The 259618-nt window shown below is 50.0% G+C and overlaps 4 protein-coding genes across 8 annotated transcripts; 3 read left to right on the top strand and 1 right to left on the bottom strand.

Moving 5' to 3' along the window:
• The first annotated feature begins 18134 nt into the window (after positions 1 to 18134).
• Positions 18135 to 39172, top strand: PDIA6 (protein disulfide isomerase family A member 6). The gene is made up of 13 exons (XM_039231038.1): positions 18135 to 18216; positions 23746 to 23887; positions 27995 to 28052; positions 28477 to 28603; positions 30284 to 30390; positions 31586 to 31716; positions 32099 to 32213; positions 32730 to 32870; positions 33572 to 33656; positions 33777 to 33849; positions 34692 to 34850; positions 37984 to 38080; positions 38650 to 39172. The coding sequence occupies exons 1-13, from the start codon at positions 18198 to 18200 to the stop codon at positions 38746 to 38748; spliced, it is 1353 nt and encodes a 450-aa protein (XP_039086969.1). The 5' UTR covers positions 18135 to 18197; the 3' UTR covers positions 38749 to 39172.
• A 309-nt stretch (positions 39173 to 39481) lies between these two features.
• ATP6V1C2 (ATPase H+ transporting V1 subunit C2) lies at positions 39482 to 93547 on the bottom strand. Of its 5 annotated transcripts, none has more exons than XM_039231035.1 (14): positions 93500 to 93547; positions 91919 to 92074; positions 89357 to 89424; positions 63008 to 63093; positions 62083 to 62112; positions 56187 to 56281; positions 51367 to 51458; positions 48697 to 48795; positions 48082 to 48150; positions 47721 to 47813; positions 47517 to 47610; positions 44110 to 44207; positions 40144 to 40276; positions 39482 to 39867 (listed from the first exon to the last, which is right to left on the bottom strand). In XM_039231035.1, exons 2-14 carry the CDS (start codon positions 92045 to 92047, stop codon positions 39778 to 39780), a joined length of 1176 nt encoding a protein of 391 aa, XP_039086966.1. In that variant the 5' UTR covers positions 92048 to 92074; positions 93500 to 93547; the 3' UTR covers positions 39482 to 39777. The 5 variants fall into 5 exon arrangements, with proteins under 5 accessions (XP_039086966.1, XP_039086968.1, XP_039086967.1 ...); XM_039231037.1 differs by lacking the exon at positions 62083 to 62112 and adding an exon at positions 45063 to 45200; XM_039231036.1 differs by lacking the exon at positions 62083 to 62112.
• On the top strand, positions 93282 to 121371 carry LOC120231145 (basic proline-rich protein-like). Its single transcript, XM_039231052.1, has 2 exons — positions 93282 to 94085; positions 121282 to 121371. Exons 1-2 carry the CDS (start codon positions 93282 to 93284, stop codon positions 121369 to 121371), a joined length of 894 nt encoding a protein of 297 aa, XP_039086983.1.
• NOL10 (nucleolar protein 10) lies at positions 121344 to 205272 on the top strand. The gene is made up of 21 exons (XM_039231076.1): positions 121344 to 121511; positions 124761 to 124806; positions 127477 to 127575; positions 129926 to 130003; positions 131360 to 131397; positions 132626 to 132762; positions 133694 to 133759; positions 135128 to 135188; positions 139682 to 139767; positions 142769 to 142847; positions 144244 to 144393; positions 146513 to 146579; positions 153259 to 153311; positions 180444 to 180570; positions 183259 to 183338; positions 183515 to 183613; positions 185726 to 185815; positions 191574 to 191747; positions 192009 to 192256; positions 201705 to 201807; positions 204744 to 205272. The coding sequence occupies exons 1-21, from the start codon at positions 121446 to 121448 to the stop codon at positions 204861 to 204863; spliced, it is 2067 nt and encodes a 688-aa protein (XP_039087007.1). The 5' UTR covers positions 121344 to 121445; the 3' UTR covers positions 204864 to 205272.
• The last annotated feature ends 54346 nt before the right edge of the window (positions 205273 to 259618 follow it).

Here is a 259618-nt window from a genome sequence, read left to right as displayed (position 1 = left end):
CCCCTCCCCCCCCCCGTCACCTGACAGCCCCAAATTCATCTCCAGCTGCGGACATCAAGTGTGAAACTAACCCAAGCTGACTGTAAGTTCAAGGAATCCCAGAAAGAACTTGGTGTGAGGGGTGGTTTCGGCAAGGACTCGAAGCGCAGTGGTGTTCCTTTCACTTCCAGAAGGACCCCCGAGTTAAGCAAGGAGGGAAAGAGCCCCCCAAACACACACACAGCTCAGGGACGGTGAGTGGAGGGTCCCTGGGGAGCAAGGAGTCACTAGCGACTAGAAGACATGGGGCCATGGGGCCGTGGGGCGCCTGGGGGGCTCAGTCGGTTGAGCGTCCGACTTCGGCTCAGGTCATGATCTTGCGGTTCGTGGGTTCGAGCCCCCCGTCGGGCTCTGTGCTGACAGCTCAGAGCCTGGAGCCTGCTTCGGATTCTATATCTTCCTCTCTCTCTCTCTCTCTCAGAAATAAGACACATTAAAAAATTTTAAAAAAGAAAAAAGAAGACATGGGGCCAAGAGCTCAGGTCAGGGAGCAATAGAGATTCTCCCGAAGAGCTCCTGTGAGTGCTTCATGACCAGCCCACCACGGCCACTCTGCGTCGTGGGCCTGGGTTCCAGTCTGTTCTGTGAAGCCAGACTTCCTGTGTGTTCAGGGCCCCAGGCACGCCCACTCTGGGCCTCACAGTTGAGACCACCTACGTTCTGTATATTTCGACTCATTTTGGACTAATTTCTCCCTTTAACTGAATTTAGATATATTTTACTAAGCTTATCTTCCTCCGTGGGCTACATTTGGCATTTCAGAGTGACCCCATGGATACTCCTTGCGGAATACAATCTAGAATAATATTCCGTCTCTTGGAATGAGCTACCAGGTGTCTGCTGGAAGGTACAGGTTGCAACTGTCCAGCACAGGGACTTAGCGCCACCTGGTGGCCGTCGTGATTACGCTCTGGCGCTGTAACCTCGCGCCGCCAGCAAACAGTAAGAGGGTTTTGGCTTCCGGCCTGAACGGTGGCAGTTTCCCAAATTCACCAAGTTCCACCAGTTCAAACAAAATGATCTAGCCCCAAACAAACGGAGAACTGATACGCAGAGAGCCCTGTGGCATTTAATTCATTTTTACATGTATTCATTGGAATGTTCATGCATTTCCTTGAGCCTCTGCTAGGAGCTGAGAATGTAGAGGTGACCAAGTCGTGGTCCTTGTCTTCAGGTTGCTCAAAGTGCCATTCTCCGCATCGTGGTAAGAAGTCAGCCGCACATGATGCAGGCCCAGCTGGGAAGAGGAGTCCCTCTTCCTCCATAGGGGTAGTTGTGGGGACACTCCTAAGAGTGTCTTAGACATGGTCTTAGACATTGGAGAGTGAATGGGATTCAACCAAGGGTAGGATGGGGGTCAAGTCAGAGTGTGAAGTGCACTTTCAAGACCTGAAGCACCCACGCAGGGTGGGGCAGGCGGCCGGGACAAGGCATTTGGACTTCACAGAGCAGCCCCCTGAGTCACCGAAATTTGATTTGTGCCACAGTGGGTGGCCCGAAGGTCCAGCTTCTTCTTCTTTTTTGTTTTTTAATGTTTATTTATTCTTGAGAGAGAGGGCAGAGCGTGAGCAGGGGAGGGGCAGAGAGAGAGGGAGACACAGAATCCGAAGCAGGTTCCAGGCTCTGAGCTGTCAGCACAGAGCCCCACATGGGGCTCGAACTCACAAACCGTGAGATCATGACCTGAGCTGAAGTCAGATGCTTAACCGACTAAGCCACCCAGGCGCCCCAGGAAAGCCCAGCTTCTAATTCTCAAAGGAATCTACAGGCGGACTTCCAAGGCTATATCTTCAAATAAGATTCAACATTCAGTTGCAAGGACATAGCGGCAGAATTTTTTTTAAAAAGTGGTATTTGTGAAACGACTCTGGACCTGTGCCTATGACCAGGTCACATGATTTGGAATGTACTCTATTAACTTTTTTTAAATTCTACAACTATCTTGTGGCTAACACAACTGGACAGCATTACATTTTTTTAATTTAAAGCATGAATTCTGTGAAAAGTGAACATGTATAATGCACTGTAACCTTGCAACCCTGCTTTGACACGACTTTGGTTTCTAGTATGTCAAAAAATAAAATAAGGAAGGGGCCCGGGCCTCTCTCAACCTCTGGAATGTTCTAGAAAGTTCTGGGGAGAAGGATGGAATGGAAGAGAACCAAAAGAAGGTGAAGCAGGGGGCTGTTGTAATAACTGAGGCCTGAAATGCTGAAACCCTGGCCAGATCAGGATCTGTGTGCAGGGAGAAAAGAAATGCTAGTGACACTTCAAGTTTGGCAAGATTTGGTGATGATTCTGTGCAGAGAAAAAAAAATGGTTAATAATCCCGTGCACCTGCTAATGAGGACGGATCCTGGTAGCCACAGGATCTTGTGTTTGGAGAGCAGAAAGTCAACATCCTTGGTCTGATGGCTTTCGGCCAAGTCACAGGCAGTATCAGGCATGGGAGGCAGGGGACTGACAGCTGGCAGAAGCGAGATGGAACCGAACTGCTCAACCAGGAAGAGAGAAGGGATATGGGACGTTCCTGAGGCTGCAGGAGCCGGTGATCCTGGGGGCTGCTGGGGCAGGTTCCCACCACAAAGGGTTCTGGGTTGTAGGCCGCCCAAAAGGGACCTGGGAGACATCTGGTGAAGCCAGCCAAGAAGCCCCGTAGCTTCCTTTTAGCATCAAACATTTAACCTCAGAAACCCAAGAAAAACTAAACAAGGTGACTTGTCCAGACCCCCTCTGCTCTGGAGAAAGCCGTCCCAGCGTGTCATCCACTGCAGTCTCCTCCCAGACCGGATGAGTGTAAGCCACGCCAAGACGCTGGAGTATTCTAAGATCGGCCCCAGACAAGTCATGGGGTACAGGGCATAAAATATTTCCACAGCCTATAGTAAAGGTCCAGCTATGGGGAGACTGGGAAAGGGGATCCCCCGACCCCCATCTGTGCTCAGGAAGTTCAGCTCACCATCAGTCTCCCAAGACTTATTATGAGAGCAACGTCTAAAAAGGAAGGCTCACTTGAGCACTTGAACAGTGGCCTTGAGCCCCCACGGCTCAAGAAGCAGGGCCCGGGGCCTTGTAAAGTGGCTGTACCTTTGGCTTTAGCTTTGTCTAGGAGCCTTGCGAACTGTTTAGCAATGTAGAGCCAGTCCGGTAGATGTCACCAAAAGCCACCGGGTCAACACCTGAGCCTCCTGTTTGACTTGTTAGGTGGAGTTGAGGGTGGGGAGAGCATTGCTCTGTGAAATGCCTCTTTAGGAAGGATTGTCAGATAAGGCACATAAGCCCCGTTATCTCTGTTTGCTGAACCACACTAAATATCATTTATTATTGCCCTCAGCTAGGACCTTTGAGGCCACAGAAATACTTATGAACCTGCAGAGGGAGAAGCGCCAAGTTATCCAATAATGCTTCCGTTTTTCTGGATGTCTGGTTCACATCGATGCAGATATTGCTGCATAAGAGGTTACACTCAATTGCACGGCCAGAGGACCCCCCCCCCCCCACCATTTGGCGACCTGGCCTTCCCAGCACCCTCTTCCTCCTCTCTCTACCCCTTTAGCTTCTCAGCTAGCATTCACTTGTCCAACCCTCATTTATTGGGGTACTTGCTTTGTGGGTAGCATTCTGTCTGGCCGCAGGAGCAGTGACTATCGATGGACTAAATCTTGCCCTCCACTCGCCCACAGGGTAGAGCCAGAGAAAGCAAGAGAAGTTCAGCCGAGAGGAAGCAGGGGTGGGGGGAGGGGGTAAGGCAGATTTCGGCAGGAATGTGAAGGATGAGCCGTGCTTCACCAGAAGAAACATGAGAAAAGAGCAACTCCAATCTGTGAATAAATTTCCAGCTCCTTAATGAAATAAATCTCTGAAGTCACTTTCAAAACATGCCCATGAGGGGCGCCCGAGTGGCTCAGTCTGTTAAGTGTCCGACTTCTACTCAGATCATGATCTCATGGTTCGTGAGTTCGAGCGAGCCTGCTTGGGATTCTGTCTCCCTTGCTCTCTACCCTCCCTCCTCTCAAAAATAAATAAACATTTTAAAAAATGAGAAAACATGGCCATAAAATTCTTTGATACTCTACTCATTAAAAGGTAGGTCGTGAGAGGTGGGTCTATGCCCTCTTCCCCCTGAGTGTGGGTTCTACCACTGCTCAGCCAATGGCACCTTCAGTCTCTACTGAATATTAGGGTGCTCATTGTTGAACCCAGCTTCCAGATCTGAAAGGGACCCCCACCCCCAACTAGGTCATGCAGAGACCACGCGGCAAGGTAGGTATTCCAACCAACAAGTCCAGCTGAGGTCCTTGCCAAGAGTCAGCATCAACTTCCAGATACAAGTGAGCGAGACTGTAGATGCTACCCGGGCCATGGCCAAGGTCAAAAATCCCCACACTTGGAAATACATTCCTTGGAGAACCTTAAAAATGAACTGTTGTGAGCACTTTCAAACGCTGCTGATCAAACTGTAAACTGACATAGATATCTGGAAGAGAGGGGCGCTGGGTGGCTCTGTTGGTTAAGTGTCCAACTTCAGCTTAGGTCCTGATCTCGCCATTTGTGAGTTCAAGCCCCGCGTCACTCTGTGCTGACAGCTCAGAGCCTGGAGCCTGCTTCGTTTCTGTGTCTCCCTCTCTCTCTGCCCCTCCCCCGCTCACACTCTGTCTCCCTCTCTCTCAAAAATAAATAAACATTAAAAAAAATAAAATTACAAAATATATCTGGAAGATAACTGGGAAATATAAATCAAAAGCCTTAAAATGATCGTGGATAGGTGAGCAGTTATAAAATGCAGCAAATACAATAAAACATTATTGTAGGATTTGGGTGGTAGGTTTCTGAATGTTCACTGAAAAATTCTTTCGATATTTCTATGTTTGAAGTTTTTAATAATAACGCACGAGCAAGTAGATGACCTTGTGAGTCACTAAGAGTGAAACCTAGGGAAATAGTCAAGAGATGCGATTTTTAAAAATCAATATTCTCTTGTACTGTTGGTAAGAATGCAAACTGGTGCAGCCACTGTGGAAATCAGTGTGGAGGGTCCTCAAAAAGTTAAAAATAGAGGGGCGCCTGGGTGGCTTAGTCGGTTAAGTGTCCGACTTTCGTTTAGGTCATGATCTCTCGGTTTTTGGGTTTGAGCCCCGCTTTGGGCTCTGTGCTGACTTCCAGCTCAGAGCCTGGAGCCTGTTTCAGTCTGTGACTCCCTCGCTCTCTGACCCTCCCCTGCTCACGCTGTCTCTCTCTCTCTCCTAGAAATAAATAAAACATTTAAAAAAAAAGTTAAAAATAGAACTACCCTACAATCCGGTAATTGCACTAGTGAGTGTTTATCCAAAAAATACAAAAGCCCTAGTTCGAAGGGATACATGCACCCCTGCGTTGATAGCAGCCTTATTTACAAAGGCCAAGATACAACAGAAACAGTCCAATGTCCATCGATGGATGAATGGCTAAAGATGTTGCAGTGTGCATACAATGGAATATTACTCAGCCATAAGAAAGAATGAAATCTTGCCATTTGCAATGAGATGGATGGGGCTAGAGAGTATAATTCTAAGTCAAATAAGTCAGTTGGAGACAGACAAATACCATATGATTGCACTCATGTGGACTTCAAGGAACAAAACAAAGCTGGGGCGCCTGGGTGGCTTAGTCGGTTAAGCGTCCGACTTTCGTTTAGGTCATGATCTCGCGGTTCATGGGTTCGAGCCCCGCGTTGGGCTCTGTGCTGACTGCCAGCTCAGAGCCTGGAGCCTGTTTCAGTCTGTGACTCCCTCTCTCTCTGACCCTCCCCTGCTCACGCTGTCTCTCTCTCTCTCCTAGAAATAAATAAAACATTTTTAAAAAATTAAAAAAAAAAAAAAAGGAACAAAACAAAGGGAATAAGAGGTGGGGGGGAGGAGACAAGCCAAAAAACAGACTCTTAACTATTAAGAACAAACAGATGGTTATGAGAGGGGAGGTAGGTGGGCAGATGGGGGATATGGGTGACGGGGGACAGTGGTGATGAGCACCGAGTAATGAACAGAACTGTTGAATCACTATACTGTACACCTGAAACGAACATCACACTGTATTGGAACTAAAATTAAAAATAACTAACTAAATTTTAAAAATAAAGTAAACCAGTATTCCAGGATGTCTGTGGGAGACACTGATGGCCTCTCTTATTGGCCTGGACATTGTCCTTCTCTCTCTGTCCCCAGGGTGGCTCTCCAGTCATGCTCCTGCAGTGCAGCTCCAGCCCCCAGGCATGGCGGACGGGACTGGACACATAATCTGCCCCGATCAGGATTCTGTCCCCAGGAAGTTGGAATTTGACTTCTAAATTTGAGTTTATTCTCAGCTGGTCCCTTAAGTGGAAACACGTCAGAACTTGAGAGCTGTGCTCTGGCTGTTCTGGCTTGAGTTGTGTCCCCCAGAAAGATGATGTTGAAACTCAAACACCCAACTGCCTAAAACGTGACCTTATTTGGGAACAGGGTCTTTGCAGATGTAATGGGTTAAGGCGGGGTCACGCTCGAGTAGGGTGGGCCCTTAATGCGATACAAGGGGAGTCCTTTGAAGAAGAGGAGGTACCCAGACATGGGGAGGAGGCCGTGTGGGTCACAGGGGCAGAGATGGGAGTGAGCGTCTACAAGGAGCTGCAGAAAACCGCCAAGAGCCAGAAAAGGCAAGAAAGGACTCGACTCCCCTGCTGTCTCAGAGGGAGCGCTGCCCTGGGGGTTCTGGATTCAGACTTCTGGCCCCCAGGACTGTGAGACCACGCGTTTTTATTGTCGTATCCGTGGCGCTTGTTATGGCAGCCCCAGCCCCAGCGCCTATCATAGTAGCCGTCACCTCCCACCGTGGGAACCAGCAGAAGAAAGAGCAAGGAAGATGCTCGGAGAGTTAGGGGTGGGGGGAGCCATGGTTCTCTGCCTCCAACCCCCCCCTCCCTGAGGGTGGGCACACAGCTCCTGCCCCCATGGACAGCTCCCTCCTCCATTTAAGTCAGATGTTACCTAGAACCAGGTGCTAATAAGGAGAACCGTGGTCAGCACAGCCTCACTCACAGAAGCAAAAATAAAAGGGAAACCAATAAAATGGCCGCCAAAGAGGACCAGGGAGATAAACAGTGGTACATTCTTTTTTTTTTTTTTTAATATTTTTATTTATTTCTAGGAGAGAGAGAGAGAGAGATAGCGTGAGCAGAGGAGGGTCAGAGAGAGAGGGAGTCACAGACTGAAATAGGCCCCAGGCTCCGAGCTGGCAGTCAGCACAGAGCCCGACGCGGGGCTCGAACCCACGAACCGCGAGATCATGACCTAAGCGAAAGCCGGACGCTTAACCGACTAAGCCACCCAGGCGCCCCAACTGTGGTACATTCTTAAGAGAGGCCATTAAGCAGTCCATCCAGAATCGCGGCATGGAAGCCTCTGGACTCCTGTGCTTAAGACACTCCCCCTTCAATAGGCAGCTGTCGTGGGTTTGATCCCTGTCGCCTGCAGGGGGCGCCCTCATGTCCCCGCCCTCCAGGTTCCGGGGCGCTGCCTCACTTCGCCGCCAGGGAGCACCTGCGGCCAGCACAGCCACCCGGCTGCAAGGCGGACCCCAGCCTCTCCGCGCCCAGGGTCCGGGCAGCCGTCCCGCTCAGACGCTCTTGGCGGAAAGGTGGCCTTCCGCGACCTGTGTGCAATCTGTCCCAATGTGCCTGAGGCTCTCGGAGAAGCAGAGGCGAGATCGGCACTCCCTGCTGACTGTTCCGGAGCGCTGGCTGTTCTCCAGGGCTGCTCCCCGGAGGTGCTCAGCTTCACGGAACATGCTGTATCTGTGCAAGCTTCCAGGAATGCACCAGAAAAAGGGTCACTCGCTTCTTTTACCGCTAAAATAAAACACATATTAGCAGCCTGATTATGTGAGGCACTGTCCCAGGCACCGTCGCTGACCTCAGGGGGGCCTTGGCCAGCAGAACAGCCGAGAACAAAATACTACATTATACTGATCCAGAGACACGCCCCCCTCAACACACACACCCCAGTAGCCTAGCAGAATACCTTCTCTCTGTGTGTGACTCTGGTGGTAAAACTCACATGAAAGAAAATTTACCACTTTAGCTATTTTTCAGTACACAATTCAGTGGTGGAAAGCACATTCACATTGTTGTGCAGCCATGACCAGCCATCTGCGAACAAAAACTCTGTCCCCGTTAAACAACGATTCCCCATGATTCCCTCCCCCGGGCTCTGGAAGCTTCTTTTCTACTTTCTGTCTTTATGGATTTGACTAATCTAGGTATTTTATAGACGTGGAAGTATATACTATTTGTCCTTTGGGGTCTGGTGTATTTAACACACAGAACATATTACATGTACGTTAGCATGTAAGTTTTCGAGATTCATCCATAGTATAGCATGTGTCAGAATTTCACTCGTTTGTAAGGCTGAATAATATTCCAATGTATGCATGTACCACATTTCGTTTATCCATTCATCCATCCATGGACACAGGTAGTTTTCACCTTTTGAGTCCCAAGAAAAATTCTGCAGTGAACATGGAATTGTCTGTTTGAGCCCCAGCTTTTGATTCTTTTTTTTTTTCAACGTCTATTTATTTTTGAGAGAGAGAGAGAGACTGTGGGCAGACAATGGCAGAGAGAGAGAGGGAGACAGAGGATCCGAAGCAGGTTCTGCACTGACAGCAGGGAGCCCAGTCCAACGTGAGGCTCGAACTCACGAACCGTAAGATCATGACCTGAGCCGAAGTCTAACACTTAACTCACTGGGCCACCCAGGTGTCCCTCCATTTTTTAAATCATAGCCATCCCAACGGGTGTGAAGTGAAGAACAATCTCGGAGCTGAGTTAGTTTGGAGGAATGCGTAGAATAGTCAGGCAGCCGTGCAGGAAGGACATCCCCAGCAGAGCCAGCAGTACCTAGAATGTCAGGAAGGAGTGAGAGTTCTGGAAGCCAGGAATGAGGCTGGGGCGCCAGGGAGGAGCAGACATGGGGGCCACGGAGGGGGTCCCGAGGCGCCCAGACTGTCCTAGAGCAGTGGCGGCCCGAGAGGAGAGGCCGGGTAACACGGAGCGCGGCTCGTGGCCTGGAGGCGGACCGACTTGGGGGGAATCTTCTACTGCTCTTATCGCCCGTGTGTCCTTCACACACGTCACTCGACCTTTCTGATTCTGCCTCCTGACTGAGAACGGGGACCCAACTGCCCCACGTCACAGGATTGCTGCCAGACCGCAGTGACACGATCCGTGTAAACACGCCACACAGCATCCACTCAGGGTGTGCGTTCCCGGGGTGTCATCAAGGGGCTTAATTATCATCCTAATAAAATGGTAACCGTGCGCTCATCTGAGGAAGACGCTGTGCGGTGTGAGGCGGCTCTGAGGACACAAAGAGGAGTGAGCGAGCCTGTCCCCTCAGTGAGCTCCTGGTCCGTCGCAGGAGAGCCCTGAGCAGGGGCTCCGGGTTGGACGTCGGCATCGGAGAGGCTGCGTTAGGATCTGCCGTGGATAATATGTATTTTCTGCCAAAGGCTCCACTTTTCCCTCCCCACGATGTTCTTCCGTTAGGGAAAGTGACACATCACTGTCACCAACTAGTCACCAACCAATTGAATTGGTCACCAACCAATTCAAAATTCACATGTTGAAGCCCTGCCCACCCCCTCCCCTACCCCGTGGGACTATATTTGGAGGTAGGGCTTTTATGGAGATAGTCAAGCTTAAACAAGGTCAAGGTTAAGCGGCCCCATCTGTGGCGTTTGTTATGGCCGCCTGAGCAGGCTAGGACAGTCCCTGTTACTTGAACTCCTGAGTTCCGGTTGGTTCAATAAATGTGAGTAGAAGTGAGTGAGGTGTGCCTCGTCCAAGCAGAAGACTGAAGAGCCTGTGTGTGGTTGTACCAAAGGCTCCTTCCCCCTCTGCCATGACCCCTGGGTCCCAGAGCGAAGGTGACAAGGAGCAGAGCTATAGCCAGCCCACAAGAGACAGGTAGCATGGAAGAAGGAACCCTTTGTTGACAGTAAGGCATGGAGATGAGGCACTGTGTCCTACGGCAGATAACCTAGCCCATCCTGACTATCACAGAGGCTAAGATCCAGGGCTCCGGAGCCTGGGTGAGTTTGTTCACTTCTCTGAGCCCTGCTGTACATATGAGTCATGGTAATACCTGCTGTGTAGGGCCATTCATTCCTTCACTCAACACACAGTCCCTGAGTGCCTCTTGGGTGTTAGCACTGGATAATGAGCCCCAGAAGTCATCCGTGTCCCAACCCCCAGAACCGGGGAATAGGCCACATTATACGGCAAAGGAGAATTCAGTTCACGGAAGGAATTAAGGGTGCTGATTGGGTTGCAACCTTAAAATAGGGAGACTATCCTGAATTATTTGGATCGGCCCTTGTGATCAACAAGGGTCCTTAAAAGTGAAGAAGGGAAGCAGGAGGGAGAGCACAGAGAGACGGGTCATGAGAAGGACTCATCTGGACATCATCAGTGGCTTTGCCGATTTGAGGATGGGCCACGAGGCAAGGAACGCAGGAAGTTCTAGAAGCTGGAAAGCCAAGGAAGCAGATTCTGTTCTGGAGCCTCCAGGAAGGAGCCCAGCCCGGACAACCCCTCGGCTACAGCCCAGTGAGACGTGTTGCACTTCTAACCTCAGCACCATGAGCTAATCAATTTCGAATCGTGTAAGCCACTAAAGTAGCGGCAATTTGTGACAACAGCCATGAGAAACCAACACAATTTCCGAGAAGGGGAAAAGCAAGGGGCGGCAATAGGAAATCACAGTGGCCGGAGTGTGGTGCCGACCTCCCCAGGTGCGGTGGAGAAAGAGCTCAGAAGACCTGAAATTCAGCCATAAAGGATGAAAGGGACCGGTAGACTCTTGTGTGCAGATTTCCTAAGTCAATAAAGGTCATGAGCTTAGCATCATGCCTGACACACGGGAAGCCACCGGCATGTAGTAGCTGTGATTATAAGATGTGTGCCCAGTTTTAAGAAAAAATCCAGCAGCCGAGAGATAAGGCCATGCGCTTTCATGCCTCCATGCCTTTGCTTATGCCAGGCTCTCTGCCCAAAATACCTTCCTCCTTTTTCTCCACCTGGTAAAATCCTTCGCGGGTGGCAGGCAGGCAGAGCAGGTGATAATCCAGTTTCTTCCTCAGGGTTTTAATTTCATTCACTTCTTTAAAAATTTTTTTTAATCTTTATTTATTTTTGAGAGAGACAGAGCATGAGCAGGGGAGGGGCAGAGAGAGAGGGAGACACAGAATCTGAAGGAGGCTCCAGGCTCTGAGCTGTCAGCACAGAGCCCAGACACGGGGCTTAAACTCATGAACCCTAAGATCATGCCCTGAGCTGAAGTCAGCCGCTTAACTGAGTGAGCCATCCAGGCGCCCTGCACTTCTTTCACTTCTAAGTAAATATCATGACCATGAGAATGCCCCCCGCCCCCTCACCGAGGTGCTTCTAATCCAGCCCCATCTGCCTTTGTCTCCTCTCCTTTCTAAATGGAAGGGGTGCTTTAGGAAGTCAGGGCAAGGGAGAAGGGGAGGTAAGCAGCAACCAGAGTAACCCAGCTGGGGAGGGCAGAAGCCATAGGGAAATAGAAGAAAAAGAAATCTCTGGTTTATTCATCAACATCCCATGCCCCATCCTGCTTAAAAATATCTGGGGGAAGTAGGCATCTGGGTGGCTCAGTCAGGTAAGCCTCCCTAACTCCTGAATTCAGCTCAGAGCACGATCTCAGGATTTGTGGGTTCAAGCCCCGCATCAGGCTCTGCACTGTCTGCTTAGGATTCTCCCTCTCTCTCTTTCTCTCTGCTTCCTCCTGCTCACGTGCTCTCTTTCTCTCTCTCGAAATTAAAAAAAAAATTTTTTTAAATCGTGGAGAAGCATATGCAAAGTTATCATATGTTATTATCATTATTAACTATATGAAGTGTGGTGGGAATGTGAGTTACTAATTCTGTTCATTTTCCTAGGGGAAAAAAAATCAAGGTTTCTGGACTGTCCTTTCCTTTGAATCCTCTGGTTTATTCTTTTCTGGTTGATGATCAAGACATTGAGGGCAGAACAGGAAGAGGAGCCTGTAGCCTTTCAGAAAATAGTTATCATTCCTTCTGTCTTTCCCGGGAACTGGGGCCCAGAGCTGGGGCTTAATCGGCTTACCTTCTGGCCAAGGCTAATGAGACTTTCTGGAATTGTCTCAAATCTTGGTCACCCAACTCTGGAACATTGAGTTTACTGAGCACCCAAAGAGCAATACTGAATAGGCACCCAAAGTTCTAGAACGCAGGTTCTAGAAGACTCAAGAAGTTCTAAAGTTCAAGAAGTTTAGTCACGTAAAATGTGACACTGTGACTGGTCTCGATGGCCTGCTGTAGAGGGCTGTCCCAAGATTCACGGCGCCCTGCACACTTCTCTACTTCTGTGCCTTTATTGACCAGCTGCCCTTGCCTGGAGCGCCCCTCCAGCCTCGCTGACACCCCAGGAAGTCTCTTCAACATCAGACTCCTCAACCAGAGCAAACTGCTTGCCTACGTTGTGAACTCATAGAACTTTCTGTATATACTTTCACTGTAGCTCTTTATTGACCGGCGTCCTCTAGTGGACCGTGGGCTTCTACCAGCCAGGAACATCTTCTAATCATCCTAGTCACCCCCCCTCCAAAAGCTCCTCCCTCGACCTAGTGCCATACCTGAAATAAACAGATAGTCAGTAAATACTTGTCAAATGAATGAGTGAAGGACAGAATGAGTGAATGAATGAGCAAACAGCAAACACATTTCAGATTTGTTTCAGCAGAGACAGAATATTCTAGATTATAACAAAATGTACTGATCAACCCACCTTTTGATGGCTGAAATGGTGTTTTCCAGATTTCTTCTGTTCTCCCTACAGCATCCAGGACCCACTAGGCCTTCAGCGCACAGCCGTTCAGGGAAGTATCCACACACCTAATTCCATAGACTCCTGATTCTTTTTGTCATAACATAATTCTTCTGTACTATGTAGCACTAGTCAAGTGACCTCGGGTCTACTAAACAGTTTGTGGTTATGAGATATTTGCTGGAGCTGAGTTTAAAAAAAACACACACACTTATTATTTATTTATTTTTAATGTTTTTTAAAAAATATTTTATGTCTGGGGCGCCTGGGTGGCTTGGTCGGTTAAGCGTCCGACTTTCGCTTGGGTCATGATCTCGCGGTTCGTGGGTTCGAGCCCCGCGTCGGGCTCTGTGCTGACTGCCAGCTCGGAGCCTGGAGCCTGTTTCAGTCTGTGACTCCCTCTCTCTCTGACCCTCCCCCGCTCACGCTGTCTCTCTCTCTCTCCTAGAAATAAATAAAAAAACATTAAAAAAAAAATTAAAAAAAAAATATTTTATGTCTTTATTTTATTTTGAGAGACAGAGACAGAGAGCGAGCAGGGGAGGGGCAGAGAGAGGGAGACACAGGATCTGAAGCAGGCTCCAGGCTCTGAGCTGTCAGCACAGAGCCCTATGTGGGGCTCGAACCCATGGACAGTGAGATCATGACCTGAGCCAAAGTCAGACGCTTAACTGGCTGAGCCACCCAGGCGCCCCAATGTTTATTTATTTTTGAGAGAGAGAGAGAGACAGAATAGAAGTGGGGGAGGGGCAGAGAGAGAGAGAGAGAGAGGGAGACACAGAATTGAAACAGGGTCCAGGCTCTGAGCTGTCAGCACAGAGCCCAGTGCGAGGCTCGAACCCACGAACTGCAAGATCATGACCTGAGCCAAAGTCAGACACTTAACTGACTGAGCCACCCAGGTGCCCCATATTGGAGATGAGTTTGAAACTCCAACAGCCCATCACTGGCCATGCCTTGAAAATGACCGGTAGCATTGACAGGCAGGTGTGTGTCTGGCCTTTGGCAGGGGGTGCAAGGTCAAATGGGATATTCACTTCATGGAAATGTCCTCAAGGGACTTTTACCCTTAAAGAACTGTGCTCTGTTTAAGGGGTGTGTTTGTATTAGCCGGCTCCGGCTGCCCTAAGTACCACAGATTGGGGAATTTCAACAGAAATGCATTGTTTCACAGCCCTGGAGGCTGGAAGTCCGAGGTCAAGGTGCTACAGGGTTAGTGTCTGGGGAGACCTCTCTCCTTGGCTTGCAGATGACTGCTTCTAGCTGTCCTCACTGGGGAGACACAATTCAATCAATAACAATGTCATACTTCATTTTATTTTTAAAGTTTATTTATTTTTAGAGAGAGAGAAGGAGGGGCAAAGAGAGAAGGAGAGAGAGAATCCCAAGCAGGCTCCAGGCTATGACATAGGCCCTTCCCACCCTGATGTGGTGCTCAGTCTCACCACCCTGGGATCCCGACCCGAGCTGAAATCAAGAGCCAGATGTGTAAATGACTGAACCACCTAGGTGTCCCAACAATATTATATTTTAATAAAAAATTCACTTAAAGCAAAACAAATGGCAAAAACAAAGCCAAAAATGCCCTTGGAGAGGCGCCTGGGTAGCTCAGTTGGTTGAGTGTCCTACTCTTGATCTCAGCCCCAGTCTTGATCTCAGGGTCGTGAGTTCAAGCCTGCATAGGGCTCCGCACTGGGCGGGTGTGCAAGCCTACTTAAAAACAAAACAAAACCCTTTGACCTCCAATCTTTCCTAGGCAAGAGACAGGTTTTGATGGCTAGAGGATCCCCCACCATCCTCGACCAAGGAGAGATGGGTAGGAGACTAATCACTAGGGGACGCCTCCCAGAGGGTGAAGCAGACCACAGAATCCCCTTCAGAGAACAGAATCAGAACCTAATAGAGGGACTGTCTTTCCTCGGTCTGGGAGCCTTGCAATGTCCACCTATCATGGATTTCAGATTTGCCCTGAATCATGGACTGCGGTGTATCTACTATGTTTCTCCATTTGTTATGATCTTCCTGCCCTGTCCCAACATCATATATTCCCAGTTTGATGGTGGTGGAATAGCTCTTCTTCTTTGTTCATGAGCCCTACACCATGTGGACTCACACCCTGACCTGGTGGTGGGGAGTCAACACTTCACCCCGACACCCAGGACTTTGAGCTGGCCACAGGGACACACATTGGGTTGATTCCTTTGGGGAGAGACTAAATGTGTTCCATGTGTGCAGGAGAAGGAACCATAGATATTTGGAGGCCAGAGCACATACTACGTACGGCAGGGATTGTCATGATCCTAACCGATGTGATTTCTCTTCTTGGAGACAGAAGGCGATTTCCCAGCCTCCCTTGCAGTTAAGCTGGGGCCATCGGCTGGCTCTGGCCAATGGAATGCGAGTGGAAGGATGTCAGCAGGCCTGGCCAGAGCTGCCTGTGTCCTTAGCCCCACCTTCCTCCTCAGTCACTCATGCAGAAGAAGCAATCAAGGACCCTAAGGAAGTTCTAGAACTGTGCTGTCCAATAGAGTAGCCACTAGCTGCATGTGGCTATTGGCCACTTGAAATGTGGCCAGTCTAACCCTCCTACACTGTTGGTGGGAATGTAAGCTGGTGCAGCCCCTCTGGAAAACAGTGTGGTGATTCCTCAAAAAATGAACACTAGAACTCCTCTATGACCCAGCAATAGCACTGCTAGGGATTTACCCAATGATACAGGAGTGCTGATGCATAGGGGCACATGCACCCCAATGTTCATAGCAGCACTCTCAACTATAGCCAAATCATGGAAAGAGCCTCAGTGTCCATCAACAGACGGATGGCTCAAGAAGATGTGGTTTATCTATACGATGGAATACTACACGGCAATGAGAAAGAATGAAATATGGCCGTGTGTAGCGACGTGGATGGACCTTGAGGGTGTTATGCTGAGTGAAATAAGTCAGGCAGAGAAGGACAGCTACCATGTGATTGCAGGTATAGGCGGATTAGAAGGAATTTAACGTGGGGGAGAAGAAGGGGAAAATAGTGGGGGAGAGGGAGGGAGGCAAACCACGAGAGACTCTTGAATGCTGAGAACAAACTGAGGGCTGATGGGCGTGGGGGAGGGGAAGGGGGGAGATGGGCATGGAGGAGGGCACTTGTTGGGATGAGCACTGGGTGTTATATGGAAACCGACTTGACAATAAACTATTTAAGACAAAAAAAAAAAAGAAATGTGGCCAGTCTAACTTGGATACACTGTTAAGTATAAAACAAACTCTGGGTTTCAAAGACTTGGCATGGGTGAAAAAAAGGTAAAATAGCTCATTAGCCATTTTTATATAATTACATGTTGAAATGGTAACATTTGGAATATTTTGGGTTAAACTATATTATTAAATTTAATCTCTTTGGGTTTACTTTTGCTTTCACTTTTAAAAAACTTAATTTTAATTTTAATTTAATTTTAATTCCAGGATAGCTAACATGCAGTGTTGTATGAGATTAGGGTGTTCTTTTTACTTTTTTAATGTGGCTATTAGAAATTTGCAAATTTCGTATATGGTTGTGGCTGACATCATATTTCCCTTGAACAGTCCTGTTCTAGAACAGCATTTCTCCACCTTTCTGTTGCTGTTGTTTATTCCTTATTGTTCCCCTAAGGAGACTTTTAGACATATCTTTTCCTAAATTTCTCTCTCCCATGAAATTTAGAAAACACAGATATACTGTATCCCCATTGACGTGTTGTGGCCCTTGTAATGTCTAAGGTTTTCTCCACCACCCTCCCCCAAGAACCAATTTTGCCCGGAGGGTGCATGTTTTAGATGATGGTGGCATTGTAAGGCGGGAGAATCCAGAATCCTGGAGTCACCAATGGAAAGCTTTCCAGTGAGAGCAAGAAGTAAAGCACCATGGTGTAAGCCCCCCAGATTTGAGGGCTGTTTGCCGCCACGGATTACCCTGACACACCAAATCCTAGATTTTACATTGTCATCAGTAAATCCAAAGAGACCTCGCAGAGAAAAAAACGAGGGATCCACAGGGTCCAGTCCACAACTGGTCTGGGTGTCTCACAATTTTTCCACACAGCCCCCCAACACCACCCCATCATCTGACATTTGCTGCCAGCTTCCTCCTCTGGGTGTCAGTTCACCCTGCGGGTATCTCCTTCGCTCCCTTTGCTTCCTGTGCCTAGATGGCTTTCTCCGGTTTGCCTAGCAAATCTTTCAGACGCGGCTTTAGTGCCACTTCCTCCAGGAAGCGCTCCCTACAGGCCATCACCACTTCTGGATTCCCCTGTACTCCTAAATCCTTTGGCCAGAATCAGAGCTGTCTTACGCATGAAGCACTACAGAGAAATAAACCATTAACGAACACAAAAACAAAATTCTCAAGGCCAAGCCGAACACCGGAGGGGAAACCAGAGGGGAAAGATGCCTTATCTTAGCCTGTTATGCTTAAAATAATTCGCTTTTGCAAATTTTACAGAACACGTGACACCGATCACGCGGCAAAGCCCTCTCCCAGAGTGAGGAAGGGAACCCTGTAACTCAGGAGCTCTGAAGCCTAAGCCCCAAGGGCTCCTACGGAGAACAAGGTCTTATCACTGAAAAAAAGTTTTGGAGTCAGACGCCTGGACGTGGGAACTTCTAACGAAAGTAATTCGACCCAACCAAGAAGTGTTGAATAATGGTACACACGGTATGTGATTGGCAAGCGTGTGGTTGAGTACCCATCCAGGCACAGGAAAAATTAAAATGTGATTTAATCAGGACTTAGATGTACTGAGCGCCCAAAGTTACCCTCCCTGGGGACAAAGAGGGTGGGGCGTGGAGGGGGCGGGGGATGAGTAAGGGATGCGAAGGGGCTCGTTACAGGCGAGGGAGGGAAAGAGAGAATAAAGACCCTTGAGATAAGAAGAACCGATCACTCGGTTCTACGAGAGGGAAAAGTACCGAAAGCCCAGTTCGGGGTGGAGAAATCGGAGGGCCACGGAGGAAGGAGAGGTGGGTCCGCCCCGCCCCCAGAAAGCCCCTCCTTCCGCCGCTCGCTCCGCCCTCCGTAAAAAAATCAAACCGGTAACCTCTACCCGGCCGCCTCCCATTGGCTACGCGAATGAGCGAAGCCTGCTGCGACCAATGAGGCGCGGCCACGGCTTGGCGAGCGCCTTCCGGCCCGTCCCCGCCGCGCCTCCCGGCGCCTGCCTCTCGGGCCGAGGGCGGGACGTGGGGCGGCGGGGGCGCGGCGCGCGGAGCTGAGGCGACGGCGGGACTGCGCGACGGCTCGGGAGCTCGGCATGGCTCGCCTCGTGCTGGGTAGGCGCGGGCCTCCTCGTCGCGGGTGGCCGCCTGGGAGCCTCGGGGGCGCGGCAGGCGTGCGGCCTGGCGGGGCCGGGGCTGGGGTGGGGGACGCGGTCGGGGCCGCCCGTCGCGCGGGGGTGCGGGGCCCTGCGGGTCTCGGGGCGCGTGCGGCGCGTCCGGGGGTTCGAGCGCGGCGGGGTCGGGGAGCCCCGGGCCGAGGAGGGCGGCGGCGGCGGCGGGTCGGGCGAGGGCCGGGAGCTGCGATCGAGGCGCGCCGAGCAGCCAGAACCTGATCCCCGGCGGAGCTGGGGCCGGGGGCGACCTGAGAGGGTCAGGGTCCGGCTTCCCTGGTTCTGGGCCCGCCGTCTTCTCCGTCGCGTGCGGACGGCACGGCCACGGGCTCCTCACCCCGCAGCCCGTCCTCGCCACCTGTTTAATGCCATTCCCCCTCAGGAGAAAACCTGAAATCCCCAAACCCGGCCCCGGAAAACGGCCAAAGAGTCGCCTGAGGAAGGGAGCGGTGCCTTCCGAACGCACTTTAAATGTGACCGAACTTCTAGAAACTAAATGGAAGGCGGACTACCATGAATTACGTAAATTCCTGTTTTAGAAGCTATAGTGAGTGAGGTTGAGGATCCCCAGCCTTTTCTGGCTCGCCTTGGTGGTCCCAGCCGAGGCGCTCTTCCCTTCCTCCCCTGAACGCTCCGGATCCAGACCCGCAGAGTTTGAGCCCAGCCCTCCCTCCCCCGCATTTCTTAGCTGGGTGACTGCGAGCTGGTGACTTAACCACGCTGGGCCGGTCCTCCCGCCCCGGCTTGTTCTCGGGATGCACGCGTTCATGTAGCTCTCACGAGAGTAAGCAAGATGTAAATATTTGCGGTACTAATATAGGATATAGAGGAGGGGGAAAAGTCTAGTCTCTGTTCCGTTTCCCCCGGGTGAATTCACACTGGGCTCCGAAGAGTCCGTGATTGTGATGCTATCGGTTAACTCATTATTTGAATAAATGTGGTCAGACCTTTGTGGGAGCCCTCCTGGTTTTTAGCTGAGTGCTTTGGGATCCCGCAGTCTTCCTAGCCGGTGTGGGACGGGGATGTTACTGTGGATTTATAACGTCCTTAGCTACCGTGGAGGAATAATGGGGAGCCACAGATGGCAAAACCGTCTGCTCACATAGATTCTAGACCCTCGGATGTTCCAGTTTCCCACTGGTGCTCATTATCAGTGAGCGGAACCGCGATGTGAATTTTAGAAACAGAAGACTATTAGTCGGCATTGACCTAGTTTATCATCTTAAGTGGCCCAGAGTTTTTTTGCTTGTCTTCTTGAGGGTTTTCATAGGGGATAGTTAACATCTTTCAGTCTGTTTTTCTAAGCAGCATCGTTTGATTTCTTTCCAGCCTTAGGAGGTCATACTGCTGCCTAAGGAATGCAGGTCTCCAGTCTTTATCAAGACATTTCCATTGGAGAGCCGTTGATAAGGGAGGGGAGGCTCTTGTGAGAAATCGGCAAAACTTAAAGACAAAAAGTCGGGGCTCCTGGGTGTCTCGGTTGGTTAAGTGTCCAGACTTCAGCTCAGGTCATGATCTCATGGTTCGTGGGTTCGAGCCCCGCGTCGGGCTCTGTGCTGACAGCTCGGAGCCCGGAGCCTCCTTCGGATTCTGTGTCTTGCTCTCTCTTTATCTGCCCCTCCCCCACTCATGCTATCTCTCTGTCTCTTTCTCTCTCTCTCTCTCTCAAAAATGAATAAAAACATTAAAAAAATTTAAAGACAAAAAGTCTAGCACATTACTAGGAAAAAAAAGCAGCCCAGGTCTCTGTTACACTGAGTGCAGGTAGAGTCACCACCATCTTTGTATGTAAAGGAAGCACATTCCTGAGGATAAAGTCACTGTCCAGGTCCATCCCTTGGTGACTTCACCCTCCAGTCCCTGATTGGCAAGAGAATGCAGTGAACCTGATTCTCCTGCACAATCTACCTAATGACCCTCCTTGGGATTATACTAATGCGGGCTCCAGCCCTTTGGTTAAAAATGTGGGTTGCATAACCGTGTTCTATCTCTTTCTAATTCTGTGGCCTTAGGCAACTTACCCTTTCTGTGGCTCCATTTCCAGGTCTAAAAATGGGCACGATGATACATACATACCATGTAGAGCTCTTAAGATGAGTTACTATATCTTAAGTGTTTACAACAGGGCCTGGTGTGTAATATCATTTAAGTGTTATTCTTAGTTAACATGTCAGTTTCTGGAGGGTGGTTGGATAGATAGATGGATCAAAATGTTAGCTGTACTAGACCTCCAACCCCTTTGTAAAATTGTCCCTGAAAGAGATACTCATATTTATCCGTGGGGGAGGGGGTAGTGTAAGAATTTTCAACATTGGCGTGTTAGTAGTGAAAAATTGGAAAGAAATTCTGTCAGTGGTGGATCGGCAGTGTGAAATAGCCATTATATGGTTATATGGGGCTAATAAGTAATCCTTAAGTATGTAGAAAACTTATTTTGAGTGGGGAAAAAAGGCTACAGAAAAGAATGTATAGTAAGATCACTTGCATATAAATCTATTAATAAAGTTTTAGACTTCCGAATAGCAAGAGATGTCCCTAAGAATATCACCAAAATATTAATCAACCCTACCGTTGATGGGGTTTCATTTGCTTTTCCATTTTTGAAAATTTCACAGTGAGCTCAGTGTATTGAACAAGTATTGACTCATGTTGATTTGACAGGAAATAAACTTTAGAAAGCAGATCTCTGCGGAGGAGTTTCCAGGCCCAGTCTTAACTTGAAAGCGTATTCAGAATTAGTATGGTCTCTGCTTGGGTTCTTAATTTACTTGATATGTTAACTCTGTCAAACTCCCTTTAACCTTTATTGCAGCAGCAAAAAGATTATCAAGCAGCACAAGCCAGTAGAGATATGCAAATTATATATCTAATTTTAAATATTCTCATAGCCGCATTTAAAAAGGCAAGAAGAAACAGGTGAAATTAATTTTAATATATTTATTCCCTCAGTGTATCTAAAATATTAATTTAGTATGTAATCAATATCAAAAATATTAACAGGTACCTCTTATTTCCCCCTACCAAGTCGTTAAAATTTAGCACTTCTTATACCGTCACTACATGTTGGGTTGCCCACGCATGGTGAGTGGCCGCCATATGGGACAGCAGCACAGTTACGAAGAGCACCCCAGTTTGGTTGGCCTGACCCCCACCACAGGCGCATTTCCCACCTCAACGGGGAAAGGAGATCACCCTGCCCCGGGCTACCCCTGCCCTGATTCTGGGTTCCCTCCCTTCCCGATTCCAGGCCTTTTTGTTTCATTATTCCTCTACTTTACCTTTAGCCTCTCCCACTCCACAGACTTTTTTCCCTTCGTGCTCAGATCACTCTCATCTTTAAAAAGAACGCTTCCTTCTGCCCCACATTTGCTTGCTGTCTGTGCTCTTGGTAGTGAACTTGTTAAAGAGCTCCCTTTTCACGAACTTGTTCCCTCCTACCCTCCCCGGTCTTTTGCAGGCTGGCCGCCGCCTGTTGTCACGACCCCGCACGGCCGCCCCGGGCCCTGGGGCGCTCTCCAGGAGCTCTCCAGGAACTCCAAGGAAGTCCGCCGCCTGCTTGGCCTCCCAGGGCCGTGTGTTCCCGTTGGCCATTCCATCGCTCCCTCAGCTTAGGTGGCACCCCACTCTCCTGAGATCCCCCATCCGCTGTCCACATTGCAGCCCGAGTGCTCTTTCTAGAAAGCAAGTCTGGTCCTACCCCCGTGTGGTAGCCGTTTACTGGCTTCATGTCCCCCTTATCAAAGTCCACAGTTCTGTTTCAGAAGTTCCTGCAACATTAGCCGTATCTGTAAATCGAAGGCAGTGTTCTTGAACAGCAGAGTTACGTTGTTTATTCATGCCCGTGACATACTGAACCATTTTGTCCTGAGCACTAAAAACACAACATGGTTTAATGGGAAGAGCTTGGAAATAGACGTTAGAGACAGCAGATGGGCCACTCGGAAGTGCCTTTGTTTCCTTATTTACAAAGAGGGGCGAGTCCTGCTCTTAGTAATGCTGTGGAAACCCAAGTGGTCTAGTATATTTGGAGTGGTTTGAAAATTGAAAGTGGTTCCATAAGCATAAGGTGGAAGATTTAGCATCAGACTAGATTTAACACTGGTTACATTCCTTCCAGAAGAAATTTACCTTTGGGTTATTCAAAAAGGTTCCATTTGAAATCTTCCAGATTCCCTCTCCAGGGTAAGCATGTGACCACAGCAGCGCACATGCACACTGCCTTAGGGGACAGGCCAGCCTCACAGTTTGCTGTATCAGTAGATTAAAAGAAAATATAGGATCATCTCCACAGATGCTAAAAAGAAATAGGTAGAAATTTCTTTAATATCCTAAAGTTTATCTCTTTCAACCCAAAAGCCAGCAAATGAGAAAATATTGAAGTCCAGAACAGCCCATTCCTTAGCATCGTGCTGGAGGTGTTAGACAGTGCAGTTAGAAAACACAAAGAAATCATGTGTTTACAGGGAGGAGGTGGAATTTTGATAGTACCACCACTTCAAAAACGTTTGGGTTTTTAAGATCTTTCTAAGTCCATTCGGAACTTGTTTTCCTGTGTATTTGTTAACAATTCCGTTTTAAGTTCCTAGAGTAGCCACCACAAAGGCATCTGGTCCACAGTGTGGCCTAGCTATGCTATTAATAAGGCGTTATCCCTCTATCCTTATTCTGTAACATTTAGATGAAAATTCTTTGTAAGCTCACCCAGCAGCATTGCAAGTGTCTGGTGACAGCCATAAACAGTGGGAGTAGAAGTAAAAATATTTATAAAAACAGTTATTGCCCTTGATAGAGTCCCAGTTTAGTAGATGAGACAAATAATTACTTTTTCCTTCAGAGGAAATTTAATAAAGATACTGTACTGGGGAGCCTGGCGGTTGGCGTCTGACTTAGTTCGCGCCATGGTCTTCTGGTTCATGAGTTCAAGCCCCACGTCAGGCTCACTGCTGTCATTGTGGAGCCCGCTTCAGATCCTCTGTTCCCTTCTCTCTCTGCCCCTCCCCTGCCCGTGTGCTCTCTCGCTCAAAAACAGACATTTAAAAAAAAGATAGTGTGCTAATATTGCAACTGAATAATACAAAAAATAAAGGCCATGCGGATCGCTTGGGTTCACAGGGTAGCCTCCCAATTTTTCGGTGTCTCCCAATGGTACTAATAGTGTTACTTCACAAGGTGATTGTAAAGAATGAAAATGTCAGTACATAAAAAGCACCTGAGTAAGAAATCTTTTTCCGTTGGTGGATCATGAGATGAGTGCGTGGACTCTTTCCTGCTTGCTCTGCGCAGCACCAGTGGGGGTGAAATTCTAGGGGCCGCCGCAGCAGCCAGGGGCAGGGACACTGGGGGCTGGAAAGGGCCCGACCCAGGTCGTCCACCTGAGTGAAGGACCTTTGGCACAATTGAAGAGGACTCCAGTTGCCTGAGTCTCCTGCCAGAGCGTGGATCCTTTGGTTAATGGTACGCTTTTTGTCTGCAGGTCTGATCAGCTGTACCTTCTTCCTAGCAGCGGATGGTCTCTATTCCTCCGGTGACGATGTAATTGAATTAACTCCATCAAATTTCAACCGAGAAGTTATTCAGAGTGATAGTTTGTGGCTTGTAGAGTTCTATGCTCCGTGGTGAGTATACAGCACTTGTGGATTATTTATGGTACTTTATAAAATTAGGAATATTATGTAAAAATGTGATTCTGTCCAGTCAGCTAGTGTATCTAGTGTACTGCTTGTTTAAAAGATGGAGAGAGGGAACTGGGAGATTCCATGAAGTATCGTCTGTTACAGGCCATGGAAATTGAGTCTATTGGGGGAAGGGGATGGTTGAAGTAAGTAGTTAATTGTTTCAAGAAAGAAGAAAGAAAATTTTTAAAAATTAAAATGCTTATAATTTTAAGAAGCTGTATCTCTGTAATGAGATAAGTAGGGTCTGGATGGAAGGGAAACTCCTTTATGCTGAAAGAATATCGGGCGCGGGAAAGGGAAACACTACTGATTGGTTCCATTCTGTTTCTTGAAGAGAGCGGCTTCCAGAAATATGTAATTTTAAAAACCTAGCTTACTTTAAAAATTCCTCTCTTGCCTTACCTGCATTGCTGGGAAAAACCCTTGTGGAGTAAAGACAGCATCGTCATTGAAATTAATGGTGCACAATCACATATATAGTCAAAATACAGTATTGCACTAATTGTCTATGTAGTTAAAGGTATAATGCAAACAAAACAAAAACCCAGCAAAGAGGAGTGTAGAGGCAGAGTAATGGAAACTGCAAAATGCACGCGAGGCTGTGGCTTCTGTAAACTGGCCGGCCCGTGGGCACGCTGAAGCCTGGGGAGCCTGAGCCCCAGCCGGCTGTGTCTGCAGGCGAACTGGGCGGTGATCTGAGGTCCAGAAAGTCCTTTCAGATGCGGGCTCTGTCCCCTAAGCTCAAGTAGGGGGCAGTGAATGAAATTGTTACAAATTCTTCTTACCCGACTGGCTGCACTTAGAGTATGCCTGATGAGAGGTTTCCTTTTGTTGCTTTAATTATTTTCTCTGCAAGACCATGAAACTGAGTTTTGGAAATTCCAGACTGGTCCTCGTGGACTGTTTCACTTAATGTTGAGTGTAGCAAATGAAGGTAAAACCCTCTGCTTAAAAATTTATGTTACCACCTTGTGAATACTGTTCATCCTAATGCCTTTATCATTTTTTTAAAAAAGCTTCTCTTTGTTTTTTGTTTGTTAGACCCAAATGAAAATTCTGTACGGATTTGTTCATTTGTATTTGTATTAGTAAATGTACAGATTGTAATTGTACGAACTGTTTATACTGCTGAGTGCCTCTGTATGCAGTTTTTGCAAGTTTGCTTTTTTTTAAATCATTTATGGCATGAGTAATTTACTTTTTAAATTTTTAAAAAAAATTTTTTGACATTTATTCATTTTTGAAAGAGAGAGTGCGAGTAGGGGAGGGGCAGAGAGAGAGGGGAGACACAGAATCCAAAGTAGGCTCCAGGCTCTGAGCTGTCAGCACAGAGCCCAATGTGGGGCTCAAACACGAGTGGTGAGATCATGATCTGAGCCGAAGTCGGACCCTTAACTGACGGAGCCACCCAGGCGCCCCTATGGCGTGAGTAATTTATATTGTTTTGGGAAGCTTTGATGTGAGAGGATATATCTCATTCCAAAATTGAATCAAACAGCATAATTGAGAAGACCGGATCTGGATCCCGTAGTTCATTGTCCTCGTTACGTGGCACGTGGGCCTCCTAGCATATTGGGTAAGAGATTAACCTTTTCTTGTGCTCAGACTTGGCAGCTTGGTGAAGGCTTTGAATTCTGTCCAGAATAAAGGTTTTCCGTTTCTATCTACAGAGTAAAGCATATAGGATCACGAAGGAAACGTAAAATATTAAAATAGCATTCACAAAATACTACAACAAATTTTGCTGTGACTATGTGGTCCTCTTTTACTGGGACAGTAAATAAATGCCAAGGTCCAGCCGCAGGTGTAACACCTAGACACCACGGTTCTGAAATAGCGATGGACATAAATGAGGTTAAACTGTAGTAGCGATCTGAAAGTGGCTGAGTTTTCATTTGTGACAAAGTCACAAGTACGAATGGTGTGCTGTTAATGTCTGTAATTGAAGGAAAGTGCATTTCAGTTATAAGTTAGTGAAATGGGGGCGCCTGGGTCAGTCTGGTTGAGTGTCCGATTCTCGATTTCAGGTCGGGTCTTGATCCCGGCGTCATGGGATAGAGCCTGTGTTGGACTCCATGTTGAGCGCAGAGCCTGTTTAAGAATCTCTCTTTCTTCCTCTGCCCCTCCCAGGCTCACTCTCGCGCACGCTCTCTCTCAAAAGAAAAAAAAAAAGAAGTTAGTGAAATAGAGGTGTTTTTACCCCCACCCACAGTTCCAGAGCCCCTGAATGTGTATGCGGCAGCCTGGGGGGCGGGACTGCAGAGGTGTGCTGTACCTAGACTCACGTGGCATTTCCGTCCGTCTTAGCTATGCTTAATATTGAAACCGAAGGGAGTGTGTGTGCTCTGACAGTCTCCGCTAGGATTCCTTTCATAGAATAAACTGCAATTAAGGAGGCACAAAGTCCTGTAAAATTTTGACTCCCAGACTTCTGAGTGGCTCCCCTGAACTGCAAAAGCTATGTTGTGTAAGTATGTAAACCAGCGTCACAGGACATTTCTCAGAAGATGCTGACCTTTAGAGTTGGATTGAGCTTAGGCTCCTGTGGAAGGGGCCACTGCAGTATATAGGGATGGAGAATGTGGGACCTGGAGCCACAAAGATGTAGCCAGCAGCTCTGTCACCAGATGACGTGTGACACTGGGTAGTTTCTTAACTCTTGGCCCCTGTCTCCTCATCCGAAAGATGAAACTAGCAAGGCCTGTCTTCCGTGGTGTGCTGATGGAATGAAATCCGTATGAAGGGCTCCTCGTGGCCCTGGCATTTATTTGCTCATTAGGTTCTTAAAAACTGAATTAGGACACTGGACTTTGTTAAAACAACAACAACTAACCACCTATGGATAAAGAGCTGTGATCCCTTCATTCAGTGGATGTTATTCAGTATTGAAAACGAACAGTATACCGGACAACGTCGGTAAATGGTATAAATGTAACAGATTTTTGTATATGTAACTTTTAAAAGCACTGTCTGTATGTGTTAAGTTTCACAATGATTTATTTCAATCACTGTTACCTAAAAGATTCATTTCTGATCTTGCTTGCTCGCTCTTGCCCTTTTATCACCACCTGTGGTGTCAAGTACTTCTCAGCTTGCTAGGTGTACAGGTTTGGGGTTATGTGTACAGCTTTAACCCACATACTGCTGTGGAAGCCAAGAGCACTGAGATTGAGTGTTGATATCAAACCTTAATGGGCTTAGGAATCACTGGTTGAACTTATTAAAGTGTGAGTTCGTGAACCCCTTCTGTAGGTGTTCGGATTTCACGCGGCCCAAGAATCTGCATTGTGCCTCTTCTTACAACTCAGACCACACATTGAGACATGCTTGACCAGATAATATTTATTTTTGAGAGAGAGAGAGAGCAAGCAGGGGAAGGGCAGAGCGACAGGGGGACAGAATCCCAAGCAGGCTCTATACCATCAACACAGAGCCTGATGCGAGGCTTGAACCCACGAACCGTGAGACTATGACCTGAACCGAAACCCAAGAGTCAGATGCTTAACTGACTGAGCCACTCAGGTGCCCCCACACTTGACCAGATAAATACTGAAGTTCCTATGCAGGGATAGAGTTACAAAAGATAGTTTGTTTAAACTCTTTAACTATAATTTAATTAAACAGTAGCTTGGGGGGGCTCCTAAGTGGCTCAGTCAGTTAAGCGTCCAGCTTCAGCTGAGGTCATGATCTCATGGTTTGTGAGTTCGAGCCCTGCATCGGTCTCTGTGCTGACAACTCAGAGCCTGCTTCGGATTCTGTGTCTCCCTTTCTCTGTCTGCCCCACCCTCACTTGTGCTCTGTCTCTGTCTCTCAAAATTGGATAAATGTTAAATAGTAGCTTGGAAACTTTTAAAATTAGTATATGAAAAAGAATGATAGTAAAGTCCTAAAATGGTGAGTTCCCTCCCATCACTGATCATGTTTTATTGGCGCATGTACTTCCTGCAGGCACCCACCCCGTGCTCAGTAGAGTGTTGGGGGAGTATTTCTGAATTGGGGATCAGAGATTTTAACCGTTGCCTTATTTGTGCTTTCATCTTTTAAAAGGTGTGGTCACTGCCAGAGGTTAACACCAGAATGGAAGAAAGCAGCAACTGCGCTAAAAGTAAGTTTCTGAGAGGCCCCCTCTCGCCTGTGTGCGTATAATAAGTAAGAAGGCACCTGGGCTTCATGTACCACAGGAAGTTAATTTACATATTGAAGCTCAAAAGTTTTGTTCTAGGGCCAAAATCATGCAGGGAGATAATATACGTGTAATTTTTACGTTGTCTATTTTTACTAATTCCGTTTTCCAGATTAATGACCTAAGTCGTCCTAGTCGCTCTAATTCTTGGTGCTGCGGAGTTCCGCGCGCTTCCCCTGTTGTCCCGTGTAGGCATGACTTCCGGGGCTACAGGCCTCATTGCTCCTGTTTGTAAACCTAACCTTGCCCTTTATTATCTTGGAGTCTACATGAGTCAGAGGATGGCTTTCTGTGGAATCTGCTCCAGTGGAAAGGAAAAGTCGGTAATACTTTTATATTTTCACAGGACATTGTAAAAGTTGGTGCTGTGGATGCAGATAAACACCAGTCCCTAGGAGGTCAATATGGTGTTCAGGGATTCCCCACCATTAAGATTTTTGGATCCAACAAAAACAGACCAGAAGATTATCAGGGTAAGGACTTTTCCTAACTACTCTGTTCCCCTGGTTGGAATGTTAATTTGAGCAAGTAGGTAAAAAATAGGAGCAAGGGCCTGTTTGTTTTTGTAAATAAAATTTTTCAAAACAGTCACACCTATTTGCATACCGTGTGTAGCTGCTGTCGCACCGAAGTGGCAGAGCTGAGCAGCTGTGACAGACAGGGTGGCTTGCACAGCTGAGAGTCGTTACTGTTCAGCCCTTTACAGACAGTTTGCCACCTCTTGGTCTAGCGTGTGAAAGCCCTCTCTTTTCCTAGTACGTTTGTTTTCTTTATTTTGAGAGGGAGAGAGAGTGTGTGCAAGTGGGGAGGGGGCAGAGAGAGAGAGAGAATCCCAGGCAAGGCCCCTTGCTGGCTCATTTCCACAAACAGTGAGATCATGACCTGAGCCAGAATCAGGAGTCGGGCACTCAGCCGACTGAGCCCCCCAGGCGCCCTCCCACTACATGTCTTGATTTGGGAGATTTCCGAGGAGACTGGTTGAAGGGCCCTGGTGCGGAGGGAGGAGCCCTTGCCCTTCTGTATTGGGAAGTGACACACACGTGGTGGTGTCAGCCAGGGCTGTGGCCCCACACGATCCGAGCGTGTTCTGAGTGTTGCTGTATTCTGTCTTCTTTGTAATATCAGGTCGGAAAGTGTTCCCAGATGTTTTTCTCTCTTCCTTGGCAGTTTGATAAAAAACTATTTTAAAAATATGTGGATTTTTCTAGAGAGATTTTATTAGAGTTTTGCCTTTGAATTCTAGAGACAGCTTCGTGGCCCATATTATTCATACATTTCTGAGTCAGTTAATAGCCCCTTGACCTTTTCTCGAGTATATAGTTTTTGGTGAAACCTCCAAAGGCTCTTGTCATTGAGTTTCAGTACAGGGTTTGTTATTTCTTAGATTTCTTAGATTAGGAGTGGATTCAGCTAAAGAACCTAAAAAAGCCCAAAATATACAGTTTTGTAAGGCCTGGATTACTTTCCAGTTACTCGGCTTCAGACCTGCTTCAGACCTTTCATATCCTACATTTCCCACAGTTTTTTCTGCTCTTCATCATAGAAATAGTTTCTTCTGGGGCGCCTGGGTGGCGTAGTTGGTTCAGCATCCGACTTTGGCTCTGGTCATTGTTTCGCTGTCTAGGAGTTTGGGCCGTGCGTCGGGCTCCGTGCTGACAGCTCGGAGCCTGGAACCTGCTTTGGATTCTGTGTCTCCCTCTCAGCCTGTCCCCTGCTCACGCTTTGTCTGTCTGTCTCTTTTTCTCTCTCAAAAATAAGTAGAGCATTTCTTCTATTTTCCTCAATTAGTAATTCAGATTTAGAGGTGCCCCTTACTTTTTTAACTAGATAATAGGCTTCTTACTCATCTGCGTGCATGTTACACGTTCAGTAAACATTGCGAATTACTCTTCTTTGCAGATGGTATTAGGTGAACAGGACGTTTGTGTTTAATAACCTAAAACTGAACGAGAGGATTTGGTTCCCAAGAGAAAAGTCTAGTGCGACACGTATTGGGGGGAGAACTCGACTCCGTGTTAAATACCCATGTTGTTGGGTCTGTTCAGATATCAGCTAAAGCTGACAGATGTGTAAAGGGCCACATCCTTAGGTTGTGACGTATAGGCGCACAATCCCCACCGCCTGCTCATGTGGCTGTCCTTTGTCTTCTGTAGGGGGCAGAACCGGCGAAGCCATTGTAGATGCTGCTCTCAGTGCTCTGCGCCAGCTCGTGAAGGATCGCCTTGGGGGGCGGAGTGGTGGATATGGTTCTGGAAAACAAGTAAGGCTCTGTGATGTCAGCCTTGAGTGTGTGTGATGATTTTGACACCACAGGGTGGACTCTCCGTAGAGGATAGGGTTTTTGTTTTTGTTTTTAGTTACTACTAATGTTTTAAATAAGTGAACTTGCAGTTAAAAAATATTACAATGTTGCATCAGCTGATGCCAGATGGAATCAGCCACCCAGCCTGTTTATGGGCCTCCTCAGCAGTCACTAGTCCCAGAGCATCTTGCCCACCTCTGCAGGCCAAGAAGCAGGCCACAAGATGGGCCTCCTCTGCCCAGCACTGAAGGGGAAGAGTTCAGGCTGTAGACAGAGAATGCGCCTCAGACAGAGAAGCCAGGCTCTAGGACCCTTGGCTTTTGTAGCTCCCAAGTGGGGAGGGAGAGACAAGGTTAGCTTGGGGCAACAAGAGATGAAGTTTGAACGACCTCTTGGCCTATGTCTGGCAATCAGCTTGAAATTCTGGAGAATTCAGTCTCAGTGGACAGGGAAGAAGAGAAAGAAATTCCTGTTCCATGGATTGGGATTTTGGATGCCCACATAATGAAATGTGAGGTTTAACCAAATGTTCTTATGAAAAGGCATAAAATGCTTACGCATAAAGGTAAAATAGCCCTTCACCCTTACAGAGACCGGTAAAAGTAGCTTCTCTATACAGATGTAGAATTTACCCCAAGATTCCGTGCACTTGGCTGTGGGCCCAGGCCTCAGAAAGCAGCATAAGGAAACTGACTGCTTCTTAGGTTTAGTACTCAGGGAAGTTCTTTGAAGATAAAGAACTAAATGTTAGTTTTAACTCTCTTGAATGGTAGAGACTTTCTCTGTGGAAAGGTGGTAACTGTGGGCACGTTTAACATCCTGGGATAAACGAGCAGCTGTGCACAGTCGGAATTAGAGTAGTAGTTTTGGGGGGGAGCCATGTGGAGGGTTCTTTTAACAAAAGAGCAGGTGAGAGAATTCAGGTACATTCATGGCTTATACTGAAGGTGCTCTTAATTGAAAGTACACCGTGATTGACAAGTCAAAGTAATATTAAAAAATGACCCCAATTGGAGTAAAATAGTTTTCACTAGAAACAAAAACTCCAAACTCCGCTAAGTGTGGAAGAGATTATTGTATATTATCTATTTAGAACACGAATAGTGTTCTTTCTGGCCAAGTGTAATTTAATGTTTCGTGTCACATGCGACAGGGTAGAAGTGAAAGTTCGAGTAAGAAGGATGTAATTGAGCTGACAGACGACAGCTTCGATAAGAATGTCCTTGATAGTGAAGACGTTTGGATGGTTGAATTTTATGCTCCTTGGTGTGGACACTGCAAAAAGTAAGGGCTTTTTACCAAGTACTTTGAGTCCCAGTGCTTTGGATGTGCTCACCTGGCTCGCTCTGGAGAAGCCGACCCAGACAGTACGTGATCCCCAAGCCCTCTGGGAAGACTGACGCGGAGTGAATGTGAAACACTGGCCTCGGTGCCGAGTTTCTTCTGTCATAGCTTCAAAGGTTAATAGGGACCTGGCGTCCCGCGTTGGGGAGGGGTGACAGAGACCTGGGAAGTGGATGTGAAAGGACAGCATCGCACTGTAAGTGAAGCTACGCCCTGTGGTTTCCGAGTGCAGTGTAATCGGGTTGGGCAGAAATGCATGTCGGCTAAAGTGTCGGTGCTGAGAGTTAAAACGCGCTTTTAAAGTGCAAATGTTTTTCCATAGTCTCGAGCCAGAATGGGCCGCTGCAGCCACGGAGGTGAAGGAGCAAACCAAAGGCAAAGTGAAGCTGGCAGCGGTGGACGCCACGGTGAACCAGGTCCTGGCCAGCCGGTACGGGGTGAGTGCGTCCAGACGGCAGGCGTCTGTGGAAGGCACCGTGTCTTTGGCTGTTCCCATATCTGGGCTTCCCCGGGCGGCAGGAGGGCAGACGGTTGGCCCTTTTGTAATGAAACTAAATTACTTCATTGTTAAAACTAACAAGTCTTGAACTCAGGACTATCTCTTTTTTTTTTGTTCCTTCTATCTCACTACTTCCGCTGGGTGCTGCGTGTAAATCTTCAGCTTGCTCAGGCCCTTACAAGCCACTAGTAGGGCTTTTGAAGTTGGTCAGTTTGTTCTAGAGCAGATATGTTGTGCTAAGTATGTATGTGAGGTTTGACTAGACTTGGCGAAGCCCAGGAGGCAGGCTGTTAAAACTGCCTGATTAGCAGACCTGTATCATCCCTGATCACTGATGCGGGCTCGGAATAGTGTTCTATTCAGTTACCTGTAATGCAGCCTTAGGGCCCGTAAAGTATCATCTTATTTCTTATTAAATGTTCATTTGATTTTGTGCTTTTGTCTCTTTTAATAGATCAGGGGATTTCCTACAATCAAGATATTTCAGAAGGGGGAGTCCCCTGTGGATTACGATGGGGGGCGGACGCGATCTGACATCGTCTCCCGGGCCCTGGACTTGTTTTCTGACAACGCCCCGCCTCCTGAGCTGCTGGAGGTGAGCCGCTTCACACACGTCCCGGGTCTGATGGTGGAGGCGCTAACACAGTGATGACACCCCTCCGGTCCTTTCAGATGGACTTTTCCCTTCTCTTAAAGTGCTGTCTTTAGAGCGTTATTATACTTGCCAGTGGGGAAAACCTGTCTGATAAACTGGTGCTTTTCATAATTTTAGTAATGAAATCATTACACTGAGTACAAGTGCGCCAAGCTGTGTAAAAACAGAATGCGTCCGGCCACTCTCTCACCATTCTCTAAGCCACAGCTGCTGTGTGCGGGGCACGCGGCCGTGTGACAGTGTGACCGCATCACTCTGCTCCTTTTACGTGTATTTTTCCCTTTCAGTCCTCACGTGAATGCCTAGACGTAAATACTGCTTTTTTCTCATTGCACGTGAGGAAGCAGAGGCATGGAGAGCCTCAAGTTCCTGTAAATACAGAACACACGTCTGCCTGTCTAACTAGGTGATGGTCAGGGCCAGGCTCCGCCGAGGCTGTCTGCTTTCGGAGACCGCGCACGTCGGCAGCTGCCGCGCCAGCACTGGGGACGGGCCTGGGGACAGACCCGGGCGTCACGGCACGTTGCACGGCTTTGCTCTTCATCGAATGTGATGAGGCCGAGAGCAGGCTGTCAGGCTTCCCTCTGGGTTTTGTTTGTGTCAGTGGCCTTCCGACCACCCCTTGTGTTCTGGGCCCACAGATCGTCAACGAGGACGTCGCCAGGAGGAGCTGCGAGGAGCACCAGCTGTGCGTCGTGGCGGTGCTGCCCCACATTCTCGACACCGGTACGGCGAGCGGGCCCTTCTCCGTGCTGCCCGGGTGGCCTGCCCTGAGCATGCTCGCAGCTGAGGGGTGTTCCGGGTTCTTTAATTTTTACCTTTAAAACTTTTGTCTGTTTAAATCAGGAGCTGCTGGCAGAAATTCTTATTTAGAAGTTCTCCTTAAGTTGGCAGACAAATACAAAAAGAAAATGTGGGGGTAAGTTACTGAACTTAGTTTCTCCATACGATTTGGAGAGCAGAGCAGAGCACTCTTGAAAGTATCTGGTTCAGGGCACCTCAGGCCATTAAGCATCTGACTTCAGCTCAGGTCATGATCTCATGGTCTGTGGGTTGGAGCCCCGCGTTGGGCTCTGTGCTGACAGCTCAGAGCCTGGATCCTGCTTCAGATTCTGTGTCTCCCTCTCTCTCTGTCCCTCCCCCGCTCATGCTCTGTCTCTTTCTCAAAAATAAACAAACATTAAAAAATAAAATTTGTTATTAAAAATATCCCACCCTCAAAATCTTCAGGCCCAGACTGTTTGACTAGAGATTTCTACCATGTATTTTAAAAAAGAATTAACATGGGGTGCCTGGGTGACTCAGTCAGTTAAACGTCCAACTTCGGGTCAGGTCATGTCTCACAGTTAATGAGTTCCAGTCCCACTTTGGGGCTCTGTGCTGACTTCTCAGGACCCAGAGCCTGCTTCCGATTCTCTCTCTCTCTCCCTCTCTCTGCCCCTCCCCAACTCACACTCTGTCTCTCTCTCTCTCAAAAGAGAGAGACAGAAAACTCAGGTGTAGTGGACAGTATTTTGGAGGCCGGAAGGAAAACTATGTACAGATCTGGGAGACTTCTGGAGGTAGAGTTTAGGGAACATAAAACAGGAAGTGTCGTTAAGAGCACATCTAGACTACCCTATTTTTGTCTTTTATTTCTGTTCTTACACCCGTTTCATTCCATAAAACTATTGGGAGTGTAGTCTTTGTTTTTCTTGATATCTGCTAATTAGATTCTAACTAATTTGAAAGGGATCTTGACCCTAAAGCCTGTTTTTCTAGGTGGCTGTGGACAGAAGCTGGAGCCCAGTCTGAACTTGAAACGGCGCTGGGGATTGGAGGGTTTGGGTACCCTGCCATGGCGGCCATTAATGCCCGCAAGATGAAATTTGCTCTTCTGAAAGGATCTTTCAGCGAGCAAGGCATTAACGAGTTTCTCAGGTAATCTCCTGCTTTCTTGAGTTGTTTCTGTGTTGTGGCTTGGTTCTGTGTGGTTTCAGTTTGAAACTAGGTTTCTATAGACCAGGCAATACATGGAATTATTTTGCATTTGGCTTTCTGCGGAATTAGGGGTTTGACTTCTAAATCATCTTTTTGTGATTTTGTTCTCTTTTCTGTGGAAGTATTCTATGGAGGAAGGGCTACCTTGCCATTTTATGAGCTCTTTCTGATTCTCACAGAAGTCTTATCCGGGCTGGTAGCAGCCCCCCCCCGCAGCTAGTGCGGCTTCCATTTCTGGCCATTAGCTGTAGACAGTGTATGTCTGAAGTGATTCCAGCAACGTGCAAACAACATGATAGGTTCTGAAACTCAAAATCCAATGTATAGAGCTATCTCGCCCGGCTATTCAACTTCTCCGAAAATCGACTTGATCATCTTTCAGGTAAATACGAGGCAGTGACACCATGCTGTTTCTCACATGTGTGGTAATTCGGTTAATACCGCTTCCTCATAACCATGAGCGTCACGGAGGTGTATCTCTCTTACGCAGACCTGATCTCCTTACCACTGTAGGGCCTGGCCGACCGTAAGCTCTTGGTAAATAGTGAATACACCTTGTGTGTGTTATATACTGTATGCTTACAGCAGAGCAAGTCCGGGCAAAGAAAATGTTACTGAGAAAACGGTAAGAGAAAAAGCACTCCCATTACTGTGCTGTAAAATCTGCAAGTGGACTTGTTCAAGTTCACCCCGCGTTCAGGGTCAGCTGTGCTTCTAAAGTGTCCTCTTTCAACAGCTGACTCCCGTGTCACAGTTGTAAGAAATGTTTGAGGGTGACAAGTCCCAGTGAGGCCGAGCCTTTGCACTCGCTCACTGGAAATGACAGGTCTGCCCCCAGCTTTGGTTTTCTAAACGTTTGTTTCAGCTAGTTTCCCTTTCCTGGTTTGTTGTTTTTTGCTTTTTCGTGCAGAGGAGGTAGGGAGTGCGTGGGACAGGTACGGAGCAGTAGCAGAGTGTCAGCTTGTGACCATTGCTTTTGTGCTTGGGATCATTCGGGCCGCTGGTCCTCAAACTATGTGCCTTAGGGGCAGCAGAAAACCCCCAAACCCAGCGCGTTACCAGCAGAGGAGGGTCCGCGGCAGTGACTGGAAAGGGGGCAGAGTACGGGACAGCGGACTGCATCTAGTTCCGTGCGCCTGTTGGCAGCGGAGACTGATGCGTGCGGCGCTTGTCACCCGCGAGGAGGCTGCAGCCCGCCCCCCCCCCCCCAGCACAGGGACACCACAGGCCTGTGCAGCCTGAGCCAGCGCAGAGCCCGGGAGAGGGCAGCGCCGTCGGGCCGCTTGTTAGTCACGACGAGGCTGAGGCTGAAACTGACGCTTGGAGGGGCCCGCCTGCGCTTCCCCGGGAGCTCGTTCCCGGAGTGCCGCCGAAAATTCCCGTGTGGCACCGTGCACGATGCAGCCACAAGTGAAGAAGGGACTGGAGTTTCCCAGAAGTTCATTGTTTGAGGGAGCAGCTCTTCTCGGGCTCTGTGAGAAGAGGGGTTAGCGGTTAGCCCTGCGACGGGTGGCTGCGCAGGGGAGGGGCGGTGGCGCAGGGGAGGGGCGGCTCTGAGCCCCGAGAGCGCTTAGGTTTTGGTTTTGTTTTTAACAGGTGAACTGCACCCTTCAGGCACAGTTCCCTTAAAATTTTGTTCCTGTTTGGGCGCCTGGGTGGCTCAGGCAGTTAAGTGTCCGACTTCGGCTCAGGTCATGATCTCACGGTTGGTGGGTTCGAGCCCCGCGTTGGGCCCTGTGTTGACGGCTCAAGGACTTTGTTCCTCTTTAAAGGGGGCTTGGCATCGTCCGTTAGTCCTTCTGTCGCTGCTGTGACACTGGGTGGGACAGTGGCTTCTGAGCACCAGCTCCATAGGTCTTGGCTTTTTCCTGAAGAGACTGATGCTCGGGGATGACGAAGAACCTGATTGCGGGCCCCAGACCAGTAGGAAGTACAGCCGCTGGCTTTCCTGCGACGGCGGCCAGAGCTTGGGGTGGCCTGCGCCCCCTCCCGGCAAATGGAGCCGTTCTCGTGTTGCTGTCAGACGAGAGACAGACCCGTGGCTGACTCGCTGCACTCGCCACCTCCTCACCCCGCACACGCGTCCTGCCCTGGGTGACATGCCCCGTTCAGCGAGTGGTGGTAGCAGGCTTTCAGAGCGCGGGGACAGCGGCTTTCTGGACACAACTCCTCTTCACACGTCAGGGTTTCTGGGCGTTGGCACTCGTGACATTCCGGGGCAGAGCTTTGTCCCGCCTTACAGATGCTTAGTACCCGTCCTCTGGGTGCCGGTCGCCCGCTCTCCGCACACACACATAGTTGTGGTCATCAAAATGTCTCCAGACATCGTCACATGTGCCCTGGGGAGAAGAATCCTCCCATGTGGGACCTCTGCGAACACATTGTAACAACTGCGGAGTGGCCGATAGGGTTCCCCAGTTTTCCCACCGTGCTGAGTAACGGTCACACCCGCGCGGGACACTGCCACTCCCGGCTGCTTTCCTCTCTTGCCTGTAGTCCAAGCAGCCTTCCCCAGAGGGCATCTGGAGGCTCTTTTTAAAGCAGCCTTGCTCCCCGTCTAGCCATGGCCTCTCGATCTTTCTGGTGAGATGCTGTTTATCAGAATTGGTCGGAGTCCAGGCCTCACGTGCCGTCACCATAGAGCTCCTCCGTCTTAAAGCTTGAGGCGGGAGGACTGCCACCATCTGCGTGTGGGCTGCTGCGACGCGCTGCGAGTCTGGGGGAGGGAGTTGAGGCTCCGTTTTAAGACGCCATCTTTCGTAAAGCGTCCCTGGGGTTACTCCACAGTTCGGTCCACGTAACGTTTTGCCTGTGTTCTCCATTAATGTTGATACCTTTCGCGTACTTCAATTTGTATTCTAGCAAAATAAGTTTATTTTTCTTAATTATTGGTAGTAACTGGCTTTCTCTGATGCCAAGACCTTAGTCATTTCATGCCTGTTTACGCTGTTGAACAGATAGCACTGTTCAGGCGCAAGAGCTGAGAAATGTGTGTGCATACACTTAGGCAAGTCATTACTTAACACATTGTGTCCTCATCAGTATGTCCTTGCTTTGGTCATTGTCCCCTCAGGGAGCTCTCTTTTGGGCGCGGATCTACAGCACCTGTGGGAGGTGGGGCCTTCCCCGCCATCAGCACCAGGGAGCCTTGGGACGGCAAGGATGGCGAGGTGAGTCCCCAGGCCTGGAGGCCGTGTGCTTGTCCGGCCTCTCTCCACTCTCCCCGGCCCCACGGCCTTTCCATCCTCCGCGTGAGGTCACAAATGTGATAACCTTGAGAGCCTTTCAGAGCTGCGTGACCGTGGATAGTCTTGACAGTAACAGTCCAGATAAATTTCAGGAACGAGGTTTTTCCTGATTATGACCCCTAAACGGAACATTTCACCCGGGATCCATTTACTTTGAAGCACAGAATTTTAACTAACAGAATTAGTGCGTGCGGGTCCCCGCCCTCCTGCTCCCCCCACACCCACTCCTCCCCCTCCCCCATAGCTGTCGGTGTTGAAGAGGTAGGTGATACTGTAAAGTCATGCCTCACCTGAGTTCTTGGCTTTTCTGTCTGTAGAACAATAGGCAAAGCCAAAAGCGGGAGCCGGGGTTAGGGCAGAGCCGGCTGTGACCTGGGGCGGCTCTAGAAACGACCTTGCTCATCCGCCGTGAGCCCGCGAGCGCCCCCTGCTGCCCTGCCCGCTGTTGTGCAGCCCAGCCTGCAGGGCCTAACGCACGCCTTCTTTCCCAGCTTCCCATGGAAGACGACATTGACCTCAGCGACGTGGAGCTGGACGACATTGACCTCAGTGATATGAAGCTGGGCGATTTAGAAAAAGATGAGCTGTGAGAGGCGTGGCACAGACTTCAGTTTTCTTTTCTTGGGAGCAGGTTTCCCCAGCAGTGCAGAAGCATTCTTTACAATCCGATGAATCTGCCAGTGGCCTTTTTCACCAAGAAGTAGCACTTGATTGGTCATTTGAAAACACTGCAACAGTGAACTTTTGCATCTCAAGAAAACAGTGAAAAATTCTATGAATTGTTGTAGCCAGTGAATTGGGTTGTATTCTGTCAAGTAATATCGTGAAGGAAACCGACAGGCTGTTGAAATATTCTTCCCTCCCTCTGATGGCTGCTTGAATGTTCTTGGAGGCTGTTTCTTATATATAAGTTTTTTAATGTGATTCTTTCATTTGAATATTAATGGCTTTTTTCCATTAAAAAATAAAATAATATTTTGGACAATGTCAATAAACGTATGAAATTAGTGTCCACATCATAAATTCAGTAAATTAAGCCAGGAAATCACTATTAAGAAGGGCTGCCGCTCGCTATAAACTTGTGATTCGGAGGACGCCATCTGGACACCCGCCACGATACGGCTTGTGTGTGTGTCCCGCGAGGCCAGGTGCGCTCTGTGATATGTGGGACGGAAAGCGAGTTTATAGAAAGGATGAAACATCACGGGTTGTCCGTTGAGAACTGCGTCTCAGGCTCGGTGTTTCGTCTCTGGGCCGTCCCATCCCCGCTGACCGTCAGGCAGTACGGCAGCTTATCCCGCCAGCTCCCAATTTTTAATGTTCTTCCTGAGTCCCCCCCCCAGGAGCTCCATTAAGACACACAGTACAGGAGCAGGTGACCAGTGTCCAGGCAGTCCCCACTTCCGTCAAGTCTGGTCCTGAATTATGTTGGAATACAAAAGGCCATTCAAAGGACTGAGCATTTCTTTATTGTAACTTAAAAAAAATAATAAATACAACTGTAACTAACTTTTGTGAGCAATTTCTCTAAAGATCTAAATCCCATAGGATCCTCCGGCCAAGGGAAGGAGGCGGTGGCGGTCCCTGCGCACGGGAAGGTGGCGTGGCGCCCGCGGCTCCTAGTCGAGCAGGCCGAGGTCGATGTGGAAGTAGACGTAGGGGAAGTAGTCGTGGCTGCTGAGCTGCAGGCCCGGGATCTCCACGGACGCCTATGGAAGAACACGCGGCGCTGCTCTAGACACAAAAGCCAACTCGCTGTCCCGTCTTTAGGCTTGCGAGGAGGCCCTGACAGCATCTCCTGCTCCGCACAGTGCAGCCCCCCACCCCCACACACACGCACATGCACACACACAGCCTCTTGTTACGCTTCCGCATTTGTGAAACGTAGCCCTTCTAACAGGCGGTTTCGGGTCCTGGGCAGTGCCTCCCGCGTCGGGAGGTGACCTCTGTGTAGAAACCCAGCTATTTCTGGATTTTATACCTACATCCAGTACACTTGCCGCCGCCACTTGATCCAGATGTCTGAAGACAGAGTTCAGAACTTCTCTCAAACGTTTGGTGGAGGACTTCTTGTGCGGCTGGAGGAGCACGGCCTGGAAATTCACCGGTAGTCCATACCTTCCCAGACAGACAAAATGTGCACATAAGTTACTCCGGGTGCAAACGGGGCTCAAAGAACCCTAACGTGAAATAGAAGAAGTTCTAGTGAGAAAAAAAAAAGCTTCAGCTGACACGGCTTAAGAAAATAAAACTCAGTTGAATGAAACGTCTAGGGTCAGGTGAGACTAACAACGATTTCTCTGGAGAGGAACGGGCGAGAACAGGCTAACGGGCCGTTACTGGTGCGGCGTGCGCGGCAGCACTGAGGTCTGGTGCATCTGCGGGAAGGAAAGTGTAGGTGAAGGAGGCTGTGACCGCACTTGCTACTTGCTGCCTGCGCTACAAGCCAAGCCTAACACCTACTTAGTCCCGTGTGTTTTAAGGGTGCTGGGCCAGCAGAACCCCGATTTCTAAGCCCTGCCTACATCGTTTTTCCAGGAGGCAAGAGCAGAGCAGCTGGCAGTTGCAGACCGGGACAGCAACACGTGGCCTGGTCACGGCGAGGGGGGTGGCCCAGCTGATGGCCTCATCTCCCGGCTCCCTGGGGAAGTGAGCGGGCGGGGAGCGGTGGGTGGGGGGCATGGCCATCTTACCTGAGGGATCAGGCCCCTCCTGACTCCCTACTGCAAATCTCAGTGATTTCCAGAAACCCACTCCACACCCTCGGCTTCACCAACACCCTTCTCTCCACCCGCTGAGCATCCCCCAGGCCACGCGGATGTTAAGGACGGCATTCCAGCTCCCAGACCACGGGCCACCCCTGCTCCGTCGTCCAGCCTGGTCATTCCACCAGTCATTGCCAGGTTGCCCTGGGAGGTCACTTCTCCTCCCGAATGAGGACACCTGTGTCTGAGCTCTCCTGTCTTTCCCAGCCCGTGAGTCCTTTGGGGCAGAGGCACGGGTCTGTTGTGTGCAGGGTCTACTGTGTCCCCAGACCTGGAGAGCAGCGGGCCCTCCCTCAACACTGTGAATGTTGACTGACTGAAAGCCCCTCGCCCCCCTCAAGCCTCCAAGCCCTCGGCCCCGTTTTCAGCCCACTCTCTTGCCTTCCGGGCTTCCCACATTCTTTCCAGATCCTTCCAGCCCTTTCCCTGCTAACCCTCCCTCTGGATCAATGTAAACGAAAGCCTTCTCTGTTTTGCTCAGAAAATGCCCTCTGGGAATAGCCGGGTCAATGCTCATTCTCCCCGAGGCTGCCCCCCACGCTGCTCCTTCCTGCACGGCTCAGGAGAGGCCCCTCCTCCTCCCTGACCGCCGAGGTCACCTGGTGGGGAGCTCTCACAGGCGGCCCCCATAACGAGACCCCTGTGCTGCAGGGGTGCCGGCATTCTCGGCCGCTGCCACTTCCCTGTAGCCTCTCCCCATCTTGCCCTGATTTAAAGAACCATCCTCAGCCCCCTAGGGCTCTTGTTCCAAACTTGAGAGTATCCAGTGTCCCATGTCACCCAGTCATCCGGCCACCACACTGGAGCTTGTCCCACCAGTGACCTCATGACCCATTCCCAGGGACACATGAGTCCTTAAGCTTCTGCTCCCTCTGACTCGTCAGCCACTCCCTCCTCCTGCCCCTGACTTCCTCATGGGTTTCCCTGCCTCCACTCTAAAGGTTGGGGTTCCCCGAGGTGCCCTCTCAGTACTTTCCCTCTGATGGCCTCTCCCTAAACGAGCGCAGCCACACAGCCACCATTAGGATTCCTCAACCCCGGATCCCCACCACGACTCTCCTGAGATCCAGACTCGCTAGCCTCCCCCACTCTGCATCCCAGCTGACGGCAGCCCCTGGGTCACTGCGCCCCGAGGTCAGCCAGCTCTCCCTCAACCTACGGCTGAGTCCACTTCCCTTTGATTTTATGCAGTCCACGAACATTTTGCATCTACTCTGACTCTAGGCTGGGTGATGGAGATAGAGAGCAAGTCAACCCCTCACTCCTGCCGCCCCCCCTCCCCCAATAGGCTGGAAGTACAAACAAAACAGCTTGGAGAAGAGGAAGGGAGGAAGGCAGCACCCAGGTGCCGACTGGGGGGCGGGGCAAAGCCCAGCAGGGGTCAAAGGAACAGGCAAGCAGGTGAACTTCACCGGCTGTGCGCTCCAACAAACGTGTTCGTTCAACATCGACTTCCCTGGATCATGATCTGTCCTCAGGATAGAATATGAAAAAGTGATTAAAAAAGGATCAGGTAGCTTCACAGGCACAGAAGAGACTGTGATTCACAGCAGATGAAAACAGCTGCAGAACCTTAAAGGATCCCATTTGGGGGGAAGAGAAGAGTCTTGAAACCATTAACCGTGATTATCTATAGGCAGTGGGGGCTGGGAACTTCTTCCACAGTACATATTTCTGAACTTGAATTTTTTAAACAGTGTTCATATGTACAACTGTATTCAGGAAACATACACAGTAAGAAAATAAAAAGTCATACACTGATAGTCTTGTAAAGAATTATTTTCACGTACACTTTTAGGAGAAATACCCAGTTGTGTCCAGCTTAGGGACATCCATCTCTAGCTCTCCAGCAAATGGGCGTCTACACCATAGTGGGCCTGAGGACCACTGACTTTCAAGGCAAGCAGGGTCAGTCTTGGACCCGTCTACACTACACATGGCTGGAACACTCCAGGCTAGCTTGACTAGGCCCTACAACCAGTGCCACAACCCATACCATTCCAGGCCTCTGAGATGGGTGTGTGTGTGGGGGGGGGGAATGACCACAGGAGGAGCCACGGTCAGACCTCCTCTGTGTTTGGACAAAACCACAGCTGACAGCCACGTGGAGGATGAATGGGAGGCAGAGACCCAGGTGAGAGCCTGTGGCAGGAGCCGGCGAGGTGGAAGAGGGCGGGAAGGGGGGCACAGGAAGTGAAGATGAGGGAGCAGAGGCATCTGAGCCCACCTGGAGGTTTGGGGTCTGGTAACAGGAAGGACGTGAGGCCACTGGCATGAACGGGGCAGCCGGAGGAAGGGCTTAGTCGGGGGGTCCGGGGCGGGGAAGATGAGCCAGACGTCCAGGAAAGGCCAGGGTTAGGTGAGAGGCAGACAGGAAGAGGTAGGAGGCACAGACAGGAAAGGGGACATAGGGGACAGGCCTCCGGGTGGATGGCTGGGAAGGGATCTGGGGACCACCTGGCTTGCAGGCAGGGAAGGGGCAGGGGAGAGCACTTCAGAGGGTTGGAGGGCCAGAGCAGGCCAAGAAGCAGGGATGGAAGCTTCCAGAAAAAAAGGGTACAGCCAGCTGTGTGTGATGCTACCAAGATCCCCACCCCTCATAGCTCATGACACTTGACATATTCAAAAGGCGGCGGAAAAGCAGGTCTCAAAAAATACTCTATTCCATTTTGACAAAAATGCAGTCAAAAAATAGGTAGATCTGTAAACTAGAATGAAAAAAAGGCAAAACACAAAGGAAAAAAAGCTCCTCAAGGAGTTCACACCTGCACGCCAGCCAGCAGTGTTTTCTCCGGGCGTTAAAATGACAGGTGATTTTTATTCACTGTTTGTGCTTACCCGTACTTCCCGAACTTTCCACAGTGACTTTTTTTCACTTTTGTTAAGAAACAAAGAAGGCAAAATTCTTGTGATTAGTTCGGTTTGGGTCAGGTTTTCGTTTTTGTGCCGCCTTGGGCCTCGGAGGTCAAGGACTGAGACTGTGCTATGCTCCCTCCAGGGGTCGCCAGGCCCGCGGGGCAGAGGGAAGGCTCACGTGACCGGGAAATCCTTAGCAGGTTGCAGGAGGAGCTGGGGAGAGGGCGGGAGGGCCTGGCCATGTCCCAGAAGAGACCAGGGGGGCTGGAAGGGGCCCCCGGAGCTGGCTGCTCCCCCCCCCCCCCAAGGCCAGGCGTCTCCTCCACGCACCTGAGCACGGACTCCACAAACACCCGCAGAGCCTTGATGTGGATCCAGGCAATGAAGGCTTCGCTGAAGTTCACCTTGAGCCAGCGCAGCAGCGGGCCCTGCGGAGACAGGGGAGCAGGTGACGGCTGCCGGCCGCTCCGCCCGACGCCGGGCCCGGGAGGACACGCGTTTTAGGAAGCAAGCCCTGAGCTGAGAAGAAATGCCCGGCGGCCAGCAGAAGCAGCGAGTCGGGGGGCAAGACCCAGGCGAGGCCCAGGACGGGGACCTCCGGGGCTCCCGGGGCCGGGGAAGCGCAGCGGGCCTGCCACCTGGCACATGCGTGGGGCCACCGTGGACCGGGCTGCGGGGGGCTGGGCAGCCCCTGACCTCAGGGCCATCAGCTGGCAGCTCCCAGGCTTCCCTCGGACGCGGGGCCGCCAAGGAGCCCACCGCCCAGGGAGGCGCTGTCCCGGGTCCTGGCGTCATCCACGTGCCACTGCTGGGGGGGGGGCTCTCCGGGGAGACCACCTCACACGGCCACAACAGCAGCCACTGGTGCTGCGGTGGCCACTCCTCCGGGGGAGCCTGGAGTCCTAGAGCAAAGGCTCTGAGCTCCCACTGACCCCCTCCAAGTGCCCAAGGTCAAGAGGGGGGGTCCAGCCAGGACAGCCGGGGAGGAGAGCCGAGCTGCCCGACCACCAGCAGGGCCTGTCCCCGTCACCAGCTCCAGCCACCTCCAGACAGGGCAGGGGCACCCTGGCCAGCAAGCACCATCCACTGCCGGGGCCGGGGGCCAGCTCGAAGGAGGCCGTCCCGAGGAGGAGGAGGAAGCCGTTTGATTCCGGGCTCCTTGATTTAAGCCCTCGAAAGCCACACTCGAAACCAGAAGACGCGAGGCTCTGTTTTCTCAGAGGGTGCCTGCACTGCGAGGGCATGCGAGCGGGGGAAGCCCAGGGCTCCTGGGTGCTGCTTACCTCTCCCTCGCCCTCACTCTCTCTCTCTCTGTCCGTCTGCCCCGCAGCGGGCCTATCGGGGTTCCCTAGCGGGGTTACCTTAACCTTGTGGTCCGGGAAGGTGGATGATCCCTTTTTAAGAGCAACACAGGAAGTTTGCTAAAGGCACAGAAATGATTTATTAATCTTTCAGCAAGCATGCATCACAACAAACAAATCATTCGCATCGCCTGAGGGGCGCAGAGACGCCAGCGCCGGGCTGCCGGGCCGCCCTCTGGGATTGCATGCTGGTCGGACTGGAGATGGGACCGGGCTGTCAAAGTCTTCAGGTCCCATATTCCAGGGACAGAGCCAGTCGCTGGCAGTGGCGTCGGGGCCCACATCCCTCCCTCTGCCTGGCCTCGGTCAGGACCTCCCTTCCAAGGGCGGACAGGACAGGGACAGCTCCGGGCGGTGTGAGCGGAAACGGCTCTGCCTGAGGGGTGTGTCTCCCCCGGGTGCAGCCACAGTGGGAACAGTGGCGATCGGGGTGCACTTAACCATGCAGACAGTTAGCCAGGTGTGCTGTTAGGACACATCCCCCTTTATCTTCTCTGCAAACAGCTAGAAAGCACAGGAAAACCCCACCCTGTGCTCTCAAAGGGCTGAAACCCCAGGCCCCAGCCTGTCCCCTCTGGTTGACGAGTAATCAAAATGGCTGAGGGTGCTGGTCATACCCTCCACCCAACGAGCTAAGGGGGGAAGAGTCTTACGTAGCCAGGGCGGGGCCGCCCCCGGCTGACCCCTGCCGCTGGCACGCAGGGAGCCAAGTGTTTCCGAGCTAGTGTGTCTCCTCCGCATCTCCCCTCCCCCTGCACAGAGAGACCCTGGAAGAGTTCCCACCGCAGCACTGGGGCACGGAACCCTCCAGAGGGTAAAAAAACGCCGGCTGGTAACCGGAGACCCAGGCGGCAGGTGTCGAGCTCCTGGGTATCACCTCCATCCTCGGGTCTGTGCCAGCGCGGAGAGGGGTGCCAAAGGCGCGACCTGACCACCCGTGCTGCGGGCCGGGCCTCCTGCCTGGGCCCTTGTGACAGCTGCCACAGTCCAGCCCCCACCCAGAGCCCGAGGTAGGGGCCGCGGGGCCAGGGCTGGGGCCAGCAGGGCTGCTCAGCTACAGAGACCGCCGAGCGCCCCGGCTGATGAGGGTTTGGGGCGAGCTGAGGTCAAGGAGAAAAACCCTTTGGTTTTCCAGCTCATTGGTGACCACCCTTCCTGCCTGGGCGCGTCGGGTCTGAGACCTCGGGGCCCGGGGCCACCTCAGCCCTTTGTCTCGGGGGAAGGGGCCTGGACCCAAAGCCTGGCAGATTTGGGATCTGAAAAGCGTGTGTTCAATCAGTGTGCACACACGCATCCGCACACATACAAGGGGCTGAAACTGCGCACATGGGCACAATTCTATGACCAGCTCCCAGCTCCTCCCCAAAGGGGATGGGCCAGGCCAGCGGGGCTTAGAGAACCCCAGTGTGGGAACCCCCGAGCTGCGGCTTACTTCTGAGGGGTGACTTGTCCGGAGTCCCTGTGAAAAGGCCACAGACCCAGAGAGGTCAAGCCGGACGTGCGGATTCCCGCGGCCTGACATCAGAGAAGGCTTGGGGCAAACACTTGGCCACACGGGAGGTACATCTTGCTCTTCACCCAAGCACATAGTTACAGCCTTATGTTTACACACCAGGTTTCCTCCAAAAGGCCTACTCATTCTTCCCCTCCTCTCTACTCTGGAGGTTGATTTGGAAGCTTCTCAGAGAACGCGCCCTGAGGGCGATGGGCGAGAAGGGACCAGGAGACATTCCACAGAGGCAGGGAGTCGCCTGGCTCAGGCCCACCCTGCGGCGGGAGGATGCCACATGTGGAATGCGCCCATCTTATGGAGCAGTAGAGTGACTTTGCCAAGGCCACACCGTTCACACTTCCAGACTGAAAGCCTGGTTTTCTCCCTCCTGAGCTCTGCTGCCCTTGCACACGGGAGGTTTCTGAGTGGCTCTTGTCAGAAGTCTCTGCGATAAACACCCACTCTTTGCTAAAAGCATAGGGGACATAAATACAGGTGCTGGTGACAGAGGGCGTCACATCACACCTGGGGCGCTGCGCTGCTGAGAACAGCAAGGTGACGGAGGGGACAGAGCCACCTACTTTCCAGTCAGGGAACCCCACCTGCCCTGCCCGACCTTGGGGCGGAGAAGGGTCAGGTGGGGTCCTCTTCCTGGGGGCGGGGTGCTCACTGACTTCCAAGAGCCTCAGTTTCTCAGCTGCAGAGCGGAGCTGGGAGTCCCTTCCTGGAAGGGCAGCACCAGGACTCAGGAGCTCAGAGGAAAGCTCCCAGCTCACATGCCACCTGGGGGCCCCTCTCTTTTCCCCCAGACACACCATGTGCCCCCAGGGAGGAGCCGCCCTTGACCTTGACCGGAGCCGCTTGCCCTGCCGTGGTCTACTCACATACTGTTGCTTCTTATCAGACAGCAGCCGGCTCAGCTCTTCCCTTTCCCTCTTTATTTCTTTCTCATCATAGTAAAATTCACGGACAGTGAACCTTAAAACAAGCAAACGAGAGGCCTTCGCCAAGAAGCTTCCAGTTGGAGCAGTGGCACCTGCAGTGGAGATGGCCCAAACCCGGAGGAAGCCGCCACGGCCAGCCCTTACTTGTTCTCTTTGGCTTTGGTTTTGAAATCATCGATCACTTTTCGAAACAGGGTCACGGTGAAGAGACCGCCCTCGTTGTCCTCAGTGATCAGTCTGGTGGAGAGAAGCGTTTGTTCACGGGACTCATCAGCTGGGCCAGGAGAGCCCTGTCCTCACCCCTCGGGGAGACAGGTCACCGCAGAGGTGACACTCTGTCCCCATCAGCCCATGTACAGGGGCCCAGCCAGCGGCCGAGGGCCGGGAACCGAACGTCCCTTATGATTTCCTGACCCTGGCCGTGGGGGCTCAGCCACCTGCCATGGCCCGCCCTATACGTCCCTCTGGGCTTGGTGGCCAGGCGCCAGGCTGGGGTCTCACTTACTTAGTCGACCGCGGGACCACCATGTCCGAGAGGGATTCATAGGTTTTTTGCCATTGTGTGTAGCTTGGTCTGCGAGGATACACAATCATTCAGTGATTTCTGCTCAAAACTTCGGGGTGTTCCACGTATTTAGGGCAATGTACACCCCTCTTCCCGAAGGGCTGGAGTGAGCAGACTTGGGCTAGAGTGCCCCCTGCACCCCAAAGCCCTGCCATGGGCACTGAGAATCCCCTGCCCGGACCCAGCCTCCCCATGAGGGCCTGGGACCCCCCAGAGGACCCATGTGATGTGTGTTGGAACTTTCTAGTCCTGGCCCTGTGTGGCCTTGGGCAAGCCAGCTGACCTCTCTGGCCTCAGGACAAGGGAATACCAGCAGCCCCAGGTTTGCTGTGAGGGAAGTGGGCTCCTGTCTAAGGCACAGGGCTGGCACCCAGCAGGCGCTTCTGTCACCGTGTGCCCCTGCTCCCGTGCACGCCCACGCGTGCCCACTAACTCCCAGTTAGTGCCGCCGGGGGCCGGGCCGTGGACGGCTCTCCTTCCTCTCCATCGGGCGGGCCGGTTTCCTTCCATGATCACCAGCACACGCCGACACACCCACCTCCCCAGGCCACTTACTTGGGGACAATGACCAGAAGCGTGATGAGATACTCGGAGTCCAACACAAAGTCGTCTTTGCTCACAATATCGCTCAGCGTCCGGGTGAAGAGGTTTCCCCTAAATCCATGTGGGACAAAGTGGGGTAGGGGTGGTGATCAGGAGCAAGGCGGAGGGAGGAGGCGTGGGCCGGGGCCTCAGGGACGCACGGACCCTCTCCCCCACTCCCCTGCACACACGCACACCACGAGGCCCTGGGGACCGGAGGGCAGGCAGGAAACAGGAAGGGCTCAGATGCTCCCCGGGAGTGCCAGGGCCCTGGGCTGAGTGTGTCCCTGTCCCCTCCCCCCAGTTCTGGGTGGCCGGAGCTGCTGGGACAGCAGGGCCAGAGGCCCCATCGCCGAGGGGTGGCTGAATTCAACACCTCCGTCACCCGTGGTCACCCGCGCTGGCCCGGTGCAAGGCACAGGCTGCTGGGAGGGGACCGCGGGGGGCAGGCAGCTTGAGTTACTCCAGTGTCGGGCTGTCTTGAGCAGAGACAGGCCCAGAGAGAGCTCCGTGTCACTTTTCACGCCTCACGGGCCCATCTGCCAGGGGATCTTCACCTGAAATAGCTTTCATCGTGCCCAGTGGGACCTGGTCGAAATTGAGGTCGTGGTATTTTTAGCACATGGTTCTAGGCTATTGTATCAGCAAGCGAGCCAAGGTAGAGGTCCGGAGTCTGTCTACACCCTCAGCACCCAGGCCAGGATTCCAGCACACGACGCCTCCCTAGGGTATGGCTCTCAAGCACTCAGCCAAGGCCAAAGCTGTAGGTAAAATGCCTCTCCCCTCCCGCCTGTGCATTCACTGTAAGTCCCTGAGGACTCCCTCCAAGGGCACAGGGCCCGTACCTCCGCCATGGCACTTTCACGTCACCATCCCACTGCCACGTCCCACCTGTCTGGTTTCTGCCTGTACTCCCCACACAAAGCAGATTTTCTATAAATGTTTGTCGGGTGAATAATTGCAAGCCCTCCAAGTGCAGAAATTACATTTTATTCTGCTTTGCATCTTCAGGGCCTGGCATACAGCCTGAGAGTATAGTAGGTGCTTACTAAACGTTTATCAAAAGAAGATAAAGGGAGCGCCTGGGGGGCTCAGTTGGTTGAGCATCAGACTCTTGATCTCTTGATCTCACAGTTGGTGAGTTCGAGCCCTGCACTGGGCTCTGTGCTGTTAGTGTGGAGGCCGCTTGGGATCCTCTCCCCCTCTGCCCCTCCCCCACTTGGATTATCTCTCTCAAAATAAATAAACATTAAAAAAAAAAAAGAAAGGAATAACAGACGAGGAGGTAGAGAACAGCTTTACCCTCCCCTTGCCTCGCCTTCACTCAGCAAATACTCTCAACAGACCAACGCTGCTGTGACTCAGTGGACGACTTCTTCACCTGTCGACTGAAGGGACCGGACCCGAGGTTTGCTCCCCCCAAACAATCCTCAGGAGCCCACAAGGCGGCGATGCAATGAGCCGGCGGATGGTCAGTGCCGTGACTGATCTATGCCAACGTCTCCATTTAGGGCTCTCTGCCATGGGCACCCTGCCCTGCACCCACCCTCACCCCTCCGTAGAGCCAAGGAGGAGGCAAAACACAGGTGAGGCCCATTTAGCTCTGATACAAAGTCAGGCCACCAACAGCGACCATTTCTAGTCAACGTGCATCTCTCTCTCTTCTGTTTTCCACTGTCCACTAAGGTGCTATTTGCTTCGTTCACAAGAGGGCGGCTGGCCCAGTGGCCATCCGAAGAGGGAACCAGAGGCTGAGCTACCCGGTGGGACGGCCGTAGGAGACGACAGCCGGCCGTGACCGCCCCTGGGCACGTCCCTTCTCTGGAGTGCCTTCAGAGAACTGCCAGCAGGATCAGATCCCGAATCTGGGGAGACTGGGAGGGTCCTCAAGCCAACTCAGCCCTATTCAGGAGCAACTTCCACACTCCCTGGCAGGAGCTCATCTGGCTTCTTCTTACATGCCTCCAATAACAGGGCGCTCACCACCTTACAAGGTCATTGCTGCCGTCACATCACTGGGTTTATGCTTTTCTCCAGACACCTCCCGCCATCTTGGTGACTGGTGACTAGTGCCCGCTGGGCCAACCACCCTGCTTCGCCTCTCTCACAGGGTGCTCCTTCAGTTGAGTGGAGAAGGCCCCAGAGTCCCTGGGGTTTCTCTGCTCTGGGCTGCACAGCCCACTGCCCTTGGGGGGCCTCGCAAAGGGCCAGGCTCTGGCAATCCGGTCCCCCACTGCCTCGGCGGGGAAGGCCCCCTGTAAACAAAGGCCTTGGGCACAGCCTAGGTATTCTCAGTAGCCTGGGGAGGGTGGGAGAGGGAGGGGAGGCAGGGGAGGGCCAGCATCGTACTCCTCTCTGGGCACAAGCGCCCCTGCTCGGGCCTCTCCTCCCGGTGATGTGCACCAGGGCCCTCCTCCCCTCCCCTCTCCTCTCCCAGCACACGGCTCCAGGAGAGGCTGGCGCGCGCTGTGTCTGCCTGCCTGGCTTGTCTGCTCTCTGTCTCAGACGAGGACACAGACCCTGGCTCACCGGGTGATCTGATCGGCACACTCCTGCCCTGCCCCGGCCCGGCTCCCACCCCTGCCCCGTTCCCGTCCAGCCTGGCTCCCGCCCTGGCCCGGCTCCGGCAGCGCAGACGCTCACATGGATTTCTTCTCCAGGTTCTCCAGGTTTGTCTTCAGGGTGTTGTAGGCGGCTGTTCGGGACTTCAGGTCAGTCTCGATTTGTGCCAGTTGCTATTTAGAAAAGCAAAAGAGTTTCAAGAGTCGGTCAGACTTTTCAAAATGGCCATAAACTCTTCGTGGTGCACTTAGGAATCCATGTCAGTAATTTCAAGCCCTTCGTGTACCGCCAGGCCAGCCTGGGGGACCCCCATCCAGGCTTCTATGGGGACCCACCGTGATGGCTCAGCCCCGACCGGCACCAGGTCCCCAGCTCAGCTGGGCCTGGCAACCCCTTCCATTCTGTGTAGGCAGGAAGGTTCCATTCAGCCTGGATGCGGTCACCCGTCGGGCACTAACGCGATTCCCTGATCTCGAGTTTCGAGGGGGGGGGGGGCCCGGACCCCATCCTGCAGCAGGTGGGCAGAGGGGCCGTGGAAAGGGGGAAACAGAACGAGCCTTGCTCTCCTGCTCTCTGGCCGCCTGGCCTCAGATGCTCCATGTGCCCGGCCAGAGTGACAACAGCCTCCCCACGGGGTCCAAACACTGCAGGGCAAATGGCCGCCAAGGCGCACCTCCCCGGAAGCCCTCAGAACACAGCAGCTGTTAAGATGCCCACAGCTACCTACCCGCCCCGGCCCTCCAAGGTTCAGTGGGGTGCATGACTACAGAGTTGGTTCAATAAAACATGGCACCTCCACATTATGGAGAAGTGAGCGGCCATCAAAATGATGGTGGTAGATTCCTACACACAGGCACGCGGTGGGGTGCAGGGTGAACCCCCAAAGACCTCCGGATTCTCTTCTCAGCCCCACGTTCTGTGACACCCCCCTGGTGGTGTGCAACTGCCCATGTGGGCTCCACGCCAACAAATGGGACACGTCAGCACTCTCCATGACCCAGAAGACCCGCGGAGTCATTGCGCGAGAAAATGGAGACGATCTAGAGGGCACGAACAATTTTGAGTTGAAATATAAACATTCTGTATATAGATGGAAGGATCCACTGTCAAATGTTCAACTCTGGTCACCTTTAGGGGGTTTCAGACGGAGAGGGGCACCCGGCTGGCTCAGTCAGTTAAGTGTCCCACTCTTGATTCCAGCTCAGGTCATGATCTTCTGGTTTCGTGAGTTCAAGCCCCTGCGTCGGACTCTGCGCGGACAGCTCAGAGCCTGCTTGGGGTTCTCTCTCTCTCTCTCTCTCTCTCTGCCCCTCCCCCACTCACTCGTGCTCTCTTGCTCTCAAAATAAATAAATAAACTTAAAATTTTTAATGGGAGAGGAAATGGAGGGGTGGTGTCATGGGAAGCCTTTAATGTCTTTATCTTTACATCTGGATGTGTTTGATTTTTAAAGTAAGATTTATAAACTTTTTATAATTTTTAAAAAACGTTTTCCTTTGAAATGATGACAGATGCGTGGGAAATAAAAAGAGAACACGGGGGGGCGAGGGGGTGGCGCCCAGCTGGCTCAGTCGTTGGGGCGTGCGGCTCCTGATCTTGAGATCATGAGTTCGAGCCCCGTATTCAAAGCAGACTTACTTAAAATAAATAAATAAAAATATTTTTAAAAATATTTAAATTTTTTTAATAGGACCCAGAGATCCTATGTACCAGCTTCCTCCACTACTGATGCCTCACAAAGCATTAATACACCATCCTAACCAAGACACTGGCATAGGTAAAATGCACAGATCTTAATTTTTAATTTGTGTGTGTGTGTGTGTGTGTGTGTGTGTGTGTGTGTGTATTAGGGCACCTGCATGGCTCAGTTGGTTGAGCCTCTGACTCTTGATTTCAGCTCGGATCATGATTCCAGGGTTATGGGATTGAGCCCCAAGTCGGGCTGCAAGCTGAGCGTGAAGCCTACTTAAGATTCTCTCTCTCCCTCTCCTTCTGCCCCTCGCCACCCTGTCCCCCATGCTCTCTGATTAAAAACAAATAAATTAATTAAATGATATATATATTTTTTAAAGGAAAAAATCGAACACAAAAATCCTACATCTTCCTTCCTTTTCTGGCTTCACCACAAGCCAAGGAAATGCTGCAGAAGGGAGTTTGGAAACCACGGACGGTGAGAGGAGCCAGGGCTTGGGACCATCAGGCCCAAACCAGAGGCCAGTCCCCTCTGTGTCTGCCTGTGGGTGCACCGGGGTCGGTTCGGAACCTCTCTGAGCTCAGGGCCACGGAATGACAGGTAGGCTCACAGAGACCGCAGAGCAGGCCGGCCCGCAAGGTGAGGCCCACCTGCACCTGACCGAGTGGCTCCAGGGGGCCAGGTCTCCCCCATCTCTGCAACCCCCCGGCGGGCAGAGCTGGGGGCACGGCATCGGCACAACCAGACGTGCCCAGCGGGCTCCCGGGTGTGTGGCTGGCTGGCACTGCCCACCGCTTAAGGTCAAGGCAGCCATGCTGGGCCCAAGCCCTGGGGGACAGCCCCGCAGAACCCGGGGCTGCTCCAGGGGCTGCAGACACCAGCCAGCAGCGCCCCGAGGGGGTCAGCGTGAAGCCGCCCCGACCCTCGGCTGGACACGAGCGCAGTGGAGGAACACATGCTTTGCTGTGTTGCACGGGTGACACCTGAGGGCTTTTCTGAAACTGTGGCATGACCCAGCCTGCGGAGACCGGCAGGGCACTGGGCTGGGTCCCTCTGCCCAGACGACACGACAGGCTGCCACATGCCGACAGGCTGCCACATGCCGTGGGCAGGGCCGGAAGGGGGCAGAGCCCTCCGCACCCTTAGACCTCTTCCTCTAAGGGAAGCAGGTGGGCTCAGTTCCCGGCTGTTGGGCGGGTCTGGAGGCCTGGCCCTGACCGCGTGGCCCAGGCCTCCCCCCCGGCCGGGAGACCTGATACTGGGTACAGATACCCAGTAAGTGCTCCTCGCTGCCCGCGGGACCAGCGGCTTTCGTCTCCCCGAGGGGCTCCCTGAACGGGAAGCTCCTTTGACCAGGGCATCTTCAGGTGACACATTTAGACCCCCGTCGGAGGGACAGACCTGAACCAGGGCTACGGGCATCGCACACATGGTCCTGGGGCAGGATCACCCCATGGAGCCAATTCTCAGAGCCTCTGCCCAGCCAGCCTCAAAGAGCCGGCCCCCTGCAGTGGAGATAGCCCCGGGGGGGCCCTTGTGAAGTCGAGTCTCACACACACACACACACACACACACACGGCCCACCCAGAACCTGCATGCGCACCCCAGGTCCGGCGGCAAGCCACCTGACCTCTCAGCCAGCTTCCCCTCTGAGACCAGAGGAAGGGGATCCAACCTCACAGGGGTGAGGCGGGGAGGAAGAGCCTCGGGAGGTTCTGGCCCCGCGGGCAGTGCTGCCACAACCCGTGCCCTCCTCGCACCGCCTGCTCCCCTCCCAAGTCCCTCTTCGGGCGTCTGGGCCAGAGAGAAGCCGAGGCCTGTGTCCTCCACACCTGTTCTGCTCCCCCGCTCAGGTGAGGCCCCGACGTGTTCCCGGGGCCTCGTCACCGCGCCGCGTCCCTGGGACCCCCACGCCCGCGAGCACCGTCCCGAGGGGACTCCGAGAACGGCCTGAGCGCCCTGCCCGGCTCAGCCCGGCCTCGTGAGCGCAGCGCAGGGCGCGGCGGGCCCCACGAACTGCAGGGGTGCTTCCCGGGCGGGTGACAGCGGCGCCCACACCGCCGGGAAGCCACGCCTGCACAGGTGCTCTCTGGGCAGCCCCGCCTCGGAGGGCCTTCCAGAGCGGGGACGTCAGTGATGTAAGCAGTGGCCGAGGGACCCCTCCCATTCCGGACACTTCTGGCCTCACCCGAGTTCCCAGAGACACAGGCTGGGCACCGGTGGCGGGGTCCCAGGGGCCCGGCTCCTCCGCCTGGCCCGCCCAGACACACCCGGGTGGCGCTGTGCTCCGAGGAGACGACAGGAAGGCTTTGTTCCCGGCCTGAGACTCTGCGTCCCGGCCACCCCAGGCCGAGACAGGACACACTGGGGGCTCAGTATATGGTGGACGCTGGGGGACAGGCAGTCGCAGACAATCAGCGCCCACCCTCAGTGAGGCAGGCAGGAGTCGCCAAGGCTGCGAGACCCCCTCAATGGCCCCCAGAGCTGTGTGCCCACCGTGCTCTTATTTATGAGGTAAGAGCTAGAGGCCATCGCTCACCGACGGTGGAATGGGGGACACGGCACCACCTGGCTCACTACTGTCACAGGCTCCTCAAAGCAGGAGTGTGGGCGCCCCGGGGACGCCTTCCATAGACGCCTCCCGGGAGTTCGGGCTGCCAGGCCGGACTCTCCGCTGGAGCAGGTGGTTTGGGTCAGGCGAGCACCCTGGGCTGTGCTGGGGGCTGAGGTTCTTATTAGCAGGGCAAGTTGGGGCCGGGCTAGTCCATCAGCACCTTTCAGACAGAAAGGAGCCGGAGGGGATGCGCCGAAGGGGCACCAGGGTCTGGTCACCGGTGGCGCAAGAGCACGTCAGGGGAATGTCCCTGAGAGGCAGCCGCCTGCCAGGTAACAGGGCCAGCAGAGGTACAGGGAAGGGCAGGTGCCCGCCTTGAAACCCAAAAGTCCCTGTCCTTGCCCAGGCCACAGAAGGCCACACCTCAGAAAGGCACCGGGCCTGGTCAGGGCTGGCGGGAGGCAGACCGGAAGGGGACCCCACCCCGGGGCCCTCAGCGGAGCCGGAACCCCGCCGGGCCTCCCGCCTCCGGCCTCCCAGAAAGTTCCCCTTTGCATCGCCAGGGGCCGAACACCAACGTAGATCCACCCCAGCTGCTCACATGCCCCTGGTCACCGACATGAAACTGTCCCCGTGAGAAGGCCCTTCTCTTACCTTCTCTAGAGTGTCCACCACGCTGGCCAGGGGCTGCTTTGCCGGATACTTGGCCATGTCCCATTCAAAGTGGGTCACGAAGGACGTCAGGTCAACTGGAAGAAGCACGTGGCAACAAATGAGGGCGACCCTCCCCGTCTCGTGAGACCAAGGTTGCCAACCCCATGCCGAGCGTCCCCCACTCACACCAAGGAAGGGGTCAGAGACTCTGGCGGGCAGGCGGGGGGCTCTGGGAAAGCGCCCCCCCTCACCCCCCATGGAAGCGGGGCACTGAGCCTTCGGTAAGAACCCTCAGCAGCGCCCACAGCCCGTGAAAAGCCCACCACCAGCCCCAGGCCGCTGGACCCTCCTGTACCCCAGACCCTCTCCCAGAGATCCGCACCGGGGAGAACCCGCTTCCCCACGAGGTAGATGCAGACCCGGGAGGTACTCTGAGGGCCGGGCTAACTCCCTGTCCTTTCCTGCTGCGTCAGCCACACCCCCCCGCAGGGGTGTTACTGTTCTGTGCTGAGGTACCTCGAAGACACTCCAGAGAGCCGGGAGCCAACCCTCGAAGACCACAGAGCCAGTTACAGGGGCGCCCCCTGCTCTCAGGGTGAGCTGCCTCCCCACCTCCCGCATCCAAGCACTGGACAGAGTGGATTTCAACACCCACGGCCTGTTTTAAAGAAAGCATTTCGAACCCTGGCTCAACACTAGAGGCTGCGACGGTGGCTGTTACCAGCCGGGGACAGTGGGGGGTGCACTGGTCAGCGTCTGTCCTTTATACAAAGTCTACGGTGAGGACACCGAGTCAGGGCCTTCTCAACACGCTGCCCTTACTCTCTCGGCAGACAAACCGGAACCTGCCACCCCTGGGGTGTTGCTAGTTCCCTGATCAGCCGCGGGTCTGGAGTTGAGGTCAGACAAGCCACAGTGGGTGACCCTGGGCGGATCTAGAGACCCTGGGCCTCCAGCATGTTAGCACCTAACCCCCTTTGCACCCCAGTCTCCTGACCTGAGAAATGGGGCAGGGAGAGGAGGCCACACCCCCTCCGAGTCCCCCCTCCTCAGATCCCAGGGCCCAGCTGCTGGCTACACCCCACCCCTTCCCCTCCCAATAAGTCAGGTCAGCATATGGGATGCTGAGGCGGCCACCCAGGATCCCTCAAACATGTGCAAGACCAGCTTCCGATACCGGATCCTCACCCCCGCATACGTGCCCGCCCACCCTTCCCAGTGTGTCCTTGTGCAGATAAAAGGGACCAGTCATCGCTCCCTCAAAGGTCAGTCCCCTGCACGAAATGCCAGTCTCTACCCTGAGGGGAAGGATGGGCCACACCCCCTCGATCTCAAGGCGCTCGGCTTCCTAGGGAGACGACCCGGCCCCCGTCACACCGCAGCGAGTGGCAACAGCGTGGCAGGGTGCCAAGGGCGGGAGAGATGGCGTCTGACTCCATGGGGCACGGGGGGTGGCGCCCGGGAGCCGGAGTTTGCTGTGTGGCCAGCGGGGGAGGGTGCTGGATGGCAGCCGAGGGCGCCTGGAGGTCGTCCTGTGCGGGACATGGGAATCTCTGGGGGACAGGAGGGCCAGCGATGGATCATGGAAGGCCACCTCTGCACTTCCCCCTGTGGTGCCAAAGATACTGGGGCACATCTCTGGAGCCCCCTCCCCCCATTATGTGCCAGAAATCAGCTACACGTCAACTCCAACAGCAGGGCTGAGGAGGTCACTGAGCAGGTTAGGACACCAAGAGTCCAGGGGCCGCGCAGCCAGCCAAGGACACTCATGTGCTGAGATTTCTGAGGGCTCTGCAGGAGAGAAGCCGGTGCAGGGGTGTGGGGGGGAGGGGCCGCGAAGAGGGGCCAGAGGGATGCAGAGAAGGGAGGGCAGGCCCAGCAGGGTGCAGAGACCACTGGCCGCGAAGGAGGCTCAGGGGACACCTGCATCTGCAGGCTGGGTGACCGGGTGGGGGGAGGGGACACGCACTAAGTGGGCGTCAGGGGACGGGGCAGAGGGAGAAGAGGTGAGCTCAACCAGGGGCAAGTTCAAGTCCTTGTGAGGGTAGACAACTTCCCAGGAAGCACGTGGAAATGAAACGGGGCTCAGAGGAGCGAGGCAGCCTGCTGGCGGAGGTGTGGGCACCCAGGAAGTTCAAAGTGCCTTACATAAGGACGCCATCACCGCCCATGACAGCCCTCAGGGTGGGTGACGCTGACTGCCCGCCCACCTTGGCCAGGACACAGGAACGATTTCACCTAGCTGACCATTCAACCCTATTAAGTACTATTACTTTCTCCTGTTTAGAGATGAGACCACCCGGCACAGACCGGTTACCTAACTAACACGGACCATGAGAGGAGGCAGTGACCATGAAGCACATAGACGAGCACACTCCCCCGCTGCCTGCCAGGCGTCAGGTCACGGCTACCGTGGGGGGAGCAAGGGAGCCCATCGCTGCACGAGAACCACCTGCTGATACCTCTGGGCCACTTAGAAGACGGCCTTCCGATTCCACGGGAATTGCAATGAACAAGAGGCGCCAAGGTGGAGCCCTGACCTGATTGGATGAGCGTCCTTTTAAGGAAAGACCCCAGAGATAGATCGAGCAATCTGTCTCTCCCTTCCCGTGTGCTCACACCAAGAAGAAGGAACCAACCTCCTGGCACCTTGACCTTGGACTTCCAGCTTCCAGAGCTGCAAGAGATAAATGGCTGTTGCGTAAGCGTCCCGCCGCCCCGGCCTGCAGTATTGTGTCACAACCCCTCGAGCTCGTACAGATGTGGGGATAAATCTGGTATTAATCGGGATTTGGGGACTGCCACACTCTGGCAGGGAAGATTTGGGCAAGGGTGTGGGCCAGGGAGGAACAGAACAGACATCTGAACGATGCGGGTGCGGGGGGAGGGTGGGGTCGGAGGCAGAACCAGAAGGTCGGGAAGGGCGACTCCTGTGGCAGCGGGGCCACTTGCGGAGCCCTGGCGAGGGCCACGGAGGCCGGCCACGCGCTGCCAGGCTGTGGCAATCGCCCGTCCCACCCGCCGGCCTCAGGCAGGAGACGCCAGGCAGCCGCGTTCTCTGGGATCTGTGCTGTCTCTGCCCTGCGCTGCCACTTCCAGCACCCTGTGGGGGACCCACCACCCCAGCCGAGCCACCTCCCACCGCTCCCTCTCTCTCACTGCTGCCTTCAGCCTTCAACACTGGGACAGAGGTCGGCTCCTGAAAGCCTGGCGACCGGGCCTCCTCCTCCTGGCCTCGGACACGCACCTGTTCCCTTGCGCTCGTGATGCTGCATGGCCAGCCTGATTCTCTCGTGCCTTCAGGCTCCTTGAGGGGCAGGTGACAGTCTCTGTGTCCCCAGGGCCTGTCACAGCACCCAGCAGAGTGCAAGCGTTCCCTGTACGAATCTCCCTCCTAACTCTGGTGACTGTGCTAACTTGCACTACCTGGGGGGCTCAGAAGAGATACATCTCGGACCAAGCCCATCATCTCCACGCACTGGCACACACTCTAAGGCCTTTAGGGCACATCAGAGAGAACGAGTTGCCTCTTTCCTCTAGGAGCGCCCCTACAATGCCTACAAGACACTGCCCGTCCCCTTGACTGGGTCCTAAGTACTCAGCCTCCATTCCCATCACAGCACGTGTGGGACTGCTGTGCCCTTGGCCCTGAGCTCTCGGACGGCAATCGTCTCCGCATGCCCTGCAACCAGCACAGCGCCTGGGACCTGAGAGCCGTGCAGGAGTGTCCGCGAATGAAGAGGAGGTCAGATAAGGGGGCTGTGCAGACCTTACCGCAGAGGCCCGGTGAAACCTCTGGAATGTGACCGTGACCTCCCCTCCTCAGACACCTCCCACCCCGCGTCGGAGCACCAGCTCCAGCTCCAGACGCCGGCCCTTGCCCTGGGCCACACACCCAGGGGCAGCGTTGCCCTGTCCACACCCATCGCCTCTGGTGACAACATGGTCTGAGGACGGTCCTCCATCTTAGAAAGCCACGGCCACCCCGGGCCTTCCTGTCCATCCGGTACTGCAGCCTTCTCTGTCTCCCCTCCCCTGGCGGAAGTCAGAGAGGCCTGGCCTCCCACGGAGCAACTCGGGGCTAGGGCTGTTGGCCAAGGTTGAGGTCAGACCATGACCCAGGCGGGCTCATGCGGAACCAAAACACACTGTATGTAGACAGCAGCTCGTGAGCCACCGTGACGTCATCTCAGAACCGGAACAAGCCCTTCCCGGCAGCAGCAGAACCAGAGGCCTGTGACCACAGGAGCTGCCGGTCAGCCAGCCACATCTCCGGGTGTTTGTGACTTCTGTCACGTTGTAGGGGCTGCGCCAGGCAGTGGCGCGCTTGCCCGGCTTCTGCTACAATCCAAAGCATCTATGTCCCTCCAGACTCAAAGCTCAGTTGGGCGCGGAGAACAAGCAGAAACAAAAGGTGCCTCAGTAAGGCCAAGAGCCTGTTAAAGGATGAAGTCCATTGGCAGGTGAGAAAACCAAGGCCCGGAGAGGTGACCTGCTAAGGTCTAGGACCAGGTCTGACCGCTCCAGCGCTGCTGCTGCTGGCTGTCCGGACAGCACTTCCCCTCCCGGGGAGATGGATTAACTCCCACCTGGGGGGCGGGGGGAGACACTGAGCCTTCCAGTTAATTCCGTCAATAGCTAGTTTCGTGGGTGTTCTGCAGAAGAAAAAGAAAAAGATTTCCCAACCCAAACAATATCAGGAAAACCTGAGCCAAAGTCAGTCTGAACAGGTGTCTTGACTGCAGTACTTTTCAGAGCCTTTACTATGCTGACAGACATTGTGGATGTCAGGAGTCCTTGGCAGGAACGCTGCCATAGAGCTCTTGACCTTTATTTGCACAGGGTTGGTTCTAGAACAAGCCTTAGAAGCTCTAGTCTCAGAAGTCAAGGGGACCCGATTCTCTGGGGGGCCTAGAGATAATCAAGCAGATGACAGAAGCCAATAGAGCCAAATTTCCTCCTCCCGAGATGAGAGGCGGCCGGCCCTCAGAGTAGCTGCCGTCTGCCCGGGGGATGGAGATGGTGGAATGACAGCCTCTGGTTTTAAGTAATATGAATTTTGAGTAAAACGTAAGCATCCTGGTTGCTATTTTAATGTGAGTTCGAATCCTTGTGCCTTAAAGACCAGGTTTTTACACAGAAAGGTAGCTCTCCACCTTAAGTCAGCTCTCCGATCTAGAACCCTACAAGTTACCTGCTGGGAAATAAGATCGGCTGATCGATTAAACAAAATAATTTTTTATTAGCACCAGCAAGGAATTTCCATGTAACAAACAGATTGCACGTGGAAAGGTATATTGAGAAGTTCCAATCTGTAAAGATTCGTGTTCGTCCTGCAAGGTCTTGCAGGCCTTACTTCCACCAGTTTGGAGAAAACCTGAAGCAAAGGGCTCCTTCTAACGCTAAAGCCGGGAATGGCCCGTTCAGGCTTGAGGGCCCCCCTCCCCCCCAGGAGGCTCATGGAGAAGAAGCCTCCTTGGCTGAGTGGACCCCCCTCGGGGCCACAAGCCAAGCCTGACATGTAAGGTGCCAGGGTCCACAAAGCAGCCAGCCTCCAAGAGCGGGCAGGAGAGGGGACACTGAGGACCGACATCCAAGCAAGCCGCAGACCAAAGGCCAAAAGATGCAGAGGTCCACCTTGAACTTGAGAGCCAGGGCACTCCCCATTCCTGGAGGCATGCAGTGCTCGAGGGGCAAGGCAGGGCAGGCATGAGAGAGAGGGAGGAAGACAGGTGACGGGTCGTACGGACATGGTGACCAAGGTGCCCGGTTGTTACTGGAGCGAACCCCGTGACCCCATCACCGCACCCCTACGACCAGCCGGGGAGAATCCGCCTTCCCGGGGACATGCAGCCATCACACCAAGCACACTCACAGCAAACCACGCATAACCTACTCTTCAAATATTTCATTTTTTCCTTCAAACCTGCAATGTAATAAAGGGGGTGGGTTATTATACTGCGTTAACACACGAGGCCAAGTTCAGGTTGGGGAGTGCGAGCCTTTCCATTTGTCAAGTGAAGCCAGCAAATACAAAGGCCTTTTACGGGGTTCCCAAGAGGGGGAAATAAACATGAACTGCTGTAACGAGTGACAGAGGTGTTAAATGGAGTCACACGCTCTGGTTTGCGGCATCCGCACACGCGAACAGCCGCAGGTTTCGCGAGCTCCGCGGGGGTGAAGCACTGAATTCTCAAGCTTCCAGAGTCTCAGTTTCTGTCCTGCACGTTGTTGAGTGCGCGCAGATTGTACGCACACGGTTAACGGGCCCGAATGTCTCTGGAACTTGAAGGTCCCCCACAGCACAGGGGGGAGGGACGTTCCAAATGCGAGCACACAACACAGAGCAGTTTTGGTCTCTGGTATTTACTGGGCACAATGAAGCCTGAAGTTTGAGGCTTTCCTCAGCCCCTGAGGGCATTTTCCAGTGTGGAGAAAGGGATCAAGGTTGGGCGGGGGTGCGGGTGGAGGTGGGGGAAGGGGTGGAATTTTCCATGCAGGATAGAGCAGAAACTGATAGAGATGGTGGGTAGGCCAAAGAACCATCAGACCCCCCGACCCCGTTCTCCCCTTCAGAGTTCTGCAGGGTAAGAAACGCCAGCTTCTGTGGCTTTAGAAATACCACAGCAAGACCACGAACACGGCAAGGGACATGCCTTCAGCCTGGTGGTGCTGCTGGGCTCAAAAGAGCATGGACTGCTCAGCCCGACGTGTGGACTCAGACCTTCCGTGGGGGCTCGTAACATTTCGGCACGGCCAGGGCCACCGATGGGCTAACACTGGCCGGGAGAGCCCCGGCTAAGAACATTCCAGTGACCTACCTCCATTGGCCAGGAGGTTCTCCGGAACTTTCCCCTTAGCATCTTCCATGACTTCTACCACGCTCTGGGCCATCCTCTTGATGAGGCTTTGGGAAAGAACAAGAGGCCATTAGAGAAGGAACAAGCCCGTCCTCGGAATATACTCACGCTGGGTGCCGCCTCCGGGGAATCTGCCACTGTAGGCAGCCACTTAAAATGCGAACCGTCTTTGAACCAGTATTTCCACTTCGGAGAAACTATCTTCAGGAAATAGGGCAAGCAGGAAAAAAAAAAAAAACCTTTCTGCATAAAAAGATGTTCTTCTGTAGCATGGAGCTGACAGCAAAGAACTAGAAACCACTGGTAGGTTCAACAATAGGGGATTGTTTGCGTAAAGGATGACATATCCCAACTGAAGGGTTATTAGGCATCCACTGGAAATAAGGCTTACAAAGAATTTCTAACATGTAGAACAAGGGATGTATTATAATGTTGCGTGGAAAAAAAAAAAAAAACCCAAGATCCAAATTTATGGAGACGGCGTGGCCATGACTATGTGAGAATGTTCTTCTGACTTTAATGTATTTCCGACCATCAACCGTGATGACAATTTGGCATTGAATACTGAGTATAGTTCAGGATTGCTTTTATTATTTTATTTTTCATGTCTTTTTGATGTTTATTTTTGAGACAGAGAGACAGAGACAGAGCGTGAGCAGGGGAGGGGCAGAGAGAGAGGGAGACACAGAATCCGAAGGAGGCTCCAGGCTCTGAGCTGTCAGCAGAGAGCCCGAAGCGGGGCTTAAACCCATGAACCGTGAGATCATGACCTGAGCTGAAGCCGGACACTTAACTGACTGAGCCACCCAGGCGCCCCTGTTTTGTTCTTAATTTTTATTTTAAGTAGGCTTCATGTCCAACATGGGGTTCAAACTCACAACCCTGAGATCAAGAGTCACATGCCCTGCCAACTGAGCCAGCCAGGTGCCCCATGCAGGGTTTTTTTGTTTTTTGTTTTTTTCCTTTTTCTTTTTAGTAATCTTTACACCCAAGGTGGGTTTCAGACCCATGACCCTGAGATCAAGACTCACATACTCTTCCGACTGAGCCAGCCAGATGCCCCCAAATGCATGATTTTGACCAAATTCATTTCATCTCTTTGTGCCTCAGTTCTTTTATCTGGAAGATGCAGATTACACCCATTTTGTAAGATTATTACACATATTAATACAATGAATCAGACACCGAGCATCTAGGAGCAGAGGGTCGGCTCCTGGAGGCTGAGCAGTGAGAAGTCCGATTGGAAAACAAGCCAAACTAGAACCGAAGTCTAAAAGCCCTGAAGATCCAAATCTTTGCCTTAGGCCCTCTCTCTGCCTTCTCCTGGCTTCCATGAGGGCAGGCAACGGGGAACATGGTCCTTCTGCTGTTGCAGACACTGGCTGTGTTGGCCACTCAGAGCACGAGGCCAGGGGGCTGGGGACTGACACCGGAAACTGAGGCAGGAGGGCCCTGAAAGGCCCCAGATGAAATGAAGAGAGGGAGGGGGAAGGAACTTGGTTTCCTGGCAGAGTAATGTGTGTTCATGGTCAAAATTGGAAACCTATCAGAAAAAAGAACCACCATTCTCCACCACTCAAGAGAGGACACATGCTTTCATTCTGGTGGGTTTGCAAAGCCTTAACACGTCCACGGTTTCTGTGAGTTGAGGCTTTCTTTCGAGAACACCTACTATTTAGTGGAGCTACCAGGCACCACATTTTCCAGCCATTGCCTCCTTTAATCCCCACAAACATTCTAAAGACAGGTATTATCCCGTTTTACAGATGAGGCCCAGAGAAGTACATTGACCCCCACGCCCCCAGACCAGCTGAGGACCCCCAGGCTCTCAGCCACCAGGCCACGTGGCCATCTCTACAGTCCCCCAATACCCATCCTGAGCTCAAATCTCAACAAATGTGTTACCATTTGAAAAAAAAAAAAATGGGGAGGGAGGCAAGATGGCGGAGAAGTAGGGAGCTCCGTACATTTCACCCGCCCCCATCTCTCAAACGGAGAAGGCCTTGAAGCTATAGGAACCCTTACAGAATCCAGGAGTTTAGGAGGAAAAGGAGGCAGAGTCCCCTGAGAAAACCTTACAGCGGCTACCTCAAGAAACAAGCCAAAGTACACATGGTAGAGAGTCCTAAATACCACTACGAGTAGGGAAATAAAATAACCAAAGTCTCAATAAAAGAGACCAAGAGACACCATTCAAAGAACACTTCCTGAACGGACAGGCCCTGGACAGTCAAAGAGTCTTCTTTAATACAGCAACAATCAATAAAACTAATAGGCAATGGGAATGGGAAAAGATAGTTGCAAATGATATCAGATAAAGGGCTAGTATCCAAAATCTATAAGGAACTCACCAAACTCCACACTTGAAAAACCAATAATCCAGTGAAGAAATGGGCAGAAGACATGAACAGACACTTCTCCAAAGAGGACATCCAGATGGCCAACAGACACATGAAACGATGCTCAGCATCCCTCCTCATCAGGGAAATACAAATCAAAACCACACTGAGATACCACCTCACGCCAGTCAGAGTGGCTAAAATGAGCAAATCAGAGAACTCTAGATGCTGGCGAGGATGTGGAGAAATGGGCACCCTCCTACACTGTTGGTGGGAATGTAAACTGGTTCAGCCCCTCTGGAAAACAGTGTGGAGGTTCCTCATTAAATTAACATTAGAACTCCCCTATGACCCAGCAATAGCACTGCTAGGAATTTACCCAAGGGATACAGGAGTGCTGATGCCTAGGGGCACATGCACCCCAATGTTCACAGCAGCACTCTCAGCAATAGCCAAAACATGGAAAGAGCCTCAGTGTCCATCAACGGACGAATGGATCAAGAAGATGTGGTTTATCTATACGATGGAATACTGCATGGCAATGAGAAACAATGAAATCTGGCCACGTGTAGCAACACGGATGGACTAGAGGGTGTTATGCTGAGCGAATTAAGTCAGGCAGAGAAGGACAGATACCATATGTTTGCACGTATAGGAGGATTAGGAGGAACTTAACGGAGGACCATGGGGGAGAAGAAGGGGAAAATAGTTGGAGAGAGGGAGGGAGGCAAACCATGAGAGACTCTTGAGTGCTGAGAACAAACTGAGGGGAGATAGGGGTAGGGGAGAGGGGAAGGGGAGTGATGGGCACTGGGTGTTATATGGAAACCAACTTGACAATAAACTATTTAAGAAAAATAAAGAAAAAGGAAAAAAGAAAAAAATGTGTGTTGTCACTTCTTAGAATAGTAGTTCTGCATGTTACAGATTATAACTATTGAGAATTATGTTACTAATTCGTTACCCAACTAATCTCATTCTGTTTCCTTGGCTATAAAGCGGAAATGGTGCTGTCCCTTTCGCGGGATTATTTGCGGAGTTTGACGCAACGCATGTGACGTTCCAGGCGTGGGGAGTTTGTGGAAACATCTCCAGTTGTATTGTGGGCAGCCTGGTGGACTGGGATCTCTGACCCCGGCTCCCGGGTACATAGGGAAGGGCGGGGGAGGGTGAGTCAGGAGCCTCTCTTCTCTCTTCCCCTGCAGCCTAGGGCTGTGACAATGCCTCCCCATCTGCCTGGGCTCGTACACCATCCCTTGTGGGTCACCCATAGCCCACACATGAGTGTCTGTCCCTTTATAAACAAACTTTCCTCAAATTCTCCTAATTTGAATGTGTCTTATTATCCGTTAAGACTCTGATTCAACATATTCATTCATTCCTTTGCTAACTAATTTAGCAAATTCCACATATTAAGCAACTATGTGCCCAGCACTTTCATAACGCTATGAACCAAACGAAGTCCCTGCTCTCTGGAAACTTCTATTCTAATGCCGTCAACAGCTCCTCTGCGTCATTACTATAGTGATACTGCCTCCACATCCTCTGGAATGCTTTGAGTAATTACCTGTTTAGGTGAAGATAGTAGTAACTCTCACCCCGACCACAATGCCTGAGGCACGGCCGTTGCTCAGGAAATGTTTGTTGAGTGAACAAATGAACTCCTTTAAAAAGAGAAACAAACCAGCAAAAAACAAAACAAAACAAAACAAAACTAGCAAAGGGCACGAACGTGCTATTCACAGAAGATGAAATGAGGCCATGGTTAGGGTCCATGAGTCTATGAAAATGTGTCCTTTACTCCTCAGTGCCTAAGTAACATGCATGCTTTCTTCCCAGTGAACCTAAAACGAGAACTCACTCATCATTCTGGTAATGACTTTGTGCTGCTCCCGATTCTCGCCTGTACGAAGTTTTTACCAATAACAAGTATGGCCGCACGCCTGCCCTGGGGCGTGTACATCACCTCGGACCGTCTCAGAATAACATGGTCCAATGAAGCTTAACTGCTGGAAAAATCACTTCCTGCACATGACAAAAAGGGCCCTGACTTGGCTGTGATGATTAACTCTAGGCATCGGCACATTGTGGCCTTTACCGAATCAGAACACTTTTCTTATTAGAAGGAGCCTGCGAGTCTATACGGTGTTTCACTTGTGTGACTCCACGGTTTGCTGTGAACACGTTTTCAGGAACAGAGCTTCCCCGTTCCTGATATCTCTTGCGTGCCATTTTGCCGCATGACTGTATCCTAACTACTTCTAGTGGACATGGGGGGTTGTGTCCCTGTGATAGGATGTTGCAATGACACACATCCATCGCACGCTTGTGTAGGTAGAATCAGTTGTTAAACAATAACTCCTGTAATGAAGGGTAATAAGTGTTTCCAATTTTAACAAACAGGCCAAGCGACTCTCCAGATAGAGCCAGTCTACACTCCCGCCAGCAACAGAGAAGAGTGCTTGCTTCCCCGAACTCCCACCGACGTCGGGGGCCATGAATGTTCCAGGTCTGCCAATCTGACAGCTGAAAACGATTATCTCATTGCTGCTGTGTTTGCATCGCTTTGATCATCAGCGAGGCTGGAAATCTTTTCAGGGATTCACGGACTCTACAAATGGCCTGCTTTCTTCTCCTGTGAATAGTATGTTCGTGCCTTTGCCGGTTTTTCTGCTGCCTTGTCCCTCTTTAAAAACAAAAACAAAAACAAAAACAAAAAAACAACCATGGACTTGTAAGGGCTCTTAAGGCTCTCGGGAGCTCAGTTGCAGAGAGAGTGCTTTGAGCTGGGTAACATCCTCACTTCAAAGGTGAAAACACAAAGACTTGCATGGCTGACAGTCGCCCTACACAGGGTGACAGGTGGCAAAGCAGAAACCGATCCTGAATCTACATGACTCCGAAGTCCGTGCTCTTCGACGCTAGTTCCAATTACACTCTGGCACCTTCCTCTAAAGCACCTGACAAAAATGTGCACGAATCCAGAAGGGAAGATGTACGGATCGTATTGTTAATTAAAAAAGCAAACTGCAAACACTGTGTAATCTCGACTGGGGTGTCGGGTACATCAGCTTGTGTCTGTGACGTAACCGTTGGGAACTCTGGCGTCCATGGAAGGCTTAGACCATAGATTGCGGTTCATTTGGGTCAGTTTCGGCTCATAGCACAGTAGCAGCGTCCCCTTCCCGCCCCTCAACCGTGTGGCAGGCAGCTGTGTGTTCCTGGGGCGACTTGTTCACTGTTTGCAGGAGCCAGGTGGCCATAAACGACCCTGTCCTCCAGACACTGAGATCTGTGCTCTGATGGCCGCTTGAGATCGCAGAGGTACAGAGAGGGGGTAATCGTTGTTCCGCCTCCCCCACTGTGCAAGCTCCTCCCCCTTCAGTACAGACACTTCCAAAGGACTTGAAGAGCCTGGGTCCTTCTCCTCCCTTCATTCTTCTTTTTCTCATTTGGGAGTCAGACACGAAGACCAGGGCATTCAAAACCAAGTGTGTGTATGGGGAACATTAGAAAGTGAGTGCTTAAGGGGCGCCTGGGGGGCTCAGTTGGTTGAGCGTCTGGCTTCAGCCCAGGTCATGATCTCCCGGTTCGTGGGTTCGAGTCCCACATCGGGCTCTGTGCTGACAGCTCAGAGCCTGGAGCCTGTCTTCAGATTCTGTGTCTCCCTCTCTCTCTGACCCTCCCCTGCTCATGCTGTCTCTCTCTTTCTCAAAAATAAATAAAAACATCAAAAAAATTAAAATAAACACAAGCAGGAATGCTTGTGTTTATTTTAAAGTATTATGGGTGGCTCAGTTGGTTAAGCGTCTGACTTTGGCTTGGGTCATGACCTCATGGTTTGTGAGTTCGAGCCCCATGTCGGGCTCTGTGCTGACAGCTCAGAGCCTGGAGCCTGCTTTGGCTCTCTCTCTCTTTCCCTCTCTCTCTGTCTTCCCCCATTCACACTGTCTCTGTCTCTCAAAAACTGAATAAATGTTAAAAAAGTGTTTTAAATAAACATAAGCAAAACTTATGTTTAATAACAAAAAACAGCAAATCCAGGGATGGAGGAGGATATGATTTCCAGAGTCACCACATCATTAGATTCAAATGTCCAGTGTTCAGGAAAAAACTCACAGGGCATACAAAGAAGCAGGAAAGTACTGCCCATTCAGAGGAAAGAAACGAATGGATGTAAACAGTCTCTGAGAAAGACGTGATGGCAGATCTACCAGACAACAACTTTAAAAAAACTCTTTCAAAGATGCTCAAAGAACTAAAAGAAGATGAGATGAACCTTAAGGAAGCAAGCTCTGAACACAACGGAAATATCCCTAAAATGACAGAAAATCCAAAACAAAGAAAATTACCAAAAAAGAAAAAATTCTGGAGCTGAAAAATATAGTACCTGAAATGAAAACCCCACTAGAGGGACTCCAAGGCAGGTTTGAACAGAAAGACTCACTCATCAAACTGGAAGACAGGATATGGAGATTATCGAGTCTGAGGAATAGAAAGACAAAAGACTGAAGAAAAGTGAACAGAGCTTAAGGGACCCATGGGGGGCGCCTGGGTGGCTTAGTCGGTTAAGTGTCTGACTTTCGCTTAGGTCATGATCTCGCGGTTCGTGAGTTTGAGTCCCGCATCGGGCTCTGTGCTGACAGCTCAGAGCCTGGAGCCTGTTTCGGAGTCTGTGTCTCCCTCTCTCTCTGACCCTCCCCTGCTCACACTATCTCTCTCTCTCTCTCTCTCCTAGAAATGAATAAAAATAAAAAAAATAAAAAATTAAAAAAAAAGGACCCATGGGACCCATCCAGCATGCCAATATATGCATTGTGGAGTTCCAAAAGAAGGAGAGAGAGAAAGGGGCAGGAAAACATTTGAGAAAATAAGAACAAAGCTGAAGGACTTACACTTCCTGATTTTCAGTAATGAAAATAGTGTGGTACTGTCATAAAGATAGGCCAATGGATTAGAATAGAGACCCCAGAAATAAACCCTCATATACATCCTCAAATGATTTTTTTAAATGTTTATTTATTTAAGGGTGGGAAGGGGCAGAGAGAGAGAGGGAGACACAGAATCTGAAGCAGGCTCCAGGCTCTGAGCTGTCAGCACAGAGCCCAATGCGGGGCTCAAACTCACAAACTGTGAGATCATGACCTGAGCTGAAGTCAGACGCTCAACCGACTGAGCCCCCAGGTGCCCCCCATCCTCAAATGATTTTTGACAAAGATATCCACACCATTCAATGGGGGAAAGGACAGCTGTTGCAACCCAGGGTGCTGGGAAAGCTGGAGACCCACACATAAAAGAATGAAGCTTCACCCCTACCTCACACGACATATAAAAATTAACTCAAAGTAGATCAAAGACCTAAATGAAAGACCTAAAACTATAAAACTGTACAATAAAACACAAGGCCAAATCTTTGTGATACAGGATTAGGCAATGATTTCTTGGATAGGACACCAAAAGCACAGGCAACAAAAGGAAACACAGACAAAACGGATTTGATGACAACTTAAACATTTTCTGCCTTGAAAACATCAGCAGAATACAAGGGCATCCCACAGAATGGGAGAAAATATGTGTTAGCCATAGATCTGCTAAGGGATTGATATTCATAATATACAGAGAACCCCTAAAACTCAACAACACAAAAACAAACAACTCTATCCAAAAATGGGCGTAGGGCTTAACCAGACATTTCTCCAGAGGAAATAAATAAATGGTCAACGAGCACATGACAAGATCCTCAAAATCACCAAATAGCACTAATGGCATGGAGGGAACAACAAATGGCTCAAAAACATTCAGGATAGGGGCGCCTGGGTGCCTTAGTCGGTTAAGCATCCGACTTTCGCTTAGGTCATGATCTCGCGGTTCGTGGGTTCGAGCCCCACGTCGGGCTCTGTGCTGACTGCCAGCTCAGAGCCTGGAGCCTGTTTCAGTCTGTGACTCCCTCTCTCTCTGACCCTCCCCTGCTCACGCTGTCTCTCTCTCTCTCTCCTAGAAATAAATTTAAAAAAAATAAAAAAAAAACAAAAAACATTCAGGATAAATGTTAGAATCCGTATCTCTCTCTCTCTTTCTCTCTCTGTCTCTGCTCCTCCCTCTCTCTCTGCTCCCCCCTCTCTCTCGGCTCTTCCTCACTCATGTAATCTCTCTCTCTCAAAAATAAATAACATAAAAAAAATTTTTAAGGGGGAAAAGAATAATAAATAATACCTATAGATATGGTCACATTTTTGTAAGAACAAAAACGGAAGACATAAAATTGCACACTTGTATTATGCCTGGAAAAGTCCATGAAGATTGGCACTATATTGTTAAAACGGTTTCCTTTGGGGAACAGAACTGCAGAGGTGGGATCTGGAATTTAAAATCACCAGGATGTATTAATAAAAAAAAAAAAAAAAAAAAAAAAAAAAAAAAAAAAAAAAAAAAAAAAAAAAAAAAAAAAAAAAAAAAAAAAAAAAGAATAATGGTAGTGCAAATAAGCAGAGCAATAAGTAGATAAAGGAATAAGTTCAAGAGCATGCTACCTGGGCTCCGCTGGTTTAGATTTCTTCCAAATTTAACCTTGCCAGTCAAATGGAGAGGCAAGGGGAGAAAGTGAGAAAGATGGGGGCGGGGAGGTGGGGACATCGCCCAGGTGTGAGGCTGGGCAGGTAGGGCACTGATGGGTGGGGGGCTTCAAGAGCTGGGCAGGCAGATTCCAGATGCTAGAAACCCGAGGGGAGGGGGGGTCAGGAAAGAAGGGCTGCCTCGGCCAGGTGTGCCATGAAGATGCTCTGTTCTTTCTGAGGACACCGTGCGGCACCTCTCCGCGCTGCTCATTTCCGGATCCTGAGATCCAAGGGGGCTGTTCCTTCTGGCCCTTGGGGACCCAGGATTACTCAAGCGCTGAGAGCACAGTAGGACACGGACCCCTGAAGTCTCTGGCCACCTCCTCTCCTCCGGCAATCCTGGCTGTCATGCAAGGCCCCAGGGCTCTTCCAGACCCTTCCTGGATGGACAACGACACCAGCAGAGGGCGGACCGCCACTCACCGCAGGGGCCCTCTCCCAGGACCCAAGCACGGGGACAATCTTCCTGAAGGGTAGCCCCCCTGCAACCATGCACAGCAAAGCTCTGAGTTTCCTGCTTCCAGAGCGCCCCTGCGGGCCCAGCTTTCGTCATGGCGCCCCCTTCGGCAGGAGGTCCGCTCCCACCGACCTCACCCCTCACCCTGTGGGAAGGAGGGCTGAGTCTCGCACACCCAGTTCTCTGCGGCGGGAGTGTGGTTATCGGGTTCCGAGGCCCTGAGTGCATCCCTGGAAAGCAGAACAGAGGGCTTTCCCCTTCCCTGGGGTTTTCTGGATAATTCAGGCAAAGGCAGACTGAGGTTGGTGTGGTTTTCAGGATCACTGCAGCCTGGGAGTTGAAGGCCAACAGGTGGCTGGGAGCGGCAGAGGGAGCTTCCACAGGGTTTGGAAGCAAGGGTGACAGTAGCTTTTATCTAGTGAGGGGTCCTCTGGCCTCCGGCACTTCGTGCACATAGATGTATCCATACATGAAAGACAAAGGAGGCGAGGCAGCGTGAGCTCAGGGAACTGAGGTTCAGAGAGACCAAGAGACACTTGCCCAAGAGCCCTCTGCTGGTGGCCTTGACATCAACTACGACTGCCCCAGACCCTGCCCCTAGGAACTGCACTCCGCTCCAGCCGATAACACGCCCCTCTCTGGATAATCAAAACCCCAAGCAGAGGAGGGGCTCTGACAGGTCCAGCCTCCCTTTGTGGCCACACAGAAGCCCTGAGACGGGAGACCCAGAAGCTTCCGCAAAGCTGGTGACTCACAGAGCCCCTGGGCACCTCACCCCACTCCTTTGTCTCTCTCTGCTTCCTCCTCGCAGCCAAAGGACAATGAAATCAACATGCCTTGCAGCAATGATCCAGGAACAAGTGACTGGACCGTGATTCTGTGACTTTCTTTTCATAAAAATAAGGATCCAATGAGGCCTCTGAGAAGATTCCCCACTCTGGGGGATTCTGGAGGGTTCTGGCCACAGAGATACCGTGCTTTGAATTCTGACCTTGCCTCTTAGAAACTGGAAGTTGCAATAACCGACTGATATCTCCCTCCTTAAGGGGATCCCCTCCGATAGTGTTTGTAAAGCCATTCAGCGAAATTACCAGTCACTCAAAACAGAATCTGCTTTGGCCAAGTTGGCATTACGCAGCTCGATTTACCCACACGGTGGTTGATGATTCGGTGGTTGATGGTTCTTGGTCCGCTCCAAAACCCAGTCAGTCTACCCTCGGAGAAAATCCGCTCCCTAAGGGGCTGTGGCCAAGGAAGGCCCCTTGTTCTGAAGTGTTACTGAAATGAAATGCTCTGGGGTCCCACAGTCTTTAACGGGGAACCAGGCAAATCCCCTAAGCATCTGGCTTAGAAGGGAGACTGTAATTTAAGTTCTGGAGAATTTTCTAGAAAGTCAATCCACCCAGCAGCTGGGAGCACCGTGCGCAACTGCAGGGGCCCCACTCACCCAGGGCCGGGCCCAGCACACACAATGCGAAGGGCGCCCCCAGCGTTGTCCAACCCGCAGCCCCCCCCAGGGGGTGAAGGCACAGAGGTCAGAGAACGCAGCCCCCAAAACCAGAATCCCAAATGGCTGACACGTGACTGAAAGCACGCTTCCTCTGGTGGGTTGCCCCAGAAATGCGCGTTCAAACAGTCACACATCGTTTTCATTTTTCCGGGTAAACAAGCAAGGCAGTAAATCAATGAGGGTGTGATGAAATAGCACTTCCAGCAGCCTCACTGGAGAACATCTTAGCCATATGGACAAACAGCTTTAAATACGCCCATATCCTTTGAACCAGTAATTCCGCCTTTGGAAATGCAACTGTAGACATTGGCCAAAAATGCAGCTAAAGATTTATGTGAAGAAGCTAATCAGGGTATTACTAGAACAGAATGAAGGGTTTTATCACCATGAGGACTAAAATGAAAGAAGTGCTCCCTCCATTAAAACTCCTTGACATTAGAGTCACGCCTGGGTGGGGTGACGAGAATATGGTCACACACACCCCTCCCCCCAGGGCCATTGTGTGGGGTCCCGGTTGGAAGGGCCGTTAGAGACCCCGGAGGGGTGGAGACCTATTTGAGGTCACACAGCCCGTACGTAGCCGACACGGGCAAGAATGAGACCTGAATTTTAGAGTAACATTGGATTTAATAACAGTGTTCTTTCATAAAATTTCTTCGCATGTACATTCCTCGTCTCTGTACTACGAGAATTTTTTCTTTAAATGAAAAGAAAGCAATGGACTGCTCAGGCAAATATTTTCTCAGGGCCTCAGGGGAGGGCCCCCCAGCTACTCCCGTTATGGGACCCCCCCCCCGCCCACGGTCCATCATCTTCAGGTCCCTGTCAATGCACATTTCACCATAAATCTGCAGAGAAGGTGGTACTTCTCTTGGTTTATCAGAAAACATCCAGGTAGGGGCGCCTGGGGGACTCAGTTAAGTGTCCGATTTTGGCTCAGGTCATGATCTCACAGTCTGTGGGTTCAAGCCCTGCATCGGGCTCTGTGCTGACAGATAGCTCGGAGCCTGGAGCCTGTTTCAGATTCTGTATCTCCCTTTCTCTCCGACCCTCCCCTGTTCACGCTGTCTCTCTCTCTCTCTCTCGGAAATAAATAAAACATTAAAAAATTTTTTTTAAAAAGAAAAAGAAAAGAAAACATCCAGGCTTTCTGTTTGCATGAACCGCCCAGAGCAGGCAAATCCACACAGCAAGTGGCCAAAATCCAGGGGCTGGGGGAGTGGAGGGGGGAGTGGATGGTGACTATAGGCACAAGGCTTCCTTCTGAGATGATGAACATGATGAACACATTCTAGAGTCAGATGGTGGTGATGGTTGTGTTACTTTGCAAATATACCACAGACCAGTGAACAGTGTACATCAAAAGGGTGCATATTACGGTGTGTGAATTACACCTTAATCTTTCAAAACATGCCCCAGCCTTTCTCTTGGCTTTGAAGGTGAAGACCCAGTCTGGAGGAGAATGTCACGGACGGCTTTGGCCCTTTAGGATGGACGTCATCACCTTCTCCTACGCTCCTTGGCCCTGCTCCCTTCTTTTCCATCACCTCTATAATTTTATAATTACCACAAATCTGCCTGAGCCCTGCCCTGGGCCACTGTCCTCAGCGGGCCACGTCATCTTTCTCTGAGTTTCCTTCCGTGGCTTTCTCTCTGGTTGTCTTGCCTCGCCCAATCTGGCCCCCTCCTGTCTATCCCGCCCACGGTAACCAGAGGGATCTCAAAAAATACACAGCTTAGCGTGCCACTGTGCCGTTTCAACTAGGTCCACGGTTTTCCAAGAAGTTCAAATATTGATGTTTGAGCTTCTGAGCAGAGTTGACAAAGAACGCCCTGCCTGTCCGGCCTTCTCCTTCTCCACCCACTCACTGCTGCCCTTCCCACGCCAGCCTTCTCTGGAGGCACCAGGGACATCCTGAGCCACCTGGATGCTACTCGCCCTTTATCACAACAGCCCAAGCGCCCCTCCTTGTGGCAAGCCACCCCTAACAAATACAATACGGCATCGGATACCGCCCCCACCCAGTGCGTGTCGCTTCTTGCCCTCAGTGGAAACACATCGTCCATTCTGTCCCAAGCAATATAATGGGGAGGCGCTAGTGAACAAAGCAACCATAGTTGTTGTGCCCGTGGGGCTTACTAGAAACTTCCCTCCACCATATTGGTTATCATATCATCAGGAGTGTTGGTTTCCTCATCTGTGTACTCCATCAAAACAAACAGAGCTCTGAAAATTTATGCCACCTGCTCCGACAGAAACACAGCGCGTCCTGGAAAATACACAGACGCCCAGCAGATGCTGGTGGACTGGCTGGCTGGACAAGGGCCTCGAGACATGAAGCAAGATGCTGGACCAGTGCTCCTCAGAGCCACCAGGGTCCTCCGTCATTTCTGTTTTGTCCATGTGTCACACAGGATTGAAATGATCTCTATATTCACCTACCTCATCTCCCAGAATGCAATCTTTTCAAAGAATGGCCATTTCCTTAAACAAAAACAACAACTCAGCATTCCCTCTGTCTACAAAATTCTAAGTACTCAATGCAATTAAAATAGTAGGCTTAGCCCATGACAAGGGGGCCATGTCCTGGCACCACATGGGACCCCATGCTCTAGAAGGTTCCCATGTGGCCTTCCTCCAAGCCACATCCATCCCATAGGGTCAGGAAGCAATCCAAAAGTTTGAGGGTCAAAGGGGATGTGGGTACCCACACTTTGTGTACCCAGGACCCCAGTTCCTCAATGGGTAGGTATTTACCTAAGAGAAATTAAAACGTATGTCAATACAAAGATTTTACATGAATGTTCATGACAGCTTTCTTTTTAATAGTCCCAAACTGGAAGGCATCTAAATGTCCTCCAACAGGTGAATGGATAAATAAATTGGGGCTTACCCATAAAATAGAATATTCCGCAGTAGTTAAAAATGACTGTTAATAGACACACAACAACATGGATTTAATCTCAAATAATGATGTGGAATGGAAAACCCCGACCAAAAAAAAAAGAGTATATACTATATCATTCTATTCATACAAAAGTTCTAAAAGATGCAAATGGTCTTATAGTGACAGAAAGCATATCAGCATTGAAATTACCAAGAAAGAAATTGATCACAAAGGGACACAAAGAAACTTTGGGGGGGAATGGATATGCTCATTACCTTGATTGTGGTGATGGCTTCACAGATGGGCATATCTCAAAGCTCATCAAATTGTACACTTTGAAAACTTGCTATCTATGGCTTATCATTTATGTCTGAATAGAGCCTCTAAAAATAAAAAAGCTACTATTCCCAGGCAGCATTACTTAACTGTCAAGTTCATAAAAACCCAACACTTGACAACATACTTTATGAAAACGGTTTAGGGAAATGTGGACTCTCTTTCATTGCGGGTAGAAATGCAAAACGGTCAGCCCAGAGACATCTGGCAACATCTGTCAAAATTACAAGAGCATACGACCCTCGGACCCAGCAGTTTGTCTCTGAGAATTCACCCTGCACGTACAGTCGCACTCTCTCCCATGCAGAGTAACGGTAGAGGTATAAGATTATATACCGCGCGCGGCACTGCTGCTAAAACCCCCCTCCCCATCAGAGTAAATAAGCCAGTGCCCATCTTGGGGCTGGTTAATAAACTGTAGTACTGTCCCCACGTGGAACAATACCAAGCTTAAAAAGAGAGAAAGCTCTTTATGGACCAACAGCAGAAATCTCCCGGGATATAATACTAAGTGAGAAATAGGCAAGATACAAAACAGCACGTGTAGATTACTTCTTTGTGTTTAAAAAGGGAAACAATAAAATATATACTGGAATTTTCTTGTGTTTGCACTAGAAAATGTGTCAAAGCAACTGATAAAATTGGCTTTCTTCAGCAGAGGTCAGGGAAGGGGTCCCATGGGGGGACAGTGAAAAGGAGACTTCTCATTGTTTTTATCTTTGATGCATGTGAATGTATTACCTGCTCAGAAAAAAAAAAAATTATTGTAAACTATTTATTGAATATTCATTTAGAGTCCCTGGCCTTGAGATCAACTCCCTAGAAATGCATTAAAATTAAACAGGATTGGGGCCCCTGGGGAGCTCAGCCGGTTAAGCATCCAGTTTTGGCTCAGGTCATGACCTGACAGTTCATGGGTTCAAGCTCTGCATCGGGCTCTGTGCTGACAGCTCAGAGCCTGGAGCCTGCTTCAGATTCTGTGTCTCCATCTCTCTCTGCCCCTCCCCTGCACACACTCTGTCTCTCTCTCAAAAATAAAAAAAAAAAAAGATTAAACAGGTAAAGCGATTACTGAACAGTAGCAACGTTCCTCAACATCTCCAACCTACCTGCCTGAGAATCACGCTCGGGCCCCCAATTAAAATACAGGTTCAGAGACCCCACCCCAGATGTGCCCAATCAGAATCCCCCGGGGGTGGTGCCCAAGGAGCGGAATTTTTTTTTTTTAATTCCCAGGAGATCCTAGGGGCTGATAGAGGAGGCCACGACTTCCTGATGACGGGTAGATGAGGGGCATGTACCTGATGGGGTAGATGACGGCAAAGACAAACAAGAAAGGTATTAAACAGTGGCATATGGAATGCAAGAATTAAAAGAGGGTGACCAGAGGGGTGCCTGGGTGGCTCGGTCAGTTAAGCGTCTAACTCTTGATTTTGGCTCAGGTCGTGACCCAAGGGTGTCAGGCTGTGCGCTGAGCGTGGAGCCTGCTTAAGATTCCCTCCCTCTCTCTTTCTCTCTCTCTCTCCCCCGGCCCTCCACCCCTCTCCCCTGCCCAGGCTCTTTCTCTCTCTCTCTCTTTTAAATAAAAAATTACAAAACATGGAAAGAGCCTAAGTGTCCATCAATTGACAAACGGATCAAGAAGATGTGGTTTATCTATATGATGGAATACTACATGGCGATGAGAAAGAATGAAATCTGGCCACGTGTAGCGACACGGATGGAACTAGAGGGTGTTATGCTGAGCGAAATAAGTCAGGCAGAGAAGGACAAATACCATGTTTGCACGTATAAGAGGATTAGGAGGAACTTAACAGAGGACCAGGGGGAGAAGAAGGGGAAAAATAGTGGGGGAGAGGGAGGGAGGCAAACCATGAGAGACTCTTGAATGCTGAGAACAAACTGAGGGTAGATGGGGGTGGGGGAGAGGGGAAGGGGGGTGATGGGCATGGAGGAGGGCACTTCTGGGGATGAGCACTGGCTGTTATAGGGAAACCAACTTGACAATATCTAAGGAAAAAAAATTTTTAAATAAAACAAACATTTAAAAAATTAATAAATAAATAATTTAAAAATTAGGAAAAAAAAACAGGGTGACCTGGCGGGACTAAGTTAGCAGCTAGTCTGGAGGGAGAAGGTCTCGGAAGAAGGTGACATTTAGACTGAGATGGGGATGACAGGAAGGGGGTGCTGTGTACAACACAGGGCAGGATGGAGCCGGGGTAGGTGGTGCATGGACAGCTCCAGGGGCCGACCGGTTAGGCACCTGGAAGCCGGGGCCAAGAGTATGGAGTCTACACCGAGGACCCTGGAAAGACACAGGGAGGTTTCAAGCACAAAAGTCCCATGATGGAGCGTTTTGAAAAAAGAGGACCCTGGCTGCCACGTAGAGAAGGGTTGAGGGGGGAGTAGGGGTGGGGGTTGAGAGTTTGTTGCAGGAACACAGGCGGGGGGGGGGGGCAGGTGGCAGGCGTGCAGGTGCGGCGCTAGACGCGCTGACAAGTGGATGGATCCGGGCCAAGTCCCGAAGGTGGAGACCGTGGGGCCCGGTCCTTACCGGAGCCGGGCAGGAAGGCGCTGCTTGAGCGCCAGGTGCTTAGGCCCACGAGCCTGCGGCGGAGACGGGGAGGGGCTCGCAGAGGACGATCTACGCACATACGCCGTCTGTTGACACTGAGCCAATTCAGAAAAGGACCATTTAAAGTTGCCCCTCAAGCCCTTGAACATAAGGGAGGTGTCGGTGGCTGTCATCCACGTAAGGCGTGAAGAGCGCAGTGCAGAGTGAACGTGGCTGGGAGGTGAGGTCAGGAGAACAGCGGGGTCCTGGGGCCCCAGGATCAGTAAGGATCTACTCGATTTAGCCTCCGAAGGATTATTTTGTGGATTTCACAACGTTGCCTCGGGCTGAAACTGACCCTACGCCCTGTTTCACACAAAGCGGCCGGCCGGCATTCCTTCCTTCCCTGCTGACCCGACTTCGGGTTTGGTGAGAGCTGCTAGGAGCTGGGGGGTGGGGGTAGGGACCGTCAGGTACGGGGCCACCTCAGGCAAAGCCGGGACTGTCCCGGAGGAAGGGATGAAGGCAGGACGGGGGGGGGGGGGAGTGGAGGGGGGAGCTCACTGCCATGTGCCAAGGCCAATGGCTGGGCCAGGCCGAGAAGCAGGTGCACCGGGCTCGAGCCTGACACTCGTCAGGCACGTGATGTCGCACAAACAACTCTGTGCGCGTCAATATTCTCATCTATAACAGGCGAATAGTCACCCCATCCACAGGGCTGCGATGAAGACTTTATGAGACATAGAGAACTGAGAAGCGCCCGATACGGTGCCTGGCACACAGTGAGTGATCCATGAAAGGCAGCGGGCAGAACAGGGCAGAGAACTCAAGACAGAAAACACTACAGACAGAGGCACACACGAGTCAAGTGCAGCCCCCAATGGACGGTCCAGTGTCCCGGCCCGGAAGAGTGGCATAAAGGGCAAAGCGCAGCATGAAGGATCACGTGGACAGGGCAGATGTGAAAATCGTGATAACCGGTGTTTCTCTACACGTATACGCTGACCCTCAATCCCAGACCCAGCGCAGTCCACTCCACACATGAACATGAGAATTTTCCTCTCCCAGCAACTGTGGAAGGCTCAGAAAAAGCAGCAATATGAGGTCACGAGAAAACTTTGAATATTAGTTTTCAATATTCAAGACAGACGCAGCACTTACTTCATACTGAAAATGCAGATTTTCGGACCCCACCTCAGGCCTGCTGACTCAGAAATTCTGGAGGTGGAGTCAGTAATTTATTTCCTTTGTTTTATGTTTATGTTTGAGAGAGGGAGAGAGCACAAGCAGGGGAGGGGCAGAGAGACAGGGAGACACAGAATGAGGCTGGCTCCAAGCTCTGAGCTGTCAGCACAGAGCCCAGTGTGGGGCTCGAACCCACAAACCATGAGATCATGACTTGAACTGAAGGAGGATGCTTAACTGACTGAGCAGCCCAGGCGCCCCCAGAAATCTATTTCTTAACCAACCTTCCGGATGAGTCTGATGCGCATTACAGTTTAGAAACCACTGGTTTAAGTGTCTGCAGGTGACATGCCAAGTGTGGTCTGCGGCCCAGCACAGGGTGACTGCGGAGCTTGTAAGAAATGTTGGATCCCATGGGCACCTGGGTGCCTCAGGCAGTTAACTGTCTGACTTCAGCTCAGGTCATGATCTCGTGGTTTGTGAGTTCGAGCCCCGCGTTAGGCTCTGTGCGGACAGCTTGGAGCCTGAAGTCTGCTTCAGATTCTGTGTCTCTCTCTCTGTGTGCCCCTCCCCTGCTTGTACACTGTCTCTCTCTCTCTCTCTCTGATAAATAAATAAACGTTAAAAAAAACAGAAGAAGAAGAAAGAAATGTTGAATCCCAGGCTCAGCCCAGACCCACTGAGTCAGAATCTTCATTATCCTCAATGCCCCAGGGCATTCACCTGTGTGTTTGAGAAGCCCTGAGTGCTAGCCCAGTGCTGTCTCACAGAAATATAATGGAGCCACATACATAATCTAAAACTTCCTAGCAGCCATGTTAAAAAACAGTAAAATTAATTTTAATAATATATTTCATGTACCCAATATCCCAAACATGATTGTTTCAATAGGCAACCAGCATAAAAACATTTAATGAGATTTTCCTTCTTTTTGGGGGCAGGGGGTCCCAAGTCTTTGAAATCTGAGGTTTTATACTTTACACACCTCATTTCAAACCAGCCACCTCTCAAGCGCTCAGGGCCCCATGTGGCTAGTGGACGCCATATGAACAGTGGAGACAGGATGGAGAACAGAGAAAACTTTAAACACTTTTTACCAAGCCATCCTCATTCTGAAACTAAGGTGGCTTTGTAATTCTGTGCTTTCACACATCAGACCAATCTCAATATTGTGTTGAAAATGAGGACTCAGTGAGGGTCATCAACTGAGCATCTGACTCTTGATTTTGGCTCAGGTCATGATCCCAGGGTCGTGGGTTTGGGCCCCACGTCCGGTTCTTCACTGGCAGCGTGGAGCCAGCTTGGGATTCTCTCTCTGCCTCTCTCTCTCTGTGCCTTTCTCTCCCTCTCTCAAAAATAAAATAAACCTTTTTTTTTTTTTTAATGAGGATTCTGGAGCCAGATTCCCTTGCATCTGACCTTAGCTTTCAATAAGGTAATTCAGGGCATTTGTGGGCCATAAAATTAATATGTGAAAATCCCTATTTATAAATTATAAACATTTAGAGAAAAGATCTCATTTCTTTTTTTTTTTTTTACAAATAGTTTATTGAAAAGATCTCATTTCTAATAGGAACTAAATAAAAAACAAAATTTGGAGGAAGGTAATCAATGAGATACTGTGCAGGAACTTTATCCAATGAAACAAAAAAGCTCTCTACCAGAGGAACAAAGCAGAAGAATTAAGTCAGTTGAAAGATATACTGCATTTATAGAAATATGCAAAGTAAGAATGTTAATCTCCCTAATTTTAATGCAATATTTTTTTTATCATTTAAAAAAATGTTTAATGTTTATTTATTTTTGAGAGAGAAAAAGCGCAAGCAGGGGAGGGGCAGAGAGAGGGAGACACAGAATCTGAAGCAGGCTCTGAGCTGTCAGCACAGAGTCCAATGCAGGGCTCGAACCCACAGACCACGAGATCATGACCTGAGCTGAAGTCAGAGGTTTAACTGACTGAGCCACCCAGGAGCCCCTCAGTATAATTGTAAATAAATTACCATTAGGGTTGTTACACGAACCGTGTAACAGGTTTTGTCCTAAATGTTTGGGTCATACCTAAATAAAAACAACCTGTACTCAATAGATACCCCAAAATAAGGTCTTCAAGGTTTATAAATATTAAGGCTGGAGCATGAATGTACGTGTATTTTTTTGTTTTGTTTTACCAAGTGACGAGCTATACAAAACCCTCATAATGATTGCCTCTGGAGAGATGGATGGGGTAAACTGGAACTTTCCATTTCTTTGTACCTTTTTATGCCATTTGATTAAAAAAATTTTTTTAATGTTTATTTATTTTTGAGAGTGAGAGAGAGAGAGAGAGAGAGAGACAGAGCAAGAGTGGGGGAGGGGCAGAGAAAGAGGAAGACACAGAATGGGAAGCAGGCTCCAGGCTCCGAGCTGTCAGCACAGAGCCCGACACGGGGCTTGAATTCACAAACCATGAGATCATGACCTGACCCGAAGTCAGATGCTTAACCAACTAAGCCACCCAGGCGCTCCACCATTTAATTTTTTAAATGTGTAAATACATTACTTTGTGAAATGTCAGTGTTAATTATCCGAGCAATGAATAAGACATGAGTAAGACATTTTTAAATGTTTGTAGTTAAAAAAAAAAATAGCGATGATTGACTGGTAAATCTGGGTCAAGGCTCTCTATTCTTCTGCTGCCCGGGGCCTATCCGGCTCTTTCTAGAAGCATCTTCTGGGCATGTTTCCTCATCTGGGACATGAGGGGGGTAGATTAGATCTCCAAGGGCCTGTGCGGCTCTAATATTTCAGGATGCTTTCTTCCATTCATTCATTCCGCCGGGTTTTGAGGCCTCCAATGTTACAGGTGCAGGGATCTGCGTGTGCCGGTGACCAGCCTCAGAGGTCTCACCGGCTAGCTGGAAGGCTGCTCCCAACCCAACGATCCCACAAGAGAATATACAAACGCACTGTGGCGAGCACGTGAAGGAGGGGTGTGCCTGGTTGAGTAACACAGGGTAGATCGGAAAGCAGGGGTGGGGAGGGGAGCCTGGGTGGGGGAGCAGCAGGAGCAGGCACTATGGGGGGTTTACAAGGACGGGGAGGTTGGAAATAGTCATTCAAAGCAGAACAGAGAAGAGCCAGTAGGACCGTCAGGCAGTCTAGAAAGTGCACAGCATTAACAGGTGTTCAATTAATCTTTGTCTAATGAACTGAAGAAATGTCACGTGGCCAAGGTAATTTTTTAAATTATATTTTGTCTCTCTTTATTTAAGAAAACATTTACGTTTATTTATTTTGAGAGAGAGAGAGAGAGAGAGACAGAGCATGAGTGGGGAGGGGCAGAGAGAGAGAGACAGAAACCCAAGTAGGGTTCACAGCTGTCAGCGCAAAGCCCGACGTGGGGCTCAAACTCACAAACCGTGAGATCATGACCCGAGCTAAAGTCAAGAGCCTCCGACTGAGCCACCCAGGCGCCCCTTGCTTCTCTTTCGACTGCACGTAGAAGAACCCACTCCCCACGATGCCTCCCTCAGCAGACGTCCACACTCAGATCCATCACCTCCCATCCACATCCTCGAGCTAACCCTCAGTCAACGTCACCCAACCACAGGGTAACGAAAAGCTATTCCACAAGGCAGGCACTGGGCTCAGGGGCGCGTGACAGCCACCAGGGGAGCACAGAGACCCAGGTCTGTCTGGGTGTCTCAGCACCTGTGAAATGCAATATGTCAATCAGCATCGCAAAGCAAGCTAAGACACTGGGAAGAGCTCAAACACCTGATAACGGGGGAGGGGGAGGGGGAGGGGTGCGCCTTTTCCGACATCAAATCATTTGGTTTCGCAAGCGCTCGTGAATCACCCGGTAAATGCAGGGTAAATGAACAAAGTCAACATGGAGGAATAAATCAAAAAAGAAAAGAGAGAGAGAGAAGCGCCAGTAAGCAAAACCTGCCTTCCAGCTGCATGGAAAAAGACTCTAGTGTCCCCAGTAAATAAATAATAAAAGGATAAGGAAACAATACACCCTGAAAACTCCTGTCCCTCCTCCGTTCTCCTGACCAGAGGCAGCGCTGACAGATTTGTGCCGCCCGAGCCACATACCCAGCTAGCATTTATTTATCCAACAACACTCGAGGACTCTTTAAAGAGTCTGGTAGGGCATTTCAAAGACCTGAAGCCTGGCCTTTAGTGTACCCCATTATTTGGGTACCCCAGTATTTGACTCTGAGCTCCAGCATTAACTCCCAAAACAAAGTACCCTGGCCGCTGGACCAGATAAATGCTGGAAATAAGGGCTGCTCAGATCACACCACGTTCCTTTTTCCCTGGGAGAAAGGCTCCTGAGAACATAGAGCCACGAAGAAAAGGAAAAAAACGCGCACTGACTGTCGGCTCTCACCGCACCCAGCCCTGTTTTTTGAAAGCACCTTAATTCGTGCGGCTTCTATCCGTTTCCCGACTATAGCCGCAACCTCGCCTGCTCACATACTTTCATGTTATTTCTTATACACGTGCTATGCCACCAGCACAATCAAGCCGTGCAACCACTGGGTGTGGAAAAGAACACAAATAAAAACAAAGCAAAACAAGAAGGAAATGAAGGTGGAAATAATAATCCAGGGTCACAGAAGTTTAGAGCTAGAGGAGGCTTTGGGGAGTAAGAAACAGGCTCAAGGACCCGCACCAGGGCAGATCATTGGTAGCGAAGAAAGATCTAGAAGGATCTAGAAAATTCTAGAAAGCTAAAAATGCTGACTATCTGTCATTTCTGCAGGAGGCGTGGAAACGATTCACTTCTGAAGGCAATATGGCCGCTCCTCACTGCAGGACCTCAAGAAGCAAGCGGTCAGGGCTGCTGAGAAAATTGAAAGCAACGGCCAGGCGAGGGCAGTGGGCTGTCAGACCCTCCTCCCTGTGGAGAAGAGCCTAAGAAAGGGGTTGATATTTAGGGGTCAAGCCACTTTTGGGGGTGTTCTTTTTTCATGGAACCAGTCCTCGGATTCGATAATGGTTGACTTGCTTCATTCTTCTGTGAAAGCACAGAGATGTTCAGGACTATCCCATTTTACAGATGAGAAAACCAAAGTTTTCTTTTTCAGAGACCCTGTGCTGCAAACTACTTGGGGACTAGGGCCACCTTTATGTGGTCAGAGCAACATCGCACGTGTAGCAAAATGCCACCAACAAAGGATGCTGTGCACTCTCAGGCAAGGGGCAGGTGAGCAGCAACAGAGGCAGAAAACCGGAACTGAACCAGAACAGAACACAGAAAACCTAACTTCTACCTCAGGGCACCAATCGGCATGTTGGGAATCCTCAAAGTAGGATCACTGTACAACTGTGTGGGGGGCGCCTGAGGGGCTCGGTTGGTTAAGCATCCGACTCGATTTCGGCTCAGGTCAGGATCTCACCATTCATGGGATCGAGCCCCGCGTCGGGCTGTGCGCTGACAGTGTGGAGCCTGCTTGGAATTCTCTCTCTGCCTCTCTTTCTCTCAAAATGAATTAAACATTTTTAAAAAAACATGTGTTAAGGGGCGCCTGGGTGGCTCAGTCGGTTAAGCATCCAACTTCGGTTCAGGTCATGATATCACAGTCTGTGGGTTCGAGCCCCGCGTCGGGCTCTGTGCTGCTCTGTGCTGACAGCTCAGAGCCTGGAGCCTGTTTCGGATTCTGTATCTCCCTCTCTCTCTGCCCCTCCCCTGCTCGCACTGTCTCTCTCTCTCTCAGAAATAAATAAAAACATTTTTAAAAAATGTTTTAAATTAAAAAATAAAACATTAAAAAAAATTTTTTTAAACGTGTAAAAAAAGCAGTGACATGTCACATCACCATTGCACTGAAAAGAAAAAACGGCAATGTCCACAGGCCCTGGGAGTCTGAAACCCTCTGTGGAGGTGGTAAGATCCAGAGGGGGCTCTGGGTCTGTGTCCTGGTCATGACCTGGCCCTCGCGGACTGTTCTCCTCATCGCCTCCAACTGCATTCTTTTTCCTTTCTTCCTTTTTTTTTTTTTTTTTCTCAGAGAGCGAGAGAACGTGCAAGCTGGAGCGGGGGGGGGGGGGGGGGGGGGGGGGGGGGGAGAGAGATCTTAAGCAGACTCCACGCTCAGCACAGAGCCGCACATGGGCTTGAACCCACGACCCTGGGATTATGACCTGAGCCGAAATCAAGAGTTGTTCGCTCAAGTGACTGAGCCCCCAGGCGCCCCTGCGTTCCTTTTCAATCAGATGAGAACATTTGTTAAGCAACAGGTTTTCAGTTTCACCAAAAGTAGGATTATTATTATTTTAAAACACCCAAATATACAAATTCTGTATATCTCAATGGGCTAACACTACAGTGGAATAGTTAAGATGGGATCCAAAGTATAAGACATGAATGGGGCACCTGGCTGGCTCAGTCGGTTAAGCGTCCGACTTCAGTTCAGGTCATAGTCTCATGGTTTGTGAGTTCGAGCCTTGCATCAGGCTCCCGGCTGACGGCTCGGAGCCTGGAGCCTGCTTCGGATTCTGTGTGTCTGTGTGTCTCTCTGTCCCTCCCCCACTCACACTGTCTCTCTCTCAAAAATAAAGATTAAAAAAAATTTAAAAAACAAAAACAAAGTATAAGATACAAAGAGAAAAGCAAGTTACAAACATATATAACATGATGTCACTGTTATTAATATATGCATGCATATATGCATACGTAAATAACACGCATGCATAAATAACGTGGGTAGAAAAAAACTGGATGTATCTACTGCAAATACGATATAACATCACAGTGGTTTTCTCTGAATGGCATAATTCCTGGGAAAGTGTATTTTCGTTTTCATGCTTTTCTGTGATCCATATATATTCTCTAATGATTGTGTACCAGGTTTGTAACAATTAAAAAATAAACAAATACATGAAGACTTTAAAAAATCCTCACATACTTTCGGTGGGAGTGTGGAGAGGAACGGTTCCTTGGAGAGGGGATGGGGGCATGTCTGTACAACGTTACATGCGCATACTCTTTGACCCGGCATTTCAACTCATTGCAATCCGCTCCCACGGAAAGGCTAATCAGGACAGCACTGTTTCTTGTAGCAAAAGACCAGAAAACTTAAATGTCCATCAATAGGGAAATGTAGTAAATTAGGGCACGTCCATTCATGCTAATACAGCTAGTAGAAAAACCGAGCTAAGGAGTGACATGAAATTGTCTCTATGCGGGGCGCCTGGGGGGCTCAGCCAGTTAAGCGTCCGGCTACAGCTCAGGTCATGATCTCACGGTCCATGAGTTCAAGCTCCGCATGGGGCTCTGTGCTGACAACTCGGAGCCTGGAGCCTGCTTCGGATTCTGTGTCTCCCTCTCTCTCTCTGACCCTCCTGAACTCGTACTCTCTCTGTCTCAAAAAAAAAAAAGCTATCTCTAAGATATGTGATTAAGTGAGAAAAGCAAGGTGCAGGATATATTCTATCATTTGTGTAAAACTGTTCTTCAGAATATATTTGTATTTGTACATGTACAGGCTGTCTCCAGAAGGTGCTCCTAAAAATTATAATAATGTTGCCTCAAAAGAAGGAAATGAGGGAAACAGGAAAGAGGAATCCAGATGAGAGGAAAACTTTATGTCACTGGAGTGGCCTTTCTTCTGTACTTTGAATCTTTTACTTGGTGCAAGTATTAACACAAAAACAAAACCAAACAAAAAACTTTAAAATGTAAAAACCTTGGGGGAAACCGCATCAGTTAGTTTTCTAAATGCTTCAGCACCGGGGCGCCTGGGTGGCTCAACTGGTTAAGCATCCGACTTCGACTCAGGTCATGATCTCACAGTTTGTGAGTTCAAGCCCCGCGTCGGGCTCTGTGCTGACAGCTCAGAGCCTGGACCCTGCTTGGGATTCTGGGTCTCCCTCTCTCTCTGCCCCTCCCCTGCTCACACTCTGCCTCTCTAGCTCTCAAAAACAAACAAACATTAAAATAAATAAATAAAGCACTTTATGGCATAAGCCTCTTCATTTTGAAGGCAGCCCCCCCAAAAATGCTGCCTCCAAGGGGAAAAAAACCCCACAACGATTCAAGGGCCCCCAAGTGTTGCTGTTGACCTGGTACCTTCATGCAGAACCACTCTGCCTCTTTTTTTTTTAAGTTTATTTTTATTTATTTTGAGAGAGAAAGACAACAAGTAGGGGAGGGGCAGAGAGAATGGGAGACAGAATCCCAAGCAGGCTCCGTGCTGCCGGCACAGAGCCCATCGCGGGTCTTCAGCTCACAGACCGTCAGATCGTGACCTGGGCCGAAATCAAGTCAGATGCTTCACCGACTGAGCCCCCCAGGCGCCCCAACACTAGTTCTTAATGTGACTTCTAGGATCGGGTTTGGACAAGTATGGGTTCAGCCAAAACAAGAGGACTGTGTCCTTTGACAACAACATCAAATTCTCCCTTGTATGCAGTAAATAAGAAGTTGTTTACCTTTCAGCAAAGGTATCGAGTTTCCCCAGCTCATCAGAGAGGCCAACGAGGGAGTCCAAAGTCCCCACCTAGAAAGGTTGCAAAGAAGTTAGAGGCTCGTGCTTTGTGGAAGGGAGAGTGTAGGTCACTTTCAACAACAGGGCTTCTGTAACTTCCATCTTGCCTTAGTTATTCTTGGTCAATGGCCAAACTGGAAACTGGGAAGAGCTCTTAAGAGAATCAGTGGACTGGGGATATTTTCTAATTTTTAAATTCTAAATTTTAACTATTTTCTATTTTTAAATTTTAACGGTTTCCTAATTGTTGAATTTTTGCCAACAAGATGAACTGTTACATCTCTGCCATAGGAAGGAGCAGCTTCTGGATCATTGTGGGAGCCCAGCTCATTGTCTTAACATGGTGGTCTGCTGGTCACGTGATCAATCCCCATCGCTGAGGAGGAAATGTACCAGAAAGCAAGTGAAAGAAGTTACCGTTTCTTTTTGTTTTTAAATGAAAGTTACCATTTCTTTTTTTTAAAGTTTTTATTTATTCATTTTGAAGAGAGAGAGAAAAAAATGCACACATGTGAGCGGGGGAGAGGCAGAGAGAGAGAGGGAAGGAGGGAGGGAGAGAGGGGGGAAGAGAGAGAGAGAGAGAGAGAGAGAGAGAGAATCCCAAGCAGGCTCTGCGCTGTCAGCGCAGATCCCAACATGGGGCTCGATCTCATGACCACGAGATCCCGACCTGAGCTGAAATCAAGAGTCAGGCGCTTAACTGACTGAGCCACCCAGGTGCCCCAAGAAGTCACCATTTCTAAAAGCTTTTCTTCTCCAAGATCTCCAGCCAATCCTGGTCTCTGTTGTTCTTTGCCATTATTAACAATGATCTTGCAGGGGTGAGGTGGGGGGCAGCTCCCCGCCCCCCCCACCTCATCACTCCTGCAAGTCTTTTTCTTGTCAGCTTATAATGATCTGTTTCTTAATGGGAAAATTATCACAGAGCCCAAAACTGTATTTAAAGCTCTCTTCCCAGAGTCAGAAGAGGAGACTTTGTTTTCCAGTTACCAGTCACTCATCAGACATTAAAAAGTAATTAAGATTAACACCGTGTGTCAACTATACCTTAATAAAAAATAAAAATACTGAGGCGCCTGAGTGGCTCAGTCAGTTAAGCGTCCGACTTCGGCTCAGGACATGATCTCATGGTTTGTGTGTTCGAGCCCCGTGTCGGGGCTCAGAGCCTGGAGCCTGCTTCGGATTCTGTGTCTCCTTCTCTCTCTGTCCCTCCCCCACTTGTGCTCTGTCTCTCTGTCTCTCAAAAATAAATAAATGTAAAAAAAGTTTTTTTAAATAAATAGATTTAAAAAATACCTTAAGAAATACCTTAAGAAAGGCAGTTAGGATATGATGAAGCCCAGATATCTCTAGTAAGTACAGTTTGCTTCTCTTCAAGCAACTTGATGTTAAGCAATGTTTGGCAGAGATCCGGTCTCTTATCTTTGTTCCCTCCAGTCTAACACATTTGCCTTTCAAAGAGTCAGCCATTGAGTGGATGCTGAATTCCCCAACCTTCGCAGCATAGGTCGCCAGGCAAACAGTGGCAGCAACATACGGATTCAGAAACCAATGGTGCCACTTAATCAGATCTACAGCCCTGGTCTCCTTTCCCTGCCTTTCCTGATCTATAACACGGGACTTGTGAAAATTCCACACGATGCGTTTAAAGTGCCTGGCCCCCAACACACGGCTCGATAAACACAAGCAAATATAGTCGCATCACCAATAACTAGGATAGCTGATGGTGCAGCTCTTTTGGAAGACCAGCATAATGAGGTTTGAAAGAAGAGGATACGGCAGTTTTCTAGAAGGGCTGCCTCTGGGCAGTGGGGGCCATCCCTCCAGCACCCACAGTGCATTTGCACAGCTGTGATTGAAAAATGCCTCAAGCTTCTTCCCTTTGCAAACTTACGATCTTAGGAAGGACTGCGGCTTCCTAAGTGTCTGACTTCGGCTCAGCTCATGATCTCACAGTTTGTGAGTTCGAACCCCGCGTACGAAGATTTGCAGACCTTGCTCCTGTTTCATACCCGGTTCTAACTTTGTTCTCCTCTGCAAGAACCCTTTGACTTTCCTGCCCCCTGTCTTTCTGCCCGGTTATTAAATTCCCTTCCTGCCTCTCCATCAGAACCACGAGGATCCTGACTCTCCCGTCCTGCTCCCAGTGCAAGAGCACAATCAAGGCTGAAGCTCTCCAAGCCTGTACATTTCGACTGTACTGTGGGGCCTCTTAGATGTCGAAGACAGAACAGGAAGAATCCTAGAACAACTCACACAAGCCCAGGTGTGGAAAACACTGTCCCCTGCCACCCTCTCTCTGTTCGTTCTGTCCTGTGTTTGTAAGTCCACAGGAACCACAGTGAACTCGGGCTGTGGCATGAAGTCCCATCCAGACCACTGACTTGCCCTGTGCATTCTCACCCCCAGGCGTATCCTGTTTGCTCTCATGTGTCCCCCTTGGCTTCCCAGGAGACACCCACCCGCCCCAAACCATCATCTCCTTCGTCTTCCCCAGGAATTTTACCTTGAAGTCAGGAATCGAGAATTTGGTGTTATAAGACAGGTTGGACTTGGAGGTTACCGCGTTCATCCTCTCCAGAGCTTGTAAATTTTCCTTATCGCCAGGGGCGGAAATTAACCAAAACTCGGACATGGCTTCCAGGCTTCTTTTACCCAGTTACTGCCCAGAAAGAACCACGGCAACACGCACAAACAGAAACAGGAGGAGAGAAGTGTCAAATATCTCCACTCCTTCACCACTTCCCTTCCCTCAGAATTAATCCACCCCAGGACGTGCTGCCTTTGCTACGAATCCCATTCTTTGTCTCTGCGACCTTCCCGGTTCAGATGCGTCGGTTCCAAGGACACCCCTGTGCTGCTCGGCAGTGTCCTTATCTTCATTTGAAAAGACCGCAAGTCTTCAGTTGGAAAGCCCTCGGGTCTCCACAGAACCTCCGGAACCATCCCTTGGGTGGTTCTGACCGGTTTTAAGGGTTGGGGGGAGGGATGGGGAGAGCGAGATCCCGTTCCTTTCACTCCCCTCTCCTGACACCAGAATGCAACTTGGGGGGAGGGGGGGATGCGGACAGCGAGCCGGGCGTGGGGCTTTCTGAAATCCTTGCCTCCTTCCCACGTCGCACTTTCTGGGATGCAGGGAAGGCAGGAACGAGCCAAGGTGGCATGTTCACAGCAAGCGCTTGGGCAAACCCCGGGCCCTATCTGCCCAGCCTTCAGGATGGTGCTAGCCTTAAAAACAGACTTCAGAGGGGCACCTGGGTGGCTCAGTTGGTTGAGTGTCTGACTTCGGCTCAGGTCATGATCTCACAGTTTGTGAGTTCGAGCCCCGCGTCGGGCTCTGTGCTGACAGCTCAGAGCCTGGAGCCTGTTTCAGATTCTGTATCTCCCTCTCTCTCTGACCCTCCCCTGCTCATGCTGTCGGTCTCTCTCTCAGAAATAAATAAAACATTTAAAAAAAATTAAAAAAAAAAAACAGACTTCAGAAGAACTCCCCTCTTTCCCAAATAAGGAGGAAAAAAAGCCGGGGGTCGGGGGGGGTGGGGAGTACTGACGTTTCCCACCAGCCCAGGTGTCCACGCCGCAGAGTGCGGGGCCTGGCACTTTCGGTCCAGCGCCTGCAGCCTCCAAAGCCCATTAGCTCTGCTCATTCAAACGTGCGCACACCCACACCTCTGTCCCCTCGGCGCGCTCTCCCTTCCCATCGCCCCGCAAAGGGTGCCCGGAACGCTGGCGAGAAACGGGGTGACAGCCAGAGGCGCCCCCCGGGAAGCTGTTCCTCTTCGGACCCCCACCCCACTCCACTCCGAGACACCCTTAGTCCCCGCGAACTCCGAGCGCGACGAACGCAGCTCCTCTCGGTCTCGACGGGCATGGCCCGGGGACAAACTGGCCCAGCGCAGAGGCTGGGGAGACGCCACCTGCGCCCGGCCCCGGGGAGGGCGCCGCCGAGGCGCCAGGTCCCCGGCTCCCGCCGAGAAAGCGCGACCCGGGCGCGCGGGGCGGCTCGCGCTGGTCCCCGGGTCCCGGCGCCGCCCCCCCAACTCCCGCCGCCGCCGCCCCGCGTCCCCGGCCCGCCGCGAGTCCTTACCGGGAGCCGGCGGCCGCGCGGGCGTGCAGCGGGCGGGCACGGGCCGGAGCGCACGGCCGGCTCCCGGGAGGCGGCGGCTTCTGGGCGGCGCCCCGCCCTCGAGCCTTTATCCGCAGCGGGAGGCGGCCCCCGCCCGCCCCCTCGGGCATTTGCATACCCGGCCGCCCGCCTCCCACCGGGGCCCGGCTGGGGCCCGCGCGGGTCGGGGGTCGCCCCGGCCCTGGGTCCTCCCGCCGAGGTGGGTCCTGGCGGGATTCTGGGGGCGCAGGGGGTCATCGGGCGAGAGGCTCCAGCCCACCACGTAGCAGAGCGCACGACCGAGGGAACAGGCGGTGCGAAGTACTCGGGGGCCCGACTCCCCGACTCGGGACTCCCACCCCCACCCAGCGGTGACAGGGCTCGGGGCGGGGGGGCTCGGGACTCAGTGCTGCGGGAAGAAACGCAACAGGTCCGCATGTGTTTTGGAACACACCTGGCCAGAGGCCCAGACCTTCCTGTCCGTGTGGGCGTGAACTTGCCCCCGGTTGCCAAGGAAACTCTCCACCGCCAGACACGCCCCCCCATCCCCTTCAAAACTGCCCTGGATGTAGGAGGGATTTAAAACTTGGAGTCTAAGGACCACGGTGTGAGGTCATGATCCGTGCTGTTTGAGGAAAGAGAGGGAAACGCCAGAAATTAAGGCGTGAATGTTAAAAACAAAACAAGAAAACTCTGACTTCATTTTCTCTGGGGCAAAGGAGGAAACGTTAGTGTATTCTTCCCTTGGACGATGTTTTCAGCGGTTTCTGGGAAAGATAAAAATCTCAGAATTAGTTTTTGGGGGGTGTTGAAGAAGGTATGGTGGCTTCCTTGAGAAGGAGCTCCGCCTTCCTGGATAAAACTAGTGAGGCTACCGCCCCCTTGCTGAGAATGCTTTGGGGGGAGGGGGTCTTTGGAAAGAAAGGCAAAGTGTGACTCGGGATGTATCTGGCATGAGCCTCGGACGCAGAACAGAAAGGTGGCTCACACCGCAATCCCATCGCGGGCTTGGACCCGGCAGTTCTGACGTCCCAGCACCTGCACGGTGCATCACTGCTATTGGGACACTCGTGTGCATTAGTCAGTCCTTGCAACATCTTCCTGAGGGTGGACACCTGAAACCAGGGGATGAGGAAACTCCATGTGCACAGGGAGGTTAAATTCCAGCGAAGGAGTGGCCTGGTTGGACATTGAACCTGGGGTCTCCGATCTTGGACTTGACCCCGTAATACCATTCTTTCCAGCGAGACATAACAGAATTGTAGAGCTGGGGGTGGGGGGCAAACCTCAATTATAAACAAGAGTAGGGGACCCCCCAAGTTGCATGAATGGCTGGGTGTCATGTCTGGTGAATGGCAAAGCTCTGAGTGGGACCCGGGCCTGGGATCCAAGGGTCCTTTGCCCTGCTCCCGGCAAGCCTGCAGGACTGCATCATAACTCTGGGGAAGAAAACGCTCTCCATTTCAGATAATGTCTTTCTTGAATATTCAGAGCCACTGAGCTGGCTTCTCAGAGATTGCGCAGCATTCTTAAGAGGTGTCCCCGACTTTGCTTTTGGCACCATTCTTTCTATAAATATGGTTTCCTCTAACAAGCTGGTTTCGTGAAATAAGAGTCAGACACAAAATAACTCCTGGATGTCTGATTAAGAACATATTAAGGAACTCCAGTGTTCCTTGTCTGACTTAAAATCTTCCTACTGAAAATCTAAAATCTTTCCAACTATTGTACATCTTGGGCTTCTTGTTAAACACTGGAAGTTGTCACAGTTGATGACCTCTGCTCTACACACAGCATTACTTTTTTCAACTAACTTTTCTCTGCTTATCAAGGGAATTCTATGCTGCTTATAGAGAATTTGGAAAACAGAAAAGTATAAAGAAGAAAGTAAAAAATTGCCTGTGTTCCCATGATCTGAAAATAACCACCATTAGCATTCTCTTTGATACTTCTCTTTCTTCCTTCCTTCCTTCCTTCCTTCCTTCCTTCCTTCCTTCCTTCCTTCCTTCCTTTCTTTCTTTCAGTAGGCTTCACGCCCAGCATGGAGCCCAATGTGGGCTCCCTGAGCTCAAGACCTGAGCTGAATCAAGGGTCGGATGCTTAACTGACTGAGCCACTTAGGCGCCCCCCTCTTTGTTATTGTTTAATGCGTATTCATATATACAGGCATAGACTTTTTGGCATGACCGAGATTATATATTATACATAAGGTTTGGCAGCTTTCTGTTGATTGTTTTGTAAAGATCAAAGAATTATCAAACCTATCTTATCAGTGAAGGATAATCCAATGTCATCAGCAATTTACTACAGCTCAGAACTTGAGTCAGATGCATTGGATTTCAAAGGTAAATAGAGATCTGGTTGGACAACTTACATCTTAAAGAAAAGAAAAAAAAAAACCAGAAAGAGGAGGGAGAGAGAGATGAAAACAACACTATATTGCCCCAGGGGACATTTTGATTTGCAGCTTTCCGAGGCAACTTCTGTGCTCCTTGGTTTTGAATGGAGTCGTGTTATTCTCGCAAGTTTCCCTATAATCAATCAGTCTTTAGCACAGAGAAATAAGGAGAAATCCACCAAAGTGGTGGCACATGGTCCCTTGGTCCATCTGGAGGGCATAAAAAGCATTCCCAGTAAGGAAAGTGGCTCCCTGCCATACATGAGCCTGAAACAGCTTTTAACAACCCGTGTTCGGTTTCCGCAACTGTCCCCGCCCTCCCAATGTCTCTGAAATCCACAGCTAAGCGATGACAAGTTCATGTGCCTTGACCACTGCTTTTACAGTACTCCCAGGTTACGAAAGGTGCCCCACTGTCAGAACCCTGAAAGAACCCAGGTTATAATGAATACTCTCTCTTCCCGGGAATAAAGCCGAGGGAGGAAATACTATCAGCCTGGCATAATCTCGAGCTTATTATGAACTTGGCGTTGGCTACCTAGTCCAGAAAGGTTTCTGCAGTTGGCCCTGGTTATGCATTGAGCCAGCTGAAGTCTGTACAAGGGGGAACAGTCCCATCAAGTTTGGGAGCCAGAAGGACCAGGCTGGCCTAGCTGGTCTGTTAGCCTCTAGCCTCTCCCAGATGGTGCCCTTTGGATCTCTTTATTATCTCGTGGAGACAGCTCTCACAAGATGCTCCTTACCATTAGCACAGACACATAATTGCACTTGTAGGAGGCTCAGGTGGACTTTTCTAGGCTTTTCTGAGAAGAACCCAGGGAAGTTTTTCTAGAAGGACAGCTCTCTGGTGGAGACAAATGTAAGAATAGTCTGTTGCGTCAGTATCGTGTTGTGGAAACAGATTAGGCTTTGGAATTGGGCAATTGAATAAGCTACTTAGCCTTCATCAGCTGCAGGCTTCCCATCTGAAAACTTGTGAGGGGGGAGAGGGGGGGAGGTGAGCATAATTATATCCACCTTTCAGCCTCATCCTGTGGGTGAGAGAGAGCCCGAGGCACCAGAGAGGGTGCTTGAAAGCTGTGGTGGGCTCAGTGAATGTTCCCTTCACTTCCCTCTCCCTCTCTTGTCTTCCATGTTCTAGAGATTTTTCCACCTTAAGTGTGGGCCGTTATACTAAGGGCTCAGGGATGCCCATCATCTTTCTCCATGGGCCCAAAGAACTTTCATCTATGTCTTCCATTCAGCCAATGCCCTTGTGATTCCAGGACAGCCGTCAGGATGGCTTTCACTCTTTCATTGGATAAACTAAGGCCATGAATTCTCACGGTCTCCTTGCCCAAGCGTACAGTTAAGGAGAATGCTAGTCTTCCTTTGCTCATTTAAGAGGTTGTTATTGTTGTTTCTGGTGTCTGCAAGGCAGTGGGGGGAGTGCAACTATAAGGGAGCACTTTCAATCCAACGAGAGAGTAAAACAAGTGTGGTAAACAGAATTTTGAGTAGTCTGAACTCCCTAAGGTCTGAATACCAGGCTCTGGGAAGGATGTGATACATGCATAAAAATGAGGCATAAGCGTTCAAGAATGCCATGATCCTTGTTTCACAGATGAAGAAACAGGCCCAGGGAGGTTAAGTGATCTAATCAAGAGCTCAGTTAATGGTAGACCTGGAACTTGAACTTCATTCTTCTACCTCTGAGTGCATCTTGCTCAACAAGGTCTAAGCCACCCTCCACTGCCCTGGCCAAAGAACTAGTCACCAGCATGCTGCCTGTGACTACGTTCCTGGCTCGTCCACTCATTAGCTGAGTGAACTTGACTCCGGTGGGCTCCAAAACAGGGATACCGACAGGACCTGTCCCCTGTGGTTCTCTGGGGACTCTGTGACGTGGCACAGTGCCCGGCCCATATGAAGTACTGGGTCAAGATTGCTAGGAGTATTAGCCACCTCCAATACTCTCCGCATCTTTTCCTTCGTCTCTCCTTTCCAAGTTCTGTTTTCCCCTCACAGCATTCTTTGGGAAGATGCTGACTCTGGGGGCGTCTGGGTGGCTCAGTCGGTTAAGCGTCCGACTTCGGCTCAGGTCATGATCTCACAGTTCGTGGGTTCGAGCCCCACGTCAGGCTCTGTGCTGACAGCTCAGAGCCTGGAGCCTGCTTCGGATTCTGTGTGTCCCTCTCTCTCTGACCCTCCCCCGCTGTCTGTCTCTCTCAGAAATAAATAAAACATTAAAAAAAAAAAAAGAAAATTCTTTTGTCTATAGTATAGTGAAATTTTTAAAAACTACAAATGAACAAATTCAAATAATTTTAGATAAAATCACAGACAACAGATTTATAATGGACTATTGAAATAAATTACATTTTTCCCCAGGGACCACTTCTACCTATTTTGAGATTGGTATTAAAGAGANCAGTTCGTGGGTTCGAGCCCCACGTCAGGCTCTGTGCTGACAGCTAGCTCAGAGCCTGGAGCCTGCTTCGGATTCTGTGTGTCCCTCTCTCTCTGACCCTCCCCTGCTCACGCTGTCTCTCTCTCTCTCAGAAATAAATAAAAAACATTTAAAAAAAATAAACATTAAAAATTAAAAAAAAAAGATGCTGATTCTGCCCTCCTGTAAACACATGCCTCATTTGTCACTCATGCATTCAGTCACTTCAAACACGTCTTTGATGTAGTTAGCCTTGGAGGAAGTCGAGCACAGCATGTGCTCCAGAAAGAGGCTACAGCAAAGAGCCACGCAGGGGGTTGGGGTCTGGCTGTGGAAATTGAGAGGATCCAACCTCACATCCCAGTTCTGAAGCTTATTAGCTGTGTCCTTACCAAGTACCCAATCTTTCCGAACTCCAGTTCCTCTGCTATAAAATGGGGACTTCAAGGTCTGGTTAGAGAGTTATAATAAAAATTGAATGGCGATACCTGGGTACCTCAGTCAGTAGGTTAGGTGTCTGACTTGGGCTCAGCTCATGATCTTAGGTCATGAACTCTGTGAGTTTGAGCCCCGCGTGAGGTTCTCTGCTATCAGCACAGAGCCCATTTCAGATCCTTGTCCCCTGCTCACTCACTCTCTGTGTCACTCTCAAAAATAAATAAACTTTTTTTTTTTTTTTTTTTTTTTTTTTTAGTTCTTGGTGCTGAGTAGATGCTCAGGGAATATATTTTGGATCACCTAAAGCAGGGAGCTTAAATGCCAGGGACTACCTGGACAATTAGGGGAAGCCAAGTGAGAATTTTTTTTCCTCTTTTTTTTTTTTATATCCCTCTTTAAAGGAAATAAATCAATAGGGCACCTGGGTGGCTTAGTCCGTTAAGCATCTAACTTCGGCTCAGATTGTGATCTTGCCACTCATGAGTTCGAGCCGCACAACAGGCTCTGTGCTGACAGCTTCAGATTCTGTGTCCCTCTCTCTCTCTGCCCCTCCCCACTTATGCTTTCTCTCTCTCTCTCTCAAAAGTAAATAAGCATGAAAAATTTTTAAAAGAAATAAATCAAGATGTTAGAAGCGGTTATTGCTGGCAAGTAGGATGCTAGGTGTCTCTTTTCCTTTGACTGTTGTATTTTCAACTTTTTGATAGTAAACAAACCATTTTTAAACTCAAGAATCGTCCCGAATGATATTCACATTGACAGCCATCCACACCCCACACGCCAATTCCTAAAGCGCAATAATGTCTCTGCATTTTCCATCTCCTGTTCCGAGCTCCGAAATCTCCCAACCTGTCCCTGTCCCTGCCCAACTCTCCAGCTCAGAAAGTCAGAGACTGCCTTCTTTTTCTGTTTCTTTTTCCTGTTCCTAATGTTCATTTGTGCATCTGAATATTCCCATCGTCTGTTCTTGGAAATGCAGTGCATGATTGGCACTTGATTCCAGAAGGCCAGAGAAAAAGGTCTCTCATTGCCTTAAATACCTAAATCCAATGACTGGGGTCCTTATAAGCAGAGGGGAGGGAACGGAGACACAGGGAAGAAGATCAAGGAAAGTAAATTGCCTAATTTAGCTACATCTTTTTTTTTTAATTATCCAATTTTGATTGTGATTACTTATTTGTTTCTTGATAGCTAACTTTCAAGTGCCCTGAATTACCTTTTCTTGACTTTTTAAAAATGTAATGTAATTTAATTTAATTTAACCTTACTTTCTTTTCTTGTCTTTCACCTCTCTGAGGAAATTAGAAAAGTCCTGGCATATAAACAAACATTCAAAGGTTGTTAAGTTAAGCAAATATTTGTCACCACCAAAAAGGGCTCTCCAAGCTTTATGACAATGTTTAAAAACGTGAGGTAGAATATTTTCATGTGTTCTGTTCTTCAACCCTTCCTTTAAGCAGCTTCCTAATAGTCTAAGGCGTTCCCTCCAGGTTCTACCTCCAGAGTGCATCGTGCACTTGGCCTTTTTTCTTCTTGTCATTTCCCTGTTCTGGGCTCTCATCCCCTTTACTCTCTCCTCCTGTAGTGATTGAATCGTGCTCGCCTCCCAAATTCGTGTCCATCTCAGAATGGACCATATTTGGAAAAGGGACCTTCACAGATGTAACTTGTGAAGAATATCAAAATGATATCATATTGGATTGAGGGTCGGCTCTTACTCCCAACAACTGGAGTCCTTATAAGAAGAAAGGAGGGAACAGAGACACAGGGAAAAAGACCAAGTAAAGACAAAGGCAGAGCTTAGAGTGTTAGAGCTACCAGCCAAGGAAGACTGAGGACCGCTGGGGCACCAGAAAGCTCCCTCCCTTTAGGGGAAGAGTGGCTCTGCTCACACCTTGATTTGAAGCTTCGAGGGAGGCTCCAGAACTTGAGAGAACAGATCTCTGTTGTGTTAAGCCACCCAGTTTGTTGCACTTTGGGTGCAGCTCTGGGAAATGAATACATATTCCTAGAACCTAGAGCTGTGGTTCATAACACATATCAGATCACATCATCACATCTCTGCTCAAAATCCTCCAACCACTTCCCATTGCTCTCAGATTCCAAAACCCCATTTCTCACTCAGAGGGAAAAGGTTATAAATATGGAAAAGGAGAAAACTAGAAGAAGCCCTGTGATGTTAGATTGGAGCTGGAGCTGTCAGTAATGAGCTCCTAGATTTTAAGGTGGATGGATGCATGGATGGATGCATGGATGGATGGGCAGATAGACAGACAGATACTTTCCTAGCTCTGTTCATTGAGAAAACCTAGAAGCAATGATGTACCAGTAGCACTCAAAACATGGATAGTCCAGGGGCGCCTGGGTGGCTTAGTCGGTTGGGCGTCCGACTTTCACTTAGGTCATGATCTCACAGTTCGTGGGTTCGAGCCCCGTGTCGGGCTCTGTGCTGACTGCCAGCTCAGAGCCTGGAGCCTGTTTCAGTCTGTGACTCCCTCTCTCTCTGACTCTCCCCTGCTCACGCTCTCTCTCTCTAGAAATAAATTTAAAAAAAAAACCTTAAAAAAATTAAAAAACAAAACAAAACAAAAAAAAACATGGATAGTCCAGACCTTGATTTCTTTTTTTTTTTTTTCAAATGTTTTATTTATTTCTAGGAGAGAGAGAGACAGCGTGAGCAGGGGAGGGTCAGAGAGAGAGGGAGTCACAGACTGAAACAGGCTCCAGGCTCTGAGCTGGCAGTCAGCACAGAGCCCGACGCAGGGCTCGAACCCACGAACCACGAGATCATGACCTAAGCGAAAGTCGGACGCTTAACCGACTAAGCCACCCAGGCGCCCCCAGACCTTGATTTCTAAATACCGTTGTCCATGAAAAGGAAGCAGGGGACCAGAGAGGAATGGGTGATTCCAGAGCTGGAATGGGGGGCAGCAAAGGACGTGATGTCTTCAATTTACTCTCAAATTGTTCAGAGTAATAATAACACATATATTATACATACACATATAGGTATCTCTTTTTACATATAGTCTCACCATATAACTGTATCTATAGAGATTCCTCATGCTAATCTGTCATTTTGAAACTGTATTACAATAAAAATAAAATCCCCCTTTGCAGGCCTTCTGGTTTCCAGTCAGTGGAAGTGAAGAGAAAAATCGTGTTCCCCACCCCCACTCACAGCCTGGCCCTACTCTGTGTCTTCTCACCCCTTCCTCTGTCCATCTTCCTATCCCTCTTCAGAGCTCTCTCAAGTGGAGGCTCCTTTTTGCCCCACATCTACTAGCACGGGGTCTCTAATGGGAAGTATCCTTCCTGTTCCTTCTTGCCACTTCCAGGTTCTTCTTCCTTGATCCCCCCAACGCCTCTCCCCAGCTTTGAATCTCTGTGTGTCTCATCCAGTGGAGCTTTTCTGTGTCCAATGGAATAGAAACATTTTCTAACTGTGCTGCTTTCCCTAGGTGGCAGCCACTAGCCATGTGTCGATTGGGTACTTGAAATGTGGCTACTTACACTAAGGGGTGGAATTGTACATTTTATTTAACATGTATTAATTTTAAGTTAATGGAAGCAGGCTGCCATATTGGACAGTGAGGCTTAGACATACCTCCCGCTTCCGCTCAGCGCTCAGCGTGGTGATCTACAGACCCCCAAGGCACTCCCTCTTATTTCTTGAAGAGTTCAGTTCCTCCCCCCCATTCTCTCCATCTCTACTCATGTCTTAATGCTCCGTGATGCCGCCATCCACTGAAATCATTCTGGCCACACCCTAGTCTCTTTTATCTTTGAACTCTTCTCCTTCAGTGATGCTGTCCATGTCTCTCACTCTTGAGGTCTTAGCCTTTGTCATTACCACTCTCTGGGACCCTCCCTGGTCTCAATTACCCTGTGTCCTACTCTCTGATCACTGTAAAACCCAATAATAAAGAGTCTGAGCTTTCCCTATTGCCCAAAGAGAAAGAGATCTTTCCCGCCCCCCTCTCCTCCTATTAGAGCATTTGCTGGAGAAAAGTCTGTGTGTAAACCCTCCTCTATTCTTTTGACATGTATATAAATATTTTTTAAAGCTGCAGAAGCTTCCAGCTAACATTACAACCCAGAGAGTCTTTTCTTAAGGCTGTAGGAAGCATGTCTTTGAAACGTAAACATTAAGGAAGATACCTTCCTATTACTGCTTGTCATAGGAATATGAGAAGTTTTTTTTTTTTTCCTTTGGATAAAGGCAGTTAACGAACACAGATGGCTACCTCAGTTACCAGGTGGATTATTACCCCCCAGCCCCAACACTACCACCATATTTTCCTAGTACCCTACCTGTCCACCCCATGGGGACCAAAATCCATTGGTGCCCCCTTTGCCTATCACCCGCTATCATGCCTTCACCTCCCTCCTTAAACTTTACAGTCTATATTATATCTATCCCCTTAACCCCCCTCTCCGTACACTTGACCCTTCCTTGCTTTATTTGATGGCCCAAAATCCAACCCTGGGAAAATCCACCTCCCCACCTGCACTGTGCCTGTATCCCACGCAGTATGTGGCTAGAGGGAAACACAGGACTGTACTGATCGGTCTTAAAGGAAACCCAGAACACGTCACCCCAAGATATGCCACTTTGGCTTATTGACTATTTTTGAATTAGTCAAAAGAGCAGGTGCAGAAAGGACGCTATGACCTTTCTTCCTCCTGAAAGCAGGAGAGAAAATTCCCTTGTGAAAGGTGCCCTCCCTGTATCAGGAAGAAGGGAAGATATTCTTATCACCAGAGACAGAGAATTGGGAGCCAAGAAATCTGACAAACTACTTAAACCAACCCTTCTCTTCTTAGTTACTTCTTCACCAATTACGACACCTTGTCCAAACCACTTTGTCTCATCAATTCACAAATTGATTGTTCTTCTGTCTAAGAGAATAACAGCTTCCTGCTCTGGTCTGGTCTTCTGGTCTTCACCGTCTTGTGAAGGCTCCCAGGTACATGTAAAAATTTAATACAATCTCTGTGCTTTTCTGCTGTTAATCTGTCTTATACCAGTTTAATTCTTAGGCCCAGCTAGAGACCTGAATAGGGTCTTTTCTTCCTGTATAGATTCACTTTACACTTGTGACCAGGCACTTAAGTTGAGCCCTTGATACCATCCAGTCATTTACGATGTTCCTTTGATCCATTTTGTCTCCCACTCTACCAGACACCTATTCAAACTCTCCTCTCTCCTCCTATGTTCAATTTCCCTTCCCCCATCTCCACCCTCAGGAGAGAACTTTGCTAATTCCCTGAGGAAAGGAAAACCATCAAAAGAAAGATGGCACCATCTACAGAAATTAACTTGAAATGGATCCTAGGTCTAAATGAGTACGCTAAAGCTATAAAATCCTTAGAAGAAAACATAGCCATAAATCTTTGTGATCTTGGGTTAAAAAAAAAAAAGTTTCTTAGATATGACTCCAAAATCACAAGTAACAAGAGAAAAATAAATTGAAGAAACAAAAATAAATAAATAACCTCTGTGGTTCAAAGGATGTCAATAGAAAATGGAAAGACAACTCACAGAACAACAGAAAGTATTTGCAAGTCATGTATATACTTCATAGGGAACTCATGTCTCAAATTTATAAAGAACTCTTCTGAACTCAATAAAAGAAAGACAAACCTACTAAAATGTGGGCAATGGATCTGAATAGACATCCTCCAAAGAAGATATATAGAAGGCCAATGAGCATATTGAAAGGTATTCAATAACACTAGTCATTAGAGAAATATAAGGAAAAAAAAACCACTATGAGATCCACTTTATACCCACAGCTATTTAAGAAAGAAAGAAAGAAAGAAAGAAGGAAAAGAAAGAAAGAAGGAAAAGAAAGAAAGGAAACCGGTGTTGGTGAGGATGTGTACAAGCTGGAACCCTCATACACTGCTGGCGAGAATATAAAAGAGTGCAGCCACTTTGGAAAGCAGTTTGGCAACTCCTCAAACATTAAACAGTTACCAGATGACTCAGCAATTCCGCTCCTGTGTACATACCAAAGAAATGAAAACATATGTCCACACAAACACTTGGCCACATGTGTTAATAACAATATCATTCATAATAGCCAAAAAGTGGAAACAGCCCCCACGTCCATCAGCTGATGAGGAGAAAAAGAACAGGCAGTATATCCGTACTGTGGAGTACTACTCAGCGGTGAAAAGGAATCCGGTGTTAATACAGGCTTCAATGTGGATGAGCCTTGGAAACATGATGCTCAGGGAAGGAAGCCAGTCACCAAAAAAAAAGGGGGGGGGATCAAATGATTCCCTTTATGTGAAATATCAAGAGTAGGCCAGTCCACTTGGGCAGAAAGGAGATTAGAACTTGCCCAGAGTTGGGGGAGGGGGGGAGGTGAGAGGCAGGGTGAGAAGGGTTGGGGGAAAATGGAATGTGACAATGGATACGGAGTTTCCTTTTGGCGTGATGAAAAGGTAAACCGATTGTGGTGATGATTGCACAACTCTATGACTACACTGAAAAAAAAAACAACCCAGTGAACTGTACAGTTTAATTGGTGAATTGTATGGCATGTGAATTATATTTCAATAAAGCCATTAAAAAAATAAAACAACTCCAAATACCACATACTAAAAGGGGTAGCCTCAAAACAAACAAGCCCACTCGAGCGTGACTTGCCTGTGACACCCTTCCAGGTCCTTGTTTGGATTTCCACACCACCTGGCATCTCCCAACCCTCTGTGACGGCTTGCAGAGCATGAGGCTGTGGCCCTTGGTTCCTCGTGTGTCCCCAAGCCCCTGGAAGCCATGAATCATACCCCATTCTTCTGTGTGTCATCAGCCCCCAGCGTGGTGCCCAATGTTGCCAGTAGACATTTGTTTAATAAATGGGTCCTCATAATTCTCTTGAAAAACATGACATTTAATAAGTATATCGATCAGATGTTTTAATTATTTGTTTACACATACGCTGTTCATTGCCATGAATCATACATCCTTGATTTGTAAACAGTTGATAAATGTTGCCGGAATTATGGTTCCGAGCCCCACACGGTGCTCAGTCACTTCAGAGGGCAGCAGTGTCGCTCCTGGAATACTCGACCTCTATCTTGATCTCAACACCGCACGGTCAACATTTTTGGGGAGCAAGCCACTCTGCATGTGGCTGGAGTGGCAAGTCCTGCACTGACCCCCACTGCAGTCAGCCCTGGGAATGATCCAGGTCCTCTTGATCTGAATCATCTCCCACACTTTCTTTCTTTTTTTTTGTATTTTTTAAATATTTATTTATTTTTGAGAGAGAGAGACAGAATCCGAAGCAGACTCCAGGCTCTGAGCTATGAGCACAGAGCCCCGATGTGAGGCTGGAACCCACCAACTGTGAGATCATGACCTGAGCTGAAGTCAGAGGCGCCTCATCCCCCACTTTCATAAAGTCCTCCGACGGTGCAGATGAGGCTCTTGCCCAACCCTTCCTTAAAGAGGTTTCAAAGGTCCCTTCTAGAACTGCTGGGAGGCACCTGTGAACGTTGGTGCCAATACACATGAATTCCTCTCCCTGTGGATTTATTTGGCAGGAGTGACACCTTGATACAGAGATGAAACAAAATACAATGAACTAACGTGCCGTCTCTTTGGAATACATCATTGTTTTTTAAGGTGTGTTCGTTTGAAGACCGGGCAGCATAATCCTAGGGAATTTTTTATTTTATTTTTAAATTGAAAAAAATTGTTAATGTTTATTTATTTTTGAGAGACAGAGCGTGAGTGGGGGAGGGACAGAGAGAGAAGGAGACAGAATCTGAAGCAGGCTCCAGGCTCTGAGCTGTCAGCACAGAGCCCGACGCGGGGCTCGAACCCATGAACCGCGCGACCTGAGCCGAAGTTGGATGCTTAGATGACTGAGCCACCCAGGCGCCCCAGTCCTAGGGAATTTTGAATGAGAACATCATAAAGGAACAATGACTCTCTACCACCACGGGAGAGCCGCAGGACATCCCCACAAGCCTCTGCTGTATGGAAGCCTGCAGAAGCCCTGGGCAAAGTAAAACAGTTCACCTTCATGCACCCACTTACAAAGTGGGGCTTTCAAGGTGTTAGTAAAACTAGGGGTGAAATCCGTGGGCAAAGTCCTCATGGTCCACGCTGGTGAGGAGCCCGAGCCCTGTGTCCGTGGGCTTGGAGAGGCCCTTGGGGACCCTCATTTCTTTGACCAGCCCATGGCACCCTGCAAACTTCCTGGTCATCCCTGCTTGGCTCTTCTCTCTCTGTCCTTCCCAGAGTGCTCCGTGTCCTCCCTCTCAAGGATCGTCCTAAAGCCTCAAGGATCCTGGGAGCCATCCTCCAAGGCAAGGAGACTCGTGGCAATCATCCTGTGCCTCCTGCCAGGGCCGTCCCCCTGAAAACACTCACGGGGGACCCGGGGCTGCCACACCAGTTGCCTCCAAGACCTTGACCTTGGAGACGCCCCTCTACCCTGAGGCTCCCAACACCCAGCAGGCGACCACTGTCTGCCTCTCCTAGGAAGGGACAAGAGAAAGCAGACAAGTGTCCTATGATAGGTGCTCAGAGATGACAAGATCCATCAGGGAAAGACCCATGTCTGCCTGCTTCCCTGCAGCGGGATGGGGGGGTGGGGGGCGCTAACCAGCAGTATTTCCTGAATGAATGAATGAAATGTGATAAGCGATGGGGGGGGGGGGGTGTCGTCATCTGGCCACGCCCTCTCCTCCGAGAAAACTCGGGCATCTGACTTTGGTGCAGTATTTCCCTCCAGCCCAAGACACCGTGGCTTGAGTGTCCCTGGGGACAGAGTCCTCCCTCTGCCCCTGGAGCTCCTCCCCCGCCAAGGCTCTTTCCTTTGCGTCTTTCAGCTCCCACTCGTGCGGCCACACCCTGCCCCTTGTCATCACCTGAAACTGCTCCACCTCCGAAATCTTAGACACCGCTGGCCCACTCAGCGCAGCCTGCCCTCCACCCGCCCCCAGGCCTGACTGCCGCGGCAAGTCGCTCACACGCAGGTGCACGCGCACCACGCCTCCGCCTTCTCTGCTCTGCCGCCTCTTTCTGGAATCGCTTCGTTTCCTGCCCGGCCTGAGTGAACTTCCGCCACATCTGCACCCTCGTTCTCGCGTCCTCGGCTCCGGCCGCGGATGACCCCCCACTGTGTTCCCCAAACCCGAGCCTCGCTCGGCTCTACCTTCTGCACCATCTCCACCTGGCCGCTAGGTGGCGCTGGAAGGGGCGACACAAACCTGGCCTGCGCTGCCTTTGACACCTGACCTCTCCCCAGCCCAGAGGTCCTTTTCCGTGGCTCGCTCGCCCCTTCGTGCAGTCCACACTTAGCACTGAGCACCTACCACGGGCCAGGACAGGTGCTGGGGACTGAGTCGTCCACAAGACAGGCCGGGTCCCTGCTCTCCGGGACCTCACCCGCTGGGGGAGACAGTAAACCGATAGGTAATTGTCAAGGAGATTCAGACAGTCTAGGATCTCTGCTCTGCGGGAATCCCTCCCTTGGGCTTTGCAGCCTCCATTGTGTAGATGACCTTGCCACTTGCTTCAAGAAAAGTGACACCCTCAGATGTCCTATTCCTTCTAATTCTGCCTGCCTACGAATGCCTCGCCCCTTGCTCCCGCCACCGCTTTTTTCTTCTTGTCTCAGAGGATGTGACCGGTCCCTCCTCTCGGAGGCCAGCACCATCACCTGCTCACACTGAGACCCCCATCAGTTACCCGCCCCCCCAGCCTTCATTATCCTCACAGGCTCATCCTACTACTGATCTCTCCCTCAGCTTGCAAACAAACACAATCATCTTCTGTCCTAAAACTGTCCTCCTGGGTCCCCGGGTCCCCGGTCCCCGGATCCCCTCTGGCCAGCATCCAGCCTCTCTCCTTCCCTTCCAAACTTCCTGAAAGGGAGCCCCTCAGGCACAGCCTTGGCTTCCTTACTGCTCTACACGCAGATTCACCTGTCAGGGAAAGTGTGCGGGTGAGCCGTGCCTCCTCATCCACTGCCATCGACTCTACCCTCGTCACTCCCTCAGGAGCCAGGGGACCATCCTACGTGCTTGTGAGACTCTGTGCTCTAGGCTGGAGCGATGGTTCGTTCCATTGACTGTATTCATTGTCAGTCAGTGCACATTGGGTGTTGGTGCACTTGTTTCAGGTTTGGGGTTGTTGTGAAGAACGCCCATGTGAACATTCGTGTAAGTGTCCTTGGTGTCCACGTTGTATACATTTGACTGTGTGTCTAGAAGTGACATTGCTGGGTCCTCGGGTTTACATGGGTTCAGCTTATAGAGAAAATTCTAAATGGTTTTCCAAAGCGATTGCACTAATTCCCACTCCCCCCACCCCGCCCACCGCCCAGCAATGTGTGAAACTTCCTGTGGTTCCACATTCTCACTGGTGCTTGGTATTGTCAGAATTTTTAACTTTAGCCATTTGTGTAAGTGTGGAATGACAACTCATTGTGGGTTTTTTTTTTTTTGTAATGTTTTATTTATTTCCAGGAGAGAGAGAAAGAGACAGCATGAGCAGGGGAGGGCCAGAGAGAGAGGGAGTCACAGACTGAAGCAGGCTCCAGGCTCTGAGCTGGCAGTCAGCACCGAGCCCGACGCGGGGCTCGAACCCACGAACCGCGAGATCATGACCCAAGCGAAAGTCAGACACCCAACCGACCAAGCCACCCAGGCACCCCAGACAACTCATTGTGGTTTTAACTTGTATTTCCCTGACGAATAGATATGCAGAGGACACGTTCATGTGCTTATCGGTCATTACTAGACTAATATATTTTTATTACATTTTTTTCATTATTGAGTTTCAGGGGCTCCTTACACATCCTAGATACCCGTCCTTTTTGGTATATGTGTTGTGAATATTTCCTCCCAGCTCGTATTTTGCTTATTTGTTTCAACTGTGTCTTTTTGATGATCCGAAGTTTCTAGTTTTGATGATGTCTAACTTCTCAATTGTTCTTTTATGATTACAGATTTTTGTGACCTAAGAAAGCTCTGCCTATCCCCCAGGTCACAAGATATTCTCCCGTGTTTCCTATTAAAATCCTAATGTTTTAACTTTGAGGTTTAGATGTGTGATGTATTTTGAATTCCTATCTTTTGTATGGTGTGAAGTAGAACCCAAAGTCCATTTTTTTCCAAAATGGTGATCCAGTTACCCCAACACTGTTTGTTGACAAAAATTTCCTCTCCTCATTGCACTGCTTTGGTGCCATTGTTGAAAATCAGACGATTCCATAAATGAGGGTTTATTAATGGGCTTTCTAGTCTCTTCCATGACCTGTTTGCTGATTCTTGCTTCTAGAACTCACTATCTTCATTACCTTGGTATATCCTGAGATAAGGCAGTGTAAGTCCTCTATCTTTGTGGTTTTCTCCCTGAAGTCTTTTTTTTTTTTAATGTTTATTTACTTTGAGAGCGAAGGAGCATGAGTGGGACAGGGGCGTGAGTAGGGAAAGAAAGAGGGAGAGAGAGAGAATCCCAAGCAGGCTCTGCACTGTTGTCACAGAGCCTGACGTGGGGTTTAGTCCCACGAACTGTGAGATCATGACCTGAGTCGACATCAAGAGTTGGACACTCAACTGACTGAGACAGCCAGACACCCCTTTCCCAATAGTCTGTTTTTTTTAATTTTATTAAAAATGTTAATGTTTTATTTATTTCTGAGAGAGAGAGAGAGAGAGAGAGAGACAGCATGAGCAGGGGAGGGGCAGAGAGAGAGGGAGACACAGAATCCGAAGCAGGCTCCAGTTTCTGAGCTGTCAGCACAGAGCCCGACATGGAGCTTGAACCCACAAACTGTGAGATCAGGACCTAAGCTGGAGTTGGACACTTAACCAATTGAGCCACCCAGGCACACCCCAAAAGTCTTTTGAAAAAGACACTTTGTATTATTTCTACACATTTTACAATCAGGTTGTCAATTTCTACAGAAAAAACCAAAAAACAAAAAACACAACAAAAAGTCCACTGGGATTTTGATTAGGATTTCATTTCATCTACAGATTAATGTGATGAGAGTTGACATCTTAACAATAAATTCTTAACAATAAATAAATTTATCTCTCCCATCCCACCCCTCCTAATCTGCTCTTATCCTCCACACTATCACGTCTGACCCTGAACCTGGGAGGCACCCTTAATTTTGCCCTTTCGCTTAGCCTTAACAACCTTCATTGAGGCCTGCTGATTTTTCTTCCTAAATATTTACTGAATGTGTTCTCATTTCTGTCCCTACTACTATGTGCGAATGCACTCCTTCCTCATTACTCACCTACATTACTGCAGTCACTGCTCACCTAACTGCACCCTGCAAACCTAGCTCACATAGCAGCCTCAGAGAGAATGTTCCTGCATATCTGACTAGGCCACTCTGGCTCGAAGCTCATCAGCTCTGGGATGAAGTCCCATCTGCCTTAACTTGAAATGCACCTTGTACATAATCTGGCTCTTTCCCACATTTTCAACTGCATTTCCTAATATCTCCTGTACCTTCCTCTCTCTGAGAGCCTCCTGAGCCCCAAATGAGTTAGGGGACCCTCTTTCCTATACACAGGAAAGGGTATCTCATGTGGGTGTTTGTTAGAAAATTACTAAGAATTTAGGGCACCTGGCTGGCTTGGTTTGAAGGACATGCGACTCTTGATCTCTGGGTCATGAGTTCAAGTCCCACAGTAGGTGTAGAAATTACTTTAAAAAATTATTAAGAATTTTAAGATGGTGGGGCACCTGAGAAGCTCAGTTGGTTGACTGATTCTTTTCTTTAAATATTAAAATTTTTTTAAAGAAACTTTAAAAAGTTTTTAATGTTATTTCACTTTTGAGAGAGAGAGAGAGAGTGGAGGGGCAGAAAGAGATGGAGACACAGAATCTGAAGCAGGCTCCAGGCTCTAAGCTGCTAGCACAGAGCCCGATACGGGGCTTGAACTCACGAACTGTGAGATAATGCCCTGAGCTGAAGTTGGATGCCTAACCTACTGAGCCACTCAGGTGCCCTTAAAAAATTAAAAAAAAAAAAATTTTTTTTTTGAGAGAGAGACAGAGTGCAAGAGGAGGAGGGACAGGGAGAGAGGGAGACACAGAATCTGAAGCAGCTCCAGGCTCTGAGCTGTCAGCACAGAGCCCGATGGAGGGCTCGAACTCAAGAACCATGAGATCATGACCTGAGCCGAAGTCAGAAGCTTAACCGACTGAGCCATCCAAGCGCCCTTACATATTTTTAAAATTTATTTATTTTGCGAAAGAGAGAGAGCATGAGCTGGGGAGAGAGGCAGAGGGACTGACGAGAGCTCACTGTCATGAACCGTGAGATCGTGACCTGAACCAAAATCAAGAGTTGGACGCTCAACCCACTGAGCCCAGGTGGTGGGATCAAGCCCTGTATCGTGCTCTGCGCGGAGCGTGGAGACTGGTTAAGATTTTCTCTCTCTTACTCTGCCTCTCTCCCCTGCTTCCACCCATGGGCGCGCACACTCTCTCTCTCTCTTTTTCTCTCTCTCTCTCTCTCTCAAATTAAAAAGAAATTAAAAAAAAAAGGATTTCAAGATGGTGACAGCAGTGTTAAGTCGAGTATAAGGCTTTTCTGAGCACAGGGTCCCGTGTGACTGCACAGGTCCTTTGCACATCTCACACTTGTTACTATCTCTGTTTCTATGGGGCAGGGAGCCCTAGAGCTCTGGAGGGCCCAGGCAAGTCACCCGTAAAATGAGTGACTTTTCCCCAAAATAAATGGCTTTTGTCTTTCAGTATAACCTGATCAAATTCAATGCTCTGCGAAGGTAGAACATTGTACTGTAGTATTGTAGTCTGATTCCTCAGTTCTGAAAACTAAGTCAACCAATGACTCTGAAATCCGCACTGGGATCGGAACACTGTGAGCTCTGACAGAGTGAGTTTGCTTGTGGCTGTAATGTCAGCCAGCAATTCTGGCACCAGGAGAGGTCATGATGAACTTTCAGGCACAGACGTCAGCCGTCTGTACTCTGTGCTGTGGAATTAGCCGGGCTCATCCTCAGTAAACATCTGTCCTTATTCAAAGGAGTCCGTATGTCAAACACTCCAAATATCCCCTTCCGGACAAACTGGAAATGCATGCACATTGGCACTTGCCACTATTTATACAGAGTGCAAGTGATTGACGAGGAAATGCTCACTAAGGAACATCTCAGGGTCTGGGGCTGAGTGTGGGATGATTACTGTGGCCTGGTTTGGGGCACAGGTCCTAGTGACGGTGTTTACGACCCAGTGTAAGAAGTTTTCCAGGCTGTTTTCCTGCTCAGCTGTCGTGGCTTGATCTCTCCTTCTCCAGAATCCCTTAGCAGTGTGGGCTACGTCCTATGCAGACTTTTATCCCTAACATGTACCAGGCGTGGCATTGGGTCCAATAAATGTTTGGCTGATGAATGTATGACAAGGAGGAGGGAGAAGGGGGAAGGAAATGGAAGGGAGATTTCAGGCAGCATTCTATTATCTTGTGGAATTAAGATAACTTCCTCCCCACGCCGCCCCCCACCACCACCTAAAGCCAACAAGGAACCAAAACAACCTGACTTAATCTAAAGTCCAGCTTACCTTTGTCCTTAATGCAGGTAATAAGTTATTCCGGGTCACTGAAGACTGTTGAAGCCCATATTAATAACCCTAATGAAAACAATAATACATTACACCAATAACATTTATGACATGTTACTTTCTTAAGAATATGTGTATAGCTTTAACTATTTTTAATGTGGCTATTCATTTATTTATTCATTCCATAGACATTGAGCGCCTAGTATGTTTCATAACTAGGGAATAAATTTCCATGATCTAACATTCTGTAGTTTACCATTAGACATTTGTGGACTTAAACATAATAAAAAAGTAAATCTTGGGGGCGCCTGGGTGGCTCTGTCAGTTAAGCATCCGACTTCAGCTCAGGTCATGATCTCATGGTCTGTGGTTCAAGCCCCACGTTGGGCTCTGTGGTGACAGCTCAGAGCCTGGAGCCTGCTCTGGGACTCTGTGTCTCCCTCTTTCTCTGCTTCTCCCCTGTTTGCACTCTGTCTCTCTCTTTCTTTCTCAAAAATAAACATTAAAACAAATTTAGGGGCATCTGGGTGACTTGGTCGGTTAAGTGTCTGACTCTTGGTTTCAGCTCAGGTCATGATCTCGTGGTTTGTGGGTTTGGGCCCCGTATCTCGTTCTGTGCTGTCAATGCAGAGCCTGCTTGGGATTCTCTCCCTCTCCCTCTCTCTCTGGATTTCTCCTGCTTGTTTTCTCTCTCTCTCTCTCAAAATAAATAAATAAACTTAAAAAAATTTTAAGTAAATCTTCCTAACAGTGAAAATTTTAACTGTATATTCCTTTTTCTTTCCAGTCCAAGCCACATAAAATGGACAAAAGGCGTAACGTAAGTTCGTATAAAAATAGAGTAGCACCAATGAGCATATACATCCCTGAAAATGTCAACATTATCTAGAATACACTCTGGAATCTGTATGCCAATTCAGCTCACAGAGAAAGTAAGAGTAACACCTAATTTTTGTATAATGATGTCATCTACAGAGCATTTTTTTCCGTGTAATTTCACTTGAAACCTGCCTTCTAGACGCTTACAACCTAAAGAAGACATAGTGACAGATGTCTGAACTGTGCCTGCCACATAGTAATGACTCAATAAATGTTTGTTGGATAAATGTATGAGTGAATATAGATATAGTGCATGTGATTAAGAGTTAAGAAGTATTAAGATAACACAAAAAATTTTACAGTAAGTCCTAAAAGCATTTCAATTCAGTTCAAATGTGGTGTTTACACACAGTAGCAGTTGAATACATATGTGCTTAACTAAACCTAATTTCTCAAATCCTGACTGTATGCCGGGACTCTATTGCATGGAGGAAGGCGTGAATGTCCTCACCGCTGGCAAGAAAACCAACTTGTGCTGGTTGATGGCATTAATGGAGGTGGCAATGACATCTAGGCGTGGTTGGCAGTAACCTAAAATGACCCAACGACCCTCACCTTTGTGTGATTCTTTCCCATGGGCACATGATAGGATATTATGTTATGTTACACGGCAAAAGAGATTTTTGCAGATGTAACTAAGGTGACTAATCAGTTGATCTTAATGTAGAGCCTAACCTACTCGCTCAAGCCTTTAGAAGAAGAATTTTTTCTGCTGGATGCAGAAGAGGAAATCAGAGATTTCCGACCAGCCTGAAAGAAGGCTGGTATCTGTATTATGAGGTGTCTACAGGGCTCATGGAGAAAAGACCCGGGATGGGCTCTGGGGGCTGAGAGGGACGGGCCCCCAGCTGAGACCAGCAAGGAAACAAGAGATCCCAGCCCTACAAACTGATTTCTGCTGACAAGATTGAGCTTGAAAGCTGATATTTCCCCCAGATTCCCCAGACCAGAACTCAGCCTGGCTTTGTTTCTGCCTTGTGGTGCCTTGAACCAGAGAACACAGCCATTCCATGCCATACTTCTGACCTGCAAGCGGATAGTTCTGTTGTTTTAAGCCCCTAAGTTTGTGGCAGCTTGTTATAGAGCAGTAAACAGATGGCATTTTTAAAGTATGGAAAATTGCTCCATAGATCAAGGGGGGCCCAAGGCCGCTGAGGCAGGGTCCGAGGCCCATCTGTCTCATGCCATCTGGGGACAATCTGTTTGTTTTCCTTTTACAACTTTCGAACCTCCAGAAAAGTTGAGAAAACAGTAATTTCACCAACTCACATACCCATTGCATAGACGAACAATTGTTAACATCTTTAGGCAAATTTCTTTTTTGCAAATCCAAGGCTCATCTTGCTCCTTTGTAATATTGGAAAAATGTTAAATTTTTTTTCTTAATGTTTATTTATTTTTGAGAGAGAGTGAGAGACGGAATCTGAAGCAGGCTCCTGGCTCTGAGCTGTCAGCACAGAGCCTGACGTGGGGCTCGAACTCACAAACCATGAGATCATGACCTGAGCTGAAGTTGGACACTTAACCGACTGAGTGCCCCAGGGTCCCTCTAATATTGGAATACTTATACTGCCTCCCTTATAAGGTGTTGACGAATATTAAAAGAAGAAACTTGTGTAAAACATTAAATTAGAACGCTTACTGACCGCGCAGTAAACTTGGTGATTTTATTCTTATTAATTCTCACAACATATGCTTCGTAGCATCTACACGGACTGAGACATTTTCAATGCATCAGAGACCTGATGCTGTGTCTTGAAGTTTAGGAATCTATGGAGATATGAATAAATAAATAAATAATTACAGATTCTTCAACCTTAAATAATGATCATTTAGGTAAGGGGAAAAGATATCTCACTCTCAATATTGGCGCGGGTTATTTTGAAAAAACGTTTTATTCTGAAATAATTACAGATGCACAGAAAAGTTGTAAACACGCCACAGCAAGTTCTCATACGCACTTTATTCAGCTCCCCTTACTCTTACCGTCTTACTTAATCATGATGTGTTTATCAAAATTAAGAAGTTAACGTTGGTACGATACTGTTTACTAAACTACAGATTTTATTCAGATTTTGCTGATTCTCCCATCAATGTCCTCTTCCTTTCCAGGATCCAAAGCTGGACACCACGTTGCATTTAGGACATAATTCTTTTTCATGTTTTGCTTGAAGATGGACAAGTAAACCCAGCTAGAGTGTGGTTTTAGCTCTTGTGTTACTACACACCTAAATAAGCTTATACATTACTTCAAGCAAAACTTTAGAAGGTCCAACCAATGCAATTCAAATTAACTGAATATGATGATTGATGCCATTTTGATGAAAACCTTTTGCCACTTTGCTAAACGAACACACAGCACTGTGTGAATTCTTTTGCAGGCCCTGCCCTTACCTGATCGAGTTGATTAGATTTTTCCATCTCTGTTCTGTTTGATCAACTGTAAAACCTTCTTTCCCACGGCAGACCATGACATCATCGGACTTCTACTTGGCTCAAACTTGTCCCCATCACATTACTTCATACTATCCACCCCCCTTCTAATCGCTGAGGCAAGGCAATAAAAATGATGACACGTGGCACTGTAACCTTAAATGCGAACTTGGCACTGATACTGAATGGTAGTACTCTCAGGAGACGGCCAACCAGATAATCAGATAACTTGTGCTGGCTGTTAAAAAGATTGTATTGAAATTTTAAAAACCCTCTATTTTTTTGAGAATGCAACTGTAAACCCCAGTTTATGACACACTGCAGTGAGATTAATACAACGTTTGGCAAGAAACTTGGATGTTTTAAGGCCTCCGGGAGATGAAGAAGGATGAATGGGAGTTACTGAGGTTTGCAGAGGGAGGGAGTTGAAAGAAGTCCTAAGAGTAGATGCGGAGTCATGAAGAGATAAAAGAGTCTCTTGTACGTTTCAAGCTGTAAGTAATTCGGCTCGGGCAGTGCAGTGGGGGTGAGGGGTAGGTGGGAGAGTGGCTGGGGAGGGGCTGTATCATGTACTGGGATGGGAAATCCAGAGAGGCCAGCAAAGGGGCGCAGATGTATGCTTCTAGGTTTGGGAAGAACTAAAGGGCTCTGAGTTGGAGCGTGATGTGATCAGATTTTCCCGTGAGAGATGATTTTGTCTCCTGTGGGAGACAGACCAGAGAAAAGCATTACAATGGGCCAGGCGACAGAGGATGAAGGCTTGAACTCCTACAACAGTATGAGCAGAGAAGAACGGATCTAACATCTGAAAAGTAGAATTAAAAGGATTTGCAGATTGATCGGAGGTAGAGGCAAAGATTGAGAGAGGAATCTTGAACATTAATTGAAAGTTTCTGAAATGGCAACTAATAGCAGGGCATTTAAGTTATTCGGAGCCTAAATGTAGCTCTTTTTCTTAAACAGTTTTTTTAAAATAAATTTTTTGGGGGGTTTTATTTAATTTTGAGACAGAGCATGAGTGGGGGAGGGGCAGAGAGCGAGGGAGACAGGGAATCCGAAGCAGGCTCCAGGCTCTGAGCTGTCAGCACAGAGCCCGACGCGGGGCTCAAACCCACAAACCGCGAGATCATGACCTGAGTCGAAGTTGGACACCCAACCTGAGCCACCCAGGTGCCCCTCTTAAACAGTTTTAAACGTTTTGGTTCCCAGGACTAAATAATAATAACTAACGCATAGTGCTTGCTATGGTACGTGCTGTTCCAAGTGCTTTACCTGTACTGTATTTTATTGAAACTGAAAGCCCATTAGCTATAAGCTGCACCGTTACCTCAAGCATTACTAGAGGAAAAAGCACTGTCCTGTCCTCCGTGGAAAACAGCCCTAGAGTACGGCAGGTCTAACCCTCCGGCCAGTTACTGTGGGGAGGGAGCGGTCTTGGCATTGAGGACACAGAACACCTTGTTTTATGTTGCAGAAAACACCGCGTTCCCTCCCGTGTGGTTCCCGGCTCTGAGCACTGACATTTCATGTTGGAGACACGAGATGTTTAAATGGATGTGTTTGAAACCATAATCATCTGGTGTAGAGGTCTGCTGTTTTTAATATTACCTAAGGCCAAGATGTATGGATCAAAGAATTAGGACTTTGGGTCAGGATGAGCAGTGATAAATTAATTGATTTATTTTTATCAAGAAATGCTTATTGTAAGTGTGCTACCTACTAGGCATTGGTTTGGGCCAGAGAACCCAGAGATGAATTAAGGCTCAGGGCTGCCACCAGGTCTAGATGGAGGAGGTGGACAGACAAGTATGTTACAGTCCACAAAGATAATTGCCACAGAATTGCTTCAAAATTATTCAAAATAACCCAAGGATGAGGGAGTGGAGAGGGTATAAATGAAACATGATGGGTCATGTGTGCATTGTTGAAAGCTGGGTGATACAGAGCTGAGTTTAATATACTGTTACACTTTTGGGGCACTTGGGTGGCTTGGTCGGTTGAGCGTCCGGCTCTTGATTTCAACCCAGGTCATGACCTCGTGGTTTGTGGGTTCAAGCCCTGCATTGGGCTCTGCGCTGAGTGTAGAGCCTGCTTGGGATTCTCTCTCACTGTCTCTCTCTCTCTCTCCCCCTCTACTCCTTTCCCCAGCTCCTGCACTCTTTCTCTAAAATAATTTTTTAAAAAAAAATCTAGCTAAAAGATACAGTTGCCATAAAGGTATTTATACAGCACAGTGAACACACAGGAGAATGAGCAAGACATTCAAAAGGTGAGTTTTGAGGAGCTGGTGGAATCTGGATATAAGGAGAAATGGAAAGCATTCCAGAATCTAGATTCTGGGAACAAAGATTCAAAACTAGAATAATGATGTTGCAGGATTCTCGCTCAGAGAGTCGTGACACCGAGACTTTTCTTTCCTGGAAGCAACTTTATTATGCCGGCACCGCTCAGTTGGGTTCGTACCCAAAAGAACTGAGCGGCCCACATCATATGGCATAGGGTTTCTTATGCATTTTCTATTTCTTTGTCTCCCATATATGGTAATACACATAAACATGTAGTCTGATTAAGTTGTTTCAGTTTACAAGAACATGGGGGAAGTAGGCAGCTGGACTCATATCTAGGTGACCTTGGAGTCTTCTCTTCTCTCTTCTTCAATTTTTTCTTTCTCCTTAGGGAGGGGTTCCTACCACAATGAAACCGGTACTAATGAATGAGAAGGCAAATTTAGCGGTCAGTTGGAAATCAGATTGTGTGGTGAAGTGGCATAGGGCCCTTAATTATCAAAATTAGTATGATAGATCTATATATCTTCTATCTAACACATAGCACTTAGTAAGTGAGATACTATTGTCTTTTACAATCAATGGGCTTTTACAATACATTCTTGAAATAATAGAAGTAATCGTTTTTGTACAAAAGTATTCAAGATTTCTTGGAAATCGTCCTGTACATTTTGGAAAATAAGTGCTTTCTATTTTTATGACTTGCCTAAAAGGCCTATTTTATTATTCCTATGAAGCCGATGCTCCTTCTACCGTGGCACGCTGCTTCCCCAAGGAGGTTGCGTGCATATTTCCTCAAAGAAACTCTCAAGCAGAAGATAGAATCTGGACTGGAACTTTGAGGACAGTTACAACAAAAACAAAATTGCTAAGCCCAGAAGCCCTCACTCTGTCATAAACTAATATAGCCTGTGTCCCAAATGACCCACCTCAGCTACATATAAGTGATGTGAATAATGAATACTATGTTACAATTTTAAAGGGGCATGTTTGACTGCTGTTAACCTACACTTTCCCCTTAAGTTTCCATCTAAGTGGAAAATTCTCCCGTTCTCACATCTAGGCAACATGTAAAGGCAGTTCTTTAGGCAGTTGGATAATCAACAGAGAGTCTGTGAACTTTCTGAAAAAGATAGGTAGTGAGGGACTGTGTCTATCTGTCATTGCTGTCATACATCCATCTTAAAAGACATCAGGTTTGAAAGCACATTATCTTTGATGTTCACTCCTTTAAAAAAATTTTTTTTAATGTTTATTTATTTTTGAGACAGAGACAGACAGAGCGTGAGCCAGGAAGGGGCAGAGAGAGAGGGGGACACAGAATCTGAGGCAGGCTCCAGGCTCTGAGCTGTGAGCACAGAGCCCAAAGCAGGACACGGACTCACAAACTGTGAGATCATGACCAGAGCCTAAGTCAGACGCTTCCTAAGTCGGACACTTCCCAAGTTAGACGCTTAACTGACTGAGCCACCCAGGTGCCCCTTTAAAACATTTATTCACTTTTGGAGCCAGAGTGTGAGCAGGGGAGGAGCAGAGAGAGAGAGAGGGAGACACAGAATTTGAAGCAGGCTCTAGGGGCTGAGCTGTCAGCACAGAGCCCTATGTGGGGCTTAAACTTGTGAACCATGAGATCATGATGGGAACCAAAGTCAGCAGCTTAACGGACTGAGGCCCCCAGCCCCCCCAACCACTCCTTTTATCGTTTTCTTTTTCCTTAGTATGCTGTTTCTTTTCTTTCACTCCTTAGTGGATGAACGTTAAACAAATCTAGACGAAAGTAACATTTTTAAAAATGTTTATTTGCGAGAGAGAGGGAGAGAGAAAGGGAGATTGTCCCAAGCAGGCTCTCAGAGCCGGAATCATGCATGAGCTGATATAAAATCTTGACTTGGACTGACCCACCCATGCACCCCGCAAGTAACACTGTTATACATCAACTTTATGGAGGACTTATTTGTAATGTAGTGTTGCTGAAAGAAACGCTGTAGAGAGGAATCCACTCTGAATACTCTGGATTGGCTCAGAGGCCGCCTTCTCTGGATGGATTCCCTTGACCCAGCCCCCAAGGCCACGGGACGCCGGTCAGCACCGCCTACCCCACTCGGGCGGCGACACTTCGGCTAGGACAACGACCCTAGGGGCTTGCTAACGTTCGCGGAGTGCAGGGTGGACAGCGCGACTCCCGGCCCTCCCCAGCTCGGGGTGGCCTCGCCAGAGCCCCGCTAGTCTCCCTCCAACCCCTCCTTCCCCTTCTCTCCCCTCTCCTCCTTCCCTCCCCGCCCCCAGCCTCTGCACGTCCCCATTCGGCCACGCCCCCTCTTTCAGGAACTGGCGCGCTTCCGGCGCCCCGAGTGCGTCATCAGCCGGCGCCGGCGCCGGCGCCGCACGCCGCCCGGTCGCGCTGCAACACGCTAAGCTTCTGATGCTCGTGTGCGGCGCGGGGAGAGGGGCTCGCGGAGGAGCGTGGGTCGCCGCTGCTCTGTCCCGCCATGCAGGTGTCCAGCCTCAACGAGGTGAAGATTTACAGTCTCAGCTGCGGCAAGTCCCTGCCTGAGGTGAGGCACTTCGGGGTCCCCCTCCTCTCGAGGCCGCCGCCCCTCTCATCGGCCCTGGTCTCGGTGTTACCTGACCCCGGCCCGGCCCCTGGCTCGGGGAGGCCCGGGGAGGCGGGGTCGCGGGTGACCGTGCCCGCGGGAGCTGGTCGCCGCTAGTCGTCGAGGACACTACTGTCCCCGCGCCAGAAGCGGGGCGGCGGGTGATCAGGGGCGATGAGCTTCGCTGGAACTTTTGCAGAGTTCTCTAGAACAGGCGACGCGTCCCTTTGGGTTCCTGGGGATGTTCCCAGCCTCTGCCGCACGGACGAGGAAAGCGTGGACGGATTGATTACCGGCATTTCTCTCCCTTTTTAATGCCCGTTCGTCAGCTGTTTGTTGGATTTCTGTTCCAGAGATCCAGCAAGCGAGCAAGAAAACGGACGCAGACTTAGCGCCTGCAGACTTGTATGCTTAGACGGCAGTATCGAACCTTGCTGACCTTTTAACTTGATTTCATCGAGTCTTAGGACCTCAGAGTTGTAAGGGGCTGGGAAAATAGTGATTCTTTGACCCTCTTCTTCTCATGTTAAGATAAGCAGCAGAGCAGCGATGGGAAGGGTGACTTGTCCAAGCTCACACACCTGTGATCTGAGGCTTGGGTTTTTTTTTTTGTTTGTTTGTTTGTTTTTAAATTTATTTCTTAGAAGAGATGGTCAAGCCTCTGTCCAGGCACTACCAGTGAGAGGAAACTTCTAGCAGAAGCTCATTTCCATTTTAAGATTACTTGCTAGATACTCGTTTTGCAACTTGTCATTTTTTTAAATTTTTAAATTTTATTTATTTATTTTTATTTCTGAGAGAGAGGGAGAGAGAGGGGCAGTGTGAGCAGGGGAGGGTCAGAGAGAGAGAGGGAGACACAGAATCTGAAGCAGGCTTCAGGCTCTGAGCTGTCAGCACAGAGTCCGAAGCGGGGCTCGAACCCATGAACCGTGAGATCATGACCTGAGCCGAAGTCGTACGCTTAACCGACTGAGCCACCCAGGCGCCCCACAACTTGTCATTTTATAGCATGCTGGTGTTGGTTTCACTCTTGCCCTTAGAAATCTGAATGAAGGGAGAGCTCTTCTCAACTGTGCCCGCCCCCAAAAGATCTGGCGTCTGTGATTAGAGTCTTCCCTCCTTTTCAGAATTCAGGCCAGATAACTTCCAACCATTTGTCACACAGCATGGTCTTTCTCATTTTGATCGTCCTGGGCATTTGGTGAGAAGTAACTAGCTGCGTGCCCGCAGCCCTGTTCTGAGCGTTGGGATACATGATGAACGCATCAGATAAGGTTCCCTGTTGGGGAAAGGGAAGCACATAAGTGAGCAAACAAGAAGACAGCTTCGATGAACGGATTAGAAGAAAGCACTGTGAATTTAAGAAACAAAACAGATGAACATATGCGGGGTCGGGGTGGGGGCAGAGAGGGAAACAAACCACAGAGACTCTTAATGACAGAAAACAAACTGAGGGGTGCTGGAGGGAGGCGGGTGGGGGGAGGGGCTAGATGGGTGATGGGCATTGAGGAGGGCACTTGTCGGGGTGAGCACTGGGTGTTGTATGTAAGTGATGAATCACTGGATTTTACTCCTGAAACCGATATTGCACTGTATGCTAACTAACTAGAATTTAAATAAAAATTGGAGAAGAAAAAAGAACAGTGTTGTGGCTGAAGTGGTCAGAGAACACGTTTTGGATAAAGCCTTCAGGGAAGGCCTCTCTGTAGGAGGAGATATTTGAGCAGAAACCTGGATAACGGGAAGACAGGGGAAGAGTTTTCAGTGTTGAGAGAACAGAAAGTGTAAATGTCCCCAAATGGGAATGCCCTTGGCTTGCTGGAGAAACCCAGGAGGCCCAGTGTGGCTGTGCTGAGGGCAGGCAGAGGGGGCAGGTAAGGCTGGAGAGGTGGGCTTTGTAGACTACAGTGGGAAGTTAGGGTATTATCATTGGGCCGTTGGAAGCCACTGTTGGGCCTTAATCTGAGCTCCTTTGTGCAAACAGCTGTAGCTGGGGGGACCGTGAATGGGGACGAGGTAGACGGGCACCTGAAACACTTGAGCTTTAGAGTTATGCTGTCTGCCAAATTGAGCTACATTAATTTCAGAATAAAATCTGTCAGGGGTACCTGGGTGGCTCAGTTGAGCATCTGACTCTTGATTTCGACTCAGATCATGATCCTGGGGATCATGGGATGGAGCCCGAGTCAGACTCCATGCCGAGCGTGAAACCTGCTTGAGATTCTCTCTCTGCCTCTGGCCTTCACCCCAGCTTGTGTGCGTGCACTCTCTCTCTCAAAAAAACAAAAGCAAAAACGAACCTTCTGTCAGTGAATATACTTAAAAGTGTCTTTTCTGTATTATCACGTGTCAGCTATTTGCTTAATGATCTAGTTTTGTTTTTTGTAAGAAAAATATGCTTAAGAAACTCTCCTTTTAATGCTTTGCTTTTTAATATTTTACCTAAATAAAATTGTTCCATGTATTAGTGGTAACCCATAGTATTTCAGGCTTATCACATCCCCAATGAATTAGGGTTTTTTTTTGTGTAAAACGTAGTAGTTCTAAAATGTCTACGGGCGCCTGGGTGGCTCAGTCCGCTAAGCGTCTGACTTTGGCTCAGGTCATGATCTCATGGGTCTGTGGGTTTGGGTCCTGCCTCGGGCTCTTTGCTGTCAGCACCCAGAGACTGCTTCAGATTCTGTGTCTCCCTCTCTCTGCCTCTCCCCTGGCTCGTCCTCTGTCTCTCTCAAAAATAAAACAAACATTAAAATATAATAAGTAAAATGAATAAAATGTATTGTTTACTATATGTAAATACATACAAGAAAAAAACCCAGGGGGTATGTTAACAGGGTTGGGATTATAGAACATGTTCACTTTCTATGTTAATATATTCCTCTAAGGTTTTACTTTTTTATTTTTTTATTTTTACATTTTTAATGTTTTATTTATTTCTGAGAGAGAGACAGCATGAACAGGGGAGGGTCAAAGAGAGAGGGAGACACAGAATCCGAAACAGGCTCCAGGCTCTGAGCTAGCCGTTAGCACAGAGCCCGATGTGGGGCTCGAACCCACGAACCGTGAGATCATGACTTGAGCCGAAGTCGGACGCTTAACCGACTGAGCCCCCCAGGTGCCCCAGGTTTTACTTTTTTGATGTGAGCATTTTTGTAAGCAGAAAGATAAAGTAAATGTGTTTTAAAATAAAGTCTCTTCATTTTCTTTCAGTGGCTTTCAGACAGGAAGAAGCGAGCACTACAGAAGAAGGATGTCGGTGAGTGTTAGTTTTCCCCACTCTGGCTACATGCACAACCGATGCAACCATGCTTTACATACTTCTTTTTTGTTTGTTTGTTTTAATTTTATTTTCAATGTCTTATTTATTTCCGAGAGAGAGAGAGCGTGAGCAGGGGAAGGTCAGAGAGAGAGGGAGACCCAGAATCAGAAGCAGGCTCCAGGCTCTGAGCTGTCAGCACAGAGCCCGACGCAGGACTCGAACCCACGAACTGTGAGATCATGACCTGAGCCGAAGTCGGACGCTTAACCGACTGAACCACCCAGGCGCCCCATCACATATTTGTTGTTACTGTATTTAAGTGCAGGCCTACAAAAATACAGTGCAATTAAGAAGTAGGAAATGAACTTTTTACCCTTTTCCTTCCTAAAAAACCTTCTGTTGTGGTCGATATGCTCCTGGCGGGCGTAGGGTTGAAATCTGCCTTCTTTTTTTTTATTTTTTTTATTTATTTTTTATTTTTTTTTAATGTTTTTTTTTTTATTTATTTCTTAGGAGAGAGAGAGAGAGACAGCGNGCGTGAGCAGGGGAGGGTCAGAGAGAGTGGGAGTCACAGACTGAAACAGGCTCCAGGCTCTGAGCTGGCAGTCAGCACAGAGCCCGACGCGGGGCTCGAACCCGCGAACTGCGAGATCATGACCTAAGCGAAAGTCGGACGCTTAACCGACTAAGCCACCCAGGCGCCCCTGAAATCTGCCTTCTTAACGTGAGTTTGCCTGTTACTGTTTCATGGCTGGTAGCGGAAGCGGCAGGACTCGTGGGTCGGAGCGAGGACGCCGTTACTCAGCTCGGCTCCGCGTACCCTGCCCGCCCCCCTCGCCCTGAGCCCCGCAGGGGCCCTTGGCACGGCCCCGGCGGCCTCTGGGCACACGGGCTGTGAGTGGCACGTGAGCGAGCCTGCCGGCTGTCCAGAGGAGGCCCGGCAAGCGTCTTACCTGGCCGGGTTCTCGGCCGCGCAGATATCCCCGAGAAGTGGCTCAGGTGATGGCACGTCCAGGGCACGGCAGTCTTACAGGCCTACAGGACGCACGGGGAGGCGGGGGACCCAAGCGGGGTCAGAATCGCTGTGTTCCCCAGCTTATCAACATTGTTTTCATACAAGATCATGGCAGAAGCTTTAGATTCTTTGATTTGCAGCGGCGGGGAGAATGGGGAAGAATCTTGAGTTCAGTTTTGTTTTGTCTTGTTTTGTTTTGAGAGATGGGCAGGTCGCAGCTCCCAGGCATCCTGTGAAGCAGGCGACCTTTACCTGCTCAGACATTCGTCTCAAGTTAGCAGCGAGGACCTGGGTGTCACACTGAATCATTCTCTTCCTCATTCATAAGTTTAAGGCATTTTGGCCGGTTTTGTTTTGAACAAATTTTCAGCCAGTTTTCTCCATTACACCTTGTCACATATGAAAGATGATTTATCTTTCCATATATGTTGTTTAAATGAGTCTTAAAAATCAAAGACTAAGGTGTTTGAAGGGATTTCTGCGTATGAGATAAATTCCTGAAGGCAAGCATCTTGGAAGAGAAGGCTTTATATAGATAGTTACAAAGTTAGAAAATGAAAAATTTGAATGCAAAGAAAATAGGAATTGCTCCTTTAGTAATGTTCCCTGATTTCGATTTCTTCTGACCCCCCCACCCCCGTTCTACACCAGCGTCCCAGAGTGTAGAACACAGATTCAGATTACTTAGAGAAAAAACTGTTCATCAACTCTTTTCTCCCAGCCCATCTCAAAACCATCGTGGGTCTTCCATATCAAGTGGGCCATTCCTACTCAGTTGATTTGAATCTTATATTTGGGGGGCTCCTGGGTGACTCAGTTGGTTAAGTGTCCAACTTCGGCTCAGGTCATGATGTCGGGCTCTGTGCTGACAGCTCAGAGCCTGGAGCCTGTTTCAGATTCTGTGTCTCCCTCTCTCTGCCCCTCTGCAGCTCATGCTCTATCTCTCTCTCTCAAAAGTAAATAAACGTTAAAAAAAAAAAAAAAAAGAATCTTATATTTGGGTTTAATTGAATAAGCAAGGCGGTAATGTACTCCGCCTTGCAAGAGTCATAAATGGCTCTTGCAGTAGACACCCTGTGTGGATTGTAGAAGGGAGCCGGGTTTTGTGAGAGTCAGTGTTAGCTTTTTGATCCAGAAGATTGCCCTGAATCTTTATCTCGCCTGGGTCCCCTGGGCTCAGAGCCATGGTGCCAGCCGAGGCAAGAGTCAGCTTGGTAGCAGTTTCTTACATAAACTTAAGATTTTGAAGGTTTAAACTTGTTATTATTTAGGAGGGAGAAAATGGCAAGGTCTTTGTCTTAGCCATGGCTGAATAATGAGTAATGATAGTGGTGTAATATTTCTTCTGCCCCCGCCCCCCAACCTGGCTCTTGAAATTGGATGTCTGATACATCATTATGGACTTTTTTTTTTTCTCAATTAGTGATGATACTTTTTTCTTTTTCAAAAGTAAAAACTTACTAAGCTTAGAAAGCTAAGGGAAGAGCTGAGATAAAACCCTTCCTGCACGATGGGTGGGGCTGTATTCCAGGGCTTGGAGGCACACTGGGACACTGGTGACCTGTCCGTAGCGACCACTCTGCATGCTGGGGCTTCTGAGATAAAATAAGCACCTGGTCATGAAACCAGTTATTTACTTCCTGTCTTTGTAGATGTCCGGAGGAGAATCGAACTTATTCAGGATTTTGAAATGCCTACCGTCTGTACCACTGTTAAGGTGTCAAAAGATGGACAGTACATCTTAGCAACTGGTAAGCATGTTTTTGCTTATGATTTATACACATTTCCCAGCCGGAAATGCTAGGGTAGGAAAGGTTGATTTTTTTTTTTTTTTATTACCTTAATGTTTTATTATAAAAAGTTTCAAACATACAGAAATACTGAAAAAAATTGTACAGCAAACATCCTTTTACCCACCACCTAGATTCTCAGTAGTATTTTGCTTGATCATATCTATCCGTCCCTGTCCATCCATCAATCCATCCTTTTTTTTTTTTCTATCCTGTTTTTTGATGCTTTCCAGAGCAGGTTGCAGATACCACTCAACTTTTCGCATAAATACCTCAGCACGTGTGCCATTAGCCAGACCGTATTTATTTACGGCTTTTCTTTTAGGTAGATTTTCATACAGTGAAATACACAGATCTTTTGAGGAGTTTTGACAGATGCATTCGCCTATGTAGGCCAAGCCCCAGTTGAGATCTGCAACATTCCTTTCACCCAGAAACTTCTTTCACGCCCCTCGCAGTCCATCGGGATCCCACCCACGCACTGGCATCCACTGCTCCTTGGGCTGGTTTTCAGCCTGTCTTGAAACTTTATGGAAATGTCGTCATAAACTGTGTGCCCTTTTATGTGAGGTTTATTTTCTTAGGACTTTTAAATTCGTCCGTGTTGTCATACGTGTCCGTGGTTTTTTCTTCTTACCAAGTGGTATTTCTTTATAAGAACGGACTGTGTATCCATTCTCCATTTGCTGGACACCTGGACCGATTTCATAGTTTAGTATTACTGACGAATTTCTATGAACAGCGTTACACAGGCTCGTTTTGGAGGATGTTGCTGGGCCAGAGGGTAGGTGTATGTTTCATTCTTGATCAGCTGCCAGACTTTTTCCAAGGCAGTCTGATCATTTTATACTCCTGCCAGCAATGAATGAGAGTTCCAGGAAGGGTTGCTTTTAACATAATTTTCTGTGTTATGAGCTGGTATTTTTTATGCTACTGAGATTCTTTATTAGTGGTATTTATTTGTCAGCATCAAAAAGCCATGAAACATAGATAACTTTTAATATGTTATAATTTAGAAGAGCATTATCCAGTGTGTGGTTGGCTGTGATCTTGGTACCTAAATCCTATGTATTGTGCACATATTTTTTTTTTCTTGCTGACTTAATATTATCCATTTATATCCCTTTTCCAAACACTTTCTTATTTGACAGAACTTTTGTACATCTACACGCCACCCTCTTGTGTGTTAATGATCGTCTCAGTATTAGCACGTTTCTTAGTCTCTAGGTCACATGTATTAATTACATACTGCATGTAGTTTCATATGTCTGAACAATTATATAGTGTATAACATGCATCATATGTAGTATGCACATCGGTATGTTATACTATATACCATTTTTGAATAAGGTCTTGGCGACTCAAGGGCTACCTCATTCCTTTTTTTTTTTAAATAATATCGATTGGCTTTAAAGACCAATCTTTTTCTCTTTTTGGTTGCAAACATGGTAAACTTACAAAAATCCAAACATTGGAGAAAAGCATAAGGTAAAATATGAAAGGCCCTAAAATTGCACTTCGTGGAGATAAACAGTCACTGTGCTTACTCATCCGACTTCTTGTGACCATGGTGCTCCCGGTCAGCGTCGACTCTGACAGACGTGAGGCTGTAGGCGCCACTGCGGCCCTTCCCTGCTGCCCTTCCCTGTGCACTCTGCATGCTCTCTCTCACTGGGTGGTATGTTGTGGCAGCCCTCGCTGTTGGGACCGGCTCATGTCATCCTCTCACGAGCTGTCTGATTTGCCATAATTTATGTGACCATTTCTGAGACTGTTCATTTTATTTGCTTTCAGTTTTTGGCCATTTGTCCACAGCGCTGCAGTGACCCCTCTTCCTGTCTTTGGTGCACGTTGTGGGTGTGTTTCTCTAGGGTACATTTGAATAAACGTCACACATTTTATAGATCTGCCAGGTTGTCCTCCAGAGAGGTTGTAACAGTTTATACCACTCACCAAGTGTAGGAGAGTACTTTTTTTTTTAGTACTCTCACCTACATGGACATTAACTATCTTTTCATCTTTGTCATTCTGATGGACAGTAACTATATCACTGTTTTTATCTACTTTGTTATGTTATCTGTGAAGTTTATTAGTTACTTGTATTTCATTTTCTATGACTTGCATGTTCATATCCTTCGCTGGTTTTCTCCTCGGGATGTTGGGGAGGGCTGCTTTTAAATTCTTTTTCTTTCACCGGGTCATAATGAATCCCGCTTACCTCTGAACATAAACTGTACATAATGTATCTGCAGGATATTGAGAGTGAAAAGTACCTCCTTTAGGTTTTACATCACGTTAATCTTTTTTACAGGAACATATAAACCTCGGGTTCGATGTTATGACACCTATCAGTTATCCTTGAAGTTTGAAAGGTGTTTAGATTCAGAAGGTAAGTAAGAGGTTAAATTTGAATTCCTGAAAATAGCATTTTTATATGTGGCTAGTTTTCTGCTTTTAAAATTTTTTTAAGTTTATTTATTTTGAGGGAGAGAGGATCCACATACACTAGTGGGGGTGGGACAGAAAGAGGGAGAGAGAGAGAAATCCAAGGAGGCTCCACACTGCTCGAACTCAGCAAACGATGAGAGCATGACCTGAGCCCAAATCAAGAGTCAGACCTTAACCCACCGAGACACCCAGGCGCCCTAAGTCTCCTGTTTTTTCAAACGGGAATGGGTTGTGTGTTAGCGTTCTTTGCTGTGGAACAAAGTACCACGAACGTGGCGGCTTATAGCATCGGCTCATCGGCTTGCAGCTTGGAGGCGAAGTGCATCCGGCTGCATGGTGTTCTGTGCGCGGGGCTGACCTCTGGGTGTCGGCCGGGCCCCCCGGCTCTTACTCAGGCTCTGGGCAGGAATCCGCTTGGAAGCCTTCCTCAGGGTGCAGAATGTGGCTGCTTGTGCTTGTAGGAGCGAGGTTCCCATTTGCTGCCAGCTGTCAGCCTGCCTTCCCTGCCGCCTGGTCTCCTCCAGACCCACGTCTGCTCACGGGGTCCTTCTCCTGCTTCGAGTCTCTCGCTCCCCCTTTGGCCAGCAGCCGCAGAACAGAAGAAAACTCTGGTGTTAAGGGCTCACGGGATTATAAATCTCCCCTCTGCTCCAGGAGGCTCATCCCCTGCAGAGAAGGGTCCCCTGCAGAGAAGAGAGAAGGCAGCTGACCTAGAGAGGGGGTGGGGGTTGCCGGGGGTGGGAGGCAGGGCAAGTGCAGGTACTTATCGGGCTGCTGCTGTTTGGGGTCGAGGGAAGAGCAGGTGATGGGCTAAGTATTCTTCAACTTGTTTTACCCTTTCCCTTTTAAAAACCATACAAACGCCACCTGCTGCGAATAACCACTGTTTTCACTCTTTATGTTTAGCGAGCGAGTGAGTAAAAAGCTGCTGTTCTCTTTTTTAAAGAAATAATTTTTGAATGTTCTTTTATGTCTGTTTTGGGCATCTCAGAAAAACTGGCAGAATTTGGAAGTCGCTACGTTTTGAGAATTTATTTAATTAGCCTCAGTTCTGCAGAAAATCTGGTTGATCTGTGCTGAGAAATTATAAAGCTTTTAATTTTCCATTTGGTGTTTTGGTGTCAGTATAATGTGGCAGCTGCCTTCTTGTTTTATGGAAGGACAAAAAAAAAGGGGAAAAACCTGTATTTGTATATATAATGTTTGTGTTGAGCTGAAATCTTTGCCCCAACTTTGCATTTTTATGGGGAATGTGGATTAGTAATTGTAATTTTTCTTACTGTTTCTTGTTTTTCAGTTGTCACCTTTGAAACTTTATCTGATGACTATTCAAAGGTACGCTTCATAGTATGGGTTACTGGATATACTCAAGAAGTCATGATGAATATTTTTATGATGATCCCATTGTTACATTAAAAATGGCTGTGTGGTAAAATAAAGCCTATTACTTTCTACAGATATATTTTTTGTTTCACACATGTGTGACATATAGAATAGCTTTTAAAACAACAGTGATAGCGAGAGCCTTTGACCAGTCTAATATCAAAATAAGTTTCCTGAATCGCGTATGGAACTTCATCTGGACTGTCAAGAATTAGTAGCGGCCATCTTTTCTAGACCATGTTAGATGGTAGATTTGTGATTTTAATTTTTGCACTTAAACTAGTGTTATTTGCCACGTTGCTTTCCTGTGTGAAAAGTAAAATAGTGTTGCTGTAGGCTTAACTTTCTTAACAATGCAAATGGGTGGCTGTGGAACAGTTCTGAGATGGCTCAAAACACAGCTTATATATATATATATTTTTTTTCTTTTTCTCTTTTTGGTTCCATTAGTCTGTCTTTAACCCTTAGGGCATTTTCGGTAGTTACAAAGCTGTCAGCAGAGTCCCTTATTCAATTTAAAATAATAAATTTTTAAAGGTAAAATAAAATTTTAATGATGTCTGTTGTCATCTGAAAGGAAAATTGAATTTTCTCAGCTGCTGTGGCTTTACATATTGTCTCCGGTTCCGGAGACTGGAGCGCAGTCTGTTCTTGTGCCTGTGGTGGTCATTGGTCACGTGTTGGGGACATGCCACTTTATAACGAATTTTGCCTAGGTGTTGATGAGTTTGCTTTCAAATACCACCTGCAGGTTTTTTTAGATACCTTTGTAATACATTAACATTAAATTGATACAGGAGTTTATCAAACCCTGCGTGGTAATTGTGAAATTATTAAACCTTGTTCTTCAATAAAATAGGAAATTACTCATTGAAGTTGCTGAGCAGTGCTCTACACTCTAAAGTGCTGGGGCCGGATTCAGGAAGGGCATTTGTTCTCAGTGTCTGTGGAAAGGCCGGAAGAGCTGTCTTGGGTGCAGGAAGGCATTCAGAAGGCAGGGACAGGTCTGGTTCTTAGCTGCAGTCCTTGTTCACCATGGAGAGTCGCGCGTATGTATGTGCGCGTTTACAGAGGGGCTGGGAGAGAGCAGAGTGTCTCCTGCTTTGTCCGTTCTAGTGACGGTGACGTAGATGCTTTTCCTTGAAACCTCAGCAAACTGATTTTCTCCTTTCATTTTCAGATTGTTTTTTTACATAATGATAGATACATCGAATTTCACTCACAATCCGGTTTTTACTACAAAACCAGAATACCAAAGTTCGGAAGAGATTTCTCCTACCACTATCCGTCCTGTGACTTGTATTTTGTTGGCGCAAGGTATCGGGTCCGATCGATCACCTCTGCTTTCTCCTTTCCACCTCTGATTTCCGTCCTTCAAGTCGAGGAGAGGGATTAAAAGAAGGATGAGACCTGATCCTTCAAAGGGTATAGTTCCAAAGTACCCGCTCATTGAGGAACTGACTTTTATTAGCATGTTGCTCTGAATCTGGAGCAATTTGGGCACCTAATAGGGTCTTTGTGGTGGTGAAGTCGCTTGTGTGACCCCATTGCCTGACATTTTAAATCTTCATTTTTATTGCCACCTTCCATAGGATTATAAAAATGATATGCATCGTTTTAGAAAATTGGGGGAATATTTTAAAATGCATAAAGTAAAAAACCCCCATAATCATGTCTCCCTAATAGTGTTTTGCTCTGTTTTCTTCTAGTCTTATGTATACCTATAGATCCACTTTGAGTCCTGTGTTCTCTGTGTTACTCTTAAATAATATTCTTCATGGGCGCCTGGGTGGCTTAGTCGTTGAGCGTCCGACTTTCGCTTAGGTCATGATCTCAGGGTACGTGGGTTCGGGCCCCGCATCGGGCTCTGTGCTGACTGCCAGCTCAGAGCCTGGAGCCTGTTTCAGAGTCTGTATCTCCCTCTCTCTCTCTGACCCTCCCCTGCTCGCGCTCTCTCTCTCTCCTAGAAATAAATCATTAAAAAAATTAAAAAAAATAAAAAAAAATAATAATATTCTTCGTAATAATTTCATAATATTTCCTTGGCACGTGAGTTGTTTCAATCACTTTTATACATGAACAAACTCACAAATAAGGTGATTATTTTTTAGGTTTAACGTACGTTTTGGTGTTTTACAGAGAGAAGTATGCCTTATAAGCAAATATATATGTTTCTAAAGTTCATATTTACCGGAAGCAAAGTTTGTTGCAGTTTACCAGATTCCTAACTTTGTTCATTACTTTGCAGCTCTGAAGTGTACAGGTTAAACTTAGAACAAGGACGGCACTTGAACCCTCTGCAGACGGACGCTGCGTGAGTATTTCGTGGCCAGAATACGCGTGCTTCTCTCGGCCAGGAGGGGGAGCCCGACGCTCACATTCTTGGCTTGTCACACTGAAGCAGAGCTCTGGGCAACTTCGTTAAAGAGTTTCAGTTTTTCTTCAACATAAAATTCACTACAAGACCTGGTGGTTTCTTTAAACTTAAATTTTTTTTAACACAGTAGAAAATTTTATAACTCACCGCGAGTCTGGTTTATTATTTTCTGCAGGGTTCTTTAAATTCTCATGATTTTATTCTGTGATATTCTCTCTTGAGGAGACATTGTGAATTAATTTGGCATTTCGTTTTCCAAATTTTATTTTGTATGTTTTTGCTGGCAGACATCTATGGTTTTTTCAAGTTTTCCTTTTATCATACATTACAGTCTGCCTTTTTGTTTTTATCAAAGAGAAAGCCATAAGAATAAATTTGTCTTAATAATATTGAGTAACAATAACAGTGATAAGAGTGAAAAGGCTTTCTCTGTGCCCCATATTATTCAGCTTTTTGTACATATTAACTCATTTTAAACTTATAACCGTTTTACAGTAGGTGCTATTAGTATCTCCCATTTTACAGACAGGACAGCTGAGGTGCAGTGGGGGTAAGTCCACGGTCACATAGCTAGTAAGGGGCGGGAGCCAGATTACCTCTCCTCCAAGTGTATAAAAAGCTTGTTGGATTGTCCTTATTGCTTTGAAAGGGTTTTTAAAGGTTGGAAGAACACGTAGTGATAAAGGTGAGGTAGCCTCTCGGTACTGTTTTCACACTGGCTTGCGATGCTCTTATTTTCTTTAAAGAAAAAGAAGCTACAGTAGCTTCACAGTGTCTTGCTGGGGGATAAGAACTTGTCTGCCTTCCCGCCGCACGCTTCCCCGTTTACAACAGCTGGTCTCTCACTTACTGAGTGTCCCGTCTGGGTGCCCTGTTGAACGTTTTGTAACTTGTTTCACGTAATCCTCACAACCGCTGGAAGAGGTAGGCGAAGTACCCGCGTCACAGAAAAAGAAGATGGAGCTCCGGCCGGTGTGCCCGGTTCCGGCTGGCCCGGCCTCAGGGCCGGCCCGGGAGTCGCCCGTGTTCGTCCTCTCTGCCGCGGGACAGGACACTGAGAACGTAGAATGAGCCTTTATTCTCATGGCGGTAGGTAGTTTTTTAGAAGGCATTCCTTCCTTGTGTCCTCCGCCTGGCGGGCTGAGTGGCACTCATTTCTGGTGGTTTTCACAGCCCCGTGAGTGCGGAAGAGCCCGCAGGTCTCCTTTCCCCACAGCACTGGGCTGTTTGTTGAGAAAGTTCGCTGAGTGTCCCTTCCGCCCAGCAGAGATCGTAACGCGCTCCGTCGTCGCTTTACCGTTTCAGGGAGAATAACGTGTGTGACATAAACTCCGTGCACGGCTTGTTTGCCACAGGGACAGTGGAGGTGAGCGGACGTTGCCTTTATTTTTTAAATATCTGCTTTGCTTTTGATGACGAGTGGAGTTTTACATAAAGACAGTTGCGGGGGGCGCCTGGGGGCTCAGTCGGTCGAGCCTCCGACTTCAGCTCAAGTCAGGATCTCACGGTTCAGAGTTGGAGCCCTGCACGGGGGCTCACTGCTGTCCGGGGGCTCACTGCTGTCCGCGCAGAGCCCGCTTTGGAGCCTCCGTGCTCCCCTCTCGCTGCCCCTCCCCCCCCCAATGAATAAACATTAACAAAAAGTTGCTTGCTCTAAGCAGGGTGCCAGTGGAGCCACAGGTGACCGGTTTGCTTTGTGTGTGGAACATTGGAACCGCTCCCTGGTGTTTCTGTCGCTGCAGACCTCCGCCTCGTGCGTCTGGTCTGCCTTTCACGTTGGCCGTCAGGAGCCACACGAGCATCGCCGACTCCCCGGGGCCGGCGGCAGTCTTGTTCTGAACCGGGGGCCACTCTATCCCTGAGTCCCAGCTCTCTGCTACTTACTAGTTTTACGACCAAATTATTTCCCTGAGGCTCAGTTTGCTCCGCGACGGACTGGAGGTAATGTTACCTTGCCAGCTTCATGGAGGTGCTGCTGAGCGCTGCGCGCCCCGCACGCCAGCGTCCTGCGCTGCAGACGTGTCGGGGTTGGGATTGTGTGTCCTGTGTCATGGCCTTCCATAAGCATACAACGCTTTCCTTTAAAATTTTTTTTAATGTTTTATTATTTCTTAGAGGCAGCATGAGCAGGGGAGGGGCAGAAAGAGAGGGAGACACAGAATCCAAAGCAGGCTCCAGGCGCTGAGCTGTCAGCACAGAGCCCAACGCGGGGCTCGAACCCACAAACCGTAAGATCATGACCTGAGCCTAAGTCAGACGCTTAACCGACTGAGCCACCCAGGTGCCCCAACATATTCCTTTTAAACCACAGTACTTCTGAATCCATGTTCTCCATACTTGTCAAGAATTTTCCTAGATTTGCATTTTTAATTACAGTAAATACTCCTAGTAAAAAAAGATCTGCCCGAGTTAATTCTTTAATGTGTTTTCCTAAGTATATGCAGATATACATACCTGTTAGATGTTTTTCTGAAGTTTTTTGCAAAGGTGAAATTATATACTGTAGTTCTTCATTTGCTTTTTTTAACCTAATGGTGTATATAATATGCATCTTTATACATTGGTACTTGTAATTACTTATAATGCTAAACTAATTTTTTTTTTTTAATATTTTTTTAAATGTTTTATTTATTTCTAGGAGAGAAAGAGAGACAGCGTGAGCAGGGGGGGGTCAGAGAGAGAGGGAGTCACAGACTGAAACAGGCTCCAGGCTCTGAGCTGGCAGTCAGCACAGAGCCCAACGCGGGGCTCGAACCCACGAACCGCGAGATCATGACCTAAGCGAAAGTCGGACGCTTAACCGACTAAGCCACCCAGGCGCCCCAATGCTAAACTAATTTTTAAAAACTGATGCGTAGGATTCCATTGTTGGAATGTACTAGAGTTCATTAAACCCATCCTGTATAGATGAAATTTAAGTCTCTTCTCAAGTTATTATTTTTTTAAGTTTGTTTATTTTGAGAGAGAGCGAGCCAGCTGTGTGCAGGCTGGGGAGGGGCATGAACAGGGAGGGAGAGAATCCCAAGTATGCTCCATCAGTGCAGAGCCCGACCTGGGGCTCAGTCACAAACTGTGAAATCATGACCTGAGCCTAAATCAAGAATCAGACACCCAGAATGAACCGTCCAGGCACCCCTCTACTCAAATTATTTTTATGGTAAGAGATCAGGATTTGAAATGGGACACAGAGTTGATTAATGAAATTCTATAAAACTGTGTTGAATAGAATGCTCCTATACCTAAATCAGGCCAGTTAAGCATTCTCTTGGTAAGTACTTTTCTTGAGATTACCAAGGGGACATTTTAAAACATTTTCTTAGGAAAAGTAGTTTTAAATAGAGTTTTATAGAGCAGTTTAAGCCTTACAGATAAGAGCTCTGGAAGAGAAGGTTATAAATTGGGCAGGCTACTACCTTATCAGCTGTTTAAGACCATCCCTGGGGGGGAGACTAGACCCCCTCTCGCCTAAAGGCTGGGGTTCCTAAAATTCCTGGATTACCGAGGGCTTGATATTTGATACCCATAGTCAGACAGACTTACAAAGTCACTTTTGTGTGAATTTTGATACGCTATGTTGGATTTTTATTTTGTCTGTGACAGGCATTATTACTTACTATTGTCAGAATCAAACAGGACGGGCTTGGTTTCGTGGTTTTTGGAGTACATACGAGTGCAGGCTTCAGCAACAGGAATATTCAAATTTAGGTCGCAGAAGAACATTACGGTTGGAAAAAAATTGTATTTACTCTGGAATTTGCATGCCTATTTTTTTGTTTTTGAAATGTGACTTTTTTTATGTCCATAAAGTCCAATAATCCATTTTAAGAAGGCAACAGCAGGCCGTATGGAATTGCGCAATTTCTAGGATTTCCTTATTTATCTTTGTGATGGACACATTTGTAACAATACTAAATGAGTCAGGAGGTCAAGCCTTCTAAGTATATTTGAGGTCTCTTTTTAAGGTGGTTTTTATTTTTATTTATTTATTTTTAATGTTTTTATTTCTAGGAGAGAGAGAGAGAGACAGCGTGAGCAGGGGAGGGTCAGAGAGAGAGGGAGTCACAGACTGAAACAGGCTCCAGGCTCTGAGCTGGCAGTCAGCACAGAGCCTGACGTGGGGCCCGAACCCACGAACCGCGAGATCATGACCTAAGCGAAAGTCAGACGCTTAACCGACTAAGCCACCCAGGCGCCCCTTAAAGTGGTTTTTATAGTAAACAGTTTTTAAAAAGCCTTTGTGTATATATTTTTTAATCTTATAAAATTGAACAGAGAAAAGTAAAAAGTGAGAAGCATAGTTCCCTTCCACCCTCCCCCAGTCCTGTTTCCTCACACTTCCTGAACACTGTTAATAATTCATTGTGTGTCCTGTCTCAGGATTTTCTGTGTTGGTACAGACATTCTTTTTAAAAAGACAGTGGGATCCTACTATTTGTTTATGAAACAGAGGGAGAGAGAATCCATGCTGAGCGTGAAGCCCAACAGGGGGATCGATCCCACAGCCCTGAGGTTATGACCTGAGCTGAAATCAAGAGCTGGACACGTAACTGATTGAACCACCCAAGCGCACCCCTCCCCCATACTATTTTCTTTAAGTAAACTTTTTTTACCTAACAGATTGTGGGCGTATTTCTAGTATATGCACGTGTAAGTCATTCTTTTCAGTGATTACATAGTATTCCTCTTCAATGGATTATGCCACTTGCTCCCTTACTCTGTTACTTACAGTTCTTATTTTGTTTTTTCATGTTTTGCTTTATTTGCTGTATTTGCTTAGTTTTTTGCCTTTTATTTTTTTAAAATTCTGAAAATCTGTAAACTTCACTTTCTGTAAAATTGAAAACAGTTCACTAATCACTTATTTACATTTTACACGTTTGCTTTCTTTTGCTATTAAAATGTGTATGTGTGTTATATGAAACATGTTTTTTGAACCATTTGGAAATAAGTTGCAGACATGGTATTTTAGCCCTAAATACTTGTGAAACGTTTTTCTTAAAAACAAGGACTTTGGAGTGCCTGGGTGGCTCAGTTGGGTAAGCGTCTGACTCGGTTTCGGCTTAAGTCATGATCTCACAGTCGTGGGCTTGAGTCCCAGTGCAGAGCCTGCTTCACATCCTCTGTCTCCCCCTCTCTCTGCCCCTCCCCTTCTCATGCATGCACGTTCTCTCTCTCAAAAGTAAACATTTGAAACAAAAACAAAAAAACCCAAGGATTTTCTTCTAGAAAATCATATTACTGTTATCATTCTTAAGAAATTTAACATTGATACAATATTACATTTTAAATATTTAATGTTGACACAATATTTAAATATTCCCAGTTATATACCAAAGTGTCTTTTACAGCCCTGCCCCACGCCACCCTCCCACCAAACCAAGGTCCAATCAAGGATCATGCATTGCATTTTGGACTTCTTTTCTTTTCTTTTTTTAAATGTTTTATTTATTTCTGAGAAAGCGAGAGGCAGCGTGAGCAGGGGAGGGTCAGAGAGAGGGGGATATACAAAATCCAAAGCAGGCTCCAGGCTTTGAGCTGTCAGCCCAGAGCCCCACGCAGGGCTCAAACCCACCAACCGTGAGATCATGACCTGAGCTGAAGTCAGATGTTTAACCAGCTGAGCCACCCAGGTGCCTCATGGCCTTCTTTTCTTAACCAGTCATCTACCTACCTACCTACCTACCTTCCTTCCCTCCTTCTAAAACAAATTTAGCTCATGGTAAAAAATTTGACAGTATTAGAAAAGTTAAATTCTTATCTCCCATGAGACCATCAGTGTTAATAAATCCTGTTTCGGTATTTGTCTAAAAATACCTGGCAGTAGCTGTTGTATAAAATGACCATTTTGGGTGTGTTCAGGGTCGCGTGGAGTGCTGGGACCCAAGAACCCGCGGTCGGGTAGGTCTGCTGGACTGCGCGCTGAGCAGCGTCACGGCAGATTCAGAGTAAGTGGGAATTACTGTACTGCTTAAATATCCACGTGCTTAAGACTGAAACACACATGTCAATACTGGGTTAAAGTCAATTGCCAAAGGATGAAATTCTTCAGACTTAATGTCTGAGGTTGTAGTTTTATGACTTTTATGCAAAAATCCTTTTCTTGGAGAAGTTCACTAAGTGAGAAAGCCAGACAGGATTCCTTCCTAAGGTGCCATGTAGAATGTCTTTTCTGTTAGCTGCTGTGGATTGGCATCAGAATAGATGCACTGCAGGAATTTGTACCTCCAGTTCTGTAAGGTCTCCTGATACAACCAGGGCTTCGCTGCTCCAGTCAGTGAGCTGAAAGGAACGTACTTTGAACTCTATCTTGGAGGGAGGCAAGTGTTTCTGGTATCTTCTTGTCCCTGTTTGCCAATTTCTACATTTATAACAGTCAGAAAAGTAACAAAGTTGGGGGATGACAACTCCTAAATGCCTGAATTAAGTAAGAACTACAGGCCCCCTGTCTTTCCTTCACTCACCAGAAAGGTTACTGTTTGATACATACATTTTCAGACGTTTTTCTGAGCAGTTCATGTTAATATGCAGTCTTACACTCTCTTGGTCAGATTCTTTTTTTTTTTTTTTTAATGTTTATTTATTACTGAGAGACAGACATAGAGCATGGGCAGGGGAGGAGCAGAGAGAAAGGGAGACACAGAATCTGAAGCAGGCTCCAGGCTCTGAGCTGTCAGCACAGAGCTAACGTGGGGATCGAACTCACAAACCTTGAGATCATGACCTGAGCTGAAGTGCTGAAGTCAGACGTTTAACTGAGCCACCTAGGCGCCCCTATATAGTTCTCTCTTTTGATAAATCCACTTATGTAAAACATCCTTGACTTGGAGATAAGTTAAAAATCACTGAAATGGAAAGACATCTTTTTCTAATATGTATTTTTCTCAATATAAGTAAAGAATAAGTTAATTTTTTTTCATCTGTTAATCATGACACTTAAAGGGAGTGTAGGAAATCTTTGCCCTCTTATTGAGTTTTATTAAAGTAGTACTAACGAACAACTTCATTAATCACAATATGGAGTATAGTAAGCAACTTTGAAGTGGAAAATTCACTCATTTTATATTCTTTTTTTTGTTCTTAGAATTAGCCATTTTTGTGAAATATAACACATATACTGAAAATCTGTAAACATGAACGCACAGATTACTGAATTACTCTGAAATTCCGCATTTGTCAATAGAATAAACCAGTAGAAAATGCTTCTCAACATTTCATTATATTGGTATGAAAGAAAATGAATCCAATACCTGCTTATTTTTAGAAAGCAGGGAGTCAGCTGTAAGTGACTCCCTAGGAAGTGGAACAGTTAATTTTCTCTTACTCATAAACGTTAACTTGTCTTTGAATTAAAATTGAGAGACTTGGGTTCTACTACAAGCTCTGTCGTTGTAGGACAATCATTTGAGGAAACAGGCAAGCGTTCTTTGTACTATGATTATGTCTTAAGGTTATTTTACTTTAGATTTATGACTGCTATAGAAGTAACAGAAAACTTAAGGAAGGGATATGAAAAGATAATCTTTACTGTGCTCTTCAGAAATATTCTCTCTTAATTAATAGAATATCGACTCACATACGTTTTAGTGGCCCGCTTGTCCTTGGGGGTGGGCATTTTTTTTTAGTTATCGTGATGGTGATTTTATTTTAAAAAACTACTTTATAAAACCGATTTATATTTAGCATAAAAAGATACTAAACAGTTTCAGAAATACACAAAAGAAAGTAACAGTGCCCTCTGCCTACACACAGGCAGGTGTGATTTAAGTAGCCAGAGTACTCTTGTGCATGAAAGATGCTTATAGTTTTTCATTATTATACATCCACCTGTAGTTCTATGTTAATTCCTGAAGGAACACATTGAGAGCCTGGATTTCTGGGCTAACTAGCACGCATATGTGTTTTTAACGCTTTTGTACCCATTTCCAAATTGCCCGACAGAAAGGTAACATCGGAGTGAAGGTCGGCCTGCTGTACAGAGCGTATTGCCTCCCGCCCACCGTTGCCCACGGTGTCCATCCCATTCTGATAATACTGAAAAGTTAGAAATAGCCTCAGAGTATTGATTAAATACAGCGTGGTGGAAATAATAGCTAACAGCCTTTGTTTGCCAGCTCGTGTCCTTAGTTCTTCAGAGATACTAAGTTATCACAGTGATAACCTTTGACGTAGGTACTGCTACTGTATTTATTCTACAGATGGGGAAATATTGAGCAATGGCGTACGTAAGCGTTTAACAATTCTGTTGCAAAAGTACATTTATTTCTAGGGGAACGTGTTCCAAATGTACTGCTAAGTGGAAGAGCAAATCATGCTGTTGTCTACAGAGTTTTATCACATTTTGATAAAAACAGTGATGAGCACGCATGTGGAGTCCTAGGGAAAAATCTGGATGTGTATCACAGTGTCACAGGTAGTTTTGCTTGCCGCTTCAGTTTCAGGAGATTTTAGTTGTTAATCTGTGTGTGTTCAGCTTCGTGATTTTCTGTGCAAGCGTTATAAGCTGTCACCTCTATTATCTGACAGAGGTGGGGTTCTGCAAGGTGGAGCCGGTACAATAAAGAGAATGAAGTACGCATAGTTATTGGACAGGAGGACGGGCTGTCCTTGTTTGCAGACACTGTGACTGTCTGCCTGAGAAACCCAGTTAGAATCCCCTGGAAATCGTCAGAACCTAACATGAGAGTTGAAGAAGTTGGTTATAAAATAAATGTGCAAACTCAGTGGCTTTGAGGTTTAGCAGCAATGCCCAGCAAGAAGGATACAGGGGGGAGCTGTTCTCACTCCTGACCCGAACCTTGTGCCCACCTGAAGAACATGACAAGATTCTGTTAGGAGTCCAGACAGTTCTAGTAAGTAAAGCAGCGCGCAGGACGCCACACTGACAACGCGCTCCTAGAGGTCATTGGGAGCTTTCACCATGTATGCATGGAATATTTTGCCTTTCAGGATAAACAGTTTACCAACAATCTCTGCTTTGAAATTTAATGGAGCCTTGACCATGGCAGTTGGAACATCCACAGGGCAGGTAAATATATTTAAATTGAGAACTTCATTCTTAATGTTGGTATCTCAGAGACACGTATGTGTTGTGGGAAATAATCTGCTCACCGTGGGAACAGAAAATGAGGCATCCGTGTTTTGGCCGGAGTGGAGAGGGTACTCCAGTGTACTGTATTTTATTTATTTAAAAAAAAATTTTTTTTTAATGTTTGTTTATTTTTGACAGGGAGACAGAGCATGAACCAGGGGAGGAGCAGAGAGAGAGGGAGACACAGAATTCGAAGCAGGCTCAGAGCCCGACCCGGGGCTTGACCCCATGAACTGTGGGATCATGCCCTGAGCCGAAGTCAAACGCTTAACTGACTGAGCCACCCAGGCGCCCCCAGAACGCTGTATTTTAGTACCTTGAGAAATCCTGACTCTGGCCTTCATGGTTGGTCTGAGAGGCTCTTGAGCCAGAGCTATAGTGTGGGTGCGCCTCCGGCATTCTCTTGACCATGGTTTAGAACATTTTCCAGAGTGTGTAGAATAGAATTCTGTGGTCTACAAAGTTTAGAATTCTGCCAGACTCCCGCTCTTAGAGGCTCACAGTGCATTGAAATATATATTGAAGGCTCTGAGGTTCCTCTAGACAAGAAATGTGTTTAACAAGTATTTCCAAAACTGATTTGTACAAGGAAGCTTTTTTTCACCGAGCACCACGGACCACACCCCACGCAGTAACCTTAGCGGAGTTAGTGTGACAGGTATGGCTGGAGCAGCTACGGAGGGTTCATTTCATCTTTTCTTTCTTCCCTTCTTTACTTGAAGGCAAGATTCACACACTCGTAAGTCTGTTCTCGGGAGCAGGTCTGAGACCCTCCTCCCAGTGGAGCTAAACTCTGCCGTCCCGGGCTGCAGGGGACCCGTCACCGGGGGCTGAGAGCCAGCCTTCCCAGGCCTCTGGCCTCCAGTGACAGGGCCCAGAAGAGACCTGCCTGCCACCACTGTCTGTCGCTCACCCGTCAGGGCCATCGTCATTAAGCCTTTTGTGATTTCTGTCACTTGCGGTGACAGTGCCTGGTCCATAGTAGCCCTCAGGATATATATTTGGTTTGGTTCACAAACGGCACAGATTCTTAGGAATTTTCTTTTTTTCTCCTTTCTGAGTACAGCTCAGTAGTTCTCCATCTCAGTGTGCCAAAAACTGACTCTCCGGCCACATTCATAGAACCATGCACTCTGAGGGTAATTTAAGAGATTTTTCTAGAGTATTTTTTGCTGTCCGACTTTAAAATCTTTGTGGCCTGAATAAGAGTGTTCACTGTGCTCATCAAAAGGCAATGAAACAAATGGTAGCCATCATTCAGAGTTTTCAAAGTTATTTTTTAAGATAAATATATTTAGTTTGTTTAAACAGAAATATCTTGTTTTCTTTTTAGGTTTTATTGTATGATCTTCGCTCGGATAAGCCATTGCTGGTGAAGGATCACCAGTACGGGCTGCCCATCAAGTCCGTTCATTTCCAGGATTCGTTAGATTTGATTTTGTCTGCAGACTCGCGGATCATCAAAATGTGGAACAAGAACTCAGTACGTACTTTTCTGTTGAAATTGCTTATTAGTGTATTTTTCTAAAGTTCCTTTTCTTTCTGTTGCCTCTTTTGAGTTATGTGAGCCCTTGAGAAGGAGATGCTGGCTCCCGTTCGGCAGCATAGTTGGGAGACACGTACTTCGGTACAGATAATATTCCTGTTTAGTAAAGTAGTCAAGACTGCCTTCTTCCTGCTACGAAGTCTCCTGGTTTGCTAGAACTGGCATGCCTTTTTACGCGTTCGCTTGGGTAGAGAGTAAATCATGTTTTAAAAAACATTGCTCCGTGAGAACCTTCTAGATCCAAGGCTGCCTCACAGCCTCGGGAGAGTTTTTATGAGCTACTAATTACCTTTCGGTGTCAGTGTTATTATGTATCTCAATTTCATACCTTTTAAAACCTGTCTCAAAGAATTGGCTTTTGGGAATGACCCCTTTATAGTAATTCCTTAGAGTGTTTTTTTAAAAAGCAGTATTTTCTTAAAAACATTTGTTGTTCTTTCCCCTCAATTCCGAGTAGCATCTAAAAAGTAAAAGTAACAAAAGCCTGTATTTCTGGTTTTCATCTGCCTATGCTTTTCGTCTTTCCATTTTAAAACTTTAAGTATTTTGAGAAAATAGTGAAAAGTTAGCTCGTCTACAAAATGGGAAAAAATTCACTGAGCATAGCAATTGCTTCTAAGAGTTCTTTGTATTAGTTACAAATGTCTGTGTCGAGTCAGAAAGTGTTACTTCCATTTGATTAAAAAAAATTTTTTTTAGTGTTTATTTATTTTTGAGAGAGAGAGAGGGAGACACAGAATCTGAAGCAGGCTCCAGGCTCTGAACCGTCAGCACAGAGCCTGATGCGGGGCTCGAACTCACAAACAGTGAGATCAGACCTGAGCTGAAGTCGGATGCTCAACCGACTGAGCCACCCAGGTGCCCCCCCATTTGATTTTTTAACTCATTTTTGAGGTGAAGGGGGTGCAGGGTCCAGTGGCCGTGGCGTTAGTGCCCGAGGGCAGGCACCGGTCATTCCCAGGGGCCCACGAGCAGCCTCCTCCCCCCGTAGCTACATCCTGGATTCCTGGCTGCTTGGACCATAGCTTTTGTGTGCACTTTTCATTTGCTCAATTCCCAAAGTATTGACCTTCCTCATTCTGTCTCAAATTAGAATTTGGCTACAGCTTTTCATCGAGTGTGCAGGAGCTGTCCCTCCCCACCCCACCCACCCCGTGCCTTAACTGTACCCTCTCCTTTGCCGTGGGAGCTTCTGGCGATGAGTTCATAAATGCAAGAGCTGGCAGACATTTTCAACACCCGGGCTTGAAATGATCCTGCCGCCGCCGCTGCAAGAAGTTGTGTTTTGGCGGCGTCGTTATGACTAAATCCGCCCTTTTGACCAACACCCAGATTACTTGGTTTTGCTTGACTTGCTTCCCTCATTTCTTTTCTCATCACCTCTTCCCGGTCCCGTCGTAACTCCTGTCTTTTATTTCTCTTTTCCTCTCTTAATTTTTTAAAATCTAGCACATTCCTCCCCTCTCCCCTTTTGCAAATAAAAGTGTGTTCGCCTTTCCCATGTAACTGACTCGTTACGTACTTGGAGGATTTCATTTTGCACATTACTTTATCCCCACTGTCGTACTCCGTCCTGCTCAGGGCTCACGACGTACATGTGGCAGCGTCTCCGTCCTGCTACGACCCCCACCCAGCCTCTGGTCTCTTGTACGAGTTCAGGTGGGGTGGATCTCCCAGATTATGAGAATTTTTCTGAGTTCATGCACAACTTTATTTTAAACTGTACCTGTTGCCGCTTTGAAAACATTATCCACAGAACTGTATTTATTTCCTTGGTTAAGTCACTTTTCCCCCATAGACATGAGTTTCTTCATCTCTAAAGTGAAAGCACTTGACACATGGATAAAAGGAACTCCCTACCGTATTTTAAACTTAAGTTCTGTCCTCTCCATCAGGTGACTTTATTTCTTTACGCAGTACCACGGCCACGGTACCAGTTCTTTACACACAGCCACATGGTTATGTCATAGCTCCGGTTTATTCTCCTTCCTCGGCGTTGCCGAAAGTTGTCTTCCTTTCACTGTTTTAATCACTCCTTTTTTGCCTGTTCTTTTAGGGAAAGATATTTACCTCGTTGGAACCAGAACACGACCTTAATGACGTCTGCCTCTATCCTAACTCAGGTATGCGCCATGTGGTGGTCAGTCATTCAGTGAGGTGAGGCTGAGTTGTGCTTTACTGGGTTTTAAACACATTTCATTTCATTTGTGAAGACGGGGTTTGGCTTGGTCAGGAGTGTTCTTGGGTGTTATATTTACTGGAAGAATCCAGAGCAGGAAGTGGTGTGGGTGATTCAGAAAATGGCGCTCTCCGTGACTCAGCCCTTAGCCAGTGGCTATTAGTAGAAACGTAACAATGTAGAGGTAGGTGGCAGGTGAGATGCTATTTTAGTGTGCTCGGTGCCCTTTTGTGTGATTAGTAATCGCGTGTGGAAATTGAGGTTTGGGAGCTAAAGACGGCTGGGGTTGCCTAGTAACCCACACGGCCTGGGAGGCCACAGGCTCTGGGAGCTTCGGTCTCGTGTACTGTTGCGCAAAGCGCATCGCGACTCTCAGGGTTTTACAATACGCTTGAGACAAATCTGTGAAGAATTTGGGAGCAGGAACGAAAATGAGAATAGTTCCCACTCTCAAGCAGTGTTGCATTCTGGGGACAGACAGACGCAGCTAATTTTGACGGATGGATACAAGGCAAAGCAGGAGAAATCTGTTGTGTCAGTGCAGACGGCACCCCGACAGTGTGTTAGAGAGAGAGCTTCGGCCAGAGAAACTAGGGAGGGGAGATGCCAGGAGATGTCTGTTTGTGTGTGTTTGGAGTGATGAGTGAGACTTACTGGGTGGGGCGGCAAGCTGAGGCCCCCATGTGAGGGGACAGTGTGAGACCGGCAGGCAGGATAGGCTGCGGTGGGGGCCATGGGGTCCTGTCTGTGGCACTTGCGCGGGAGAGTGATGGCGCCTGATGTGCCGGAGCCCTGGTGGTCCGCGGAGCCAGGGTGGAGGCGGCCGGAGTGCTGTGCTGAGTCCTCTGGGCTCGGCCCGTAGTCAGGACCTGGCCAGCTTGTGCTTTCAGAAGACGATTCTGTCTGTCCTCTAAAAGGTACATGGGTTTTGAACCAGCAGTTGGTAGGAAGGGTGCCCTGAGCTGATGGGGAACACGAGACAGAGCGGGTTAAGAGAGAGTGTTGTCTTCTTGGAACATCTGAACGTTAGGAGGCGATTGGACAGTGATAGTGTCTGGCAGAGGGTCTCAAACTTGGGAGCTGTTGGTATCACCTGGGGGGCTCTTTAAAATGACAGATTCCTTGGCCAGGTCCCAGGCGTACCGAGAGTCCCCAGGCGGAGGGCCCAGAAGCTGCTTCCCCGGTGCGCGTGAGGCCCGGCCTGACCCTGCGCCTTGCGGCGGGAGCCAGGTCAGGTGCGCGGTAGGAAGTGCGGTTACACCGCGTGCAGGCTGTTCATCAGAGCTTCTTCCAGAAGCGCGAGTGCTGCCATCACCACGGGGAAGCGTGCAGGGCCGGCCCCGTGTGCGTGCAGGCGGGGAATGTGGAGAAGGAAGGGCCAGCTGAGGAACTTGCCAGGAAAAGAAGGGACGGATGTTGAAGCAGAGCACAAGCAAAGGCACAAGTGGTCCAGTGGTCACCGCTCGGCAAGGTGGAGGGCGACGGAGGCTGAGGCAGGAGGGAAGGAGCAAGTTCTTAAAGGCTCCTGTGCTTCCGGGCTCCTCGATCCCCACGTACCGTTTGATCTTTCCAGAACCCTGTGTAGTTAATGGCACACACGTCTCTTTCTTTTCGCTTGTCTGTCTGTCTTACGTCTTAGGAGGTGAGGACAGTTGGGTACCTGGGCCGGAGTCAGTGGGTCGGCTGGTGCGGGGCAGGGCCTGGGTGGGAAGCTGGAGCCCATGCCCTCCCCGGCTGCATCGGTGTGACAGGCTGTGTGTCTGTGGCCACTGAGAAGATTCTGTTGCGGAGGTGGGGGTGAGGCCCAGGTCGGAGGAGTTCAACAATAATTGCAGACGAGGGTGCTGGGGTCCCAGTAAGAGAGCATCCGATGCCCTGAAACGGGTGTGCGCTGCATTGGAGGAGGAGTAAGTCAGCTGGGATGAGGTTGGAACAAGGTGGTAAGCAGGTTTAGCTGGGATGAGGGGTGAGAGGAAAATTCTTTAAATGTTTATTATTTTTGAGAGAGCGAGAGAGTCAGGGAGGAGCAGGGTGAAAGGGAGACAGAGGATCAGAAGTGGGCTCTGTGCTGACAGAAGAGGGCCCGACGTGGGGCTCGAACTCATGAAGCGTGACATCATGACCTGAGCCAAAGTCAGACGCTTAACCGACTGAGCCTCCCAGGCGCCCCAGAGGGCTGAGAGTTGGAAGGGCCAGCAAGTGCTGAGAGACGGAAGCCGCATGGCCACGCGTGGCCCTTGAGACCTGGCAGCAGGAGCCACCTGAACTGGGGTGTGCTGAGTGTGAACTACTACTCACCAGGTTTCAGAGACCTTGTAGAGGTAAAAAAATCACATGAAATAGATCTTTAATTTTTACATTAGTTACATACTGAAACGAAAATATTTAAGACATACTGGGTTAATAAGATACATTAAAGTTCACATTATCTGTTTTTAAAAATACTGTTTTTAAATCTGCCTGGTAGAAGATGTGAAATCACAGGTGAGTCTTGCATGACAGCTCTGGTGCCCGGCTCTGGCCCAGACCAGGGATCGGTCACAGCGCAGGGCACCGAGGGCCGCGTGCGAGTCTGCGCGGGGCCTGCGCCGTCCGTCACATGAGAGCGGGGCGCTCCTCTGGGAGGCTGAGGACGCCCGCCCCTCTAATGACTCTCGGTCCCCAGGGCTGCCTCCTGTGCAGCCCGTTCTCGCGTTTCCCCAGGCGTCCCCCAGATGCTGTTCGGAGCCAGGCTGTAGTCGGGGCAGAGTCTTTAGTGTCTTTCAGTCCTTGGCAGTTGTGTCCCCCTTCCCCCCCCCCCCGGTTTTTCTTTTTTTTTGCTTTTTCTCCAGGCTCTGGGCGGTAGTCTCGTGGACCGCCCTTCCCCCTGGATTTGCGTGGCTGGTTCATGTAGTGTCACAGACCTTGCGCCCCCAGCCTGTGACTGTGACACACTGCAGGTGAAATACTGTGGGCCAGAGGGGTGCTGGCCCCCCCCCCCCCCCCCCGTAGGCATCCAGGGCCCGTGAGGGGCACCGTGGTCCCTGGGTTAAGGTCACCACCAGGTCTCTTCATTGCAAAGTACGCTTTCTGAGAGATGAACGTTGTGAGTGTGACGGCTTTGAGCAGGACGTCGCTGTCGAACGACGTGTCAGAACCAAATCAAACACAAAAAGTAGCCAAATGGTTTGTTTCCAGGGCTTCGCAGACCCAGTGGGACCAGGGCCCGGGCCGCCGCCGCAGGGTTGCCCGTGAGCGGGCCTGAGTCACGCGCGGCCCTGCCGCCCCGGCCCCGCTCCCCTTCCCTTCAGCGCCGCTCTGGAGGCCGTGGGCTTAATCATCGGGCGCTTAATCATGTTTTAGGAAAGCTCAGTCGTCCCTCTTGCTTTCTCCTCTCACTTACTCATTTTGAAGTAATTAAAGCCGAATCACAACTCCCGTTTTGTAATGTTTTTCTAAAACAAAGATTGCTCAGAATATTGAGAAACGGTCCCGCCTTCCTGGCTCCTGCTTTGTTCCTGCCCTGACTGCTCACTCCGCCGCCTCCACGTCGCCGCGGCGGACACCTGCCCCGCGGGTCAGCTCCGTGACAGTGCGGCGCCCGTGGGGTGCCCGATGTCTGAGCCCCGCCACCTCCGGGGACCGGGGCCACCGCATTTGCGCCACCGGCACAGACAGAAGAAGATGGGCTATGGACTCAGGGAGCCCGAACCCAGGCTGGGTGGACCCGTAAATCCCCGTCCCGTGTCCTCAGCTGCTGTCCAGGGCCCTGGAGACCGCCTGCCCTGCCCTGTGCGACGTAGCTTCCCTCTGTGTCAAGTGTCCTCGCCCGACACAGGAAAGAGCAGTGCAAGTCACCTGCATGTGTCCTCGGTGCCCCACGCAGTGACACCCCAAGCTCTGTAGTGAGGTCGGCAGTGGGGCACTCAGGGAGGAGCGGCCCGGCCTTTCCTCCCTGACCCGGTTCCGTCCTCACAGCGCGTCTGCCCGAGCTCTTCAAGGCACCGGCCGCTGCCGTGGTTTCTGTGTCAGTGTTTCTGAAGGACTGAGATTTTGTCTTCCTTTGTCTGTAAATATCTGATCCATTACAGACGGGTACTTTTGTGAAACGTGGTAGAGACACGTCACAGCAAAGGGGTCACACGTGGCCGGCTCACTGCGGTGCCACGTCACAGTGTGGCTTTCCGAATTCTTCCTTCCTGACCCTGCACACACCGCCTGGCCAGGGGCCGGTTGGCGGGGTGGGCCTGGGGGCGTAGTGAGTGGCCCCGGCAGACAGCGTTCTCTCTGGTTTTGAACTCTGGGCTTCAGTGCGTTCCTTAGCCCCTGCAGCACATGCGCGTGAGAGTCCGTATATGCACGCTTCCGGGAGGGTGCCTCTGAGTCACCCCCTTCTCCTGCCTCAGCTGCATGTTGGGCCCCTCGGGACACCTGACACCTCGCTCTACGGTGTTGCTTCAGACTGGATGTGCGCTCTTTTGACTCTAGGTGCTCTTGAGCGTTTCCTTCTCTTTTAAAATTGGTGTCGGGGCACCTAGGTGGCTCAGTCGGTTAAGTGTCCGACTTCGGCGCAGGTCATGATCTCACAGCTTGTTGAGTTCGAGCCCTTCATTGGGCTCTGTGCTGACAGCTCACAGCCTGGAACCTGCTTCCGATTCTGTGTCTTCTCCCTCTTTGCCCCTCCCCCACTCCTGTTCTGTCTCTGTCTCTCAAAAACGAATCAATGTTAAACAATGTTAATTGATGTTATCATTGTTCAGGAGCATCACTGTAAAGGAAACTTAAAGGAGAAATCGTAAGGCCACAGTCTCTTCACAAGTACCGTTAATGACTCACACGAGAGAAGTTCTTGTGTTAACCTCACGTTTGTGTGTTCTGTCATCATCCTCACGTCAAACGCACGCACGTCTTTTGCCTTCCAGTTGACATGACGTTAACAGTTTTCCTGTTGCTCTATGGTGTTGACATTTGCACTTTTGAAATTCTTGTTACTTTCCCACGCAGGGAGTCTTTGTTTTATCTTAGTTGGTATTGTGGTTTTAGAGTTCTGCGCTCCCCGGGCCCTGGAGTCAGCCGACTCTCAGCTACTCCTTCCCAGCGATGCGGTGACCTTGGGCAGTTATCTAACTTTGTGAGGCTCCGCTGTTATCTGGAAATACAGTTCTCCTCTCTTGCCTGGGATCGTCTTCATTTCTGCTGAACTTTTTTCCACTATTTTGATTTTTTTTTTCCCTTCTTGTCCTTGGGCCTGGCCAAGGTTGCCTGTTTTTCTCATTCATAACTGGTTTTCCTCCTGACCTTCCCTGCTTTAGTTTGGTAGTAGGTCAGCTTGCATCATTGTCCGTATGTGGCCGAGTGAGATCCCGATCCATTGAGGAAAACAGTCCGCTGTGTCCAGTCTGGGCTCTTCAGGGTAATGGGATGAGAGCCCTGCCTGTGGTTGGGCAGGCGTGATTGTGTCTCCTTGCGGAAGGCACCCTGTTGAATGATCCCTGTTCAGAGCCAGGCCAGAGAAGCCAGGCTGAGGGAGCACCTTTGGCAAGAACCTTTCTGGTTGTCATCTGTCTCCTCAGTCCCCAGAACAGCTTCTTTCCCCGTGTCTAAAGGGCATAGGAGAAGGTTTGGCTCTAAGAGTCTCTGGCTTGTGACAGCGCACTCAATCCCCTTGAACTTGTTTTTCTTTAGATCCATAAAATAAGGATGCCGTTGTTTCTTACTTCAGAGATTTGTTGCGCGTTCACCAAGATAGTATCTGTGAAGGTGCTTACCAACTTGTGAGGAACTCCCCACACGGTTGCTGGTTCCAGCTGTGCTGAAGGGCGTCGTTCTGGAAGGGGCTGTGAGCGCCGGAGCCGCCTCAGGAGGCTTGTGGGGAGGAGTGGGCTGCAGGTGGCAGTGGGCAGAGAACAAGACGGGGAACACGGTCTCCCTGGTCCCGTGCCGGCAGAGCGGGGTGCCGTCGTGGGATGCCAGGAGGTGTGCCCATCCTCTGTTCTGCTTTCTCAAATACGGATCCTGAGAAGACTAAATCACTAAGCCCTCTGTTGGTTGAGGCTGTCCAGGTCCCCCGGCGGCGGGGTTCTTGGGGGAGAGTCAGGGTGTGGGATCGTGTGTAGGTCTCTCCTGGTGTGGCCACGCACGGCCTTCCCCTTGAGTCACACACTCGGTTTTCCGCTCAGGTGTGAGGTTTCACACAAACCTTGGGAACTGCTTTGCGTGGCATCCATTTTGCGGCAGATGTGTTGCCTTGCTTCTTGGATTCCTGATGAACAGAAAGAAGCCTTTGTTCTTAATTTCTTCAGTTTATTTTTGTAACTAGTGTTCCAGAAGTACGTTCTGTCCGTGTGCCCGAAGCTTAAAACTGTCCTTTGAAAGGTGACGGCAGACTTCCTGTTGGCCTGGGCACTGATGATGGGCATGCCTGTCTCCTTGGCTAGTACAGCCGCAGCCCGCAGCCGGGGATGTTGTGAAGAACTCCATGGTGCTTCAGGCGCCCCGTCTCGGAGGACCTGGCACCCGGGTGCGGCTTCCTCCATGCACTGTCTTCCGGGCACCCGGAGCACCCGTTCCAAGCGTGAAACAGATGGAAAAGGGCACCTTTCTTTTCCCCGTGTGTTTACTCTTCTCATTGTGCTTATTTTTAGGAATGCTCCTTACGGCCAGTGAAACCCCCAAGATGGGCATCTATTACATTCCGGTAAGTGGCACAGCAGGAATTACGGTAAAACTAGGCCAAGCACAGGTAGTTTATTTTTAAACGGGAGGTCCCGAGGGCCTTCGGGTCTGTCTGCGGCTGCGCAAATGAACTGGTGGCTTCACTCGCTCCGTGGAGCCCGGGAAAGAATGCTTCCCCGCTGTTTCGTGGGAAACTGCTGCTTCATGTCCTGTTAAAGGAGACATTAGGAGGTGGTCTTTGCTCTTCAGATTTACATTCGGATTTGTTTCCAAGTATTTCGGAATCCTGAGCTTTAAGCCATTAGCGATCAGGTGACCTGGTTCTCAACCAGCAGCCTGTGCTCTTAAGTCGTGTCGTCCTTTCTCGTACCAACAAGTTAGGCCTGTGCAGCCGGTCCCAGGCGGGCCTGCTCGGGGCTGGCACACAGCCAGCCCGGCTTTGTTCTCCTTTAGGGATTCTTCTCTTGCGCGTGACGGAAGCTTCCCTCGCTGTACCTTTCAGATGACAGTGAGAAAGACGCGTGGGGAAAGAGGGTCTCCTGAGCAGAAGACAGCATGGTACACAGCTGGCACTCACTCCTGCTACGGCCGGCAAACAGCTCCCTTTCTGAGATTTGGGGAGTGGGGGGAGGAGTGAGGACTGTTCCGGAGCAAGACTTGAGGGACGTGAAGCCTGTAACTGCTGGCAGCCTCCGTCTGGGAGACTTCTTCAGACCGACCGTGGTTCTTTTGAAGTAGCTGAATGGTGTGTGTATTTCCCCCAAAAAGTGCGCTGGCGGATGTCGACTTCCTGTGGCTTTGGAAAGCCGGCAAGTTGTTGAAAGCGCTTGGTTGTTAGTGAGACAGAGGCCGTTCCAGCAGCAGACTTGTCTGAGTTGTCCTTCGTTCCCTCTCCCCTGGCCGCCCAGCTGCTGCATCTGTTTTCCTGACACCGTCCCTCCCGTGTCTTCGTGCATCCGGGGGGCATGTTTGTCGGTTGCATCCGCTGTGCGTCAGGCCCCATCGCGACGTCGGCAGCCTCACACGGTGTGTGGAGCGCTGCCCCTTCCGTGAAGCAGTCCGCGGGCGGGGAGGGAAGAGAGGCAGGCCAGGGGAGGACCTCTGTAGGGGGAGGAGGGAGGGCGCTCGGGGTGCGGGGGCTCAGGAGCCTGCCCGGGGCGCACTTCCCAGGAGAGACCTGGGGGTGGTGACGTTCACAGGGTGGAGAGCGTGGGTGCAGAGCGCGAGAGAGAGCTTGGAAGTAGAGGGAACGGTGTGCAGACGTCAGGGAGAAAGTCATCCACATGGCTGAGCCCTAGAGGGCGGGGCGGGGTCTCCTGGGGCCCACGCGGGGGGGGGGGGTGGTCGTGGACAGGCGCTAAGCAGGGGAGCGATGTGGTCAGATGTGCGTCTGGGGAGGATTCTCATGGCTGCTCGGTCAGGTGGGATGAGGCCATAGCCACGTGCCAGAGAGACACGGTGCCTGTTTCCTGTGCTCGGCTTCCCTTCTCGGTGGCCGTAGCCTTTTGGGTTCTGGGGTCTGAGAGGGGTCTGGACCGGCAGGCGGTTGTTTCAGAGGTGTGTTGTTCTTGCGTTGCCACTTGGCACGTCTCAGAGGTACCTGTGGAGGTGGGCTGGTGTAGCTTTGCCTCGGTCCTGCACACGCGGTCTTCCAGAGGGACAGAGTCCATCAGCTCACCCCCTAAACCTGCTCACCCCGAGGCAGGCCCCGCTTCCCTCCCTCTTTGGAGAGCTTGCTGTGCGTTGGCCTTTAGTGTTCGCCCGAATGGTGTTGCTGTCCTATGCAGGGGTGGCTTTGCCGTGTCACCAGTGGACTCAACCAGGGGAGGGGGACGGAGGGCCAAGCCAGGGCACGTGTGGCTGTCAGGAGGCCTGCCGAATGGAGAAGGAGCCGCAGGCCACGGAGCCTCTCAGTGTAGACCTGGGAGGGGGCAGACCTGAGCACTTGCGCAGGGAGGCCACCTTCCCAGGCCGTGCGTGGCTGGGGCCACTGGGCAGAGAATTGGGAGGTAGCGCTTGGCAGTTGATGGGACGTGGAGAGTAAGCAGGGAAAACCAAACGCGGCGGCCCGGTTTCTGCATGGGTAAATGTGTGGACGAGGTGGAGGAGGGTGGGGAATATTAAAAACTTTTCTCCCTTTGAGGGGTGCCTGGGGGGCTCAGTCGGTTAAGCTTCTGACTCTTGGCTTTGGCTCAGGTCGTGATCCACGGTTCATGAGTCGCAGTCCCCTCGTCGGGCTGTGCTGACAGCGCAGGGCCTGCCCAGGTCCCCTCTCCCCGTCTGCCCCTCCCCTGCTCATGCACTCGCACTCTCTCTTTCCCTGTCCCTGAAAATAATCTTAAAAAAGGTATTTTCCCTTTGGTATCATGTTCTACGTTTTATAAAATTATGTTTAAAAGGAACAAGCACACTACTTTTTTGCTGGTCAAAGAATGAATTCATGTTTCTGTTTATTCCAAGTGTTTTACAAAGTGTAAGGAAATAAAAACCACCCATTCGCCCTTTGTAATATTATAAATGCTGATAATATGGAGATGCAGTAACTCCTAGTTATGATGTTATCGGTGTGAAGACATATTTTATATAAAAATTTTTATCCTGGTTTCTTCAGTTCACTTCAGAAGTATTAATTCCAAGGCCTCAAAATTACCTACAACATTTTTAGTTGTCTCCGTTGTTTGTCCTTGTGTTTAATTGCAGCGTAGTGAACACACAGCGTTAACATTAGTTCAGGTGGACGGTGTAGTGATTCAGCAGTTTTACACATGATCCCCCGTGTCCAGCACAAGTGTACCCTCAGTCCCCTTCACCTGTTTCACCCATCTGCCCCCCCAGCCCCCACCCTCGGCCCCCCGTCTCCATCATTTTTCATCGCGGGGTGTGTGACATTTGTATCATCCGAGAACTATAGGAGACCCATGATTCACTGCTCTCTGTAGCTCTTTCTTGGGGTGGGCTTTTCTGTCCCAAGTAGCAGGGACTTTAGTAAGCTTGAATGATGGGACCAGTACCAGCCACAGGGTGATAGCCTGCCTTCCTGACAAACGCAGAGTCAGCAGAAGCCATGAGAAAGCCCACGGGGACCGTCCGCTTGCGGTGGCTGCAGCGGCGGCGGGCACACGTCCTTCTCGCCCCACTGGGACCTGCGCTCGGCGCTCCTTCCCGGCTGCCTTTCTAGCCTGCGCTGCGTGAGGTTTTCCAGCCCCTCGCCTTCACTTGGGAGGCTCCGTCCGGGCAGGGAGAGAGCCCAGGGGCCTGAAAGCCTGCCATCTCTCAGAAGATTTTATCAAACTCACCGAGCTGATATTTGGCCCAGCGGTTTGTTTGAGGCCCATAAAACCAGGGCAGTGTGTTTTTCATGTATGATTCATGCCGAATTGAGGAGGTGTGGATTGTGATTTGTGTGAACATCTTATAAATCAGGTATGAAAGCTCTTCCCCCCCCCGCTCTGCTTCGGGCCTGCGCTAAAAAGGAAGGCAGGTTAATGTTCTTTTAGCTTGTTAAGGTTTGCATTTGTATCTGATACCATCTTCCTTGAACACTTGCAATCTTTATGGATCAAATGCAGCTCCCGAGGTTCCCACCGCGCCACGTACCCACCGTGCCATGGGCACGCGCAGAGCCCCTCGAGGGCCTCGTCTTTTGTGGCCAGGTGGGCCCCCTGCAGCGCTTCCCCACGGGCTCCCGTCCCCCTTCTGTCCCTCTTGGAGGCCAGGGGGCATTATTTTGCTTGTTTGTTTGCCTTTTAAATTCCAGGGTCTAATTCAACTGCAGCTTCTGAGACTAGTGCCAGGAAGAGTTTTTCAGGTTTGGTTTTCCCTGCAGTGGAATCTTATCCTAGGGGGGTGCTTTATAATTAAGCCTTTGGCCCCAGGGTCAACTCTAGAGGGAATCTGAGTCTCCTGTGGCACCGACCGGAAACCCAGCCAGGGGTTTATATTGTTTCTGCTGGAAACGACCCTGAGTTCTACGCCCCCAGGCTGTCGGGAGCCCCTGCCACCCCTCACGCCCGAGGAGTTGATTACTCACAAGCTCAATAAGGTACATACGGATGTGTGATCTTGAGGGAAAACGTAAGGGGCAAACACATGATTGTTTGTTTAGGAAGCTAGTTGATTTAGAAGAGGAAAAGTCCATTAAAGATGTAGTTTTGAAAACACGCGAATTTAAGCCACTACAAAGATTACATGCAGTGCCACCAGACCCAACAGTCAGTATTGGCGGTTAGGTATTTTATTTTAAAACATTTTCTTAGGAAAAAAGGTGACTCTGTTGTCTTTATGGAAATTTATTTACAATCTGTAAAAAATCGACCAAGCATTAAATATTTTAATGTTCACTGTTTAACTTAAAATTATTAACTTAATTTTCAATTTGGAAAGTATCTTGGAGCCCAGTTACCTGAAAATGGGGCAGAGTAAAAACACACAGGATTCTGTATAACCTGCACCAGCACTGGACCTTACCCAGCATAACACATAAGCCCACAAAACTCTGTCTTTGCAGAGAGAGAGAAGAGGGTGTTAAGAATCATAAATGCTCAGGAGTACTTGCTTCATTCACTTGAGCATAAACCACACACACTCTTCTGCACAAAGGCACGTAAAGCCGAAGGAAATGCAAACATTTCTCTAGTAGCTGAAATGTAATAAAATGTAGTAGTCGTGAAATGTAATAAAAGGCTCAGACTAATGCACGAACGTCTCTCTCTCTTTTTTTTTAATGTTTATTTCTTATTGAGACAGAAATAGAGCACAAGTGGGGAGGGACAGAGAGAGAGGAAGACAGAATCTGAAGCAGACTTTAGGCTCTGAGCTGTCAGCACAGAGCCCGACACGGGGCTTGAACCCACAAACCGTGAGATCATGACCTGAGCTGAAGTCAACGCTTAACCGACTGAGCTACCCGGGCGCCCCAAAGGTCTCTTGACTTCAGTGAGTTATCGCTCACAGAAGCAGAGTCTGTCTCAGAGCCGAGTGCTTCTGCCGCCTTCACTGGGCTCGCTTGCTCCCGTCTTCATGGGGTGTAGTTGCTGCTTTGGGTCGCATGTCCGTGCTGTGGTCCTTGGAGAGGCGCACCATCAGTGAGTGCCACACGGTTTGCGGGGGGCGGGCAGAGTGGTGCTTTTGAAACAACGCGTCGCATTTAGAGGTCCATTTTAGGAAGTGGCATGAAAAATTTTGGAGTCACTCTGTGGGTACTTGGGTTTGGCACACTGGGTTGCTGGTCTGGTAACGAATTAAAAACAGGCGTCGAGTTCTCAGCAGTGTTTGGTCTCGATGGGCTTTTGTGACCAAAGCAAAGACATTTAGTTGCAAATAATTTTGCCTGCTCTGTCTGTGGCGAATTGGATTGTAGTCTGTGTGTGAACTGACCACTTTGTCAGACTGTTGTAGAGGTATTTCCGGATGCTTGTTCATCGCTGTGTGGCTACTCTCAGACACCGTATCTTCAAGTCCGGTATTTCAAATATTACTGCTCTGGGGTGCTTTGGCATAAATTTCCAGAAGACTTTAAGAGCATAGCCATAGAGGGCTTTCTAACAGTTACTCCTTCGCTTCACCTCTTAAGAAGGCAACATGATTTTATCAGCCGTCCAAGCTGTCAATAAGTTATTTTACAATGGGCTTGACCGTGTCTGAAAGGTAAGGGCCTACGAGTCTTAGGTGGGTGACCCTTTGCTCTTCTGCCTGCTTGTTAGTATTTTTGTCATTTCCCGTATTATCAAAGTCTCCAGAGGAGACCGACCAGTGCTTCTGTTTATCCAGCAAGGATATATTGAGCATGTGCTTGGAACCAGGAGTGTGTTGGTGAGTGGAACTGTCCTCCTGCCCTGCCTTTGTGAGTTCAAGATCTAGGGGAAGGTGACGGTAAACAAATGTGTGGCTACATGCTGTGAAGGAAAGGATCGTGGTGCAGCGACTGAGGAGTGCGCTTCGGCGGGCGGTGGTGGTCAAGGGATGAGGCCCCAATTATCAGTCTCCATCCATTTTATATAAATATTTTGTCTCCTTTCTTTTTTCTTTTCTAAGTGTTTATTTTTGAGAGAGAGAGAGATTGGGGAGGGGCAGAGAGAGAGGGAGACATAGGCTCCAGGCTCTGAGCTGTCAGCACAGAGCGTGACACGGGGCTCAGACTCATGAACCATGAGATTATGACCTGAGCTGAATGTCTCCTTTTTATATAGATGTTCTCTTCCTGTTTTAATCTTAAAGTTTAGGGTTAAAGACTTGGTCTTCTTGTTGTCTCATGATCACAGCACATGTCTGGGGGCAGAATGGTGGATGGCAGGTTTGTTCCATGATCTCTAGAAACAAAGCAAACAGTAGAGTGACTCTGGGCCAGCCAGGAAAGTGCTGCTTTTCCTGGAGAGCCAGCTGTACGGACAGCCAGTGGCCTTGCTTCCCTAATATGTACATCATGCACAGATCGCTTGCCTTACTCTCTAAATAGCCCGTGGCCCAGCTCACCGGTGCTCTTTGAAACACAGCCGTGGCTCTAGAATACTTTACTGTGTAGGTTTTCTCAGCCTTCTCTGATTGCTCCTTCTGTGTGCGGTCAGGGCCTGGGCCTCACCTCTGCCCTCCTGACCTGTAAATCTTAGTGAATCCAGGACTTTGGTCCTTGTCGCTTCTGTTTATATTCTTTCCCTAAGGAGCTCACGTGTCCCTAGGCTTTCTGTGACATCTGTGTGCCGAGCACTTCCAGATTTCTATCTAAGTCTTTCCTTCCGTGAGCTACAGCTAAGTACCCACTAACCTGCTTGTGTTCTCCACTCGGAGCTTTAAGAGGCCCACACCGGCCAGGTGCTCCTGCCCCAGCAGAGGACCCCCCATTCACCCAGTTATCGAGGCCCAGAGTGCAGGAGCCAGGATCTTCCCCACCCCCTCCACTCCATCTGTTAGCATGTCCCATCTGCTGTTCCTGGGGGTTCTCGTCCAGCCGTTTCCCAGTGCTTCGGCTCCCGCGCCTCATCTGCATTACCGGAAGGGCGCCTTACCTGCTTAATCTCTCTTGCGGTCCATTTTCCATGTAACAGCCAGAGTGATTTAAGGTATAAAAATAAAAACAAAAGAAATGTAAACTGGATTATAACACTCTCCTGCTTAAAACGTTTCAACAGCTTATTGCTTTGTTTAGCATGACCCCTTTCATAACCTAAATGCCCTTCAACCAGAAAAAGGCTTAAACTCCAGAGTCTCCATTTTCTCTCACCCATCAGAGAACAGATCTCTGTCACCCATTAATCTGTTTACAGAGGCCACCAAATCCCCAGCCATTGCTGCCACCGAGGGGGTGTAACATGAATGAACCAAACCAATACGTGAAATTATTAGACAGGAAAAGAAAAATTAGGAAAACAGAGTTCTGTTGTGATCTCCCCACCCCCACCCCCGCCCCCAGCTTCACCTCTGAGAGCCGAGGGGAAAGCTATGCTTGGCCCTAAGCAGCCCACGTGAGGTGCAGTGGGGTGGGGTGTGCCTGGCCATCAAGTGAATCCACTGAACTTCTTGCGACCCCCAGAACTTAAAAGATCTTTTCAGAAAGAGGAGAAATCATGACTCTCAGATAGATGTCAAGTAAATGTGTTAAAATGTTTATTTAGCCTGTTAATTAAACGAGGGAACCAGACCCAGTTATACCAGGTCAAAGGAGGAGTCTAAAAAAGCGCAGATTTACATGGAATAAAGCTATGTTGGATTGTTACTGGATTGTGTATAAATGGCTACAGATCAGCTCTGTCAGAGGTATGGAGGGCTGTCGGTCCAGGACAGAATTCATGGGCGAGTCTGTGGATGGTATTTTGTATTGCTGCCAGTTCTGCTCGTTTACGGAGTCGTAAAGTAGATTCCATAAAATCAGAATCGAGGGGTGTGCTCTAGACCAGGGGCTTAGCAAACTAAACCCCAAACTAAACCCCAGCACCTGTTTCTGTAAATCGTTTTGCTCAAACACAGCACACTCACTGGTGTCCGTATTGTCCGCAGCAGCTTGTGGACAAAAATGGCAGAGCTGAATGCTTGATACAGAGGCCATGTGGCCCACAAGTCCTGTAATATGTCCCAGGCCAGAAAAAGTTTGCTGACCCCTGCTTTAGGCTATGCATAGTTCTCTGTGAACACACAGTATTTGCCCGACACTTACGTATCTACTTAAAATATTTACGTTTGTCTTTCCTCCTCCTAATATAAAACAAGGGTTTTGGGGACACATGTTGGCCTTTTCACCGTTAACACCCCTAGCACCTGTTACACGGTAGGCATCCAGTTAACATGTGTTGAAAAATTAATAAAACTAAGATGTGGGAGAGTACCCCGGTGACTGTGACTGGGAGAATCTTAGGCAATGATTGTCAGCTTCCACAGTGGCTGGTTGGCAGTGCTAATTTTTAGCTATTCTCCCAAGTTTGAAGTTTCCACTTGACTTTTTCTGCTACCACTGTTGAATTACGAAAGTGGAGAACATGGTTTCTAGGTGCCAGAGTATAATTTTTATACAGTAGGATAAGGATCAGTTTCTTGCTCTTACAGTACATTCTAATCTGCCAGATCAGAACATCTTGGAGTGATGCAATCTTGGTATCTGGGAATGCTGACAGATTTATAAAAGTAGTACCTTGTCCCAAAGATTTAATAGTGATGCTGTTAAGATGGTAAACTCTTTCCTAGAAGAATACAGAAGGAAACTATGAAAGTAAGGGCATTTAGCTTTTGTTGGCTCCTTTTTGAAATCTGTGCAAAAGCTGGCATTCATCTGGGTAAGGAAGATTTATCTGTTTTAAAGATTTGGAGACAGTTTTTCTTCCTTTGCGTACCTGTGCTTTGAAGTAGGAGTTGGCTGAAAGTGCTATGCAGCCTTCTAAGACGTGGGTTTGAAGGAACATGATTGGTCGAGTTGATCCATTTCAGTTCAAAGCCAATACCGAAAGATTTTTTGTGTCCACTGAAGCAGTATTGGGAAATTGCCTGGATGTGAGATCTGTCTGGCCAGCTGGGGTACGGTAAAGTGGCCTTGAATATACTAGTGTCCAAGTGCAGTTCTAAAAATGGCAAGTCACATTTTCACCTAAAATGCTCATTTAAGGAGAGAGCTGTTAGACACCGTGACAGACGTGATTTTTTAGAAATCGCTGTTTTAGAATGCCAGAAGCCACATATTCTCTTGGTTTAGGGAGGTGGTGCCAGGTGCAGAGAAAACAGTTGCCCCGGGGAATTTGCTAGCATCCAGAGGATGTACAAGACCGAACATAAACTGGACAAGAAGTTGCTGAATTGTTTCCTCACTAAGGGAATTCTCAGTGTGCTGTAAAGGAAAGGGGGAACCTTTTGAAGCACAGAACACTACAGAAGGAAGGCAACTTGGGGGTCATCTAGTCCAACTCCTTAATTTATCTCAATTTATAGCTGAGGAGTCAAGTCATTTGTTCAAAGTCAAATGCCACGTTGGTGGGCAGGGCTGGATCTACAAGGCATTTCTTCAGCCCACGTTGCAGAGTGGAAAGAAATTAGATTAAAAAAAATTTTTTTTTAAATGTTTTATTTATTTCCGAGAGAGAGACAGCGTGAGCAGGGGAGGGTGAGAGAGGGAGGGAGATACAGAATCTGAAGCAGGCTCGAGGCTCTTAGCTGTCAGCACAGAGCCGGATGTGGGGCTCTAACCCACGAACTGTGAGATCTGAGCCGAAGTCGGACGCCTAACTGACTGAGCCACCCAGGCGCCCCAAGAACTTAGATTTTGTAATTAGTCTAACCTGAGTCTGAATACCAGCTTTGTCACTTAAAAGTGTTGTGACCTTGGGAAGTTACCCTGTTGGAGCCTTAGTTTCTTGAACTACGGAAGGGGAAATAGGTTTATCACGTCATTTACCGCGGCACCGGGCGCGTTAACGGATGGCCAGCTGATGACGACGGCTTCAGCTTTCCCACAGAGGCAGGGCTCCAGGAGCCCAGGGGCAGAGGGTATTTGGCGTTACGTGGACATGGGCCTTTCTATCGCTTTTGGAAGGAATGTGCTTTGAGCGAAACAGAGATATACTGAGAACTTTGTGACAAAACCCTAAGTATGGACTAGGAAAACGAGTCCAGGAATACGACTTGGTATTGCTCAGTCTGTTACAGATCACATAAGATGCAGGACGCGAAAGAGCCGTGGAATGCCATTAGTTTTGCTGTTATTGAAACAGAAAGCGGTGATGAAATCTGGTTGCTAAAATAACAACTCTTGAGTTTTAAAACTGAAGTCCATCCCTCCATCCCATTGTATCATCACAGGCATGTTCTTTATAGAAGGTGGCAAGTAGAGGCGCCTGGGTGGCTTAGTCGGTTGAGCATCTGACTTCGACTCAGGCTGTGATCTCATGGTTTGTGAGTTCGAGCCCCACGTTGGGCTATGTGCTGCTGATAGCGCAGAGCCTGCTTCGGATTCTGTCTTCGGACTCTCTGCCCCTCCCTTACTCACTCGCAAAAATAAACAAACATTTCAAAAATTAAGAAACAAGAAAATGGCAAGTAAAGATAAGCAGAAAACTCAAACACCTCTTCACCACCCAGTTGCAAACGCATTAACATTTTACTGTATTTTTCCCATTGATTTTGTCTGAAACATTGTTTCTGTCATCTTATATCTTGCTTTTTCCTCATGTCAGTATAGACTCCTGGAGAGTAGTCAGAAGTGGGCTTTGTCTGTGAATATAAAAATAACCTATAGCTATTTTTAAAAATGTTGAAATATCAGAAAAGAAAAAAAAAAACCAGAGTCTCACTAGTCAGACACTCTTGCTCATATTTTGTTATATTTTCTTAGCGTTGGGGAATATTGTAGTGGCCATCAGTCAGGTTCATAGCACAATGCCATCATTTAGTTCACTTAGTTACTTAGTTACTTAGCTTACTTAGGGCAGTCGTGCAAGGTGCGGCGGCCTGGTGTGATAGAGCATAACTGGCGGCGTCAGTTACATAGGGGCTCGTTCCGTGTGGTGGGCGCGTGTCCTGGACCGAACTGCAGGGGGAAGAGCCTTTCTAGCTAAGAAAAGTCAGTCCTAATTCCTCAGGGGCCCACTGTACGTGAGCAGTCAGTTCCCTTCTCTCCTGTGCACCGAGGAAGGTACTGGTGCTGCGTCATCCTTGGGAGGAGAGAGAAGGTAGTGGGTTATTTTTTGTGTTCCGTGGTTGAGATGAAGAGCGCCGTTAGACAAAGGCTGCTTGAATCTCGTTTTCTTCAAAAGGTGTTTCCCCCAGAATCTCCCGTGGCGCTGCCGCGCCGAGTGTGATCCGGGTTGTTAGAGATGGGGATTCGGGGCGTGACAGGGCCACTCGCTGCGAGTGACCCACTCTATCTGCCCTGTTCCAACACGAGAAAAATGTGCTCCTTCGCTTCCTGAAGGATATCCCGCAGGGATTTTAAAATTGTTATTTCGGATTCTACTCCATTTGTCCTTACCTGCTTGATGCCTGATCCCCACATAAGAGGTAAAACCAACGAAATTGAACTTCAGAAATACTACACGCAACGGATGGAGTAAGAGAAGGGAAACGATTTGGGAAATACAGTTAGCAAGTTCCAAATGGGCAAGAGGGCTTCGCAGCGGCCTCGGTGAAAAGGCCATCTGGGAACTCTCTCCAGCTGTCGCTCCGAGGGGTGGGTGGTGAGCAGAATGTTGGCAGTGACGCCGTGTGAATGGCGGGGAGGAGGACAAGGTCGTACGGTGAAGCGGTGATCTGGGGGCTCTTAGTGGGACGTTCACTGAGAAACAGTTTACAGACCGAGGGTCCAAGCGATCTCAGAAGAGAGTTCAGGAATTGTGTTGTCGTGCACGCGCAGAGAAGACGTGATTTTAGGATGTAGGGGAAGAGTGAGATCTTGGAAGAAAGGCCCGTGTGAGGCAGAGAAACAGCGGGGTATCGAGTGCTGGAGAAAACGTCTGTGCCCGAGAATGTGGGAAAAGCTGTTGGAATGTGGGGGAAAGTGCAAGGAAGAAAAGGACACATTGAAGGAAAAACAGAGTTCATTGTAAACCGAGTTCAGTTTTCAGATCCAAGATGCATATTTTTTAGATGTCTTGATTCATAATCATGCAAATGAGACATAGGCTTAATTTTGTTCTCCAAGAGAAAGCATTTTAAAGATAGAGCTAAGCCTTTAAGATCTAGAAGAGTAAGGTATCTTATGAAAAATAAAAGACCTAATTTTATGGAGAAAAGTATGTGAGGCACTTTGAGGTTAGTGGAAGAGTTAGATCCAGAGCCTGTGTATTTTTATTACTTTTTCCTGGTGAACAAAAGGAGAGGGATCCCCCCTTTTTCGGGAGGGGGGGTGAGTTTCCTTTTCAACCCAAGTTCACAGCAAATCTGTCGTAATTGAACTTCATCTTATGCATGAAATGGTTTTATAAGGCATGGTTTGCCCTTTGTAATTTTGCAGCTATGTATTCGTAACCATGAAATGGGAAGGAAAGACGAAAGTCAGGTGGCTGGCTAATCAAGTATTGTGTTCTAATACAAACAGGTTGTTTTCATCTTTACAAAGGGGAAACGTGGGCTTCCTATTTTAACCTCAACACAGGCAGCAGCAGAGTATCTGAGGCATTTTCCCCAAGTGGAAATCCTCTCCATTTCCATTTTCGATGACAACTTATTTGGTCCCAAGAATGGCAGCCCCATGGAGAGCATTCACATGCGGCTCTCGGGACGAAATCTTCTGAGCGTCCCGTCACATTTTCAGACGTTCATTTCAGTTCTGGCGAGGTAAAATCCATGTCATTTTCATGGGGAAATACTTGATGCACATGTGACATGTGCTGTTGTGTTACTATGTCAGCTGGTATTTAATTTTGCTTACATAGTAACGTGTCTGGCGTGCCCACTTTCTTGAAATGACAACTTCCTATTCAGTTGCTAGTTAACTCTGCTTGAATCAGATACTGACCAAAAGTCTTGTCTACTAGCTCTCTGGCTCTTACGCCATCTTGGGGCTTAGCGCTTTGATCTCTTTCCCATACTTATTTTGGGCAAGATGGAGTCGGAAGCAGATCTAGTATTCCAGTGTCCCGTTGGCGTGGTCATGTCGGCGGTGGTGATGGAATGGAGCGTCCACAACCAGGGACTGATTTTAGCTCCTGAGGATGCCTGACTGCTTAAGTCGTACAGCTCTTTCTTCAGTTATACCCACGGCCCGCTCTGATGTTTTGGGTGTGTTTTGTTTTCTCCTTAAAAATAGAAGGCAAGTTGGGGCGCCTGGGCAGCTCAGTTGCTTAAGCTTCCATCGTTGGCTCAGGTCATGATGCCACGGTTCGTGAGTTTGAGCCCCGCATTGGACTGGCTGCTGTCAGCTCAGAGGCCACTTCGGATCCTCTCTCCCTCGCTCTGCCTCTCCCTCTGCCTCTCCCTCTGCCTCTCCCCTGCTCACGTGCTTACTTGCACTCTCTCTTTGTCAAAAATAAGCAAACGTTTTTTTAAAAAAAATAGAAGGCAAGGTCTACAAATAGGCAAGAATTTTGGGCTGCATTCTTTTACATTCTGTATTCTGACCTATACGGAAAACAGTAAGAAAGGTCTAGGACTCGCACAGCCTTTACTTTGACCCCGTGTTCTCTAGTCTCGAGGAAGTTGGCCCCCTGATGCCGTGTTCTTGGATGTAACTCCACAGGGACAGGGCTTCTGTTGTGTTACTCTGTGTTGGCTCTGGTGCCTAGAACAGCGCCTCGGACTCAGGCCCTCACCACACACGTGCTGACTTGAAGGAATGGATGGTATTGACCTCATGTTGAAAATTTTATTATGAAAGGATTTCAAATATGCATAAAAATAGGAATGTAGCAAACCCCTGTCTACTTATTTCTTTGCTTCGGTATTTTCAGTTTTGGGGAGAAGTGGAGGTAGGATTGATTTATGTTCCTAGTGCTTCAGGTTGCTCCAGAAGGTAGTTGTTAAAAATTGTTAAATGGAAATGAATAATTTGACCTTCGCCTTGGCTCTGTGTTTTATTAGATTATGTATTTATCTGTGTGAAGAACAGAACATTATTGTCGGTTCGAAGCAAATCATGAGTAAATGATAGTGAGGCATACGGAAGGAAAGGTGAGATCTGCCTGTCTGTGTTTCTTGTGCATCTGCATGGGGTCGTATCATTCATTCATTCATTCATTCCTAATTGACTGTACTTTTTAGACCGGTTTTAAGGTCACAGCTAAACGGAGTGCAAAGACAGAGTTCCCACATACTCCATACACACACTCATACTCAACACACTCTCCTCCATTGCCAACATCCTGTCGCAGAATGGTACATTTGTCACAATGGGTAAGGCTACATTGACTCCTGCATTATTGTCCACAGTTATTAGGGTTCACTCTTGGTATTGTTCGTTCTGTGGGTTTTGACGTGTCAGATGACGTGTACCCACCGTTGTGTGTCATACCGAATAGTTTGCTGCCCCTCCCAGTCCCCTCGTGCCCCACCTGTTTGTCCCCTACCTGCTCTCGCCGGGCCCCTGGAAACCACTGAACTGTTTACTGTCCACACAGTTTTGTCTTTTCTAGAATGTCATAAAGCTGGAATCACAGAATCTGTGACATTTTCAGATTGGCTTTTTTAACTTAACAATATGCCTTTGATCCCTCCCAGTCTTTTCGTGGATCAGTAGCTCATTTCTTTTTGTTGCTGAATTCTGTTGTCTGAATGTACCGTGGTTGGTTTATTTTTCCACCTATTGAAGAACTTGTTGCCTCTAGTTTGGGCATTTGTGAATAAAGCTGCTCTCAGTGTTGATACTGAGCACCTGACTCTTGGTTTCAGCTCAGGTCATGATCTCACAGTTTGTGGGATTGAGCCCTGTGTCGGGCTCTGTGCTGACAGTGTGGAGCCTGCTTGGGATTCTCTCTCCCCTCCCCCCCCTTCCTCTCGCTCTCTCTCTCTTTCTCTGCTCCTCCCCTGCTCATGCTGGCACACACATCTTGAGTTCGTGCACGCGCGCTCTCTCGTTCTCTCTCTAAATAAATAAATAAATAAAAATAAACATCAAAAAGAAACGTCAAATCAGATTGTCCTGAAATTCTTTCTCCCATGTGTATGAGTTAAAATTCTGGAGCTTCAGGTAGCATTGTGCTAAAATGCTTCCCGGGAAGATCTTTTGGTTTTTTTATTCATCTCTATGGAAAGGATCAGAGGTTGTAAGGGCAATCGGTTCTTGAATTTTCTAGAAGGGAAAAAAATCTTTCCTGAAGGTCTTATCTCAGTCAGCATCACAAATACCAGTCAAGGTGTTCACTGAGGACCTCAGTCCTGAATTAAGAGCTGGGCTTCTGGCCCGTTGTAGAGATTATCTGAACCAGTTGGTGTTTCCATTTGCTGTTGTTGTAGGGGGCTTATTAGCCCTTCGTACCTGTAGCTGCACCTGAAGTCCTTTGGGGGTTGTTATTTGCTTGTCTCTAGAAAAAAAAAAAGTCCTAATTAAAAAAAAAAAACACGTTGTAAAAGTATGTAACCTACAAAGGAAAAGTTCTTCTTAACTGCCCCTCCAACTACCATTATTAACAAGATGGCGCATAGTTGTTTGCAGAGTCAGGTCAGTTCTCTGCCTTCCTTAGCTCCCAGACCCTGCACACACGTTAGCATGCATACTCCGGTAGAATTGGATCTCATCATGCATATTGTTGTGGAAGGTGTTTTTGTCCTTTAACAGTATACCATTCTGATCGAAGAAAAGTCAAGCCCATTCTTTTTGATCATTGCCTAGTGTGTCATTTGTAGAGAGTGGTGGTGATTTATTTACCTAGTTTCCTATTCATGGATATTTACCCCTCATTTCTTTTATTTCTTTCAATTCTGTAAGCCAGCGCTGTTCAATAGAACATTCTGCGATGATGGAAATGTTCTAGAGTGTTCGGTCCACCATGGTAGCCCCTAGCCGCGTGTGCCTCATGAGCATTTGAAATGTGCTCAGTGTGCCTGAGGAACTGAATTTAAAATTCTGTTCCATTCTCATTGAGTTAATTTCAAATAGCCACATGTGTGTAAGGACATCATGGCCCTCAATGATTCCAGGGTCACATTGGGCCATAACACGGTTTGCTTGCTTCACCTTGCTTCAGCCTTCGTAAATTACAGCTTAACCTATTGGATGTTTAACAGTCCTATGAAGTGTATTTTGTAAACCCCTTTTTTAAATTTTTTTTTTATTTTTATTTTTTTAACGTTTTTATTTATTTCTAGGAGAGATAGAGACAGCGTGAGCAGGGGAGGGTCAGAGAGAGAGGGAGTCACAGACTGAAACAGACTCCAGGCTCTGAGCTGGCAGTCAGCACAGAGCCCGACGCGGGGCCCGAACCCACGAACCGCGAGACCATGACCTAAGCGAAAGTCGGACGCTTAACCGACTAAGCCACCCATGCGCCCCTGTAAACCCCTTTTAAAGAAATACTGTTTGGTACTGGAGTCCCTTAAAGAAAGATCTCTGATTTGCTTCTTGAGTTTAGTTCCGAGAGAGTTTCTAATATCCAGACTTATCAGTAATCGTGTAAATGCTGTCTCATTACCTTACCGCGTGTTTCTTTCTGCCTCGGTAGCCGGGGCCCAGTGTGGACGCTGCGGTCAGCCCGTGCAGGTCGGGTGTTGCCCACCACACCACACTGCTTTCCGTTCCTTCTGAGCTTAGAAATTTCGTGGTGGATATGGTTTTTCTTGTAAAGCTCTCTGCTTTTTGCAGGTAGACTTTACGTGAAGTTTATGAATCTGTCCCGATTTCATTAAAAACAGATGAATGCTGTGTACACGCTACCTCCCTCCCTCAGCCCCCTCCCCCAGCATCAGTCCTAATCAGGCCTTTAATGTTGTCATGTGTATGGGACTCCCATTTATCATCTCAGTGGAAGATAGGCACATTTGAACTCTGAAGTAGACGTTCTACCTATGGTTGTAAAAAGTTACCTAAATACTTAGAGGTTCGCCAACCATACTTAGTTGGTTTCATGTACCCTCCTCGTTTGCTCTGCCAGGATAATGCTCTCCTTTGGCTTTTTTTTGAGGAATGTGTGAGAAATCTTACTTTGCTTGGGTTTAAAATGCCTTCTTCAGGATTTCCTACTTCCGCATGTGGCACCGTGTAGGCAAACAGTAACTCCGATGGGGACAGGATGACTTGTGATCCTCTTGGAAGAGCCCCGCTGAGGCATGTAACCTGAGAAAACGCGCACATACACTTTTCAGATGTTCACTCTTCCTTCATTTCTGCCAAGGTCCCATCCCTGGATATTTAAAAATGTTAATATGCTGCTGGTCTTTATGTAGACTTCAGAATTAAGAATTGGAAAGCATGAGAATGTGCAGAACGATTATAAATAAATCCTTCTGCCTGCAAGGAAGTGGGACGGGACCAGGAAACGACGATGTGGTGAGCAGGATAACACAGGCCGCCATCTGTGTGAGCCTTGGCAGGAATTGAGGGACGAAACAAGGTCTGGGGGAGGGCTCCCTCCCAGGTGTGCGAGCAGAAAGATCCGTACCCCGTCCTAGGATAGAACTGGCGGGCTGCCTGCGTCACCCAAGGGGCCAGTGTCGTGTGCGCAGACCTTGCCGTCAAGGTTGAGCATTTTTAGCGCGTTAGGAAATTGGGAGAGGAAGAGGCTGGACGGCCCGGACATTAACACCGCTTTGCACTTATTGTCCCTGTTGAGGCCGGCCGTGAGCTCTAGGAAACTTGACCTGGGATTTCAAGCGTCCTGGGGCGAGGAACAGGAGGCAGTAGCTGGGGTGCAGGGCCAGGTGCTCTGGCACAGGGGCAGCGGGCGGCCTCAGAACACACAGATGTTCCGATTTCACTGGCAGTGGACTTGGAAGAAGTTTGGGACCATGGGAAGATACTCTTTCCTTTCTCTTGAGAATGTAGGGCATCGTTTGTTAATGCCACAGAAAGCAGAAAGAAATGTAAAGCTTTTCATGTTACCTTAAATGAGAATTGCACTTTTGACTACTGAAGAGAGAAATATAAGAGATTTGTGGTTTTGAAGGGATTTTATGGTTTTGAATAAAACTTTTGCTCTCTTAAATTGCAGTGGTTCACTTGAGTGTAATTCTTTTCCTAAATTTAGCAGAAATGCTGGTTTTTTTCGCTAAGCTCCCATGTTCTAAATGCATTCAGTACATCCCCAGTGGATATAGGTGTCTGGTTTTCAAACAGTTATCACTTTGGTTTTCCAGAACCTTGCTTGACAGCTTGTGGAAATAAATGTGGGTAGTTTAAAGAAGAGAGTGGAATGAGTTTGTGTGTCTTTGCATTTGGTGAAGTGAAGAGACAGGATAGTGTATCATAGAAGTTTGCCGAAAGGTAATTTCATGATAACAGCTCCTTTTGAAAAGAACTGAAGTGTGTCCCTGTCTTCAGTTTCACTCTTCTTTCCACTTGATTTGTGTATGGGGTGAGGGGCAGGGGAGAGAGTGGGGTAAGTACAGGGTTCCTTCCGTCTTTCTGGCCTCTCCTTCTGTAGTCCCAGTAGTAGCCTCACTGGTTCGAGGGATCTGGTCCCCAGACAAACCCTTACTGGGCCCCCTTTCCTAAAAGCTCATTTTATACCTGGAATCCAAAATACAAAGGGGAAAAAAAAGTGTAAAAACAGATGAGAATGAATACTGTAAGCATATGACATTACAAACAGCGATCCTACAAAGCCAAACGCTTGGTTTAGAAACAGCTTTAAGAGTTGTTCTGGCCCCATCGCCTGTGCGTCCTTGGTAGGAGGGTTTGGCTGGATCTCACCCTGAGCAACTGTCCGTGAAGATGTCAAGACCTTTCCAGGTCAATTGCCCTGAACTCAGAAGGGGCGGGCTCTGTTAGATTAAAGGAAACTGAAGAGGCATAATAACCTAATGCAATGTGTGGTCCTTCATTGGGTTTTTTAAAATAACAGCTTCTTGGAGATACAATTCACAAGCCATAAAGTCATAACCCTTTTAAAGTATACAATTCGGGAGTTTTTAGCGTATTCCGAGTTGTGTAATAAGCACCACTGTCAGAGTACACATTGCGTCACACCAGAAGGGGGCCCCATGCCGGTCACTCCCCGACCTCCAACTGTCAGTCACCAATCTGCCTGTTTCTCTGGATTTGCCTAGAGTGTGGACATTCCACAGAAAAGGCATTCTATAATATGTGGCCTTCTGCGTTTGGCTTCTTTCACTGAGTAGAATGTTTTCAAGGTTCATCCGTGTTGTATCGTGGATCAGTACTTCATTCCTTTTTAATTGCCGGATGACATTCCCTGGCATGGGGACCTTGTTTGGGGATCTTCGTCTTGTTAATCCATTCATCGGTTGATGTACGTTTAGGGGTGCTTCCCCTTTTGAAGTGAATGTTGCCTCTCCTATAAATGACGCTGCTGTAAGCACTTCGTGTGGACGTGTGTTTTTGTTTCTCTTGGGTGTACATATGTAGGGTTAGAATTGCCGGATCGTGCGACAGCTCTGTGCCTAACCCAAGGGCTGCTATGCTGGTTTCCACAGTGGTCGCGCCATTTTGCATCCCCACCAGCAGAATAGGAGCCCCCACCCCCACCCCATGTCTCCATGTCCTCAGCATTACCTGTTGCTTTCCATTTTTTTGAGTATTGCCGTTCAAGTGAGCATGACGCAATACTTTATTTTGGTTTCAATTAGCATTTCCTAATGACCAATGATGTGGAACCTCTTTTTGTATGCTTTTGGCCATCTTTAGATCTTTGGAGAAATTCAGATCCTTTGCCAAGTTTTTTTTTAATGTTTATTATTTTTGAGAGAGAGAAGGAGAGAGAGAGAGAGAGTGGGGGAGGGGCAGAGAGAGGGGGAGACACAGGATCTGAAGCAGGCTCCAGGCTCTGAGCTGTCAGCACAGAGCCCGACACAGGGCTCAAACTCACTGTGAGATCATGACGTGAGCCAAAGTCAGAGGCTTAACCGACAGAGCCACTCAGGCGCCCCTCTTTGCCAGGTTTTAAAATCACTTATCTTTTTATTGTTGAGTTGTAAGACTATAAATTCTGTTTTTCCTTTGTTTTCCTTTCTGGAGTGTAAGGTAGAGATTCTTGTTCGTTTTATTCACTGCTTTACCTACTGAGAAGATACACCTGTCTGATAGAATGATCTGTGTAATAAATGAATGGTGATCTTTGGCAGTCTACTCTTTTTTAAGAATGAGGCACTCAAATACCAATTGGAAGCTCTTTGTATGTGGTGGTCTGGCCCGCTGTAGTTTTCCTGCTGCCTGTTGAGCCAGTCACTGTTGGGGGGTCCTTCACTCCCTGCAGAGGAGCACCCCCTGTGTCTTTCTGGGGACGGGGTTGGGAGGGGTGAGCCTAGCTGCCACTACACCTCGGTGGCTTTTGGTATTCTGGAAGGTGAGAACAGGAGCTGAGGTCCCCACTGGGGGACCCGCAGACCGCCACCTAATGAACGGACCTCAGCCCCGAAGTTCAAGTCTCCATGCTGCTGCCCTCTCACCACACTTTCTCCGGTGAATCGTCCGCTGGTCTCCTACGAGCTGGTGGGAACAGAGGTGTTCGTCAGCTCCACTCAGACCTGGCTTCCCGGAGGAGCCTAGAGGTCCTGGGTCTCAAGGACTCCGGGGAGGAATTTGCCTCCTCCTTCTGGGATCTGCTCTGTAGGCCCCCCAGCATTTACCGTGTTAAGTTCCCTCAGCGGCTGCATTTTCTTCCTTTGTTCTTTTTGTCTTTGGAGATTAATGCCTCTTTATATTGATGTACTGTGAATTTTAACTAAGCTTGGGAGGGAGAGGAGATAGAAACATATAGTTAGTGCGCCCTTATTAACTGAAATCTCTGTTGCTCTGAAATTGCTGTTACTGTCCGTCTTAATTTTCTATTTAAATATTTGCCTGGGGTACCCTCTCTCCCCACTGGCTTTTCCAGGCACTCCCAGAGCCCCACATGCGTCGATTGACTATCTGGTTGGCTAATCGTGAGACGGTGGCATCAGCAATCTTACGTATTTTTTCCGCTTGGCCTTATTTTCTTATCATTTCATTTCAGTGTCTAAACTGCTTTTCCAAAAACTAGATCAAAATTGAAATCATGGCAGATAATAATTTTTCTCCTTTTTGATTTAAACCCTTTAAAATGTCGAAATTAAATTGCTCCTTTGCTAATCTGATTTTTAGGAAGGAGAGAACAAAGCGCTATGAGTACCTTTAAATGACTCATAATTACTCAGGCAAATGCATGTAAACTTGGGTATGCAATTAGGCAGCTCATTATGTTGCAAATGCAATTACATGCTTACATGCATGGCCACTCCCTCGGCTCACCCAGCTGTCTCTGGTTTCAGGCTTTACCATCGGTTATTATTAAGCCTCAGCTGTCAGAATCTGAAAATACATGCCGGCGCTAGTGGTGCTCTTCAGCCAGTAATGGAGGAGAAGTTTGAAAGGAAAATTTCCTTTATGTATTGAATAGTCTTAGTTGGCAAAATCCCATTGTGCCACTAGAGCTATAAGCTATGCAGTTAGCAAAATTAATAATCATAATAGTGGGCATTTTGTTTACAGTACAGTGTACCTCCGTTTTCTCTGTCGCAATTCTGCAGTCCAAAAACCCCTGAACATTTTTTTATAATTGGTGGGAAAACCTGACTTGACTTGCTTCATTGAGACTCAAGCCTACCATGTACTGATGAGGCATTTTTTTATCCCATATCACTGGTATGAATAGGTGTGGATTTTGCTGCAGAGATAGTAATGTGACCACTGACCCAGACCTCACCGAAGATTTTATACAAGATAAAGTAGGCTTACTACATTACCTTTTTATTTTATTTCATTTTATTTTAATGTTTATTTTTGAGAGAGACAGAGTGTGAGTGGTGGAGGGGCATAGAGAGAAGGAGACAGACTCTGAAGCAGGCTCCAGGCTCTGAGCTGTCAGCATGGAGCCCGACATGGGGCTCGAACTCACGAACTGTGAGATCATAACCTGAGCCCAAGTCGGACACTTAACTGACTGGGCCTCCCAAGCCCCCCAACTCCCTGTTTTTATAGAGTGGAACATAATCATGGAACTCAATAAATATGTGATGAATGAAAATTGAATTAAAATCTACCCCCTGACATTGACTGGTGCTAGTTTTATTCTCTGAACTTGACAATATACTTAAGTCATTTTTCCATGTGATGTTATGCTGTCATATACTATCATGATTCTTTTCCCAGTTATCATTTAAGATACCCTACTTAACACTGTGCTACAGTGCATTCTGAAAATCATGTAACAGAATATTTTAAAAAATCAACTGTTTGTACTTGGGTACGTTATATACTTCTATGTGTGTTATTATCAGTTGAAGTTTCCCAGCTTATAAGCCCATCTTGGTTCAAAGGTATTTTAAGGTATAGTTCTACCAAATGGAGTAATTAAGAATTTTCTTAGTTGCTGAAGTTTTTAAAAAATCACTAAAAATTCAAGGTAATAATTTCAGGGAAAAACAAATCAAACGACAACGAGATACTGCCTCACATCTGTCAGAATGGCTAAAATCAACAACACAGGAAACAGCAGGTGCTGGCGAGGATGTGGAGAAGGGGGAGCCCTCGTGTACTGTTGGTGGGAAGGCAGACTGGTGCAGCCGCCTTGAACAGTGGAGAGGTTCCTCTGAAAGTTAAAAATAAACCTATCCCATGATCCAGCAATTGCGCCACTAGGTATTTACCCAAAGAATACAAAAATACTGATTTGAAGGGACACAAGCCCTGTTCATAGCAGCAGCATCTACAAGAACTAAATTATGGAGAGAGCCCAGATGTCCATCAGCTGATGAACGGATAAGAAGATGGATCTATATACAATGGAATATTACTCAGCCGTAAGAAAAGAATGAAATCTTGCCATTTGCAACGATGTGGGCGAGCTAGAGTGTACTCTGCTAAGCGAGATAAGTCAGTCAGAGGAAGACAATACATGATTTCACTCACGGAATTTAGGAAATGAAACAGATGAATATGGGGCAGGGGGAGAGACACCGTAAGAGAGAAACTTGAAAGAGCGCAATCTGAGGGTTGCCGGAGGGCTGGGGGTGGGGGATGGGCTAGATGGGGGATGGGCCTGAAGGAGGGCACTTGTGATGAGCACTGAGCGGTACGCAAAAGTGAGGAGTCCCCAAATTCTGTTCCTAAAACTAATATCACACTAGATGTTAACTAATTGGAACTTAAATGTAAAACTCGAAATAAACATAAATAATTTCAAATTTAACTGCCGTTCTTTGTTAGCAGTTATTTCGTAACTATTTTGATGGTAGGAAGATAGATTATTTAGTGCAGTAGCATTATAAGTAGATGGAAAAAGTGATGAGATTCATACTGACTCAGTAGTTTGGCTCTTTGTCTCTAATAATATGAATAATATTTTGTTGTTGTTACTTTAACTGTCCTTCGTCTGTTAAAAACCACCCCTTTAGAAAGCCCTCCCTCTTTATTTCTGCCCCAAGAGCTTTGGGATGCTTGCGACACAGTGATTTTCCAAAAGTAGTGTGTGTGGGAGGGCCACCCTCTTCTGTCAGCTCCATAAGAATTTTAAGATTCGCCCTCTTTTCTCCCCACTCTTTTCATTTTTGTCCACTACCCGAATATACGAGAACTTTGAATTTTAAAATTGAGCGTATATAAGTAACATCTTAAAGGCAGTTCGTAATCACAGAGGCAGGTGATCTTGGGCACGTCATATGTGTTTTCATGTACTTTCAGATCAGTTCTGCTCACATGGATTGGAGCAAGCAGATATCGGTGTCGAGGCTTCCCAGGCACGTTGATAAAGATTGTTTCCCATTCGGGAGCCCCACATACTTAGATTCATTGATATGGTGGTCATTAAAGTTGCTGAGGGACCCACGGTGTCCCTTTCCGGATCACTGCTGTACGGACTTGTAACTTTAGGACATTCTTACATATTCAAAGTAGAAGTTCATTAAAAGATAACAGAAGTTCAAACTAAAGCAGTCTTCACCAGCTTTCTGAAACAAACAAAAATCTTAAGGTGCATAAAAATGTAGATAAACAAGAAAGAATCCCTTGTGGCTGAAGTATAGATAGTACCCCAGAGAGCTGTGCATACAGCTAAGCCTTCCAAAAGCCAACTACTACTTTTACAAACTAATGGTAGACCTTTGAGGGAGCTGTGATTTAGGTAGACCTGCAGTTTAATGCCAGTTAAACCAGTAATTTCAACTTTGTTATGGTTTTTTTTCCCTGAATAGGAACTAGGGAAATCCTCAACCCACCCGACTAAATTTTGTTTTTGATGGAAATATTTCCGCCTGTAAAATTTAATGGCCATGAATTTGATTGCAGAGTTTATTTACCAGAACCAGATCTGTCCCCTGAGAGGCAGTTTAAAACAATTCCATTAGAATCCGTTAACTAATCAAGATGATTGTCGTGGAACATTATAAAAAAGGACTTTTGTGAAAGTAAATTCAGATCTGGTCTGATATTTTGACATTCCTGCCCTTTACCACCCTCTCCCTAGAAGAGTCGGTAAACAGTTCAATCTTCTTATTGTCTTTGAAGCCCATGTTTATCACTGATTGAAGGTTTTTAAAGGTGAAACTGCTTTATTATGAGGTTATTTGGTAACCATTTTCCCCTCGCATAGGAGGCAAAACAGTCTGACTTTCATCAAAAAGTGTTCCCATATCCAGTAGTTTTATGGAAAAGTATTTGAGTGTTTTTTTCTGAATAAGGAAAATCAAAACAATTTAAAAAATACTTTTCCCTAACATGGGAGGTCTTTTGTTTTTTTAATGCTTATTTAGATTTGAGAGAGACAAAGAGACAGAGCACAAGTGGGGGAGAGACAGAGAGAAAGGGAGACAGAATCTGAAGCAAGCTCCAGGCTCTGAGCTGTCAGCATAGAGCCCAAGCTGGGGCTTGAACTCACGAACTGTAAGATCATGACCTGAGCCCAAGTTGGACGCTTAACCGACTGAGCCACCCAGGCACCTCCAGGACCCTTTAAGTCTTAGTACTTTTTGCACATGGAATTTACAAACACATTCATACATTACATATGAATAGATGTGTTTGTGAAATACGTGTTGAAAATAGTACTGCTTGACAGGCAATATTCTAGTTACTGGAAATTCAGCATTTAGAACCGATGAAGTTCCTCCTCTCCCAAGAGGACAGTGTCTTGGGGGTTATATTCTAGAAAAGTGGCCATAGGGTGCTTTCTGTCTCCGAAAAGAGAGAAGGTTGCTGTCTTTGGTTCTACGCCAGCAAATGGCGGAGCTCTGCACTTGCTCTGTGAGCAATGTGACGCACATAGCCTGGAGTGGGAAGTGCCCGCGCCGTCTCTCGAAGGGGCCCCTGATTTTCCTGGCTTGCTCAGGAGCTCACGCCAACCTGGCGTCCCTCCGTGTGTGCTTTTCGGCGTCCCAGCCTGCCGTTGATTCCAGCCCCCAGTTCTCTCCCCCGTGGCCTCGGTGCAGTCTGCCCGTCACGTTACACACGGGCTACGTGTGCCCATGTGCTCTGCTAGCTTTCCGCCCCGGCTAGAATCTGTAAACTCCCTGGGTCAGCGCGGTGCTTTATATGTAGTAGCGTTTACTGTCTACATCGGTTGACTTCAAGCTACAGTCCTAAAATTGCTTAAAATCCTAGCAGTTTCTTTAAAAAGTGTTCTATGTTGAAATTTTTTTTTTAATGCCTTGCATTTCTTCAAAGTTTGTCTTTTATGGTTAGTGTCAAACCACTCAGAGCATCAAAACCCTTATTTTTTAAAAAATTGCATAGATTATGCTAATATGAAACTTCTTGGCAGTTCTCATAACTTTTATGCTCATTAAACATTGTTTTTGGTGTTGGGGAGCGCCATAGCCTTTTGGGTTTAGGGGGACACCTTACTGATCGGCATGATAATACCATGCCTGTATGGCCATATCTAACATTTACTTTTTTTGGATTGAGGATGGTATTAGGCACTGTTTTTCCTTGTTACAGCTCTCTTCCACCTTTCCTTCCCCACAAAGTTTAAGCTAGGTTTAATAATTTCCATTACGATTTTTGTTTTTCTTCCGTTGAATTGAGAGCTATCAAAATACACAGGGAAGGAGTCATGGGAAGTTCCATTTTGTCAGCCCAGGGCCGTTCTTCTGGAAGCCTGTAGTTCCACAGACACTGTCAGTAGTGTAGCCTGCTCAGTGAGGAGCGTTGTTTCATCTGGGATAAGCCTTGACCTCGGTGGGTGAGGCGTAGCGCTGGGAAAGATCTGTAACAACAGCCGAAAGGTAAAAAGCAGTCACAGCATTTTATGGAAGTAGTCGGATTACAGCCATGAATTATGAACTATTCATTTAGTATTAGTGGGTTATAAATTCTGTTCAACTTTTATTCCCCAGCCTGTCATTGGGATTAACTTGTGGGTCTTGGTGACCCATTTTAGGTTAAGGCTGAAGGATTCTATCTAGAGGATTTTAATTTTTAATGAATTAAATGAAGTGAACCCCACAAGAGCAACCATAATTACCAAGTAATTATTTGAGAACCCCTGAAAAGAAGATGATTCTCGGGGCACCCAGGTGTCCCAGTCGGTTAAGCATCCGACTTCAGCTCCCGTCATCATCTCATGGTTCATGGGTTCAAGCCCCACGTCGGGCTCTGCGCTGAGTGTGGAGCCTGCTTGGGGTTCTCTCTCCCTCTCTCTGCCCCTCCTCCGCTTACGCTATCTCTCTCTCAAAATAAATAAATAGACTTCAAAAAAGAAAAGAAGGTGATTCCCATTTTAGACTTTTGTCTGTCATGAGTGGCAAACTTAAAAAAAAAATCTCTTATGCCAAATACACTTTTATAGATTCTAGTACTCTTTTGAATGAAAGAGGTGATAAGTGGATGGATGTTATCTTAAGTGCCTGAATTATTTATTTGTATTTTGATAGTGCTCATGTAAGAATGTTTATTAATATCTCTGCATCCCAGATTGAGATTTCTCCCTTACAAGCCTACATTTTTCCTACTTTATTCCCTTCCATTATTACACATGTTGATTTTGCCTATTGTAGTTAGTTTTCAACACTTCTGATACAAACAAGGACTTTTAAATTTAAGAAAATCTAGTTGTGAAATAACTGCCTGTTAGTTAGTGTGGCGAGAATGTACACTTACTGACCTTTTCATTCACACTGATAGGTCCTGGGTCCTGCTCCCAGGTGGTGTTCCTTCCTGGACAACCTGACAGAAGAATTAGAAGAGAATCCAGAAAGCACAGTGTACGATGACTACAAATTTGTCACCAAGAAAGACCTTGAAAATCTAGGTAAGAAATAAAATTATGATAAAATATTTATACAGTTGTTGGGGAGGGGGGCGTTTTGAACGTCAGGGGCAGTAGCGTCCTGTTTATCTGAGTTTCCAAGTCTTCTCTTTCTGCCAAAGCAGATGTTAAACATGTATATTGTCTAGTTTCTAATCTCTGCTTAGAGAAGGATCCAGGTAAATTCAACTTACTGAAGCTGTTTTGTATCTCAAGTGAGGAATAATTTTCTTAAGCATACGAGCTATGTATAGAAAAAGTGTCAAGAAAGCAGTGATTTTTTTTTTCAAGTACTGTTTTGAGTAAAAGGTTTTGAAAATATCTTAGAGACGGCATGTAAGTGATTTCTGGCTCCCTTTTAAGTTTGCTTGTAGAAGACCTCATTTAAAACTTAGAAACCCGATTGAATCCTCAGATACATAGACCCTTAATAGTTACTTTATTTACTAAAAAAATTTTTTTTAATGTTTTATTTATTTTTAAGAGAGAGAGACAGCATGAGCAGGGGAGGGTCAGAGAGAGGGAGACACAGAATCCGAAGACAGGATCCAGGGTCCGAGCTGTCAGCACAGAGCCCGATGCGGGCTTGAACCCACGAGCCGTGAGATCATGACCTGAGTCGAAGTCAGAGGCTCAACCAACTGAGCCACCCAGGCGCACCCCCACCCCATAATAGTTACTTTAGGCTTAAAGGTCATCGACCAAGAAATGTCTTTTATCAGTAGTAGCAGCACCCGTGTGGCTTGTCGTGTACCCGGTAATATTCTGCATGTTTACCTGCACCTCTTAATCCTGCCACTCCGGGGGGTAGATACAGTTATGATGCCATTTTGTAGACAAGGAAACTGAGGCCCAAGAAGGTGCTAACTTGCCAAAGACCTCAGCGATCGTGAACATGAGGGTTCAGCAGTACACCTAGAGTGCGTGGCCTTCACCTCGGCCATCCTGACCTGCGGAGGAGTGCATGTTTCTCAGCTGACTGGTACCACTTTGTGGGATACGGAGAGGAGATGCTGCTAAGGGGTTGGTGGAGAGAGGCTGCATAAGGGGTTTGCGTGGACAATGGACAAACCCAGAGGACCCGTATTCTCTGTGAACCCAGGCCACTTAGTTGTACAGGAGACAGACAGAGCACGGCACCAGTGAAGTGGTATAGAAAATAGAGTCGTGTCGTAAATAAACTGGAAGTTCTTAAACTTTATTTTTAAGCTGTATTTTTTTTTAATTAGCTCAAGCAGAAGGCCGGGGGTGGGGGGTGGGGGAGAGAGTGTGAGAGAGAGAATCTTAAGCAGGCTCCATACTCAGTGTAGAGCCTGATGTAGGACTCGATCCCACGACCCTGGGATCGTGACCTGAGCCAAAATCAAGAGTCAGACGCTTAACCAACTGAGCCACTGAGGAGTCCCTTACACTGTATTTCATAGCACAATTAATCCAGGCAGAGTTCATTTTCTGCCAGTTCCCACCAAAATAACTCTTTAAATGTTAATGTTTAAAGAGAAAAGACTTGTAGTCAGATTTGTAAAAATGATCCCTGAATGAACTAGGGTTTTCCTGCTGATGTGCCTTCCTAAGCGTTTTCAGGGTCATTTTTATACTTGTGTCGCACTCACCTCCATTTTTACATTGGAGGGAAAAAGTCGTTGCTGCTTTGCAGGGTTTTTAAAAAGACTGCGTTTAGTTCATCTTGGGTGCCTGTTTAGTCTCTTTTTACTGTGTTCATTTTGGATGCCTGTTTAGTCTCTTTTTACTGTGTTTATTTTGGGTGAGGAAGGCGAAGGCAGTTATAAAGCATGGTATTTCCCAAAACGTGTTTCATGGAATATTGTGCCAGAATGCTGGGTGGGGCGCATGGTAGCTGGCACCGTGGGCATCAGAGGAAGGTACACACCCGGATGTGCTGGGTACACGCCCCACCTCTTCTGCTTCGTATCCGAGTGACTTGGTCAGTGTGTTAACCCTGTCAAGCCTTGGCTTCCTCATCTGTAAAAAGAATAATGGAAAGAGTGTGCCCTTTCTACATTATTGTTTTGATAGCGTGCTTTGTGTTTGGAAATGATGGAAGGTAATACCCCCCCACCCCTGCCCCGACCCCGCTGCCACTGCTCCTACCTGGCAGAATGGAAGTTGGCAAGTTACTGGTGATGCCAGTATTATTTTTTTTTTTTTTTTACATTGAACTGATCCTTGGAATCCAAAACTCTGAGAACCACTAGTATTAGGATCTTTCTTTAGCACTCTTTCATAGTTCATAAAGACTTTTTTGTCACCTTTATGCTTAGTATGACATTTTAAGTAAGTAAGAGGGACACTGCTTAAAGTAGATTAAATTCTCTCCATAGTTTTTGAAAATTAGTGGTTCTGGTCTCCAGAGTGAAATCTTATAATCAATCAGAAGTGAAATATTACTGTAATCCAAAAAACCTGTCTAATTTTCATCAAGATTTCATAAGGACCTGGGGCACCTGGGTGGCTCAGTCAGTTAAGCGTCTGACTTCAGCTCAGGTCATGTTTTCATGGTTCATGAGTTCGAGCCCCACACCGGTTTCTATGCTGACAGCTCGGAGCCTGGAGCCTGCTTTGGATTCTGTGTCTCCCTCTGTCTCTGCCCCTCCCCTGCTCTCTGTCTCTCTCTCAAACGAAAAAAAAAGATTTCATAATGATCTGTCCTCTTTGATTAACTCTTTCCAGGGCTCACACATCTCATCGGGTCACCATTTCTCCGGGCATATATGCATGGATTTTTCATGGATATAAGACTCTATCACAAGGTAAATAGGAAACTGCACTTACTTTAGGTGATTAATGAACCATTTCTTCGCTCTTGCATTTTGCAAAATGTACTTGGTTTGTAAGAGAATCTGTCAGCATAATGGTCGTGGTGTATATGAAACATGCTATTAGATATGACTTGTATTTCTGAACTTTTTTTTTCCACTTTGAAAAGGTAAAATTGATGGTAAATCCATTTGCTTATGAAGAATACAGGAAAGATAAGATCCGACAGAAGATAGAAGAAACGCGTGCGCAGAGAGTCCAGTTAAAGGTAGATACTGTGCTCACTATTGAGTTCACCAGAGAAAAGTACTTAGTTTCCATTTTGTGTGTTATTCCAGAGAAACCTGCCATCCATTTCTTCGTTTCCCCATTTTTAGTTCACGTCTTTTCCTAACATTTGCGGTATGTCTTCCTGGTCACGAGGGTGGATACCCCTTACAGTTTGATCCTAATGGATTCTGTGGTAAGGGTACTGTGGGAAAGAATGGCAGAGGGACTGAGACCCGCAGCCCTCCGGAGAGAGTGTGGAGGAGCTTTCCGAGGAGTTTCCAGAGTTTAGTGTTGAGGCTTTGATGATTCTCAATTCTGACACGTGGCAGGATCTTAGGCTGTCCACTTGGATCAGGGTCATTAGACTAGGTCAGGAGTCCAACCGCCTGCTTATATTAATAGAGAGAATTTAATGTACAGAATTGTTAGCTGTTAGAGAACTGAAGCCCATTGATACTGATCTTGAATAAGGATATTGATCAGAGAGGCGGTAGTTGCAGGAAGCAGGTGGGGGCGGTGGTGGGGGGGGCACCAGGAAGGAGGAGGCACCCGGGAGCCATGCTGCTGGGGCCCCCGCCTCTCAGGAGCAGCCGGGGCTAAAATGAGTCTGCTCCCGGGGGACAGGCTGGAACCCCAGGCTGTCCTGGACCCCTCTGTTTGCTGCCTGGGGGAGGAATGCGGGCCCAGCAGCCGGCAGTCCAGGACGCTGGGGCCCTCCGCCTCCCAGCCTCCGCAGCCCCACTCATTTCTCCCCGATTGTGCAGGTAAGTGAACACACGGACGCATGCGTGCGTACATGTACACACGTGCATAAACACACGTATGTACGCACACTCAGTACCGAAGGCTGGTACCTGGTTTTTCCTTTTTCCAGATTACTTGTTAAGTTTTTTAAGAGTGTCAGATGTGTGTGTGTTGGCAAGGAGGACACTGGGACATGGAGTACTTTTGTCCCCTTCTGTATTTTACAGGGGAACATAAGCTCTAAATGGGGAAGGACAATAAAGAGCTCACAGCGGCTGGAGTCCAGCTCCAGCAGGTCCAGGGGTCCCTGAAGGATGGACGGTGTCGGTGAGGGAGGAGTGAGAGAGGCCCGAGAGTCTTTCTGGTCACCAGGCAGCATCTCTGCTCTGACTGGGCCTCAACTTTATTTTATAATTAAGTGTTTGGGGGACGGCACAGAAGTGGCATTTGCCTTAGACAGTGATTTTTGATGACAAACTTCTTTAATACCTAAGAATTTCCCAGAACATAGATTTGTAGAAGTCTCCTGCTTAACCTTTATCAATAGTGATTGAAATAGGTGATTTAGATGCTTATTCTATGGGGAAGGAAGGGATTGACAATGTTTTTAGCATAAAAAGGGTGAAGTTAGTTGTTTGTGAGCAGGGGTCAATAGCTTGTTTGCTTAAGGGGAAGTATTAAGAAAAACAGGTCTTTCAGGAAACACAATGTTTGCTCCCATAATCACAAAAGAAGTTCCTCAATAGGTTCCTTTGCAGGGTGCAGTCAGCATATTCAAGGCCAGAATAAGGCACTCCAATCCGGTCACCAGATGCCTTGGGGGTCATCTTGGGTGGGGGGCGTCAGTGCTCCAAGCAGAAACAATTGGGTGGGGTGGATATCGGGTGCAACTTAACCCCATGGGGAGTTCTTCCTCACCCTTTGAGCTCCCAACACACAGCTTTACGCTGAGAGCTGAGAGCTGTCAGACTCACGGCCAGAACCCCCTAGGAGTCTGCCACTTCGGGAGCAGGGAGTGGTGCATTGGGCATTATTAGTAGCGTTTCAGGGTTCCCTGAACCCCAGCCAGAGGCTGCAGCGGCAGGCCTGCGGGACCCCCCCGCCCCACCGCTGACACCCCAAACGCAGCTTCTCCCCATTGGCGTCTCAGCTCACAGGAGGGGCCGCGGGAGCGCACCGGGCGAGGGGCCCTGTCCCCTTGTGCCCACCTGCGGGCACCACGCGTGTCCACATGCTGTCCTGCTCTGGGGTCAGCGGGAGAACTAGATACCACCTGTTTGTGAGGTTACACTTGGCACAGAACTGTTAGCTTTTAAAGCGAAGATGTAGATATTTAGCACACCTTTTATTCTTTTCCTGCTGCTAGAAATTGCCAAAAGTTAACAAAGAGCTGGCACTTAAATTAATCGAGGAAGAGGAGGAGAAACAAAAATCTACCTGGAAAAAGAAAGTTAAGGTAAGATTTTATAAGTGGAGACATTGATTAACTTTCTGTTTTCTTAGTAGTAACTTAAAATTATGTTTTTCCTTTAATCTTGAAAAATATATGTGGCTTTCTTCTTCCCCCTGCTTATAGGATAATATATACTCCATATGGGAAGTTTGGAAAATAGAAAAGAACGTAAAGAGTGTCACTTCTGTAATTCCACCCAAAGAAGGGCATCGTTAAGATGCTAGTGAATTTCCTTCCTGTCTTATTTCTCTTAAAATTCTAGGCTATAGTAGTGAGATCACGTGGTGTGTGTATTAATCCTGGTTGTATAAAATAACGCAGGTGGTTTCCCATTTTATTAAAAGTTCTTTGTAAGTACTTTTGAGAGCTGCATACACTTTCCTAAGGGTGCACCATTTACTTAATCCTTTTGCTGTTAAATATCTAAATTGTTCATTGTTCTTTGTTCTGACTAGGTCTTTTTGTAATTCCAGAAGTAATTAATTTTTATTTAGATGCGGCATTATCAGGAACACGCACGCTCCTGCGTAGCTGCCGTTCACCGTCCGTTACTAGTGTGAAAATGATTAGCCGTGAACCCAGTGAGCATTAGTGCCCCGTGGAGCCGACATCAGGACAGGGGGAGAGTTTTCTAATTTTCCCAGATACACGGAGACTTCCTCAGCCTCTGCTCCGGACGGGCAGGTAGATAGCTCCACCTTGGCCCTTCACTAGAATGAGCTGTAAGGGTTCCACCTCTCAGGAGCCTGCGGGACCGACTCTGGGAAAGGGCCCGGCCTTGGAACTCTGGACCAGCCGTGTTACGCTCTCGGGAGATTTTTGTTTGCTTGTTGATTCTTTCTCTGTTCTCTTGCTAGTTTTTAACGTGGTAAGTGAACATGAGATAAGCAGCCCCAGGGTCTTATCGCTCTAGTTTCTTGCTCACCAGTTGGGTCATCCTGGGTGACCCTGGGCTTCCCTGGGGCATAGTTTTTTCTTCTGTAACCTGCAGCGATGGGGCGAGAGGGGGGTGTTCTTGGAGCGCTGTGATTTCTCCATGGGGTCACACTCGCTGCTTGTCTTTTGCCCCCTCATTCTTGCCGCATCTTCCATCCTGGTCTGTTAGGTTAAAAAAATGCTCTTTTTAAGTTTTTGCATTTGTTTTGAGAGAAAGGGAGAGAGCACGAGTCGGGTAGGGCAGAGAGAGTCGGCACAGGCCATGCGCTGCTTCTGTGCCGTGCACAGAGGAACAGCCCTCAGAGTTCTTGTCCTCCCTCCGGCGTGGCGCCTCTGGCTGCTTGGCAGCCGAATGTGTCCTGGTAGGAGCTGTGCCACCCGATGCGATGTTGCTAGAAAGTGGTGTCTGTAAAACGTGCCCCTAATTTGCTTTTCCGTGGCTTGCTGACCCAATTTGGGGCCTATTATCAGAGCTCAGGTTCCTCCCAGAAATTCTTAAAGACAGTTTTCTAGAAATCTGAGGCTATTCTTAGACAAAGCTTATGTGATTTGATGTTTAACAGTGTTGTCTAATTAAAACGAAGACCTTAAAAACCATTTGTGAACTGAGGAAAGAGCCTTTCCTAGTGGGCAGAATATTTGAAAGATGTTCCCTCCGTCAGCAGTGCTTCAAACCCCCAGGAGCTCGCCGAGCTCTGCCGGCTCCTGGCTGGCAAGCGGCTTTCATTCTGCTTTGGCCCCCAGCTCGGATTGCTTGGAGGCAGACGGTGAAACCCGTTCCCGGGTACTGCTGCCCCAGGTGACATACAGCTTAATAGGTGTGTCCTGTTCAGTTCGCGTTGGACCTGCAGTGGGAAGGGACCCACCATACCGCGTCAGGAGGCATGATCCGGATCCTACTCAAACGTCGACACTTGGTGGCATCTAATTAAGAGTCAATCCATTTATTCTTTGGACAAGTACGTATTGAGTTCGCGTGTGTACAGGCCGCTGGGAGAGGCATGGCACCGGTGACTCATCGTTTGATCGGAAAGGGTTTGAGCCATTTTTCTTACAAGTGTCATTTCCTGGCTGTTGGCCTTTCCTACCAGTTTTTGCTGTTGCCGTAGATTCTTGTATGGCATCCTTCTGCTGGATTCCACGGTTTCTCAGGCCCTCATTGTCCCACAGCACGCCTCCAGGCCACGCGCTGTCCCACAGCACGCCTCCAGGCCACGCGCTGTCCCACAGCACGCCTCCAGGCCACGCGCTGTCCCACAGCACGCCTCCAGGCCACGCGCTGTCCCACAGCACGCCTCCAGGCCACCCGCTGTCCCACAGCACGCCTCCAGGCCACGCGCTGTCCCACAGCACATCTCCAGGCCACGTGCGTTGTCCCACAGCACGCCTCCAGGCCACGCGCTGTCCCACAGCACTTCCAGGCCACGTGTGCTCTGGCCCGGAGCTTGGGGTAGGGGGTTGTCTTAGCCTGGGGTTATTCCCTACCATTAAGAGCAGATTTTAAAGTCACAATTTATCTCTAGGGAAAAGGGTAATTTATCTCTCTAGGGAAAAGGGACAGCCGTGCATAGAGACTGGGTTGGATCAGATCAGCTTTCTCATCCCAAATGCGATTTTTAAGGTTTTTATTAGTACTAATTAAAGATCATTCTTGGTTTTTATTACAGTTTTACACATGTAGTTTTAAAAGCTAAATATTTCTCTAGGGTTTGTTGGAATGGTGGCTCTCCCTCTGTCCTTTTCCTCCTCCCCCCCCCTCCCCTCCTCCCCCTCCCCCTCCCCTCCTCCCCCTCCCCCTCCCCCTCCCCTCCTCCTCCTCCCTCTCCCTCATTTTCTCCAGTCCTGAGACAAACACTTTTGCCCTTTTAGCCAATTATTTTGGTGTTAAACTCTTAATACTGCCCATGGTGCTCCAGCTTGACTTTTAAGTGGCAGGCCAGTCATCATTCATCTTTTGATAACCTTCCCTTCCGTTAAGTTCTCGTGCAACTTGGGACACTCAGCACCCAGCACTTATGGGGTCAGGACCACGCGGGTGCTCTTCCTACCCCAGGCCGGGTCGGGAGGGAGTCCGTGTGATGTTTCCATCCAACCTCCGTCTTCCCTGCGCTTTGTTTTGACTTCTTGTTTTTCTATGTGGTGGTCAGATCACTAGATAGCCCTACTTAACTAGCAGTAAACTAGTTAGCTGGTTTGCTGGCTCTCTAAATCTCATCTCAGGACATTTATGTGAGTATCAGTTTTTATGTTCATTTTTCTTTCCCTGACCGAGTTTCTTCTCCATGTGTCAGCGCAGCCCTGTCCTGGACCGGTCACCTCCGGGTACTGGCGCCCGTGGCGGCCTGGGGCGCACTCCACCCTCCCCCCGTGTTGGATACAGAACCCTTAATCTGTCGTTTTGTGAAGGAATATTATTTCCAACCCAGACACGCAGGCAGGCAGTGTAAGGGTGTGGAGCGAAGAGGTTTTTCAGACATGCATGTTCTGGACAACAACCACACATTACATTTATGTGCTTATTTTGCCCAGGAAATTCCTCAGGATTTTCTCCTTCAAGATAAGGGGAGTGGGGCAAGGACGAGGGAGACTGGAGGGAGTCCGCATGACAGCTGAGCGATGCACTGGGGACTGTCTTCCCTGGGTCAGTCCAGCCCTAGTGCCGGCCACTGTGTGGGCCCTTTCAGTCCAGAAACAGGCCCGTCAGTTCCGGGGGGGGCGGGGAGCGGCCTTCTTGGGCGGAAAAATTTAAGAGGTTTGTGCCTGCTGTGATCTCAGGTCATTTGTTCGTATTTAAGAGCGAAAGATCTAAAACGCTGAATGGCAACTGAGGCGAGGGGACAGGACCCTGCACGCGCTGTGTGGTGACCCGGCCAAACTGTCGATTTGGGGAAGCTCCTGATAGCACTGTCTTTGGGCCTATTCTCCTGCCTGCAGGGTGCCGCCGGGCCCCTCGGATTCTGAGAACCATCGTCCCGAGGCTTGAGGGGCGGGGTGACATCAGTGTGCCAACCTCAGGATCCTGCTGTCCCAGCAGACCCCTCGTCTCCTCCAGGGAAGAGGCCTCTCTTTGCACGGGGGTGGGTGGCGAGGCCTGCCTTTCTTTCCAGAATCCCACCGCTCCTGTTTCCTTTTTTTGTCCTCTTCATCCCGGAGGGTTGTCTTTTTTTTTTTTTTTTTTTTTTTTAGTATTTTATTTATTTTTGGGAGAGAGAGAGACAGCTTGAGCAGGGGAGGGTCAAAGATAGAGGGAGACACAGAATCTGAAACAGGCTCCAGGCTCTGAGCTAGTTGTCAGCACAGAGCCTGACGCGGGGCTTGAACCCACTAACCGTGAGATCGTGACCCGAGCCGAAGTCGGACGCCTAACCGACTGAGCCACCCAGGCGCCCCAGGGTTGTGTCTTTTTAAAGTCCGTTTTCTGTTGCTTTAATGGAGTTAGTTAACAGGGATTCGAAGGGGATCCTTACGTTCAGACCACTGTCTTTACCCAGAAGTGTGCGTCATAGCCACCACGGCATTGATTTCATAGCTCCCATAGCATGAGGGAAGGCCGCCGCCCCCAGTGAGCCCTTCTCACCTGCCTCTTATTGCAGGGACCCATCCCCTCTCTGCTTCCAGAGCACTTTCAGCTCTGCTTGGCATCGTGTGTAAGGTGCCTTGTAGCGTCCGGGCTTTTGTTTCCTTACTGTGTTGTTTTTCCTCCTTAGTTACCTTGGGATCAGGAACTAGATCTTATCTGTTTCTTCCTTGAGCCTAAATCTGTCCTGGAAACGATAGGGAAGACTTGTTGGGTGTATCTTAAATATATCCTCAGTATGTCATAGAAGTTTAGGTTAAGGGTTTATCAGATTTCAGGTGCCTACCAGGAACAAACAGCCTGAGTTCCTCAGTGTCGCATGATTTGGCAGATTTTTGTGTAGCCGGATTGTAAATACCACACTCAGAAATCTGCGGCTTCCACCCACCACAAACAGGTCGGCCTGTTTCGCCCACATTCGGGCTGTTTACAAACCCTGTTCAGTAGGTCGAGTTATCTGGTTTCCAGGCATATAGCAGATAAGAAACAATAGGAGAGCCCTGAGTATAGAAGATTGTCTTCTGTTTGTGTGAACAGAAAAGTTTATAATACATTCTAGAAATCTTTCTGTTCAAAATGGTACAAATAAAAAGGAATTTAGTGTCCGCCCTGAGCTATTCAAATGGGTTTCAACAGCAGTTTTATTGTGCCAGTAGGTTTACTGTACATCCTTTGTGAACAGTTAAATGGCCTACGGAAAAAAAATTGATGAGGCTATCCTATAAGAGATGGGAGTTTCTCTTCTGTTTCCAAATAACTCAGAGTCAGGAAGCTTCCACCGGCAGCTCCCCACCGTGTTAATTCGTGTCTTCTTATTGCTGAAGATTTCCTTTCTCAGTTTTAGATGAAGTTGGACGTGTCACAAATTTTAATTCAGTGTAGTAGCTCTGCCTAAACAGCTGTATTTCAAAACAGATTTCCTTGAAAAGTATTTTTCATGAAAAAATGTTAATTGAAGAAAATTCTGTCCAGTGTATTGAGCATAAACTTAAGCCAAAAAGGTTTATGCTTAGCTCATGTTGCATGGCCAAGTAATACATACCATCTGAAATAGATTAATAGAATTTGTTTGCAAGTAGGAGATAAAACCAAGGGCAGTTAGAAAGTTCTGGAAACTAGCTCTAAAGTTTTCTAGTAAAGTAATGCCTTACGGAGCTTATCAATTTATAATTGACAGATATTTTTAGGCCATCTCTCTGGTCAGATTTTATTCACCTAAGCTTTACTCCCACCTTCTTTTTCTCCTAGAGCCTTCCGAATATTCTCACCGATGATCGATTTAAAGTTATGTTTGAGAATCCTGACTTCCAAGTAGACGAAGAGAGTGAAGAATTTAGGCTCTTGAATCCACTTGTTTCAAAAATTAGTGAAAAAAGGAAGAAGAAGCTAAGACTCTTGGAGCAACAAGAACTTCATGAAAAAGTAACGTGCTCCTTACCATGTAGTGTTTGCTGATGTTTCGTTAATAACGCAGTTTTCTGTGTGACTTGGAAGAGCCTTTCGGACACTTGAGGTGTAATTTGTTTGACCTTTGGCCGTAGACGTCGATCTTATTGAACAAAAGGCATTTTCCCCGATGTGAGCGCTGCCACGTATTCTAGAAGGCGAGAGTGGGTCACCAGAAAAGAACAGGTTGGGGTTTGGCGGGGGAAAGGAGCTGCTGCTTACTATTTTTATTTTCAGGAAGAGGAGGAAGAACCGGAAGGAAAGCCAAGTGATGCAGAAAGTTCTGAGAGTTCGGATGATGAAAAAGACTGGGTCGAAGAGGTCAGGAAGCAGCGCAGACTTCTCCTCCAGGAGGAAAAGGTGAAGCGGCGGGAGCGGCTCAGGGAGGACCAGCAGACCGTCCTCCAGCCCCAGTTTTATGAGATCAAAGCTGGCGAGGAATTCAGGAGCTTCAAAGATGCGGCCACAAAGCAGAAGCTGATGAAGTGAGTAACGCGGCGCTCGGTGGTGCCTCGGCCATGCCGGGGCCCAGCTTTTCCTGCTGCCCTGGGGATGATGATTTTCCTTTCAGAGTTAATGTGAGGGAAGCGTCACAGGGCTTGAGAGGAAAGACACTGGTCTTTATTGCCGTGACTTTGAACAGCTTTCTGACTGTCAAACCCAGGGCATAGCCTTCCAGGTCCTGGCCCCTCCGGGTGCTGGCCACTCTGGTCCTGGCCCCTCCGGGTCCTGGCCAGCATACTGAGAACACTTGTCCACCATACAAGTCACCTTCTTTCATTGTTCTTGTTCTTTTCCCCTCTGTTTCCCCAACCTACAAATAACCTATTTTATTCTCTGCCCCACAGTTCAGTAGTTTTCTGTATAGTGGTCATTAAGAGGTAACAAATTCTTGCTCCCTTAACAAAAAATTATTCTTTTTTATTAGAATTTCAGTTACAGTTATCCCTCTCTCAGCTTACCTGATTACTGAAAAGGTCACTTGGACAATTTGCCAGAAATTTTAAGCCTTTTGCAAAAGAACTGAGAGATGAGCAAGAGTCGTATTCTAGAATAGTCAGCTACATGGAGACAGAGAGCAGCAGGGTGGTTCCCAGGGGCTGAGGGAGGGGGGTGGGGAGAAATCACTTAACGAGGTACGGTTTCAGTCTGGAATGAGGAGGAAGTTCTGGAAATGGAGAGTGGTGACGGCCCAGCACCGTGCATATAGTTCACCACGATAAAAAAATGTCAACCTTAAAAAAGTAGCTGTTGTTTGGACACTTTGAGCTGTAGGTGTCTCAGTAAGGAACACGCCAGGCCCTCCGTTCCACATTGTGTACAAGCTGCGAGTTATGTCCGGCTCTGCTCCGAGGCTTCCCGGGCTGCGTAGTCATGTGTACGATGAGAAGGCGACGGGTGGTCGTGGTAGGTCGTATCGAAAGAAGACCCGAGAGGCGTGGGGAGCCCGAGGAGGTGGGGGCTGGGCTGGTGCCAGCCCTGTGCCTGTCCTCCAGCTCCTGGCTTCCCGTCTGGAAAATGGTTTTTCAGATGCAGGAAGTAGGGAAAGGGTGGAGAGGACATCATAGCACAGGCTGAACTGTTTCTGGAATGGAGATCTGGCCAGTCACGTTTATCTCACTGGCTTCTAGCAGGCATCTGAAACCCCAGGTGTTGAGTGAGTCCTTTAACTTAGAATCCGAGGGCGGCTCAGAATTCCGCTTCCAACGAACTAAAGATCTGTTGGTAAACAAAGAATCTAGGGGCTCCTGGGGGGCTCAGTCAGTTGGGCGTCTGACTTCAGCTCAGGTCATGATCTCACGGTGCGTGGATTCGAGCCCTGTGTCGGGTTCTGTGCTGACGGCTCAGAGCCTGGAGCTGCTTCAGATTCTTGTGTCTCCCTCTCTCTCTGACCCTCCTTGTCTCTCTCTCTCTCTCTCTCTCTCTGGAAAAAAAAAACAAACATTAAAAAAAAAAAAGAATCTAGTAATAAGGTTGATGTCTTTTGAAGATATTTTTACCGGCCTCACTTTTTTTATTTTTTTAGTACCTTCCTTGAGATACAAACTATATAACCTACAGTCCACCTACTTAAAGAGAACAGTTCATCGGTCTCTAGTGTGATTGCTGAGCTGTGCAGCTAACCCCTTAGTTTAGTTTTAGAGCATTTTCATCTCCCAGATGGAGCCCCACGCCCTGATAGCATGTGCTGCCTGCAGCCCACCCCGACCCCAGGCAGCCGCTGTCTCCCCTCTGTCCCTGTGGACGCCCCCTGCTCTGCCATTTCATATAAATGGGACCCTGCAAGATGTGGCAACTGTCTGGCTTCTTTTACTGAGCACAGCGTCTCCAGTGTTCATCCACGTGGTAGCAGCTGTCGGTACTTCCTCTGGTTTTACTGCCAAATAATATTCCGCCGTGCGGATAGGCCCGACCGTGCGTCGGTCACCCGTTCCGCATCAGTGGACATTGGGTCGCTCCACTCCACTTTTCCATTATAGGGAATAATGCTGTTATGAACGTTTGTGTAAACGATTTTACATGGACCTGTTTTCACTTCTGGCCGTGTTTCTAGGAGTGCGATTGCTCGTCACGTGGTGGCACCAAACTTAACCTTCAGAGAAGCCCCTCTGTCTCACATTCCCACCGGCTGTGCGCACAGCCTCGCCCTCTCTGTGCCCGTTGTGCTCAGAGGTCTACCTGGCGCCCTGCTCAGCCGCGGCAGGAGGACTGGTTGCTTGTAGGGATCTGATTCTGGGGACGGAGGTGCTTTGTTAGAGTGTCTGCTCGTGTTGTCCTGCCCGGTTCACTTTGTTACCGGCTTCTGACTCGGTACCAGACCCACGCGAGCACTCGGTGAGTGTTTGTGGACGGGGACCTTCCGTGCCGTGGCCACTTCAGGCAACGCCGTGAGTTACCCTTTCAAGGTCTGCTGAGAAAGAACCGTCCGTTGGCCGGGGAGACCCAGGGGCAGCGGGCTGCAGCGCAGGCCTGGTAACCTGGTGGTTTGGGGGCCGGGGCTTGACCAACTTCCTGACACTTCCTTCTGCCTGTGGCTTGGAGCAGGAAGTTAATGTGAGAGACAAAAGAGACAGAATATTTAATGAATAAATAGTAGCCAAGTTAATACACTACAATTAAACATTTTTACTAAGTTTAACCTTTTTTTTTTTTTTTTTTGAGTAGAGAACTGTGTAAGTGACATTACTTCATGAGCTTAAAAGGAGAGTCCTGTAGCTGAAAGTAATAAGCCTTTGGTATGAACAGCCTGCAGCTGGCTGGGCTTTTTGGCACAGACCACTTACTGAGTTCTAGTTTTGACTGGAACGTTTTGGCAAATCCCAAACTTGCAATATTTTAATATTCTTTAATGAAACATTGAACCACCATCCTTCAGAACACCAGAGTGAGTGCCTTCGATTTATCCTGTCAGCTAGCACGATGCAGTCAATAAAACACAGCCTCAGAACTGAGTATATTATGTTTTTAATGCTCACTCGGACTTGCCCAGTGTTGAAACTTTTTCTGTGAAGGGAAAGTGAATCACGAACCCTAACTCCGTACCTGAGCGAGTCCTTTCCTTTGCTTGGCATAGTAACATGGCGTCACATAAATACACTCATCTGTCAACACGCATTCATACGCCTCGCAGTGTGCCCTGCTTTGTGAGTTTATTCCTGTCCCCGCCAGCCTCTCCCGCCCGTTCGCCAGTCACACGTTTGTTGAGTGCTTGCCTGGCGTGAACGAAGTGCCGTCCGGGGCCGGGGGGTGGCGACACAGGCCCAGCTCGCATCCTGTAGCCTTCGCCTTCCAGCCCATTCTCCGTGAGCCGCGGAGAGCCGTGGGGAAAGCACACGAGAGAGAAAGGGGGTTAACTTTGGGAGACTTCAGGAAGTCTTCGTAAGACGTCATAGTGACCTCTTTCGAAAGGACAAAAAGACGAGCCCCCCCAGCAGGGCCGGGAGGAGGGCGTTCCGGCGGCGTGGCGTGGGGACCCGGCGAAGCGGGTGCAAGCGGGGAGAAGCGCGTTCTGGTGCGGGAGGGTGAGCGGGGGGCAGCGCGGAGCCCCCGGCCCAAGCGCCGGGGAGCCAGGGACCACTGTCACACTAAGATTAACACCATCCAGTCTGTTTCCAAGCCCTCCGCCCAGTGATGTGGATACTTAGGTATAATACAAGCCATTCCGGTTTGTTGTCGAAAATAAAAATAAAAACTCGCAGGCATAGAAGGTCCCTCTTTCTCAGAAACTTAATGAAAGAGTGCAGTTGTGGGCAGAACGTGTGGGGGGTGAGTGGGCCCCCGAGATCAGCTGACAGACCCTACGGCATCCAGGTCGGAAGGGACGGAGCCTGAACCGGGGGCGGCGAGGAGCCGCATTCCTCACAGACCGTCTCAGAAGGAGAAGGGACAGGCCGCGCGCCACAGTGTCTTGCGGGCACGGATTTAATGGTGAAAGAGAGGGGAATAGTCGGGTGACGTTGAACCGTCTAGCAGCGTCACCGCCGAGATCAAGACTGCGGGAAGCAAACCAGGTTTAAGGCTGAAAGTACTGAGCTGGGTACCCGCCCGTTACGTGTGCAGCGCCCAGCCGTCCTCTGGCTAATGTTCAGCAGACAGTGGGAAGTGTGGGCGGTGGGCCGGAGACATGGGGCTGGGATGCCAGCTCTCACGGTGTCCTCGAGAAAGACCGAGTATGTAGAGTCCGTGAGGGTGACGGAAGGAGCCCCTTGGGAGCAACAGTAACTTCTTCTGGAGTCCGTGATAAAAACCACCCACCTCTCTTTAGAAAAGTACAGCTGCACGCAAAATGCTGCGTGTGCCTTGAGAGATGGCACCGATCACACCGGTAGCCAAGGGCTAAGAATTCCTATCTGGAGGACAGCAGAGGGGAAGGTAGGCAGTAAAAACTACTGAGTGGGTTTTCAGAAATGTAGGAGGCAAACTGGATGGAGAGAGCCAGGCAGGCAGGAAAGGGCACCAAGGGTGTGGCGCGTGTCACATGGGGCAGTGGGGGCCCGCGAGGTGGAGGAGGGTTTTAAAGGCCATTAGGGAGAGTATCTTGCTGGGACTCGATCCTCAGGCATCAGCCCAGGTGTCTGATTGCAGTCAATGGATGAGTGAGTGGAGATAATAAATATTGTGAACAGTTCATGTGGATGGTTCTTCCAGGAAGTTGGGCAGAAAAAGGAAGGAGTCAAAGCCAGTAACGCGATGGGAAAGGGTTTTTAGGCTTGAGGGACCGAATGTGTTAGTGGGTTGACTGTGGCAAGTGGGCAGCGACACAGAGACGCAAGAACATGCAGAGCTGAGTTCAGTGAGCAGTCAGGAGAAGCGGCCAGGGCCCCCGTCAAGGAGGCAGCCTCAGAAAGGACAGGGGTCCATCCTCCGAGGCCCGGGGAGAGGCCAGCAGGTTGGGCGGCAATAATCACGATTGTGGGTAGAAAGTGGGGAGTTCGTTCACGCTGCTGGCCCGGGCGGAGTCCGGAGTCCGGGCACATCGGCCTCCGTGATCCAGCGGTGCTGGGAGGGGGTTAGGGGGGGCCTGCAGGGGAGCTCCTAGAGCTCAGGCCGCCCCTCCCCTCCGGGGAGTACATGCCCCCTGCCAGGCGGCCCTTCAGTAGGAAAGTGTTCTTTGAAGCACCCAGCCTGTGGTCTGTCTTGGAAATTCAAAGGTTTCAAAGACATTTCCTGCCTGGGAGGAATTCACCTTGTTCACCAGGTGCTCTCAGTGGCGGGAAGCCGCTTACCACACCTCCGACTTTCTCCGCTTTGTGGATGGACTTCAGCTCATGTCCCTGCTGCTGCCGCAGGAGCTGAAGGAGTTGAAGGAACACGGTCTTTTAATACAAAGCAGTTTTTAAATCCAGTTTTGAAAACGATTTCATTCCAGAGTTGCACTTGGTACAAAGAATCTTTTATTACTCAGCTTGATTCGCACACAAGTGATGTATAAGCACGTTTCATTGTAATACTTAAAAAGAGTGTGGAATAAAAGGGGAGTCTCCCTCTGACCCCCGCACTCCCTCCCGGAGGTGACTGCTGCGCGCCTGTCGAGAAGTCAGCCACTCAGCTTGTGCCGTGTTAGCTCTTCTTTCGTGGACGTGCACAGGCCCTGCCAGTCATACGGCGGCTCAACTTCTCTCTTCGTGCAGCAGGAAGTTTTGGAAATGTTTCTTTGTGGGTGCGCGTAGGCCTGCCTAGAGCCGCATCAGTCTTCCTGAAGTGGACGGGCCATCACGTGTGCGACATTCCCAGATTCGGGGTGCTTCGGGTGGTCCTGGCTTTCCTCTTCCTTTTTTCACGGTCATATATAGGTGCGTGGGGGTTCCTTTACAGACTGTATGACGTAGTCATGGAACTTGCTGGGTCCAAAGGGGCATGCGGTAGATACGGCCACACTGCCCTCAACCAAGGCTTGGAGCTCTTGCACCAGAGTTTCCCCACGCTTGTGACAACAGTGGACCTTAGGACTCTTTTTCCTTCTTTCTTTCTTTCTTTCTTTAATGCTTTATTTCTAAGAGAGAGAGAGAGAACCAGCATGAGCAGGGGAGGTTCAGAAAGAGTGGGAGATACAGGATCGGAAGCAGGCTCCAGGCTCTGAGCTGTCAGCACAGAGCCCAGTGGCGGGGCTCGAACCCACGAGTGGGGAGATGACGACCTGAGCCGAAGTCCGACGCCTAACGGACTGAGCCCCCCAGGCGCCCCTAGGAATCTTTTTAATTTTGAACAAAGCTGGTAGATGAGGTCCCCAGATAGGCTGGCTCCTCCGTCCTCGTCTGCGGAGCTCGGGGCCTTGATGGGGTGCATGCGGACGGAGTTCTCAGCGCCCCGTCCCATCTCTAAGCGTCTGCCAGTTGTTTGTTCTGAACAGTGTGTAACGTTAGCTGCTCACTCCGCTTCTCCCCTGCCTTCTGCTCCCCTTGGTGCAGACCGTGGGGGAACGAGTCCTCTATTTTGAGTTAACTCCTCTCGGTGCTCTGCGAACACACGTGCCTCCACACAGTGGGATTTTCAGCCACTCAGCCGAGGAGCGTCAGTCCCCGGGCACACGGCAACATCCGCCCTGGTGTCCGCCGTGCTCTGTGCCCGCTTGTGTTTTTCAGACCGCCTTGCCGGGAACCGTGGCTCTCCCCCTCACAGCCCCGTCCGTCCTGCGCTGAGCATTCCTCTCTTGCCACCTGTAAACGCCCACATCTGTCCTCCCAGCGGGACCCACACATTCGCGGGGTGGGGGGGGGGGCGTCGCTGGTTACAGTGAATTTTGTTTTTCCCTGAAATTCTCCGCCTCACTTATTGCCGACAGGCGGTGTGGGCCCGTGCCTTTTGTTCTTCTGTTACAGTAGACGGTTTGCAGGGGTCTGTCTGTGCTTCCATCGTCTCTGGCTGGATCCATCCTCAGGGTGCTGTCAGCTCAGGGGTTGCTGGTTCGCAGCCACGTACCGTAAACCGACGTTCAAAGGGAGGGAAGTGGCGCTCGCTTTAATGTCGGAATCTCCACGCTCAGTGCCTGCCTGTGTCTGATCTTCTGCCACGGCTCGTTCTAGCACTCAGATCGTCTCTCCACGTAGCCAGACAGAACAAGTTCTTACAAGTGCACATTGAGGGCACATTGAGAGGAAACCGGAATGTGCATACCCCATCATGGAGGAAATAAGGTCATTCTTAAAAGAGTAGTAATTGCCCACAATTTACTTGAAAAGTCACTTTCTTCCCAAATGAGTGTTTCCCGTGTGCCGCCCTGTCTCCAAGGCTCCCGAGCTGCTCAGAAGGCACGAGAGGAAAGAAAAACACGGCACGAACAGGCTGAGGGACAAGCTCAGGCCAACGTCACCGCCATCCACGGGGAGCCCGCCGCCACTTCGCACGGGGGTTCCTGTTCAAAAACAAAAGGAAACCAGATCCTCGTGTCATTCAGCGTGCAACGTGGGAAGCCGGCCATGCAGAAGACCCACAGACAATTCCCTGCACAGAACTGTGCAAAGCAGCTTTGGTCCGACCCACTCCTGGAAACCAGAAATTCTCAGATTGGAATCCCGGCTTTCAGCCTCGGTCCCCGCGTGGCCCGGGGCCAGCCATTTAGCTTCTCACCTCCCTTCTCGCCATCTATAAAGGATAAATACTCACGTCTCGGGGATGTTGAAAGGATTAATTAGTTCGTCTGTAAAGCACTTTGAAGATGAAAAGTACTTTAAAAGTGCTTCTTAATAACATTATTGCTTAGAAAAGAGTGCCACTTTTATGCTCACCACTTCACGGCTCAAATTATATAAAGAAGACCTGTTTCGTACTTCCCCAGCAGTCATAAACCGGAGAGAAATCTCTCGTGGTGTGCACATCAAACGTTTCCTTCGGAATTTCAAAGAGGCATCGCTTTATCTTATGGGGCGTTTCGGAGGCTCAGTAATTAGGGATGAAGATCGTGTTTCAGGCAAAAGAAAACCCCGCACACAGTTCGGCCGTCTTTCAATTCAGTCAGGTTGTTCAGTATTAACTTTAAACGGGGGCCTTCATCTTTACTTGGGACAAGGAGGATTGGAAAGGGAAGCGTGTTTACTTTTGTTCGAAGGGGGAGTAGAAGAGAGAACCGTGTTCTTTCCTTCTTTCTTCCTCTGCTCCCCTCACCCGTTTCTATCCGGACACGTGAGGTGCTGCTGCTTTGCTGTTTCTCCAAGTGTTAGAGCTACTGTTAAAACTCACGGAAGGTTTTTGTCTTTAAGCCTAATTCAGTTTTTTCCCCTCCGAACCAAGTTAACAACAAGGGCCGGCGTGCAGATTTTTTTTTTTTCTTAAATAGTTTATTGTCAGGTTGGTAGGATTTTCTTTTTTTTTTTTTTTTTTTAAATTTTTTTTTTAATGTTTTATTTATTTCTAGGAGAGAGAGAGAGAGAGCGTGAGCAGGGGAGGGTCAGAGAGAGAGGGAGTCACAGACTGAAACAGGCTCCAGGCTCTGAGCTGGCAGTCAGCACAGAGCCCGATGCGGGGCTCGAACCCACGAGCCGCGAGTACATGACCTAAGCGAAAGTCGGACGCTTAACCGACTAAGCCACCCAGGCGCCCCAAGATTTTCTAATAAAACATTACAGCGACGTGCAATGAAGTGTTTTCGTGTGCAAAATACAGATGGAATGTCTTGATTGTGAAGCCGGGGCACAGTGGTGTTAATTATGCAGATGACAAAGATTTACAGGGCCCAGCACACCAGAACCGGGGACCAGAGTATAGAGAGAGACCCTAGAAAAGTTTGGGAAACATGATCAAGAAGTGAAACGAGACTTACGTTTGGGGTAAAGGACGGCGGGAGGAGTAATTCAAATAAGAAATTGGAAGGAAAAGTCCCCTGGAGAAATAGCAGTGAGTGAAGATTGAATCAGATAGAATTTACCCTCTTCACAACTGCTCTTATTTCCCTCTGGAGTCAGACCGGCTCATGGCTCCAGTGATTCATGCCGGGGGCGGTGAGGGTGGTCCCGGGAGCTAAGAGCACGAAGGAAAAATTAGTATTCGCGTGGCCCTTGATCTGCGTTCCCTCCCCCAACGAGGTGACCGAAACGCTCTCCTGCCTTGTGCGAGCTTTAAATACAAAATGCCTTGGAAGCGATGCGCCGCTGACCATGACCAGAAACTACAGGCTTCAGAAATAGCGCTCCTTCGATTTTGGCTTCAGAAATGTGATTTAGTAAGATAAGTAGCAACTACTGAAAATCTCTCTGTAGCCACCACTTAAAATACTAAGTGAGTGGGTGTTTGGGCAGCTGTTGTTTTTACTGTGCGTTTCCTGAGTGTGAGCAGTGCCCTTAACTCTTCCTGCAGTTGTGTTAAGTGAATGCCGTTTTCTGTCTTTACCACAAGTGTAAAAGATCATCTTCGTGTGAGCAGTTCTAATTAAAACTTGATTCAAATGCCAAACCAAAGCATAATGCTAATTAACGTATCATTTTCTTAAACTTCCTGCAGTAAAACACTTGAAGATCGTTTGAAACTGGAAGCAAAAAATGGCACGTTGAGTGTGTCCGACACCACAGTTGGCAGCAAACAGTTGACGTTTACGTTAAAGAGGGTAAGTTTTTGAGTGTCATTTTCAGGACATGAAAATAGGCTTCCTTCCAGGAGTGCTGTGTGCGTGTCTGACCTCAGAACTGCCCTCCCAGACTCTTCCCCCGGAGGAAGCGTGTTCCCGCTCGAGCACCTTCTCCCACAGCCAGAGCCCCTCCTGCGTTCCCGGGGTTGGGGCCGGCACACAGCTTGGCCCAGGGCACCCGGGGGACAGGGTGGCCGTGTGGTGTCACTGGGCCACCTGAGGTGCTGTCTTATGAAGTGAAAGTCCTGATTGTCCAGGGCTTGCACAATTCGTGGTAAAATGAAAATAAGATGGCTCTGAAATTCATTATTATTATTGTTGTTGCCGAAAACAAAAGCACTACAAAATACCTAAAGTGTCCCCATGATTGAGTCCAGCAGAGGCTGTTTTTGGGGAATGCATCAATTAATGTTTCATTTATGCCAGTTGTATCATTTGAGTAACCAGATGTTAACTATTCAGTCTCACTCTTACTTAGGGATATGCTATCAAATCCCACTTTTACTTAGGAATGATTAGGGATTTGTGTAGTTGTTAACAGAAATCTCTTTCTAAACTAGGTGTGTGATATACTTAGGTAAAATCTCAAGTTTTCCCAAGATTTTCATATAGATACTTTTTTTAAAGTAAACTCCACTCCCAGTGTGGGGCTCGACCTCACGACTCCGTGATCAAGAGTCACATGCTCTACGGACTGAGCCAGCCAGGCGCCCCTCCTAGATACTTTCTAACCTCTGAATGAAATGGAAGGGGAAAGCTCATGCTTTCATATTATTTAAATTGTATAGTAGCTAAAGTTGGATTAGGTCCCAAATCCAGGGTTCGAACTTCCTGACCTGCAGTTCCTCATCCGGTCCTAGGCCAGGCCGCTGCTGTAAGCGGTGGGCTTGCACGCGTCCGAGCGCCCCCTTCGTTGGGCCGGCCTGCTGGCCGCGGCGGGAGCGCAGCCGGGGCAGGGGCAGGCCAGAGAAGGAAGGCAGACTCGGAGGTGAGCTCCGTGGGCCGTTAATCCTAAGGGACCGGTCACGCGGTGCGGCCGCCTTCCAGAACCGCCTTTCGGAGAGAGGCCGGTGACAGTCCCTTTCTGGAGGGGGCTCTGTCTGCGGGCCAGTGGCGCTGCTTACAGGCTCCTCAGGAGGCCACCCCTGCCGGAGCGCTGCCAGAGAGGGAGGGACTCCCGGAGGAGTGCTCTCCCACCAGGCCCGAAGGGAAGCGCCTGGGACGTACACGTCCGTGTTGAAGCTGCGAGAAGCACCTAACTTACGAGCCGCAGCACACCCTGTTTATCTTTATTAGGTTCATCATTTTCCAAAATTGTTTGGATAAGCAGCCCTTCTGGGGATAGTTTTTCACACGAAGAAACAAAGTATTAAACACCCAGGAGTATTTGGTGGGCGCGTATGCGGGTTCCCTCAGGCTTCCTGAGCTTACCGTGAGCGCGTGTGTCTCAGACACCTGCTCAGCGGCGGGTGCCAGGGACACGCAGAGCAAGACACGCGTGGTCCTCGCCTCCGTGACTTCCCGTCTGTGAAAGAAGCACCCCCAGCCCACCTCGTGACGGCAGCGCCAGGGGCGCCAGCGGGAAACAGAAGTGCCGTGGGAGCGTCCGCTGGGGAGGGCGAGCCACGGGCAGGGTGAGAGCCCTGAGGGGCCAGGCAGGGCTCCAGGCGCAGGGTGCCACCGAGGCAGAGCTCTGGCCTGAGCAGGGGGGCGGTCGGACGGGCTCGACGGTCCCGATAAGGGCCTGTGTGTATGAAACGAGACGCAGGGAAGAAGGACGACAGATGTATCCGGAAGTACGCCGGGTGCGGTGCCGGGGGGCCTTGTGTGTGGGCCGTGGGTCTGTGCTCAGCCCCGAGTGGAACCATGGAAACCTGTTGACACGTTTTAGCAGAAGACTGACCGGTTTTATTTCTGGAGACTGGCTGTGGCCGTTTCCCGAGGAGTGGGCTGAAGGCCGGGGCGCGGGAGGCCGGGGTGTGCCGCAGGACTCGCGCTGAATGGGCGCCTGAGGACATAGTAGGAATCCGAGAGCCAGCTTCCTGGAGCAGGGGACTCGATGGCTTCGGGCCGTCCGGATGGCTTCCTTCCCCCACCACGCACTCCCCCCTCAGCCCCGATAGTGAGGCGGTGAGCCGTGCCGGCTGCAGGTGGACACAGAGGCTTCTGCGGGAGCAGAACACGGAGGGGTATTTTTGGAGCAGAGAGCGCCGTGGACCGGTGTTGAGCCTCACCGGTGCCTAAGGGCAGTGCTGTTCAGCTTTGGAGAACTAGGTCCCCACGGTGCTGTTTCAGTTTACCTTTTGTGCAGTCCTACCAGCCGGGAACAGTTTCTGAGCTCTGCGTTCCCAGCGGGTGCTCTCGGGACCATCAAAAGTGACTGGAAAAGCACACGGCTCTGACCTCCTGCGGACTCTGCAATGAGGACGTACTGCTGCGGGCGGGAGGCGGGGGGCGCCTTCAGGGCTCTCACTGCTCAGCCTGAGAGCCCCCCTGCGCGCTGGCCCAGCTAGGGGCTCTCAGGCCACTGTCCACGGAGCCTTTGTCGGGGTTAATAGTAGCAGACCCCCTGGCTTCCCAGGGGAGTTAGACTCTTTGGAAGCAGCCAGAAGCTCTCTGGAACCAGTCCTGGTGAACCATCCGGCATCGTGGGCGGGTGGTGATGCACCTTCAGTACATGTAAGTCTGGTTTTGTTCTGTGTTCGGGGCCATGTAAATACGTGTTTTGGCTTATGAACAGGGCAGCTTTGTGGGAGCAGAGTCCGGGGCCAGACCGCGTGCCCTGGGGCCCAGGGACAGCCTTCTCCCCGCAGCGGGGCCACGGCCGGAGGCGCCCCGGGTGGCGGGCTGCTGCTGGTTACAGAAGGGGTGTTGGGACCCTCTTTCCTTCTCTCTCACCGAACTTTCTCCTTTAGTCTGAACAGCAGAAGAAGCAGCAAGAGGCTGAGAAACTGCACCGGCAAGAAAGGAAGACACTGCGTCGCTCAGCCGGTCACCTGAGGTCAAGACCCCGACGAGGCCGGCCGTTTCACTGAATCTGGAAACGACCCCGCGCGTGCAGTGCGCAAGGAGCGTCCGGATGGACGGTCCCTGGAGCGTGTCACACACAGACCGGGGGCACGCGCGGGAGCTCACGGCGGTCCTTGGCGCCTCTGCAGGGTGAGTGGCCGCCTGCCCCCGCGCCCCCACCCAGGCTCTGCAAGGGCCCCCTCCCCCGCCGGTCCGTGTGCGGCCCCCAGGCGCCTCGCTGCCGGTCGTCTCTCCCCGCGGACCTCCCCGGGCCTCCCCGGGCTTGTTTTCCTACGTTGTGAACGTGCACCCTGACGTGGGAAGTTCTTACGTGCTGAGCGCGAGGACTGGTCGTGTCCCGGGACTTTCTTCCTGCAGCACCTGCCGCCACTCCCTGGTGGCCCGCCTGGCCGCCTGCCCCCGGCCGCCCCGCCCCCGGCCGCCCCGCCCCCGCCCCCCCCCCGCCCCCGGCCGCCCCGCCCCCGCCCCCGGCCGCCCCGCCCCCGGCCGCCCCGCCCCCGCCCCCCCCCCGCCCCCGGCCGCCCCGCCCCCGCCCCCGGCCGCCCCGCCCCCGCCCCACCCCCGCCCCACCCCCATCCCCGGCCTACCGGGCTCATGTTCAGACGTTGGGGCTTGTGTGTGTGTTCGTCTGGGATTTTTAAAAAACTGTTTGTATGCCAAGAGAATGTAATAGCAACAACCTAAAACAGGAAATGGAAGCTACTGCTTATTCTCATAACTTTTCACAAGACCAAATACAGATTTTGTCATTTTTGTTTCTTGAGTGCAATTTGAGATAAACTGGAGAAAACATTTATAAAAGTAAATACTTCCATTTGAGTAGCTTCTTTGAGAAGGATCTATTCTTTGAGTTAATCTGAAAACTAAATTTGTTTCCCAAGCTTTTCAGGTACTGATGGGAGTTTGGAGGCATGTTCTTTATGCAAAGCGGGCACGGGGGCCCTGTGGCCCATACATGACAGAATCTTTCTGAAAGTTCCTAGCGTGAAGGTGGGACGTGCCGACGGTACCAGGCTGCAGGCTGCGTGACCGGCCCGGGGCCCAGACCTAGCCGGGCCTCCCTCTGCCTTCCTTCCCTTCCTCCTGTGGCAACATCGTTCCTTCCGGTCGCCCCTGCTGGCGTTTCTGGCCCATCCCCCGTCCCCGTCATGTCTCCGTTGCTTCTGTGCAGACAGGGGTCCACTCTGAGGCCGGAGACGTGCGGTCTGCTTCCAGAAAAAAAGGTGTCTTGTCTGTGATGTGTGTGTTGGTGGTGTGTCAGTCTGTGCTGTGTGTGTATCTGTGGTGAATGTGTGTGTGTGTGTGTGTGTGTATGTGTATGTGTGTGTGAGTGTCTGTGGACAGACCCTGTCACCAGAGAAAGAGTCTCATTACCTGGCACCCAGCCCAGGGCACTGGGCACCCAGCTCGTGCTCTGGGGCCAGAGGCTTCACCTGTTTCCTTCCATCCCTGTGCCACCCGCTCTTCTTTTCCAGCTTTCTATCCGCTGAACCCTTTTTATGAACCACCCCTTCCGGAAGAAAGGGGCCTCAGCTTTTCTGCACTTCCCTTTCTCTGTTCCCCACATTGACTGCTTCCTCAGAGAAGATTCCAGAAGTTAGGCAAGGACACTGCTGGCTGCAGGTTTTCCCCAGGGGGTCGAGCAGCCGCGCCGCAGACCTGTTTCCCGGGGCCAGGTGCTGTCACACCTATGCCTGGCCCTCCCAGGCCTCTATTTCCCTTCTCTGGGGGACGTGCCCTGTGGAGTCGGGGGCGCCCCGGGGCTCCTCTAAGACGGGGCCAGAGCCTCCCGGTGTGAGGGGCGGGGCGCCGGGGGCAGGGCTGTCCCAGCCCAGGGCTCAATCCCGGCCCTGCTGCGCACCCACTTGATAGCCTTGGACTTCACTTAACCTCTTTGAGTCTCACTCCCTCCTGTGAAATGAGCTTAGTGCTTCGTGTTTGTGGGCATTAATTGAGGCACTGGTGTTGGGTGAGCACAAGCGCAGGGTGAGGCTCCCCAGTGCCGCCTCCCTCGCCTCTGCACACGCCCATGTGAACTCAGCCACGTTCTTAATATGGAGCTTTCTCTGCCCCACTGCCCCTAACTCAGCGCTTCCCCTGGGGGATTCCTGGATGGGCAGAGGGATCTGTGAGGGGCATTCAGGGAAACCTTACTCGGCAAGTTGATGCTCAGATGTCCCTCCAGGCCCCAGGGCTCCCCTGTCAGGGCCTTAGAGGAGCCCCCCCTCTTCCGGGTTGAGATTCTTCAAGTACCTGCCACAATCCTCACATTTCTTCGAAATGCAAGTGTTATACTCTGGACTTGTTTGCTTGGTGCTGGGTTCCTTTGCAGCCCTTTGCAGAAGTACGTGCCTGGTGCTCAGGAGCCGGCCCCCACCCAGGACGGGGGCTTGGCTTTCACACTGAGTCATGACTTCTCCCCTAATCCTGCTCCAGGGCCCCCTCAGCCTCTAATATCCCTGACCTGATGCCTAAATGTGGGTTTTTTTAATTTTTAATTAAAAAATTTTTTGGTTAAATTTTTAATTTAAATTTTTCTTTTAAACATTTGTTTACATTTTGAGAGAGTGAGAAAGAGCACGACCGGGGGGAGAGGCAGAGAGATGGAGACAGAATCCGAAGCTGTCAGCACAAAGCCCGATGCGGGGCTTGAACTCATGAGCCGTGAGCACATGCCCTGAGCCGAAGTCAGATGCTTAACTGACTCAGCCACCCAGGCGCCCCTGTTTGTTCTGTTTTTTTTTTTAAGTTTATTTATTTATTTTTGAGAGAGCGAACAGGGGAGGGGCATTGAGAGTGAGAGAGAGAATCCCAAACAGGCTCTGCACTGTCAGTGCAGGGCTCGATTCCACAAACTGAGATCATGACCTGAGCCGAAATCAAGAGTCAGATACTCAACTGACTGAACCACCCCAGTGTCCTCTAAATATGTTTTTAAACAACTATTTAAAAGAAAGTGAAAGGGGAAATTGAAGGACATGGGGGGGGGCTGCCCTCGAGACTGGTACCCTTTTCTGTATGCATGTTATACACTCCAATTACAAGATCTTATTGGCAAAGAATTGTTGTCTGAAAGTCACCTGTACCCATTAGAGCACCTTAGCCCCACCCAATCCCCCTGAGATAACTCCTAATGCCATAAGGTATATCTTTTCAAATATTCTTCTGTCTTCTAAACAAGCATTTGGTGACCCAGTGGGGCCATACTATTTATGCTCTTCCTCAGCTTGAGTTTTAGAACTAATTTTCTCAAGTATGGACCTATGCGGAGAGATGTGCTTCATTCCTTTTTATGAACTTCAGACTATTTTAGTATATAGTTGATCCATAATCTGACTCTTCCCCTATTGATGGTTATACCTAAAGCTCGACAGAATGAACCTTTTTAAAAAGTCACATCTATGGTAAGTGTAACCGACTTCTCTTTTTCCATGGGTTTACGTAGGTAACTTCATGGGACACCTGTGCGTAGCAAAGCACCCTAAATGGGAGTTCAGCTTTTTCTTCTTTTCCGTGTATGGGATTTGAGAGGGTTCGGTTCTCGTGTTAGGATATTGTTTTAGCTTTATCCGTAGGACTCACCATCTGCCCTAAGAGCAGAAGCAGGTATTTTGTTAACACAATGGGGCTGATCTTAATGACGTCCTTTTCCACACTATTTATGCAGCGTACTGTTATGCCTACGACCGTAATAATTAAAAACTTCCTCAGACAGTCGTGTGGGGTTTTGCCTCTCATGAAAGACCCACGCCATGTGGCCGCCATGACCAGCATGGACCGAGCCGGCGCACAGGCAGGGCCACCGTGGCACTGACCTTGCTGCTTCTAGAACACTCCAGCCATTCTCTTAGGCCGAGGCCTTTGCAGATGCATTTCCTGTGCTTGGAATGCTCTTCCAGCCTTCGGCTTGACTCTCACGCTTGAGGGAGCAGCCACCCGATGTGAAATGGTCACGCCCTTGCCCCCAGCCACCCCCGTGCCTTAACCGCAACGAGTTCCCAATCCAGTGTGCTTGTAAAAGACTTTGTGGAAAATTTCAAACCTGTACCAAAGCAGAAAACAGCTTAATGAGCTCCCACGTCCCCACCTCCCGGCTTCAGTAATTAACAACAATCTTCTCTCATTTCACCGTTAACTCCTACCCACTGGTCCCTAGTACGTTGAAAAATCTTGATTCCGTATATCATTATTTTATCCATAAATATTTGTGCTGCTTTTGTTTGTTTATGGTTTGTTCCCCACCCCCACCCCCACCCCATGCCAGAATGTACCCTCCATCAGGACAGGGGTGTGCATGCTGTGTATCCAGCATGTGATACGACACTGGGCACATAGACGCTATTTAATAAATTTGTATTAAGTGAACAGTTGAGTTAGATGGAACTTTGAATCCAATACCGGAAGGGCGATTCTCCCTTGACAAGAGCTGTCTCAGGCCAGAAAGGCCTCACTGGAGTAGCTCAGGAGAGAGTTAGGAAGAGGGAATCAGAGGAGGGATGGTGGAAAACGCTGGGGAGTGTTTGGATATACGGGAACAGAAAATAGGACGTGTTAGATCAAAGAGGGTTTTCGATAAAACTGGAGAAAGCCCAGCATGTCTGCATGTTGCTGGGAATCATCCAGGAAAGGGAAAAAGTGATGACGTCAGAGAGAGAGGACAATTCCCAGAGCGACAGCATCAGTAAGTGTAGTAGTTATCTGTTGCTGTGTAACAAATTGCCCCACAGCTTAGCAGCTTAAAGTAACAGAGTTACCTAAGAGTTTTGGTGGGTCGGGAATTCAAAAGCAGCCTGGCTAGGTGGTTCGGATGCAGGGTCTCTCATGAGGGTACAGTCAAGACATCAGCCACACCTCCCCCCTGAGAACATCAGGCCGAGGGGGCGGCCACCAAGGCTCTGGCGTCGGCTCTGCCACATGACGCCAGTGGAGCAGCACTTTTACCCTCTCTCCTGCTCTCCTCTCTCCCTCACCCCTGCAGCACCCTGTCCAGGGCCTCCTCTACACTTGGCTGGTGGCAGATCACACTGTGGGAGACTGAGCCTTTCGGGAAGAAGGGCTCTCCGAACCCAAACGGAACCCGCTGAGCAGAGACAACAGAAGGCAACCAGAGGAGGCCGGGGTTGGGCCCAGACTTGCTCATAGCTAAGCTGCCAGTCAGTGGGCAAGTCACTTAACCCGTCTGTGCCTTGGTGTCTCTGTCTATAAAATGGGTCTAATAGTATCTGTCCCCTAAAAACTTCAGAGGATGTTTGTGAAGCTTAATGAGTGAGGTCCATTAAACTCCCCAGAAGAAAGGTGTAACTACACATAAAGCACTATCGTAATTAGCTCTCAGGCTCTTTAAACCAGGTCGCATCTTGTTTTAAGAGAGTTACCATGACAACGGGTTTGTTTGAAAAACACATAAAAAAGGTGGGGCCCTGCATCTCACGATAATAAGTAAATTTATTTTGCCGGTTTCTGTTGTAATAAAGAACCGCCTAGCTCCCGACTGACAGTCTGGCACCGACAGCCGGCCGTTCCGAGACTAGTAACTTCCGCGTCCTGTACCCCGCCGTGGCGCGAACCGTGTGATAATTTCTCGCAGGCACAAAGCAGGCGCTTCGGTGACTTTGAGCGGATGAACGCACAGTGCCCGGCGCTCCGGAGGCTGCAAGGAGTGGAGGTCGTGTCCCCGCTCCGGTAACACTGATGGTGCTGGGTTCTCCGGGGGACGGCCGGTAGGTTACAGGCACGTAAGGAGATTTACTCTCACGGGTTGGCTAACCTGGTTATGGGGGCCGACGGGCTCCCAAGATCTGCGTCGGCACGCCGGAGACGGCAGAGAGCCGATGTGGTGTCCGTCCGAGTCCAGAGGCCTGGCCCACAACCAGCCAGAAAGCCAGCAGGCGGGAGACTCCAGAAAAGCCCGTTTTTCAGTCTCCGTCTGAAGGCCAGAGAAGACCAGTGTGCTGTGGGAGCCGGCCGGCGGGGGGAGTTCCCTCTTGCTCTGCCTTTTTGTTCTAGTCGGGTCCTCAGCTGTTTGGGCAAGGCCCACCCCCAATGAGGAGGGCCACCAGCTTTATTCAGTCTACTAAAACGTTCTTCTCACTCAGAGGCACCCTCGCAGAAACACCCAGAATGTTTGACCAAATGTCCAGGCACCCAGGGGCCCAGTCAGTCAAGCTGACACATGAAATGACCCAGCACGGCCCCCGCTGTGCACCAGGCGTGGAATTCAGCACGTGAGGTCTTGGTCCCACCTTGTGTAATGGATCAATGGACAAACGGGCCTGGGGAAGCTACTGGAAGCAGCCTAGTGCTTCACAGACGCTGGGCAATATTTCGGGGTGCCAGCGAAGATGTGGGAGCTTGGGAGCAGATGTTAATAAACTACTCAAGCTTCAGATCAGGAGATAAGGCTAGATTAAGGAGGATGGCAGAGAACACCGCTCTGAGTTCATCACCAACGAGGGGGGCACCTGGGGGGCTCAGTTGTTGAAGCGTCCAACCTCGGCTCAGGTCACGATGTCATGATTTGTGGGTTCGAGCCTCGCATGGGGCTCTGTGCTGACAGCTCAGAGCCTGGAGCCTATTTCAGATTCTGTGTCTCCCTTTCTCTGCCCCTCCCCTCCTTGTGCTCTCTCCCTCTCCTTCAAAAACAAAATAAAACACTAAAAAATTAATAAATCACCAACGGGGAAATTGATGTCTGGGTCCGAGATGGGGTGTGTTCCAAACTCCAAGCATCGGACTCCGTGTATCAGCTGGGTTCTTCCCTCCGTGACTTCACGTGAGAAGATAAACCCTGTCTGAGGTCCAGGAGCCTCCCTGGCGGCCCAGCAGCTCTTCATGCTTCTGGAACCGCCAGGCTCGGAGCTCAGGGTGCCGCTTGGCCGCACCCTCGTGCTCCCTGGGGTGAGGAATCCGCAGTCCCCGGCAGGGCTCTGCACACGGCACAAGCCCACGGCGAGGGCGCAGACTTTCCTCCCACACTCGAAATAGACTGCCTGGGGGCCTGGGCGGCATCCGATTCCTGTTTCGGCTTAGGTCGTGGTCTCATGGGCCGTGAGTTCGAGGCCCGCATTGGGCTCCATGCTGACAGTGCAGAGCCTGCCTGGGATTCTTTCTCTGCCCCTGCCCGACTTGCACCCTGTCTCTCTCAAAGTAAATAAAAATTTAAAAAGTAAAAATCAATCAAAATTACATTATAAAAAAGAAACTGGAAACCGTAAGCTCTTGGGGACGCGCCACGAGCTGTAGAAAGGATCGGATTTGGGAGAAGCAGGCTCAGAAATGGGAGATGAAGGTGTGGAGGCGGAGGGAGGGGAGGCCAGAGGGGCCGAGGCGGGTCAGCCGGGCCTCCAGGCTGGGACGTGAGCTGATGTGAGCCTGTGAAGGCCACTGTCATCAGGAGACAGGTCCCAGCGGTGAGTGGCGGAGCCTCGACCTGAAGGCCGTGAGGCTGACCGGCCGGCACTGGGGAGATGGCACAGGGGATCCGGGGACAGAGGGGCCAGAAGCCAGAGCCCACAGGGCCACCGAAACACAGCAGGGTTCCCAGCACAGGCTTCCTGCAGGCGAGTGAGGAGAGAGACGGAGCCGCCGAGCACAGTGAATCCAGGGGCGCGCAGGGAGGCCTCCCCAGGGCCCCTGGTTAGCCGGCCCGGCCGCCAGGCAGCTCTCATTAAGGGTAGACTCTTCCAGGCCCGTGGGCTTCTCCGCGCCCGGTGGGAGGAGGGCACTCCTCTGGGCAGAGGGGGATGGGGGAGGTGGGTCTTTGAAGAATCCTTTAAGAAATGTCTGCCGGAAAATAATTATTTCCCCTCAGGGTTTGGCCTGGCAGGTGGGGTCACCGCCTTTCATGTAGTGAGCTCGGCGCCACATGAAGGAGACTCCGCGTGTTCTTTCTTCACGAGACTCGGGTGGCAGGCGCTGCTGCAGGTAGATGAAAAAACTCGGGTTTCTTTGTTTTTTAAAGTTAATTTAGAGAGAGAGAGACCGTGCACGCCCACACAAGGGGAGGAGGGGCAGAGAGAGAGGGAGAGAGAGAATCCCAAGCAGGCTCCGCACTGTCGGCCCAGAGCCCGATGTGGGGCTCGATCCCATGAACCGTGAGATCGTGACCCGGGCCAAAGTCAAGAGTCGAACGCTCAACCGACTGAGCCCCCCAGCGCCCCGAGGAAACTCCGGTTTGGGGGCTAACCTCCCCGGCTCGTCCTCAGCCTCGGGGAGCCTTCAGGGCCCACACCATCCAGGGGCTCTGCCATCATCTTCGCCCTTAACCTTGCAGCCCAGGGGGGTCCCAGGAGGCCCGTGGTGTCTGTGGGGGCGGCGCGTCTCAACCAATGCAGACAAAGGGTGAGGGTGCTGGGGCGGAATATACTGTGTACCTTTGCCCACGCCCGGCTCTCGCCAGAACCCGGTGACAGAGGGGACCTCGGGCAAGGCCGGGGACAGGCCTCGCTCTCGTGGAGCTGACAGCGCCCTTCAAAAAAGCCCTGACTGACCGGTCTGCCCCTTTGTGAATTTTAGCAAACATGTGGATGGAGTTCCTTCCGCTTACTGGTAACCATAGCAACCCCCCCCCCCCCCCCCCACCGGGACCCTGACCACCACCGGGCCTGCTGCTCGCACAAAGCTTCAGGTACCACACGCTCCGGGGAAACGGCCAGATTTACCAGTTACCATAAGCTGAAAACTTGGAAACATTATTAAAACCTCCCAGATTTCTTCATCTGTAAAATGGGTGTAATTATTTCTACCTCACAAGCCTGGCGTGGGGGGGGGTGCATTTAATGAGGTAAAGTGTGTAAAGAACCCGACGGTGCCTGGAAAATGGTAGCTCCTGGTGGACCCACTTAGCCAGAGATGCGGCGTGGTGGGGGGAGAGGGGAGCCTCCTTCTGACGGGTTCTGCCCACGGGACACTCGTCTGTGTCATGAGTTGCCACACAGTGGAGATTTTGCTCCCAACGGGGTCCCAGACCCTGTGTCCGTGACGTGGGCTCCCGGCTTGGACCACAGGCACCGTGACCAAAGAAACAGGGTTCTTGGAGACCTGGGGCCCCGTCCCCACTGCCTGACCCCATTGGTACCACCACCGTTTCCATTGGCTGGAGCCCAAATCTCTGCTACATTGTCCCTCCCTCTTCCTGACACAACCTGCCAGAGACACCCCTTCTGAGAAGAGTCTCCCGCTTTGGATCAAGAACAGAGGAGAGTTACTTTCGGGATGTGCTTCCCTTCCCGGCTCATGCTGCCCGCTGGACTGCCGTGGCCTTGCGTCCCGTGGCTCGGGGGAGGAAGAACCCCCAAGAAATGGAATGAATTTCAAGAATTTCATACTTCCTCCCCCTGCCCCTGCTTTGATTTCCGAATCCCAGTCTCTTGGGTTTCAAATTATTTGCCTTTTTTCAAAAGCACATCTGCGGGTGGAATCGCAACAAGATGCGATCCGGGAGCCTGACTTGAAACTCCGTCGTCTTTATGGACCATTTCCAGCATTTTCTAGGCCGCAGAATCTCAAGGGGCGAAACGTCAGTGTGCGAGCCCCGGCAGGCTGCATTTCTGGCCTGTGTGTTTGGAGGATCCTGTGGCCCCGAGAAGGCATGCTGGGTCGGGAGGCGGCCGCCAGGGTGACCTGTGAAGGCGGGGGGGACAGATGGCCGGCCGGGGGCGACATGGGGTGGAGGGAGGGAAAACGGCTTAGAGGAAACCCCCGAACTGCCGCCCGCAGCTTTCAGGCCTTGGAGACCTTGACTCTGTTCGCCTGACCACGTTCCCAGCTTCCTCTCCAAACAGGGACTTGGGACTCCGGAAAGTTATGTCAATCACACTTGCAAATAGTCTTCAAGTTATTCAGATTGTTCTTCAGATTCCACAAGGAAGACTTCCCCGAGCGCCCGCGTGTGCCCAGTGCTGTCCCCACAGTGGACTGGAGGGCCGGGGAGGGGGGTGTAAGAGAAGCGGGGAAGACAGGCCCCTGCCTGCAGTTCCGCCTGGAAAGGCATGACAGGGCACAGCCGTGAACTTCAGGCACGGGGCCTGCCCAGGAACGAGGGTCCGTCTGCCAGCAACAGCCCCGGGAGGCAGCAGAGGTTCCTGTGGGTCCCAGACACCCTGAGGACCTGGGCCCCCCGTCCCGGAGCTAAGGAGCTGGGCAGCGTCTTGAACCCAAGGGTGGCTTGGCCAACTTAACCCCCCACTTCCCCAATCACCTCCTCACCTTCTCTGCTCCGGAGGGTGCTAATCAGTCCGACCTCAGTTCTTTTCAGAGGTGGGGGCTGGGGCCCAACATGCCTTAGGAGGAAACGGGGTGGTTTGCGTGTGTGCTGGATTGTATTTCTACCAAAGGCTTTGAAGCTTCATCTCTTCCGATTCCTTGTGTGGGTGAGGACGGCAAGGAGCCAGTAAGCCCGCGCTCTGGGCCCGTCTTGTACCTGCGTCCCAGGCGGGCGCCAGCCTCTTCATGTGGGAAAGCGCCCAGCCCACCTGCAGTGGTGACAGTACGAGCAGGCGGGCCCCGACCCACAGCTGGAATTTATTTTATCGTTCCTTTGTGTATTTTTCAAAGTTTATTTCTTTATTTTCTGAAAGAGAGAGAGAGAGAGAGCGCACGCCCAAGAGCAGGGAGGGGAAGATAGAGAAGGAGAGAGAATCCCAAGCAGGCACCACTCTGTCAGCACAGAGCCTGACTCAGGGCTCGAACTCACGAACCTCGAGACCGTGATCTGAGCCAAAATCAAGAATCGAATGCTCAACCGACTGAGCCACCCAGGCATCTGTTTTATTGTTTCTGATCGGAAGAGAAATTCATGCTGATTATTTAAAAAGACTCGATTACACATTACAGAAATGTAACAAGGAAAGCGAAATCAACCCCCACCCCCATCTTTCCAAGGTCAACGGTGTAGGATCGCTTGACCTCACATAGTTCATTGGTGCTTTGACATTTGCTGGGAGAGGGGGCGGGTTCCTGCTTCGGCTCCTTCCTTCCACCCCCCGCCCCAAGCACTCGGAGGGCAAAGCAGGGCTCTGGGCGCTGAGCGGGGTCCCCCGGCCGACGAGGCAGATCACAGAGAGGCGGGAAGGGAGGGCCGTAACGTGTGTCCCAGGCGTGATCCTAGATCAGGAAAGGAGGGCAGGTGAAAAGCAAGGAGGGCAGAGAACGGACTTCGTAATAACGTATCCACCTCGGTTCCTAAACTCTAACTAACACGCTCCAAGCTAACGTGCTCATGAGAGCAGAAGCGGGGTGCTGGGTACCCGCAAACTCCTGCACTCTGTCTGTGCGTCGTCCTCAGCCCCTCGGGCCAGACGCCCCGGGCTTGGCCTCCTGGACCCTGGAGGGCGGCCTCCACGGCAGCTGGCCTCCCAGCACATAGGGGGCGAAAGAGCCGCGGCTGGTCTTTCAAGAGAGAGCAGTCAGGGCCCCACCTGGACACGTGTCCTCACCTTTCCCTGGGCAGGTAAGCGGCATCCTGAGTCCCGCACACACCACAAGAGCAAGGGTGAAGTTATTGGATATTTGGAGGCCGGAGGCCGGGCCTCCGTGCTCTGGTTCTAGGCCTCCCCGCCCAGCCGCGCAGGAGGGCTCCGCAGGTGCGCGCTGAGCGATGAGCATGGGAATGAGCCATGCGTGTGTTTCTAGGCCTTTCCGGAAGGGCTGCATCAAAGCAGAAAGCCAGAGAGACCGGAGGGAGGAGCCCCGGCCCCCCTGTCACCCGCTGTGAGTGGAGACTTGACGCCGAGGCCCAGATGCTCAGTAAGCCTTGACCCGCATTCCACTGCACTATTTTTTCCTCACTGGAGATCAGGGCTCAGAAAGCTTCCGAGCCCAACGCTTCCTGCCCCGCGCTTGGCCCCCCAGCTCCCTTCCGGCTCAGCACCTGAGGAGTGTTCCGAGCCCGGGGGTACCGAACAGCCGGCCCGGAGAAAGCCCCGTTCCTTCTGGTTTCTTCCCCTGGACGTGTGTTTGTGAAGGTCTCCGCAAACACGACTGTTTGGAAAAGTCTTGAAATAGGAAACAGAGTCCCCGGCTGAGTGTCGAGGTTACATGAGAGTCTAAAAAAAAAAAAACAACTTGCAATCATTTCCTCCGAGGCTGCCAAGTGTGGAGGTCCTGCGCCGGCTTGGACATCCTGCAGATGTGTCGACTTGAAGTTCCCTCCCCGTCTTCCACTCGGCCACCGTCGGCGCCTGAAGGAGCGGGTGGCCCTGTGTGGCCCCGGGACCAGCCTCACGCTCCGTCTTGATGCCCCACTTCCCCGGGCCTGGGCCCCGGCTCTGCTCCCTGGAGCATCTGCTGAGCTGAAAATCGCCTTCTGCATACGAGTGAGAAACACCTGTCCCTTTCAGGGTGAGAAGGACTCTGTAACCATTCTTGAGCACGCGGCTCAGCGGCGTTAAGTCCTTTCACTGTGCGGTGCAGTCCCCTCCACCACCGTCTCCAGATGGCTCATCATCCCAACGAGGAACCCTGTGCCCATTACGCACTAGCCCTCCGTCCCCTCCCCGCTCCCAGCAGCCCCTGGAAACCTCGATTCTACTTTCCGTCCCCACAAAGCTGACGGTGCCGGGTGCCTCGTGTACGGGGAATCATACAACATTTGTCCCTTTGTGTCCAGCTTACTTCACTTACCGTAATGTTGTCAAGGTTTACCCGTGCGGTGGTAGCATGGACCCAAATTTTGTTTCTAAGGCTAAGAAATATTCCATCGTATGCATGTGCACGTTTCGCGTCTCCTCACTGGTGGGTGGACACGGGACTTGCTTCCATAGTCCGGCTGGCATGAACGATGGCTGGTGTGTTTGAGTCCCTGCTCTGCGTTCCTTTGAAGTCAACCGAGGGCAGCTATGGCCACACCTGCCTGAGGACAGGGTGTCCCTGCCTCGCTCCATCTGTCACACCCGTGGATCAGGCTTGCCACTCACGGACACCCCAGCCCCCTCCCTGATTGCCTCCTTCACGCCTGAGCAGCTGTGAGCCTCCCCACGTGCTTCCTCACAGGTGCCCTGCGGCTCCGGGGCCAGGAATCTTGTCTAGATGGATGTCTGATGCGGCCTCATCATCTGGGGGAGCTCGCGGTGTGGGTTTTAAGATAATAGCTACGAGAAAGGAGAGCAAAAGCCATACCAGGCTGTCACACAAGGTGTGATGCGTTTGAAGGACAGGGGAGCCTTACCCCACTGAGTCACACCCAACTTATTTGTCAGATTCCTCAAATTGTGCAAACGGCCCCATTTCTCATCTAATGGGCGTTTGCCACCCACGGCCAGGCTCCAAGGACTCGCGCCCTCCTTGTCACTGCTGGGAGCTGAGTTCTTCTGGGAGTCAACGCCACAGACCCTACAGGAGGTGGTAAGCAACAGGTAGTGGCACGTCAGACAGACGATGCAAGCCAAATGTGGTGGCCCCGCTCCTGATCAGGAGGGCGGAGCTTAACACAGCTCGAGGGCTGTGACGGGGTGTCAGCAGCTGCCAGGGGTGATGCCTGCTCCGTCCTCGTACTCGGCCTCGGTGTATTAGCGTAGGTGTCAGGGACACTGTTCTCCCGAAGCCGGTCCTGCTAATTGTCCCTCATCTAATTGCTGGTGAGTCACGCTGCCTGATGCCCCTGAGATCGACACCATAATTTAACACCACAGCTGCGGCCGAGCTCAGCTCCTCGGCCCACTAGAACTTCAGGTGCGTTCTAGCCGCACCGGACACCACGTGTGTGAATGACTTTCCTGCCGCTATTCCTGGTGGGCTGTTGACCACAAGAGAAAGTCTGGATTTCAAGAACCAGAACTGGCTCAGGGGTGCCTGGGGGGCTCGGTCGCTTAAGCGTCCGACTTCGGCTCAGGTCATGATCTCACAGTTCGTGGGTTCGAGCCCCATGTCGGGCTCTGTGTTGACAGCTCAGAGCTTGGAGCCTGCTTCCGATTCTTTCTCCTGCTCTCTGCCCCTCCCCTGCTTGCACTCTGTCTTCCTCTCTCTCTCAAAAATAAACATTAAATATATATATTTTTTAAAAATAAAAATAGAAGGACCAAACAGGCTCGTTACCGGTGCACTCCGCTTTGCCTCTGAGCGTCTCGGTAAAGACATCTCTGAGCACCTGTGAGCTGCGGCCATGCTGGCTCCCTCTTCGTGACTGTGAGTACCCGGATGTGTGGGGGGAGCCCCAGGGGAGCTTCCCAGGCGCAGGCCCCAGTCCCTCACGCATGGTCCTGCTGAAGGGACCTCCAGCCTCGCATCAGATGGGCTGAGGTTCTGAGCTCTCTCACCTGAAGGAAGGGGATGTGCCCTTCCCTGAGGGGACCCACACCCTGGCTCGACTTGGGGACTCCATCAGCACCTGCACCCCCAAACATCTGTTGCCTCACTCCCCTGCCTCTGTGTCCCTTCAGTCGCTGTCACCTTGCCGTGCGGTTGGCCAGGCTTGTTCCTCCCCTTGCTCTGACCGGAGAGCATCAGGTGGCCCTGCTGTCTAAAGTTCAGAAGCGAAGCAGCCGCCCTGTTTTAGGTGGCGTGTCTGCCTGGGCTGGGGGGGCGGGGGGGGCCCAGGGAGCCGCCACAGAGACAGGGCAGGGGGCTGGGGAGGCAGAGACGCGGGGAGGCAGATGAAGAGACTGAGGTTCTGAGAGCAGGTGGCTGGGCCGAGATGGTCCAAGGACCGGGGCCTGGAGGTGGGTCTCTTGCGTAACCGCCAGGCTGTCCCTGACACGCCCGCACACCCAGGGGGTCAAAGCAGCCAGGGCCAGCCCCCTGCTGCCCACACTGCCCCTCCCTGTCCCAGCCTTGCACGTGGGTCAGACCTGAGGTTCCTGCCTCATCTGTGCGAATATCGGTCATCGATCCGACTGCCTAGCGTCTCCAGAGGGATTCGCTATGTAAAGGCATCTTGGGACTAATCATTTCATAACGGAAAGAATCGGCCCACTTTTTTGCTGAGAATATTTGAATTTTCATCGGGGGTCTGCTTAACGTATGGTTTGCCAGTTGGAAAGAAGGAGGGAAGGAAGGAAGGAAAGAAGGAAAAATGGGAGGGAGGGAGGAAGAAGGAAGGGTACAGGATGCTTTAGTGAAATCTGAATTTCAGATAAACACCAAATAACGTTTTTAGTATAAGTATGTCCCCGACTCCTGCAAGGGACACACTGAAATTCACGTGTGACTGGGGACCTGTAGTGCATCTTCTGTTGTGGGTTGTGTCCCCTAAAATCCACATGTTGACGTCCTAACCTCCAGTGACCTTATTTGGAAATACGGTTCAGATGATCAAGTTCACGTGAGGCTATCTGGGTGGTGCCGACGTCCTTATAAAGACGAGAGATTTGGACACAGACACGTAAAGGGCGGGAGCTCCACGTGAAGATGAAGGCAGGCGTCCCCGTGATGCTTCCACAGGCCCGGGACCCCTAAGGAGTGTCAGCAAACCACCAGCAGAGGGGGAGGGGCTGGGACAGACCCCGCGTGCAGCCTCGGAAGGTTCCAACGCCACCGACGACTTCATCTCGGACTTCCGGCCTCCAGACCAGTGACAATAAGCTTCCGTTGTCGACCCTCTCAGTGTGTGGTGCTTCGCTCTGGCGGCCCTGACTGCACCCCCCGCTTTGGAAAAGAGGGGCTTAGGCCCAGGGAGGTGCTTCTGCTCTTCTTGCTCTGCCCCCCGGGGCCCAGGGGCCTGACCGTGATCCACCGCAGGCTCCCACGGCTTCTGCGATCTTGCCCGTGGCTTTGGGGGGAGTGGAAGGAAAGATCGCGTGCCTGAGTGTGGCTCACCTTACACGTCAGGCCGGAATAAAGGGTCCCCAGGCAAGGGGGAGTCCCAGCCCCTGAAGCTGGGGCATGAGCAAGGCTGTGCGTGCGTTCACGACCTGGCGTGCAGACCTCGCCGGGGACTTGTTTGCTGGTGGAGGGAGCACAGCCCCCGGGGACCCGCCGCGGATCCAGTGCTCGAGGAAGGATGTGAGCAATGCCTCTCTTTCATGGCCTGAAGAATAAAGCGGCCGTGAAATCAGTGATGCCACATTATTGCTTCCTGGTCCCGCGGGTGGGGCTTCCTTCCCATGACCAGCAACCCCTCCCGCTTCCCCAGCAGCAGCTCCGTCTCTGGAAAAAGGCTGCAGACACGTGCGTCCTGGACAGCTGGGTTTGGGAGTATTTCCTGTTCATTGTTTGAAGGACACTCAGGGGTAAATATGGAAAAAGCCAGAGGGTGCACGCAGGCCACCTGACCCTGGGGTGGTGGGGGGAACTTGGGGGGCGGGGTCTGCCCGCCACAGGCCCTTCTGTCCTGATGGCCTGTAGAGCTGTTTTCCGGGTGGAACAGGGGCAGGGTCACTTCAGGGGGAGCCGGGGGGCTCCCCACTGCCTACGGGAATGGGAACCAAGCTGGGGGTCCTGCCCATCCCCCCATCAGGACAGAACCGCCGTGTTGGCCTTCGGCACAGCTAACTCTGGGGCTGGAGAATGGGCTCTGTTGCTAACGGTGGTTGGCTCTCTCCTCTCGGGGCGCCCGCCCTGCTCGTCCACGGGGCACGTACCCGCACCCCCAGGTCCAGCCTACCGCGTACGTACGGCGAGTACCGTCAGGGGGGTCCCCTGTGTCCCCCCAGACTGGCTCGGCACCTGTGCTGCTTCAGGCTGCTGCGTTAATCACTACCACGCAGAAGTTGCCAGCGGGTGTAAGTTCAAGTAGAAAGAACCAGGGAAGTCAAAGCGCCTTGGAAGGCGGTGACTGCCCGACCAGGGGTCTGTTCAAACAGAAGAGGGGCAGACGCATGGTAGGAAACCGCGTGCGTCATTACTGGGGCCGAAGGTGTGGGAGCTTGCCGTCCTCCAGGGCATTTCGACCGGTGATTCTAAGAATCTTTATAACTAACCGGAGCACACGGGCCCGTGGTCTGCATTAGATGCCACGTAGGGGGACCGTGGGCCCAGCTTCTCCCCGACACCACTGCCCTCCAGACCACCAGTGTTTCCCCTAGGCTTCGGTATTGCACACTCCTTACCCCTCTCCCCTTCTCCCCACAGGAATCCCAAACGTTAGCCCTGGAATAGACTATACTTCCCAGCCTTCCTGGGAGCTAGGTGTGACCACGTCACTCGGTTCTGGACAAGGGGACACGACAGAAGTGATACATGCCACTTCTGGGAGTCACTGTTTCTTAAGGGGAGAGAGTCCCTTCCAATCTCCTGCCTCCTCCCCAGTGGCTGGAATTTCAGCTCAATGACGAGATTCCAGCAGCCATTTTGGGCTCTGAGGACAAAGGATACAGCCCAGGGATGAACCTCGGAAAGCTGGGAAGAGCCCAGAGCCCGGTGGTTTTGTGGAGCTCCCATCTGGTCTGAACTTCCGGAACATTGGAGGATGGTCTGAACTTCCGGAACATTGGAGGATGCACCTTTGGATCTCCGCCCCACGATGCCAAGTGGAATGACTGATAACATCCAGTCGACAGCAATATCCACACCTTTAAATTTCCTTGAAGGGAGAGACTGCATTGCACGTTTCTTTGTATTCTTTTCAGCATGTGGCACATGCTACATGTTTGGATTTGTCCTGATTGGATCCAACCGTGTAAAGTCCTGTTAGCTGGGGAGTGACACAATGTGTGCGGCAACTTCCTGCCATGACCCAGACCACTTCCTGCCTTCGTTCTAAAAATTACCTCTTTTAGGCTCCAGACAGGCCCTTTTTGAGGGGTGCCGAGATCACTCCGGACCCAAGTGATGCCAATGACAGGTCTAGATGACGCTTCTCAGATACAGTCTTTCCAGACGGGGATTTCCGTCCAGCGGCTGCTGAATGAGGCCTTTGACGGGGGCCGTGTGCAGGCCCGAGGACGGGAAGGAAAGACCTCCAGGAAGGAAGGGCCGGGGTCAGCTGTCCGGCGCAGGGCAGACCCTGGAGGGTCCCGGGGATCCCTGGAGCGGGGTGGCACCATCAGCCTGAAACCACCCTCTCTGGGGACACGGGCGCCGTGAGGCCGCCCCCCGGGGTGCGCTCTGGGAGTGGGCTGTCTTCTGACAGCAACACCCTCTTCCTGCGATGGGGGGTGGGGGGGTTCAGGGACATTTGGTATTTTCCTTTATACACATCTGCATTGTTCTTAGGCTTTCGAAGCCTATTTGCCTACTTCTGTCATTTAAGAGGAAACATTTAAGGGACGCCTGGGTGGCTCAGTCAGTTAAGCGTCAGACTCTTGATTTCGGCTCAGGTCATGATCTCGCGGTTCTTGAGATCAAGCCCCGCGTCAGGGTGTGCGCTGACAGCGCGGAGCCTGCGTGGGAATCTCCCTGCTCCCTCTCTCTCGGCCTCTGCCCAACTCGTGCTCGCTCTCTCTCTCTCTCAAAATAAATATTGTTTAAAAACAAAAAATAATTGATTTAAAATAAATTCATTTTTAAAGTTTATTTATTTTGAGAGAGAGAGAGAGAAGGTGGGACAGAGAGAGGAGGAGAGAGAGGACCCCAAGTAGGCTTCGCCCTGTCAGCACAGAGCCCGATGCAGGGCTCGAACTCACCAGCCATGAGATCACGACCTGAGATGAAACCAAGAGCCAGACTCTTAAGTGACAGAGCCACCCAGGAGCCCCTAAAATCAATTCTTAAAAGAGAAGCCATTGGCAATGAAAGATTGAAACCCAGGATCGCCCATTCACAGCCTTCTCGGGGGACGGGACTCGTCACCGACTGTGGGGTCAGCCATATGAGGGGTCACTGGTGACAAAAGTTCGGGAATTCCAGCGGCTACGAGGACGTGGCTCTCGGGGGAACGTCGGAACGGAAGCGGGCGGCCAAAGGTTCAGACTGGAAGGCATGGGACACGCCAGTCCTCGGGGCACCCGAGTGCCAGCAGCCTCCCATATCCCCTCTGTGACCAGGATCCCGGCCCCGCACACAGGTCAGTTTCCAGTTCTTTACTTTTCTGAAATGAAGAGTCTGGCCGCAGAGGCGGGCTTGTGGGTTTGGCTGGGCTGACGCCAGGCAGTCACAATGGTCAGGGGCCCCAGGAAGAGCTAGGCGGACGTGTAACAGAGGAAGGACTCAAGAGAATATCTTGATTTCCACAGTTTGTTACTGGAGCCACTAAGTTGGGCTCCCGTAAGAAGAGGCTAAAACCACAGAGCTTTGGGGCTGGCTTCGTGGGATGATCCCCAAGTGGGTAGGGGGAGTGTGCCCCTGGCCATAAGATGGTATCTGTGTACCTCACCCAGCACATACTTCGCAGCTCTAAGAGCTAGATACTGTGTAAGACGCTACTCGTTGGTGTCTGACTGCTGCTCACACTGACCCTGGTGAGCTCTCATAGTATCTGCCCATTTCGTAGATGAAGAAACTGAGGCTGACCAAGGTCCCACAGCCAACGAGTGGCCCCGCTGGAACGGGTGCCTCCGGGTCTTCAGTGCTGAGCCGTGTCTACCCCACCTGGGCTGACAGGCACAGCAAGTGCCGACTGAATCAATCCCAACGTGTAGGGGGTACTTAGGACAAGTTATACTATGGTTCACACATCTTTGTGTACTCATCCGGCACCCGCGGTGCACACGGCCTGGTGCGGAGCTCGTCAAGGGCACCAGGAAGACATAATGCCAAGTCCCCCTTCAGGAACCGGCCGTTTCGTTGAGAAGCAAAGTGCACCCAGAAGACGATGCCTGGTGTGCTGGGTGCAGATCAGGAGTGCATGGGGTCCCAGGAGAGAGAAAGCCCCCTCCAGGGTTAAAGGTGTCATCCGGAAAAACTTCCAGAGAAAGCTGGTTTCGAGCTGAGCTTCAAGGCATGAGCTGGGCGGAAGTAGGCAAGACCAAAGAAAGAACTTTCCAGAAGAGAGAAATGGAATGAGCAGCAAGCCAGAGACAGGCAAGCGTCAGGCATAATGGGGAGATAATAGCCGCGTCTGGCAGGAACAGCAAGGTCATGGAAGGTTCTGGAGGAGCTCAGTTTGGAAAGTGTCGTTCTGACCCGCGCACGACACGTATGAATCCTGAAGATGTTATTTCTTCACTAAGCAGCGAAATACAGAAATGATAACAAAAACAAATGATAAGTGAATGAAGAGCCTTGCTGTTTACTCAGTCTAAGTCAGGCTTCTCCTTGAAATCCGCCAATGATGCAAAGATTTTTGTTGTTAAAATCTGGCTAATAGCTGTCCACCTTCCCTATTATCTATTTGTGGGAAATACCAGAAGGTTCTATATTTTTAATAACTGTGTTCAAAGTACATCAAACCTCTTCACTGGGATGGCTTTTAAACAGGTTGGAGAACGATGTTCCTCAAGTTTTTATTTATTTTAATTGATCTCAATTAATTTTTTTATTTTAGAGAGAGAGAGACCATGAGCAGAGGAGGGCAGAGGGAGAGAGAATCTTAAGCAGGCTCCACGCCCAACAAGGGGCTCAATCCCATGACCCTGGGATCATGACCTGAGCTGAAATCAAGAGTCAGATGCTCGACTGGCTGAGCCACCCAGGCGTCCCTCTTCCCAAGTTTTTTTTAATGTATGTATGTATATATGTATGTATGTATGTATGTATGTATGTATTTACTTTATTTCTAGGAGAGAGAGAGAGACAGTGTGAGCAGGGGAGGGTCAGAGAGAGAGGGAGTCACAGACTGAAACAGGCTCCAGGCTCTGAGCTGGCAGTCAGCACAGAGCCCGACGTGGGGCTCGAACCCGCGAACCGCGAGATCATGACCTAAGCGAAAGTCGGACGCTTAACCGACTAAGCCACCCAGGCGCCCCCCGCTTTTTTTTTCTGTTCCCAAGTTTTTAAAGCATGTGGATAGGAAAGCTCTGTAGTTGACGCATTGCCAGGTGCCTCTCCACCAAAAAGTCACACAACCCTCTCCTTTTCAAACATAGTTTCCAAAACACTCAACTGGACAATATAAAGCAATTTCTTACAATTATCAGAATGGCACTCTGCTCTGAAGGGCCAGATTATGTGTGTGCACGCACGCACGCACGCCTGTGTGGCCGCGTCTCAGACACCTACCAGGCCATAGTCAAGTGCATCAGAGAAAAGGTCCATAAATTGGGACACTATTTTTGTTTGTTTTCAGATCAATGGGCCTCTTAACTGTAACGTCACAGATCACGCTGAGATCTTCATGGAACAAAAGATTTTCTTCACTCTGTCATCGCAAAAACTGGAAAAGATCCTACTATGTTTAAAGGTTTTGTTTTTATCAGAGTAACCACCTATATCCACATGCACTTCTTTGGATCAACCTCTTTGCCTTCCTCAAAGATAAGACGAATGGATTCCCTGCCTCACTATCTTTGAAACCTGATCCAGAATTCTTTCTTTAAAAGAAAAAATTCCAAGTCAAATGCGGCTCCAGTAGCTCACAGAGTTTTTCAATAACACATTGTTTCAAAAAGGTCACTTACGGTCGAGAAAATGCCTTCCTTTAGGGATTCGTAAAAAAAAAAAAGAAAAAGAAAAAAGTCGTTCTTTGTGCACTTCATTTATTGAAACGTAATCTTTCCCAGATACGGTAACAGTATCTGTAGTTTTATCCACTTGTACAGCACCCTTCCCACTGAATAAATAAATGGTTTAATGATTGTTTAAATCTTCTCTAGTGTTTTCGAGGCATTTTCCTGTTGGAAAATGTATTTGTTGGCGAAGGAATTATATTTCTGTTTGTTGTCACCTGCTATTCCATTATTCAACCCATTTAAGTGTTCGCCTGCTGGTAATACCTCTTAAACCTTTTTTTTTCCTTTTTTCTTTTTAATTTCTTTTTTAAATTTATATGCAAGTTAGTTAGCATATAGTGCAACAATGATTTCCGGAGTAGATTCCTTAATGCCCCTCACCCATTTAGCCCATCCCCTCTCGAACAACCCCTCCAGCAACCCTCTGTTTGTTCTCCATATTTAAAAGTCTCTTATGGGGGCGCCTGGGTGGCTTAGTCGGTTAAGCGTCCGACTTTTGCTTAGGTCATGATCTCGCGGTCCGTGGGTTTGAGCCCCGCGTCGGGCTCTGTGCTGACTGCCAGCTCAGAGCCTGGAGCCTATTTCAGAGTCTGTATCTCCCTTTCTCTCTCTGACCCTCCCCTGCTCACGCTGTCTTTCTATCTCTCTCCTAGAAATAAAAATACATATATATATATATTAAAAAAAAGTCTCTTATGTTTTGTTTCCCTTCCTGTTTTTATATTATTTCTGCTTCCCTTATGTTCATCTGTTTTGTATCTTAAAGTCCTCATAGGAGTGAAGTCATATGATATTTGTCTTTCTCTGACTAATTTCTCTTAGCATAATACCCTCTGGCTCCATCCACATGATTGCAAATGGCGAGATTTCATTCTTTTCGATGGCCGAGTAATACTCCACTGTATATATTATACCTCCGTTGGATCCGTTGATCCATCGATGGACATTTGGGCTCTTTTCATACTTTGGCTATTGTCGACAGCGCTGCTATAAACACTGGGGTGCATGTGCCCCTTCGAAGCAGCACACCTGTATCCCTTGGATAAATACCTAGTGGTGCAATTGCTGGGTCACAGGCTAGTTCTATTTTTAATTTTTTGAGGAACCTCCATGCTGTTTTCCAGAGTGGCTGCACCAGTTTACATTCCCACCAGCAGCGCAAAAGAGATCTTCTTTGGGGCACCTGGGTGGCTCAGTCGGTTGGGTGACTGACTTCGGCTCAGGTCATGATCTCTCTCATAGCTCATGAGTTCGAGCCCCGCATCAGGGTCTGTGCTGACAGCTCAGAGCCTGGAGGCTGCTTTGGATTCTGTGTCTTCCTGTCTCTCTCTCTGCCCCTCCCCAACTTGCACTCTGTCTCTTTCTCTCTCTCTCAAAGATAAATAAACATCAAAAAATAAATATAAATGACAATTTTTTTAGATTAAAAAAAAGAAATGTATAAATCCATCTTTTTAAAAAAAGGAGATCCTCTTTCTCTGCATCCTCGTCAACATCTGTTGTTGCCTGAGTTGTTAATATTAGCCGTTCTGACGGGCGTGAGGTGGTATCTCAGTGTGGTTTTGATTTGTATTTCCCTGATGAGGAGGGATGTTGAACATTTTTTCATGTGTCGGTTGGCCATCTGGATGTCTTCTTTGGAGAAGTGTCTATTCATGTCTTTTGCCCATTTCGTCCCTGGATTATTTGTTTTTTGGGTGTTGAGTTTGATCACTTCTTTACAGATTTTGATTACTCACCCTTTATCTGATAAGTCGTTTGCAAATATCTTCTCCCATTCTGTCAGTTGCATTTAGTTTTTCTGCCCGTTTCCTTCGCTGTGCAGGAGCTTTTTATTTTGATGAGGTCCCAATAGTTCATTTTTGCTCTTGCTTCCCTTTCCTCCGGAGACGTGTTGAGTGAGGAGCTGCTGCGGCCGAGGTCAAAGAGGTTCTTGCCTGCTTTCTCCTCGAGGATTTTGATGGCTTCCTGCCTTACATTTAGGTCTTTCACCCATTTTGAGTTTATTTGTGTGTCTGGTGTAAGGAAGTGGCCCAGGTTCATTCTTCTGCACGTCGCTGTCCAGTTTTCCCAGCACCATTTGCTGAAGAGACTGTCTTTATTCCATTGGATATTCTTTCCTGCTTTGTCACAGATTAGTTGGCCATACATTTGTGGGTCCATTTCTGGGTTCTCTATTCTGTTCCATTGATCTGAGTGCCTGTTTTTGTGCTAGTACCATACTGCCTTGAGGATTACAGCTTTGTGATACAGCCTGAAGTCCGGGACTGTGATGCCTCCAGCTTTGGTTTTCTTTTTCAAGATTGCTTTGGCTATTCGGGGTCTTTTCTGGTTCCATACAAATTTTAGGACTGTTAGTTCTAGCTGTGTGAAGAATGCTGGTGTTAATTTTGTTAGGGATTGCACTGAATATGTAGATTGCTTTGGGTAGTATTGACATTTTAGTATTATTTGTTCTTCCTATCCAGGAGCATGGAATATTTTCCCATATTTTTGTATCTCCTTCAATTTCTTTCCTAAGCTTTCTATAGTTTTCGGTGCCCAGATTTTTCACCTCTTTGATTGGATTTATTCCTAGGCATTTTATGGTTTTTGGAGCAATTGTAAATGGGATGGATTCCTTGATTTCTCTTTCTGTGGCTTCATTGCTGGTGTACAGGAAAGCAACCGATTTCTGTGCATTGATTTAATATCCTGCCACTTTGCTGAAACATGGATCAGTTCTAGCAGTTTTTTGGTGGAATCTTTTGGGTTTTCCAGATAGAGTATCATGTCATCTGTGAAGAGTGAAAGTTTGACTTCCTCCTGGCCAGTGACATTTTTTTTCTTTTAACATTTTCATTTATTTTTGAAAGAGGGAGAGAGAGAGAGACAGGGCAAGCGGGGGAGGGGCAGAGAAAGAGAGGGAGACACAGAATCCGAAGCAGGCTCCAGGCTCTGAGCTGTCAGCACAGAGCCCAACGCGGGGCTCGAACCCATGGATTGCGAGACCACGACCTGACCCGAAGTCAGACCTCAACAGACTGAGCCACTCCGGCGCCCTTGAAGACAGTTACTTTACTTAAAATCAGACAATCTGTAATCCGGACATCCATAGGGACTCTTCTGGCTACACTAAAAAGAGACAAAATGTGAGGCAAAATGTGGGCAACGGCTCCCTGGGTTTTGCACACAAGGGTAACCTTCTGACAGTGTCACTTTGAGAAATAAATATTTGTAACTTCTTAGTCTCTTGGGATGAGTCAGTGAGGATTCTTGAGGCTGAGGGATTCTTTCACCCATGCATCCATCCCACAAACATGTAGCTTCCTGGGTTCCCAAGGCCGTGAGGTGGAGAGAGACGGTTGCTCTGAAAGCACACAGCTCCGTCATCCATCCAGAAGGGCAGACAGACAGTCCCACACTCCGGTGTAAGTATTGCAGGCTGCTGGCAGATGTCGGGGGCCACGCCGGGGCACCTGCATCGGCGGTGAGTCACAGGAAAAGGGTCAAAGACAAGCTTTCAGGAGGAGGTGCTACATGAGCTGGGTTTTGAAGGTCAAAGTTGAGATGACCAGTGTTAGGATAAGATTCAGGAAATTAGGAGTCGGGTGAGGCCCAGAAATAAATTTCCTGAGGTTGAGCTGGGCAGAGGAGAGGTCCGGAAAGGGCCAGGTCACAGGTCTTCGCGTGCCGGGCCACGGGCTTACATGCTGGAGCCAGTGAAGGGCTGAAGGGAGAGGTCAGGTAATATTTTGAATTTTAGGGGGATCTCTGTGACAGCAGCTTGGAGGATGATCTGGAAAGAAGAAGACATGGGAGGCAGCGAGCCAGCCCAGGGGGGCACTGTCACTGTGGCGTGGCACCTCAGGAAAGGGAACTCTCTGGGGTCAGCCAAACTCAAGGTTGAGGCCCCGTCCTCCACAAGACAGACCTTACGTAAGACACCAACCACAAGCTCAGGGGTCCCCAGGACCACCTTCACTTTAGAGCTGCTGGCTACAAATCTGGAGGTCCCCCTGGATTCCCTCAGGTTTGAGAATTCCCTAGAACAACTCACAGAACTCAGGCAAGTGCTATACTTAATGGTTACCGTTGTCTCAGAGGTAAAAATGCAAATTAGACCCGGCCAACAGAAGAGGTGCATAGAAGTCCAGAGGGTTCTGAGTGTGGAGCCCCCACTGGCACTGGAGCGTGGCATTCTTTCCGCACCGAGTGGGACATGGTCCACCAGGGATTGCTCACTGGAGCTTTGGTGTCCAGCATTTTTACTGGGATTTAATTACCGAGGCACAATTGCTTGACCCATTGGCTGTGGGATTGACCTTAACCCCCAATTCCTCATCCTGTCCCCCAGGTCGGCTCTGATATCATGAGGCTTAAAGCCACAACACTCTAATCACAGGGCTGGTCTCTCGGGTGTGGCCAGCAACCCCCCCCCCCCCGCAGTTGTCCGCTCCCACAAACTCTCAGGACCCCCTCATCACTATGAATAACAAGACACTCTTACTTGGAATCCCAAGGGCTTCGAGGCTTGTCCTAGGAGGTGGGACAGCCACCGGGGCACGGGACGCTGTGGGGAGGTGTGGAGCCTGGGGCTGGGAGATGGGGCATGCCGGGAACGGACGGTGTCTGAGCCGTGGGGGTGGGGAGGGCAATTGGGAAAAGGTGTCTGTGATTGGCAGAGGGGGTGGGCTTGCGAAGCAGAGTTCATGTATCGTTTTTCTCCTTATAGTCTGTGCTTTCGGGGTTTTGTTTAGGAAGCATTTTCCAATCTCTAGGTCATAGAGCTTTTCTACGACATCTTCCTTCTACAGGCGTATTTCGGAAATACGGTGGGTCCAGCTCCAGATTATTGCAATAAAGCAAATATTGCAATAATGTGAGTCAAGTGAACGTGTTTGGCTTCCCAGGGCATCTGAAAGTTAGGTTATAGTCTGAAAGTTAAATTATAGTCTCCTAAGTGTGCAATGTCACTGTGTCTAGAAAAACAACGTATGAACCTTAATTAAAAAGTACTTTATTGCCAAAATATGCTGGCCGTCATATGAACTTCCAGTGAGTCACAACCACTGACCGCATAACAGATCACTGATCCCCATCACAAATATAATCATGGTGAGAACTCTTGAAATATTTACCAACTATTTCATGACCAAAATGAGACACCAAGACACAAGTGAGGAAATGTTGCTGAGAAAATGGCACCAGTAGACTCGAGGCGGGGTTAACACACAACTCCAATTCGTAAAGAATACGGTATCTGCACAAGAAAACGAGGCTTGCCTGTATTAGGTTTGTACTTAAAGTTATTACTTCATCTGGAGTCTGCTGTTTAAGATGTGCTTGCAGGTGGAAGAATCCTGCCTAACTTCACACATATAAGGGGCCAGTTTCCCCTGGCTTCCGTGGGGCCGTCTTTCCCGGACAGCAAGTACCCGGGGGAGCCACCCACATACTCTGAGCTCCCTGAGCCCTTCTCTGCAGGCTGTGGCCTGGTGTGACCGGCTGGACTTCTGTGCTAAAACTGTCCCGGCCAAACCAGCCCCATCTCGATCACGAAATGGAGAAATGGGGACATTGTCGTTTGGAGAATCACCTTCCCCAAGACCTGGCTTGTCGGTGCGGCCTCGCTCCTGAGATTCCCTGCTTGAGCTACAATCGCCGACACCAGTTTGAGAAATAAAGGCTTATCCAGATACAAGATCTGAGCTAAAAGCCAAAAGCATCTCAGGTTCCGGGGCAAGGAATTTCCAGACCATGAGGCTCCCTTGGCGTGTCTGCAGAGGTCACTAGGGAAGGCTCTTTTCTCTTTTCTCTGAAGTGCCAGTCCAAACAGAACAAAGCAAAGAGCAGCACGAAGTAGCTAGCAAATGTGGATTCAGGAAGAAGCAGTCCCCGTGTCTGGACTGGGGGGTGGGGGGGGCAGCCCTGCCTTTAACGGCCGATGAGCAGTCAGACACGTGGTGCCTCTCCATCTAGGTCCCAGGGCGCAGCAATGCCAGTTATGAGATGCCCACCCAGACAGCTGATCAGAGGGCAGGCTTGGAGGCCTGGGTACCGCGGCGCCGCCCAGCCCAGCCCACCCGCTCTGGGAGCCACTTTCCCACGTGGGGAAGATCGCACGCGCAAGATGACAATCATAAAGACGAAACCATCGGGTGATGGGCCAAAACGTTTATGAAGTGGGCAGGGGGCTGGGGTGCGCGCAGGAGACCTGGTTGGCATCCCTCCCGCTGGGCGCTTGGCGGTGGGCTCTTAGCGCACTCACCGGACAACTCCTGTCCCTTGACCGAGGTTCAAAGTGCCAGGAGGGACATTCCAGGTGGCAAATCCAGACCCCCCCGCGTCTCTCTGCCAGATGTCTGCTGCCTGGGGCGCATCTCCCGTGGCGGAGGGCAAAGCCCCGTGCGGCCGCTCTGCTGTTCCGTGAGCCTCTTCCCCGGAAGCCGGCCAGCAACCCCGGTCCTTCCAGAAGCCGGATCCCGTTTCTCTCTGCCGGGGCTCCAGGTGCTTGATCGCCACTCCCTTCTCTACACGTGTCCCTTGTCCTCCCGTTAATGCACCCAGCCCGCCGGCAGGGGCCAGGTTTGACGAGGCCACTCACCCCCTGGCTGGGGACGACTGTCCCTCCTGCGTCTCCTCCTTGCACACGGTTGCTGCTCAGCAGTCTGACACCAGCGGTGTGGGGTTTTCCCGCATCGGGTGATTCCTCCACGCCTGCTGGGTGTCCCAGGCTTGAACTCGATTCTGACACCATCCACCTGGAGACAGTGACAGATCCCACAGGTTAGGGGCTCGGTCCCACCGGACTGCCCGCCCCCCTGCCCCCTTCAGATGCCAGTGGCAAGTCCACATCGGCCCCTGTGCTTCTGACCATCTGGCTGTAAATTGCAGGTTCCCACAACTTCCTCCTTCAATTAAATTTGCTAGAGAGGCTCTTGGAACTCACAAAAACAGGGACGCCTGGGTGGCTTCGGCTCAGGTCATGATCTCACGGTCCGTGGGTTTGAGCCCCGCGTCGGGCTCTGTGCTGATGGCTCAGAGCCTGGAGCTGCTTCAGATTCTGTGTCTCCTTCTCTCTCTGCCCCTCCCCTGCTCACGCTGTCTCTCTCTCTCTCTCAAACGAATAAACATTAAAAAAAGAACTCACGAAAACAGATTATTTACTGTTTACTCATTTCTCCTAAAAGGCTAGGACAAAGGGCACAGGTGAGGCGGCAGCAGAGGGCGGGTTATGGGGGAAGGGGCTTCACTCTGTGCACAGCACGCCCCCAGCCCCTCCACACGCCCCCAGCCTGGCAGGCCTGGGCACCCCGCACCTGAGGGGTTTTTAGAGGGGCTTCATCACCTACGCATGACTGATTGTGACCTCCAGCCCCAGCTGCGCTCTCTGTGGAGCATGGAGGGTGAGGCTGGAACTTCCAGCCTTTCTATCACGCTTGGCATTCTGGTGACTAGTCCCATCCAGCAGCCCGCAGGGACTCACCTCGTTAGAACAAAGACACTGCTATTACCCAGGAAATTCCAAGGGATTTAGGAGCTCTGTGTCAGACTGCGGTCAAAGAGCAAAGATTGGAACAAAAATGCTCCTAACGCTCTTCTCACTTAGGAGCTTTCGGGAGCGCTGTGCCCAGAACCAAGGGCGGAGACCAGTATGTGCATCTTCTATGATCTGCTCTTGGTGCAAAATAAAAATGTAGGGCCCTTGTTCAGAAATCATCACACGTTTCAGAAGGGCGGCAGAGGAGCGTTAAACCAACTCAGGGCCCCGTGTGGTGGCCCAGGTTGCGCACCCATGACGACAGCCTCGTGTGGTCGCTCCCTCCTGGGTACCCTCTGGGGTGTCGTGTTCTCTTTAAGGGTCAGGGGTCAAGCTCATCGGGCCTGGGCAAGCTGGGCATCAGATGGGGTCAGGTCTTTCTCTCTCTCATCCAGCGTTGCAGCCTGTGGTCAGAGACAAGCCACTGTCCTCAGCCCCAGCAGGGCTGCCCAGAAATGCAGATTCCGGGGCCCCCCAAGCCCGCTGGGTATGCTCTGGGGTCTCTACCTTCTGAACCTTCTCAGCTCCAGCTGCTACAGTCGGGAGAGCCGAGTCACTGCTGGTCCCTGGCCTGGTTCTACAGCCTCTGGGGTGGGGGTGGGGTGTGAGGCCGGGCTCCCACGCAGTTGACTTTGGGCTAAACTTCTCATTCTCTCCCAGCCCCATCACCCCATCCTTGGCCTGAGCAAGTCGCTCTGAGCTCGTCCACGCAAGAGCACGCCTGAGCTTACGTCACCGGCCAGGAGGGGGGCAGAAGTGACGACAGGCGGGAACGCGCTCCAGCTGCCCGAGGCAGGACACGGAGGGGCCCGCGGCCACGTGCCCAGGGGGCCAGCAAGCGAGCAGGGCCACCAGCGTCCAGGACAGCTGGGAAGGAGGCGTGGGTGTGGAAACAGGCTCTGGAGGGAGGGCCCGGGAGGGGGGAGGGGGAGGGGACGCCTGTTTGCAGCCACGAGGCTGGGGGGGTCCCCAGAGGCCCGTGCCCGAGTCTGTTGCCATCTGGCCTTGCTGCCAGGCTCTTTTCTTTTCTGGAAGCTCCCCTCCTACCCCCCATCCTGGTTCTCTTTCTTAGTCCCCAGGCCAGCTTTCCTTTCGGCGTCAGAAGCTCAGGGCATGAAATCTGTCTCCTGGGGGCCCCTGGCACTCACGGGGCCTCCCGGCAGGTCAGAGCCCAGCGCCCAGAGGTTAACTGAGGTCCGCCAGGGGCCAAAGTGCAGAGTCAGAGGTGGGAGAGGTGCCTCGTGTGGCCGCAAATGCTGGCCTGTCTGCCTTGTTGGGAATGTTTGAGGAAGGACACTGGTGGCTGTGACCCATGTCACTGCATGATGTCATCGCACCCCGTTGTCTAGGGGGCATCGTTTCCAGTCTTTCAGGAGCAGAAACGGAGTCTTCACACAGCAGGTGGTAAAGTATTTATGAGGCAGGAGGGGGCGGGGCACGAACGTGCCAGTTGCTGGGAAGAATGTCACACGTGCACCCGCGAACGGCTGCAAAGCAAACCTTTAGGGACAGAGGTTTCCCGGGAGGGACACGGCCTGGGACCAAGCCAGGAGGTCTGTGCCCCGAGGGGCCCTGCAGAGGGGTGTGTTCGGGGCTGTCCCCAGGGCCCGGGGGTCTGTACCCAGCACGTCAATCCCCATCTGGTGACCGGGCCAGGTCGGGGACTTCCCCTTCTCAGAACAGAGGAGGTGGACAGGGTGGCTCTTGGCCCCAAGGACATTCAGGGAGTGATCCCAGCAGAGGCAGGTGGCTCCGGACCCTGCGCAAACTACCAGCGAGGCCACGGGTTTGCTCTGTGAAAGTGCCAGGGGCCCGGTGCCAGCAGGGGCCTCACTCTGCAGACCGCAGAAGGAGGGTCGAGCGGCAACAAACTGCTTGAACCCCAACTTCTTCGGGGACAGCCTGGGTCGGCAGGCAGCAAGGACGCAGGGACCCTCCCCGGGCTTGACACACATCACTTGTATATGAAGGAAGCCCCAGCGTGGGACTTAGCACACAGACCAGAGCACGGGCAACAGAAAGCCTGCGTCCAGAACATTCCTGCTGAGACACAGCAACAGAGCAAGGCACGGAGACGCACTGCAGAAAGAGGACCCCTCCCCAACCCCCCCAGGCCGCAAAGGCGCGCTTTGCAGGCTCGGTCTGGATACTTTTTGCTTTTTCCTTGTTCCGTTGTTTCTTGCGTTAATATTCCAAGTCCTTTGTCTCCATCAAAGCCCTCGCGCTTCTGGTGAGACAGAGCCCGGTGTCCCCAGGTGAGCTCAGGCTTTCAAAACGATCTCTGTACCTGACTTATCCCGGGTCCTTCCAGAGATGTCCTCCGCTGGCCCAACTTGTTCCTAAATCTCCGTGACGGGGGGTGACCCGGGGGGAAGCCTGCCACCCCCATGGGAATGGCAACGGCCATGACACAGGCTGCGCACCGGAGCCGCCCGGGGTTTGAAAAAGCAACAGCATCGCGTGGGCCCCACCCCGCAGACCCCGGTCTAGTGGGTGCAGAATTGCACCCCCCGCCCCCCCCACCCCGTGGCTCCACACAAGCCCAGGCAGAGACGCACACTCTGCAGTGACCATCTTGTCACAGACACCGGCTGACCAGCAAGAGGCAGGAGGGGCCCTTGGTTCTTGCCGGTGGGGTGACTTCGGCAAAGGCACGGGGCTCCCGGGCCTTGGGTTCCCACGTGTGGGTTGGGAGACCCCTCGATTTCCGTGCCTCCCGGGGCCGCAGAGAACATCAACTGATTTAAAGGACGGGCCGACAGCCGGCACCCGGGAATTGCCTCTTCGGGCAGCGCGGCTGGGAGGCTAACGCCTCGGGAGGGGCACCAAGGCCACGTGGGCGGCGGACGCCCCGTAGGCCGTGATTCTGTGGATTCTGTGGATTCTGGCGTCCCGTGGATTCTGTGACCGCGCAGAGGAGCCGCCGGGAGGGGTGGGGGTGTTCCTCCCCGGCGAGCAAGGGCCCAGGGACCGTTTGCAGGCGTCCGCGGCCTGAGGGACCACAAAGCATTTCGGTGCTTGGAGGCTTCACCCGGGCGTGGGAAGAAAAGAAGTTACGGGGTGGGGGCTCGAACGGACGTCCTGGGGCCACACGGCCTGCGTGAGAGTCCGGGCTCTGGGGAAGCTGCTTGAGTCTCAGTCTCCCCGTCAGTACCAGGGGCCCGGAGCCAGTCCAGGGACCGAGCGGACAATCCAAGCCCCGTGCTTGCCTCTGACGTGTTATTACTATTGCCGCTGCCGGTGCCGGGGTGGATGAGGACTGGCTCTGGGGGGCGCAGGGCACCCCTCGTTCACAGCCGTCAAACGGCAGGTCTTATACACTCCCCTTTCCTAGGTGAGGCGACTGGGGCTCAGGCTGAGTCACTAGCCTGAGGTGACAGAGCCAGTGGGTGGAGACGGAGCCAGAATTCGAACCCGCGTCTGCCTAGCCCTGGAGATGCCGTCGCAGGTGCCTGGCCTCGTCGGAACAAGCACTTCGGGAGCTGTTAGAAAATGGGGGGGGGGGGACGCAGGGGGGAAGAGAGGGCTCCGGGCAGCTGGGGGAGGAGCAAGGGGCAGCTTGTCTGACAGAAGCCCCCGGGTCCCTCCCCCCGACCCCGGACAGGAGCACAGGGGGCACCTCCCCGGGGGGCAGGGGGAGGGGTGAGGCTCTGGGGTCTCCTGAGCTCGCACCAGGTGCTCAAAGGGTGAGTGAGGCGTCTGCCGAGTCCTGCGTCCACACGCTCGGCCTGGCTCTCCCGCAGGCGTCCACGATCTGTGACGGACGAGGGAACGACCAGGCCCCGCGTCCAGTCGCCGGGAAGGACACAGGGATTGCAACAGACGGGAGGCTGAGGCGGACGCGGGCCCTGGGACGGCCGGGTGCTTTCCGCCCTGGAGAGGCCCCAAGGGCACCCAGCACGGCGCGCACGTGTGGCCCGGTCCCCAGGCCTCTGCAGGGCTGACCCCCCCCAACATGCTGGAAGCTCTCTCTCTCTCTCCGCATGGTCGCATGTCCGACGCAGCTGTCCACGGCCCGTCCGCCTTGTCCTCTGTGACCCCCGGCTGGGACGGGGTCTGCCCCCCAGCCTCCCACGGCCGTCCGACTGCGTGGAAGGCCCGTCTGTGCCCACGTCCTGCCCCCCTCCCCACGCCCCCCGACGAGACGGGAAAGGCAGCTGGCGGAACACGAGGGAGCAGCCACGTGCCGGGCCTCGCATCCTGGGACTCCGGCGCTGGGCCGGTGCCGTGTCCTGTCCCTCCGTTACGATCTGGGGGACACGCAGGTCGGCAGGGGAGTTTCCGGAAACCCTTAAGCGTCTCCCCCACGCGTGCCATTCCCAGGAAGTGGCGTCAAGGCGGGCTGGCTGCTGCTCTCGGAAGCCCTGGGCCTCGCACCCCGAGCTGCAGGGGGCTCTCCCGTCTGTGGCTGGGCACCCTGGGGAGGCCCTCAGGGAGAGAGGGCTCTGGGTGTGGTGCCCCTTGCCCTTAGGGTGACGGGCAGGGCGGGCACGAGAGGAACGTGTGACCCACAGCGTGGAAGCAGTGGCAAGGTCACATCCTGTGCTCACCTGGAATAGAAGCCTCTAGAGGCCAGGGGTGGCCACCCACGGGGCCACAGGGGGGAACTGTTTTGCAGGGTGTGAGCTGTGCAGACAGGCTGCTCTTAACTGTGTGGACAGGAAGGAAGAAACAATGGGCTTGAGACCTGTTAGCAGAACCAGAGAGCTTGTCTCTGTAGCCTTGGCTACTGTGACTCAGCTGAGCAGAGCCTTGAGGTGCCTGGGTGGCTCAGTGGGTTAAGCGTCTTGATTTTGGCTCAGGTCATGATCTCATGGTTCTTGAGTTCAAGTCCCCCATCGGGCTTGGTGATGACAGTGCGGAGCCTGCTTGGGATTCTCTCTCTCCCTCTCTCTGCCCCTCCCCTGCTTGTGGGCTCTCTCTCTCTCTCTCTCTCAAAATAAATAAACTTAAAAAAAAAACACTGAGCAGAGTCTGACTTTAACACAGAGGGAATTCATAGCCCTTCCAGGCCTCTGAAGGGAAAGTGTGGGAACCTTGGGAATTGCATGGGCACTTTGGGAACATTTGCTTTGCTGGGGTGCCCATGCCCCCAGAGCCCCCCATCACCCCTGGCAAAAGCAGCCCCTCCCCCCCAGCTGACAAAGCTCCGCCTTCTGTCTGCTCCTGGCCCACCAGCTCCCACGGCCTTTAGGCTTGTCGCCAAGCAGGTGACGGAGATCCGCACAGTGATCGGCACCGTCTTCAGGACGCAGAAAGGCTTCGCACCTTCTCCTACCGAAACCCCCAATATTTGCCAGTTTATTTAATCCCGAAGTCGGGGAATACACGGAGAATGGATTTGAGAATATGAGGCTAGGAAGGAAGAAACCCAATACTAGATTGGGTTGATTTTATTACATAACAGCTGCACCGAGGGAAAATCTGGAGTCCCGGGTGAGCCGGGGAGACCGGGGTGGTGCTGGGGGCTCGGCGGCCGGCCGTTAGCCTGGACCCAGGGTTGGCCCGAGATAAAGGGAGATAAGCTCTCACACTCATGTGGAACGTGGAACCCAAACGCTTTGGGGGGAATAAATGGAGGGCAGATTTGTCCTGTGCAGCCCCTCCCCACCCCCACTCTTCCCGAGGACACAGTCCCTGTACCTGCTGTCAAAGTCAGCGGGCCAGCATCTCTGAAGAGATGAAGTGAATCCCCCCTCCCCCTCCCCCGGGGCTGCCGAGAGCGCCCAGGATTTGCCACCGATGAGATGGGCTTTCTGACGTCAGAGGGAATGACGGGGTCCCTGAGGGGCCAGGCGGCGTGTTCCTGAGACGGGCAGCAGGACCCACGTGGTCCTCGGAGGCGCGGCCCCCGGAGGTCTTCAACGGACCACAGGGTTCCTGGGGCCTCAGTAGAAGAGCTGCTAACATCCTCCTCGATTTGTACGACCGAAGAGACATCCAGCTTGAGAAGCAGAGACCCGGCCCTACGCATCACGGTGGGAAGGCGGGTGCCCCACCCTCTCCCCACACCTGAGAGCCCCTGGGACTGCCGAGGGGAGGTTCCGCGAGATGACACTCCAGGTAACTGCTGCAAACCTGAATCCTCCCCCCCCCCACCTCCACCCCCGGCCACTGCGTCCTGGGCGGCCATAAGGAGCAGCTGTGGGGACTGAGCAAAGAAGGGCCAAGATCTGGAGGCATTGCCAGACACGGGGCCTGGGCGCTAACGACGAAGAACGAGTTGGTAGGGTCTAGTGACCAGGGCCCACCAGTGCGGACACTGCTTCCTGGCAGTCGGTGATAACACAAAGATTTGAATGGTTCCAGTGTACACGGACCGGCAGATCCCAGACCCCATGCCGCGGGGGCGTTCCCGGGCCGTGTGGCCGGAACCCCCACTCTGGCTTCCCGGCTCTCAGAGCGAGGCTGGCCACCGCGGAAACCAGCTGAGTGGATGTCTCCAAAGCTCCCTCGCCTTATAAAAAGTACCCCCCCCACGTGCCTCCTGAACCCAGAGAGATCGTTTTTTACCGTCGAGCCTCAAAAAGACAGAGAGACGGTGATGTAAATTCTAGCGGTTTGGGCTCTGCCGAGACCTACGGGTCCCGGAGATGACAGGGGATCCGTGTGAGCTCAGTCAGGTGGTGACTCGGATGCCCGCTCCTGTCCTCGCCAGGGCCTCTTTGCTGGAGCAGGTAGCCGGCGGCAGCGCTACGGCAGTCGTCCATGCGGGAGAGCCCCCCTCCACCCCAGCGTGCGCAGGGCGCGTTGCCACCTGGTGGGTCGGGGTTTCCCGTCGCTGCAGGCTTGCTCCTTGGCTCCTTGGTCCCCAGGGACTTGAGTACCTCGCTGTTGCAGACAACATCGGGCGGGACCATCACAGGGACAACATCACACTGAAGGATGCTGAGGATCGGGGAGCGCCGGGAATCATCACAGGTCAGGAGGGTTAGGGTTAGGGTTAGGGTTAGCAAAGTTCCTGGGACAGTTTGGCGCCACCCCCGTAAGATGAGCTTTGTACTCTACACTGAGAAGGACAAAGGCCTCACTTCAAACAGCAAGTTCTGCATTGGAGAAGCAGCTCCTAGGCTGACTATAGCCATGGAAGATACCAAGGAATGGTGAACTTGAGCTAGGCATCTCCGCCTGAATGTGGTCTGAGCCATCGAGCCGTAGACTGGGTGTGGCCAGCAGCAGTCAATCCCCAGGGGAGGGGATTTATGAGACCTGCCTGGGGCAGGTCCCGAAAGTACAGGTAAGTCAGTGAGCAGACGACTCCTGCTCCTCGTGCTCCAGCACCTGCTCCCGGTGCTCCAGCCCCAGCTCCCGGTGCTCCAGAGCCTGCTCCCGGTGCTCCAGCGCCTGCTCCCGGTGCTCCAGCCCCAGCTCCCGGTGCTCCAGCGCCTGCTCTCGGTGCTCCAGCCCCAGCTCCCGGTGCTCCAGCGCCTACTCTCGGTGCTCCAGCCCCAGCTCTCGGTGCTCCAGCGCCTGCTCCCGGTGCTCCAGCCCCAGCTCCCGGTGCTCCAGCTCCTGGTGCTCCAGCGCCTGCTCCCGGTGCTCCAGCGCCTGCTCCCGGTGCTCCAGCTCCTGCTCCCGGTGCTCCAGCCCCAGCTCCCGGTGCTCCAGCTCCTGGTGCTCCAGCGCCTGCTCCTGGTGCTCCAGCGCCTGCTCTCGGTGCTCCAGCTCCTGCTCCTGGTGCTCCAGCTCCTGCTCCTGATGCTCCTGCTCTCGGTGCTCCAGCTTCTGCTCCTGGTGCTCCAGCGCCTGCTCCCGGTGCTCCAGCGCCTGCTCTCGGTGCTCCAGCTCCTGCTCTCGGTGCTCCAGCTCCCGCTGCATTACTGCCTGTGGCCAAGCTGACACCACGTCCTACGGGGGGGGGGGAGGGGAGCCCTGTGGCTGGTTGCGTTAGTTTCCTAGGGCTGTGGAACCCCGGGGTTCTAGGCTGGAAAGCCGGGGAGGAAGGGGATTTGACGTGAGTGGGGACAGGTGGCATCGAGGAATCTGCAGGAGGGGAGGGGGGCGGGAGGAGGGGAGGAAGGCTGTGGAAGAGGGAGGAAGGAGAGCCAGGAGAGCGTGCACACGCAGGGCAGGGTGTGGGGAGACCCCCGGGCCCACCCTGCCCTAACCAGGCTGCAGATGGAGGGGGTCTAGGAGCGTGGAGCTTACTATGTAAGACCACGGAGCCGTCAGGAGGCCTCCCTGCTCCCAGATGCCTCCTCCCACACCCTGCAGGGGGCTCCTGCCCGTCGGCTGGGCTTTCAGAAGTACGGTTTTGTCCTCTGGATCCCCTTTCCCGTCTGTGCCGCAGAGCAGAGGAAGACCCCCGAGGCCTGGGCCGCCCGGCTGTGCCCCAGCTGGAGAAGGGTCTCCCTCCTGGGGCCACGGAGCCGTCTCCCCCCTGAGCTGGTCAGGGGGCGCTGGGCGCCTGCTCACAGGCCGGGTGGCCCGGCCACTGTCCGTGCGCTGGCCCTCTGTGATCTCTGTGATGGGTGAGTCTCTCCTCCCCCTCCATGCCCTCTCGGCCCCCCGACTCACCAAGCTCCAGTGGGGATGCCCCCCCCCCCATCCTGCCGCTCCGGGCACAGGGTGTGCTGAGACTCGGACCGGAGAACCGGCTGTGGGGAAGGAAGTGTGTTCTTCGCAGTTGGACAAAGGTCTATAAGAAGAGGTCTGGGCAGGTGAGCAAGTAACTCTTCTGATTAAGGGGAGGCTGTGGGCCACCCCGCAGCGAGCCTGGCCGTGGGTCTCTCTGAATCTAGTGGCTCTGGTCCTAGTGACAGGCCAGCCTGTGTCTGCGCTGTCTCAGCAGCAAGAAGCCGGCAGACAGCCCCGCCCTTCCATTACACAGGTGGGGAGACTGAGGCCCGGAGCTGGAACCAGAACACAGCCTCTCCGGGCACGGTACCCCCACCCACCCCCCGGGTGGCAGGCTGCGCAGAAGATCCGTCCCCGAGGCCCTGTGCCAGGAGCACATGAGAAGCATACACACGCGGCTGAGACAGAGAGCAGAGTGCAGCCCTCGGGAGGGCACACGCCAGCCCTGTCATCTCGAAAAATGGGGAAATCACTTCCTGCGGCGTTTTGCTTGCTAAGGTCCAAATTCGAGATATCTGAGATTTCAGTCGGCTTACGGGTGCCTAACCCAAGGGTAGGGCTCTTTCACAAGACCCTGGCAGACGGACGCCCTCCCTGCACGTGGCCTCACCTGACCTGAGCCACTGTGTCCTTTGACCAGCTGGCACAAGGCATAGTTGGATCCCCTGAGGTTTGTCCCAAACCTGAAAGTCAGCCCAGGGCGAAGAAGTACAGGCCTCCTGCCCCCAGCTCCCCCTGCCCCCCAACGGCCATGGCCTGATACCATTACCTGAACGCTAATATATGTGGGTTGTTCTAAGTTTATCTATTGATTTTGAGAGAGAGAGAGCAGAGGAGGAGCAGAGAGAGAGGGAGAGAGAGAATCCCAAGCAGGCTCTGCACTGTCAGCATAGAGCCCGATGTGGGGCTCGAACTCACAAACCATGAGATCATGACCTAAGCCAAAGACAAGTCAGATGCTTAACTGACTGAGCCCCCCAGACACCTCTCTATTATATGTATATAATGCAAATTGCCTTTTATGATTATGAAAGTAACCTGTGCTCATGAGGAAGTGGGGACATGGAGAAAAGTAAAGGAAGAAAGCAGAAACCACTTATAATCACACATCTGAGCGATCATGGGAGATGTTCGGTGGTCTAATTTCTTTTAGGCTTTTCTCAGTGTATAAATGTAACTTTAAAAAGTAGTTGTAACTTGGGGCTCCTGGGTGGCTCAGTCGGTTAAGCGTCTGGCTTCAGTTCAGATCATGATCTTGCGGTTCATGAGTTCGAGCGCCACGTCGGACTCTGTGCTGACAGCTAGCTCAGAGCCTGGGGCCTACTTCGGATTCTGTATCTCCCTCTCTGTCTGTCCCTCCTTTGCTCACACTCTGTCTCTGTCTCTCAAAAATAAACAAACATTAAGAAAAAGAATATTTTTTGGGGCGCCTGGGGGGCTCAGTCGGTTAAATGTCCAACTTCAGCTCAGGTCATTATCTCACAGTTCGTGGGTTCAAGCCCCACTTTGGGCTCTGTGCTGACAGCTCAGAGCCTGGAGCCTGTTTTGGATTCTGTGTCTCCCTCTCTCTCTGCCCCTCCCCTGCTCACACTGTGTGTGTGCCTCTCTCTCTGAAATAAATAAAAAAACATTAAAAACTTTTTTAAAAAAAGAAAAAGAATGGGTTTTTTTTAAAGTAGTCATAACCAGGGTCATACTGGCTGCTGTTTCATGTAGTATTTGTTTTTAAATTTATATATTTGTTTTGAGAGAGAAAGAGAGAGAGAGAGAGAGCGCGCACACAGCATGAGTGGGGGAGGGTCAGAGAAAGAGAGAGAGAATCCCAAGCAGGCTACAGGCTCAGTGCAGAGCCCAATGCAGGGCTCAAACTCCTGAACCTTGAGATCATGACCTGAGCCAAAACCAAGAGTCAGGCGCTTAACCAACTAAGCCCCCAGGTGTCCCTGTTGGCTTTAAAAAAAAAAATTTTTTTTTTTACATGTATTTATTTTTGAGAGACAGAGTGAAACAGAGCATGAGTGGGGGAGGGGCAGAGAGAGAGGGAGACAGAATCTGAAGCAGCTCCAGGCTCTGAGCTGTCAGCACAGAGCCCAATGGGGAGCTTGAATCCATGAACTGTGAGATCATGACCTGAGCAGAAGCTGGACACCTAACTGACTGAGCCACCCACGCAGGCGGCTCTGGTTTTGTTTGTTTTAACTGAATATAATATTCTGTGGACTCTCCCACATCAATATACATTATCCAAAAGCAAAAGTATTAATTCACTCTAGTTAAGCCTAAATTTCTAGAGAGGCTAAGTTATCCACGGTGCCTGACACGTGGTCACTGCCAAATAAATATATGCATAAAACTGCCACTCTGTCCTAGCTTTCTACTACTTTCTGCCTCTCGGCTGGCTGGTCTCACGCCTCTGACCTGGGCCAAGCGAGTCAGGTGCAGGAGATTTGGAGGCACTGGCATTTAATGGAGAAGAGATCTTTCCAGAAGACAGTCTTATTTTCTAGTATAGAGAGCAGGTGAGACCCGGCTGTGCCCTGATACAGTACAGACACCGTTTGGAGTGTTATGTGCATTATTCCCTCAACCTGCACAATAATGGCACGACTGGGCAGAGATAGCCTGTTTTCCCCAATGCCCTCTGCCTTCCCCTCTGCCTTCTTCCGTAGCAGAAAGTCCCTGATTTTATCTGGACACATGGGCACTGGAATAAAAACTACATTCTTCAGAATTCCTTGTCGCCAGGTGGGGCTATGTGACAAATCCTGTCTGAAGGTCTACAAGCTAAAGTGTTGTGTGTAACTCCAGGAAGGGCCCTTTAAAGAGAGGCAGTGAACCGCCCAGTGCTCCCTTTTTCAAGCTGGATATAAGACACGGTGGCTGGAGCCTGGCAGCCAGGTTGGGCCAGGAGGTGAGAGCATCCTGCTAGTGTGGCAAAACAGTAAGAAAGATGGAGACTGTATCCCTGCAGACTGAGAAATCCCTCTGTCAGCCCGGGACTGCTGACCTGTAGAACTTTCCACGACAGAAAAAGAAGGTTTTATCTTGCTAAAAAACCAGAAAGGCCATGGCAGGCTTTTTCAATCCCTGGGCTCTTTTCATAGATGGCTCCCTACTATTAGGGAAGATTGTTAACATTTATTGAGTACCTACCACTTGCCAGATATATTATATACCTTATTTAATTAAAGTTAACGTAAGTTAATTTAATTTCCCCTAACAACCCTACAGTGTTCATATTATTATCCCATTCTCCAGATGAAGAAACTAAGGCTCAAAGAGGCCGAGGGACTTGCTAAGTCACACAGCTGGTAAGCGATAGAGTCTGGCTACCCCATTTGCGCATCTTCCTGCTTCCCAAACTCTTCTGGGTTCATCTGCCTGTGTCTCCGTCAAGACGAATTCCCACCCGAGGAAGTGAAGTCACTAAAGTTAGCTCTGTCTTGCTTTCTGCCACCCTCTCATTTGAGATGAAGTTCCAGAAACCAGGCCATTTCCCAGGGGTGTGAAGGAAAACTTAAATCATGTTTTAATATCAGTAAATTATTTTCTTCACTTAAGGGGGGGAAAAATCCCATCGTCAGCTATAATAAATCCAACTCAATTACCCTTATTATAGTGATTACTGTTCTTACCACTCTAATTGGCTTCTCTTCTGCGTTTTCATTAAGAACCTGCATCTTCAAAGGTTTATAGCTCAGACGCATTTTTACTTGGAGCTGAAAGCCAAATGGGGAGCCCAGGCGCCACCAGAGGGAAGAAAGCCCAGCCCCCCGCCCCGGAGCCAGCCCTCCGTGCCTCGGACGGTGCTGTCAGGTTTGTTGGGATGGCTGGACCTGAGTCTCGTGGGGACAGGTCCCCGGGCTTGTCGGATGGTGGGGCACCAGCTCCAGGTGGGATTCTGGAAGCTCATTCTGTGGTGAAACAGCTCCCCAGGGGACCCACCCCGGGGCTGTGGAGCAGGGCGGAAGGAGGTCAGGACAAGAAGTCAGACCTGGGTCGTCGTCCTCTTTGCTGTCCTGAGGTCTTGGACCAGACGCTTGGCCTTTAGAACGTCTCGTCTTCAAAGTGATAATAGTTGACATGAGGCGCGGCGCCTGGGTGGCTCAGTCGGTTAAGCGTCCGACGTCGGTTCAGGTCATGATCTCACGGTTCGTGGGTTCGAGCCCCGCATCGGGCTCTGTGCTGACAGCTCGGAGCCTGGAGCCTGCTTCAGGTTCTGTGTCTCCCTTTTTCTCTGCCCTCCCCTGCTCTCTCTCTCTCTCTCTCTCTGAAATAAATAAAACATTAAAAAAAAATTTTTTAATAGTTGACATGAGGCTCAAATGAGATCAGATGAGGAACGCACTTGGGGAAAAGTACCGGCTGCATGTGAATCGTGGACCCCAGAACACCAGCGCCGTCTCTCTTAAGTGGGGGGCTTGGACGGGCTGGTTTCTTGGTCTGGCGGAGACACACGCCCAAGCCCTGCCCGCGTGCCTCAGGCAGCGACAGTGACGGTGGGCCCCCTCGGGTGTGTGGCTCATGCGGCCCAGGGGCTGCTGCACGGCGGAGGGGAGGGGTGATGGACGGTCCTGCCCGCTCCACTCACTCTCAGGGGGCCCCGGGCAAGTCCCCCGTTCTCCCCAGTATAGAATGCAGGTCATAATTGCACGCGGTGCAGGCCGGCACAGGTAGGCGTCCTCACCGCAGACCTATTGTTATTAGCAGCGGGTGACCTCGCAAGATTCAGAGAAACGGGTGGGGGGGAGCTGGCTGGCGGTGCCGTGGTGCTATCTTTCCCAGCCCTGGTGACTGTCCCCGAGGGAGGGATAAACGTTATCCTGCTCAGGGGAACCAGGCGCACCCGAGGGTGGCTTTTGGGGACCGGACCCTCAGTTCTCACCTCTGCCGGCCCCACCTGCTGCACCCCCGCGGCTCGCCCCCAGCCAACGTCGCAGGGGCCCTTATTGCTCTGCTTCTTGGAGCAAGACAGAGCCAGCCTCGATGCAGGGGGTGCGCAGGGACGGGGAAGGGTGGCCCCCGCAGAAGGGCCGGGGGGAACGTCTGGGAAGGGCTCCCTCATGCGGCCGAGATGTAGGGTGGCCCGAACTCGATCTTGGCTCTCCCTTAGGCCCCGTGACCCCCGCCTGGGGTGTCTCTCCCTGAGACTGTGTCTCCCCCAGGCAGAGGCCTGACCGCGAGTGGGCTGTGCGGTATACACGGGGTGTGGGCCTGGGGCTCCGCGGGTGGAATGCTAGCTCCACTCACTTGCTGGCTGGGACAACTTCCCGGGCCTCAGTTTCCTCATCTGTAAAACAGGGCTGTGCACTCCGGGGCCTGGCATGCAGGAGGTCCTCAGCGAACAGGGCAGAAGCAGTAAGTCTGCAACCTCCCAGGACCTGAGGCCACCTGCACGTTATCTAACAGGCACCATCCAGGCATCGGGGGGTGAGGGGGGCGCCCCACTGTTCGCCGCCTCGCACCCCTCCCACCGGACCGCTACACCCATCCCTCCCGCTCCAGCGCCTTCCCCATCAGGGCTCTTGTCACCTGCGGCAAGGCCCCAGTCAGTCTCTCTGCCTCCAGCCTCTCCCTTTCCCGTCCCTTCTAGGGCCCACTGCCTGAGCTGCCCTGCAAGAATCTCTCTGTATGATTCCCAGTATGGGACGTTCTGGAAAATGCAGAACAACTGAGATAGTAAAAAGGTCAGTGCCTGCAGAGGGTGGGGGGTGGAGCGGATGAAAGGAGCACAGAGGAGTTTGAGGGACACCCCCCCTCCCCGGAATGTACGGCACCAAGATGGGCCCTAACGTGAGCCACACACTTCCGTTAACAACGTTTCGATATTAGCTCATCAGCTGTAACGGATGCCCCCACCAAGGCCCTGCACTGACTATCGGAGAAGTCGGTGGGGGGTGATGCGAATTTGGGAACTCTCTACTTTTTGTACAATATTTTCTGTACATGGAAGGCCACTCAAAACAAAAACAAAAACAATCCAACCTATTATTTTTTTAAAAAAAACCCACCTCAATAGTTCTAACCCCCTCAATTTCAGCCCCTCAACTTGACACTGGGGCCTCCAGGAATGGACTCACCTCCACGCCGGGCTCCCAGCACCCCACGCAAACACCCCCTCAGCATAGGGGTCTGTCTGCCATTCCCAGAGCCCCGCGCCCTCCCTGGCTTTACCTTCAGGCGTGAGGCCACAGCAAGTTTCACGCAGCCTGGGGTCCCCCATAGAGACGCCCTGGGGACCCCCCACTGGCTCCGTGGTCCTCACACCCACCCCGCAGCACCCCGGGCCAGTCTGAGTGGAGTGGCCAGAGCCCGAGCCCCTGTGAGCAGTGACAGGCGGCCGCCTTGGGGACCAGAGACCCACGGGCAGGACATGAGGGCGGGGAAGCCGGTCACCAGGCTCGGCCTCGCCCGTGGATGGGCAGCCCAGGCCACTTGTTCTAAGTGTCCCGTTTGTGATCCTCTGGAGCCTCACAACGACCCAGGATGTCACTTCCCCCTGTTACAGACTGGAAGTGTGGTCGGCGGAATAACGGCCGGAAGACAGGCACCTGCTAATCCCAAGTGTGACTGCAACCTGTGTGGCCAAAGGGGCCCCGGGGAGGCGACGGATGGAGAAGGGAGACAGCCCTGATGTAACCGGTGCGGTCCCTCCGGGGAGCAGAGGGAGACGGACTCCAGCCGGGAGACTCACTTCAGATCTCTGGCCTCCAGAGCTGTAAGAATGAACTGGGTAAGAATAAATCACGGTGTTGGTGGGGATTTGTGGCGGCAGCAAGTGAGCTAATCCAGAGGCGAGGCTGACTCACCCAGGCCCACACGGCGGCACACGTCACCTTGACCCTGGGCTCTGGGGGTTTGTCCTCTGCCACCTGCCCCAGCGGCCCTCACCACACACCCCTCCTGGATGGGCTGACTTGATGGGACCGGCCTCTGCCAGGCGGCCCTGGCGCATCCTCAAGGGTCAGTCCCTTCCAACGTGGCACCTTCCAACCCAGCCCCCACCCCGCACTGCCTCACTGGCCTCCTTCCCTCCGCTCACCTCACCTCCCGCCAGACCTCCCCCTCCCCTCTCCCCATCTGCCCTGCACCTTTGACCCCTCCCCTCTGCCTGCTCCCCCTGCACCCCCCCCCCGCCGGCCTCTGTGGTCCCAAAGCCCCCTTCCCGGTTCACCTGCAGCCTCTGCCCGGCCCCCACACCCCTTCCTCCCCACCCCTCAGCCCCTCCAGAGCACTGACTCCCCACTGCTCCGGGGCAGAGGCCCCGATAACTCACTCCCTCATCATTCATTTCTTCACCAGCTCTTCAGTCAACAAACCAGTCAGGCACCCACGGGTACCAGGTGCATCTGGGGGCTGAGGGTACAGCGTGGACAGACGGAAACAACCTTGCCTCGGTGGGTTCCATTCCAGGGGCCAGGCCCCCATGAAACACCAAGTAAGTGCCACAGGGGAGAGAGCAGGACAGGGGGTGAGGTGCTGGGTGGGGTGCCCCTAGCAGAGGGAGGGTCCAGGGCCCCCAAGGCCAGCACGTCCCGCCCCCCACCAGCCTGCTCGGGCTCTCACCCCTGATCAGAAAATAAGCAGCCTGTGTCTTGATCCTACTCTGCCCCCACCCCCATGCATCCCTCGCTTTCCTCTCCCTTCCTAACTTCTAGAAGAGCCATCTAAGTTCCTGGTGCTCACCTCCCACCCCCATCCCCCATCTCACCTCCGAACCTGTGCACAAGGCCCCTTCTATTCAAGCACTGTGGGGAATCGTGAACGTGTGAGATGGAGGGTCTCCCCCCCCACCATCACGGGGAGTGGGGGGAAGGGATGCAGTCAGCAGAATCATGGGCGGGGGCTCGGGGGTGCCCCAAGCTACAGGCCCGGCCACTGCTGGGCAGCGGGGACGCGAATGGGGAAGGGCCAGGGGGCCCCTTCCTGCCCCCTTCCAGGCCCGCAGGGTGCAGCGTCCCCTCCAGCATCACGGGAGCCGAGCAGGGACGGGCGGGGCTGGAGCCAGGATGACAGACGCGTCCCTGGTGCACCTGCGGCACTCGGCACACCCGCAGGGCTGCGGGGTGACCGCTAAGAGCTGCCCGGAGGGGGCGGGGGGGGGGTCGGCACCGCCTTAACGTCATCACCTGCTCTTCCCAGTCGGCCTCCTAAATTTCGCGGGGGGGATCCTTCCCTCCCGCTTTCTCACCTCCACTCCTCCTACCCGGGTCACGGCCACAGCCTAGACTTGGGCTTCCCGTCTCTATTCTGGCTCCACAGCCACACTGCAAATCCATCGATGTGCCCCCTTCCGGAAGGCCTCCTCGGCCCCTCGGTGCCCGGGCCTTCACCTCCGCCCTCTGCTCTGCCAACACCTACACAGCCTTTTTTTTTTTTTTTTAAATATTTTTATTTATTTCTAGGAGAGAGAGAGAGACAGCGCGAGCAGGGGAGGGTCAGAGAGAGAGGGAGTCACAGACTGAAACAGGCTCCAGGCTCGGAGCTGGCAGTCAGCACAGAGCCCGACGCGGGGCTCGAACCCACGAACCGCGAGACCATGACCTAAGTGAAAGTCGGACGTTTAACCGACTAAGCCACCCAGGCGCCCCATCACCTACACAGCTTTTAAGACTCGGACCTGGAGTGCTCGCCGGCAAGGCCCGACCTCACCGCCTCCCTTCCGGGCGCCCCAAGGTGCGCCCTTTCACAAGAAGCAGAGTGTGGGGCGGCCTTGACCGGGGCGGGCGTTCGTGGCTCTACCCAGGAGGGGTCCGGGGGCTTGTTCTTCTCAACCCCACGGAGCACCCCCTGCGGGCCAGGCGTTGTGGGGGGCTGGGTTCAAACACTCCCTAGGAGACAGACACAGAGAACAACCCAGAGGGCAAGTCTCCCCTTCTCCAGCCCTTCCTTCTCTGGGCTCCCAGAGGGCTCTTCCCAAAGCCATTCGGACCCTGGTTCTTCCCCGCTCAGAGGAAGAGTCCGTTGCTCTCCAGGTACAAAGCCGGAGGCTCGGCGTTCAGGGCTCTTCATTATCTGGTTCTGCCCCTGTGTCCTGGCCTTGCCTCTCGGTGCCCATTGACGTGTGGGCCGCTTCTCAGGCCAGGACTGCTCTGCCTCACTCCCCGACCCACCGTGGGAGTCTCATGTGCACCCAGGGCCCCGAGGAAGGCAACGGGGTGTGTGTGTGTGTGTGTGTGTGTGTGTGTGTGTAAAGTGACGACCAGGGCATGGCCCAGCTCTGGGACCTCAACCTAGGATCACAACGTTTCCCCTTATATAATCTGTTTATTCAATGAATAAATGAGTGAGTCAATGAATGGGGCAGGCTGATGACTGAAGTCAAAGCATGTGCCCTGGGAAGACAGGTAGGAAGACATTAATGAGTCTGATGAGTCTGTAGGTAGCAGGCTTGGGGGCCTTCCTGTCTGGGTTGGGGTGGCGTCCAACCATGAGATTTCTCCCACAGGGAAGGAGCAAATGCAGGCTGTGTTGGACTGAATGTTGTGTCCCCCTCCCACAAATTCATATGTTGGAGCCCTAGCTCCCGATGTGATGGTATCAGGAGACAGAGCCTTTGGGAGTAATTAGGTTTAGGTAAAGCCATGGCGGGGGGGGGGGGGGGGTGGCCCATGACGAGATTACTGCCTTTATGAGAAGAGGAGGACAGGTCATAGTTCTCGCTCCACCAGGTGAGGACAGCAAGAAGGCGACTGTCTGTCTGCAAGCCAGGAAGCGTGCCCTCCCTGTATCTGCTGGGACCTTGATCTTGGACTTGCGGCCATCAGAGCTGTGGGAAAGAAATGTCTGTTGCTTCCACCGTCTAGTCTATGGTGTCTTGTTATATCAGCCCTCACAAACCAACACACACACGGAAGGCCCAGATCGCATCAGCTGTGTGTCTGGCAGACAGAAGGCTCTACGTGCAACATCCCGCCTTGGGGCACCTCGGGTGGAAGCCTCGGCTCTGGGCCCTGGCCCGAAGTGACTGGGTGGGGGCCGCTGTCTTGAAGAATCTCTGTGACCTGGGGACCAGAGACGTCACTGCGGCCACCACACCCTCACTGACTGAAGCCCCCGCTCCCAGACCACCCTTGTCCAAGAGCAAGTCCTTCCCAAGGTTAACGCACGTCTGCTTGGATTCTGTCTGCTGAAGGACTTACAGCGTGTTTTTAATTTGGAAGGCAAAAATGTACATTTCAGAGAATCTGGGAATTGCAGAAAGATACACGTGTCGTCACAAACTCAGAGGTCATTGCGGTTAACATTGTGTTGTAGCTCTTTCCATTTTGTTCTCAGTATTCTCCTAAGGGCATTTCCCTCTAAAATTGTATCACATTGCCCATATAATTTTGTGCAGCTTCGTTTATTTGTTGGTTGTTTGTTCAGCTTAACGTGGGGCTGTTTTCCCATGTCATTAACTATCCTTCCACTTGTGGGTTTTGATTTTTCATTCATTCAACCCACCAGTGTATGATCAGAGCCCACCACGTGCATTCCAGGCACTGATAAGGCAGCAGGAAACAGAACAGGTACAGTTCTAGCCCTTGAATAGGATGCCACCCAATGAGAAAGCTGGGTAGTAAACATAGCATTTGAAGGGAGACAAGGGTTCTGAAGAGAAGTGCAGGGTGTAGTCTCGATGCAAACAATAGGAATATCCGCCTGATCAAGAGATTCTATAAGGAACTGATGTCAACACTGAGCTCTGAAGGCTTTGTGGAAGTGTCTAAATCAAGCTGTGGCTGGGAGGCAACATTTTAGTCAGAGTAGCATGTGCAAAGGTCCTGGGTCTGAAAAGCATATGACACAGAAATAAAAAGAAAAGTGTGTCTAGCACAGAAAAAGCCTGCACCCCCCTCCCCAGAATAGCCCTGAAGGGATGGATTTCTGCTCTTCCACACCCTCCTCTTGTGACTCAGCCACCCCAGGAAGCTGTGTCTGTCGCTCACCAGCCCCCCTAGGACTGAAGACCAGAGATCTTTAGCCCATGTTGGGAAAATGGACACAGGAGGGGATTGTTGCATATCCTCCCGGTGGGCTCCAAGGAGTGGTCCAGCTATAAATCCTGTAAAAGACAGGCCAGGTCCTTTATCTACCCAGAAGGGGAATACGGCGCGGGACGCCAATCAGACTTCACCTTCAAAGGTGCACCCCCTTGGACCCTTGCCTGATCCAATGTTTATGTGAGGAGAGAAAATGCTTGGGTGTAACTTGCCAGAGGGATTGTGAATTGGGAGGTAGGTCCTCTGGTTCCGGTATCACTGTCTACACCTCTTTCTGGCACCGAAAGGGCAAAGCCTGATGGGTTTCGTCCCCCAGAGGGCCTGGCCTGGAAACCGCATGCCTTCTCCACCTAGACAACATCTGGACTCCCCCGCCTTTATCTGCATCCAGGCGGAAATGTTTTCAAGGGCAGTCATCTCTCCCGGACATTTTGGGGACTTAAAGAACAACAGCTGTGATCAGGAGATCTGCCCTCCAGCTTAAAAGCCACTTCTGGAGGTTCCCCCCCCCCCCCCCCGCACACACACACAGCAGGCTCTCGGTTCAGCAGGTTGACTTTGTGCTGCTTTGCTGGAAGGCAGGCAAGTGGGCACGGCCAGCTCCAAGCATGACAAGAACTGGTCTGTCTTCCCCCGTCCCCTGGCCTCCTCTTCTTCCTCTCTGGGTGTCCTCAGGGCAAGGCTGTGCTCAGTGCAACGAGACAACCAAGACTGGCTTAAGGAATCACGATGATCTGGCTCCATTTGGATACTTGGTTCGTTAAGGCTCCTCGTAGCTAGGGCGAGTCACGTGACCACATCTTGGACAGTGAGATGCACAGGGTGGGTGGGGCGTCTGCTGGGAAACTTCGGTCTCCCTGACAAAACAGGCAGATGTGACTCTGCCTCTTCCCTCTTTTCTGGCCTTAAACATGGGTATGACGTCTAGAGCTATGGCGGCCATTTCATGACAATGCGGTGATCAGCATGAAGAAAAGTCGACACATGTGAGGGGACGTATAGAAAGAACCTGGACTTTACCCCTATCCCAAAGTTATTCATTTTTTAAAAAAATTTGTAATGTTTATTTTTGAGAGAGAGAGACAGAGTGTGAGTGGGGGAGGGTCAGAGAGAGCGGGAGACGCAGAATCCGAAGCAGGCTCCGGGCTCCCAGTGGTCAGCACAGAGCCTAATGCGGGGCTCGAACACATGAACTATGAGATCACGGCCGGAGCTAAAGTCGGACACTCAACCGACTGAGCTGCCCAGGTGCCCACCCAAAGGCATTCTTGAGCAGCTGACCCAATATCCCCAATTGTCTACCCCTAGACCTTTATTATATAAGAAAAATAATTCCCTATCCATGAGGTCTCTACTCTTTGCAGTTGAAAGCATCCTTAACTAATTCACTTGCATGTATCACACCCCTCACATTCTCTAAAGTTAGTTCTGTAGCAGTTATAGTTTCAGGATGTTTAATCCAAGTAAGTACTACCATACCTGGTACGGCAGAAAGAATGTCATATGTTTCATTTCAAGGAGTCTGTCTCCTTTTATAGTTTTCTGAGATTTAGTGCAGTACCAGTGGATTCATTGCTAAACGTGGAGAAAATTTACCTTGAATTCAAAATTCAAAGCCCAGGAACCATGTAAGGGAGGGACTCCACCAGATCTTGAGCCCGTATCCTAGCGCTCTAAGGGCCCACACACCCAGGATTAGTGTGAACCAAAAGAAAATCTTCCCTTCTTCCCACACTGTAGAGACTACAAGGAACAGTTTCTTGGCACTGAGGATATTAGGGGGGAAAGCTCAGCTCTGGGAAGTGACAACCACATGCTATCCCTCGTGCAGATGGGTAGTCCAAATGCACGCTACCAGAAGGGTCCAAGAAACTTCAAGAAGCAAGTGTACATCAGCGTGATTCTGGAGACTGTGTGTGGCTGAAACAAGTGTAAATCCTTTCTGGAAGAAGTCACGTTCATCCTATCCTCAAAAGATTCCCGCTAAATAATTTTTCAAAAATGAAAAGCACACGAAATAAAATATAAAAAACACAGAAGCAAATAAGACAACCAGAGCAAAAATTAGCAGAAAAAAATAGCTAAGCTGGCCTCCAAATGCTTCATATGTTGGAATAACAGGAAACAAATCATAAAGCTGTTTATTATGTTAAGAGAAATAAAATACAAGCTTTAAGATCTCTGCAGGAAGCAGAAAAAAAACTGACCTGGCTGATTTTTCTTTAAATAAAATAGATCTTTTTTATAGACATGAAAAACTACACTAACTGAAATCTAAAATTCAGTAAATGGATTTAATAGATTAAATATAGATAAAGAGAGAATCAGTGAGCCGGAATATGGGTCAGAAGAAATGATCCAGTGATAGCACAGGGAAACAAAAAGATGCAAATCATGAAAAAGAGGTTCAGGGATGGGCAGGACCCAGTGAGAATGTCCAAGCACGTTTAGCTGTAATTCCAAAAGGAAAAGCAAGAGAGAATGGGGCTAGACTCTTATTTGAAGAGAAAATGTCTCGGAATTATTCAGATCCAATGAAAGATGTCAATCCACAGATTTAAGAAGCCCAACAAATGCCAAGGAGGAAAAATAAAAAGTGAAAAGGGTGTTTAGATTCCTAATGCTCGCCGCAGTCGTCTCTTACAGCCCAACGATACGTCCAAAGGGCTGATCCCAGCCCACCCTGGGACATGGAGCTCCTGTAGAAAGCAAGTGCATGTGCAATAATGGCCTCTGCAAAGTCCAGTCCTTCTTTTCTGGCCATGGGTCTGCTGAGCGCCAGGATCAGAATGACAGCTGACGTGTCATTCCTCTTGATCTTCCCTCTGTTATGTATAATAGCACAAGAGAGAGATGCAGGAAATGAGGGAAACTCCATTCCTCCAAGTCGGAATCGATTTATTATTAAGAATTCCAGGGGTGCCTGGGTGGCTTAGTCGGTTAAGCGTCCAACTTTCGCTTGGGTCATGATCTCGCGGTTCGTGGGTTCGAGCCCCGCGTCGGGCTCTGTGCTGACTGCCGGCTCAGAGCCTGGAGCCTGTTTCAGTCTGTGACTCCCTCTCTCTCTGACCCTCCCCTGCTCACGCTGTCTCTCTCTCTCTCTCCTAGAAATAAATAAAACATTAAAAAAAAAAAAAGAATTCCAGCATAAATTCCTTGCTCACCCCACTCGGCCCTTTAGCGTAGCGCCCCCGTCCGCGCGTGCCGTGCCCCGCTCGTAGGATCTGATGGAAGCCCTCTGGGAACTCTGGTCCAGCCAACAGCATGGAGAAAAACTCAACCTTGCAAAGTTCAGAATATCAACGCTTACGACTCATTTTAAGATGGAGAATCTGAGGCAAGAGAAGGTCAAGAACACACAAGGGAGGTGTGAGGTAAGGTCAACCTGGGCCAGGGTCTCCCGATGCCCAGTTCAGGGCACCAGCTGCCATTTGCCTGCCCACATCTGAGAGAACACAGAGAGCAAGTTGTTTCGTTCTCAAGGATGCCATTCAACAACTTTTCACGATGGCATGTGACAGCGTGTGAAAAAGAAGGTTCCTAATGCTTCCCAGGGTGACATAGAAATATAGATGTGGGCACCCCAAATCAAAACAACCCAGTTACATAACCATGACAGCAAATGGTGAATCACTGCCGTGTAATGGAAAAATCAGATTGGTCACTAGGAAAAGTAAAAGGATCACTGTGGTGAGTCACAGGGCTCACCCTCCCGTTGAGTCTAAATCGCTACACCTACCGGTTGATTCAGAGTCTGGGCTTTGTCTTCCTTTCTTCCACATCAATGTTTCAATGTTTCACAATGGAGCTTTGCAAGTGATGTGAATTTCTAAAGAAGGCTGGGCCAAAGTCCCACACGCTGCCTCTGGACTGTTCTAATGGGTGGGCCTACACCCAGGAGAGATACAGCTTAAAATGGAATCATAACTAATACTATCTAGTGCCTGCCGTGTTCCAAAAAGACACTTGGACTCTTGAAATTCGTTACACTGATTCATCCTCATGACAACTCTATGAGATAGGCATCGTCCCCATTTCACAGATGAGAGGGCTGAGGCTAAGAACATGCCCAGAGTCTCACAGTTCGCAGGAAATGACGGATGCAAGAGTCATCCCAGGAACATCTATTCTAAGGACTACCCACTTTCTACCAGAATAGAAGGTCTCCTCTAAGCTTTTGTGAACGAAGTGAAAGGTGGGCCCCCAGGTGGTGGGAGAGGAGAGACTGAGTGGGAATGGCCCTACTCTCCTGGCACCGCCCCCCCCACCCCGTGACTGTGCAGTAGGTACGATCTTCTCCTTTTCAGTAGATCGTAAGAGTTGAAGTGGGACAGCAGCAAGCACAGCTCTTGGAAGAGGCCTTTTTTGTTCAACGGAGAGCGAGGCCTCAACTTCTCCGTTACCTCCTTGGTAGACCATGTGGAAAGTTCTGGAAGGCAACCTTTTACTCAACACTGACAAGGAGCACTTTGAGGGAGGTCTGACCTGTACTGCGTGGTAGAAACGCACCTAGAATAGCATTTTCCAAAGCATCTTGGTAGGCCGGGCATGGAGAAGACCTCTTCCACCAAAGACCCAGTTGCATGAAAACACATTGTTTTGATGGCCTGAAGGACGATTCACTTATTTATGTATGTTACTGCTGTGACCCACTTCCTCAGCCACTTCTCCTTTCAGTAGTTCAATTAGTCAGCTGAACAATTGCCCCAGAGCCTCAGGGACCCAGTGCGAAAGGGCCAGACCCTCTGCCTCCAGCTGTAGAGAAATCTCTCCCACTCTCGGAGGATCTGAGGATGTTGAACTTGACCGGCCTCACTCCACACACTTACAGAAATCAATTCCAGATGGACTGGAGACCTAAATAGGAAAGCGGAAACAACAAAGCCTCTAGAATATAAAATAGGGACGCATCCTCAGTGTCTTGGGAATAGAAAAGATTTCTTTCTTTCTTTCTTTCTTTCTTTCTTTCTTTCTTTCTTTCTTTCTTTTCTTTCTTTCCTTCTTTTTTTTTTTTAAAATATTTTTATTTATTTCTAGGAGAGAGAGAGAGAGAGACAGCGTGAGCAGGGGAGGGTCAGAGAGAGAGGGAGATACAGACTCTGAAATACGCTCCAGGCTCTGAGCTGGCAGTCAGCACAGAGCCCAACGCGGGGCTTGAACCCACGAACCGCGAGATCGTGACCCAAGCGAAAGTTGGATGCTTAACCGACTAAGCCACTCAGGCGCCCCTCTTTCTTTCTTTCCTTCCTTCTTTCCTTCCTTCCTTCCTTCCTTCCTTCCTTCCTTCCTTCCTTCCTTCCTTCCTTCCTTCCTTCCTTTTTTAATTTGTTTACACCTAAGTTAGTTAATGTATGGTGTAATATTGGTTTTAGGAGTAGAATTTAGTGATTCATCACTTATATACAACACCCAGTGCTCATCCCAACAAGTTCCTCCTTAATGCCCATCACCCCTTTAGCCCATCCCCCACCCACCTCCCTCCAGCAACCCTCAGTTTGTTCTCTGTATTTAAGAGTCTCTTATGGTATGCCTCCCTCTCTGTTATTAGCTTATTTTTCCCTCCCACCTCCCCTATGCTTACCTGTTTTGTTTCTTTCTTTTTAAACATTTTTAAATGTTTATTTATTTTTGAGAGACAGAGAGAGACAGAGTGTGAGCAGGGGAGGGGCAGAGAGAGAGGGAGACAGAATCTGAGGCAGACTCCAAGCTTCAAGCTGTCAGCACAGAGCCCGACATGGAGCTTGAACCCATGAACCATGAGATCATGACCTGAGCTGAAGTCAGACGCTTAACTGACTGAGCCACCCAGGGGCTCCATGTTTCTTAAATTCTACATGTAAGTAAAATCATATGATATTTGTCTTTCTCTGACTGACTTATTTCACTTTTCATAACACACTCTAGTTTCATCCACATTGTTGCAAATGGCAAGATTTTATTCTTTTTTATTCCATTGTGTATATATACCACATCTTCTTAATCCATTCATCCATTGATGGACATTTGGGCTCTTTCTATACTTTGGCTATTGTCCATAGCCCTGCTATAAACATTGGGGTGCATATGCCCCTTGAATCAGCATTTTTGTATCCTTTGGATAAATACCTAGATTAACAAAGATTTCTTAAACAAAGCACAGAGAGTGTTAACCATTAAGAGAAGAAACTAGTGAGTAGGACTTGACGAAAATTAAGAACTGCCATTCATCACTTAAGTTGCCATTCACCTTTGAGAGGGGGTAGCTGTTACCTGACATA

Source organism: Hyaena hyaena, unplaced genomic scaffold, assembly GCF_003009895.1.
Source record: "Hyaena hyaena isolate Hyena2069 unplaced genomic scaffold, ASM300989v1 scaffold_53, whole genome shotgun sequence".
Taxonomy (NCBI): domain Eukaryota; kingdom Metazoa; phylum Chordata; class Mammalia; order Carnivora; family Hyaenidae; genus Hyaena; species Hyaena hyaena.
This window is presented reverse-complemented; position numbering and strand designations above follow the sequence as displayed.

Bases quoted from the DNA above. Each gene is read 5' to 3' on its own strand.
- PDIA6 (XM_039231038.1), top strand. The intron at 28,604-30,283 runs GTAAGGACTTTT...TGTCTTCTGTAG, and splicing joins CAGACCAGAAGATTATCAGG to GGGGCAGAACCGGCGAAGCC. The intron at 32,871-33,571 runs GTGAGCCGCTTC...CTGGGCCCACAG, and splicing joins CGCCTCCTGAGCTGCTGGAG to ATCGTCAACGAGGACGTCGC.
- ATP6V1C2 (XM_039231033.1), bottom strand. From the start codon at position 92,047: ATGTCCGAGTTTTGGTTAATTTCCGCCCCTGGCGATAAGGAAAATTTA. The intron at 48,151-48,696 runs GTAAGTGGCCTG...GTATCCTCGCAG, and splicing joins CTTCTGGTCATTGTCCCCAA to ACCAAGCTACACACAATGGC. The intron at 47,611-47,720 runs GTAAGGGCTGGC...GCTTGTTTTAAG, and splicing joins ACCAAAGCCAAAGAGAACAA to GTTCACTGTCCGTGAATTTT.
- LOC120231145 (XM_039231052.1), top strand. From the start codon at position 93,282: ATGGCCCGGGGACAAACTGGCCCAGCGCAGAGGCTGGGGAGACGCCAC. The intron at 94,086-121,281 runs GTAGGAGGGATT...CCCCTCTTTCAG, and splicing joins CCTTCAAAACTGCCCTGGAT to GAACTGGCGCGCTTCCGGCG.
- NOL10 (XM_039231076.1), top strand. From the start codon at position 121,446: ATGCAGGTGTCCAGCCTCAACGAGGTGAAGATTTACAGTCTCAGCTGC. The intron at 127,576-129,925 runs GTAAGCATGTTT...TCTTTTTTACAG, and splicing joins ACAGTACATCTTAGCAACTG to GAACATATAAACCTCGGGTT. The intron at 201,808-204,743 runs GTAAGTTTTTGA...TTTCTCCTTTAG, and splicing joins TGACGTTTACGTTAAAGAGG to TCTGAACAGCAGAAGAAGCA.